A 269985-nucleotide genomic window follows, 5' to 3' on the forward strand; every position below is an offset into this window, starting at 1 on the left:
GCTTCGCACTGTCGACATGGACTCTAATCTATAGGATCGTCTCTCCAACATTCCTTGTCAAGGCAATGACTTGTTTGCTGACTTCATCGAGGAGGCCACTAAGAAGTCTGACCATGAGAAGTCATTTGCTTCCATCGTTCGTCATAAGCCTTCCACCTCTAAGAGCTGCAGGCCCCTGCCATCTTATCAGTGGTATTTCCCACAGAGGGCAGCTCTTTATATCAGTGCACCTCCTAAGAAACAACCACAGCAACAACAACAGAGGCAGCAGAAACCTCAGACTCCTGCTGCTCCTAAGGCCTCTCAGCCTTTTTGACCATCTACTGCAGAGCAAAACCTCCATCATTTTGCCTCTGTCTTCTCCCCTTCCCATTGGAGGCCGTCTCCATCATTTTTACCAACGCTGGGAGAGCATTACATCAGACTTCTGGGTGCTGTCCATCATCAGGGAAGGATACTCCCTTCATTTTGACCATCTACTGCAGAGCAAAACCTCCATCATTTTGCCTCTGTCTTCTCCCCTTCCCATTGGAGGCCGTCTCCATCATTTTTACCAACGCTGGGAGAGCATTACATCAGACTTCTGGGTGCTGTCCATCATCAGGGAAGGATACTCCCTTCATTTCATTCAGGTTCCTGCAGATCTGCCTCCAAGAGAGTATCCTTCCACTGTATCCCAGACCGCCCTTCTTTTTCAGGAAGCTCAAGCTCTGCTCCATCTCCGTGCCATCGAGGAAGTTCCCCTGGAACAGCAGAACAGAGGGTTTTACTCCCGTTACTTTCTAGTTCCGAAGAAGACAGGCGATCTGCGACCCATTTTGGACCTCAGAGCCCTCAACAAATTTCTTGTCGGAGAGAAATTTTGAATGCTGTCTCTGGCATCTCTATACCCCCTTCTAGATCAGAACAATTGGTTATGTTCTCAAGTTTCAAGTTTAATAAAATCTTTGATTAATCACTTAATCACATTTCTAAGCGATGAACATTTAAAAAAAAATCTCAAAGAGGCTTACATTCACATTCCCATTCATCCAGCCTCTTGACAGTTCCTCAGATTTTGGGTGGGGAAATCTGCATTATCCCAGGACAAGCAGGCAGGTATTCTCACTAGTGGGTGATGTCATCCGACAGAGCCTCGATGCGGACGTCTCACAAGCATACTTGCTTGAAGAAACTTCAGAAGTTTCGAGATGCCCGCACCGCGCATGCGCGAGTGCCTTCCCGCCCGATGCACCGGGCGTGTCTCCTCAGTTCTTTTCTTTCCGCGGAACTGAGAAGTTTTGCTTCAACTCTCTGTGCTGAGTGAATCCTTGTTCTTGCCTTCTAGAGCTCGCGGTTTTGAGTTCTTTTCTCTTATCGTGTGTTATATTCTGTCGTTTTATTGTTTAAAAAAAAAAAATTTTTTTCCATAAATTCGACCGGGTCGGCCGCGTGGCCGGGGCCCCGCAGCTTCGATCTAGCGGCGGAGCTTTTTCGGCCTATGTCCCGGCCTATTACCGGTTTTAAAAAGTGTATCAAGTGCCAGCGTGCGATTTCATTGACGGACCCGCATCGACGTTGTTTACAGTGTCTCGGGCCTCACCATCTTCAGAAATCGTGCCGGCCTTGTTCCACTCTAACAGCACGTGCTTTCAAGCGTCGCTGTTTCCTGTGGGAGTCGATGTTCACTATGGAGGCTTCCAAGGCTGGCTGTTCCCTGCCGGAGTTTTCACTCTACAGTCAGGCACCCCTGCAGCCACTACTATCGGCAGTTGCCGAGTTGAGGAGAGGTCCTGTCTCCATAGCATAACAGCAAGGTGAGCCGCGGAGGAAAGAGGGCTGGCTGTTCCCTGCCGGAGTTTTCACTCTACAGTCAGGCACCCCTGCAGCCACTACTATCGGCAGTTGCTGAGTTGAGGAGAGGTCCTGTCTCCACAGCATAACAGCAAGGTGAGCCGCGGAACGCGGCCCGCGGACGCGTGCCCGAGGCCGTGTGTCCGAAGGAGCGTGGCCAAAGGGGCAGGACACGCCCCTTTGGAGCCCCTTTGGAGCCAGGAGCAGCGAGGAGCACTTGGGAAGAATAATGGGGAAGCGTAAAGCTAAAATTATTTCCTCATCACCTTCCAATGTATTTGGACCAATGGATCGTCATCTATCAGTGTTAACAGCAATTTCCGAAGGTAAGACTGATTTCCGATCCCAATCTGCCTCTCTATCATCCGGTGAACCCACGCCTCCACCTCAACCTCTAACTCCTTTACCAGAGAAGGCTGACTCCATTTCCCAATCGGGATCGGACTTAGCCTCCCCATTACTTTCAGAGTTGGACTCTAAAAATATTTCAAAGGGGGAACGATCTTTTATGGTGTCTCCTGTTTCTATGCCTACAGGTTCTAATTCTGGGCCTGAGGTGGATAATAAATCAATCACATTGCAAGATATCTGGACTGTAGTAAATAGAATTGAAAGTTCACTGCAGGGCACAGTAGTGAAATTATGTCAATTTTCTTCAGAAATAACAAATAAAGTGGCTGAACATGATACTCAATTGGTAGATATGGGAAAGAAATGAGATAAATTAGAAACATCTGTTTCTGTAATGCAGTCATGTGTTGTATCTCAAGTTAAAGATAATACTTTATTACATTTACAGTTGGAAAAAATGGAGAATGCTTTAAGATCTAGGAACCTCAGATTTCTGAATTTTCCTTTATCTCATTTTCTTTCTCCTTTAGAATTACTTAAAATGTATTTAAAAGATGTACTATCTTATACTGGCTTAGAAAATTTTTCCCCAGACAATCTTTACAATTTGCCTAGTAGTGTTAAAAATATTTCAGAAGAAGGGGGGAAAGATCAATTAGTGTCTCCTGATAGCTTGAATATTTCCCAATTTCTTGAGTCATCTAAAGACTTTATAGCCAAAAGAGCAACATTATTAGTCACATTTAGGACTGAGATGGAAAAACAAGATATTCTTAAATTGTATTTCCTAAATAAAAATGCTGTGTTCTGCGGTCAACAGATTAATGTTTTTCCAGATGTCTCCAAGCAAACACAATACAGGAGGAAGCAATTCCTACAACTTAAGGATAAAACCTTAAGTGTAGGTGCTTCATTTTTTCTTAAGTTTCCCTGCAAGTGTTTGGTGGTATATCAAGATACCAAATATATTTTTTTGGATCCAACTCATTTAGAGAATTTTCTTATAGATAAACCTAAATTAGATACTTTACCTGCTATTAATGCAGAGGTTGAGATGGAATGATGAAAATGATGATTATTATTTTGTTTGACTCTAGAGTGTTTTAAAGTTAAAGATGTTGATGTTTAATTATTGCTTCTGTAAGCTCCAACAGAAATAACCAGCCCCCTATAATGTGGACTTGATGATTACTATTGTTTTATTTGTGAGAGATTCTCTTTATATTGTTTAATTTGCCTAAATTTGTTATATGTTGTAACAATTGATAAAATTCAATAAATTAAAAAAAAAAAAATTTTCCATAAATTCGACCGGGTCGGCCGCGTGGCTGGGGCCCCGCAGCTTCGATCTAGCGGAGCTTTTTCGGCCTATGTCCCGGCCTATTACCAGTTTTAAAAAGTGTATCAAGTGCCAGCGCGCGATTTCGTTGACGGACCCGCATCGACGCTGTTTAAAGTGTCTCGGGCCTCAACATCTTCCAAAATCGTGCCAGCCTTGTTCCACTCTAACAGCACGTGCTTTCAAGCGTCGCTGTTTCCTGTGGGAGTCGATGTTCGGCTTCGACCAGCGCTTCACCTTCGCCTTAGACGTTGGCATCTGCTCCTGCTACATCGGGTCTATTGAAACCGGCTTACTTAGTTCCGGTTTCGACCCTGCCTCCTGCCCCGGTGCCTTCTTCGGTCTCCTCAGGTCAGGTAACTCCACAGACCGTTCCCCCGGTGGTTCTTAAGGTGCCTAAGGCATCTAAGGCTAAGCACTCGGCCACCCGGGACCGCGAAGACCGTGTAGGGGGTCCCACTTCGGATGTGGCTCCCCCCTTATCGGCTTCGATGCGGTCGCTCATGGAAGCCCACTTCCTCGAACTCATGACTACCATGGGGCCCAAGTGGCTTGCCACAATCCAGCATGGGCATGCGGAACCTCCTCGTGGGGTCGAGCCGCCTCCTCCTCCTCCACCTCGCCGCTCGTTCTCACTGCTAGGCGAGGAAGCTTGGCGTTTGGCTGCAAGTTCATCGAGGAGTGCTTCGATTAGTGAGATGCCGCTTCTGGAACCCATCCCCGCCTCGGACAGAGACAATTGGGATTTGCCTCCGAGGAGCCGAAGCTCTGTGCGTCGTCAGGAGGATTTCTTCCGGAGCCCCTTGCCTGCCAAGCCGTCTCCCAACCCGTGGCATGCTGCTCGAGAGGCGTCAGCCCAACCTCCTCTTCGCTCTACGGCCTCCAGCCCCATCTACTCGTTGGAGGCCTCTGGGGAGCCATCTTCGCATCGTCGTTCCAGATCTCCTTCGAGGAGGAGTGGGGGACGCCGCTCCAGGCATTCTTCGAGGCATTCGTCCAGACGTTCTACCGTCTCGCCTAAGAAGAAGCTTCCTCGTATGGTGTATTCATCTTCGGATGTCTCGCCTCCTCCGGGCCCGGAGTTCGAGGATACCATCAGATCGTTCTCTCCTTGTAGATTCCATGTCTCCTTGGATCAGGAGGCCTCGACTTTGTCGAGTCCGTCTCGGTGTCCTGTGTTGGCGGACCAGCTGTCTTTTTCATCTTTTTTGCGGCAGATGGCAGATGATCTCGACATCACCTTGGACTCGGGTTCCCGTTACTCCAAGGAGTACCTGGATACCATGCATCTGCCTCATCCTCCTGCTGAGTCTCTTCGCCTGCCTCTACACAAGCTCCTCGACCAGACTTTCATGCGCTGTTTTGAAACACTGTACTCCATTTCTGCCATTCCTGGCAAACTGGATGCCAGGTATCGCACAGTGCACCATAAGGGGTTTGAGGGCTCCCAACTCTCCCATCAATCCCTGTTGGTCGAGTCCTCCCTCAAGCGATCTCATCCGTCCCAGGTATATGCCTCGGTGCCCCCGGATCGAAAGGGGAGGACCATGGATAAGTTCGGGAGGCGCATCTTCCAGAACTCGATGATGGCTTCCTGAGTTCTCAATTACACCTTCCATTTTTGCCACCTATTTGGAGTTCTTCCTTCCAGTGCTTCGGAAGTTTATGCCTTACATCGACTCTCAAGCTCGTTTTGAATAAGAGGAGGTTGTCGCCTCGCTGTCCCAGCTGCGTCTTCAATTGATGCAATCCTCCTATGATGCGTTTGAGCTCTCGGCACGGGCTGCCGCCTGGCATGGCTTCGGACCATTGATATGGACCCGAACCTCCAGGACAGGCTTGCCAATGTCCCGTGTGCAGGTGCGGATTTGTTTGATGAGTCCATCGAGACGGTGACGAAGAAGCTGTCGGACCATGAGAAGTCATTCCAGTCCATCCTTCGTCCGAAGCCTAAACCTACTCAGTCTCGACCTTCTCGACCATCCTTGGTTTACCAACAGCGTTACACTCCCAGGCCTGCTGCGAGGCAAACGGCGAAGAGACAGCCTCCGCAGAAGTCTCAACAGAAACCTTCTGCTGTTCCCAAGGCTCCTCAGCCTTTTTGACTCTCTTCTCAGGAGCATAACCAACACCGTTCTGCTATCCCCTGTCTTTCCAATTGGGGGTCGCCTCCATCATTTTTACCATCGATGGATGGCTATAACCACCGACCTCTGGATCCTTACCATCATCAGGGAAGGCTATTCTCTTCAGTTCCATCGGGTCCCCCCGACCATCCTCCAAGAGAGTATCCTTCCAACTTGACCCAGACCACCCTTCTTCTTCAGGAAGCTCAGGCTTTGCTCCGGCTTCGGGCCGTCGAGCCGGTTTCTGTGGATCAACACAACCGGGGGTTCTACTCCCGGAACTTCCTTGTTCCGAAGAAGACGGGCGACCTGCGTCCTATTCTGGACCTCAGGGTGCTCAACAAGTTCTGGTCAAGGAGAGATTTCGCATGCTGACCCTAGCTTATCTCTACCCCCTCCTCGAACAGAACGACTGGTTATGCTCTCTGGATCTAAAAGAGGCCTACACTCACATTCCCATTCATCCGGCCTCTCGCAAATTCCTAAGATTTTGGGTGGGACATCTTCATCTGCAGTATCGAGTGCTCCCTTTTGGCCTGTCCTCGTCTCCTAGAGTTTTCACCTAGTGTCTGGTGATGGTGGCCGCTGCACTCTGGACCCATGGTCTTCAGGTGTTTCCCTACCTCGACGACTGGCTCATCAAAGTTGCCTCGGCTCCAGGGGTCATCTCGGCGACCCAAAGGACTATTTGGTTCCTGCAGAGTCTGTGGTTTGAAATCAACTTTACCCAGTCTCTTCCCTTCATCGGGGCGGTTCTGGATACTATCCAGCTCAGCATTCCTTCCTCCACAGCGCCTGGAAGCTCTTCTTCATCTCTGTTGGTCAGTGTCTGCTCGCCAGTCCATCTCAGCGAGACACATGATGGTTCTCCTGGGCCACATGGCCTCTACGGTTCATGTGACGCCTTTTGCCAGACTTCACCTCAGAATTCCTCAGTGGACCCTGGCTTCTCAATGGACACAGGTGTCAGATCCTTTGACTCGTCACATCCTGATCACTCCTGCTCTTCAGCAGTCTCTACGTTGGTGGATGATCTCTTCCAGTCTATCCAGAGGTTTGCTGTTTCACACTCCTCTCCACCAGAAGGTTCTCACGACCGATTCCTCGACCTATGCATGGGGGTCTCATCTGGACGGTCTTCGCACTCAAGGCTTCTGGACCAGTGCGGACCTGCTGTGCCATATCAATCTTCTGGAACTCAGGGCGATTTTCAATGCTCTTCAAGCTTTTCAACTTCTGCTTCACGACCTGGTGGTCCTCATTTGCATGGACAATCAGGTCGCCATGTATTATGTCAACAAGCAGGGGGGCACGGGATCGGCCTCCCTCTGCCAGGAAGCTCTCAGAGTCTGGGATTGGGTGATTCGCCACAACACCTTCCTCAAAGCTGTCTACATTCAGGGGGCGGACAATGCCTTGGCGGACAACTTAAGTCGTCTCCTCCAGCCTCATGAATGGACCCTCCATTTCAAGCCCCTTCATCAGATCTTCTCTCAGTGGGGGACGCCTCAGATAGACCTCTTTGCGGCTCCCCACAACTTCAAACTGCCTCAATTCTGCTCCAGGATCTACACTCCTCATCGCCTCGAGGCAGATGCCTTTCTTCTGGATTGGAGGAATCTCTTTCTATATGCATTTCCTTCGTTTCCTCTCATTCAAAAGACTCTGGTCAAGCTGAAGTCCGACCATGCCACCATGATTCTGATAGCTCCTCGGTGGCTCCTCGGTGGCCCTACTTCAACTCAGCAGCAGGGAGCCATTCCTTCTTCCAGTGTTTCCTTCACTGCTTACTTAGCATCAAGGATCTCTGCTCCATCCAAACCTGCAGTCTCTCCACCTGACAGCTTGGTTCCTCTCAACGTAACTCCTCTCCATTTTTCCAAAGCGGTGAGGGATGTGTTGGAGGCTTCCCGGAAGCCTGCTACTAGACAATGCTACTCCCAAAAATGGACTAGATTTTCTACCTGGTGTGTTTCTAATCGTAAGGAGCCTCAACGAGCCTCCCTATCTTCTGTGTTGGACTATCTTCTGCACCTATCTCATTCTGGCCTCAAGTCTACATCGATACGAGTCCATCTGAGTGCAATTGTGGCTTTCCATCAGCCTCTGCAAGGGAAACCTCTCTCTGCTCATCCTGTGGTTTCCAGATTTATGAAAGGACTTTTCCATGTCAATCCTCCTCCAGTGGTTTGGGACCTCAATGTTGTCCTTTCACACCTTATGAAGCCTCCTTTTGAGACTCTCAACAAGGCTCCGCTGAAGTTTCTCACTTGGAAAGTGGTTTTTCTTGTTGCCCTCACTTCTGCTCGCCGAGTCTGTGAGCTTCAGGTCTTAGTGGCGGATCCGCCTTTCACAGTATTCCATCATGACAAGGTGGTCCTCTGCACTCATCCGAAATTCCTGCCTAAAGTGGTCTCTGAATTTCATCTCAACCAATCCATAGTTCTTCCTGTGTTTTTTCCAAAGCCTCATTCTCATCCTGGAGAATCAGCTCTTCACACACTGGACTGTAAACGTGCTTTGGCATTCTACCTGGATCGCACCAAACCACACAGAACTGCTCCTCAACTTTTCGTCTCCTTTCATCCGAACAAGTTGGGACGCCCTGTCTCGAAGCGTACCATCTCCAACTGGATGGCGGCTTGCATCTCTTTCTGCTATGCCCAGGCTGGATTACCCCTTCCCTGTAAAGTCACATCCCATAAAGTCAGAGCAATGGCGGCCTCTGTAGCCTTCCTCAGATCGACACCGATTGAGGAGATTTGTAAGGCTGCCACTTGGTCCTCGGTTCATACCTTCACTTCTCATTATTGTCTGGATACTTTTTCCAGACGGGATGGACAGTTTGGCCAAACAGTATTGCAAAATTTATTCTCCTAAGTTGCCAACACTCCCACCATCCCATTGGGGTTAGCTTGGAGGTCACCCACTAGTGAGAATACCTGCCTGCTTGTCCTGGGATAAAGCAATGTTACTTACCGTAACAGTTGTTATCCAGGGACAGCATGCAGCTATTCTCATGTCCCACCCACCTCCCCTGGGTTGGCTTCTCTGCTAGCTATCTGAACTGAGGAGACATGCCCGATGCATCGGGCGGAAAGGCACTCGCGCATGCGCGGTGCCGGCATCTCGAAACTTCTGAAGTGTTTTCAAGCAAGTATGCTTGTGAGACGTCCGCATCAGGGCTCTGTCGGATGACATCACCCACTAGTGAGAATAGCTGCCTACTGTCCCTGGATAACAACTGTTACGGTAAGTAACATTGCTTTTTCAGTACAGAATGTTACCTTTTGGCTTGGCTTCATCTCCAAGAGTGTTCACCAAGTGCCTCGTGGTAGTAGCAGCAGCTCTGCGGAACCATGGCCTCCAGGTGTTCCCATACCTGGATGACTGGCTCATCAAGGATTCCACATCTCAAGAGGTTATTGTAGCGACCCAACGGACTACGTGTTTCCTACAAATTTTGGGGTTCGAAATCAGCTTTCCCAACTCTCAGCTTCAGCCCTCTCAGACTTTACAGTTCATTGGAGCTGTCCTGGACACTGTCAGACTCGGAGCATTCCTTCCTCAACAATGTCAGGATGCTCTCATTCATTTTAAAATTTGATGAATTGTTCAAGAGTTAGGTTAGATTAAATAGCATATTAATAAGGAATTAATTTATGAATTATTAATAAAGCAATTAAGTAAGTAATTGAATTGATAGTTTAAATAATGGTAGGAAGGACGGGTTCAAGCCTGTGATGTCATCAGGAGTAGAGAAAAAACTCTTTCTTCTCTTGGAAGAAATTACAGTATGAGATAAATTACTCCGTTTTCTGAGGCTTGTTCCTGTCAGTATTATCTGGTTTAAGAAAGTTAAAAAAAATTTTCTCTACAATTTAAGTTGTTCTTTCAATGGTTTTGTTGTTTTTATATTCAGCCATTTAATTAACCATTTAGTTTCATAGATCTGTTGTTGTATTAAACTGCATACTATACATTTGAACTTTTGTTCACATTTTATTATTGCGTTTGCTGATACTTCCTGAAAGTATTCTGCTGTATGTGCATTTCCTAAGATATCAATTGGTTCTGCAAGAAAGATATTCCCTTTTTCTGTTGTTATATAAGCACATACAACAGGATCATTTTGTTTATTGAAAGTTTCTATACTGCTGCTAATAACTGGGGAGTCAATTCAGAGCGGTTTACATAAGCTTCTGTAATGATGGTATAATACACGAGCTTCTATGGACATTACTCCACCCACCAAGTCTTAGGTTAACAATTTTACCCTCTAGAACATAAGAATTGCCGCTGCTAGGTCAGACCAATGGTCCATCGTACACAGCATTTGGCTTGCGCAGCGGCCCTTAGGTCAAAGACCAGTGGCCTAACTGAGACTAGCATTACCTGCATACGTTCTGGTTCAGCAGGAACTTGTCTAACTTTGTCTTGAATCCCTGGAGGGTGTTTTGTCCTATAACAGCCTCCGGAAGAGCATTCCACTTTTCTACCACTCTTTCGGTGAAGAAGAACTTCCTTACGTTTGTACGGAATCTATCCCCTTTTAACTTTAAAGAGTGCCCTCTCATTCTCTCTACCTTGGAGAGGGTGAACAACCTGTCTTTATCTACTAAGTCTATTCCCTTCATTATCTTGAATGTTTCGATCATGTCCCCTCTCAGTCTCCTCTTTTCAAGGGAGAAGAGGCCCAGTTTCTCTAATCTCTCACTGTACGGCAACTCTTTTAGTCACTCTTCTCTGGACCCTTTCGAGTAGCACTGTGTCCTTCTTCATATACGGCGACCAGTGCTGGATGCAGTATTCCAGGTGAGGGTGTACCATGGCCCGGTACAGCGGCATGATAACCTTCTCCGATCTGTTCGTGATCCCCTTCTTAATCATTCCTAGCATTCTGTTCGCCCTTTCCGCCGCTGCATGTTGCGCAGATGGCTGCATTGACTTGTTGACCAGTACCCCCAAGGCTCTTTCCTGGGGGGTCTTATACCCTGCACCGGACATCCTGTATTTGGGTATAAGATTTTTGTTACCAACATGCATCACCTTACACTTATCCACGTTAAACCTCATTTGCCATGTCACGGCCCATTTCTCGAGCATGTTTATGTCATGTTGCAGGTCTTCACAATCCTCCTGCGTCCTTACTACTCTGAATAACTTCGTATCATCTGCAAATTTAATCACCTCACTCGTCGTACCAATTTCCAGGCCATTTATAAATATGTTGAAGAGCACGGGTCCAAGCACCGAACCCTGCGTCACTCCACTCGTGACGCTTTTCCAGTCCGAGTATTGTCCAGTTACCCCCACTCTCTGTTTTTAATCCATGTGAGTATTTCACCCTCGATTCCATGGCTCACAATTTTTCGAAGTAGTTGTTTATACGGAACCTTGTCGAACACCTTCTGAAAATCCAGATATGTCAATGTCAATCGGGTCACCCTTGTCTATCTGCCTGTTTACTCCCTCAAAGAAGTGCAGCAAGCAAGATCTTCCTTTGCTGAAGCCATGCTGATTGGTCCTCTCAGTCATACGCTTTATCCAACAGTTTACCTGCAACATTTGCATTGCTGGGTGGACTGGTCTTAGTGACTGAACCAAATTAATGAAATGTGGGTTTTCAATAAGACAGAAGGAAGAGTACCGTATTTTTCGCTCCATAAGACGCACCCACCTGTAGAAGAGGAAAAACCAAGAACAAAAAATTCTGAACCAAATGGTGTGCCCTGCACCCTGTCCCCCCCCCCTCCCCCAATCTTTGTGGTCTAGTGGTAGGCTGGGACAGGGTACAGGGCACATCTAATGGTGGGCACGTTTAATGGTAAGCATATGTAGTGGCAGCCAGCCCCCAGCCAGTGCCAAACCAGCCAACCTACCCCAAACCAGCCAGCCAGTCCCAAGCCAGCCAGCCCCAAGGCAACCAGCTAACTCCCCCCAAGTCAGCCAGCCTGTCCCAAGGCAGCCAGCCAACTAGCCAACCCACCCCAAGCCAGCCTCCAGCCAACCCCAAGCCAGCCCAAAGGCAGGCAGAACCCCCCCCCCAGTACCTTTTTTTACCATCCTGGAGTGCAGTGCAGGACCAAGCAGGCACGCAAAAAGCGCGCGCCTGCCTTGTGTGCCGCTGCCGAAAGAGAGCAGGGGAACTGAGGCAGGAGTGTGGAAAGCACACTGGACCACTGGGATGGCAAAAAAAGGTACAAGTTTTTTTGTTTTTTTTTTAAACATTCGCTCTTTAAGACGCATCCTTATTTCCACCCCCTTTTTGGGGGTGGAAAAAGTGTGTCTTATGGAGCGAAAAATACGGTATGTTGCATAAACTGGGCAGTATTTTTCATCAATTACCTTTTTTTTCTAATCTACTGGTTTTTATCACAGACTTATTTGTGGTGGTTCCTGCGTGGTTGGATTTGACAGTTCCTCAAGGCAGTCTGTAAGAAATATGATGATATCAAAACATTTACAAACGTGAAAATCTTGCCTGTTCAAAACATGTTCCTTTTGTTGTCATCATCAAAGCACTTCTCATGATGATGTTTCATTCGGGGCACTAGGTCTTGCATTTCTTTGTTGCAGTGTTTGCATTTTGCACACATGCCTTCCTTACCCATGGGTAGAGACATATAGGTAGATTCAAGGGCAAGTTAAAATGCTTTTTTTAAAAAGATGCTTTTGACTATTAGTTCCCTTAGTCAAGATCGCAAACCGTTAGTTAAGATCGCTAACCGGTTTTTAGCCCATTTTAAATTTTGGATTTTTCCTAAATCTCACCTTGTGTTGCTTCCTTTTATTGTCTTATTTACTATCAATTAATGTATTTCTATCCCTGCCTTCCCTAGTGGTTCAGTTAGAGGCCTTTTTGTTGCAGAGCTCTCAGCCTGCACATAAAGGAGATGTAAATTTGGAAAATTTTTCTTTACTCCTGGCTAGTACACCTCCGGTGCAGTTTCAGGCAGCTAAACGTCGCAGGGTGGCTCCCACGGATGAAGGGGACCCTGCATTGGACTTCAGCTTATCCCTTGCTCTTCCGGAGTCTCTGAAGGAAGGGGAAGTGCCAGATTTGGAGTTGAAAGATGCGCTAGGTAGGAAGGTGAATGATCTTAGAGCACTCTGTCATTTCCATAGGGAAGAATTATTCTCTTATTTCTAAAGCATTGCAAGGTTTAAATATCTCTCAGGTGGATCCGCAGGAAACAGGGTTGGCTAACCCTCTTATGGTGGGCACGAGAAAACCACCTAAGACATTTCCGCTACATGAGGCCATGCAGGAACTTATTTCTGCCCAATGGGACACGCCAGAGTCAGGTCTCCGGGTAGCAAAGGCCATACCGCAATTGTACCCAGTGGAATAAGAGTTGCTGGAGTAGTTTAAGCTCCCAAGGATAGATGCTTTTGTGGCCGCGGTTACCAAAAAGCCTACATTGCCGGTTGAGGGAGGTGTAGCGCCGAAAGACACCCAGGATAGGAAGATTGAATCTTTACTTAAAATTTCCTTGAAGTAGCAGCAATGGCATTGCAAGCAGCCGTGTGCAGTTCCTATGCTGCACGGACATGTCTGCAATGGGCACAACGAATGGTGGATAAGATGATGGAAACAGAGATTTCTGTTCCATCTGACTTTGTGGATATGGAAATGGGACTAGCATATTTGGCAGACGCCTTATATGATATTATTTGCGCTTCTGCAGAACAAATGTCTCTTTTGGTGGTTTCTCTCAGATCATTGTGGCTCCATAATTGGGCGGCGGATGTGGCTTCCAAGCTTCGGCTAGTGCTGCTCCCTTTAAGAGTCGGTTGTTGTTTGGTGAAAATTTGGAAAAGTTGGTAAAAGATTTTGGTGATTCGTCATCTGCCAGGCCTCGCTTCCGGGATGTTAAGAGATATAGACCCGGGAAGCCATCCTTTACACCCTCATACAGTTCATCCTATAATTCTAGGACTGGATTTCCACAGAAGAATTCCTTTTGTCCTACAAAACCCCCAGCTGCTTAATCAGCCCGTACCCCAACTTTATGTAATTCCCAGTGACGGGGTATCGGCTCCCTCCATCGTGACCATAGGGGGGTCGGCTGTCTTCCTTTCTGGTGGAGTGGGCCAAGATAACGTCTGATTGATGGGTATGGGACATTATTCAAGAAGGTTACAAATTTGAATTTTCCTCTCCCATCGCAGATTCTTTCTTGGTGTCCCCATGTGCAGGAGCAGCCAAGAGAGAATTAGTGCAGGTTACCTTTCAAGTTCTTCTGGATCTCGGGTCTGTAGTTCCAGTTCCTCCAGAACAAAGGGGCCAGGGAAGATATTTCATTGTGCCCAAGAAAGGGGGAGGGGGGTGTTCAGTTAGACCGGTGCTGGATTTCAAACGAGTCAATCAGTTTCTTAACGTCAGACATTTCTGTATGGAAACTGCGATCGGTCATTGCAGTGCTTCAACCTGGAGAGTTTCTTACAGTACTCAATCTCAAAGAAGCTTACTTGCATATTCCATATGGCCACCGCATCAGCGGTATCATCGCTTTGCCGTCGTTTGCCAGCACTATCAGTTTTGAGTGATGCCATTTGACCTAGCCACGGCTCCATGGACATTTTCAAAGGTGATGGTAGTAATGGCAGCGTTTCTTCGCAAAGAGGGAATTCGAGTACATCCTTACGTGGACGACTGGTTGATTCGGGCGTTGTCCAGACAGGAAAGTTTGTCAGCTCTCTTACTCCTTCCCAATCCTTGGAACATCTGGAGATGCTGTTCGATATGAAGGTGGGGAAGGTGTTTCTACCCAGAGACCAGGGCAACAAGTTACAATCTCAGGTTCACCTTCTTATTCAGTCACCCAGATCAAGAATATGGGATTATGTGCAGGTTCTAGGATCCATGGTAGTGGCTCTAGAAGTGGTTCCTTGGGCTCGCTTTCACTTCTCTCCCGGTGGTTCCCAGTGTCTCAGGACTACAATCGTTGTCTACAGTGAATTCCTCAAGCATCACTGAGCATGAGTTGGTGGCTCAGCGAGATCAATCTGTTCAAAGGAAAGCCACTGGCATCGCTGGACTAGATCATAGTTACCACAGATGCCAGTCTGTTGGGATGGGGGGGCTCAGTGCCTTCAGTCCTCAGTGCAAGGAGTCTGGTCTCTGGAGGAGGCTCAGTGGTTGATCAATCTTCTGGAGTTGCGGGTGATCAGGTTAGTGTTTCAGTTGTTTCAGGCCATGATTCAGGGCCGAACGACATGGGTCTTTTTGGACAGTGTCATGGCGGTGGCATATATCAACAGTCAGGGAGGTACGCAAAGTCCTCAGTTGGCGAGCGAGGCAATGGTTCTGCTTCAATGGGCGGAAACTCATCTTCCTCTTCTCTCGGCGACTCACATTGCGGAACAAGCAAATGTTCAGGCAGATTTCCTCAGCAGAAATCTTCTAGATCCCAGAGAATGGGAACTATCCAATCAGGCTTTCGAGCTCATTGTTCAAAGGTGGGGTCTCCCAGAAATAGACCTCATGGCCTCATCTTGAATGCAACGCTTCCTCGATTCTTCAGCAGGTGCAGGGAGTGAGAGTCAGAAGGGGGTAGACGCGTTGGCTCTTTTGTGGCTTCCGAGTTGTCTCCTTTATGTGTTTCCTCCTTGGTCGATGATCGGTCATGTGTTACATCATATAGCTCGCTTTCAGGGCACGATGATCCTGGTAGCTCCAGACTGGCTGCGCCATCCATGGTATGCGGATCTGATGGGTTTTTCAACAGGCGAAATGTTGAGATTTCCGGTGACTCCAGGTTTACTCATCCAGGGTCCGATCAACATGGAAAATCTGTCCTACTTTGGTGTTATGGCCTGGCTCTTAAAAGGTTGCGGCTGAGGCGTAAGGGATATTCGGAGCAGGTTATTTTGACTCTTTTCCAGGCAAAGGAGAGAACTACGTCTGCGTCATATGCTAGAATCTGGAGAGTTTTTGAGTTTTGGTGTGGTGATCAGGGTATTTCGTCCTTCCAGGCTTCTCTGTCTAACATTCTTTCTTTTCTACAGGACAGCGTAACCTGCATGGTATTGAAAGAGAAATAAAACAAGGGGTTGGCGTATAATTCAAAGTTCAAGTGGCGGCCATTGCTTGTTACAGGGGCCGCATGTCTTTCTCTTCCCTTGCTTCTCAGCCTGATGTAGTTAGTTCCTGAAAGGTGTACAACATATTCGTCCTCCTGTTAAGAAGCCCTGTCCGGAGTGGAGTTTTAAGGTAGTACTTGGGGGGTTACAAAACGCCCCCTATGAGCCTTTGTCCAAAGCGACTCTAAAGGATGTCACATGGAAAGTGTTTCTTGTGGCAATGGCTTCAGCTCGGCGGGTGTCTGAGTTGCAGACGTTGTCCTGCAGAGATCCTTTTTTGCGAATTTCAGATTCAGGGGTGTCAGGACCGTACTATCGTTTCTTTCTAAGGTGGTATCAACCTTTCATGTCAACCAGTCTCTCTTCTTTATTGCTTTCTGGGAGGAGGGCGGGGGGCGCGATTCTCTTCACTGCATTTCCTAGATGTCCGTAGGATGCTTCTACACTATCTGCAGGTTACTAACGACTTCTAACATTCAGATCACCTCTTTGTATTATTTGGAGGACGCAACAAAGGTATGGCAGCGTCCAAAGCTTCCATCGCTCGATGGGTCAAGGAGATCATTTCTTCCGTTTACTTGATTGCAGGGAAGCGGTTGCCAGAAGAACTTCATGACCATTCAGCCAGAGCGATGGCTACTTCTTGGACTCAGTCCAGAGGCTTTTTCCTTGGAGGAGTTTGCCATGCAGCTACTTGGTCTTCCATGAATACTTTATCTCAGCATTACTGGTTGGATGTGGGGGCGCATGCGGAGGCTGCGTTTAGTGCTTCAGTTGTTGCGGAGGCGGCGTTTGCTTCCCACCCAGATTGAGGATTGCTTTGCTACATCCCATTGGTCTCTGGATTCATCTGCTGCTGTTGCTAAGGAAGGAAAAATTATGTTCTTACCTGTTAATTTTCTTTCCTTTCGTCGCAGCAGATGAATCCAGAGGCCCACCCTTTCTGGATATTGATTTTTGATTTATCTTTTGCAAGTTTCAGAAGTTTGGTTATACTTGGTAGTTGTATTCTTTATTATTACCTTTGAACTTTGTTATGGGAAAGAGGTTTTTTACATGCTAAGCATATTACTGGTTCCGGATGCTTGGGCAAGGAGCAATACTGAAGATACAGGAGGCGTACCAGCCAATAGGACCATCTGTTAATCAGTTTCTCTATCTCCGCCAGCTGATAGATGTGTGCTATCCCATTGGTTTCTGGATTCATCTAAAGGAAAGAAAATTAACAGGTAAAAACATAATTTTTCCATCCTTGATTTGGATGTGCGTGGGACAAATGGCATGATCCCCTGCTTTGCCCTTTTTATTTAAGTATTGGTGTTCTTATCCCTTTCTCTTAAAGTATACTTGTAAATTGATCTGCTGTATTCTCTAAGGGTGGTGTATAGTAAGCTAAATAAACCTTAAACCTCTTGGATCTTGCCTTATTGTGGTTAATATTTTTGAATGATATAAGTCTCCTGATTTGTGTATGCTTATAAAAATGGGGGGGGGGGAATCTATTCAGCTGACCATATATTCACCCCCTCCCCTCCTCTCTCTAAGTGGATAATTCTTGTTTGCTTTTGCTTAGAACATGATGATCGTGTTGGCGGAGGCTTTTCTTCAAAGAAAAAGAAAGGCCGTGGTCCCTTCCGTGCAAGGATGTACAGTGAGATGAACCACAGATCCCGAAGAGGTGGCGGGGGTGGCGGTGGTGGTGGTGGTGGTGGTGGCGGTGGTGGTGGTGGTGGAGGACTGAACCCTCGCGCTCGATTGGAAGATGATGATGGTGATGTAGCAATGAGTGAAACCCTAGAAACTCCAAAAGGCAGATAGTGAGTGCATGTTCTTATAACAATCTATTAGAAACTTTCTGTTTTCTGTTCCTCAACATATGCTCTTCCTTACTTTGGTCATCTCTTAATGATTATCAGCACACCCTATGATAGGCGCAGACGACGAGGTGAGGACTGGCATGATCGAGACAGGGGTGGTACCTCAAATATGCAGTTCATAGTGAGGCGAGACGCTGGTCACCCAGATAGACCTGGTGGTAACAGAGAACCACGGAAGACCTGGCATAAGATTACTGTAAGTACCTAAGACTATGAAGTACTGTTGCGGCATAGGTGGACTTTTGGGAAGAGGGGAATTTTCTACTTTTTAATAGACTTAATACACAAGAGCCATCAATATTTTGAACTATAGGAGCCACTGAATGTTTGGGTTTTTTTTTTTTGTTTGTTTGTTTTTTTTGCTATTTAGCATTGAATTCATAAAGAACAGAGGCTTATCACATGGTCTTGAAAAGTTTTGAGACACATCAAGTTTAAGTTTCAAGTTTATTAGTTTGCTTGTTGAATCGCTTAATCGGATTTCTAAGCGATGTACAATAAAATATACATGTAAGGAAACGAAAACATTACATACAGTTAATTAATTATAACGTAAACAAAAGGTAAGAATTAACAGACACCAAACCATACACTACTACCACGAACACACCTCCACCATCACCCACCCTCTTAGCAGAACACTTCAAGAACAAAATCACCAACACCAGAGCCACACTCATCCTCAACCCCTCCAAGCAAAATCCAATCACAATCCAACCTACAAGAAAAGAGGCAATCGCAGCAGACAGAATTTGGACTCAATTCCCAAACATACAATGGTCAGAATTCAACAAATTCTACAAAAAATACAGCCATGCCTCCTGTGACCTCAACCACTGCCCCTCATATCTCCTTACCACCTCTAGTGTAAAGTTCCGCACCATAACGCTACAATGGATCCAACTCACGCTCACAGAGGGCACATTCCCTGACAACCTCAGCGAAATTGTCATCACCCCAATCCAAAAAGACCCAAAGGCACCACAAAACCTCCCATCTAACTATAGACCTATAGCCTCAATTCCGCTATATGTCAAAATTATAGAAGGCCTAGTAGCCAAACTCCTCACCAATTACATAGAAGACCATAACATACTCCACCCCATGCAATCAGGATTCAGAACAAACTTCAGCACAGAGACATTACTAGGCTCCCTCATGGATACCGTCAGACAACAACTTAGTACAGGGAAAAAAATGCTACTCATACAACTGGACCTATCAGCGGCATTCGACCTAGTAGACCACAACATCCTTCTACAGATCTTAGATGCAATAGGCATCTCAGACAAAGTATACTCCTGGTTCGAAGGATTCCTAAAACTCAGAACCTACAGTGTAAAATCAAACAAAAAAAAATCAGAATCCTGGTCAAACCCCTGCGGCGTACCACAAGGATCTCCACTATCCCCCACCCTCTTCAATCTATACACTGCCTCTCTAGGAACTCACCTGGATAATCTAGGCATAACATCCTATAGCTATGCGGATGACATCACCATCCTCATCCCATACGATCATTCTAAACCTACCATGACAGACGAACTTCACCAAACACTGGAAGCAGTCACAACCTGGATGGAAAATCACAAACTTAAACTCAACCAAGACAAAACCAAATTCATCCTCCTAGAAAATGACAAGATCCAAACCACAACCATCCTAGACATAAACGCAACCAAATATCCCATCCAAACAACCATAAAACTACTTGGCATGACCATAGACAGATGCTGCACTATGCAACCGCAAATAAACAAAACAACGCAAAAATCATTCGCAATCATGAGAAACCTGAGACAAGTCCGAAAATTCTTTGAAAGTACACAATTCCTACTTATAGTACAATCCCTAATACTAGGTATATTGGACTACTGTAACATACTCTTCCTCCCATGTCCGGCAACTACGATAAGACAACTCCAAACAATCCAAAATACAGCCTTAAGACTCGTCTATTCATTGAAAAAACACGACCACATCACTGAGGCCTTCATCAACTCACACTGGCTCCCAATCCAAGAAAGAATCCAATTCAAATTCTACTGCATATTATTTAAAACCCTACACGGAGACAGTCCATCATACCTGAACAATCGCCTCATCCAAGCAACCAATACCAGACACAGAAAAACGCACTCCCCATTCATACCCCCCCCATCCAAAGAAGTAAAAAGAACAAAACTACATGACGGCCTCCTAGCCACCCAAGCTGCAAGACTAGACAACCAGATCTCCAACCTTCTGATGACCACCCCAGACTATAAGACGTTCAGAAAAGAAATAAAAACCACACTCTTCAAGAAATTCCTAAAACAGCAATAACAACACGACCTCTAAAAGCCCTTAAGATCTACATCCTACCTCTCTAGCTACTCATTATAATTCATGTAATTCTGTAATTCGGTAATTCTGTAATTCATTGTAATTCTGTCTTTAAACTAACCTTTGTAATTCTGTAATTCGGTAATTCTGTAATTCATTGTAATTCTGTCCTTAAACTAACCTTTTGTAATCCGCCTTGAACCGCAAGGTAATGGCGGAATAGAAATCCCTAATGTAATGTAATGTAATGTAATGTAATGTAAGAGGGGGTGAAATACATTTTTTATAGTAAAGAAAGAACATACAGGGAAAATACATAAGGAAATTAAAAAAAACAAAAGATAGAAAAATAATTCGCTAGAATAACACTTTATAATAAAATTTAATTAATTTGCAAATGCGTCTTTGAATAAAAAGGTTTTTAATTCGCTTTTAAATTTCCCAAACACCTTCTCCTCCCGTAAAAACATGGGAAGCGCATTCCAGATCTGGGGAGCTGTACATGAGAAGATAAATTGTCTTCTTGTGCTAATAACTTTTAACGAAGGAATTGATAAAAGGTTCCGTTCACTAGATCTTAAAGTTCTTTTAACTGAATATGGGATAAGTAGTCTGAATAAAAATGCTGGAGTCTTATTTTCTAATGTTTTAAAGATAATAGTACATAATTTATGTGTAATTCTATGTATGACTGGAAGCCAATGAGCCTTTTTAAGGAGTGGTGTCACATGATCAAATTTTTTAGATTTTGTTATTAATTTAATAGAAGCATTTTGAATAATTTGTAAACGTTTAATTTCTTGTAACGCAATTCCTGTAAATAATGAGTTGCAATAATCAATTTTAGACATCACCAGAGAGTGAATAAGAATATTAAGTGCTCTGGGACAGAGGAATTTAGAAATGGATCGAATTTTCCGCAATCTATAGAAGGTGGTTTTAACAATACTACTAATGTGATCATGATAATTAAGTTTATTATCAAAAATTACTCCTAGAATTTTAGTATTTTTAACTAATTGAAGAGGTATATTTTGAATCAAAATAGGAGCAACTAAAGAAAAGTTTTCCTTACAAGGAAACATATAAGTGACTTTGCAGACATGGAAAATAGTTCGTCTATTCCGGTTTTTTGGGGTCATAGACCCATCTCAAATAAATCCATTCATAGAAATTTTCGTTCCGTTTTGCCATCTAATTTAAAATCACTACTTACAAGTAATACATTTTTTTCTAATTCCAAATTACCTTTAAATCATAAGCCCCTATCATTAAATATAGGTTTAATCAATATTCGTTCAATTAAAACAAAATTTCATCTCATTAAAGATCTTGTTATAGACCAATCGTTAGATATATTATTCCTAACTGAAACATGGTTATCAGAAGGTGATGAAGCCTATCTTACATTTGCCTGCCCAGATGGTTTTTCTTTTTTTTATAATCATCGGACCAATAAAAAAGGTGGAGGTTTAGCTGTAATATTTAGAGAATTCTTATTGACTCAGGTAGACAAATCTACAGGCTCTGTGCCCATTGAATTTTTACATTTAACTATATAAACAAAACCTAGAACAGATATACTGCTAATTTATCTCCCTCCACCGATAAATTCTGATAATATGGCATTTTTGATGTCTTTACTGTTTGAATTTGGCAGTTCTTCTTCAAATCCATTAATTTTAGGGGATTTCAACATCCATTTTGATGATCAAAATAACAATTTCACTAAAACTGTTCTCTCCCATATCAATCAATTAGACCTGTATTCTCTAATAACCCAACCAACACATCAAGCAGGTCACACTATTGACACAGTGTTGATTCCGATTTCGGCAAAAAACAATTTTTCCTTAAATTGTTGTCATCCAGTTCCATGGTCTGATCACTTTTTTATTTCACTAAAATATGTTAGCCTTTTTACCAGACCTGATTCTACACGTCAAACAATTTCATACAGGAATTTTAACGATCTCTCATATGATTCAATTCAATCTACGTTTCAACTAGATTTTTCAAAATCAACTACTACTTCAATTGATGATTTAACCAACTTATGGAATAATGCCATTCAAACTACTTTAAATAAACTTGTTCCAATTCAAAAAAAGATCATTTCGGCTCGAAAATGTAGTAATCCTTGGTTTACCACAGATCTTTTACTCCTTAAGAAACAATTAAGATCTCTTGAACGGAGATGGAGGAAGGATAAATCCCAGGAAAATCTCTTTACATACAGGGACCATATGAAATTTTATAAAACAAAAATTAATCAAACTAAAATGAAATACTATTCTGAAAAGATTTTTAAAGCTAAAAATCCTTCAATGCTTTATAACATTCTTAACAAAATAACATCTCATAAAATACAAAATGATTCCAATGGCATAGTCCCAACAGCCCAGGAAATTGCTGACTACCTTACAGAGAAAATTACTAATATTAGGAAATCGTTTACAAATCTCTCACTTATAAGTGATTCTGAACAGACCAATTCAGATTTGTTATCCTCCAAATGCTCGAAATTCAAGATGCCTAGTTTAAATGAGATAGAAACTGTTCTAAAAACTCTGAATTGCAAAAGTTCAAAAGCTGACCTAATACCACCATTAATTTTAAACAATATTTTAAAATCTTTGGACCTATGATTCATATATTAGTTATAGAAAGTTTAAATCAACATACGGTTCCCCTAAATTGGAAAAAATCATATATCCGTCCAATTATCAAGGATAAAAATGTAGGTCAAGATGAACTTTCCAATTATAGACCAATATCCACTATTCCATTCTTGGCTAAATTAACAGAAAAAATTGTTTTCAATCAGATATCTGAGTTTATAGAACAAACTAATGTGTTACATCCGAATCAAACAGGTTTTAGAAAACACCATAACACGGAACACTCTCTTCTTGGAATGACTACTTCAATTCAATATTTCCTAGATCACCATCAATCGGTGCTGTTAGTTTCTCTTGATCTGTCAGCAGCGTTTGATACAATTGATCACCAATTATTCCTTGCTAGACTTCAATCTATTGGGGTTAGAGATGAAGTTCTAGCTTGGTTCACATCTTACTTTAGTGAACGTACTTCAATAGTTGATTTCAACAATTCTTCATCCCATCCATCTCAGATTTCTCATGGGGTTCCACAAGGATCTATTCTTTCACCATTACTTTTTAATATTTTTCTTGCTCCATTAATGACATTATGCCAATCAGTAGGATTTCATGTTTTTGCATATGCTGATGATATACAATTATTACACCCTCTAAATAATAATAATACAGTTGAAATTTCATCTATCAATGAGAAACTTGATCATGTATATCATTGGCTAGACAAAAACAGATTGGCTCTCAATATTAAAAAAACCAATGTTATGTTATTTCCTTGGAAAGAGAACTTTTCTCTTGTTCATCCGATTTCAATTCATAATGTTCCCCTTCAATTAGTTAAAAATATAAAAATTTTAGGTGTAATTTTTGATAACAAACTAAATTTCCATGATCATATCAGCAACATTGTGAAAATCACTTTTTATAGATTACGTAAAATTCGTTCCATCTCGAAATTCCTCTGTGCTAAATCACTCACTATATTGATTCACTCTTTGGTGATTTCTAAACTTGATTACTGCAACTCTTTATTCAAAGGAATTGCACAATATGAAATAAAACGATTACAAATTATACAGAACACAGCAATAAAATTAATAAATAATTCCAAGAAATTTGATCATGTAACACCACTTCTAAAAGAGGCTCATTGGCTTCCTGTTAATTACAGAATCACTTATAAGTTATGTGTAATTATCTTTAAAACTTTGATTAATAAGACCCCTGCTTTTTTATATAGATCACTGATTCCATATTCTGCAAAGAGAATTTTACGTTCTAGCGAACAAAATCTGCTAACGATCCCATCCTTAAAAATTATTAATACAAGAAGACAACTCATTTTTTCTTGTACGGCACCTCAAACCTGGAACGCCCTCCCTATTACTTTACGGGAGGAGAAAGACCTTGGAAAATTTAAATCTGAGTTAAAAACTTTCCTTTTTAAAGATGCCTTTTCTACATAATTTTATATTTCATGAATTATTTATTTGGTTGAACCTGTTTTAACTATATCCTTTTTGTATTTGCCCTTAATGTTTCTTCTTTACTTTAAAATTATATTTCATCCCTCCTTTCCCAGTATTTAACATTGTTTAAATTTAGAATATTTTAGCCATTATTTAAATTGTATATATTATTATGTATTGCATTGTTATTGTTTTTTGATTTTACGTTGTAAATTTTAAATGTAAATCGCTTAGAATATCCGATTAAGCGATTTATCAAGTCCCATAATAAACTTGAAAACTTGAAACTTGAAACATACTCAAGTTTTTAATGGCTAGACTGAGCTGAACCACACTTGGGGGTAATTTTATAATAGGTCATCTAGGTCGACAGGGCAAGAATGTGCTTCTTTTGTAAAGACACTTAGGTGTAGGGGTGGATAGGAAAAAATCATGGCTGTATTGAAGCCACAGATATTTTGGCCCTGATTCTATAAAGGTATGCCTAAAGTTAAGTGAGCTTTAGGCGTCCAATCTAAGCAGTTAATGAGCCAATTAAGGGTCTTAACAAGCGATAAGCCACTTTGTAGACGCAGCCACAATTTCATGGACACCCATGTTTAAAACTTGCGCCTAAAAAAAACTTGCGCCTAACTCAATAAGCATGGGGGTGGAATGGATGTGGTTTGGGCAATGACTCAATTTGGGCGTCCTTTGATTCATTTACATAACATTGAGCGACCTAGGACGTCCATATGATGCCTATATTGTAGGAGAATAAAAACCAGGTCTACTTTTGAGCTTTGTTTGGGTTTCAAATAGACCTGAGTTCTATAGATGGAACTTAGGCACTCTTTAGACGTTCTTCCGGAACTTAGGCACACTTTGGATGTTCTTAATGCGATCTTCTAAATAACTATTTGGGTTTTTATTTTTGCTTAATTAAGCTCAAAATACATTTAATAAGCCACCACATAAACGGGGCACATCAAAACAGATAAATTGCATGCAAAACCTATTTGCTAATTAGAGGAAAAGATCCATTAACTGAAGCACAGCATATGAAAAACATAGCTTTAGTTTTCTTGCTAAAAAGCTACCCTTTTTTCTGACTAAACAGTACTCCAATCAGCTCATTCTTGAAAGCAAGGAAAGCACATGACAAAAATATATGGATTGCATACATAACTTCATTTGCAAAAGCTTAAAAACAGAAATAAACAGATACAGACCTTAGTATGGCTTCTACTTCATTGCAAATAGAGGTTTGCAGCTTCATAATGGTGACTTCATTGTGAGATCATCAAGGTGCACCTACAAGGTAGAATGCCACAATTAAAATTTGTTCTGGGATTTGAACCCATGATCTCTGGAAGAGGAGCACAGGGCTTTTACTTATTAAGCTATAGCAGTTTTCAGGCAGGTGTCTCTGACTTCCTTATGATATGATAGCTTAGAGATCTTGAAGACCTTAAAAGTAAAAAAAAATTGAATGAAGAAACCTTCGAAATACTGTTTATTATGATATATATATATTTTTTTTGTCATGTGCTTTCTTTGCTTTCAAGAATGAGCTGCGTAGGTTCTGGTTTAGAAGGAACTTGTCTAAACTTTGTCTTGAATCCCTGGAGGGTGTTTTCCCCTATAACAGCCTCCGGAAGAGCGTTCCAGTTTTCTGTCACTCTCTGGGTGAAGAAGAACTTCCTTATGTTTAAATGGAATCTATCCCCTTTTAACTTTAGAGAGTGCCCTCTCGTTCTCTTTACCTTGGAGAGGGTGAACAACCTGTCTTTATCTACTAAGTCTATTCCCTTTATTATCTTGAATGTTTCGATCATGTCCCCTCTCAGTCTCCTCTTTTCAAGGGAGAAGAGGCCCAGTTTCTCTAATCTCTCACAGTACGGCAACTCTTTTAGTCACTCTTCTCTGGACCCTTTCGAGTAGCACTGTGTCCTTCTTCATATACGGTGACCAGGCCTGGACGCAGTATTCCAGGTGAGGGCATACCATGGCCCGGTACAGCGGCATGATAACCTTCTCCGGTCTGTTCGTGATCCCCTTCTTAATCATTCCTAGCATTCTGTTCGCCCTTTTCGCCGCCGCATGTTGCGCAGATGGCTGCATTGACTTGTTGACCAGTACTCCCAAGGCTCTTTCCTGGGGGGTCTCTCCAAGTACTGCACTGGACATCCTGTATTCGGGTATAAGATTTTTGTTACCAACATGTATCACCTTACACTTAACCACGTTAAACCTCATTTGCCATGTCACGGCTCATTTCTCGAGCGTGTTTGTCTTGTTGCAGGTCTTCACAATCCTCCTACGTCTTCACTACTCTGAATAATTTTGCATCATCTGCAAATTTAATCACCTCACTCGTCGTACCAATTTCCAGGCCATTTATAAATATGTTGAAGAGCACGGGTCCAAGCACCGAACCCTGCGGCACTCCACTCGTGACTAGTGCTGCCCGATTCACGATTCGAATCGATTTACCCCACCAAAAAATTGGCCTCCCGATTCATTGACTGACCCTCCCATCTCGCCCCTAAAGCAGGAGTGACAGCACTGCCTCTTGCTGGCCTGCCGCTCTTGCTTTAGAGGGTGAGTGGGGAGGGTCATTTGGGAAGTAGCTTACCCACTAGTGTCCGGCTTCCCGCAGCAATTTACTGAAGTTCAGCAGCCTGCCCTGCAGAAATAGATCGCTGCCATAAGTTGTCTGAGTTGTCTTCCCTCTGTCACGGCCCCTTCTTGTCTCTGATCGCTTCCTTCACCGCTACAGTGAGCCATGCTGGTTCCTTGTTCTTTTTCCTCGTGGATCCCTTGTTGATACACGGTATATATAGATTTTGCGTCTCGGTGACTGCGTCCTTAAAAAGGGACCATGCCTGCTCTAGCGTTTTTACAGTGCTTATCCTCTTTTTGACCTTCCCTACCATGATTCTCATCCTTTCGTAATTCCCTTTTTGGAAGTTCAGTGCCGTGGCTGTCGTTCTGGATCGATGTTTTGCCCTCGTGTCCAGGTTGAAGCAGATCATATTGTGATCACTGCTTCCCAACATCCCTTCTACTTGCGCCGGTCCTCGTAGTCCATTTAGAATTAAGTCCAGAATTGCATTTCCTCTCGTATTTTCCTTGACAAGTTGTTCCAGGAAGCAATCGCCTACAGCATCCAGGAAGTTGGTCTCCCTACCGCAGCCGGAGGTGCCTAGGTTCCAGTCTCTCCCCGGATAATTGAAGTCACCCACAATAACTGCGTTGCCTCCCTTGCAGTTGCGTTTAATCTCATCCATCATTTCTCCATCAATTTCTTCGGACTGCCCTGGGGAATTTTGACCCATAGAGACTCTACCTTATTTTTAGTTTCCGGCGTGTTCTCTCCAGTAGACTCAATTCCCCCACCTTTTTGACCTACTCTGTCTCTGCGATATAGTTTGTATCCAGATAGCACAGTGTCCCAGACGTTTTCCTCGTTCCACCATGTTTCTGTGATGCCAATGATGTCAAGGTTATATTTTTGTGCCATAGCTTCCAATTCCCCCATCTTATTCCTTGGGCTCCTTGCGTTTGTGTACATACACTTGAGTTTTGGCCTGTTACTTTCTTGCATTTCCTTTCCTCTTGTGTCCCTTTCGATCCATCAGGATTTCTGACTTGCTTATGATCCGGTGAGTCTTCCCCGCTATCTTCCTGCATGGTATCCTCTGGGTGTACTGGTTCCCAAACCATCGACTCTTGGTCGATTGTCGGCTTTCCTCTTCTTCCTAGTTTAAAAACTTCTCAATTTCTCTCTTGATGTTGCTTGCAAATAGCTTCGTTCCGCCTCTGCTGAGGTGGAGTCCATCCTTCCTGAATAGCTTGCTCTTCCCCCAGAACCTCATCCAGTTGCGCACGAAGTGGAATCCTTCTTCCTCACACCAGTGCCTTATCCATGTGTTGACTGCTTGCAGCTTCGTCTGCCTCTTCTCATCGGCCCTAGGTACCGGCAGGATCTCCGAGAATGCTACCCTCGGCGTTCTGGTCTAAAGATCCCTCCTAGCATCCAGAACTGGTCCTTCAGTCCTTCCCTGCTGTAGTTCCTGTTGCTCACATTGTTTCCCCCACGTGGATCACCACCGCCATATCTTCCTCTTTCACGCTGTCGATGATCCTGTCGATGCGGCTCACTATATCTTCTACCTTGACTCCTGGTAGGCAGGTCACCAGCCAATCCTGTCTTCCTCCCGCTATGTGGCTGTCGACTTGTGTGATGATGGAGTCCCCCACGATGATTGCTGTCCTCTCTGTCTTCTCTTGCCTCTCTAGCCGCAGGTCCGTGTCCCTGGTGTATGACCATCTCTCCAGCTGTAGGTCCGTGTTCTCTGTGCAATTCCATCTTCCCTCATCCTGGCGTTGGCTTGCACCAGACTGGTCTTCCTTGTGGTTGTCCTCCATGTGGTCCTCACTCACTGTAGATGTATCTTGGTCCTCGCTCACTGTAGGTGTATCTTGGCAGCTCCACTGTTGTTGGTGATTTTCCATGGCCTCCCTGTATGCCTATTCGATGAACTTCTCTAACTCCCTGACTTCTTCCTCAACAGTTTCCTCTGTCATGAAGTTTTCTGCCTCTCTGTCCTCCTCTTCCACTGCTCGAAGTGCTTCTAGTTTCAGTATTCTGCCCTCCAGGAGTCTGACTTGCTTCTTCAGGCCCTCCAGTTTCTCGCATCAAGTGCATACATAAGACAGCCTCCCAGAGGGGAGGTAGTCATACATATGGCAAACGGTGCAGAAAGCTGGGTAGCTCAATATCCTGCATCTGTCTGCTGCATCTATTGCTGTCTGCTTGCCGGTCTGTTATCTGAAGTAGAGAGCTGCACGGGAACGGGGATGACGGGAATGGAGAAGAGGGAATGGGGAGAAGACGCTGGCAGGGAAGAAGACAGAGGTGCCAGACTATGGGGGGAGCAGAGGGAAAAAGATGGGTGCCAGACCAATTTGGGAGGGGGGAGAAAGGGAGAGGCACAGTAACAGAGCAAATGGAAGACACAGAGAGAAGAGAGGCAGTGGATGGAAGGAATTGAATGAGAACATGAAGAAAGCAGAAACCAGGCAACAAAGGTAGGAAAAAAATTCTTTTTTTTTTTTTTTTGCTTAAAGATAAAGTAGTATATTAGTTGTGTTGATAAAAATTTATAAACATTAGAGGCTCTGGTAGAAACCCGTTTACAAAGTATGTATTCTTCCCAATTAATATTTCCAAATTAATAAAGTCTTTTTGCTTATTTTTAAATGGGTTTCTACCAGAGCCTTTAATTCAGTAGCATAAGTAAATGAAATAACTATTTCTGTAGTTTATAGGGACGGGTGGGGATGTAGGGGATTCCTCGCGGGGACGGGTGGGGACGGAGGGATTCCTCACGGGGACGGGTGGGGATGGGTGGGAGTCCTCACGGGGACGGGTGGGACTTTGGCGGGGACGGGTGGGATTTCTGTCCCCGCGCAACTCTCTAGTCTGAAGTGGCTTCTCCTTGTGTAGGAATCTGTGTAGCGTCCTTGGTGTTACTGTGAAGTCCTATTCTTGATTTTAAACCTGCTACCCCTGTTGCTTGTGTGTCCTCTTGTGTCTGCTGTGATAGCCCTCTGATACTATTGTTTTTGTTTGTCTACTGCTTGTCTATCCTGTTGCCCTTGTGGTTCTTGCCTGTGTAGTGTTTCTTCTTTGCTCGTCCCTTCATAAGGCCCTTCGCAAAGGCGCTCTTGCTAAGGTGAGCGCCTTTAATGCTTGCCTTCACGCGCCGAACGGCTGAGCGTCGTTGGCCCCTCCCCTTTTAAGGAGGAGCTCCAGTGAATGACATCAGGGGGGGTAGGCAGTGGTACCTCTTGCCGATGCTCCTTGCTCTCTCTTGCCTTCTCTTGTTCCTTCTTCCCCTCTCCTGTTCTCTTCTTTTCTCTCCTTCTACTTTCCTGCCTCCTGCTTGCCTTCCCAAGCCTGTTTAACTGAGCGCCGTTGGGCCCTCCCCTTTTAAGGAGGAGCTCCGGTAGATAACGTCAGGGGTAGGCGGAGCTACCTCTCGCTGATGCCCCTTGCTCTCTCCTGCCTTCTCTTGCTCCTTCTTCCCCTCTCCTGTGCTTCAGTGAATGGATCTTTTTCTCTAATTAGCAAATAGCATTGTTGGTTGTCCAAAAAAATAGGTTTTGCATGCAATATATCTGTTTTAATGTGCCCCGTTTGTGTGGTGCCTCATTAAATGTATTTTGAGCTTAATAATGCAAAAATAAAAACCCAGAGAGCTATTTAGCAGATCGCATTAAGGACATCCAAACTGTGCCTAAGTTCTGGAAGAACGTCCAAAGAGTGCCTAAGTTCCATCCATAGAACTCAAGTCTATCTAAGTAGACTTCCTTACAATGCCTATAAGACCCAGTTTTACAATTGTTGTGCAGCTTGCTAGCTCACTCAGTAGCACACTGGTTAAACGTAAACCCTTCTGTCCTAATGTTATTGGTTTGAATCCCAGTCACTCTGTCTGATGGAAGAGAAATAAATAAAAGCATTAAACAGATCACCTTCTAGTATTACTATTATAATGAAAAACAGCATAAAATTGCCATCTAATAACATAATAATGAAATATTTTAACTTTAAGGACATTGTTTGGACGTCTAAATGTCACCTAAAACCTGATTCTCTAAATGATGCCTAAAAAGTTAGACGCCTAAACAGTGCTGAACTCTGCTGAGTGCGATTCTACAAGGACGCCTAACTTATATGAATAAAAACCCAAAAACTGGACTTAGAGATATTTGGAGCATTGAGATTAAGCATCAAATTACTGCATCTCAATGGCCACGAATTTGGTCTTGGAGGATGAGATGTACAATGTCTGCATCTATGAGGCAAACGTGGTTTTTCCTGTTGCATAGAGCATTCTGGACCCCTGTTCGTTTACAAAAATTGGATTGCTCTAAGTCTAATAGATGCTGGCATTGTCATCTCGATGCTGGAACTTTAGACCATTTATTGTTTTACTGTCCATTTATTATGGCTTTTTGGAAGTTGATCTGGGGCCAAATAAATTGTTTGTTAGAAAATCATGTAGCATTGTCATATGACACAGTTTTATTTGGCATGTCTATGAGAGCTGAGAGCCAAATATCTTCCAATAATAACAAACTTTTAATGATTCTGACAGGAGTTGCCATTCAGCAAATAACATATACAGTGGTATCTCGGTTTACGAGTGTTTTGCAAAACATTCGCAAAATCGGCACCTCGGAAACCGAACGCACTTAGATTTGTGAGCGCCCCCCCACTGCGAACCGGCACCCTCCCCACCGCAACCCCCCCCCCGCCGCCATCGGGCACCCCCCTGCTACCATCGGGCACCCCCCCCCCCCGCTGCGACCTGAGGTCCCCCCAACCCACTCGAACAAAGTAGCCTCCGCAGCGGCACCGGCACCAGCATGTCCTGTGCGTGGTGCCGGTGCCTGAAGATCTGCTTCCTGTGCTGGGCCTTGAGCATGTGCACATGCTCAAGGCATGAGAGTTCACGTCGAACGTGAACTCTCAAGGCCCTGCACAGGAAGCAGATCTTCAGGCACCGGCACCACGCACAGGACATGCTGGTGCCGCTGTCACTGCGGAGGCTACAGCAAAGTAAGAAGAGGGTTCGGGTGGGTTGGGGGGACCTCAGATCGCGGCGGGGGGGGTGCCCGATGGCGGCGGGGGGTGCCAGTTCGCGGGGGGAGCAATGGCGGTTCTCGTGGGGGGGGAGCAGCGCTGCTGGCCTTGGGGGGGGAGGGTGGGAACCTATCAAAGCGAGTTTCCATTATTTCCTTTGGGGAAACTTGCTTTGATAAACGAGCATTTTGGATTATGAGCATGCTCCTGGAATGGATTATGCTCGTAATCCAAGGTACCACTGTAATTGGAAAAATTGGAACAGATTGAATTATAGTTTTTGGTGGAGATCAGTGTGTCACATTTATAAAATGGAAAGAACTTTAGCTGTTCAAAAAGGGTATTTTAAAAAATTTCAGGATGTGTGGGGACCATTAATAAATTATTGTAATGAATAGATATCATTTTTCCCTGTTTAACATAAGTGAAAGTATGGGGTGGGGGATAGGTTTTTGATTTTCATTATTTGATATGAAGGGAAGGACAGAATTTATTACATTATATTATATTATATATATTATTTGATATTAGTACGGTGGGAGGAATGGGATAAATCTTATTTAAGGAGAAATTTGTGGAGTTTCAAGCGATGTATTAATTTAATTGTTGATATTTTCTGTGCACTTGATGTAAAATATAAAATGAATAAAGAATTTAAAAAAAAATTTGGGAATCCACTTTGATCAAAATTTATCATTTGATATTAACATTAACACATTAGAAAATGTTATTTTCTATTTAGGCTATTGGTACAGTCACTTATTTTATGCTCTTTAGATTACTATAACATCCTTTAATTTAATTTAATTCTTATATACCGCTAATAACCGTGAGGTTTCTAAGCGGTTTACAAAAATGATGCATTAAAGATACAATAAATAAAAACTAAATAAATAAGATAAGTACTTGGGAATTCCCTAACTGTCCCAAAGGCTCACAATCTAACTAAAGTACCTGAAGAAACAGTATGAAAAATAAAAAGACAGAGGTAGAGATAGAGATAGAAATGAAATATTCCAACAAGTAATGAATAAATAATTTAAAGATAGAATTAAAATAATAATTAAAGTAAATAAAATAGAGATAAAAATAAGCATAGAGAGAAACAGAAACACACTCCAAAAAAGCATCAAGATCTTTGACTTGTAATTATTATGATCATTTATCACCATATCTTAAATGCCTTTCCGGAATACATCATATCCCTATCCCTCTACATACCCACCTCCATCTCCACCCCAATTCACTTCAACCACCATTCCCATTCAATTCTTTAACTGCCGTCAACCCCAGTTCCGATGGCTATCATCTGGGTCCCGAGTTTCCTCCAAGAACAGGCGACATCTCTGGCAAGGTAATCTCCACCGCTGCCGTATATGATGCGAGATCCTCAGAGGTAGACCCTTCGGAATGGGGGAGGAGTGAAGATGGTGTTAGGTACCCTGCTGGAACGGGCTCCTGAACCGACCATTGGTCTGAGCGTCGGACTGCAGCTCTCCTCTGTCGGCTCTCCCCTGCTGGAACGGGGGAGGGGTGTAGATGATGCTAGGTGGAAAGGGCTCCCGATCTGGCCACTAGTGAAACTGGCAGTTGGTGCCGAGCACCGTCAGCGCTGCTCCTCCTGTAGTTCTCTCCCCTGCTGGAACGGTGGAGGGGTGTAAATGATGCTAGGTGCCCTGCTGGAAAGGACTCCCGATCTGGCCACTAGTGAAACTGGCAGTTGGTACCGAGTACCGTCAGCGCTGCTCCTCCTGTAGTTCTCTCCCCTGCTGGAATGGGGGAGGGGTATAGATGATGCTAGGTGCCCTGCTGGAATGGGCTCCCGATCTGGCCACTAGTGCAACTGGCAGTTGGTGCCGAGAACCATCAGCGCTACTCCTCCTGTAGTTCTCTCCCCTGCTGGAACGGGGGAGGGGTGTAGATGATGCTAGGTGCCCTGCTGGAAAGGGCTCCCGATCTGGCCATTAGTGCAACTGGCAGTTGGTGCCGAGAACCGTCAGCGCTACTCCTCCTGTAGTTCTCTCCCCTGCTGGAACGGGGGAGGGGTGTAGATGATGCTAGGTGCCCTGCTGGAAAGGGCTCCCGATCTGGCCACTAGTGAAACTGGCAGTTGGTGCTGAGCACCGTCAGCGCTGCTCCTCCTGTAGTTCTCTCCCCTGCTGGAACGGGGGAGGGGTGTAGATGATGCTAGGTACCCTGCTGGAAAGGGCTCCCGATCTGGCCACTAGTGAAACTGGCAGTTGGTGCCGAGCACAGTCAGCGCTGCTCCTCCTGTAGTTCTCTCCTCTTTATTTGTCAATCTGTAAGAAAAACATCAAGAGGTTGCAAGTTATTCAAAATACCGCTGTTTGTTTGATATTCAGTCTGAAAAAATTACCATGTGACAAAATATTACCCAAAATTGCACTGGCTGCCAATTGAGGTGAGAAGATCGTTTAAGTTTGGTTGTATATATTCTAAGTCTTTACATGGTCTTTTACCTAGGTATTTTCTTGACCACTTTGAATTTGTTAATAGCAAATGCCCTACATGGGATTTGCGGATATTTACTTTCCATCTATTAAAGGATGTGTTTACAAATGATTCTTTGGCAGAATTCTATTTTTTATCCCAGGACAAGCAGGCAGGTATTCTCACTAGTGGGTGATGTCATCCGACAGAGCCCCGATACGGACATCTTGCAAGCATGTCTTGCTTGAAGAAACTCAGAAGTTTCGAGATGCCCGCACCGCGCATGCGCCAGTGCCTTCCCGCCCGATGGTCCGGGCGTGTCTCCTCAGTTCTTTTTCTTCCGCGGAGCTAAGAAGTCTATCTTCAATTTGCGCCCATTGAATATCTTTTTTGCCTTCTATTTTGCTGCGGGTTGAGTTCTTTTGGCTTTTCTGTGCATTTATTTCTTTCTTTGATTTTTTTTTTTCAAAAAAAAAAAAATTTTCCTTCCGATACCGGGTCGGCCGCATGGCTGGGGCCCCGCACCTTCGACCTTGCGGCGGAGCTTTTCCGGCCTATGTCCTGGCCGATTACCGGTTTTAAAAAGTGTAGCAAGTGCCAGCGCGCGATTTCGCTCACGGACCCTCATCGACGCTGCTTACAGTGTCTGGGACCGGATCACTTCCCGAAATTGTGCCGGCCTTGCTCCACTCTGACGGCGAGAGCGTTTAAGCGCCGCTGTCTACTGTGGGAGTCCATGTTTAAGATGGAAGCTTCATCGGATCCTGCAGCTTCGACATCGACGGGTGCTTCGACTCCTTCAGCGAAGCCCTCTGCCTCCCTGGCTGCTTCGGGCCTCCTGAAACCGGCATCGTTCACACCGGTTTCGGCCCCGGCTTCGGCGCCGGTGCCTTCCTCTGTCTCCTCGGAGCAGGTATCGACCCCTACAGTTCCACCGGTGGTGCTCAAGGTGCCGGAGACTGGCAAGCAGAAGCACGCAGCACCGAAGGAGCACGGAGACCGTGTGGAAGGGCCCCCTTTTGGTGCGGATCCCTCCATATCGGCTTCGTTGCGGTCCCTTCTGGAAGCTCAGTTCGAGGAGCTCATGCAGACCATGGGGCCTCGGCTGATTGCCACCATACAGGGTGACCTCCCAGCTTCGGCTTCGAGGGGCGGACCGCCCCCTCCTCCTCCCCCTCGCCGCACGACCTTGTTGCTCGGCGAGGAGGAGCAGCGAGCGGTGTCCGGGTCCTCGAGGAGGTCTTCCGTTAGTGCTGTGCCTCCTTTGGAACCGATTCCCTCGAGGAGGGCCTCCCTTAGTGATATGCCTCCCTTGGAGCCCATCCCCTCGAGGAAAGCCTCGTTTAGTGACCTGCCTCCCTTGGAACCGGTTACTCCGCCCCATGACTCAGTGTGGCGTCCACCTTCGGGGCCACCCAGTCCTGGGCATAGCAGGAAGCAGGACGAGTTCTTCCGAACCCCCTATCAAGCCTGGGCGGCGTCGGGGGAGGCGCCGACTCTTCCACCTCTGCGATCGACGGCATCGAGTCCAATCTGCTCCTTGGAGGCGTCTGACCCAGTTTCTCACAGACGGGCTCGATCCCCTTCCAGGCATCGAGAGGGGCATCGATCCAGACATTCTTCGAAGCATTCCTCTCGACACTCGACCGTTTCGCCTCAGAAGAAATTGCCTCGGTTGGGGTATGCTGCTTCGACTGGGTCTCCTCCTCCGGGCCCGGAGTTTCAGTACCCCGAGGTTTTCTACTCGTCCTGTTGCTCGCAGGCCTCTCTGGAGTCTGAAGCCTCTTCTTCTTCTAGTCCGTCTCGCAGACCGGCGACGGCGGACCAACTGTCCTTTTCATCGTTCCTCAGGCAGATGGCAGATGACATGGACATTACTCTCGATGCTGGGTCCCGAAATTCCAAGGAGTACCTCGATACCATGCACTTGCCTCGTCCTCCGGCAGAGTCCTTGTGGCTTCCCCTGCACAAGCTCCTCGACCAGACCTTCAAGCGATGCTTCGAGTCTCCTTACTCTATCCCTGCGGTCCCTGGCAAATTGGATGCGCGGTACCGCACGGTGCATCATAAAGGCTTCGAGGGTCCTCAGCTTTCTCACCAGTCCCTCCTGGTCGAATCCTCGTTCAAGCGGTCTCATCCTGGCCAGGTCTATGCTTCAGTGCCTCCGGGCCGCGAGGGCAGAACCATGGATAAGTTTGGTCGACGCATCTATCAGAATTCGATGATGACGTCTCGAGTCCTGAATTACAATTTCCACTTTGCAGCCTACTTGGAATTTTTTCTACCTGTGCTTCGGAAGTTCACACCATAAATCGAGTCCCAGGCTAGGTTTGAGTTTGAGGAAGTGGTTGCTTCGCTGTCCCAACTTCGGCTTCAGTTGATGCAATCTGCCTATGATGCGTTCGAGCTCTCAGCCCGAGCGGCGGCCTGCTCGGTGGCGATGCGCCGGTTGGCCTGGTTGCGGACCATTGATATGGACCAGAATCTTCAGGACCTCCTGGCAAATGTCCCGTGTGCTGGGGCGGATCTTTTTGACGAATCCATCGAGACTGTCACGAAGAAGTTGTCTGACCACGAAAAGTCCTTCCAATCTATCCTTCGGCCGAAGCCTCAGCAGTCTCGACCTTCTCGCCCGCCGTTGATTTATCAGCGGCGTTATCAGCCGAGGCAAACTCCACCTGCGAGGCAACCGGCGAAGCGACAGCCTCCCCAGAAGGGTCAGCCTAAGTCTCAGTTGCCTGCTGTCCCTAAGACCACTCAGCCTTTTTGACTGTCTCGTCGAGGGCATAACCAACCTCGTTCTCCCTCCCCCTGTTTTTCCCATCGGAGGGCACCTCCATCATTTTTATCATCGCTGGGAGGCCATAACAACCGACCTCTGGGTCCTTACTATCATCAAGGAAGGATACTCTCTTCATTTCCATCGGGTCCCTCCGGACCACCCTCCAAGAGAGTATCCTTCCAACTTGACTCAGACCGCCCTTCTTCTTCAGGAAGCTCAAGCTTTGCTCCGGCTTCGTGCCGTGGAGCCGGTCCCGACGGACCAACTGAACCAGGAGTTTTACTCCCGGTACTTCCTTGTTCCGAAGAAGACGGGCGACCTGCGACCCATTTTGGACCTCAGGGCCCTCAACAAATTCCTAGTCAAAGAGAGGTTTCGCATGCTGACACTTGCTTCTCTCTACCCCCTCCTCGAGCAGAACGACTGGTTATGCTCTCTGGATCTCAAGGAGGCCTACACTCATATCACCATTCATCCGGCCTCTCGCAAGTTCCTCAGATTTCGGGTGGGACATCTCCATCTGCAGTATCGAGTGCTTCCATTCGGCCTGTCTTCGTCCCCCAGAGTCTTCACAAAATGTCTGGTGGTGGTGGCCGCGGCCCTCCGGAACCAAGGTCTTCAGGTATTCCCCTACCTCGACGACTGGCTGATCAAGGCTCCCTCGGCCTCAGGGGTCGCCTCAGCGACCCTGTCAACGATTCTGTTCCTGCAGATTTGGGATTCGAGATCAACTTTCCCAAGTCTCATCTACAGCCGACCCAGTCTCTTCCCTTCATCGGGGCTGTCCTGGATACCGTACGTCTCAGAGCATTCCTTCCTCCTCAGCGCATGGATGCTCTTCTTCATCTCTGCCAGTCTGTGTTGTCTCGCCAGACCATCTCAGCGAGACACATGATGGTCCTCCTGGGCCACATGGCCTCTACAGTTCATTTGACGCCGTTTGCCAGACTCCACCTCAGAATTCCTCAGTGGACCCTGGCATCTCAGTGGACTCAGGTATCGGATCCGTTGACTCGACACATCACAGTCACTCCTGCTCTTCGGCAGTCTCTACTCTGGTTGATGACCTCTTCGAATCTATCCAGAGGTTTGCTGTTTCATTCTCCTCCCCACCAGAAGGTTCTCACAACCGATTCCTCGACCTATGCCTGGGGAGCGCATCTGGATGGGCTCCGCACTCAGGGATTCTGGACCTGTGCGGACCGACTCCATCAAATCAATCTTCTGGAGCTCAGAGCCATCTTCAATGCTCTTCAAGCATTTCAACATCTTCTTCACGACATGGTGGTCCTCATTCGCACCGACAATCAGGTCGCCATGTATTATGTCAACAAGCAGGGGGTCATGGGCTCGGCCTCCCTCTGCCAGTAAGCTCTCAGAGTCTGGGATTGGGCAGTTCGCCACAACGCCTTCCTCAAAGCTGTCTACATTCAGGGGAGGGACAATGTCTTGGCAGACAAACTGAGTCGTCTTTTCCAGCCTCACGAATGGACACTCCATTCCAAGCCGCTTCATCAGATCTTTGCTCAGTGGGGAACGCCCCAGATAGACCTCTTTGCTGCTCCCCACAATTTCAAGCTGCCTCAGTTTTGCTCCAGGATCTATGCTCCTCATCGCCTCGAGGCAGATGCCTTTCTTCTGGACTGGAGGAATCTCTTTCTATATGCATTTCCTTCGTTTCCTCTCATTCAAAAGACTCTGGTCAAGCTGAAGTCCGACCATGCCACCATGATTCTGATAGCTCCTCGGTGGCCCAGGCAACCTTGGTTCTCCCTTCTACTTCAACTCAGCAGCAGGGAACCGTACCTACTTCCAGTGTTTCCTTCACTGCTTACTCAGCATCAGGGGTCTCTGCTTCATCCCAACCTGCAGTCTCTCCACCTGACAGCTTGGTTCCTCTCAACGTAACTCCGCACCAGTTTTCCCAGGCGGTGAGGGATGTCTTGGAGGCTTCCAGGAAGCCTGCTACTCGTCAATGCTACTCCCAAAAATGGACTAGATTTTCTTCATGGAGTATTTCCAATTCTAAGGAGCCTCAGTGAGCCTCCCTATCCTCTGTTTTGGACTATCTTTTACATCTGTCTCAGTCTGGTCTCAAGTCGACATCTATACGAGTCCACCTGAGTGCTATTGCGGCTTCCATCAGCCTCTACAAGGGAAACCTCTCTCTTCTCATCCTGTGGTTTCCAGATTTATGAAAGGACTTTTTCATGTCAATCCTCCTCTCAAACCGCCTCCAGTGGTTTGGGATCTAAATGTTGTCCTTTCTCAGCTTATGAAACCTCCTTTTGAGACTCTCAACAAGGCTCCGCTGAAGTTTCTCACTTGGAAAGTGGTTTTTCTTGTTGCCCTCACTTCTGCTCGCCGAGTCTGTGAGCTTCAGGTCTTAGTGGCGGATCCGCCTTTCACAGTATTCCATCATGACAAGGTGGTCCTCTGCACTCATCCGAAATTCCTGCCTAAAGTGGTCTCTGAATTTCACCTCAACCAATCCATTGTGCTTCCAGTGTTCTTTCCAAAGCCTCATTCTCATCCTGGAGAATCAGCTCTTCACACTCTGGACTGTAAACGTGCTTTGGCTTTCTACTTGGATCGCACCAAGCCACACAGAACTGCTCCTCAACTTTTCGTCTCCTTTGATCCAAACAAGTTGGGACGACCTGTATCAAAGCGCACCATCTCCAACTGGATGGCGGCTTGTATCTCTTTCTGCTATGCCCGGGCTGGATTTCCCCTTCCCTGTAAGGTCACAGCCCAAAAGGTCAGAGCAATGGCAACCTCTGTAGCCTTCCTCAGATCGACACCGATTGAGGAGATTTGTAGGGCTGCCACTTGGTCCTCGGTTCATACGTTCACCTCTCATTATTGTCTGGATACTTTCTCCAGACGGGATGGACAGTTTGGCCAAACTGTGTTACAAAATTTGTTCTCCTAAGTTGCCAACTCTCCCTCCATCCCATTGAGGTTAGCTTGGAGGTCACCCACTAGTGAGAATACCTGCCTGCTTGTCCTGGGATAAAGCAATGTTACTTACCGTAACAGTTGTTATCCAGGGACAGCAGGCAGCTATTCTCACGTCCCACCCATCTCCCCTGGGTTGGCTTCTCTGCTAGCTACCTGAACTGAGGAGACACGCCCGGACCATCGGGCGGGAAGGCACTGGCGCATGCGCGGTGCGAGCATCTCGAAACTTCTGAGTTTCTTCAAGCAAGACATGCTTGCAAGATGTCCGTATCGGGGCTCTGTCGGATGACATCACTCACTAGTGAGAATAGCTGCCTGCTGTCCCTGGATAACAACTGTTACGGTAAGTAACATTGCTATCAGGCCGGTACAGGCAGTCCCCAAGTTACAGACACACGACTTTAAGTTCATCTAATATTTAAGAACGTGGTTGCGGTTTCATTTGATTTCACTGAGCAGTATTTCCAGTGGCATAGACTCCTACACTTCTGCAGCAGATTCAGGAATGATACATGGCCACATGCATCACTTTGCATTTGTCCATATTAAATTTCATTTGCACTTGGATGCCAGTCTTCCAATTTCCTAAGGTCTGCCTGCAATTTTTTACAATTTGCATGCATTTTAACAACTTTGAACAGTTTAGTGTCACCTGCAAATTTAATCACCTCACTCATTGTTGCAATTTCCAGATCATTTATAAATAAGTTAAATAGCACTGGTCCCAGTACAGATCCATGTGGCATGCCACTGTTTACTCTCCTCCATTGAGAAAATTATCATTTAACCCTACCCTCTGTTTTCTATCCGATAACCAATTCCTAATTCATAAACTGAACTTTTCCACTGGTGCTTTGTCAAAAACTTTCTGAAAATCTTGATACACTACATCAGGGCTGCCCAAGTCCGGTCCTCGAGATCTACTGGCAGGCCAGGTTTTCTGGATATCCGCAATGAATATGCATGAGAGAGATTTGCTTGCACTGCCTTCTTGGTATGCAAATCTCTCTCATGCATGTTCATTGCGGATATCCAGAAAACCTGGCCTGCCAGTAGATCTCGAGGACCGGACTTGGGCAGCTCTGCACTACATCAACTGGCTCACCTTTATCCACTTGTTTATTCACACCTTCAAAGAAGTCAAGCAAATCAGTGAAGCAAGATCTCTCTCAGCTGAACCCATGCTGACTCTGTCTCATTAAATCATGTTTGTCTATGTGTTCCACAATTTTATTTTTTATAATTGTTTCCACCATTTTGCCCTGCACTGAGGTGAGGCTTACCGGTCTGTAATTTCCTGGATCTTCCCTGGAACCCTTTTTAAAAATCGGTGTAACATTGGCCACCCTCCAATCTTCAGGTACTACAGACGATTTTAGCGACAGGTTACAGATCACTATCAGCAGGTCAGCAATTTCATGTTTGAGTTCCTTTAATACCCTGGGATGTATGCCATCCGGTCCAGGCTTCCTCATGTGTGGAATCTTCAGCTGTGTCTCTGGAAGAAATCTATAGAGCGGCCACATGGTCCTCCATATGTTTCTGAAGTTTTACAGGGTGGATGTAGTGGCCAAAATGGACTCCACATTTGGGCAATTCGTACTGTCAGCAGGCTCATATGCCCCACCCAAGACCCTAGGGTCTGCATTTTTTTAAAAAAAATCTTTATTTATTTTCAAAAATTACAACAAGTGTACAACAATCATTCATAAATATTTTAATTAATCACTTGACATTCTTATTTGTAATATTCCAAATAGATAATTATATAAGAAACCCACCCCTCCCACCCATATACTAATAAATAACAATTATCAATTATTATCCTTCATAATCCCACCCCCCTTATCTTGTCCAATATTTAGGTGTTTAAGATGTCTGATCATCAGAATAAATCGTCAATGGCCCCCAAATCTTTTTAAACTTATTATAATTGCCTTGTTGCAGAGCAAATACCCTTTCCATTTTATAAATATGACACACTGAATTCCACCAAAAAGTATAATTCAATTTAGTATAATCTTTCCAATTCCCTGTAATCTGTTGAATGGCAACCCCTGTTAATATTAATAAAAGTTTATTATTATTCGTTGAAATTTGGCTTTTAAATCTCATTGAAGTACCAAATAATATAGTATCATATGAAAGGGCAACATGATTTTCTAACAATGAATTAATTTGGGGCCAAATTAACTTCCAAAAGGCATTTATACAGTGACAAAAAAATATCAAATGATCTAATGTCCCAACTTCTAAACCACAATGCCAGCATCTATTAGATCTTGAACTATCTAACTTCTGTAAACGAACTGGGGTCCATAAAGCTCTATGCAACAAAAAAAACCAAGTCTGTCTCATAAATGCTGCCCTTGTAGTTTTTATTCTCCAAGACCAAAAACGTGGCCATTGAGAGGCAGAAATTTGATGCCCAAGCTCAATGCTCCAAATGTCCCTAAGACCATTTCTTTGTTTTTTATTCAAATAACCATATATCAATTTATACCACTGTGCGGCTTGGTGACCCAAGAAATCCGCCTGAAAGCACAGGAATTCCAAACTATACAGAGAATTAAGAACTTTCCATTCAGGGAACCCTTCCTGGATGGCCTGCTTCAACTGCAACCATTTAAAACTTTGTGAATTATTTAAACCAAATTTATGTTGAAATTGTGAAAAACTAAGCAATGATCCATTTATAATCACATCATTCAAAGTCCGTATACCTGCAATGATCCAATGCTTCCAAACGATTTTAAACCCGCCAATTTTGATTTTGGAGTTTACCCAAATTGATTGATTTAATGACTTGGAAATTGGGTCTGGTGATAAATTACTTACATAACGTAGGGTTTTCCGTGTATCCAACAAAATTCTATTATTTTTATATTTCCTGGGCATATTTATACTAATAAGATGAGATAAATGTAAGGAAAACAGAAGCCACCATTCCAGATACAACCAGTCTGGTACATTTTCCATGAAATCTAGGAGGATCCAATACATACCCTGTCTTAAAATATAGGCTTGATGATACCTATAGAAATTTGGAAAATTTACCCCTCCCTCCACCATTGTTTTTTGCAGAGATACTAAAGCAATTCTAGGTCTTTTACCCAACCAAACAAATTTTGTAAGAATACCATTTAATCTTTTGTAAAATGACCCCTGGAAAAAAATTGGTATCATACTCATTTGATAACAAACCACAGGCAATATCATCATTTTGATCGTTTGAACTCTTCCCCACCAAGAAAGATGTAAAGGATTCCATTGCTCACACATCTCTGTTAGTTTTTTTAATAAAAGTTTTTCGTTCTCCTTCACTGTGTCTTCTATTGTGTTTTTAATAATAATACCTAAGTACTTTAAACCTTCCTCTTTCCATATAAATGAGAATGAATCAAATAACCCTTTGGTACAGTGAACATTAAGCGGGAGAACTTCAGACTTACTCCAATTAATCTTATACCCAGAGAACCTTCTAAACCTCTCTATTAATTCAAGTAAACATGGAATGGTACGGTAGTCTCCGGTTCCCTCAAATAAAGCAGAATATCATCCGCATAAGCAGAGAGTTTAAATTCCCAATTCGAATAAGTAATACCTCTTATCTCCTGTGCCTGATTGATAGCTATTAACAAGGGTTCTAAGACAATATCAAAAAGCAAAGGAGATAAAGGACAGCCTTGTCTAACTCCCCTTAACCAGTTGAATCTCTCTGACATACTATTATCTAATATAATAAAATGCTAGGCCGCGCATGCGCACTAAAAAATCGTGTTCCCTGATCCCGTCGCGGAAACACGAGTGCGCATGCGCGGTTTTCAAGCATCGGGCTTACCACCGCTGCAGCCAGCTGAGGTCTATGACGCAGCTCAGCCTCTTCAGACAACGCCGCTCCTCCTCTTCGGGCAGCAGGCTCCTCTCCTCTCAGTGCAGCCACTCAGAGGCCGCCGGGACAGAGCTTTACATTACATTACATAAGTGATTTCTATTCCGCTTGTGCCTTGCGGTTCTAAGCGGATTACAAGTTAGAAGACTGGACATTTCCAGTAGCATTGCAGTACATATAAACAAGAATGCGTTAAGTTACAATTGTTGTTCTGGACTTTTCCAGGATAAATTGGTAGTAGATAGTAGATAGTGATAGGTTATTTAGACGAATAGAGATAATATTGTCCGGATTCTGTTGTTTAGACGAGTAGAGATAATACTGTTCGGATTCGGGTGTTGCTGGTGGTGGTGTTTGGGTAGTCATGAGAGCATTATCTTAGACTTTTATGAGGTTATGATGATGGGAAGTGTTTTTTGAAGAGATGAGTTTTGATTTCTTTTCGGAATGCTTTAATGTCTATTGATTTGGTCAGTAGATTGGTGATGGTAGTATCGATCTTTGCTGCCTGTGTCGCTAAAAGGCTGTCGGGCAGCCAGCCGCCGATCTCCAGCGGGCGGGGTATCGAAGGAGAGGGATCGCGGCCGCTCAGCGTCCCCACCGAGGAGCCCAGCAACTTTCCGCCCACCCGATGGCGATTCCATTAGCGTGTGCAACAGTCTTCACACGCTCATTCGGGCCCTTCTCCTGCCCTGATGATGTCATCAGAGACGCGGCAGAGCAAATCAGGGCAGGAGAAGGACCCGAAGCAGCGTGTGGAGACTGCTGCACACATGCTGCTGGAATCACCACGTTTGTAGTTGGGCCCGCGGGAAGGGAAAGTGGGGTAGAGGAAACGCTAATGCTGCTGCACAGGGAACTGCTGTGGAGGGAGGGAAATGGAGGGGGAGGCAATGCTGCTTTGGACAAACAGACAGACAGAGGGAGGAAGGGAGATAGAAAGAAAAGAAGAGAGACACAGGGGCAGGGAGATACATAGAAAGACAGACAGACAAAGGGGGCCAGGGACAGAGACAGAAATAAAGACAGCGGGAGTCGCGTCGGGGGGTGTGTGGGATGTGGCAGAGGGAACTTTTCCAATGGGTGGCTGTCGGGAACCTATGATCAGGGGCAGAGCAAGGTAAGTGTATCATAGGGATAAGAAGGAGGAGGGGGGAGAAAAAGGAAGGGATGCCTGCTGCTGGACAGGGGGGGTGACGAAAAAGGAACAGAGGTCTAATGTTGGACAGGGGGCGAAGGAAAGAGGTGCTGCTGGACAGGGGGGAGGTAAAACAAAGGGAGAAGGGCTGCTGCTGCATAAGGAGAGCTGTGAAGGGGTAGTGGTGGACACAGGGGAGGTAAAAGGAAGGGAAAATGGACAGGGGGAGCAGGCAAGGGGTGGTGGTGGACAGCCAAGGAAAAAGAAAGGCAGAAAGAAAAAAAACAGCTAAGGAGAGAGAGAGAAAGAAATAAAGACAGACACACACACATATATTCTAGCACCTGTTAATGTAACGGGCTATAAGACTAGTTAATATATAACCTTGCACCAGGAGAGCTATACAATGTCTGAATCATTTGAATAAAACCAGAACCTATACCAAACCATTCTAAAGCCTGATACATAAAAGACCATTCAACTCTATCAAAAGCCTTCTCTGCATCCAAAGATATCAGAAAAGCCGGATCCTTCATACCTTTTGTTAAATTTAGAGAATGGAAAGCTAATTTGGTATTATTTGAAGAATGTCTCTTAGCAACGAATCCTGTTTGGTGAGTATCAATAATAAAAGGAAGAGCTTTAGCCAATCTTAGAGCCAATACTTTTGCTATAAGTTTTCCATCCACACCAAAGTTGAATCTCTGTTTGGCTTTGGCAAAACAATAATTAAAGAATCCGCCATAGTATCTTTAATAAAACCTCTAGTCAGTTGACATTGATATAAATTTAATAGATAAGGCAAAAGAGTACTTTGAAATGATTTATAAAATTCAACAGTATATCCATCCCCACCTGGAGCGGATCCAACTCTAAAGAGATTTCAATGCTATTTCTAACTCCTTCAAAGATATAGGATCTTCTAAACTTCTTTTTATATGATCAGGAATCTGCGGTCCGTTAAGAAAATTTAAAAACTCTAAACCATCCTGTTCTTTATTTTCATAAGACTCAGAAGAATACAAATCCTTATAAAAAGAAAGAAACTGTTTCAAAATATGATCATTTGTAGTGTGTGAACTTCCCTGCATATTCTTAATTGCAATAATTTTGGATTTCCTTTTTTTTGCTTTAAGAAAATTTGCTAATAATCTTCCTGCTTTGTTTGAGTTACCATAAAATTTAACTTGCTGAGAAAACAAATCTTTTCTTACAAATTGGGAAGCTATCTCATTATATTTGGCCTTCGCTTTTAATAATTTTTATAAAGTATATTGTTCCCACCTATTAATTAGTTTATTCTCCAATACCTTAATTTTTTTTTCCAAATCAATAAATTGTTTTTTAAGTTGTTTTTTGATGAATGCCGAATACGAAATAATATTCCCTCTTATAGTTGCTTTAAAAGCATCCCATAACATTTCAATATTAATACCATCAGCAGTGTTAAACTGAAAAAATTCACTCATTTTTGACTTCAAATCTTCTATAAATTTTACATCAGCAAGTAAACCATTATCAAATCTCCATATTGGTTTAGGACAATCTTGTTCATCGCATTGCAATTCAATCCACACACCACCATGATCAGATAAAATTATAGGATCTATAACTGCTTTCTTCACCTTTTGAACTATATTATTGGAAACAAAAATATAATCAATTCTCGAAAATGAATTATGGACCTGTGAACAAAATGAAAATTCTCGATCATTAAAATGAAGAATACGCCATATATCAACTAAATCACATGACTGTGTTAAATTATCTAGCCCTAATGACTTAATAAATCTACTTGGTCGTTTATCAATAAGTGGATCCATTACAGCATTGAAATCCCCAGCCACCACTAAATTAGTAGTAGCCAGTGGTATTAACATCTGTTGAATATTTTTAAAAAACTCCACTTGATTCGAATTTGGAGCATATACATTAAATAAGTCCAGGGCAGTATTTCCCATTATCATTTTAATATGCACCCACCTTCCTAAAGGATCCACAGCAACTAATTGAAAATTAGCAGAACACTTCCTATTTATTAGAATAGCAACCCCAGCCTTCTTCCCTACCGCTGGAACAAAAAAACACTTCAAAACCCAACCCCCCAGTAATTTCTTTTAGATGTGTCTCTTGGATAAAATAAATATCCGCATTTTGTTTCTGTAAAAAATTTAAAATTTTCTTCTTCTTTACTGAACGATTCAAGCCATTGACGTTCAGAGAAAAGAATTTAATATCCATTCAATATATCATTTTTTTTTTTTTAAGTTTTTTATTGATTTTTTCACATATCAACAAGTGTTATAAATTTTCCATACATTTATCTTAACAATACACTTGATATCTCTATAATGTATTTTATATAAACCATATTTATATAAACCATATTTTATATTATTTTTCTTATGAATTTATATAACATATATATTGTAATGATTTTATCAATTATTATTTAATTATGAACCCTTTTCCCTCCCTTTATCACATTAATTTCTCATAAGACTATCATTCATTCATTATGATATATTTTTTATAATGTATAATAAAGAGAATAAATTCTTTACCCCTTCCCTCCCTCCCTTCTTTAACCATTATCTTATTATGGGAAAAAATTAAAATCAGTCATTGCAAAAATCTGTTAATGGTCCCCAAATCTTCTTGAACTTATCCATATATCCTTTTTGTGTTGCAAATGTACGCTCCATCTTATATATATGGCAAACTGAGTTCCACCAAAAATTATAGTTCAATCTGTCATAATTTTTCCAATTATGTGTAATTTGCTGTACTGCTACTCCAGTCAATATAAATAAAAGTTTATTGTTATTTGATGAAATTTGACTTCGAGCTCTCATTGCAGTACCAAACAAAATCGTATCATATGTCAAGGCTATCGGATTTTCTAACATCCTATTAATTTGAGGCCAAATTGATTTCCAAAATATTAATATGAATGGACAATAGAATAAAAGATGATCTAATGTCCCTGCTTCAAGATGACAATGCCAGCATCTATTAGACTTAGAGCTATCTATTCTATGTAAATGTGTAGGGGTCCATAAAGCTCTATGTAAAATAAAAAACCAAGTTTGTCTCATAGAAGCTGACAATGTGCATTTTAACCTCCAAGACCAAAGTCGTGGCCATTGAGATGCATTAATCTGATGCTTAATCTCAATGCTCCAAATATCTCTAAGACCATTTTTTTTCTTTTTATGTACGAATCCAGATATTAATTTATACCACATTGCGGCCTGGTGACCCATCTGAAAACATAAGAATTCCATACTATGATAGTTATTAAGATTTTTCCATTCAGGGAACCCTACCTGAATGGCCTGCTTCAATTGCATCCATCTGAAATATTGTGATTTATTCAAACCAAATTTATTTTGCAATTGTGAAAATTCAAGCAATTTACCTTTATTTATTACATCTTCTAAAATCCGAATTCCAGCAATCATCCAATGTTTCCAGATAATTTTAAAACCGCCAACTTTGATCTTTGGATTGAGCCATATTGTTTGAGTCGTTGATTTAGTTATTGGAATAGGAGTTAGATTACTTATATATCTTATAGTTTTCCAAGTATCAACAAATATTTTGTGATCCTTATATAACCTTGGCATTTGAATACTGATAACATGACTCAGACGTAAAGGAAACATTAATCTCCATTCTAACCAGAACCAATCTGGTATATGTTCAATGGGCTCGGGGAGGATCCAATACATACCCTGACGCATAATATAGGCTTGATGGTACCTATAAAAATTTGGAAAATTTACCCCTCCCTCCGCAATTGGTCTTTGTAAAGATACTAGAGCAATTCTGGGGTTTTTTCCAAGCCAAATAAATTTTGTTAACATCTTATCAAATTTTTTGTAAAATGACCCCTGAAAAAAAATTGGTATCATACCCATTTGGTAACAAACTACTGGTAATATCATCATTTTTACAGTTTGTATTCTCACCCACCAAGATATGCATAAAGGATTCCATTGTTCACACATTTCTGACACTTTTTGTAATAAATTTTTTTCATTAATTTTCATAGTCTCATCCACAGTTTTTGTAATCCAAATTCCTAAGTATTTTAATCCTTCTTCTTTCCAAATAAAAGAAAATGAGTCAAATAAACTTTTTGTACAATGTACATTGAGTGGAAGCACTTCTAATTTATTCCAGTTTATTTTATAACCTGAAAATTTTCCAAATTTTTCAATTAATTCAAGCAAATTTGGAATAGTTGTTTCCGGATTTCTCAAATAAAGTAAAATATCATCCGCATATGCTGATAACTTATATTCTCTATCTGAATGCGGAATACCCTGTATCTCCCTTACCTGTTCTATAGCTAATAATAAGGGTTCTAAAACGATATCAAAAAGCAAAGGAGATAGTGGGCATCCTTGTCTAACCCCCCTTTGTAGAATAAATCTTTCTGAAAAATTGTTATTGATATATAATCTAGCAGCAGGGGAGCTGCTTTTATTATTTGTATAAATCCGGATCCTATTCCAAACCATTCCATTGCCTGAAACATGAAGATCCATTCCACTCTATCAAAAGCTTTTTCAGCATCTAATGAAATAGAGAATGCTGGGTCATTAATGGATTTTGTCAAATATAACATATGATGTGCCAGTCTAGTATTATGAGATGAGTGTCTTTGAGCAACGAAACCTGTCTGATGCATATCTATAATGAAAGGGAGAGCTTTAGCCAATCTTAATGCTAATTAATGCCTTAGTTAAAATTTTTCCATCCACATTTATTAAAGAAATTGGTCTATAATTTGAAACCAAAGTGGGATCTTTATTTGGCTTAGGTAAAACTATAGTTATTGATTCAGCCATAGTACCTGTAATACAACCTTTATTTAGTTGTGTCTGATATAGTTTTAATAAATAGGGCATTATAATGTTTTGAAATGATTTATAAAACTCCACTGTATAACCATCTCCTCCTGGAGCGGATCCAACCCTAAGGGATTTCAAAGCTGTATCTAATTCTTTTAAGGATATTGGTTCTTCTAAACTTCGTTTTATATGTTCAGGAATTTTTGGTCCTTTTATTAACTTTAAAAAATCTAAACCATCCTTTTCCTTTTTCGAATAAGGCTCAGAAGAATACAAATCTTTATAATATTTTAAAAATTGTTTTATAATGGGATCAATTTAAGATAAAATTTCACCATTCTCATTTTGAATAGCAATTATTTTTGTTTTTCTTTTTTTCGCTTTAAGATAATTTGCTAGCATTCTTCCTGCCTTATTCGAATTTCCATAATACAAAGCTTGCTGTACAAATAAATCTTTTCTAATAATTTTTGAAGAAATTTCATTATATTTACCTTTAGCTTTTAAAAGTTCTTGTTGTGTCAAATAATCCCATTTTTCAATTAATTTTGATTCTAGAGACTTCACCACTTTTTCCAATTCTGTAAATTGTTTTTTTTCTTTTTTTATTTGCAATGCTGAATAATAAATAATTTGTCCTCTAATATATGCTTTAAAAGCATCCCACAAAGTCTCTATTGAAATTTCTTCTGTATCATTAATTTGAAAATAATCTTTTATTTTTTCTAAAAGATTTTCACAAAAAATCAGTATCTGTGAGCAATGTATTATTTAATCTCCATATAGGTCTATTTCCATTCTGATCTATTATTTTAATTTCAATCCACACTCCGGCATGATCAGATAGTATAATTGGATCAATGACAGCCTGTGTGACTTGATGTACTAATTGATTAGAAACAAAAATGTAATCTATTCTAGAAAAAGAATTATGAACCTGTGAGCAAAACGAAAATTCCCGACCATCAAAATGAAGAATACGCCAAATATCTTTTAAATCACAAGATTGTACCAAATTATCAAGGCCTAGTGATTTTATAAATCTTCTCGGACTTTTATCCATCAGTGGATCCATAACAGCATTGAAATCCCCTGCTACTACTAGATTTGAAGTAGCAAGTGGAAGAATTAATTGTTGCAGAGTTTTAAAAAATTCATTCTGGTTCGAATTAGGGGCATATATATTGAAGAGCGTCATGGTGGTATTTCCCATGTCCATTTCCACATATATCCATCTTCCAAGAGGATCAGCTGCCTTAAATTTAAATGAAGCAGAACATTTTTTATTTATTAATATAGCAACACCAGCTTTTTTTCCTATTGCTGAAGAAAAATAACATTGTTTGACCCAATCACCTTTTAGCTTTATAGATTCGTTATTTGAAAGATGGGTCTCTTGTATGCAGCATATATCAGCGTTCTGTCTTTTTAAAAATAATAATGCTTTTTTTCTTTTAATCGGGTGATTGAGACCATTAACGTTTAAAGATATTATCTTAAGACCCATTATGCATTAATATAATTTGTAATGTAACATCCCAATCTTCAATATTTTTTTTAATCTTTTTTTTCCCACATATAAGATAAAATAAAGAATTACCTATTGTACACAGACCCTTGAAATTTAATACCCCCCTATTTCCTCCCTCCCCACCCCATACATATACGAATACTTGGAAACGCAAAATTAGATCAGGTTTAACATCACTCCTTACAAGCTATAAAATACTTTAATATCACAAGCTCCATAGTAATATAAATACTACTATTAAAATTCAACAATTTATATATCTTTGTTTTCTTATTTATATGAATATTTTTATTTATTTATCCAAATTTTGTTATGTTCAGCTAAATTAAATATATATAAGATATTTTGAATTTATAAAAAGGATAAGATTATTAGAATACTTTAAGCAAACATTTTATCTTTTATAACTTCAATCATTCATCTCATTCATTATAATTTCTATTCTATGAGATACATTCATCTAAAATTAAAAGGTAAAAATTGTGAAAAAATTAAAATTAAAATCTATCATAACCCATTCTCTTACTCATTCTTATTCCTATTTTAATAGGTCAATTGAAAACTTTAATGATTCCTATCCATAAACCTTTTTCTCTATATCCGGTAAAGAACTGTATCTTATAGAGAATGGATTCAGCTTATATCTGAATCATAAAACATATTCTTACTATGAAGTTATTATTATTTTATTTGTAAATACAGTTTATTTCATTCTATATTTTATATCTAATATTAAATATATTTTCATTCCGTATAGTTCCGTTGGTATGAATGCCTTTTTTTTTTTTTCTTCAAGTTTCCTCTTCTTCCTCCGTAGACGTGATGACGTGAAAACAACCTTTTTTTTTTTTTTTTTCATTTCCGGTGTAGTTCATTGGTTGAATAGAGATTTCCTGTAAATGCATGCTTCGTGTTTTTGTTCGACAGTGTCATAGCAACCATCATACCTCGGGTATTTCTGTATCTCTGAGGGACTATATGGCAGGGAGACATTCACCTCGCAATCCTCTCAGTCTATTTGAAATCCGACTCAATCCTCCAACTCCCTGAGTCGTGCAGCGACACACAGCATGAAGTCAACATTCCGCCCCTCCCCCATGTCAGCCACTCATTCACGCTCTCACCGAGCCAAGTTCCGTGCTCGTGTCATCGATCTTTCTCTTTTTTAAAAGTAAGTTGGAAGATTCTATATATTCGAATCAGTTAATTCAAACAGTTTTTTTTTCAAAGTCTATTTTCAGTAACAATTTAAAATAATATGAAATATAAACACATTCATTTGAAAAAAAAAATATCAATATTGATAAACTTACTCAGCGTTTTATTTAAGAAGTCATTGGTTGTTCACATTGTTCTATATATTCTGCTAATTTCTTGTAATCTGTGAAGTTTTGTGTTTTATTTCCCAAAGTTACTTTCATAATCGCTGGATATAGAAGTCCATATCTTGCTCCTAGTGCTCTTAATTGAGGTCTTAAATCCAGTAGTTGTTTTCTTTTTAAGGCAGTTTCTCTGGCAAAATCCGGTACAATGTGTATACGTGCATCTTGACATCGTAAATTTTTATTTTCTTTAGCCAGTTGACATATTTCAGCAACATGTTGGTATCTTAATAGTTTAAATATTAAAGTTCTTGGACCTTTTTGTAATGTTGTTTTTTGTCCTGGTATTGTGTGCTCTTTCAATTTCAAGAGGCACTTTGGATTTAAGAGGCAGGATTTTTGGAAGAAATTGTTCCAGGAAAGTGATGGGATCATTTTTTTCCACTCCTTCAGGCATCCCTATAATTCTTAAATTATTTCTTTTTTCCCTATTCAAACAATCTTCCAAGTCTCTCTTCATTATTTCCATTTCTTTCCAAGCTTTTTTATTTTGCATGACTTCAGTATGTACCTCTTCCGATTTTTCTTCTAAGTGAGTTATTTTGTTATCTATTAGGTCCACTCTTTTTGTAAGCATGGCTACGTCGTCAATTGCCTTTTGAAGTTGTTTTTTGATTTCTAAAACGATATCTTTGATCTGTCTTATTTCCACCATCATGTCTGTTTCTCCTTCTGAAGGCAGCGGAACCTTTAAAGGTGTCCCTGGTTCAGGCTTTGATCTTTTATTACTGCTTGTTCCTGATCCTCCGGCTCCTGTATCGTTTTTATTTTGTTTGCCCGATGCCATTTCTTCTTATCCACCGTTTTTTTTCAGTGAAAAAATCAATTTTGGAGCTTTAAATTTGAATTATTAGCTTGTCTGGCATGGAGCACAGCTATTACCCGACCATTTGCTTGCGTGTCCAAGCCACGCCCCCAATATATCATTTAAAAACATGACACTCAATTTAATACAATTAAAATGATCAGACACCATTACACCCAATAAATAAAATTTCATTCCTGCTACAAAAAATTCATCCTCCCACATTACATCCAATCCCCTTACCCTTAACCCAAATCCCTCCCAATCCCAACCCACCCAATTAATAAGTAATAGTGGAAACTTGATGACACGCATATTAGATTAGATAGTAAATAACTCCCCAAAGACCATCCTGAAATTTTTTTTAGAAAAAGTCATATCTTTAAAAAAACACTCAAATCTTCTAAGACATATTAGCAATAATTACTGTTCAAAATAATTTATAAATAAAATATATCAAACATTAATCCAAAATGACCAAAATAAAATAAATTATAATACTTTACCATCTTTAACCCATACCACTTATTCAATTTATTTAATACCTCCCCCCTGAATCCTCTTACTTTATTTTATATAATTCCATTCCATTTAAAATATTAATTCAACTGAAAGTATCATATCATTAAAACAGTACTCTTTAAATCATCACCTATTTATCAACTTACTGAAGAAATTTTCATTAAGTTAGTTCCTTACCCATAACCCAAAATGATAATCTCATTGTACCGTATCTTAAGAAAATTCACCAACATTTCTTAATTCTATATTGCTTCTTCAAAAAATTAATTTAACCTATAGCTAAAATAATAAATATTACATATATACCCATTCAAAATAATTCCTCAAAATGATAGCATGTTTCACTAAATATATGAGCACCCATTATAAACTTCAATTAATATTCAGTATTAACCAATATTACAATCTAGGTTCTACTATATAAGAATACCCCATGAATAAAAACCAAATATCACCTATAGATTAAAATTTACATAACAATTACATTCGATTCAAGACATTAACCACCCCCATTCCTCCATGTGAGTTTACCAATTCAACTACGAATTCTAATGTATCTTTCTCTATACATTCTGAATTCGTCTTCTTTCTTTTATCAAGCAATTCTACAAAACTCCGACATAAATTGAATCATTAGTATTATTATATAAGAATCTTCACAACTGCGCTTCTTTTCATTCTGCTAACATCCTCTTTACTGGAACATTTATTTATTAACACATCTGTATCCTGACTTTCCATCATGTCATATAACTATATCCATGCAGGACTTCCAAATTACCCCAAAAGGTATTGAAAATAACTTTAAAGAACTGTATATCTTTAAAAACTGTAAAGATTATTCTCAGTCTTCTTCTTCTTTGTTATACGCCAATATTCCCACAAAGTCTGACGTTGATTAAAGAAATTCATTTCCACTGTACATCTTTAACTCCGCTATACCCTTACTCCAGAAACTTCTATGCTTCTCCAATTTCTCAACAATCTATTCCCACATATAGCTATCACATATACTCCACTGTGTATAATCCATTGCTTAATCATACAGCAAATCATGTACATCCAAATAACCTTTTAGTCATTTTAATCACCATAAGCCAGGAAATGAAGTTCAGGATACCAGCAGTAGTAAACCTTCCACCTTCATAAGTTTGAATTATAAAGATTCTAACTGAAGTACATATTCAAAAGCATAAAGTAAAGCATTCATAAGAAACATCCCATTCAACACATCCATCCATATTCACAAGTTCATATCACAACCCAAAATGAGAAGATTGAATTCATTCTCCTTTACATCCTACATTCATCTCTCCTCTTACGATATCATTGGCTGCTCATGCCTTTTTATAAACTCGCATAATTGCTCTGAGCTATCAAAAGTTGTAATTTTATTGTCCATAGTAACTTTCATTAACACCGGATAGAGCAATCCATACTTAGCCCCCATAGCTCTTAATTGGGGTCTGAGTTCCAAGAAAGCCTTCCTTCTGATAGCAGTACTCCTGGCAATATCTGGAACTATATGGATACTGGCATCTTGGCACTTTAAGTTCCTGTTCTGTTTGGCCAGTTGAATAATTTCCAAAACCTGCTGATATCTGAGGAGCTTGAAGATTAAGGACGAGGACCTTTTTGTTTCTCATCCCTCTTAGCAGGTATTCTATGTGCTCTCTCTATTTCAATCGGAAACTTTGATTTAACAGGCAGAATTTTGGTCAGCAAATTTTCTAAAAAGGAAATAGGGCTCCCTTTCTCCACCCCTTCTGGAAGACCTAAGACCCGCAAATTACACCATCTTTCACTGTTAGAAAGGTCCTCCAGCTCTCGGGTAAGAAAGTCAATTTGCTTTTGTTCCACCGTTTTCCTTGCTGCCACTGCTTCCAGCCTCAGCTCTATATTCGCCGATTTAATTTCTATTTGCTCCAGCCTTTTATTAATTTCAGACATTTCTTCTGTAATAGCATTAACCTTTTTTGCTGTGTCCATCACAGTTTCTTTAATAGCTTTTAGGTTTTTTTCCAATATCCACTTCACCAGTTTTAGCCGTTGCTTTTAACGGTGTCTCAGGCTCCGGCTTTGCCCTCTTCACACTACTTGTTGACGCGAATGCCGAATCACACTTATTTTGTTTCCCAGACGCCATAGCCCTCCCTTCACCAACCGCAATCACTTTGAACCGAAAAAAAAAAATAAATTTTATTTGACTTTTGATCACTTTCACGGTCTTACTTGAGGAGCTCACTCTCTATCCAACTGTCCTCGTGTGCGCTCAAGCCACGCCCCCCTCCCTAGGGTCTGCTTTGATAAATCCCGAAGGTTCAGAAATAAAGTGTCTGTCGCACTAGAAGGAAAGTTTAGGTTCTTACCTTGGTAATCTTCTTTCTAGTACACAGACACTTTATTCCTGAAGCCTGCCCTGTCAGATGTTCATTTGCCTGCTTACTGCCTCAAATGTGCCGGGGAATCCAGACCTCTTGTTTCTTTCCTTTTATCCAGTTTTAACAAGGATAGAGGATGCAACTGCCACATTGAAGAATCTAGTGGGATTATCTGTAGAATCTCCGACACTCTTAATACAGGTTGCATTCAGGTTGTTTGCTTTCACTTTATGTGTTGCAAATAGTTAAGTTTTTGATTCACATGTTGCCTGTTCTGCTCATATCATTAAGATATATGTTTCTTGGGGAGCATCCCTATACCCTTCCCTATTCTATTTCCTCTTCAGGGCTGACCATCTGCTTTGGTACGAACTGAGGAAATGGAGGACAGCCCAGAAGGACTGATGGTGGAGCAAAAGAATGCAAATGTGAGTCTCCCTACAAGAATTCTTGTGAGAATGAGTTGACTACCCAAAGGTTCAGGAATAAAGTGTCTTTCTACTAGAAGGAAGATTACCGAGGTAGGAAACTAATCTTTCCTTATGAAAATGATGCTTTGCTTTCTGTTCTTGTTGTAGTTACCATGTTTATTTCATTTGTCTTTTAGATTCCCCATGGAAAAAAATATGAGAAGAATTGGTTATTGAGTGCCATACAGAGTGTTTGCACTGTTCCCTTCACACCTGTAGAGGTGAGCCAGGACTGCAGTCTGAAAAGTCAACAGCTGACTTGCATGTACACAAATTCTAAGCATCGCTATAGACAAAAGACAGATGCATACACATTTCTGCTATATTGGCACTGGCTTTTCTTACTTTGTATATGTAATGTTCAGTGTATTGGACCAGAATAAGGTATTATGGGCTCAAGGCAAACTTAAAAAAATGTGATGGCTTTACTCTGCTCGCCACACTGTGTCTGAAATATAGCACATTGGACAGTGTCCCAGTTGCCCTGCTTTAATTCTAGCCCTGCTGCACATCATTTTTTAGGTCTTTGTTTCAGTAAGTGTTAGATGGGTAATGTGATTCGTTAATTTCTTATGCTTTTCTCCCTCAGTTTCACCATGACCACAACCGAGCTCTGTTCTATGTGGAGGAAGCCAGCACAGCTGCAGCCCTGCGACAGGCGTCACGCAGGATCACAGACAAAGACGGCTACAAGGTACAAGAGCCCAGCTCGCACCAGTGTACACCTAAGTTTTTCTAAGCCTGCATTGGTTGTGTGCATTCTAATGACTTCAATCCTTCTACATGGCCTAGGCCTGGGTCCTGAGAGGCTTTGTGGTTTGGATCTTCTCCTCTCGAGGACAATTCTCAGAAGTCATTTTCTGGCTAAGTTACTGGGGTAAATTGACCCTTTGAAAATTGTGCAGCTCTTATTTGACTAAATGTACACAGATGGAACGACAACAAGTGTATTTTAGCTAGGTAAAGAGTAAGCAGACCTATGGGCTTGTTTTAATCAGAGGAGGAAAATACATTTTCAAATCTACTGTTCTAATGAGCATTGATGCAGGCTTTGCATCTGTGTGGGCACCTTTTGACAATCAGCCCATGTGTCTTGTAATTTCAGATAGGCAGTGAAAAATTATACTTTCTCTCTAAGCTAGGCTCCCTTTCTGGGTCTCTAACATGGCCATGATTTGATTTTCTTTTCTTTTCTTTACCTTCAAGGTGACGATACTATCAAACCCTTCAGACATACCCCAGACTATTCTAAAAGAACTGAAGCCAGAGGAGATTGTGATGCTGAAGGTGAGGGAGCAATTTTCACTGCTTGGGCTGGGCTGTGATAAAACTCTCATTGTCAGGGCAAGGGCACAGAAGTCTCGTAAAGGATAATTCTATAATAGTGTACCTACAGTTAAGTGCCTGGAGAGCAAGTGGTAGGAACATATTCTATATAGGAAAGTAGACACTTGTTTTCCTTTATAGAATCCTAGTGTAACAGCATATACATGTGCATAGGTGGAGGAGTGGCCTAGTGGTTAGAGCAGCTGCCTCAGCACCCTGAGGTTGTGAGTTTGATTCCCAGTTCAGCTCCTTGTGACTCTGGACAAGTCACTTAACACTTCATTGCCCCAGGTACAAAATAAGTACGTGCCTAAAATATGTAAACTGCTTTGATTGTGTAAACCACACATAAAAAATGATATATATCAAGTCCCATCTACTTTACCCCTTAGGTACGAGCATGTATGTCAACTATAGAATAATCTGTAAGTTACATAGTATGTTTAAGCCCCACCCCTGCTTCTTTGGTGTACCCCCCAGCCCCATAAGAAATGTAATTTAAGGGAATATTTATGGAATAGCTTCTAAGCAGAATGTTGGCATGTCCAGTGCAATAGGGATTATATGCTGAACCAGTAGTCTTGCATCCGCTCCCGTGAGCCCATTGCAGGAGATACTGGATTGGATTGGATTTGTTTTCTTGATGTATTGCTTGTACCAATGTTTTCAGTACCTCCTCCTTCTCTGGGCCTGGCGATTTGTCAGTTTTTAATTTTTCTATCTGCCTGTGTACATCCTCAAGGCTTACTTCCATGGATGTTAATTTTTCTGCTTGGTCTCCTTTGAAGATTTGTTCAGGTTCCGGTATGTTGGATGGGTCTAATTTTGTAAATACTGATGAAAAGTCTTTCCGCCACTTCTTTCTCCTCCTTCACCACCCCCTTCCTATCTCCGTCATCCAGCGGTCCCACCTCCTCCCTAGCTGGCTGCTTCCCTTTAACATATCTGAAGAACGGTTTGAAATTTCGTGCTTCCCTGGCTAGCCTTTCTTCATATTCTCTTTTGGCTTTTCTAACCTCGAAATGACATTCTTTTTGATACTTTCTGTGTTCTTTCCAGTTCTCCTTGGTTTTGCCCTTTTTCCATTTCTTGAATGAATTCTTCTTATCACCTATCACTTTCTTCACTTATTTAGTTATCCACGCCGGGTCTTTTGTTCGGCACTTTTTGCACCCTTTTCTGAATCTGGGGATATACCGATTTTGCGCCTCGCTCACCGTGTCCATGAATAGAGACCAGGCTTGCTCTACAGTCTGCCATTTCTTTGTGCTGTTCCTAAGTTTCTTCCTTACCATTACCCTCATTGCTTAATAGTTTATTTTCTTGAAGTTAAAAGTTGTCGCTGTGGTTCTCTTTCTCTTCGGTATTCCTACTTCAACTTTGAACTTGATCATGTTATGATTGCTGTTTCCCAACGGTCCCACTACTTCCACTTCCTTTGCAGGTCCTCTTAGCCCATTAAGGATTAGATCCAGAATGGCATTTCCTCTTGTTGGTTCTCTGACAAGCTGATCCATGAAGCAGTCCTGTATAACCTCCAGGAATCCGGTCTCCCTAGCGCATTTTGAGTTTCCAAGACTCCAGTCTAACCAGGGATAGTTGAAGTCTCCCATAATGATCGTGTTACCGTTTTTGCATTCCCGTTTCATCTCAGCTTCCATTTCTTCATGAGTAGTTTCGTTTTGCCCAGGTAGACAATAGTATAGGCCCATCTTTATCTCGAGCCTCTTCCTTCTTGGTATTTTAACCCATAGCGATTCCAATTTGTTGGTCGTCGCTGCTGTGTCCACTCTGGTCGAGTGTATGCTTTCTTTCATGTATAGGGCTATTCCTCCTCCTTTCTGCCCTGACCTGTCCTCACAATAGAGTTTGTACCCCGGCAGTGCTATGTCCCATTTGTTTTCTTCATTCCACCATGTTTCGGAGACCCCAATGATGTCTAGGTTCTCAGTTTTGGCCATGACTTCTAGTTTCCCCATTATCCCAGGACAAGCAGGCAGGTATTCTCACTAGTGGGTGATGTCATCAGACAGAGCCCCGGTACGGACGTCTCACAAGCACGTGTTGCTTGTAGAAACTTAAAAGTTTCTAGATGCCCGCACCGCGCATGCGCCGGTGCCTTCCCGCCCGGAGGTCCGGGCGTGTCTCCTCAGTTCTTTTCTTTCCGCGGAGCTGAGAAGTTCAACTTCATCATGCGCTAGCTGAATTCAGTTAAATTTGCCTTCCTTGCCCGCGTTTTCGCTTTCTTTTAATTACAGTTAACAGTACTTTTCTTTTTCAGTAAAAAAAAAAAAAAAAAAAAAGAAGATTATTTCCTCCGGCGGGTCGAACGGGCCGGCCACGTGGCTCAGGCCCACTGGCTTCGACCTCGCGGCGGAGATTTTCCGGCCTATGTCCCGGCCAATCACCGGGTTTAAAAAGTGCAGCAAGTGCCAACGCGCGATTTCACTCACGGACCCTCACCGGCGCTGTTTGCAGTGTTTGGGCCCTGACCACATTCCGAAATCGTGCAGGCCTTGCTCTACCCTTACGGCACGCTCATTCAAGCGGCGTTGCCTATTGTGGGAATCGATGTTCAAGATGGACGCAGCTAAGGATCCCTCAGCCTCCACTTCATCTGATACCTCCCCGGTTCGGGCGAAACCGGTATCGACCCCTCCTGCATCGAGTGTGGTGAAACCGGCATCGTTCATCCCGACACCATCCACGAGCTCGACGTCGGTGCCTGCCCCGGTCTCCTCGGTTCAGGTACCTCTTCCTTCCACAGTGCCACCAGTGGTCATCAAAGTGCCGAAAGCTACTAAGCAGAAGCACTCGGCCTCGAAGGAGCGCGATGACCGTGCAGGAGGACCCCCTTTCGGTGCGGATCCCTCCTTATCGGCTTCGCTACGGTCCGTGCTGGAAGCTCAATTCGTTGAGCTCATGCAGACCATCGGACCCGGGCTCATCGCTGCCATACAGGGTGACCTCCCGGTACCGGTCCAAAGGGGCGGTCCGCCCCCTCCCCCTCCTCCACGCCGTTCGACCTCGAAAACCGACGAGGACGAACGGGGGAGGGCGGCGATGCCCACGCGGCAAGCCTCGCTTACCGATATGCCGCCATTAGAACCCATTACGCCTCCGCGCCAACATGGGACCAGACCTCCGATCGATACTCAAAGCCCTGGGCATAGTCAGGAAGAGTTCTTCCGTACTCCTTACCAGACTTGGGTAGCATCGCAAGAATCCGCATCGCAACCCCAGTTGCGATCCACCGCTTCCAGCCCTATCCACCACTTGGGGGCCTCGGGAGACCATGCGATGCACAGACGATCCCGATCCCCGTCCCGCCACCGAGACGGGCACCGATCAAGACACTCATCCTGGCACTCTTCACGCCATTCGGAGGTGTCACCGCAGAAAAAACTGCAACGTAGGGGATACTCCTCATCAGAGGTGTCCCCTCCGGGGGGCCCGGAGTACGAGGAGACACCGGTGCCCGATTCTCCTTGCCACTCCCCGATGTCCATGGACCTGGAGGCCTCCGCCTCCTCCAGCCCGTCCCACAGGCCGACGCTGGCGGATCAATTGTCCTTCTCATCATTCCTCCGACAAATGGCGGATGATCTGGATGTGACCCTTGACACGGGCTCCCGATACTCCAAAGAGTATCTGGACACCATGCATTTACCTAACCCTCCAACGGAGTCGCTTCGGCTCCCCCTGCATAAATTGCTGGATCAGACCTTCATGCAGTGTTTCGAAACACCGTACTCCATACCGGCGATCCCCAGCAAACTCGATGCTCGATACCGCATCGTGCACCATAAAGGGTTTGAGGGCCCTCAACTCTCCCACCAATCCCTACTGGTCGAGTCCTCTCTTAAACGCTCTCATCCCTCCCAGGTCTATGCCTCTGTACCGCCGGGCCGAGAGGGGAGAACGATGGACAAATTTGGTAGAAAATTCTATCAAAACTCCATGATGGCGTCACGGGTGCTGAACTACAATTTCTTTTTCTCTTCCTATCTGGAGTTCTTCTTGCCGGTGCTCCGCAAGTTCACTCCGTTCATAGACAACCAAGCTCGATTCGAGTTCGAGGAAGTGGTAGCCTCCCTCTCCCAATTACGCCTCCAGCTGATGCAATCCTCCTTCGATGCATTCGAACTCTCGGCACGTGCTGCCGCAAGCGCGGTAGCCATGCGTCGCCTGGCATGGCTCCGTACAATCGATATGGATCCCAACCTCCAGGACAGACTCGCCAACGTACCATGTGCTGGAGCTGACCTGTTCGATGAGTCTATCGAAACTGTTACCAAGAAGCTGTCGGATCATGAAAAATCTTTTCAATCCATCCTGCGGCCCAAACCCAAACCTCAACAGTCTCGACCTTCCAGGCCACCCCTGATTTACCAGCGGCGTTACATGCCCAGACAAACGCCTGCTGCGAGACAACCTGCGAAGAGACAACCTCCCCAGAAGTCTCAACAAAAACCTCAGCCACCGGCTGCACCTAAGGCTCCCCAGCCCTTTTGACTCCCCTCCCGGGAGCATAACCGACACCGTTCTGCACTCAGCCTCTCCCATAGGGGGCCGCCTCCATCTTTTTTACCATCGATGGGAAGCCATAACCACGGACCTATGGGTCCTTACCATCATAAGAGAAGGATACTCCCTTCAATTCCATCGGGTCCCCCCGGACCATCCTCCAAGAGAGTATCCTTCAAGCTCGACGCAGACCGCCCTTCTTCTTCAGGAAGTCCAAACCTTACTTCAGCTTCGGGCTGTCGAGCCGGTCCCTTCAGACCAATTGAACCGAGGGTTTTACTCCCGGTACTTCCTCGTCCCGAAGAAAACGGGCGACCTGCGACCCATTTTAGACCTTCGGGCCCTCAACAAGTTTCTGGTCAAAGAGAAGTTTCGCATGTTGACTTTGGCTTCTCTATACCCCCTCCTCGAGCAGAACGACTGGTTATGCTCCCTGGATCTCAAGGAGGCCTACACTCACATCCCCATTCACCCGGCCTCCCGAAAGTTCCTCAGATTTCGGGTGGGAAATCTGCACCTACAATATCGAGTGCTACCATTCGGCCTATCTTCGTCCCCCAGAGTCTTCACAAAGTGCCTGGTGGTAGTGGCCGCGGCACTCCGGGACAGGGGTCTACAGGTGTTCCCATACCTCGACGACTGGCTCATCAAGGCCCCGTCAGCCCTAGAGGTCACTTCGGCGGCCTTGGCTACAACCTACTTCCTCCAGAATTTGGGCTTCGAGATCAACTTTTCCAAGTCTCATCTACAACCCACCCAGTCCCTCCCCTTCATCGGAGCGGTCCTGGACACCACCCGACTCCGAGCATTCCTGCCTCTGCAACGCATGGAGTCTCTTCTTCATCTCTGCCAGTTGGTGTCTACTCGCCAAACCCTACCGGCGAGACAAATGATGGTGCTCCTGGGCCATATGGCCTCCACAGTACATGTGACACCCTTTGCCAGACTCCATCTCAGGATCCCCCAGTGGACCCTGGCATCACAGTGGAATCAGACGTCCGATCCACTATCCAAACACATCTTAGTCACACCTGCTCTTCGGCAGTCTCTACTTTGGTGGATGACCTCGTCGAATCTATCCAGAGGTTTGCTGATGCACTCTCCCCCCCATCAGAAAGTTCTCACAACCGATTCGTCGAATTATGCATGGGGGGCCCACCTGGATGGTCTCCGCACCCAAGGATTCTGGACCAGTGCGGAAAGACTACACCAAATCAATCTACTGGAGCTCAGAGCCATCTTCAATGCGCTCCAAGCTTTCCAACACCTACTTCACGACATGGTGATCCTCATTCGCACAGACAATCAGGCCGCCATGTATTATATCAACAAGCAAGGAGGCACGGGCTCGGCCCTCCTTTGCCAGGAAGCTCTACGAGTCTGGGACTGGGCGGTGCGCCACAACGCCTTCCTCAGAGCAGTCTACATTCAGGGGGAGAACAACGTCTTAGCAGACAAACTAAGTCGTCTACTACAACCGCACGAATGGACTCTCCATTCCAGCCCCCTTCACCAAATCTTCACACAGTGGGGGACGCCTCAGATAGACCTCTTTGCGGCTCCCCACAACTCCAAACTGCCTCAGTTTTGCTCCAGGATCTACACTCCTCATCGCCTCGAGGCAGATGCTTTTCTACTGAACTGGGGGAAACGATTTCTATATGCGTTCCCACCATTCCCGCTGATCCAGAAGACTCTGGTCAAGCTGAAACTCGAACAGGCCACCATGATTCTAATAGCTCCTCGGTGGCCCAGACAACCCTGGTTCTCCCTCCTACTTCAACTCAGCAGCAGGGAACCAGTACCACTTCCAGTGTTTCCTTCACTACTTACTCAACATCAAGGATCACTGCTTCATCCCAACCTGCAGTCTCTCCACCTGACAGCTTGGTTCCTCTCAACGTAACCCCTCACCAATTCTCACAAGAAGTGAGGGAGGTCTTGGAAGCTTCCAGGAAGCCCGCCACTCGACAATGCTACTCCCAGAAATGGACTAGATTCTCCTCATGGTGTGTTTCTAAATCAAAGGAACCTCAGCGAGCTTCCTTATCCTCCGTGCTGGACTATCTCCTACACCTATCTCAATCTGGGCTCAAGTCTACATCCATACGAGTCCACCTGAGCGCTATTGCGGCGTTCCACCAGCCCCTACAAGGGAAACCCCTCTCGGCCCATCCGGTGGTCGCCAGATTTATGAAAGGACTCTTCCATGTTAACCCTCCTCTCAAACCACCCCCAGTAGTTTGGGACCTCAATGTAGTCCTTTTCCGTCTCATGAAGCCCCCGTTTGAACCACTCAACAGGGCCCCTCTTAAGTATCTCACCTGGAAAGTGCTTTTCCTGGTAGCCCTTACGTCCGCTCGCAGAGTCAGCGAACTCCAGGCATTGATGGCGGATCCACCATTCACAGTATTCCATCATGACAAGGTGGTCCTCCGCACTCACCCGAAATTCCTGCCTAAGGTGGTCTCCGAATTTCATCTCAACCAATCCATTGTACTTCCAGTATTCTTCCCTAAGCCCCATTCTCACCACGGAGAATCGGCCCTTCACACTCTAGACTGTAAACGTGCGTTGGCTTTCTACCTGGATCGCACCAAGCCACACAGAACCACTCCTCAACTTTTTGTCTCCTTCGACCCTAATAAGTTGGGAAGACCCGTATCAAAGCGCACCATCTCTAATTGGATGGCGGCTTGTATCTCTTTCTGCTATGCCCAGGCTGGATTATCACTTCCTTGTAAGGTCACAGCCCATAAGGTCAGAGCAATGGCAGCCTCAGTAGCATTCCTCAGATCAACACCAATCGAGGAAATTTGTAAGGCTGCCACCTGGTCCTCGGTTCACACATTCACCTCACATTATTGTCTGGATACTCTCTCCAGACGGGATGGACAGTTTGGCCAAACAGTATTGAAAAATTTATTCTCTTAAGTCGCCAACTCCCCCTCCATCCCGCTGAGGTTAGCTTGGAGGTCACCCACTAGTGAGAATACCTGCCTGCTTGTCCTGGGATAAAGCAATGTTACTTACCGTAACAGTTGTTATCCAGGGACAGCAGGCAGCTATTCTCACGTCCCACCCACCTCCCCTGGGTTGGCTTCTCAGGCTAGCTACCTGAACTGAGGAGACACGCCCGGACCTCCGGGCGGGAAGGCACCGGCGCATGCGCGGTGCGGGCATCTAGAAACTTTTAAGTTTCTACAAGCAACACGTGCTTGTGAGACGTCCGTACCGGGGCTCTGTCTGATGACATCACCCACTAGTGAGAATAGCTGCCTGCTGTCCCTGGATAACAACTGTTACGGTAAGTAACATTGCTTTTTGTTCCTTAGGCTCCTTGCATTAGTATATATGCAATTTAAGTCCTGGTAATTTTTTGTCTTCGTTTCCTTTCCCTGTGCTTCGATCTTTATTTTCTTCTCCTGTGCTACAATCCTCTTATCCTCCTCCTCTGGCTCAATCCGCTCCTGTGTTTTGCCCATTGTTTCTTCCCAGCATTTTTCCCACGTAGTATCTTCACAGGATATCTTTTCCCGAATCGTCGACACTTGGTCAACTGTCGGCTTTCCCCTTCTTCTTAGTTTAAAGCCTGTTCTATTCCTCTCCTGACATTGTTTGCCAGAAGTCTAGCTCCCGCCGTGCTCAGGTGCAGTCCATCTCTCCTGAAGAGCTTGCTCTTGCCCCAAAACGTTGTCCAGTTCCTCACAAAGTGGAACCCCTCTTCCTCACACCATCTCATCCATGCATTTATTGATTGTAGTTCCGTCTGCCTCTTCACATCTGCCCTCGGTACTGGTAGGATCTCTGAAAACGCTATCCTCTGAGTCCTCATTTTCAACTTCCTTCCCAGAATCTTGAACTGTTCTATCAGTGCACTTCTGCTGTAGTCCCTCTTGCTGACATCATTTGTCCCGATGTGGATCATTACTGCAGTCTCTTCCGTCTCTGCTCCTTCTAGGATCTTTCCAATTTTGTCCACAATGTCCTTTGTTCTGCGGGTTAACAGAGGTCAATTGATTGGCTAAGTTTTTTGTCTTGAAAATGCCATACATGGACTCTCTTTAAACACCTCATGCATAGACAAAACATACTAATGTTTGCGTATGATTTGGGCAACTTGCAAAGCCTTGTCAGAATATGTTAGAACACAAATTTGCTTCTCCATAGGGGGGTTGCAACAACAAAGTTGGATTGGCTTATAAAGCCCTGAGATACACCTGCTGTATGGCCCTGAGTAAGATCTTGCACGAAACCATTGTATAAGGCTTTTGGCTTGTAATTTATATTTGTAATCCGTGGAACAAATGCGCCTTATCCTGAGGAATTGACCTATCGGTAGAGCTTGTTTGAGCCTGGAAGGATGGCAGCTTTCATAGGATAGATATGTATTTTTGTCCGTGGGCTTGTATTCCGCAATCTCTTGGAGCTCAGAGCTAAATGCAATGCTCTCGGGACTTTTCAGTACACAGTAGCTGATCATGTCCTCCTGTTTTGTATGGACAATCAGGTGGCAGCATATTATATAAACAAGCAAGGAGGAACAGGTTCTTTACTTCTTTGCCAAGAAGCTCAATGGATTTGGCACTGGGTGATTACTCGCAACATATTTCTCAAAGCGATTTACATTCAAGGAGAAAATAATTCACTCGCTGACAAGCTCAGCAGATTTCTCCAGCCACATGAGTGGATGCTCAACTCAGCAATCTTGCATCATATATTCTCTGTCTAGGAGACGCCTCAGATAGACCTGTTTGCATCTCCTCTCAGTCACAAACTGACTCAGTTTTGCTCCAGACAGTACTCTACTCATCATCTGGAAGCAGATTGTTTCCTCCTGGATTGGACACACAAGTTCCTATATGCGTTTCCACCAGTTCCTCTCATCCTCAAGACTCTTGTTAAGCTCAAACAAGAGTCAGCCATCATGATTCTCATAGCTTCTCGGTGGCCCAAACAACACTGGTTCTCCTTTCTACTTCAGCTCACTGTCAGGGATCCAGTACCCCTGCAAATTTATCCTCTTCTCACACAGAGTCAAGGATCTTTTCTGCATTCCAATCTTCAGTCATTGTACCTGACAGCTTGATACCTCTCGGGATGACATCGGCCAACCGTCATCTTTCCAATCTTATCTGACTTATCCTGGAAGCATCAATAAAACTGTCTATGCAACAGTGCTACCAAAAGAAATGGACACGGTTTTCCTTGTGGTGTACTCTTCACCATCCAAAAAAAAGAGAAACTGCAGACAGCTATACAAGATGCAGACTATGTTTATTTAGACTGTCTTTGTTGTGCATAATATCACCTTTTTGCAAATCAAGGGACCTGACAAGGCCCATGTTTCGATCAAAACATCTTCTTCAAGGGTCCCTAAGGTATGATGGTCATGATAAAGCTGCAACAAATAAGCAAGAGCCAGAATGTTGGAGTGCCAAGGTGGCTGAACCCGAAAAGTGCTTTGTGTGTACTCTTCATCATCATCATGAGGCTGCTTCCACCTCTGAACCTTCAGTATTGGATTACTTTCTATATTTATCCAACTTGGGTCTTAAGACCACTTCTATTAGAGTTCATCTCAGTGCTATCAACCTCTCACTGCTCATCCTCTCATAGACAGATTTCAATGTCAAACCGCCTCCAGTGGTTTGGTATCTTAATGTAGTTCTTGCTAAACTCATGAAGCCTCCCTTTGAACCAATGTCTTCGGCTCTTCTTAAATATCCTACTTCGAAAGTGGTCTTCCTCATCTCCCTTACATATGCTGGTCAAGTGAGCGAGCTTCAAGCGTTTGTGGTGGACCACCTTTCACAGTGTTCCACCATGACAAAGTAGTACTTCGTGCACATCCAAAGTTTTTTCTTAAAGTAGTCACTGAATTTCATCTCAATTAGTCTATTGTGCTTCCAGTGTTTTTTTCCAAAGCCTCACTCACCCGGGAGAAGCAGCTCTTCACACGTTGGACTGCAAACGAGCCTTGGCTTACTACTTGCACAGGACTCAGCCTCACAGAACATCTTCTCAATTGTTTGTCTCTTTTGATCCTAACAAGTTGGGCCAACTGGTATCATGGTTGGCAGCTTGTATCGCCTTCTGTTATGCTCGGACTGGGCTACAACTGGAGAGTCGTGTCACAGCGCACAAAGTCCGTGCTATGGCAGCTTCAGTTGCTTTCCTTCGTTCCACTCCTATTGATGAAGTCTGTAAAGCTGCTACTTGGTCCTCAGTTCATACATTCACATCCAACTACTGTCTGGAATCTTATTCCAGGCGGGATGGTCACTTCGTCCAAGCAGTATTGCAAAATTAATTTTCTTAATGGCCAGCAGTCCCACTCAAGGCGCCTCGAGGCCATCGAGTCCCTCTCGAGGCCATCCTCTTGCGGATCAATTGTCATTTTCCTCCTTCCTCCGTCAAATGGCTGAGGACCTGGATCTTAAATTGGACTGTGGTTCTAAGTACTCTAAGGAGTCCCACAGACTTCTTTCTCAAACTTTCAAACGAAACCTAGAGACTCCTTATGCCATCCCTGCTGTTCCAGGCAAGTTGGAATCAAGGTATAGAACTGTACATTGCAAGGGCTTTGAGAACTCCCAACTATCTCATCAGTCTCTTCTTGTGGAATCTTCCTTAAAGAGGAGTCATCCTTCCAGGGTCTATGCTACCGTACCTCCTGGCAGAGAGTGCAGGACCATGGACAAGTCTTTATTAAAATTCGATGATGGCCTCCAGGATTTTAAATTATAATTTTATCTTTATTATTTACATCAAGTATTTTATTGATATACTTCCTGGTTTTTCTAAAGACCTTGGTCAACACAGGCTTTTAGAGTTCCAGCAAGTCATTGCTACATTGGCACAACTCAGGTTGCACCTTCTTCAGTCATCTTATGATGCCTTTGAGCTCTTCTCGAGGGTCACTGCTTTCTCAGTAGCAATGCGCCGCCTTGCCTGGCTTCGCACTATTGATATGGATCCCAGCATTCAGGATCGTCTCCAGACGGTCTCCAGCCAGGGCCAATATTCCTTGTGAAGGCAATGACCTCTTTGATGAATCTATAGAGGCTGCCACCAAGAAGTTGTCTGAGCATGAGAAAACTTTTGCTTCCATCGTCACACCAAAGCCTAAGCCAGCTCCTTCCAAGCCTTCTCGACCTCTTCCATCCTATCAGAGGCATTATCCTCTGAGGGCAGCTCCTTACACTCGAGCACCTCCCAAGAAACCACAACAACAACAGAAGTAACAGAAAACTCAGCTTTCTGCTGCACCAAAGGCTTCTCAGCCTTTTTTACTGTCTCAAACAGAGCATAACCTCCATCGTTATGCTTTTGTCCTCTTCCCATCGGAGGTCATCTCCATCATTTTTACTATCAAAGGGAGACCATTACATCCGACCTCTGGGTGCTGTCAATAATCAGGGAAGGATACTCTCTTCATTTCACTCAGATTCCACTAGAGCTTCCTCCAAGAGAGTATCCTTCCAATCCATACCAGACCGCCCTTCTTCTTCAGGAAGCTTAAGCTCTGCTTTGTCTCCGTGCCATCGAGGAAGTTCCCTTGGAACAGCAGAGCAGAAGGTTTACTCCCGTTACTTCCTAGTTCTGAAGAAGACGGGCAATCTGCGGCCTATACTGGATTTCAGGGCTCTCAACAAATTTTTGGTCAAAGAAAAATTTTGCATGTTGTCCCTGGCATCCCTTTATCCCCTTCTAGATCAGAATGATTGGTTATGTTCTCTTGATCTCAAGGAGGCTTACACTCGCATCCCCATTCATCCCGCCTCCCGTCAGTACCTCAGATTTCGGGAGGGGAATCTGCATTTTCAGTACAGAGTGCTAGTGCCTAGTGGTGGTGGCAGCAGCTCTGCAAAACCATGGTCTTCAAGTGTTCCCCTATCTGGACGACTGGCTCATCAAAGATCCAACATCTCAGGGGGTTATTGTAGCAACCCAATGGACGACGTTGTTCCTACAAAGCTTGGGATTAAAAATCAACTTTCTCAAATCTCACCTTCAGCCCTCTCAGCACCTACAGTTCATCGGAGCTGTTCTGGACACTGTCCAACTCAGAGCATTCCTTCCTCAGCAGCGTCTGGATGCTCTCCTTTAGCTTTTCTGCAAAGTGTCTTCCCTTTCTTCACTCTCAGCGAGACACATGATGGTACTACTCGGTCATATGGCCTCGACCGTTCACGTGACTCCTTTTGCCAGACTTCACCTCAGAATTCCTCAGTGGACCCTGGCCTCTCATTGGGCGCAGGCTTGCGACCCACTCTCTCGACACATTACAGTCATTCCTTCTTTGAGACAGTCTCTCCACTGGTGAATTCTCTCTTCCAATCTCTCCAGAGGTTTACTGTTTCAGACACCACCTCATCAAAAGGTCCTCATGATAGATTCCTCGACCTAAGCTTGGAGGGGGGAGGCTCATCTTGACAGTCTCCGTACTCAAGGCCGCTGGTCTACCACGGATGGTCGCTGTCACATCAGTCTGTTGGAACTCAGAGCGATCTTCAATACTCTCAGAGCTTTTTAGCATCTTCTTCACGACCAGGTAGTCCTTGTTCAGACAGACAATCAAGTCGCCATGTCAACAAGCAGGGAGGAGCAGGATCTCTCCCTCTTTGTCAGGAAGCTCAAAGGGTGTGGGACTGGGCGATCCATCACAACACCTTCCTGAAAGCAGTTTACATTCAAGGAGAGAAAAACTGTCTGGCGGACAAATTGAGTCGTCTTCTGCAACCTCACGAATGGACATTCAATTCCTTGCCTCTTCATCACATTTTTTCTCATTGGGGAACTCCTCAGATAGATCTCTTCGCGTCTCCCCACAACAACAAACTGCCTCAGTTCTGCTCCAGTATATACTCTCCTCATCGCCTTGAGGCAGATGCTTTCCTTCTTGAATGGACAAATCTGTTCCTGTATTTGTTCCCTCCATTCCCTCTCATTCTCAAGACTCTTGTCAAGCTCAAGAACAATCATGCCACCATGATTCTAATAGGTCCTCGGTGGCCCAGGCAACCCTGGTTCTCCCTTCTACTTCAGCTCAGTAGCAGGGAGCCATACCTTCTACCAGTTTTTTCCTTCAATGTTTACACAGAGTCAAGGATCTTTTCTTCATCTCAACCTGCAGTCTCTGCACTTGACAGCTTGGTAACTCTCAACATAACTCCTCTTCAGTTTTCTCAACCTGTTCGAGAAATTTTAGAGGCTTCCAGAAAGCCTGCCACTAGACAATGCTACCACCCAAAATGGACTAGATTTTGTATGTGGTGCATTCCTCATACCTCCTTGTCTTCCGTCTTGGATTATCTTCTGCACTTATCTACCTCTGACCTCAAGTCTACATCCATTTGAGTCCATCTTAGTGCAATTGCTGCTTTCCATCAGCCTATCGAAGAGAACCCTTCTCTGCTCATCCTGTGGTTTCCAGATTTATGAAAGGACTTTTCAGTGTCAAACCTCCTCTCAAACCGCCTCCAGTGGTTTAGGATCTCAATGTTGTTCTTACTCAATTGATGAAGCCTCCTTTTAAACCAATGGATACGACTCATCTGAAGTATCTCACTTGGAAAGTGGTGTTTCTTATTGCCTTCACATCTGCTCGAAGAGTCAATGAGCTGCAAGCTTTAGTTGCTGATCCACCTTTCATAGTTTTCCATCATGACAAGGTGGTCCTCCGTACTCATCCTAAATTCTTACCTAAAGTGGTTTCAGAATTTCATCTCAATCAATCCATTGTACTTCCAGTATTTTTTTCCAAGGCCTCATTCTCATCCAGTGATCAACCATGCCTCCAGCAACGGTCTCTCTGCAATGATCTCCAGTCACCACACGCAGGTAGGAAGGACCTCTGCTTAAAATTAACCGTTCCAGGCCTTTAGGTTAGTAGACAGTTATGCTGTGATTCTATTACTGTCAAACTCCTCCTATCCAAGATGCTTTTGCGAATGCGAGTTTGGCAAAGGTGTCGGCATACTCCATCTCTGCAGAATGCTTTGATTCAGACAGTGTGCTGGTGATTCCATTTCCAAGGCTACTTGGACTAGACTGCCCTTTCAGGTGCAGTTATTGTTTGGCAACAGTCTGGATGACCTCATGGATTCTGAAATGGACTATCGCCCTAAGACTCAGCCTGGGGTTCTGGTCGTTTAGTTTCATGGCTCACAACAATCCTGTATGCAAGTAACATGTCACAGATGTTTTCATAGGGTTATTGATGACAGTATGATGGCTACAGGCATTCCCAGCCTTCCACCTCCAGTTCTGCATCCTCTGCTGAAGAGGCACAATGATGCCAGGTCGAAGGATGCTCCTTTTAGCTCTCAGTCTTTCTTCCTGCCTAGATGCGCATTATGTCCAACAAGTGGATCTTGGACTTTCTTAGGTCGGGCTACAAGTTAGAATTTGCCCAGTCTCTGCCAAATTGGTTGTGGACTGTCCTACAGGTCGCCCGGTCAAAGTGCTCAAGATTCAAGCCACCATTAAGCACTGGCAGGATATTCAAGCTACAGAACCGGTGCCTCCCGAACACTAGTGCACAGGCAGATACTCTATATACATTGCATTACATTACATTAGTGATTTCTATTCCGCATTACCTTGCGGTTCAAGGTGGATTACATAAGAGTTGTCATGAAGTTACAAGATATATAGGCGGATTACATAAGAATTGTTGTGAAATTAGGTAATACATGTTGGGTAATTTGACCATTTTAGATTTGATAAGGAGTAGACAGTATAGTAGGTGGAGCTTGGGATGGATCTGGTCGTGTTAAATAGGTTTTATGTATTTTTTGAAGAGTAGAGTTTTTGTTTCTTTTTTTAAGGTTTGGTAATCTGTGATCGAAGACAGCAGATTGGTGAGTTGTCTGTCTAGTTTTGCTGCTCTGGTGACCATTAGGTTGTCATATAGTTTTCTTCGTATTGGGAGCCAGTGTGAGTCATGGTATGCCTCTGTGATGTGGTCGTATTTTTTCGTGTCCTGATGTGTATTCCCTGATTTAAAAATTTTGTATAATCGCTTAGTATTACGATAGGTGATATATCAAATTACCACCCTGTCAGAATTCTCTGTCAGATGAACTGAGAAGATATTAAAAAGGAAAAAAAAGGAAAACACTCAAGAACGTAAAGTCTGGTTTATGTCTCTGGTTGATTGCAGGACATGCATGTAGCTACGAGTTCTATTTAAAATTAGTGCTGGTTGCACACAGGTTTTTGTACCTGTTTTGATCAGTTACTTGAATGTTATAATGTTAACGGATATGTTTGTTACAGAGCAGAACTGAATTGTCATGTCTGGAATTTTTCCGTTTCCCTCCTTCCAAGTACAGGTTCAATTTATTTAATATACCGCAAATAAAAAACCAGAGTTAAAATCTAAGTGATTTACATAGAATATAAATTGGGGAGGTAAAAACAAAATTCATAACACTTAAAGGAAAAAACAATAAGGTTAGATTACAATAAAATTTGTATAGGGGAGTTAGGGAAAGGGAAAAAAAGGGGCAACCATAATATAACCTACCTTCAAAAAGAAAAGATACTGTCAGTGTTACTTGATTGCTTTTGTACAAACTGAGGGGGCAGGAGCAGCTCCCTGGGAAGGAAGCAGAGTTCAAAAGATGATTGACAGCATTCTGCAAGTAACTTGCGGGTTCAGATGCAAAACCCTAGCATTCAGGACCACTAGATATCAACAGGAAAGAAGATTATTGAAGTAAGAACCTAATCTTTTTTTATGCATGTACAGTAGTGGGCAAGTAAATGTAAGCACCTGTGTTATAGTATTGCCCCCTTACTTCCTGGGATGGATTGTAGCAGCTTGTTGCTGCCTAAGCTGGAGTTCTCATTGCTTAGTCAGGAGGTGTGAGGCAATTCTGTTGATGGGAAGGGGGCTATCCTTATTTGGACTGGAATATGAAAGGCTCTCAGTGTCTGTATTTGAGTGTTTGGTATTTCTCCTGTCTGTATTAGAATGTAAAAATCTTTTTGGGGTGAATTCTTTTTTGATTTTATTGACTTCACATTTTTTTGGATCATTTGTATTTAATCAGAACCAGGGCTGACATCTGGCAACCTGAACTTTCATTTGCAACTATCTGAATGAGGTTTATTTTCCTCTGTTTTATAATCCACTCAACCCCTTGCCTTCCCCAGCATAATTAGTCTTTTTTTTTTTTAAATTCTTTATTGAAGCAGGCTATTCAGGCAGGGTTCCCTGAATGGAAAGATCTTAATACTCAATATAGCTTGCAGGTTCTCTGTTTCCAGGCGGATTTTATGGGACACCAAGCCGCAAAATGGTATAAATTGTTATATGGATTTTTAAATAAAAAAAAGAAAAATGGACTCAGGGTTATTTGGAGTATTGAGATTGGACAGACAATTTCTGCGTCTCAATGGCCACGATTTTGGTCCTGGAGATTAAGGTCTACAAGGTCAGCATCTATGAGTCAAACGTGGATGTTTTTGTTACATCGAGTTTTATGGACCCCTACACGTTTACAAAAGATAGATAGCACTAGATCCAATAGATGCTGGCATTGTAGAATAGAAGTTGGGACGTTAGATCATTTAATTTTTTTTTGTCCCTGCGTAAATGCTTTTTGGAAACTAATTTGGCCCCAAATTAATAAATTATTAGAAAACCATGTAGGACTGTCATATGACACTATATTATTTGGTACAGCAATGAGAACTCAGAGTCCGATTTCTGCAAATAATAAAAAGTTATTATTAATATTGACAGGGGTCGCCATGCAACAAATTACTCAAAATTGGAAGGATTATACTAAATTAAATAATACATTTTGGTGGAACTCAGTTTGTCATATATATAAAATGGAAAAGGTATTAGCGTTACAACAAGGGAATCTTCATAATTTCAAAAAAATTTGGGAACCATTGACTAATTATTCTAATGATCAGATATCTTAGCACATTGGTAGTAGATATATAGGGGTGGGATGGGGAATGTATATCATATAGAAATAGGAAATTTGACTAAAGGGGGGGATTTATTTTATATTATAAGAAGATTTGATTGTAAATGTAAGTGTCATATGATAATTGATTATAATATGTTTAATTCACTTGTAAGTATTCAAAAATGAATAAATAAAATCTTTAAAAAAAAATAATAAATTCTTTATTCCTTTTTAATCCTTCAACAAGTGTACAATAAAAAGTAATACATAGGCTCAAAAACAACACTTGATAAATCCATCAAGATAATAACAATTGTATATATATATATAAACCCCCTCACCCACCCTCCCTTTCAATACTATTCTTCTTAATTCATTTAACCTTCTTCTTATTTCCTTTTACCTTTTTCTTCAATTATACAATCCCCCCTTCCCCTTCGTTAATAATTTATGTTAAAAATGATGTTAAAAATATGGGAGCATAATTAGTCTTGACATTGCAATGATGGTCCTAGACCAGGAACATTTGCACTATGGCTCCTTTCAAAATTCTGCAATCATAGACCTTGAATCTGATCACTAAGTGATGATACTATATAATAAGCACAACTCTCTCTCCCCTTTACCTCATCTACCTTCAGGGGACTATGAGTGCTGTTATCACAGCAGTACCAGCTGACCCAGGGAGCAGAAAACAAAACTCAGGAGTTAAATCAGTGGCCATCAAATTGGGATGGATTCCATAGGGCTCTATGTAGAAGTATGTGTAGGAAAATGCTTGCAGTCTATATCATTGTTTTTTTTTTTCATGTTTGTTAGGTTTGCATGAGTAAGCGTTATGACAGTGAACTGCAAGCACTAGATCTGAAAAATCTTCGCAATGACCCAGGTAAGATTCTTTCCCTTGTGACTAGTTTCATAGAGTAAATGCTTGGTGTTGGTTGGATGATTGATGAGTGATTAATGGATGGCCAGATGGATAAGGTAGTAGATATGTTGATAAGGTGATCTATCAGAATAGCTCACAACAAAAGAGCCCTGACAAAATAGCTACAAGAAAAAACAGCCCCTGACAAAATGGTCCATAACAGAGCCTAAAAAAGCCCAATAAAACAGGTCTCCCTGCTTTTCATTTATTATTTTCTTTGCTAAATTCTTTTTTGAAATCCTTGAATCACTGATCCCTTCTGAGTTTCAGCTTGCAGGTGTTGGAGCTTAAGAGCCACAGACAGTACCTCTCGGGGAGGGAAATTGTTCCTGTCCTATACAGCATTCTGGGATTGAGATTCATGACTCTCTTCATTTGGAGCACTTTCACACAGCTGATCATCTCCAGCTTGACTTACTGTCCATGTGGTCACTTCAGTGCCCGTTGTGTTAATGCCAGTGTTGGGAAAAGTTACTTTATAAAAGTAATCTGTTACATTTACTAGTTACTGTATATACTCGAATATAAGATGAGATTGTTGGGCCCAAAAAATGTGGTTCTCATCTTATATACGGGTCAGCGCCCACCCTCCCCCCTCTCGGACTTATTGCAGGCCTCCGCCAAGCCTGCCATATGACCTGGCCAACTCTGACAATTTTTTTACCTCCCTCCTGCTTCCTCATGTACCTTTTTGAATCCCTGGTGGTCCAGCGGTGTACCAGACAGGAGCGAGCTTTCTGCACTCCTGCCCCAAACAAGCCCCTCTGAATGGCTGCTGTGAGTTCTTGTGGTCTAGCGGTCTATCGGGCAGGAGTGAGCTTTTTACGTTCCTGTCTGGTGCTGAGCCACTCGCTGAATGGCTGCCACCAGTTTTCATGGGACTCGTGAGAACTGGCGGCAGCCATTCAGGGAGTGGCTCAGTGCTGGGTAGGAGCATGGAAAGCTCACTCCTGCCCGGAATACCTCTGGGCCACGAGAATTTGAGGCAGCCATTCAGGGAGGGGCTCATTTGGGGTCAGGAGCACAGAAAGCTTGCTCCTGCCCAGTACACTGCCTGACCACCAGGGATTTAAAAAGGTACACGGTGGGAGGGAGGTAAAAAAATTGTCAGAGTTGGACAGGAAATGGGAGGGATCCTCTCCTGTCCCAGCCTATCGCGGCAGGCTCGATGGAGGCCTGCAAGACATCGGGAGAGAGGGGGGACAGGGTACAGAGCCAGGGAAAGAGGGGGGACAGGGTGGAGAGCCTGGCAGGGCAGAGAGTGAAGGGGGCTGGGTGCAGATCCTGGCAGGGCATATGAATATTAACTCCCCTGACTTAAATTCGAGTCAACCTAAAAAGGAAAAAGAGTACCTCGACTTATATTCAGATCATCTTGTATTCAAGTATATTTGCTAGTTATTTAAGAAAAGTAAGTTATAAACCTAATATATTACAGTTACTTGTTTAATAAGTAAACCGTGCCGAGCTCTACTTCCGTGGAGATGATGCGGTATATAAACTTAAAGTTTAGTTTAGTTTAATAAGTTAGTCTACTTCTCACTGTAACTTAGTACGGTGATCTATTAGCTTGTAAAAGTAATTTACTACAGTTACTGATTGCTTGTTTAATTAAAGTTATTTAGCTTTCCTCCAGACCGGCACAGACAGATGGGTTTATGCTCCTCTGCAAGCAGGTGGAGACTTAGAACACACTGAATTTTAACAGTACAAGTGGGTTCTCAGTCTCCATCAGGTGGAGTGGTAAGCCTGTGCTACTGTCCTGTTCTATTTTTCTAGGCCTTTCATTAGGAACTTTTTATTGTCCAGACTGAGCATGGGGCCCACAGGGGTCCTGTTAAACTTTTGAGGTGTCACACTCGGGTGGCTGAGTTCTTTCCTCCATTTCCCTCATCACCCCAATTTTTATTTAGAGGTGCCTCAGCTGTACGCCATGCCAGGAGTAAAGCAACAGCTTGGAGAGACAGTGAGGCAGTTCCAGGGCGGTGGTGCCTCTTCCCCGCCCCCTCCCCCACCGAATGCCTGCGTCCTTTCCCCTTACCTTTATAGTGTCAGCGTGAGCAGCGATGAACTTGCTGCCCCCATCAGCTTCGGAGCTCTCTCTGACGTCACTTCCTCCCAGAAGTGACATCAGAGACAGTGCCGAAGCCAATGCGAGCAGCTTCTGTCCCACTGGAGAGAGGCGGGTTCCACAGATTTTATGCTGGCTCTATGCAAGGCGTACTGCCTGCATGCAGCTAGTGTCCCTTGAACCCCCCAGTGGTCTCAACTTCGTCCGGGGGTCTTCTACAACAGCCCTTCCTGCACCCTCCCTCCGCCTAAGCGCCAGTGTTTTGTGTTGCAGGACATGGCTTTCCTGGATGACAGTTTGTCACCAGACGATGACCTGGGTTTCTTTGGGGATCTGCAGGACCCTTGGGTGGGGCAATGATGCGGGTGGCTGGGTGTATGAGCCGCCCGCAGGGAGGATACTTCAGTGGCGCACATTTTTCACATGGAAGAGCTGCAGGTTCTTATTCTTCAGGTGCCCTCTGGGTTGCTTTTTGATGATTCCAAAGAGGCTCCTTATGTGATGGATCCTCTTCTTCAGGGATTCAGATGGCTTCCAGTTCCTTCCATGCATCGGGATCTCTGCGATATCATACACTCAGTGGAAGTCCCTGGATACCCCTTTATCCCAGGACAAGCAGGCAGGTATTCTCACTAGTGGGAGACGTCATCCAACGGAGCCCCGATGCGGACGTCTCACAAGCATACTTGTAGAAACTTTTAGAAGTTTCCAGTCGCCCGCACCGCGCATGCGCGAGTGCCTTCCTGCCCGATGCACCGGGCGTGTCTCCTCAGTTCTTACTTTTCCGCGGAGCTGAGAAGTCCGTCTTCGACTCTCTGCGCGAAGTAACTTCACTTGTGCCTTCTAGACCCGTGGTTTTGGGTTCTTGTACTCATTTTTGTGGTCTTTTCGTTACGTTTTCTTGTTTTTAAAAAAAAAAAAAAAAATTTCTTCCGTTCGTTCGACCGGGCAAGCCACGTGGCCGTGGCCCCGCGGCTTCAATCTTGCGGCTGAGCTTTTTCGGCCTATGTCCCGGCCTGTCACCGGTTTTAAAAAGTGTGCCAAGTGCCAGCGCGCGATTTCGTTGACGGACCCTCATCGACGCTGTCTTCAGTGTCTCGGGCCTCAACACCTTCTGAAATCGTGCCGGCCTTGCTCCACACTTACAGCACGTGCTTTTAAGCGTCGCTGCATCTTGTGGGAGTCGCTGTTCGGCATGGAGGCGTCATCGGAGCCGGGTGCCACGCCTTCGACTTCCACCTCGACGACTTCGAGTCTTCTCAAGCCTGCCTCGTTCGTGCCAGCTTCGACTCCGGTGTCTGCTGCGGTGCCTTCCGATGTCTCCTCAGGTCAGGTAGCGCAGCCTCCCATTCCTCCGGTGGTGCTTAAGGTGCCCAAGGCTTCTAAGCCCAAGCCCCTTGGCGGCCGAGTAAGCGATGTCCGTGCAGGAGGTCCCATTGCAGATGCAGATCCCTCTTTGCCGGCTTCGTTCCATGCCCTGATGGAGAAGCACTTTGTCGAGCTCTTTACTAAGATTGGGCTGACCCTCCTCTCTCAAATCCAGCCTGGGCAAGCGGAGGCCTCCCGCGGGGTCGAGCCGCCTCCAGTGCCCCCTCGGCGTACACTCTCACTGCTGGGAGCAGAGTCTCGGCGAGTGTCTGGTCTGGATTCGGGGCATGCATCACAGGGAGTAGAGTCTTTGCCCATGCCGCCTTCGAGTCGCTCAAGGCGGGGCATAGATTCCTCTCTTCTAACTGCAGTGGATCCTTCATCTTCGATGCCGAGTCTCGAGCCTTGGCCGGCGCCTCGCGAGGCTTCGTCTCAGCATCCCCTGCTTCGTTCTACTGCCTCGAGTCCCATCTACTCGCAGGACGCCTCGTCTGGGCCTCGTTTGCCTCGACGTTCCAGACATGCTTCACGTCACAGCTCTGGTCATCGATCGAGACATTCATCGGGGCATTCATTGAGGCACGCCTTCAGAGAGTATTCTCCACCGGCTTACTCGCCGCCTCCTATGCCGGAGCTCGAGGACGTCATGGGCTCTTTCTCTCCCTGCCGTTCCTCGGCCTCTGCGGATCAGGACGCCTCGACCTCATCGAGTCCTTCTCGAGGCCCAGCTCTGGCTGATCAGTTGTCTTTCTCGTCGTTCCTGCGCCAGATGGCGGTGGACCTTGATATTACCCTGGACTCGGGATCAAAGTTTTCCAAGGAGTATTTGGAAACGATGCATCTTCCTCACCCTCCTGCTGAGTCTCTTCGTCTGCCTCTACATAAGCTCCTGGATCAGACCTTCATGCGGTGTTTCGAGACTCCTTACTCCATCCCCGCTGTCCCCGGGAAGTTGGATGCCAGGTACCGCACCGTGCACCATAAGGGCTTCGAAGGTGCACAGCTCTCTAATCAGTCCTTCTTGGTGGAGTCCTCCTTGAAACGGTCTCATCCCTCCCAGATCTATGCCTCCGTTCCTCCTGGCCGGGAGGGCAGGACCATGGACAGATTTGGCAGGCGCATTTATCAGACCTCGATGATGGCCTCTCGAGTCCTGAATTATAGTTTTCATTTTGCCACCTACTTTGAGTTCTTTCTATCTGTTCTCCAGAGGTTCCTACCCTACTTGGAATCTCAGGCTTGCTTCGAGTATTTGGAGGTGTTGGCGTCGCTGTCCCAGCTTCGCCTGCAGATGATGCAATCGTCTTACGACGCTTTTGACCTGGTTGCACAATCAGCTGCTTGTTCGGTGGCCATGCGACGCCTGGCATGGCTCCGGACTATTGATATGGACTCGAATCTGCAGGACAGGCTGGCTAACATTCCTTGTGTGGGAGCCGACCTCTTTGACGAGTCCATCGAGGCAGTGACGGAGAAGCTGTCGAAGCATGAGCAGTCTTTTCAGTCCATTCTCCGCCAGAAACCCAAGCCTGCTATTTCTCGTCCTTCTCACCCACCTATGACCTATCAGCGGCGCCACCCTCCCAAGCAGGCGCCCTCCGTTCGCCAGCCTGCGAAGAGGCAACACCAGCAGAAGCCTCAGCAAAAGCCTCAGCCTCCTACTGTGCCCAAGGCTCCTCAGCCTTTTTGACTGTCTCGTAGAGGGCATAACTTCCACCGTTCTGCCCTTCCCTCTTTTTCCCATCGGGGGTCGTCTCCATCATTTTTACCATTGATGGGCGACTATTACCACCGACCTCTGGGTCCTCTCCATCGTATGGGAGAGATATTCTCTTCAATTTCATCACGTTCCTCTGGAACATCCTCCAAGAGAGTATCCTTCCAACTTAACCCAGACCGCCCTTCTTCTTTAGGAAGCTCAGGCTTTGCTCCGGCTCCGGGCCGTCGAGCTGGTCCCTTTGAACCAACAGAACAAGGGTTTTTACTCCCGGTACTTCCTTGTTCCGAAGAAGATGGGCGATCTGCGTCCTATGTTGGACCTCAGGGTGCTTAACAAGTTTCTGGTCAAAGAGAAGTTTCGCATGTTAACCCTGGCTTCTCTCTATCCCCTCCTCGAGCAGAACGACTGGTTATGCTCTCTGGATCTCAAGGAGGCCTACACCCATATTCCCATCCATCCGGCCTCCCGAAAGTTCCTCAGATTTCAGGTGGGACATCTTCATCTTCAGAACCGAGTGCTTCCTTTTGGCCTGGCTTCGTCTCCCAGAGTCCCCCAGAGTCTTCACCTGGTTCGCCTGGTTGTAGTGGCCGCAGCACTCAGGAACCATGGTCCTCAGGTGTTTCCCTACCTGGACGATTGGCTCATCAAGGATTCCACGTCTCAGGGAGTCGTCCTGGTGACCCAAAGAACTATCTGGTTCCTGCAGAGTCTGGGGTTCGAGATCAACTTTCCAAAATCCCATCTGCAACCTTCCCAGACTCTTCCCTTCATTGGAGCTGTTCTGGATACTATCCAACTCAGAGCGTTCCTTCCTCCGCAACGTCTGGAAACTCTTCTTCATCTTTGTCATATGGTGCCCGTACATCTCGGCGAGACTCATGATGGTTCTTCTGGGCCACATGGCCTCAACGGTTCACGTGACTCCTTTTGCCAGACTTCACCTCAGAATCCCTCAGTGGACCCTAGCAGCTCAATGGTCGCAGGTGTCCGACCCTCTGACTTGACACATCCGGGTCACGCCTGCTCTGCGACAGTCTCTGCACTGGTGGATGCTCTCTTCCAATCTCTCCAGAGGTTTGCTGTTTCACACGCCTCCCCATCAGAAGGTTCTCACGACCGACTCCTCGACATATGCTTGGGGGGTCTGGATGGTCTGCGCACTCAAGGCTATTGGACCAGTGTGGACCGTCTGTGTCACATCAATCTTCTGGAACTCAGGGCGATTTTCAATGCTCTCAATGCTTTTCAGCATCTTCTTCACGACATGGTGATACTCATTCGCACGGACAACCAAGTCGCCATGTATTATGTCAACAAACAAGGGGGCACGGGCTCGGCCTCCCTCTGTCAGGAAGCTCTGAAAGTTTGGGATTGGGCGATTTGCCACAACACCTTCCTCAAAGCTGTCTACATTCAGGGGGCGGACAATGCCTTGGCGGAATACTTGAGTCGTCTTCTATAGCCTCACGAATGGACTCTCCATTCCACGACCCTTCATCACATCTTCTTTCTGTGGGGGACGCCTCAGATAGACCTCTTTGCAGCTCCCCACAACTTCAAACTGCCTCAATTCTGCTCCAGGATCTACACTCGTCATCGCCTCGAGCAAGATGCTTTTCTTCTGGACTGGAGGAATCTCTTTCTGTATGTGTTTCCTCCATTTCCTCTCATTCAAAAGACTCTAGTCAAGCTACAGTCCGACCGTGCCACCATGATTCTGATTGCTTGTCGGTGGCCCAGGCAACCTTGGTACTCCCTTCTACTTCAACTCAGCAGCAGGGAGCCCTTCCTTCTACCAGTGTTTCCATCGTTGCTTACTCAGCATCAGGGATCTCTGCTTCATCCCAACCTGCAGTCTCTCCACCTGACAGCTTGGTTCCTCTCAACGTAACTTCCCTCCAGTTTTCTCAACCTGTGCGGGATGTTTTGGAAGCTTCAAGAAAGCCTGCTACTAGACAATGCTATTCCCAGAAATGGACTAGATTTTCTACCTGGTGCTTTTCTCATCACAAAGTGCCTCAACATGCCCCCTTGTCCTCTGTTTTGGACTATCTTTTGCACCTGTCTCGTTCTGGCCTCAAATCTGCTTCGATCCGAGTCCATCTGAGTGCTATTGCTGCTTTTCATCAGCCTCTTCAAGGGAAACCTCTCTCTGCTCATCCTGTGGTTTCCAGATTCATGAAAGGACTTTTCCATGTCAATCCTCCCCTCAAACCTCCTCCAGTGGTTTGGGACCTCAATGTTGTTCTTTCTCAGCTTATGAAGCCTCCCTTTGAGCCTCTTAACAAGGCTCATCTGAAGTATCTCACTTGGAAAGTGGTGTTTCTCATTGGCCTCACTTCTGCTCGTCGAGTTAGTGAGCTTCAAGCATTGGTGGCGGACCCTCCTTTTACAGTGTTCCATCATGACAAGGTGGTGCTCCGAACTCATCCAAAATTCCTTCCTAAAGTGGTCTCGGAATTTCATCTCAATCAATCCATTGTTCTCCCAGTGTTTTTTCCAAAGCCTCATTCTCATCCTGGAGAATCAGCTCTTCACACTCTGGATTGTAAACGTGCTTTGGCTTTCTACCTGAAACGCACCAAGCCTCATAGAACTGCTCCTCAACTTTTCATCTCATTCGATCCGAACAAGTTGGGTCGTCCTATCTCTAAGCGTATCATCTCCAACTGGATGGCGGCTTGTATCTCTTTCTGCTATGCCCAGGCTGGATTACCCCTTCACAGTAAAGTCACAGCCCATAAGGTCAAAGCAATGGCAGCCTCTGTTGCTTTCCTCAAATCGACACTGATTGAGGAAATTTGTAAAGCTGCCACTTGGTTCTCGGTTCATACCTTCACTTCTCATTATTGTCTGGATACTTTCTTCAGACGGGATGGACAGTTTGGCCAAACAGTATTGCAAAATTTATTCTCCTAAGTTGCCAACCTCTCCCATCATCCCATTGTGGTTAGCTTGGAGGTCACCCACTAGTGAGAATACCTGCCTGCTTGTCCTGGGATAAAGCAATGTTACTTACCGTAACAGTTGTTATCCAGGGACAGCAGGCAGCTATTCTCACGTCCCACCCACCTCCCCTAGGTTGGCTTCTCTGCTGGCTATCTGAACTGAGGAGACACGCCCGGTGCATCGGGCGGGAAGGCACTCGCGCATGCGCGGTGCGGGCAACTGGAAACTTCTAAAAGTTTCTATAAACAAGTATGCTTGTGAGACGTCCGCATCGGGGCTCCATTGGATGACGTCACCCACTAGTGAGAATAGCTGCCTGCTGTCCCTGGATAACAACTGTTACGGTAAGTAACATTCCTTTTTGGTTGGTGCGGTCCATGTCCTGCCTGTACCCTATTCCTAAGACTGATATAGACTCCTTTCGGCAACTGTTTGTGGATGCAGTGGTTTTGGCCATCACTGAGAGGCATACTGTTCCTGTGGAGGGAGGTTCGGCTCTGAGGGACCCCCCAGGACAGAAGGATGGAGTCTCTTCATAAGCAGAGTTTTACTCTGGCAGCCTTGGTGGTCTGTTACCAGAGCATGTTTCCAGTGGGCTAAGCATGTATTGGATAGGGAGTCTAATGACTGAGCTGTGGTGGATCGGAAGGTTGCTAAAATTGAACTTGGCTCTTCGTATCTTTCTGATACCATGTATGATTTGTTGCGTTCCTTGGCTAAGTTTATAGCCTTAGGGGTGGCTACTAGGCATACTTTGTGGCTACGTGGTTGGTTGGCGACTCCACCTCCAAATCCAAGCTTAGCAAATTTCTCTTTAAGGGTTCTTTCTTCTTTGGCGAGGATTTGGACAAGCTAGAGCAAAGTTTAGGTGATTCTGAGTTGCCTCAGTTGCCAGAGGACAAAGAACATTGCTCAACAGATAAGTTTCAGTTTAGATATTTTGATGCTTTGCACAATAGTATTTCAGTTAATTTTGAGGGTAAAGCAATGATTGGGTGGTGAGGTTTTTTGGGGAACAAGTTCCCCTTTTTCCTCCATGTCTCTGAGCATAACCCTCTAATTAGACAATTGTTATAGTTGAATTTGGGAGCCTGATTATGGCAGTTTTACTGGGGGTGGTCCAAGATCACGACAGATCAGTGGGTTCTGGAGGTGATTTGAGATGGGTATGCTCTTGAGTTCGAACAGCCCTTGCCAGATCTTTTTCTCTCTTCCCTTTGGAAAAAGCACTTGGAAAAAGCAGGTGTTTCATCAGACGCTCCAGGGATTGGTGGAGCTCAAAGCAGTGGTTCCAGTGCCCCCTCAAGAGATTCGCATTGTAAGGTACTCCATTTATTTTGTGGTGGCCAAGAAAGAGGGGTCCTTTCAGCCTATTTTGGATCTAAAGGGTGTGAACCAGGCGCTCTGGGTTCCTTCCTTTCGTATGGAGACCCTAAAGTCGGTGATCTTAGCAGTTCAGCCTTGGGAGTTTCTGACTTCTCTCGACCTGACAGAAGCCTACCTTCATATACTGATTCGGAACTCACATCAGTGATTCCTTCACTTTGTGATTTGGGGAAAGCAGCATCAGTTCTGTGTGCTTCCATTTGGTCTGGCCACAGCTCCGCATACCTTCACCAAGGTTGTGGTGGTGGTGGCAGCCTTGTGCAAGGAGGGCATTTTGGTTCATCCTTATCTGGATGACTGGTTGATTCATGCGAAGTCCTTTCTGGAGAGCTCCCGAGTCATGGCCCTGTCATGGAGTTTTTGCAGTCATTAGGCTGTGTGGTCAACCTTTCTAAGAGTTGGTTGACTCAGTCTCAACGATTGGAGTATGTTTAAGTTCTGTTCAACACCAGTCGGGGGAGGTTGTTCTTCTTGAGGCCCGCGTACAGAAGTTGCAGTTGCAGATTTGCTTCCTGATGGGTTCTTCCTCTCCCCCCCCCCCCCCCCCCAGGCGCAGGACTTTCTTCAGGTCTTGGGGTCGATGGCAGCCTTCTTAGAAGCGGTCTGGTGGACTCGGGCTCACATGTGCCCCCTTCAGTATTTCCTTCTTCAGTGGTGGTCCCTGCAGATTCATGAGCTGCACACTCTGGTCCCTCTTCATGGTTTTGTTCATCACAGTCTGTGCTGGTGGCTTCAGTCCCACAGTCTGGTCCAGGGAGTGAGAATCAGCCCAAGTAGACAGTGCTTTTCAAAGACGCCAGTCTCCTCAGCTGGGGAGCCCAGTATCTCGGTCGTTCAACTTAGGGCAGCTGATCGGCGGAGGAGGCCTCCTGATCGATCAACATTTTGGAGACCAGAGTCATTTGGTTGGTATTGGCAGCCTTCCAGTAGTTGCTGGAGGGCAAAGCAGTGCGGGTTCTCTCTAACAATGCCATGGCGGTGGCTTATGTCAATCATCTGGGGGGGGGGGGACCAGGAGTCATCTGGTAGTGCAGGAGGCAGCACTTCTCATGGAGTGGGCAGAGGCTCACCTTCTGGACATCTCAGCTTCTCTTATAATGGAAGTGGACAATGTGCAGGTGGATTTCCTCAGTCGTCTTGTGCTGGATCCTAGCGAGAGGTGTCTCGAGATGGTAACCTTCGATCTAATAGTTCAGTCATGGGATCCAGCCAATGATGGATCTCTTGGCTTCACATTTCAGTTCCAAGGCGCAGAGGTTCTTCAATCAGCGCAGAGATTGTCAGGCCGAGGGGCTAGATTCTCTAGTGTAGGATAAGGCCAATGAATGGCCTGCTGTATGTCTTTCCTCCATGGCTGCTGGTGGGCAAAGTTCTTCGCATTGCCTGTCAATGCAAGCCGCATGATCCTGGTGTCTCTAGATTGGCCTAGCCGCCCATAGTACAAGGATCTGGTTTGTCTTCTCATGGCACATCCTCTTCCTCTGCCCCTCTTGAAAGGGAACGCCTAAGCAAGAAAGGATATTCTGATAAAGTGGTCTCTACCCTTTTAGGATCTTGGCGGTTCTCTATGTCTCTGGCTTATAGGCACATTTGGCACCTCTTCGAGGACTGGTGTTCTGTTCCCACAGTAGTTTCCCTGCTTGCGTCTCTTGATGCATATTGTAGAGTCTTTGCAGGATGGCCTGGAGCAAGTCTTTGCAGGATGGCCTGGAGCAAGGCCTTGCCTGGTCCTCTTGAGGGTTCAGGTGGTGGCCTTGTCCTCCTTTAGAGGTCCTTTGTGTGGTCAATGGTTTTCTTCTCTTCCTGATGTGATCCATTTCTTGAGGGCAGCGAAGTTGATTCAGCCTCTGGTTCCCCCTTGGGTTCTGGCTTGGGATCTCAATCTGGTGCTTTCGGTGTTGTTTCATCCTCCATTTGAGCCCCTTAGCTCCTGCACACTGTCACTGGCAGCATCCTTGAGCCACTGAGGTTGTTGAGGTAATGACTACAAGAAAAACTTTGAAGACAGTTTTTCTTGTAGTCATTACCTCAACAAGACACGTCGGAGTTGCAAGCCTTTTCTTGTTGTGTATCCTTCTTGGAATTTTCAAAGGAGCGTGCGATGCTGCAACCTGTTCCTTCCATCTTTCCTAAGGTTATTTCCCCCTTTCATGTGAATCAGACAGTTGCCATTCTGGTTTTGGGTAGTCGGGAAGGTACTTTAGAGCAGAGGCAGTTGCACAAGTTGGATGTCTAAAGAGTCCTTTGCACTTACATAAAAAGGACTCGATTCCAATGGTCAGATTGTCTTTTTATTCTACTGGTGGGCAATCATTTGGGGTAAAGTGCCTCTAAGGCTTCGATTGCACGATGGATCAAGGTGATTATCGCTTTGGCTTACCTTCTTCAGAAGAAACTGATTCCGGACTTTCTCAAAGTTCTGCCCTGTTAAAAAAAAAAGAAAAAAAGATGAAAACCATTGAAACACTGGACTGGAGATAAACCAATGTATTTTAAGTTCAAGTTTCAAGTTCAAGTTTATTTGTTCTTAATGAAACGCATATTTAAATTTCTAGGCGATGTACAACATAGTAAAATATACAAATAAAACATTGGTGTTGACATCTAAAATAACTTTTGTTATGGGTTAAAACTTAACATACAAAATACATACATATAAAATAATTTTTGTTATGGCTTAAAACTTACAAGAATTGTGAGGGTAAGTGGGGAAAAAGTTACAATGTTTGGATAGGAGAGAAGGAAAAACATAAAAGGGAAGAACAAATGAAGGGGGTAAATTTAGCTGCTTAAATAAAAATCGATAATGTATATACTAAGAGTCGTAGGCGTCTTTAAAGAAAAATGTTTTTAGAGTTTTTTTGAATAAGGTTAAATCTTTTAATTCTCTAATGTATTGGGGTAAGAGATTCCATGAATGGGGGGCCATAACTGAAAACATATTGTGCCGCCTGATTCCTATAACTTTTATTGAGGGAACGGAGAGAAGATTATAAGAGGTCGAGCGGAGAGACCGTGTCGTGCTATAGGGGATTAGCCACCTGTTGATAAATTGTGGTTCATTAAAACTTAAGGCTTTAAAAACTAAAAGCAGTAATTTAAAAGTAATACGATGGCTTACCGGAAGCCAATGGGATTTAATCAACAGGGGGGTAACATGATCATATTTTTTTGCATTGTAGATCAGTTTCACAGCAGTATTTTGTATCAATTGCAGCCTTCTTTTTTCTTTTTGAGTAATGTTAAGAAGGAGAGAGTTACAGTAGTCTATTCTGGATATTATTAAGGAGTGAATTAGAATATTAATAGATTAAATGGATCAGCAAGAGAGTGTTGTCTACTAGGTTGAATACCACAGTTAGGTCCAATGACACCACCAAGACTACATTACTGTTGTCAAACGCAGAATGGAGCTCGCTTAGAAAAGCTGTTATAACTGTCTCTGTACTATGTCTGGGATAGAAGCTAGCATGTTGTGGATGTAAGATATGAGCATTAACAACATATTCTAGATGCTGCTAGAAAGCTGGTTTCTCAGCCAGTTTGGATAGGTTACAAAGATTGGTAATGGGGCGATAATTAGACACTTTGAAGGGTCAGTGGTGGAAGCTTTCTGGAAAGGATGTGTACTAACGTGCTTGCACAAAATGGGGAAAGTGCTACAGGTTAATTTGAAATTATAATGGATCATGTTAAAGGTATTCATTTATGCTGGGTGACACTGAATCAGGCAGATGGTACAGGATCTAATGAGCAAGTACTTACCCACATAAAATTCACTAAAGAAGTGAGGTTAATAGTACTTGCTAGATCAAAGGAAGACCAATAAAGACCCTTGAAGTAGGGGCAAGGATTGTTGTAAAAAGGTGGCCAAGTCTGCTGCTAAGGGAGTTTAGTGGAGGAACTGTTATGGGATAGAGAGGTCAACTCTGATAGGACAGAAAACAATTTTTTGGGATGTTTAGTAGAATTAATTTTTTTTAAAATCTTTATTGAGTTTCTAAAGCCAATTAATTTTTAAAGAAGTTTAGTAGGTTGTCCTGTAGCATATCATCTGCTGGTGGTAGTACTTGTAACAGTTTTATATTAAACAAGAGAATAATTTCTACAGGATCCCTCTGCAGTCTTGAGCTGGCACTTTAAGAGGCAAAGACTGGAGTAGTACCAGGGTTGCTATAGATGCCGAGGTGTACAGTTTGTACTTCAGGAAGCTGTAGGAATTACAGATTGAATCCTGAAATTTAGACTATTCTTCTATAGGATGTGAATCAAAGGGAAAGGCTGCACAAGGATCAAGCGTCTATGAGACAAACTTGGTTTTTTTTTTTGTTACATAGAGCTTTTTGGACCCCAGTTAGATTACAAAAGTTAAATAGTTCCTTGTCCAATAGGTGCTGGCATTGTAAATTGGAGGTAGGGACTTTGGATCATCTTTTATTCTACTGTCCCCATATCTTAGCCTTTTGGAACTCAATCTGGGATCAAATAAATTGTTTATTGGAAAACCATGTAGCGTTATCTTATGATACTGTGATATTTGGAATGTATATGAGAAAAAAGAGTCAGATATCATCTGTAATAATAAATTTTTAATGATCATGACTGGAGTTGCCATCCAACATATTACTAATAATTGGAAAGATCATACTAGGTTGAACTTTAATTTTTGGTGGAATTCATTATGCCAAATATATAGAATGGAAAGATCAATAGCGATACAAAATGGAAATTATAATAATTTTATTAAAATTTGGGAGCCATTAACGTCTTTTTGTCATGATTAAATGCCATTTTTCTATTAGTCATACACCATATAGTATTGGGAGGGGGGAGGGATACAAATATAGGTTTCTTATTATGAATGAAGGGCTTTGAGGGAGGGTGGGGAGAGGGATACATTTGTATGTTTAGATTATAATGATAAGATATGCAAGTGCTCTGATTAATTGTGTTTATTATGATTGTTGTACACTTGATGAAAGTTTTAAAAATGAATAAAGAATTATTAAAAAAAAAAAAATGTTGACAATTTCTGATAACTGGATGAGGAGAAAGAGGGCCTTAAGAGGTAATTGAAGTATGCAGCTGAAACAAGGCAATTATATGATCAGTACATGGACAATAAAGATAACTACAGTTATTTAATATCAGAAGATTATTAGAAATGTTGAGTTAAGCCAGGTTCAGTGATAAAAGAAAGAAAATGCTTATACTGTGGGCAAGTGGGATCATATTAGAAGATTATTAGACAAGATTGTCATAACTACATTAAAAGTGTTGCCACCCGTTTGCATTGGAAAGGATACATACTGAGTTAAGCTAAGTTCAGTGCTAAAAGAAAAAAAATGCTTATCCAGTGAGCGAGTGGGATCTTAAATATAAAAATACAAGTCACCTAGCACAGTGAGGTTTAGGAATCTGATCTTTGGTTTGGCCAATGGTTTGAAAGAGGTATTCTAGAAGAGAACTGAGAGTCAGCCTTATAGGATTTCTGGGTAGGAGAATGTGTTGATTGGGAGTTCATCTAGGGGCTAGAAAATGAAAAGCAAAATGAGCTACATCTCTTCATTGTGTGCATCAGGATATCAAGAAAGCAGAGAAATCATGAGGGGAAACAGTCAATATAGTTTCATCTCTTTTTTTAACCAGGTTTCTGTAATCAAGACTAGAACACCAGAATCAGCAGTGGCATTATGGATAGTTGAGGTCTTATACTTTGCAGTAGAGAGTTGCGTGGGGACAGAAATTAAACCCATCCCTGCTGGAATCCATCCCATCCATCCTCGCAAGTAATCTCTTCTATCCCCACCCGTCCCCTTCTACTTCAGAAGTAGTTATTTCATTTAATTATGCTACTGAATTAGATGCTCTGGTAGAGACCCATTTACAAATAAGCAAAGACACTTTATTAATTTTGAAATATTAAATAGGAAGAATACATACTTTGTAAATGGGTCAAGTGTGTATCTTTAAGTTTTATATGAGTTTAATTGATACACTTGTTGTAACATACAAAAATGAATAAAGAATTATAAAATAAAAAAAGTAAATGGGTCTCTGCCAGAGCCACTAATGTAAGTATAAAATATAAATACTCCCGCTGATGAGAACCCGCAAGCTATGTCAGCTTAAGACTTCCTCTGAAGGTGTCCAAAAATCCCTTTTACCAAGCTTGGTAGACAGCAGCAATGTCCCTACACCATAGATGCAGGCACCTCAGTGGCTCAAGGATGCTGCCAGTGACAGCTACACTTGGTAGAAGGGAATTTCGGCCACCTTTGGGGGAGGTCCTCAGCTGGCAGTTGAGGATCCCCACCAGCTACAACAAATATTTCAACACTGGAGAAATAAAAACAGAATGTATTTCCTTTTCTGTTGAACACAATACAAAGAAATCTGCTATATATATTGCCCAAAACTAATGCATTTCAGTCAATAAATTTCTTTTTTCTACCATTGTCTGGAGATTTATTTTTCCATCAATTTAGTTCCAGTTTCGTTTTTTTCTGCTTTCCTGTCTTCTGCAAATTCTTCAAGCAGTTGGTGTCCATTGGTTCCTTCTATCATGGTCCAGCATTTTTCCCTCGCTCTTCCCTCCCTCCCACTGTACAGCATCCTCACTCTCCATTGCTCCTGGATCCATCTCCCTCTTTTTCCCCTCCTCACTCCTGCACAGCATTTCTTCCTTCTCCACTCCCATGTGCAACATGTCTTCCTCTCTCTCACTGTCCACCATCTCCCTTGCAAACGGAGTGGGAAAAGAGAGATAGAGGGATCCAGGGTGCATCTCTATCACCTCCCTCTACAGTCACATCCAACATTTCGCCCTCTCTCATCCCTTGGCCCTTGGGCAGTATTTTTTGCCCATCCCCATCAGCCCCAGAGGCGCTTTCCTCAGCGGACAGCTCCTTATTCAAGGGCACCCCCTAAGAAACAACAGCAGCACCAGCAAAGGCAACAAAAATCTCAGCCTTCTGCTGCACCCAAGCCTTCTCACTCTTTTTGGCCACCTAACACAGAGCATAACCTCAATCGTTCTGCCTCTGTCCTTTCCTTTACCCATTGGAGGTCGTCTCCATCATTTTTATCAACGATGGGAGCTAATCACATCAGACATCTGGGTCCTCTCAATCATCAAGGAAGGATACTCTCTTCATTTCACCCAGATTCCTTCAGATCTACCTGCAAGAAAGTATCTTTCAAATCCATCGCAGACCACCCTTCTTCTCCAGGAAGCCCAGGCTCTGCTCCATCTCCGTGCCATCGAGGAGGTTCCTCTGGAACAACAGAGCACTCCCGTTACTTCCTAGTGCCAACGCTAGTATCTTTCAAACGCTAGGGTTTCCTCGGCTGCTTGCAGTCTGGCATATTCGGGCTTGCAGACTGCTGGGGAGGCTGGGGTTTCCCTTGTCACTGCGACTGGGGATGCTAGCGGTGTTTCTGTTGCAGCGGGATTGAGTTTGGCTTTGGTGCTGCGTTCGATTTCAGGTGCCAGTTTAGTGACAGCGCTTCCCTCAGTTTTGGCGGGATGCGTGTTCATTTTGCCCACTGTCTGAGGCAAGCTTGTTCCTGTTTTAGAGAGACAGGATCTGGTCTTAAATGTGTCATCTGCTCATGCTATCATTTCTAGATTGCCACCGAGGTTGTTGAGCCCTGATTTTATGTTAGCCATGTGTACGGCTTATTTATGGGCAGCTGGGGGTCCTGCTTCAGTTCCGGGGGTCGTCTGGAGGGTCTTTCCCTTCCACGCCCACCCTGTTTAGTTTCCTGCTAATGTTGCTTATATCCTGCCCCCTCAGCCATGGGTGTCTTGGGATGAAGTTTCTTTTCTGGCTGATCTGTTTCCTTCGGATGGGACTTGGATCTTGGAGAGGATTTTCCAGATCTGTTGGAGGGTCTGATGTTTTGGATAGAGATTTTTTTTCTGAGGTGCCGGCAAAGACGCATATGTTGTGTGCTTTTTTTTCCTCAGGAAGAGTTGCAGGAGCTCATGCTTCGGATGGCTTCAGTTTTACATTTTGAAGAGGCAGCTAAGGACCCTCTCGTGTGGTGGACCTTCTTGGAGGGATCCAGTCAGCATCCTGCTCTTTCCCTATGCATCAGGATATTTGGGATGTAGTGCATCCTCTGTGGAACGTTCCAAATGCACTTTTTTGATTGCTGTGGTCCGTGGCTAGACTCTACCCCATTCCAGATGGGGATAGAGATAATTATAAGTTTACCTGGGATGTCTCGGTTTTTGCGCAAAGACATTCCATGATGGTGAAAGGCGGCTCGGCCCTGAGGGTTTCTCGGGATCATAAGATGGATGTTCTGCTTAAACGCAGTTTTGATGTGGCTGTCCAGGCGGCGGATTGTAGCAGTTTGGTGACCCAGGTTTGTTCTCTGTGAGAGTTCTTGACCAGGCAGCGACTGACTGGTCCTACGTGGATCAGGCAGCTCTTAAGAATGAGCTGGGAGCTTCCTTTCTTTATGATGCCACGTATATGATCTGTTGGGTGCCTCAGTCTAGTCCATGACTCTAGGTGTGATGGCCCACCATACCCTGTGGCTTCGGAGGTAGTATGCAGATGTGGCGTCTACGGCTAAGCTAAGTGAGTGTTCCGTTTTGGGGCTCCTTTCTCTTCAGGGAGGAGTTGGATAAGCTGGTTCAGGCCTTGAGTGACTCTAATGTGCCTCAGTACCTTAAAAAACAAACAAACAACAAATAAACACCGGAGGACCGACTTCACCAGGTTTTCGCATGGTGGTTCTGCCTGAAGACATTTGAGTGGATTTTGTCGGTACCACCCTGGCTGGGGTGCAACCTCTTTTCCTTCCGGTTGTGGGAGTTTTGCTGGGGATGAGCCAAGCTCAATCCTCTGGAGTTTTTCACATCCTTGCCCAGATCATTTCCTCTCCTCTCCTTATCAAGCAACTTGGAAGAAGAGGGCTTTTTGGTAGACACTGCTCAAGTTGCTGGACCTCAAAATGATAGTCCTAATGCTTCCTCAGGAGATTTGCATCTGCAGATACTCCTTTTACTTTATGGTGCCCAGGAAAGAGGGGTCTTTTTGGCCCGTTTTGGATCTCAAAGGTGTCAACAGAGCTCTCTGGGTTACATCTTTTCGTATGTAAACCCTGATATCTGTAATTCTGGCTGTCCAGCCTGGGGAATTCAACTCCTCTCAACCTGACGGAGGCCTATCTGCATGTTCCCATTCAGGCCTCTCATCAACGATTCCTTTGCTTTGCGATTTTGGGGGAGCGTTCTCAGTTTTGTGCATTTCCCTTTGGTCTAGCTACGGCACTGCGCTCCTTCACCTAGATTATAGTTGTGCTGGCAGCTGCCTTACGCAAGGAGGGCATTCTGGTACACCCCTATCTGGACGATTGGTTGATTCGAGTCAAGTCATTGCAGGAAAGTTCCCGGGTTACGGCTTGAGTTGTGGAGTTTCTTCAATCCCTGGGCTGGGTTTGTCAACCTGGCCAAGAGTTGGTTGCTTCCGTCTCAGCGTTTGGAGTTTCTCAGCATGCCTGTCTACACCAGCTTGGGGAGAGTTTTTCTTCCAGTGGACAGGGTGTATAAATTGCAGATGCAGATTCGCTCTCTAAATTGGTTCCAGCTGGTTTAGCATGCATGTATTTTAGCAGCAGATTATCAAAACGGCTTACTGAGGTCTTTTCCGAGTTTTCTAGCAGTCTCCGATACTGTCATGTAAATGTAGTACAAAGGGGTCATTAATATTAAAATGATCACTCCAAGCGATTCTCTATAATTGGCGAGTGTTTCTCTTACCTTGTTGTACCACATTTTCAGCCAGAATTTACCGACAGGTCTGAGCTGCAGTTGCCTTACTTTCTGATCAGTGCTTGAGCGCTGATTAGCTCAGACACTGACAGGAAAGTAAAATTAGACAGCTCAAACCCCACCCTCCTCACACACACACGCAAATCAAAATAATAATAATTTTTTTAAAAAAAATTGAAGATCGGCAGGAGAGATGTCCACTCTTTCTTGCCACATTGCACAATCATCCAACATTGCTAAACCCCCCCACCCCCAAGCAAATTAAAATAATAATAATTTTTAAAAAATTAAAAAATAGAAGTTTGGCAGGAGAGATGCCCACTTTCTCCTGCCATATCGCACAATCATCCAACACTAAGAAGTCCCCACCCGCAGCCAGAGAGATACCCACTCCCTCCCGCTGCCGACATCAAGCAACACCCCCCCTCTCAGCGGCTGGATAGATATCCACTCCCTCCTGCCGCCACACAACACCCCCCCACACCGGTGCCTCCAACAAACCCTGCCCCCTCCCCCTTACTTACGATGGCTGGCCAGAGGGATGCCTACTCCCTACGGTCAGCTGGCCCGTCTTTTTAAAATGGTGGGTCTTCCCCTCCCTGGTGCATCCTGAGGCTCTGATCGGCCCAGGTTGTTTAAGGCCCCTCCTATGGGGAGGGGGTGTTGCTTTGCGGTGGGAGGGAGTGGGCATCGCCCGCTGCCAAATGGGGGGGTGCATCGCTTGGCAGCAGGAGAGAGTGGGCCTCTCTCCCAGTGCCAATTGGGGGTTCAGGGGGTCATTGCTTGGTGGTGGGAGGGATTGGGCATCTTTCCTGCTGCCGGGGAGGGGGTCTGCTGGGGGTTACTTCTCTTCGGAGACTTGATTTGGTTTTGTTTATATTTTTTGTTTTTATTCTGTGCATGTGCCCATCAGTAACACCAGCGATGGTCACATGCAGTTTTAGCGAATCTTCGCTAAAACTCTTCACCAATCTCATTTGCAAGAGCGTTGTTTGGAGAATGACTCGTTTTTTAAAAATCGCTACAATAAGAGCTACAACAGCAGCCCATCGGTTTTTAACACAGTTTTTTAAGTATCTTCAGCTTGAAAAAGAGATGGCTTAGGGGAGTTATGATTGATGTCTACAAAATTCTGAGTGTAGAATGGGTACAAGTGGATTGATTTTTTGACTCCATCAAAAATTACAAAGACTCGATGAGGTTACAGGTAAAACCAATAAGAGGAATATTTTTTTCACTCAAAGAATAGTAAAGCTCTGGAATGTGTTGCCAGAGGATATGGTAAGAGCGGTTATTGTAGCTACCGTATTTTTCGCTCCATTAGATGCACTTTTTCCCCCCCAAAAGTGGGTGGAAATAAGGGTGCGTCTAATAGAGCAAATATGCAAAGTGCCCCCCCTGTTAACTTATTTTAATGTTGCCACCCTCCCTTTCTTGAAGGCCCTCTTCCTCCCCTCCCCACTACCCCACCCCCTGTGTACCTTTTTTTTAAACTTCTGGTGCCTCACTCGCTGAGAACGGCACACAAGGATTGCTGGCTGCCTGGTCCCTGCTTCCGCCGAGAACGGCAGACGCGGCTGCCTCCTCTTCTGTTCTCTGGCGGCATAGCGGCGCACCGGGTTGCCTGCCTGGTCCTGCACTGCTTCCTGCGAGAACTCAGTCCCATGAGTCTGAATTGTTCATTGTTGAAGTATTTTCAGATTTGCCTTAAGTTGCACATGATTGTGAATGCCTTCTGGACAGTTTTGCTAATTTGAAGTTGCATGGTGTTGTCTATCATTATTCCCAGCAGTTTTAGATTGGGTTGTAAGGGGGATATATGATGAAGTTTATTTCTAGGTTTGTTATGATTGGGGTTTTGTTTTTTTTCTAGAAGTAGGAATTTGGTTTTGTCTTGGTTCAGCTTTAATTTGTGGTCTCTCATCCATTGTGACACTGTTTCTAGTGTTATGTGCAGTTTGTTCGCTGTGTTGGGGGTAGATTGGTCGAAAGGCAGGAAGATGGTGATATCATCTGCCTAGCTGTATGAAGTTATGCCTAGTTTGTCTAAGCAAGTGCCGAGTGTGGCTATGTAAAGGTTGAAGAGTGTTGGAGATAGAGGAGAGGTTTGAGGGACTCCGCAGGGGTTGATCCAGGATTCGGATTGTTCTTTGTTTGCTTTAACTCTGTATCTCCTTGAACGGAGGAATCCTTTAAACCAATTGTAGACTCCAAGTTTATTATGTATTTGATTAATCGCTTATTCAAAATTCTAAGCGATGTACAGACTCTGCCTGTGATTCCTATTGCCTCCAGTGTTTGTAGTAGGATGTTGTGATCTACCAGGTCAAATGCCACGGTGAGATCAAACTGTTTGAGCAGCATTTTTTTTGCTTTTGCTCAGGTGTTGTTTGGTTGTGTCTAGAAGAGAGTCTAGTAGTGTTTCTGTACAGTAGTTGCCTCTGAGGCCTGATTGTAAGGGATGGAGTATGTTGTAGTTTTCAAAGTATTTGGTGAGAAGTTTTGCTACAAGGCCTTCCATTAGTTTGGCGTTATAACGATATTGAGTCTATAGATCTGTAATTGGATGACTGTTCTGTAGCTCCCTTTGGTCTTTCAGAACAGGGGTTATGATTTCGGTGAGATCTTGCGGAAATTGGCACTCTGTGAACATGTAACTAATCCACTGCATGAGGTGAGTGCTGAATTTAGTGCTGGAGGCTTTTAACAGGCATGGGGGACAGTGGTTGAGGTCGCAAGCCGCATGATTGTATATTTTGTAGAGTCTGTTTAGATCAAGCCATTGTATGTCTGGGAAGTCTGACATGGGGGAAGCCACTGCTTGCCCTGGATTAATAGCATGGAATGTTGCTTCTAATTGGGTTTTTGCCAGAGACTTGTGCCAGGGACTGGCCAATGTGAAGACAGGATGCTGGTCTAAATGGACCATTGGTCTGATCCAGTGAAGTTATTCTTATGTTCTTATATCACTACTAGTATGCTTCAACAATAAACAGGATCAAACTGCAGGAGAATTAATAGTTTCACTGAAATATGAGGTCACAAGCCTAGATCACAGAGATGCATGGATGGATGACACTTGGTAGTGGAAAAACAGATCAGTAAAATAATTAGGTTGGATGAGAGAGTAAACTGGGAATAATGGGTAGATAATGGATGATTGAATAGGAGAATGTAGTAGAGGATGTTGGATATAGAAACTTTTATTCTTGTTTTGTTCCTAATTTTGCACATGCAGAGCTTCTCTGTAATAATATTGATTTGGTGCTGAATCGGAAGAATTGCTTGCTGACAGTCCTCCGAATCATAGAGGAGCACATTCCTGAGGTAAGAAATGAGGTTCCTTCTCCTTTTTAACTACAGCCAGCAGGCGCACCACCTCTTCTCATCTTGTCCAATGTCCTCTGCTCTCCTCTTATTTTACTACACTATACCTATTCCTCTCCTTATGGAGAGCATCTCTAATCTTCCGCTCACTGAACAGAAGCTGTAATACTGGAAACCCTTTATGCCTCCCTTTGTCTTTAATGCTCTCTCTTTGCAGCTGCTGTCTCTTAACCTAAGCAGCAACAAGTTATATCGACTGGATGAATTGACTGAATTGGTACGGAAAGCTCCTAACCTGAAGATCCTAAATCTATTTTGTAATGAGGTAAGTTTAGCAGAGGATAAAGATCTCTCAGGAACATCTTTAGGAAAATGTAAACTGTGTAACTATACTTGGTCCTACATCTGTCCCACCTGCCTAGGCCTATAGACTAGCAGCAAGCAGAAAAGAAAGGATAGGTGTCATAAATGGAGATGGCATCCACTACTTACCACCCCTAAGCATAGTTGTCTGTTTTCCAACTGAGCTGGTGCCAGTCATAGGAATAGGAACAAAGTTCTCTGCGGTTTCTTATGTTAGGTTCTAGTTTTAAAGGTTGTTCAGTTTAGACAACAGTATACTGGAAATTTTTCAGCTTCAGCATTCCTTGTAAAGTGATGATGTCACTGGAAAAGTTGTGGAACTGTCTCCATCTGCTTGCAAGCTGGCACAAACGTATGACTGACCTGGAAGGATCTGAGGAAATGAAATTAATGGGAAAGCTTATTAAATTTGTCCATTTTTTAAAATTCTTTTGTTTCTTGAATGTGCTATACAATTTTGACTCACTACCATAAAGAAATATGCTGTAAAATGTCTATTGATACAGACATACACACCCCTTATGCATTGCTGAAATGTGATCTGTACTTCTATAGTGCAACACTTTCTCTTTATTATTGTAGCAGGCCCTACTCAGTATTCCTGGGTACTTTGGGTCAATTCCTAATTTGAATTGCTGACTATTTGACTTTATTCTATTTTATAAATGGCTTATAAATCCTTGTTTTCACTTATTTAATGCTATTATAAACAGTATAATTGTATATATGTTGTGTCCTTATTGCTGTTATCTTCCCATAAGCATGTCCATGGAGAGGTGGGTGAGAAATTGATTGAGAAAACAGCAGGGTTTAAGATGGAAGGGTTCTGTCAGTCACACACATAACATCTTGAAAACTTTTGGATGTCCTCAGCTGAAGTCTGACCGGGAGCTGGACAAGGTGAAAGGGCTGAAACTGGAGGAGCTCTGGTTGGATGGGAATCCTCTCTGTGATGCTTTTAAGGATCAGTCCACCTATATCAGGTCAGTGTCGGGGAAGTTCCTACACAGGGTGGAGCTCTCCCCTTCATCCCTACCATAGAAGGACTTGATGAACTCCTTAGTCCTCTGGGGGTGAGTGACAGGAAATCAGAGTGGCGGGCCTGACGATTTTCTTCTGGGGTTCTGCAGGAACTGTATCTGTCTGTGGAGGAGCAGCAGATATGTGCTGTGACATGGCGAAAGTATGGAAGTTCAAACTCCATATACAATTCTGTTTAATATGCGCTGGGAGGGTGTTTGTCTTGCAGCAGCCACTGTCCTTCCGCCTCTGATTTTATGGATTTGATATTTCAGCTGTTTGGGAAATCCGCTTTTCAGTAGTTTTTGCTGCCCTTTTATTCCCCTAGCTTGCATTTTGCAGGAGTCTTCTTTTTCTGTTTCTTCTTTGCTTTGAATCTTTCCTTTTATTACCCATCTCTCTCTCTCTCTCTCTCTCTCTCTCTCTCTCTCTCTCTCTCTCTCTCTCTCTCTCTCTCTCTCTCTCTGCCTCATCCCTCTGTCTGTTTTCATTGCCTCCTCTATTGTTTACCTTCTGCCCTCCTTCTAACGTTGCTAACACACAGCCTCTGCCAGCCTGTAGCCTTCCCTCAGAAAGCTCAACATTTGCTATTTTGATGATGCTGTTTTCTCTCACGGTTGAGTAGTGTTGATTTTGCATGACAAATGGATTTGGACTGATGTCCTTGTTCATACATAAGCTTTGTGCTGTGTCTCCTCTCTGTGCCTGTATGGTTGGAGAGGTGCTGTCATTCTGTAAGCCCTGGAACCCATAGCAATGAGTAATGGCAAGGTGTTGCAGAGCTGTCGTGCTGGCACAGTGCCCAGATGGATTTGCCCTGTTTGGCCCTCAGAGAAGGCTGGTTAGCCCGAGACGGGTAAGATTTCTCATGGGAGGAACAACCTAAGACAGGCACAGTCGTGCAGTGGCCAAACAGCAGCAACGCAGCCAGATTAAATGCAAGGCATTTTTCTGGCAGAAGATGGACATTCAGAGGTGGATGAGAGTGGGGCAACAGTCCTTCTTCTCTCACTAGCAGCAGCAATGGAACTTTGGACGTTGGCAGTCCACAATGGTGCACTGTGCCCCCACAGAAACCTTCAGAAGTGTATGCGCAGCTCTACCTGCATCAGCACCTGAGCAAGAACAAATCTGTAAAAGCTACTAAGCACTGGAGTGTAGTGGGCAAGGGCTTGGCAGAGTTGGCAAGCGCAGCAAGCAATTATTAGTCTTTGACTGGCATTCAGAAAAGCAGCCCGTGACTCTGGCAATTTGAAAAGCAGCAATCAAGGCCCGGCATCCTCTGATAAAAAGACTGGCTGAGCATAATCAGGGAGTGCTGCTGGGATTGGGAGTGGCTGTGTGACATGACAACTCTTCTTTCCCCCTATTCACTTCATCTTTTCTTCCATGACATCTTCCACTTCTCTGCTCCTATAGCATTTAACCTCTGTCCTTTCTCTTCAAAATGCAATTAATGTCTCTCAGTTGCTGGGTAAGCGGGGCGAGAAGGGAATTCACAGGTGATTGAAATGGAGACTCTGAAAATATTGGAGCAAGCAGCAAGTTGAGGGGTCCCCTCCCTTCATCCTAATTAACCATTATGTGCCATTCCTCCCATCTTAAATCTCTGCTCTTTCACTCCTTAATGAGAGACTCCTGCAGTAGTGTGGCCCCCAAGGTTCACAGGTGAGTTAAAAATGAAAAGACAGGTGAGTATAGAAATCTTGTAGGACTCTGCATTCCTACTTTCCCAAAGCCTGATGACTCTGAACTCTCTCTTCACAGTTTGAATCCTGGGAATACCTACAGTGAAGAACAGGCATTCAAAGGGTGCCCAAGTGTATTTTTGGTTTAAGGAGAACAGCAGTGGATCTGCTTGTTCCTGCCACTGCAACCCTAATACCATGTATTCATGTCACTTGGAGGCAGTGCATGGAGCTCTTGGATTAATGAGATTCTATATTTCTGTGTCACTGAGGTGCAGGATTAATGAGACAAACTCTGGATCCATAATTTATTACTGGGGTCAATATGCAGGGCTCCTAACTGTAGATGGGCTATGGAATTTCAACATTTGTTTTGCCTAGGTTGATAATGAACAGTTTCTGCTGCCTAGGTTGTATAATGAACAGTTTCTGGAAACTTGCTTCTGCAAGTTTCTCATCCTCCCCCCCCCCCCCGTCCCATACAATGAAGACAGGGTGAGAACACCCCCAAAGTTTTGGGCTCTTCCTGCAAAATCAGCTCTGTGTGTATTAGCCATCTGCATCATTAATAATAATAATTTTATTCTTATAAACTGCCAAAGCCATAATAGTTTGAGGCGGTTTACAACAAGAAGTGCTGGACAATCAGAGAAATAGTCACAATATAAAGTCATTAAATACATACATACAGAATAGAAGAAGTAAGAACATTAAAGTTCATATGTTACAAATCGATTGAACAATGCTTTCTTGGAGTCTCCAACACTTAAATTTAGGGGATGACTCTATTCCTCATATTTGGATCCACAGCACCCAAATGTTGAAATGTCTTACAAATGTTAGCAATAAGAAAGCATCAGACCTCAGAGTTATAGGAGGGGTCATGGGTTCAGTGTTGAGGATACCATGAGGAGCAATGAAACTAGTTTGCAGAGGACAATCTTCTGTCTGGAAGTGCAGGAGGACAGTGGCACTTGCATCTGGAAGGGCAGGGAGGTGAGGAACTTGCACTTGTCTAGAATGGTGGGAGAGATGAGGTATTTGTGTGCTATAAGGGCAAAGAAACTTGTGCCTTGCTGGAAGAGCAGGGGACTTGGGGAGCTTCTGCCTGTATGGGAGGGCAGAGGCATGTGTAAGGAGGATGAAGGTGTAGGTACCTAAAAAGAACAGGGTACCAGAGCTCTCCGCTCTGCAGAGTGGGATGTGCACAGTAAGCACTTGGCCTCACTGCATCCCACTATTCTCCTAGCAGGCTGTGTCTGTCAGAACAGCTTCTGGCTGTCCCTCACTGTTATCTTTCTTTTGTTGTTTTTTCTCTTTCTCCTGTGTGATTGTGACAGGGCCATGAGAGAGAGATTTCCCATGCTTCTGAGGCTGGTGAGAAATTATTATCTCTTATTTTCAGAACTATATTCAATTTGTAGCCAACTGCAGTAATTTCCAGCGCTCCTGATAACATCCCTTTTTCTCTCTCCTATAAGGATGGACACATATTACCTCCCCCTATAGCCTTTGATGTGGAGGCTCCCACAACGCTTCCTCCCTGTAAGGTAAGACATTTTTTTATTGTTGGCTTTTCTGTGTTGGAAGGAGGGAAGGGAGCAAATAATACAATGAAAAATCCCATTGTCGAAACCCAGTTTCAAAATGATAGTGTTCATTAACTAACAAAACAGGAGAGAGTCCTGTTATGATCTTGTGCTAGCATGGTAAAAGACTATTAGGGTATGAGAAGGAGTAGAGAGGTGGGATGGCTCGTGCATACTCAACCCCCCACCACAACCATCATCAAACCCGTATAAACCTTATTGAACTCTGAAAGAGAGCCTGTGATGTCATCCACTCGTGTGGCTGATTCATTCTGCTTATTGACAGAGAGTGATTTTAACAAAAACTTCTATTTATCCCACCAGACCAGTCCAGAAAGCATTGGTTATGTCTGTCAGCCTCCAGGTGGAGACAGACTTAAGAGCTGTAGGATCTGTCCTAGAAAAACATCATGCAGGCACAGCTCCACAGTATTCTCTGTCTGTAGCAGATGGTAGCATACATCCAATGCAGTTCTGAGCCTAGTGAGGTAGCTTCTGAGCCTATTTGGAGAATGGGTCACCCAGTTGGCCTAATGGTTACGAGAAGAATTCAGCAAAGTAGGTACTTGAAGGATACCTGGACGAGTCTGGGTCCTTCCCATGTCCCTGTCAGATATCCTTCTATGTTGCTTTAAATTAAAATAATAATTTCTTTATCGTCTTTCCAGACCGGCACAGATGGATTTTTTATGCTCCTCCGCCAGCAGGTGGAGACTGAGAACACACAAGTGGGCTGTGCAGTCCCTCATAGATGTCTGTTCTCAGTTTCCAGCAGGTGGAGGTGGTAAGCCTGTGCAGTCTTTTAGGCCTTGGCAGAATCTGTTGGAAAGGTTAAGCAGTGGCCTTATTCTCTGCCACTATTATTTTCTTGTTAGACTGAGCTGGGGGCCCATTACATCTCAGGGGTGTCACACTTGGGTGGCCGAATCCCTTCCCCCATTTCCCCCACCTCCCCAATGTTTGTCTCTAGAGGAACCTCAACTGTACACCTTAACAAGGGGCAAAGACTACAGTTTTGAGTGCCCGTGGGGTCTGTTCCTGTAAATTTAAAGTTTTATTAAAAATAAAAAAGACCCGAGGCAGTGCTTTTTCTTTCTGTGCCAGTTTGCAGGGACTGTTCTCATTCATAATTTTTCTCCTTTTCAGCAGTTGGCTTCATTCAGTCTGCCTCGTGATTCACAATAAGCACTTTCGCAAACCTAAGAAGTGCTCAATGTGTTTCCGCCAAGGGCTTATTGCGGCCGGCATTTGTTGTTCTTGTTCGTGGCTGGAAGGGGAACCCTTGTTAACTTTGGAGCTGGCTGGCTCAAAGAATTCCCTGGCAGCTGTGAAGGGTGCATCGGCAGTGGGGAGGCCTGAGGTTCCCTAACCTCTGACAGTGCTGGGGAAGTCCGGGCTTCCCTTACTGCCGAAGGTGTTGGGGATTCCCTTACCGTGACTTTGATTTGTGAGGCCTCTTCAATGCCCTCTGCCTCAGGGATGCCTTTTTTGGCAGGCTTTTCTTCTTTGGCAGGAAACGCCGCCATTTTGGCCGTGTCTTCTCAGGATCTCCTGCCTAGATTAGAAAGGCAGGAATAGGTCTTGCAGGCCTCTTCCTCTGCTGAGGAGCGTGATTATATCCTGCCCATGGGTTTTCCCCCGGATTTTTTTCTTGCCATATACAAGGCTTATAGCATGTATGTGGCTGGTGATCATGTCTTTTCTTCGGTGACTTCAACCTCGTCTGGGAGGGATATCTTTGTCGGAACCAGCCCACCTCTGCCCCTGCCTAAGCGGCTGCGTGTTTCATGGAAGGATGACATTTACCTTTACAATATTTTGTCCCCTGATGAGGATTTGAGTCTCTCTGGGGATCTGTAGGATCCTTGGGGGGGAGGGGAGGCGACAGTTGCTGAGGGCTGGATGTTTGAGCCACCTGCAGGGGAGGATTCATCTTTGGTGTGCATTTTTCACTGGGAAGATCTCCAAGAGCTTATTCTTCAGGTATCCTCTGTCTTGCGTTTTGAAGAAGACACCAAAGAGGTTCTGCAGGTTGTTGATCCTCCTGTTAAGGGGATTTGGACGGCTTTCTGTTCTTTTCCCGTGCATCAGTATCTCCGGGATATAGTACATGCTCAGTTGGAAGACTTCAGATGCCCCTGGTGCAGTCCATGTCCTGGTTTTATCTTATTCCTGAGCCTGATAAAGATTCTTTTCTGTCACTGGTTGTGGATGCTGTGGTTTTGGCCATTGCCAAGAGGCATACTGTTCCAGTGAAGAGGGGTTTGACCCTGAGGGACCCCCAGGACCGGAGGATAGAGTGTCTTCTTAAGTAGAATTTTGATGTGGCGACTCTGACAGTCCAGGAAGTGATTTGTGGTGGTCTGGTGGCCAGAGCCTGATTCTGGTGGGCCGAGCTTGTGTTGGATAGGGAGTCTAACGACTGATTGCTGATGGATCAGAAGGTGGCTAAAATTGAACTGGGCTCTTATCTTTCAGATGCCATGTATGATTTGTTGTGTGCTTCAGCTAAGTCTATGGCCTTCGGGGTGGCTACTAGACGTATCTTATGGCTCAGTGGCTGGTTGACAAATGAGGCTTCAAATTCTAAGCTTAGTAAATTTCCGTTTACGAGTTCTTTTCTCTTTGGAGATGAATTAGACTAGCTGTTTCAGAATTTGGCAAACTCCAAGGCGTTCCAGCTACTGGGAGGATAAACCTCGCCAGTATGCTAGAGGGGATCTGGGTCGAGATTGTCTTCGGGAGTTTCGCCAGTATAGACCTGGTCGAGTATCTACAGCGGGGACTTCCTTCCGCAGTTGTTTCTTCCAGTGGAAGCAGTCCTTTCGGGGTGCTCGCCAGACAGAGTTTGACGGATTCCAAGGTGCCCCGGCTTCTGGAGGATAAATCTTGCCAATCTGCTAGAGGGAGGTCTGGGTTGAGGTTATCTTCAGGAGTTTTGCCGGTATAGAACTGGTCGAGTGTCTGCGGCGGGGGCTTCCTCCCGCAGTCATTTCTTTCAATGGATGCAGTCCTTTAAGGGTACTCGCCAGGGAGGTCGGGACCCCTCCTTCCTCTCCTCCGCTCAACCTGCCCAATGATGGTGCTTGGGTCCTTCCCCCGACTCAGGTGGACACCTGCTTGTGGGAGTTTTACCGGGGATGGACTGAGATCACGACTGATCAGTCGGTCCTAAAGGTAATTCAAGACGGGTATGTTCTCTTTCAACCAGCCCTTGTCAGATCTTTTTCTCTCTTTCCCTTGTAAGGCCTCTTTGAAGCAGCAGCATTTTGTCAGATTCTTCAGCAGTTGGTAGAGCTCAAGGCAGTGGTTCCAGTGCCTCCTTCAGAGATTCGCACCAGGAGGTACTCCATTTACTTTGTGATACCCAAGAAAGAGGGGTCTTTTCAGCCTATTCTGAATCTGAAAGGTGTGAACAGCGTACTCGGTCCCTTCTTTTCGCATGGAAACCCTGAAATCCATGATCTTAGCAGTGAAGCCTGGGAATTTCTGACTTCTCTCAACCTGATGGAGGCCTACCTTCATATTCCGATTTGGGACTCACATCAGAGATTCCTTTGCTTTGCGATTTTGGGAAAGCACTATCAATTCTGTGCACTTTTGTTAGATCTGACCATGACCCTGCATACCTTCACCAAGGTTGTGGTGGTGGTGACGGCCTTGCGCAAGGAGGGCATCTTGGTTCATCCTTATATGGACAGCTGATTGACTCATGCGAAGTTCTTTCAGGAGAGCTCCCAAGTCATGACCTGTGTCGTAAAGTTGCTGCAGTCATTGGGTTAGGTGGTTAACTTTTCAAAGAGTTACTCTTCTCAGCGATTGGAGTATCTTGGAGTTCTGTTCGACACCACTCAGGGGAGGGTGTTACTTTCTGAGGCCCAAGTGCAGAAGTTGCAGTCACAGATTCACTCTCTGATGGATTCTCAATTTCCCCAGGTGCAGGAGTTTCTTCAGGTCATGGGTTCGATGGCAGCCTCCTTAAAGATGGTCCGGTGGGCTTGGGCCCACATGCGTCCCCATCAGTATTCTCTTCTTCAGCTGTGGTCTCCGCAGGTTCACTATCTAGATTTTCCAGTTCCTCTTTGTGGGATCGTTCGTTACAATCTGCGCTGGTGGTTTCAGCCCTCCAATCTGGAGGTGAGTCTGGATCATCCCCAGTAGACAGTGCTTCTTATGGATGCCAGTCTCCTCGACTGGGGAGCCCAGTGTCTCGTTCTTCAGCTCAGGGCAGCTGGTTGCCAGAGGAGGCCTCATAGTCTATCAACATTCTGAAGACCAGGATTCATTCGGTAGGCATTAAAGGCTTTCCAGTCATTACTAGAGGGAAAAACTGTGAGGGTTCTTTCTGATTATGTCACTATGGTGGCTTATGTCAATCGTCAGGGGGGAACCAAGAGGTGTCTGGTAGTGCAGGAAGCGGCACTGCTCATGGAGTGGGCTTAGGCTCACCTTCTGGACATCTAGGCTTCCCACTTAGCAGGAGTGAACAATGTCCATGTGGATTTTTTCAGCCATCATGTTCTGGATCCCGGTGAGTGGTACCTCGGGATGGAGGCCTTTGATCTGATAGTTCGTTCGTGGGATCATCCAATGTGGGATCTCATGGCTATGAAGTTCAACGCAAAGATGCGGTGGTTCTTCGGTTGACACAGAAATTGTCAGGCCAAAGGGATGGATGCTCTGGTTAAGGATTGGCCAAATGAATGGCCTGCAGTATGTCTTTCCTCCGTGGCTACTAGTGGGTAGAGTTCTTCTTCGCGTTGCGCGGCATGCGGGCCGTGTGATCCTGATGGCTCCAGATTGACCCAGGCGCCCATGGTACACGGATGTGGTTCATATGCTCGTGGCAGACCCCATTCCACTGCCCCTCTCAAGTGATCTGCTGGCTCACGGTCTCATTCCTATGTTTGATCCGGGTCCCTTTTGCCTTATTGCTTGACCTTGAAAGGGACTGGCTAAGCAAGAAGGGTTATATAGATAAAGTGGTCTCTGCCCTTTTGAAATCTTGACATTTTTCGTTGTCTAGGGCTTGTGTGTGCATTTTGCGCATCTTCGAGGACTGGTGTTCCGCTCGGGTGGTTGTTCCAAAAAACACTTTTCTGAATTTTTGACACTTTATTTAGTTTACCCAGGCTGTTTTCTGGTGGCAAAACACTGCCATAGCAGCTATCTTGGATTTCCTAATTTTATTTTAAAAGCGTCTATCTGCCTCAAACCACCTTGGTTTTCCTAATAATCAATTTATATGGACTCCCCAGACCTTTCTACCCTTGTATCATGTTAGCTTTGTGCTAGATGAATGGTTGAGGAGCATCCATGTGCCACAAGCCGTAAGGGGCAGTGGGAGTTCTGGGCTTATCCCCTTCTGGTCCCTTCAGGATCCTGGAGTTGCAAGAAGCCTGAAAGATGGGTCAAAAAAATCCCTCCTAGAGCCCTCAAATGGTGACACTGCATCATCAGCAAAATGCATATGTGCAGACGCCTCAAATCCCAGGGGGAGAGATGAACAGTCCCTGAAGAGGTCCTTAGGAGATCCAGCTCAATGATGTGACCTTGATTTTGTACAGAGTACTGGTCCATCATAGAAAGGTATTCCGCAAGAATCGGATATCCAGTCTGAAAAAGACTAGGTTGACTGGGGGGGTCAAGTTTGATTCCTTTGCTCCCTCAAAGTGGATTTTCATTTCTAGAGGATTCTGGGTCACAAGTGGGCACTACCAACCAAGAGTCCGAGGCAGCCCTGGACTAGGCTGAGGATCTGACAGTGTGCAGACTCTTTAAACCAGTGAACTTAATGGAAGTTCAGGGGGGTCGCGGGTCGGCTGGGGGGGCGGTCGGAGGTTCTTGGGGGGGGTCGTTGGGGGCAGGGGGGGTTTGCATCGAGGGCAAGAGGGCCTGGGATCCCTCAAGTTTCAAGTTTATTAGGATTTTATATACCGCCTATCTAAGGTTATCTAAGCGGTTTTTACATTATCCCAGGACAAGCAGGCAGCTATTCTTGACTGATGGGTGACGGCACCGACGGAGCCCTGGTACGGACAATTTTAGAGTGATTGCACTCTAAGAACTTGGAAAGTTCTGGCATGCCGCACCGCGCACGCGCGAGTGCCTTCCCGCCCGACAGAGGCGCGCGGTCCCCAGTTTCTTAGTTTCCGCGGAGCTAAGAAGACGCGTTTTTTCAACGGCTGTTGAAAATTTTTTGAACTTGCCTTCCCGCTCGCGTAAACCCTTTTGGCTTTTGCCTCTTTCTTTTTCTTTCATTTTTTGTAAAAAAAAAAAAAAAAATCTTTGGTTTTTTTCATTCAATTTGGCTTTTCCCCTGCGGGGCCTTCTGCCACCATCGAAGCCTCGGCCTTCGATTTGGCTGAAGCGGTGTTCACGTTCATGCCCCCTCAGCCAGGTTTTAAAAAGTGCCAGCGGTGTGCTCGGCCCATATCTCTCACAGACCCACACAACTGGTGCTTACAGTGTTTGGGTCCTGAGCATCAGGCCTCCTCCTGCACCCGCTGTGCCACACTAAAAAAGAGAACATTAAAAAATCGCCAAATACAACAGCGATTACTGTTCGGCGCCGAGATGTCCGATCCCGTTCCATCGACTCCGACTTCGGCACCGGTTCAGTCGGCACCCTCTTCTTCGACGCCACGAGATTCCGCGCCGGCGTCCCAACATGCAGGTAAGCCGGCTAAGAAGCCTTCCCCGCTGGAACGTCCTCCGGTCTCAAGTGCAGTGAGTCCAATCCTGCCGACTGTGAGGCGCCAGCGGAAGCGCTCCGCCCCTATTGAGGTGAGTCCCTCGACATCGGGCTCCTCATCTCCGGGGCGTCGAGCGGCACCGCAGGTACCGCAGAAGAAAAAAGCGGTACCGGTGCCATCCCTTGATGACCGTATTACGGCCATTCTCCAGGCACAGCTCAAGCAGCAATTGCAACAGCTCCTTCCAACTATCCTGGCACCGAACCTTCCGGTGCCGGTCCGCACTGAGCCGGTACCGATAGTGGAGCAACCTGTATTGTCGGTATCCACTCCCTCGGTACCGATTCACTCCACCTCATCGGCATCGATGCCAGTTCTTGCGCCGGAGCCGAGAGCTCAGCATCAATCGGTGCAGACTTCGGCTCCGGTACAACCGATTACATCGCCGGGGTCGATGTCGATGAGATCGGGTAAGTCGGTGCGCAAGACCCGGCATGTAGACTCAGCTACCCCTGAGTCTCGGGATCGTTCTCCCCATGTCAGGGATCCTGATCTGTGGGGAGATTCAGAAGAGCCTTTTCTCTCTGAAGGAGAATGTTCCTCAGATGAGGAGGAGTCTGCTGTACATGACCCGTCCTCTAAGCATGACACTTCATCTTTCTCCAGTTTCCTGAAAGATATGTGTGATTCTCTGTCTATTCCTTTGGAGGCTGAGTCCAAAAAGTCTAAAGCTTTTTTGGACGCCCTGGACTTTGACCAACCTCCAAAGGAATATTTGAAGCTCCCTCTTCACGACATGAATCTTTACTTGTCGAATCCACCCTTAAAAAATCTGCAGGAGCCAGTGTATATGCTTCTGTTCCTCCTGGCAGAGAGGGTAAAGCCATGAACAAATTTGGTAAGAGGCTCTACCAAAATGCAATGTTGGCAAATAGAGCTGGAAATTATGGCTTTCATTTTTCTTTCTATCTGAAACATCTCCTTACCACCATGGCTTCCTTTGAGAAATACCTTCCTCAACGGAAACAACAATCTTTCCACCATTGCTTGTCTTCTCTGTTTCAGTTGCGTAAGTTCATGGTTAGATCCATTTATGACACCTTCGAACTTACATCCAGAGCGACAGCAATGTCTGTGGCAATGCGTCGCCTGGCCTGGCTTCGGGTATCTGAACTTGATGTTAATCATCAAGATCGGTTAGCCAACACCCCATGCCTAGGGGATGAGCTTTTTGGGGAATCCATGGATTCGACTACTCAAAAGCTGTCGGCTCATGAAACACGTTGGGATACCCTTCTTAAAAATAAGAAAAAGCCTCCCCCAACAAGGCCTTTTAGACAACAGTCAGCCTATCAACGCCGTTTCACAGCTCGACCATTGCCAACAACTGCTCAGCAACCCAGGCGTCAACGGCAGCAACAGCGTCAGCCTCCCAGGCAACAACAGCAACAGCAGCCTGTAAAGCCAACTCCACAGCAGAAGACACAGCCCTTTTGACTTACTTCTCCAAAGTATAGCCAGTACTCCTATATCTGCTCTCCTGCCTCAACCTATAGGAGGTCGTCTCTCTCTATTCCTCAGCCGGTGGGAAGTTATCACTTCGGACCAATGGGTCCTCAACATCATCCGCCACGGCTACTCTCTCAACTTTCAGACTCTTCCATCCCAAAACCTGCCAAAAGAGTCTGCTTTGAACAGTCCTCAATCTGCCCTCCTTATTCAGGAAGTTCAATCCCTTCTTCTTCTAAACGCTATAGAAGAAGTTCCTCTAGATCAAAAGGGTCAGGGATTTTACTCCCGTTATTTTCTAGTTCCCAAAAAAACAGGAGATCTCAGACCAATTCTAGATCTTCGCGATCTCAACAAACATCTGGTAAAGGAAAAATTCAAGATGCTTTCCTTAGCCATTCTTTATCCTCTTCTCAACCAAGACGACTGGCTATGCTCCCTCGATCTCAAAGAAGCATACACTCACATACCAATCAATGTAACCTCAAGACAGTATCTCCGTTTCATGATCAATCAGTGTCATTACCAGTACAAAGTGCTGCCCTTCGGTCTTGCTTCCTCTCCAAGGGTGTTCACCAAATGTCTCATCGTGGTAGCTGCTTTTCTGCGCTCTCACCACCTTCAGGTATTTCCTTACCTGGACGACTGGTTAATCAAGGCCACATCCGCTCCAGCAGTTCTCCTGGCCACCAACCAAACCATCCAGTTTCTACAAATATTGGGATTCGAGATCAATCTACCCAAGTCTCATCTCATTCCCACTCAAAGACTCCAATTCATTGGAGCGATATTGGACACACTCCTCATGAGAGCATTTCTTCCATCCAACCGTCTTCAGACTCTTCAGTCTCTATGTCAGCAGGTACTTCCACAACATTCCATCTCTGCCAAACAAATGATGATACTCTTGGGTCACATGGCATCCACAGTTCACGTCGCACCCCTCGTACGTCTTCACCTGCGAACTCCTCAATGGACCCTTGCTACTCAGTGATCCCAAGCGACGGATCCTTGCTCACGACACATCTCTGTGACATCATCTCTTCGTCAATCTCTACAATGGTGGTTGGTATCCTCAAATCTATCCAGAGGTCTTCTGTTCCATCAGCCTCCTCATCAACTAGTCATCACCACCGACGCCTCCCCTTATGCATGGGGAGCTCATTTGAACGAGTTCCAGACTCAAGGTCTTTGGACAGCCCAGGAAAAGAAGCATCACATCAATTTCCTGGAACTCAGAGCGATGTTTTATGCCCTCAAGGCCTTCCAACATCTTCTCTTTCCTCAGGTCCTTCTGCTGTGCACGGACAATCAAGTAGCCATGTACTACATCAACAAGCAAGGGGGGACAGGCTCTCGCCTTTTGTGCCAGGAAGCACAGAAGATCTGGACTTGGGCCATAGATCACCATCTCTTCCTGAAAGCTATCTACATTCAGGGAGAACAGAATTCCTTAGCGGACAAGCTCAGCAGAATTCTCCAGCCTCACGAGTGGACACTCGATCCTGTAACTCTACAGTCTATCTTCGCTCAATGGGGCACTCCTCAAATAGACCTCTTTGCAGCTCCTCACAATCACCAGCTGCCCCTATTCTGCTCCAGACTCTACTCCCCTCTCCGTCTGGCAGCAGATGCATTTCTCCTCGATTGGTCAAATCTGTTCCTGTACGCTTTCCCTCCTCTGCCTCTCATGTTGAGAACCTTATTCAAGCTCAAGAGGTAACGAGCCACCATGATTCTGATTGCTCCGAGGTGGCCCAGGCAACATTGGTTCTCCCTTCTACTTCAACTCAGTTCCAGGGAACCTTTTCTTCTTCCACTGTATCCTTCTCTGCTTACACAGCATCAGGAGACCCTTCTACATCCCAACCTCCAGTCTCTGCACCTGACGGCTTGGTATCTCTCGGGCTGACTTCTCATGATACACTTTTGTCTCAGCCTGTTCGTTCCATTCTAGATGCCTCCAGGAAGCCAGCCACTCTGCAATGTTACCATCAGAAGTGGACGAGATTTTCTTCCTGGTGTCTTCTTCATCATTTTGATCCAACTTCCCTGGCAGTGGAGTCGTTGTTGGATTATTTGCTTTCTTTATCTGACTCTGGCCTTAAGTCTTCTTCCATCAGAGTCCACCTCAGTGCCATTGCTGCTTTTCATGAGCCGATCCATGGAAAACTTCTATCAGCTCATCCCCTGGTGTCCAGGTTCATGCGGGGTCTTTTCAATGTGAAACCACCTCTTAAAGCCCCTCCTGTTATCTGGGATCTCAATGTGGTTCTTTCCGCCTTGATGAAGCCTCCATTTGAACCTTTGGCTACCGCTTCTTTCAAGTTTCTCACTTGGAAGGTACTTTTCCTTATTGCTCTTACCTCTGCCAGGAGGGTCAGTGAGCTTCATGCACTGGTTGCAGATCCACCTTTTACGGTCTTTCACCATGACAAGGTGGTTCTGCATACGCATCCAAAGTTTCTCCCTAAGGTTGTCTCTGAATTCCATCTCAACCAATCCATTGTTCTGCCTGTTTTCTTTCCAAAACCTCATTCTCATTCTGGGGAACAAGCGCTGCATACTTTGGATTGTAAGAGGGCTCTAGCTTACTATCTAGAGCGTACGAAACCCCACAGATCAGTTCCCCAACTCTTTCTGTCCTTTGATCCAAATAAATTGGGACGTCCTGTTTCTAAACGTACGTTGTCTAATTGGCTGGCAGCGTGCATTTCATTTTGTTATGCTCAGACCGGACTGACACTGGAAGGTTCTGTCACGGCCCATAAAGTCCGAGCTATGGCAGCATCTGTAGCTTTCCTCTGTTCCACTCCTATTGAGGAAATCTGCAAGGCTGCTACTTGGTCCTCAGTTCATACTTTTACATCTCATTATTGTCTGGATGCTTTCTCCAGATGGGATGGACTCTTCGGCCAATCTGTTTTGCAAAATTTGTTTTCATAATGGCCAACCTTCCCTCCATCCCTCTTTTTGTTAGCTTGGAGGTCACCCATCAGTCAAGAATAGCTGCCTGCTTGTCCTGGGATAAAGCACAGTTACTTACCGTAACAGGTGTTATCCAGGGACAGCAGGCAGATATTCTTGCGTCCCTCCCACCTCCCCGGGTTGGCTTCTTAGCTGGCTTATCATAACTGGGGACCGCGCGCCTCTGTCGGGCGGGAAGGCACTCGCGCGTGCGCGGTGCGGCATGCCAGAACTTTCCAAGTTCTTAGAGTGCAATCACTCTAAAATTGTCCGTACCGGGGCTCCGTCGGTGCCGTCACCCATCAGTCAAGAATATCTGCCTGCTGTCCCTGGATAACACCTGTTACGGTAAGTAACTGTGCTATCAGGTACTCAAGCATTTTCCCTCTGTCCCGGTGGGCTCACAATATATCTAACGTACCTCCTGCCCGTAATGTAGTGTGGGGTGGGGGTAGGGGGTCGCCGTGGCTAGGAGGGTTTGGGCTCCCTCCTGGCCCGAACAACTAGCGGGGGGGGGGGGGTTGCCAGAGCCAGGAGGGCTTGGGCTCCCTCCTGGCCCGATATTGTTGGGGAGTCGGCGGGGAAGAGGGCTTGGGCTCCCTTTTGCCCCAATCGTGTCGGGGGTGCTGCGGTTGGATGGGGCAAGAGGGCTTGAGCTCCCTCTTGCCCCGATCGTGTCGGGGAGTCGGCGGGGCAAGAGGGCTTGACGTCAGAGAAAGGGCGGGACCGCCGGAAGAAGCAGCGCATGCGCAGGGCTCACAGAAGGTCCGGGACTGCCAAGAGGAAGCAACAGGACACCGGTAGGAGCTTCTACATGATGAGGGGGGTCCGGAGGCTGTGGGGGTGCGAGCGGTCCTTCAGGCTGGGGGTGCGGGTGGGAGTGCGTGCGAGCGGTCCTTTGGAGTGCGGGTGCGTGCGAGCGGTCCTTTGGGGTGGGGGTGCGAGCGGTCCTGCGGGGGGGGGGGGGGTGAATCGGACGTCAGGGGGGGAACTATGTAAAAAAAAATTTTGTACAACGCGCTCACGCGTATAACGCGCAAGGGTATGCGCGGTTTGTAAAAATTGTGTATAATGCGCGCGTTATATGCGTGAAAATAAGGTAGTGTTAGAGGAGTGCAACTAGGGCAACATTCCCATGGACAGAGAGAGCCCTTCTAGTGTGCTTTGTAGTCCCCAGTTATGTCTAACACCAGCTCTGGCAGGATGTACATTTCAAACCTGATACATTCTAATCACAAATTAGAAAATAAAATTATTTTTTCTACCTCTTGTTATCTGGTCATTTTATTCTTCAAATCACATTGGTCTTAGGCACTATTTTCTATGAACTCACTCGCCAGGGTCTCCTGACCATTTGACATTTCTTCTTTCCCCATGCTCACTATCCATCTTCCATCTCTCTGTATACTTTTTTTCCTTATGTTCAGCATCTCCTTTTTCTGTCTCCTAAACTTCCCTTTCTAGTATTTCCCCTATGCCTATCTTCCTGCCTTCATCATCATCACCATTCTGTGTCTCTATCCCCTTCCCCTGTGTCCAGTGCCCCCCCCCCAAGTCCCTTCTATGTTCCCTTTCTCTCTCATGTCTAGCCATCTTCCCTCTGTTCATATACCCTCCAATGTCTAACATTGCCCCACCGATTATGTTCATATACCTCCCCTATGCAGTGTTCCCCTTTGTGTCCCTGTCCCTATACCCCAGTGGTCTCAAACTCAAACCCTTTGCAGGGCCACATTTTGGGATTTGTAGATACTTGGAGGGCCTCAGAAAAAATAGTTAATGTCTTATTAAAGAAATGACAATTTTGCATGAGGTAAATCTTTCCGTTTGGCTAAGTCTTAATAATAATATTGTAATTTATGGCTAAAGAGACATATGATCAAGAAACTGTTTTATTTTACTTTAGAACATAAGCAATGCCTCTGCTGGGTCAGACCTGAGGTCCATCATGCCCAGTAGTCCGCTCACGCGGCGGCCCAACAAGTCCAGGACCTGTGCAGTAATTCTCTATCTATACCCCTCTATCCCCTTTTCCAGCAGGAAATTGTCAAATCCTTTCTTGAACCCCAGTACCGTACTCTGCCCTATTACGCTCTCTGGAAGCGCATTCCAGGTGTCCACCACACGTTGGGTAAAAAATAACTTCCTAGCATTCGTTTTGAATCTGTCCCCTTTCAACTTTTCTGAATGCCCTCTTGTTCTTTTATTATTCGAAAGTTTGAAGAATCTGTCCCTCTCTACTCTCTCTATGCCCTTCATGATCTTATAAGTCCCTATCATATCTTCTCTAAGTCTCCTCTTCTCCAGGGAAAAGAGACCCAGCTTCTCCAATCTTTCAGCGTATGACAGGTTTTCCATCCCCTTTATCAGTCGCGTCGCTCTCCTCTGAACCCTCTCGAGTAACGCCATGTCCTTCTTAAGGTACGGCGACCAATATTGGACGCAGTACTCCAGATGCGGACACACCATCGCCTGATACAATGGCAGGATAAGTTCTTTCGTTCTGGTTGTAATACCCTTCTTGATTATGTCTAGCATTCTGTTTGCCTTCTTAGCGTCCGCTGCACACTGTGCGGTCTGCTTCATTGTCATGTCCACCATTACTCCCAAGTCCCTTTCTTGGGTACTCTCATTTAATAACATCCCTCCCATCGTATAGTTGTACCTCGGGTTTCTGTTTCCCACATGTAATACTTTACATTTCTCAACGTTGAACTTCATCTGCCATCTCGTCGCCTATTCCCCTAGTTTGTTCAAGTCCCTTTGCAATTCTTCGCAGTCCTCTTTAGTCCGAACTCCACTAAATAGTTTGGTGTCGTCCGCAAATTTTATTATCTCACACTTCATCCCTGTTTCTAGATCATTTATGAATATATTAAATAACAGCGGCCCAAGCACCAAGCCCTGCGGGACCCCACTCGTGACCCTCCTCCAGTCCGAGTAGTGGCCCTTCACTCCTACCCTCTGTTTCCTACCTGCCAACCAGTTTCTGATCCATCTATGTACGTCTCCTTCCACCCCATGGTTCTTCAGTTTCCGAGTAGGCGTTCATGGGGCACCTTGTCAAAGGCTTTTTGGAAATCTAGATATATGATGTCTATGGGGTTTCCTTTGTCCTTCCGTTTGTTAATTCCTTCGAAGAAGTGCAATAAGTTCGTTAGGCACGATCTCCCCTTGTAGAAACCATGTTGGCTGGTTATCAGAAGTTCGTTTCTTTCAAAATGTTCATCGATGTTTTCTTTTATCAGTGCTTCTGCCATTTTCCCCGGAACCGAGGTCAGACACACCGGTCTGTAGTTTCCCGGGTCACCTCTTGATCCCTTTTTAAAGATGGGCGTAACGTTGGCTATCTTCCAGTCCTCCGGGATCATGCCTGTTTTCAGGGATGATTGCGATAAACATACCAAGAGCCTCAAAATAGTACCTGGCGGGCCGCGAGTTTGAGACCACTGCTCTACGCCCATTCATGCCCACTGTCTCCCCTCTTTTCGTTTTATTCTAGGTCAAGCAGGCAGCATATTCTCACATGTGGGTGACATCATCCACAGAGCCCCGATACGGACAGCCTCGCAAGCAGACTTGCTTGAAGAACTTTTAGAAAGTTCGCAACTGCCGCACTGCGCATGCGCGAGTGCCTTCCCACCCGACGTAGGGCGTGCGTCTCCTCAGCGTCTCCTCAGTTCTAAGTTTTCCGCAGAACTGAGAAGCTCTCGTTTTGACACTCTGCGCTAGTGTTAGTCCTACTCGTGCCTTCTCTCAACGCGGCTCGTGTTTTTTCCTTATTACAGGGTCGCTTTGTTTATTGCACGTTTCATTTTCTTTTTTTAAAAAAAAACCACCACAATTTCTGTTTATTTTTTTTTAGGGCTTCGATTTAGCTGCGGCTGTTTTTCATTCTATGTCCCAGCCAGTCACAGGCTTCAAGAAGTGTAGCCGGTGCCAGTGCGCGATCTCCCTCACTGACCCATACAAGTACTATATACAGTGTTTAGGACCTGACCAAGAAACATGTCTCAAAATCGAGGCCTCCTAAGAAACAATCCAACCTCTGGGTCCTCACTATCATCAGGGAAGGTTACTCTCTTCTTTTAATCCAGGTTCCACCAGATCTTCCCCAAAGAGAGTATTCTTCCAGTCCGTCCCAGATCACCCTTCTTCAGGAAGCTCAAGCTCTGCTTCGTCTCCGTGCCATCGAGGAAGCTGCTCTGGAACAGCAGAGCAGGGGTTTTTACTCCTGTTACTTCCTAGTTCCGAAGAAGACGGGCGATCTGAGACCTATTTTGGATCTGAGCACTCAACAAATTTCTTGTCAGAAAAATTTTGGATGATGTCTCTGGCATCCTTGTATCCCCTTCTAGATCAGAACTATTGGTTATGCTCTCTGGATCTCAAAGAGACTTTTCCTTAGCAAAGCAGCAGATGAATCCAGAGACTAGTGGGTATAGCTCACATCGACCAGCAGGTGGAGATAGAGAACTGATTAACAGTTGGCCTTATAGCCTGGTGTTCCTCCTGTTGATTCAGTTTTGCTCTATCTCCCAGCAGAGGTTGAGCTAGCTCTCTAGCTCCTGGATTCTGTCTGGTGCCGGGTAAAGTGGTGTTCCTTTGGATTCCTCTGTTGAGACTAGCTCTCTTCAGTAGGACAGGGGTGCCTGGCTGTGCGGTGCCGGCTTTGGGAGCTACACCTGGGCCCTCCCAGGTCCCTTCTCCACCCTCCCCTCCGATTGCTGGAGGGATTTACTTGGACGTTGCAGGAGTTTCTTCTTCATTCCAGTAAAAAAAAAAAAAAAGAAAGACTTCCTGCTTGTGCTGAGCTGTGCTGTTTTTGAGTCGGCTTTCAGTACAATTACCAGCTGTAACCTGGCTTCTGGTGGGGCGGTCGAAAAAATTTGGTGGTGAGTGTTTGTTTTGCTTCCTCTTTGATCGTTCCTGGGTGCCGGTTTAGTTGGTGGGCGGTCGGCGGGGGTCGGCGGCTTGCGCCGCGTGTTAAAAAAAAAAATATATATATATATTTTATTTTTAGTCATTTGTGTTTGCCGGAACGGGGGATGGCAGCAGAGCCTGGTCAGCGATGTTCGCGCTGTGGGAAGCGTAGAACACTATCGGGCTTCTGCTCTGCCGGTTGTTCTGACACACCGGCAGGGGATGCTTTTCTACAGGCATGTGAGGTAGCCATTTCCCGGGTCAGGGAGGCACAGTCGAAGTCCCCGCCTCTCGAAGTCGACTCGGTTGTGCTGCAGGGCTCCTCCATGGCTGAAGGGAGTTCGGCGGCGGTCGGAGAATCGGGAGCGCTAGGGGAAGGCGCGGATCCGCTACCAGGCGCAGATCAGGTCGGTTCAGCGGCATTTAGGTTGGGCTCGTTCTCACCTGAATTTATTATGCTGTTACACCGGGCATTCTTGTTGCAGGGCTCGCAGCCTGCTCAGCCGGTGCCGGTGACCGGTCCGTCCCTCCCAGGGCCTTCTTCCTCTTCTTTTGTGAATGCCAGACCGACTACGGATAATGTGGAGTCGCCGGGGCGGTCGCAGGTAGCGAAGAAGCGCAGACTCGCGACCGCTGACGCGGAGGATAATCTTCCAGTGTCCCCTTTTTCCCTTCCTGAATCTTTGGAGGAAGGTGAGGTCTTGGATTGGGAAGCAGAGGATCCCCCGGGTAGGGAAGTGGATGACCCTTCCGCTCTCCGTCTTTTTCATAGGGAAGAACTGTCTTCCTTGATTTCAAAGGCATTGCAGGGTTTAAACATCTCTCAGGAAGAGGCTAAGATGTCGGGTAACCCCCTTATGGCAGGAACACGTAGGCCACCTAAGTCCTTTCCGGTGCATGAAGCCATGCAGGAGCTGATAGCGGCGCAATGGGATACGCCGGAGGCCAGTCTGAGAGTGGCAAAGGCCATGCAGCTCTTGTATCCGGTTGACCCGACCGAACTAGAGAAGTTTAGGTTGCCCAGGGTGGACGCATTGGTGGCAGCGGTGACAAAAAAGACTACCTTGCCGGTGGAAGGGGGAGTTACGCTGAGGGATGCACAGGATCGGAAGATTGAATCCTCCCTGAAAATGTCCTTTGAGGTAGCTGCTGTTACCTTACAGGCCGCGATTTGCAGCTCTTATGCGGCGCGGGCGTGTCTGCAGTGGTCGCAAGGGATGGCGGATAATTTAATGGAGTCCGGGGGTTCTGTCCCTTCGGAACTGGCTGATTTGGAGTCGGGTTTGGCTTATTTGGCAGACTCCTTATATGATATTATTAGAGCTTCTGCTAAGCAGATGTCTCTTTCGGTTGTTTCTCGCAGATCTTTATGGCTCCGGCATTGGGCGGCAGATGCGACATCCAAGCTTCGGCTTGTGAAGCTCCATTTTAAGGGGGGGTTATTGTTTGGGGAAGATTTGGATAAACTGGTGAAGGATTTGGGGGATACCAAAACACAGCGATTACCGGAAGATAGGGCTAGGCCCCCGTTGAAATCCTCATCGTCTAGAACGCGCTTCAGGGACGTTAGGAGATACAGTTCCGGTAAACCAGTCTTCAGAGCCGCTGCTGCTTCTTTTTCCTCTGCGAGACCTAGGTTTCAGCAGAAAAGTTCCTTTCGTACGACGAAACCCTCTTCCGGTCAGCCAGCACGTGCCCCGTCAAATCGCAATCCACAATGACGGGGGCTTGGCTCCCTCCGCCTTTCCCTTAGGGGGTCGGCTGTCGGCATTTGTGGCGGAGTGGGCCAAAATCACGTCAGATCAGTGGGTTTTAGACATTATTCAAGACGGGTACAAGTTAGAGTTCGCCTCTCCCGTCGTCGATTCTTTCTTGGTGTCCCCGTGCAATGGGGCGGCCAGAGGAGAAGCGGTCCGCATGACTCTTCAGGTGCTGCTGGATCTGGGGGCGGTGGTACCGGTGCCCCCGGAAGAGGTAGGGCGCGGCGTATATTCCCTTTACTTCATTGTACCAAAAAAGGGGGGGTCATTCAGACCGGTGCTAGATCTCAAAGGGGTCAACAGATTTCTCAGTGTTCGCCATTTCCGGATGGAGACGGTTCGCTCGGTCATTGCGGCTGTAAGGCCGGGAGAATTCCTCACGTCCCTAGATCTCAAAGAAGCATACCTCCATATTCCGATCTGGCCTCCGCATCAGCGGTATCTGCGGTTTGCGATTCTTGGCCAGCATTATCAATTTCGGGCAATGCCCTTTGGACTTGCAACGGCTCCCCGCACCTTTTCCAAAGTGATGGTGGTGGTGGCGGCATTTCTACGTCAGGAAGGAATTCGAGTGCACCCTTACTTAGACGACTGGTTGATCCGCGCCTCTTCCAGACAGGAGAGTTTGTTGGTGACTCAGAGAGTTATCGCTCTCCTGCAGTCGTTAGGGTGGATCGTCAACTTTCCCAAGAGTTTTCTGTCCCCGTCTCAGTCTTTGGTGCATCTGGGGGTCAGGTTCGACACTTGTCTGGGGAAGGTATTTCTACCCCGAGACTGGGGGGACAAATTGCAGTCTCAGATTCGGCTGCTTCTCGGGTCGCCCAGACCCCGGGTTTGGGATTATGTACAGGTTCTGGGCTCAATGGTGGCAACTCTGGAAGTGGTGCCCTGGGCTCGATACCACATGAGGCCCTTGCAACAGTCTCTTCTTTCTCGTTGGTCCCCAGCATCTCTGGACTACAATTTACGTCTCCAATGGAGTCCTCGGGCGGCTCGCAGCATGCAGTGGTGGCTACACGGGTTGCATCTGTGGCGGGGCATGCCGTTAGCTACGCCGGAATGGGTCGTGATTACAACGGATGCCAGTCTTCTGGGCTGGGGGGCCCAGTGCCTGCAAGCTTCAGTGCAGGGGGTGTGGTCCTCAGAAGAGGCCCAGTGGTCGATCAATTTACTGGAGTTACGAGCGATCAGACTGGCGCTGCGGGCTTTTCAGTCCCTGATTCAGGACCGTCCGACAAGGATCTTTTCGGACAGTGTCACGGCGGTGGCATATATCAATCGTCAGGGGGGTACCCGGAGTCCTCAGTTGGCTGAAGAGGCAATGCTGCTGTTTCGGTGGGCGGAGAGGCATGTTCCGCTTCTGTCGGCGGCACACATTGCGGGTCACGAAAACGTGCAAGCGGACTTCCTCAGCAGAAATCTTCTGGATCCAGGCAAATGGGAGTTGTCGGCTCGAGCTTTCGATCTACTAGTCCTGCTTTGGGGGCTGCCAGAGATGGATCTCATGGCCTCATCCCGCAATACAAAACTGCCTCAGTTCTTCAGCAGACGCAAGGAGAGGGGCTCGGAGGGGGTGGACGCGTTAGCTCTCCTGTGGCCTCCCAATTCCCTTCTGTATGTATTTCCGCCTTGGCCCATGATAGGTCGAGTGTTACACCGCATCTCTCTCTTTCAGGGAAGAGTGATCCTGGTAGCTCCGGATTGGCCGCGTCGGCCATTGTACGCGGATCTGATTCAGCTATCAACAAGAGATCGGGTCACGTTCCAGGTGACTCCGGACTTGCTGACTCAGGGTCCAATCTCAATGGACGATCGGCCCAATTTGGGCTTACGGCCTGGCTATTGAACTGTCGAGGCTGAGAAGGAGGGGCTATTCGGAAGAGGTTATTGCCACTCTACTTCAAGCTAAGAAAATTTTGACTTCTGCCTCATATGCGAGAGTCTGGAGAGTTTTTGAGTCATGGTGCGCACGGCAGGAGATTGCGCCCTTCCAAGCATCTCTGTCGGATATTCTTGCTTTTCTGCAGGAGGGCGTAGCTAAAGGGTTAGCCTATAACTCTCTAAAGGTTCAGGTGGCGGCCATTGCCTGTTACAGGGGCCGGGTGTCTCGCTCGACGCTCGCTTCACAACCCGACGTGGTCCGTTTCCTCAAGGGGGTTCACCATATCCGCCCTCCAGTAAAGCGAATGTGTCCGGCATGGAATCTTAAACTTGTCCTTGGAAGGTTGCAGGCGGCGCCTTTCGAGCCTCTGTCGGCGGCAACATTAAAGGATGTCACGTTGAAAACGGTGTTTTTGGTGGCGATGGCTTCTGCAAGACGAGTGTCGGAACTCCAGGCGCTTTCTTGCAGGGAACCCTTTTTACGTTTCTCGGAGGCTGGAGTGTCGGTGCGGACTGTGCCGTCCTTCCTTCCTAAGGTGATTTCTTCGTTTCATGTAAACCAGAGTTTATTCCTCCCATCCTTCCGGAAGGAGGACTGGGAAAAAAGATTTTCGTCCTTACGTCTACTGGATGTGCGACGGATGATTCTACATTATTTGGGGGTGACTAACGATTTTTGTCGGTCAGATCATCTCTTCGTCTTATTCGCGGGCAAAAGCAAAGGTATGGCTGCGTCTAAGGCGTCCATTGCTCGTTGGGTCAAAGAGGCTATTGCTTCGGCTTATTTGTTGACGGGGAAGCAAGTACCGGAGCACCTTCGTGCTCATTCGACTCGAGCATTGGCTACGTCTTGGGCGGAGTCCGGTAGTATGTCTTTGGAGGAAATTTGCCGGGCGGCCACTTGGTCGTCGAGGAATACTTTCTCGAAGCATTACCGTTTAGACGTAGCTGCCCGTACGGAGGCATGTTTTGGCGCGTCAGTGCTGGCGGAGGCGGCATTGGCTTCCCACCCAGTTTGAGTTTGCTTTGCTACATCCCACTAGTCTCTGGATTCATCTGCTGCTTTGCTAAGGAAGGTAAAATTATGTTCTTACCTGTTAATTTTCTTTCCTTTAGAAGCAGCAGATGAATCCAGAGACCCTCCCCAGTGGACTTTCTGTCTGTATGTCTGTTTGGGTTTCAGTTGGGGTATGGTTGGTAATTGTATTTTTACATTTCTAAATTACTCATTTACTACTGGAATGAAGTTTGAGGATGCTCATTCTCCTTCGGGATGCTTGGGCAAGGTGCATAACTGAATCAACAGGAGGAACACCAGGCTATAAGGCCAACTGTTAATCAGTTCTCTATCTCCACCTGCTGGTCGATGTGAGCTATACCCACTAGTCTCTGGATTCATCTGCTGCTTCTAAAGGAAAGAAAATTAACAGGTAAGAACATAATTTTACCATATTCACATTCACATTCATCCAGCCTCTCGCAAGTTCCTCAGATTTCGGGTGGGAAATCATCATTTTCAGTACAGAGTGCTACTCTTTTGCCTGGCATCATCTCCCAGAGTCTTAACCAAGTGCCTAGTGGTAGTAGCAGCAGCTCTGCGCAACTATGGTCTTCAGGTTTTCCCTTGGATGATTGGCTCATCAAAGATTCAACATCTCAGGGGGTTATTGAAGCGACCCAATGGACTACTTGGTTCCTCCAAAGCTTGGGGTTCAAAATAAACTTCAAAAATCCCAGCTACAGCCCTCTCAGACTCTACAGTTCATTGAAGCTGTACTGGATTCTGTGCAATTCAGAGCATTCCTTCCTCAACAACATCAGGATGTTCTCATTCAACTTTGTCACAAAGTGTCATTCCTCTCTTCACTTTCAGTGAAGCACATGATGCTTCTCCTAGGTCATATGGCCTCTACAGTTCACGTGACTCCTTTTGCCAGACTTCACCTAAGAATTCCTCAGTGGACCCTGGCATCTCAGTGGGCGCAGGCTTTCGACCCACTCTCTCAGCACATTACAGTGACTCCTTTGTTGAGACAGTCTCTCCATTGGTGGATGCTCTCTTCCAATCTCTCCAGAGGTTTACTGCTTCAAACGCCCCCTCATCAGAAGGTCCTCACGACAGATTCCTCAACCTACGCTTGGGGGACTCATCTCGATGGTCTCCGTACTCAAGGCCATGGTCCAGCACAGATTGTCAGTGTCACATCAATCTGTTGGAACTCAGAGCGATCTTCAATGCTTTCAAAGCTTTTCAACATCTTCTCCATGATCAAGTCGTCCTCATTCGGACAGACAATCAAGTCACCATGTACTACGTCAACAAGCAGGGAGGAACAGGATCTCTCCCTCTTTGTCAGGAAGCTCAGAAGGTTTGGAATTGGCCAGTCCTTTATAACACCTTTCTGAAAGCAATCTATATTCAAGGAGAGAAAAACTGTCTGGCAGACAAATTGAGTCATCTGCTGCAACCTCACAAATGGACTCTCAATTTCTCACCTCGCAACATTTTTTCTCAGTGGGGGACTCCTCAGATAGATCTCTTTGCCTCTCCCCACAACAACAAACTGCCTCAATTCTGCTCCAGTATATACTTTCCTCATCGCCTCGAGGCAGATGCTTTTCTTCTGGAATGGACGAATCAGTTTCTGTATGCATTTCCTCTCATTCTCAAGACACTCGTCAAACTCAAACATGAACATGCCACCATGATTCTGCTAGCTCCTCGGTGGCCCAGACAACCGTGGTTCTCCCTTCTACTTCAACTCAGCAGCAGGGAGCCACTTTGTCTACCAGTTTTTCCCTCTGCTTACACAGAGTCAGGAGTCTCTGCTTCATACCAACCTGCAGTCTCTACACCTGACAGTTTGGTACCTCTCAACCTAACTGCCATTCTACAGTTTTCTCAATCTGTTAAGGACATTTTAGAAGCTTCTCGGAAGCCTACCACTAGAAAATGTTACAACCAGAAATGGACTAGATTTTCTGCTTGGTGCACCATTCATCACAAGGAGCCTCAATCTACCTCCTTGTCTTCAGTTTTAGATTACCTCTTGCATTTATCTCAATCAGGTCTCAAATCCACATCCATTCGAGTCCATCTCAGTGCAATTGCTGCTTTTCATCAGCCTATTGAAGGGAAACCCCTTTCTGCTCATCCTGTAGTTTCCAGATTTATGAAAGGACTTTTCAATGTCAGGACACCTCACAAACCGCCTTCAGTGGTTTGGGATCTCAGTGTTGTTCTTACTCAATTGATGAAGCCTCCTTTTGAACCAATGGCTTTAGCTCCTCTGAAATATCTCACTTGGAAAGTGGTTTTTCTCATTGCTCTCACGTCTGCTCGTAGAGTCAGTGAGCTACAAGCTTTAGTAGCGGACCCATCTTTCATAGTCTTCCATCATGACAAGGTGGTCCTCTATACTCATCTTAAATTCTTACCAAAGATTGTTTCAGAATTTCATCTCAACCAATCCATTGTACTTCCAGTGTTTCTTCCAAAGCCTCATTTTCATCCTGTAGAAACAGCTCTTCATACTCTGGTGTAAGCGTGCTTTAGCTTTTTGCTTGCAACGCACTAAGCCACACAGATCTCCTCAACTTATTGTCTCCTTTGATCCAAACAAATTGGGACATCCAGTTTCCAAGTGCACCATCTCCAACTGGATGGCTGCTTGCATCTCTTTCTGCTATGCTCAGGCTGGACTGCATATACAGGGTCAAGTCACAGCCCATAAAGTCGGAGCCATGGCGATATCTGTAGCTTTCCGTCGATCTACTTCTATTGAGGAAATCTGCAAGGCTAACACTTGGTCCTTGGTTCATACCTTCACATCTCATTATTGTCTGGATTCTTTTTCCAGACGGGATGGCCATTTTGGCCAGGCAGTTTTACAAAATCTATTCTCCTAAATTGCCGACACTCCCACCATCCCATTCTGGTTAGCTTGGAGATCACCCACATGTGAGAATATGCTGCCTGCTTGTCCTGGGATAAAGCACAGTTACTTACCGTAACAGGTGTTATCCAGAGACAGCAGGCAGATATTCTCACAACCCACCCACCTCTCCTGGTTGGCTTCTAAGCTAGCTATCTGAACTGAGGAGACGCGTGCCCTACATCAGGCGGGAAGGCACTCGCGCATGCATGGTGCGGCAGTCGTGAACTTTCTAAAAGTTCTTCAAGCAAGTCTGCTTGTGAGGCTGTCTGCATCGGGGCTCCGTGGATGACATCGCCCACATGTGAAAATATCTGCCTGCTATCCCTGAATAACACCTGTTATCCCAGGACAAGCAGGCAGCATATTCTCACTTATGGGTGACGTCACCGACGGAGCCCTGGTACGGACACTTCAAGAACTTTAAAAAGTTCTTGATGCCCGCACCGCGCATGCGCGAGTGCCTTCCCGCCCGACGTAGACGCGCGGTCCCTCAGTTTCTTAGTTTCCACGGAGCTAAGGAGTCACGTTTCAACGGCTGTTGAAAAATTTTTCATTTCACTGCCTTCCATCTCTCGCAATTTCTTCTTTTCTTTCATTGATCAAATTTTTCCCATTTTTTTCCTAATTTTTTCTAATGATATTTTTAGGACCTCTTGATTTTCATCATCTACTCTGTCCTCAAGTCCTCCTTCCTTGCACAGTCAATTCAGGGGTTTACACTACATATAATTGAGCAAGGAGTCTAGGGCTCTCTCCTGTTATGTCAGGAGGCCCTGTTTTTATGACCTTAGAGGTGATTGGCCATCTGCTCTTGCTGCTATTCATGGGGAGCTGAATTTTCTAGCAGCCAATTTCAGCAGGATTCTTTAATCTTTTTACTCCAGGTTTTTCTTCATCTGGCAACGGTTATTTTCTCCTAAATTGGGCGAGCATATTTTTATATGCATTCCCTTCGCTTTTTCTCCTGTTGAGTTTTTTCTTCAGGCTCACGAGAGATGTAACCACCATGCTGCTCTTTATTTCATGGTGGCCCAGGCAACATGGGTTCTCCCTTCTTCTTCAGCTCAATTTTTAGGGAGCCTTATCTTCTTCTAATTTTCCTACTTGGTTCACTCTGACTCAGGAATCTTTGATTTCTTCTAATCTTCATTGTTTTTTTCTTTGGGCTGCGTCCATTTCATTTACATCTTTCTCAGCCCGTTTGTTGATTTCTGCCAGGACACCAGCTACTCGCCCTTGTTGATATCAACAGTGGCTTCGTTTTCTTTCCTGGTGTCTTTTTCTCCGCCTGTTTCCACCTTCCTAACCGGTGGTATTTTTTCTTTGTTTGATTCTAGTCTCGAGTCTATAGCTCTCAGACTTCTTTTTCATGCTATTGCATTTTTTCCCTTGATTTGTCGAGGAGCAACCTCTTTCTGATTGCTCCTCTGGTTTCTGGGATCATGACAGGGGTTTTTCATGTGTGTAATCACACCTCATTCCTTTTTCTGTTGTCTGGACTATTCCTGTGTGTTTTTTCATGGTTGTTGATGCTACCATTTGTAACAATGGCGTCAGTTCCACTTGAATTTATTATCTGGAAAATGTTTTTTCCTTATGTCTCTCCTCTCTTCTAGGGGATCGGTGAGTTTCATGCCCTGTTAGCAACTTCATCCTTATCAGTCTTTCATCAAGCCAAGGTGATTCTGTGTTCATGTCCACAGTATCTTCTACTATTTTCATTTCGCTCAGTCAGTTCTTCTGTCTGTTTCCTGCACCTCGTTTTTCCTACGAGGAGCCTGGCTTTTTATGTTTTGTCCTATAAGTGGTTTTTTTCCTCCTTGTTACTCAGGTCGGAGCCGCAGTGATTTTATCTCAACCTTTTCTTTTGATTCCATGCCATTTGGATATCCTATATTCATGGGAGCGATTTTCTCTTGGCTTATTGCCTCCCTCTTGTTCTCCTTTACTGGCCTGGCACGGGGATATCGTGTCCCAGTCCCTAAGTTCGAGTTCTGGCAGCTTTTGTTGTTTTCCTTATAGCTACATTACTGAGGAACTCTGTATAGATGTCACCTGGTCCTCAGTTCATTCTTTCACATCTCACTATTGTCTGTTTTTTTTCTCCAGATGGGATGGGCACTTTGGACATTATGTTTTACAGTTGTATTTTCTTTGGCCAATTCTCCCACCATCCCATCTCTGTTAACTTGGAGGTCACCCAACAGTGAGAATATGCTGCCTGCTTGTCCTGGGATAAAGCACAATTACTTACCGTAACAGGTGTTATCCAGGGACAGCAGGCAGATATTCTCACAACCCACCTAATTCTCTGGGTTGGCTTCTTAGCTGGCTTATCTTAACCGAGGGACCGCATGCCTATGTCGGGCAGGAAGGCACTTGCGCATGCGCTGTGCAGGTATCAAGAACTTTTTCAAGTTCTTGAAGTGTCCGTTCCGGGGCTCTGTCGGTGACGTCACCCATTAGTGAGAATATCTGCCTGCTGTCCCTGGATAACACCTGTTACGGTAAGTAACTGTGCTTTACAGCTTCTCCCCTCTCTTACTCTTATACCAATGTGTCTTTTGCCTTCTTTTCTCCCTCCCTCCCTTCGCTGTGTTAAATATTTCATGCCGTCTTCCTTCATCTCCTTGGTTCAGCATCTTTCCTGCCTTTCTTTCTCCTCTCAGCAGGTCCAGCACTTCTTTCCCTTCCCTCGGTACTCCTCCCTTGAACACCACTCTCTCTTTCCTCCAGTCCCTCCTGCAGTCCAATACCTCTCTCCCTTTCTCAACACTCCTTAAGGATCCAGCACCTCTCTTTCTTCCCTCCAACCACCCTCCAATGAGACCAACACTTTTCTACATTCCCTCTAGCCCTCATCCAATGAGTCCAACATCTTTCTCCTTTCCCTCCAATTCCGAGCCACAGGTCCAGTTCCTCTTCTCTCCAGCTCAAAGCCACGGGTCCGGTACCTCTCTCTTCCCTCCAACTTCCAGCCACGGGTCCGGTACCTCTCCCTTCCACCTCCCAGCCCTACGGTCCGGTACCTCTTCCTTCTCTCCAACTCCCAGCCCTGCGGGTCTAGTACCTCTCCCTTCCTTTCAGCTCCAGTCTGTCTGCCCCCTCCAACCCGGGATCAAGCACCTCTCCCTTACCTCTAGCACCAGCCCTCCCCCAACATGAGTCCAGCACCTCTTTCCCTTCCCTGCAGCCCATCTCTCCCCACATGGGTCCAGCACCTCTCTCGCCCCCAGACCAGATCCAGCACTGCCCTTCTCTTCAGCTCCAGCTCTGGAGCCAGCCAGCAATCCCCCTCCCCTTCCCCCTATGGGTCCATTCAGCTCTGGAATCAACCAGACAGACAGTACTAACCCGCACAGATCATAGCAGTAGAATTCCCCCTCCCCCCACTCCCCTCCACGATTCCAGCAGCCCTTCCTGCAGGAAGAGCAGCAGTGGCACCCTTCCCCCATGGGTCAGCATCTCTTCAACTCCCCTCGTGCCTATTTTATCTGAAGGAGCCAGTTATGCCCTAATGATGAGTCTTAAGAGGCCTGCTCCAAAGCCTTCATTCTGCTGAGTCCCTCCTTTATGTAACTTCTGGTTTCATGACATTACATCAAGAAGGGACTGTGAAGAAGGAAGGCCTTGGAGCAGGCCTCTGAAAATTCTTCTTTGTGATGTGGACGGCTCCTTCAGGTAAAATAGACGTGAGGGGAACTGGGGAGGAGATGCCAAGTCTGATCTGGGTGCATTGTATTTTGTTACCACGGGAGCAAGGCTTTTTACCTCTTCGTCTAAGCAGTAAAAGACCATTCTCCCATTCCCATAAGAACATAACATAAGAACTGCCATCTCCGGATCAGACCTTTGGTCCATCAAGTCTGGTGATCCGCACACGCGGAGGCCCAGCCAGGTGTATGTGAGAATATATGCCTGCTGTTCCCGGATAACACCTGTTACGGTAAGTAACTGTGCTTTAATAATAATAATAACAACAGTTTATATACCGCAGGACCGTGAAATTCTATGTGGTTTACAGTGATTAAAAATGTTACAGATAGAGTAGAACTAACAGTTGAAGTCTAGAGTTCAGTTATTATGGGAAGGACTGTGCAGAGCAGCTACCTAAGTACATTAGGAATAGATGTTTTTAGGTGTCTCCTAAATTCCCCATAAGTGTTAGCAAGCATGAGTAATTGTTTCAGATCTTTACCCCATAATGCTGCCTGATATGAGAAGAGATGTTGATGATGTCTTTTAAATTTACATCCTCTAACTGGTGGAGAAACGAAATTCAAGTTTAAGCTTCTCTTATGTCTATTGGTTGAGAAAGAGAAAAGGTCAGTTATATATTTGGGGGCTAGGCCGAATAGTACCTTAAAGCAAAAAAATTCTAACTTAAACTTCATACATGCCTCCCTCGGTAGCCAATGCAGGAGTCAGTAGGAAGGAGTTACATGATCAAACTTCTTTAAGCCAAAAATCAGCCTGACCGCCGCATTTTGCACCAGTTGTATTCGCTGCATATTCTTCTGGGAAATTGCCAGATAGGCGATATTATAATAATCAAGTTGGCTCGGTATAATGGATTGTACCAGAATTCTAAATGATGGAGCATCAAAATATGCTCTAATAGAACGAAGCTTTCAGGGTTATGAGCAAAGTGTCTTATTCTATCTCCACCCAGAGAATGCTCTGGATCAGACAGTGAGCGGGAGATTCTATGTCTAAAGCTACTTTGAGCAAGCTTCCCTTCAAAGGTCAATTCTTTTTTGCAAAGGGTTAGACGACCTTATGGCCAGTGTGGCAGATCGTCATCCTAAGTTATTGCCAGAGAGTAGACCACGTACCTCAAGGGGGTCAAGATGTTTCTTTTGTGGCTTCAAGCAGTCTCTCTAGTCTTCGGCAGGGCTCTCTGCTCAGGGATCATTTTGCGGATCTAGACAGAGGTTTGGGGGCTCCAGAATAACTCAGACATCAGGTTTCTGCCCAACGGCTGCTCCTAAGAAGTCCCAGTGATGGCAGACCAGAGAGCCCGATCTACCCTGAATAGGAGAAAGACTCTGAGTCCAGAATGCCTGGGTGAAAATTTGTTTGGACAAATATGTGCTGGACATCATTCGAGAGGGCTACAAACTCAAATTATTTCTTCCTCTTTGGGATTTCTTTGTGGATTTCCAGCCGGAAGACCAGAGAAGGCGGTCAAAGTCTGAGAGACGGTAAAACAGCTTCTGGTAATTCAAGCTGTAGAGTCTGTGCCAGAAGCAGAATCGAGCTCAGGCAGATATTCCACATCTATTACTCTAAAGCATTCCGTATTGCATAGTACCCCTCTATTTGTACCCCTCAATCCCCTTTTCCTTCAGGAACCTGTCCAGTCCCATTTTGAATCCCACAATCCCCCTTTGTTCTACCACTTCCTCTGGAAGCGCATTCCAGGTGTCCACCACCCTCTGAGTGAAGAAGAACTTCCTGGCATTTGTTCTGAATCTGTCTCCCTTCAACTTTTCCGAGTGCCCTCTAGTTTTTGTTTCCCCATCAGTCTGAAGAATCTGTCCCTCTCTACTTTCTCTATACCCTTCATGATCTTGTAAGTTTCTATCATATCCCCTCTAAGTCTCCGCTTTTCTAGGGAGAAGAACCCCAGCTTCTCTAATCTCTCAGCATACGAAAGGTTCTCCATGCCCTTTATCATTTTTGTTGCTCTTCTCTGGACCCTCTCAAGTACCACCATATCTTTCTTAAGATACGGCGACCAGTATTGAACGCAGTACTCCAGATGCGGTCTCACCATCGCCCTATACAGCGGGAGGATAACTTCCTTGCTTCTGGTAGTGATACCCTTTTTGATAATGCCCAACATTCTGTTCGCCTTTTTTGAGGCCGCAGCGCATTGTGCCGCTGGTTTCATTGTTCTATCTATAATAACCCCCAAGTCCCTTTCTAGGTTGCCTTCCCCCAATACTATCCCTCCCATCGTGTAATTGTACATCGGGTTTCCTTTTCCCATGTGCATGACTTTACATTTCTCCACATTGAAGCTCATCTGCCATTTATTTGCCCACTCACTCAGTTTGTCCAGGTCTCTTTGAAGTTCTCTACATTCCTCAACAGTTCTAACCTTACCGGAGAGTTTTGTGTCGTCCGCAAATTTTATGATTTCGCACTTCGTCTCTGCTTCCAGGTCATTAATAAATATATTAAACAGCAGCGGTCCCAGCACCGACCCCTGCGGGACGCCACTCGTGACTTCTTTCCAGTCAGAATACTGATCTTTCACTCCTACTCTCTGCTTCCTGTTTGCCAGCCAGTTCCTGATCCATCTGTGTATGTCCCCTTTCACTCCGTGGTTCCACAGTTTCCTTAGTAGGCGCTCGTGGGGCACCTTGTCGAAGGCTTTCTGGAAATCCAGATACACTACATCTATGGGTTCGCCTTTGTCTAATTGTTTGCTTATCCCCTCAAAGAAGTGCAGTAGGTTCGTTTGGCATGATCTACTATTACAGAAACCATGCTGGCTAGTTCTCATCAGTTTATTTTTTTCTATATGCTCATTGATGCTGTCCTTGATTAGCGATTCGGCCATCTTCCCCGGAACTGAGGTTAAGCTGACCGGCCTATAATTCCCTGGGTTGCCTCTGGATCCTTTCTTGAAGATGGGCGTAACATTCGCTATCCTCCAGTCTTCCGGGATTACCCCTGTTTTCAGGGATAGGTTGCAAATCTGCTGTAGTAACTCTGCTATTTCGTCTCTAAGTTCTTTTAGTGCTCTCGGGTGGATTCCGTCTGGGCCCGGAGACTTGTCCGATTTTAGTCTATCTGTTTGAGTACGTCTTTGAGGCTTACCTCCATGCACAATAATATTTCCTCTTGGTCCCCCTTGAAGAATCTTTCCGGCTCCGGCACGTTGGATGTGTCCTCTTTTGTGAATACCGACGAGAAGAATGTGTTTAATCTGTCCGCCACCTTTTTTTCCTCCTTTACCACTCCCTTCCTGTTTCCCTCATCCAGGGGTCCCACCTCTTCCCTTGCTGGTTGTTTCCCCTTCACATATCGAAAGAATGGTTTGAAATTCCACACCTCCTTGGCAAGTCTTTCTTCATACTCTCTTTTTGCTGATCTGACCATACGGTGACATTCTTTTTGATGCATCCTGTGCTCTTTCCAATTTTCCTTGGATTTATCCTTTTTCCATTTCCTGAAGGATTTTTTCTTGTCTCCTATCACCTTCTTAACTTCCTTGATTAACCATGGTGGATCTTTTGCTTGATTCTTTCTGCACCCCTTTCTAAACCTGGGTATATACCGGTTTTGCGCTTCATTTACCATGTCCTTGAATAGGGTTCAGGCTTGTTCCACCGTCTGTGCCTTTCTGGATCTGTTCCTGAGTTCTCTCTTCACCATTTGTCTCATGGCATCATAGTTCCCTTTCCTGAAGTTGAACGTTGTTGCAATGGTTCTCCTCCCCTTTGGCCTACCTATTTCTATTTTGAATTGGATCATGCTGTGATCACTGTTTCCTAATGGTCCCATTACTTCCACTCCATGGGCAGGTCCTCCCAGACCGTTTAGGATTAAATCCAGAGTAGCTGTTCCTCTCGTTGGGTCCTTGACAAGTTGTTCCAAGAAGCAGTCCCGTACAGCCTCCAGGAATTCCGATTCCTTCGAGCATTTTGAAACTCCATGGCTCCAGTCTATCCCGGGATAGTTGAAATCTCCCATAACTATGGTGTTTGCATTTTTACATTCTCGCCTCAACTCAGTTCTTAGTTCTTCATCCTTTGCTTCCGTTTGCCCAGGAGGGCGGTAGTACAGGCCCATCTTCACCTCTGTTCCCTTTCTCCCTGGTATTTTGATCCATATTGATTCCAGTTAGTCATTTGTCGTTGCTTCGTCCATTTCGGTTGATGGAATGGTATCCCTTGCATACAGTGCTAATCCACCTCCTCTCTGATGTGTCCTGTCTCTCCGGTATAGCTTGTACCCTGGCAGTACTGTGTCCCATTTGTTTTCTTCGCTCCACCATGTCTCCGTGATTGCTATGATGTCTAAGTTTTCATCTTTAGCCATGATTTCTAGTTCCCCCATTTTGCTCTTCAGGCTCCTTGCATTAGTGTACATACAATGTAGGTCTCCATATTTTTGCCCTCTTGTTATTTTCCCATGTGATTCATTTTTCTTTTCGTCCCCTTCTGCCGACTCTTGTTTATTGTCTCTCTTGTCTTCCCCTAGTGGTGCGTGGTATGTATCCTTATTGTGTTTTTTTTCTTCCTTTTTGCGTTTATCATCTTCCTCCTGCTCCCATTTGCCTTCCCTTTGTAGTGGTCTCCTCCTGTCCCCCTCATGTTTCGTCTGTCCCTGTTTGGTGTTTTTGGTGTCTTCCTAGCGCTCTCCCCTCTCAGCATCCTTTCGGGACACTGTCTTCCGAATCATCAACACCTGGTCGACTGTCGGCTTTCCCCTACTTCTTAGTTTAAAGCTTGCTCTATTCCTCTCTTGACGTTGTTTGCTAGTAGTCTAGTGCCCGCCTTGCTCAGGTGTAATCCATCTCTCCGGAAGAGCTTGCTCTTTCCCCAGAACGTTGTCCACTTCCTCACGAAGTGAAAACCTTCTTCTTCACACCATCTCCTCATCCACGCATTTATTGATTGTAGTTTCGTCTGCCTCTTCACATCTGCCCTTGGTACTGGCAGGATCTCTGAGAACGCTATCCTCTGAGTCCTCATCTTCAGCTTTCTTCCCAGGGTCTCGAACTGTTCGGTGAGTGCCTTCCTGCTGTAGTCTCTCCTGGCGACATCATTTGTCCCGACGTGGACTAACACTGCCGTCTCTTCTGTCTCCGCTCCCTCCAGGATCCTTTCAATTCTGTTGATGATGTCCATGGTTCTTGCTCCTGGGAGGCAGGTCACCAGCCGATCCTCTCTCCCTCCTGCGATGTGACTGTCCACCTGTCTTAGAATCGAGTCTCCCACTAGGATCGCAGATTTCCCTTTTTTCAGTCTCCGCTGTGGTTGCAGGTCAGTGTCCTTGGTGGTTCTTGTTTCTTCTTCCTCAAGGCGCTGGTAGGGTCTTGCCTCTTCCTCCTGCGTGTTCGCTCCATGGGATCCTTCTGCCTCAGTGTCAGATGGTTCGCGTCCTCTGTTCTGTGCATCCGCCTTGTTCCTGTGCTGCTCGTGTTCTTGCTCTTCCAACCTCCCGTAGTCGTCCTCAGTGAACTTCTCCCCTCCTCGATGCTCTTCCACACTCCTGTAGGCATCTTCAATGAACTTCTCAAGTTCCCTGACTTGTTCCTCGATGTGCCTCTCTCTCGTAGGGTAATCGTCTGTCTGGAAGTGGTCTTCTGGGATGTAGAGTCCCTCCAGTTCCCGGATCCTGTGCCTCAGATGATTGACTTCTCTCTTCAAGCTCTTCAGTTCCTGACATCGTCCGTACACATACGACTGCCTTCCCGAAGGGAGGTAGTTGTACATGTGGCAGTCCGTACAGTACACTGGGAAGCTCAATCCCTGGGCTCCTGCAGCTTCCATTCTTGTCCTCCTTCTAGAAGTTCCTGTGCTCTTGCTAGTGCCCTCGCTCCTATTCCTGTGTCTTCCTGATCCTCTACGTTTTATGCTTCCTGCTGCTTGTATGAGCACGTTGTCCTTCCCTTCCTAGCCCTCTGTGCCTGCCAGAGCCTTTTGCTTGAGCTTGCCTCTCCTTAACCCTTTGTCTTTACTGCTCTTCTTGTGTGAGTTCTCTGCTTATGTGTGTTCTCTCTGCTTGTGTGTGTTCTCTCTGCTTGTGTGTGTTCCTCTCTGCTTGAGTGTGTTCTCTATTCACTTGTGTGTGCTTTTCTGCCGCTGTCCTATGTGCCGAGGTGTATGTTACCTCTTGGGCCTTTCTCCTGGGCCTACCTTTTACTTGTCCTCTGTTCCCGCTGCTGTACTTCTGCCCCTCTGCTCCTCTCTTCTCTTTGATCCTTTGTGCTGACTCTCCTAGTCTGTGTTCTTGGGCGTAGTGGTCTGGCTCTTTTTAAGGCTCTTCGCAAAGGCGCGTGGAGGCTCGCCTTCGCTGTGCGCCGAACGGCTGCGCGCCGTTGGCTCCCCCCCTTCTAAGGGGGAGTCCGGGCACCGACGCTGCTGGTGACGCGGTGCGGGTGGGCGGAGCTACCTCTCGCTATCCGCTCCGCTCCGCGCTGCCGCTAGCCCCTGCTTCCTCCTCCGATGATTTTACCTCCTGATATCACCTCCTTTCTTCTCCGTCTACCTCTCCTGCTTCCTCAGCCGCTGCCTACACTCGCTGCCTCCACGCGGCTGTGAAAACCTTAGCGCCGCTGGCCCCTCCTTCTAAGGGGGAGTCCGGGCACCGACACTGCTGGTGACGCGGTGCGGGTGGGCGGAGCTACCTCTCGCTACCCGCTCCGCATTGCCGCTTGCCCCTGCTTCCTCCTCCGATGATTTTACCTCCTGATATCACCTCCTTTCTTCTCTGTCTGCCTCTCCTGCTGATCCGGAGTTGGCAATTCTTGTGTTCTTATGATGGTGGTACCAGCAGCATACCTGCGCAAGGCAGGGATTCAGGTAACCCATACTTGGACAATTTGTTAATCTAGGCTCCATCCAAGTCCGACAGACATGGCAGTGATGCAAGATGTTCAGCTCCTGCAAGACATGGGATGGATTATAAATTTCTGAAAGAGTTGCCTGGAACCGCCCAATCCCTGGAGTACTTGGGAATCCTCTTTAGCATGACAGAAGGCCATGTTCTTCCTTCCGGAGTCACGCAAGCTGAGGCTAAAAACCCAGATTTTAGAGTTCTTGCCAATGCCAACTCCTATGGCTTCGCACTATCGAATGGTACTGGGGTCGATGGTGGCGACCATAGAAGTGGTACCTTGGGCAAAAGCTCATTGCGCCCTCTTCAGAATGCGCTGTTATTCCACTAGTCTCCGCAGATGGATTTGTTCCGGATGCCATTGACCTGGATGGTGGAAGCGCATCAAAGTTTGCATTGGTGATTTCTGGAAGAGACACTGTCCAATTGCTGGCCTCTCTGTATTTCCTCTTGGGTGATATTGATAACAGATGCTAGCCTCTACAGCTGGAGATGTCATTACAAGGGTCGCCTGGTTCAGGGCTAATGGTTACCCCCTCTGAGAAAAAATGGTCCACAGAGAGCCATTTGTCTAGCACTGCTGTCCCTTGAAAATATCCTGGAAGGTAAAGTGGTCAGGGTATTCTCGAACAATGCCACATCAGTGGCATAAGTCAATATACCTGGAGACACTAAGGCCCTGATTCTATAAAGGGCGCCTAAGTCATGCCTAAAGTTAGGCGTGCTTTAGGCATCCAATCTAACAAGTGATAATTGGTACTTAGGCATCCAAAGGACATAGATGCCACTTTGTAGATGCAGCTACAATTTCATGAACGCCCATGTTTAAAACTCGCGCCTAACTCAATAGGCGTGGGCATGGAATGGGCGTGGTTTGGGCAATGACTCAATTTGTGCGTCCTTCAATTCATTTACATAATACTGAGCAACCTAGGGCATCCATATCATGCCTATATTCTAGGCGAATGTAAACCAAGTCTACTTTTGAGCTTAGTTTGGGCTTCAAATAGATCTTAGTTCTATGGACAGAACTTAGCACTCTTTGGACGTTCTTAGTATGATCTGCTAAATAGCTCTCTGGGATTTATTTTTTGCTTTATTAAGCTCAAAATACATTTAATAAGCCGTCACATTAACAGGACACATCAATACAAAGATATTGCATGAAAAACCTTCTATTTTTGTGGGCAAACAGCAATGCTATTTGCTAATTAGAGGAAAAGATCCATTAACTGAAGCACATCACATAAAAAACATAGCTTTAGTTTTCTTGCCAAAAAGCTACCCTTCTTTTCTGACTAAGTGCTCCAATCAGCTCATTCTTGAAAACAAAGATTGCACATGACAAAAATATATAGATTGCATACATAACTTCATTTGCAAAAGGTTAAAAACAGATACAGACCTTATCATGACTTCTACTTCATTGCAAATGGAGGTTTGCAGCTTCACAATGGTGACCTCATTGTGAAATCATCAAGATGCACCTGCAAGGTAGAATGCCACAATTAAAATATGTACTGGGGGAGCTGGGATTCAAACCCATGACCTGTGGAAGATGAGCACAGGGCTTTTACTTATTGAGCTATAGCATCTTCCAGGCAGGTGTCTCTGACTGCCCTGTGATATGATAGCTTAGGGATCTGTCTGTCATAATTAGATTGTAAGCTCTTTTGAGCAGGGACCATCTCTTGCACGTGTTTAATGTACAGTGCTGCATGCATTTGGTAGTGCTATAGTAATAATAAATAGTAGTAGTAGTAGGTATGCGCAGATCATCCAGGGTCTGTTCTGCACAGCTACTATAATATTTCTTTCCAACTAAATCCTCCTCATTTTATTTCTAGGGTAGCTATTTTGCATCTGATGACATTAAGGCGTTGGTCCTGCGGTTCCTTCAGCAGTAAGTTGTGTTGGCACAGCACAAGATATTGGTCTTGTTCTTGTCTCTATGTCTCTCTCTGTTATTGCTTATTCTAATATCTAAGCTTTGTTGATTTCTCTCATTAGGATAGATTTTCTCTGAAGCTTTGGTATATTTCACTATTGTTCTCTTTTCTGGCAGATATTACTCAGTTTATGATTCTGAAGACAGGCAGGGTCTTCTGGATGCATATCATGATGGAGCCTGCTGCTCTCTTTGCATCCCTGCTGCATTGGGAAACCCTAACAGGTATGGTCTTTTCTTTGTGGTGATTATATTTAGTAAAGATAGGAGCTGTCATGGAGACACTATGTATTTTATGGAGTGGATTCTCTCTTGAGGTGACTTGAGACCAGTTCAGATGTGTCTTTCTTGGGGTGACTGTGATTGGAGCTATGTTCTCTTTCAACTACATTGAGAAATGCTGATGCTTTTCTTTCTGGTGGGAGTGCTCCAGCCATTTCATGATTTGAACCTCACAGGGCCTTGTAATCCTCAGAAGTTGCCAACCCTGGACACTCAAACTGATCTTCCAAACAGCTTAGAGGTACTATTAATTAGTGATCTTCCAAGCAGCTTAGAGGTACTATTAATTTGGGAAGAGCTTTCTCAGGGTAGCTGTATTTAGTGGAGATGATAAAGGTCCTAACTGGGGGAGCTTTCTTGGAGAAGTCTGTCTTGGGCTGACTAAGCATATGGGTGGATCCTAGGCTGTTTGGTTGTGGAAATCTCTAAAATCTTGAAGGATCTTTCTTAGGGTCACTATATTGGAGGATTTCTGTAATTTACTGATTTGGTTGGTGTTTCACAGGATGACTGTATGGGGGAGATCTCTCGGTCAGTACATGGGAATAATTTTTTTTGTAAGATGTCTATATATTTAGGGGATCTCTCTGAGGATGCATGCTTAATTTTTGGGAGTGCTTTTGAGGTTACTGTATGGATAAAGACTGTATTGAGGAATCTTTCTCTCTTAGACTTTCTGTAATGGGGGATCTCCCTCTTGAAGTGATTTTTTTTTCTCTGGAGACAAGCAGGGGATATGCAAGCACACTTGTTGGTGAAGTCCGTTGACTGAGCCTATATACCGGTGCTCTCCCCTAGCTAGGTAAGCTTTGAGCTTACTGGGCATGTATGGGAGTCCCTACCTCCACAGCCCCTCCCCTCTGGATGACAGTTTTTCTTTAACCACTCCTGACAGGTCGCAGCTCTCCCCTCTTCTCTCCTCAGATTCTTAATTGCAAATCTACTTATTTCCTTAGTTAAATATATCTATCTATGTACAGGGCCGGTTTAACGGGTAGGCTCAGGAGGCATGTGCCTAGGGCCTGAACTTACCAGGGGTGCCCGCTGAAGAAAGAAGTAACAAGAAGACAACTCAGCTTTGGGGTTTTTCCCCCCCCCAAACGGTGACAGACCCATGGAAAATATTAGCAACAGACTGCTCTCCTCCCCCCCCCCCCCATCAGCAGCAACTGTTCTGTTGTAAGCAGTGCTCATCCCAAAGATTCTCCTCTGATGCAGCTTCCTTTTTCCTTCTGGGCGGTTCGCGTCAGAGGGAAGCTTTGGCCGAGCAGCAGCACCACTTGCAACAGAATGGTGCTTCTTTCCCAAATATCACTTCCTTTCAAAGACATGCACTGTCTTAGCGAACCCGGCTATCTTTCAGCCAGGTCTGTCTGCCCCTTAGCTAAGCAAGGCATAAATCAATATCAGTAGACTGGGTGTGAAACAGAAAAAAAAAAAAAAGCCCTTGCTCACACGTCTTTGCTTGCTCTTGTGCTCACGACGAAATGCAGAGCTGAGTGGAACAGGTTCAGCAGGCGCCGCTCACCAGCTCCTGGGGTTCCACAGACTTTTACTGGGCCAGGCTGCCTTTTTCTGCATGCGGCATCATGCCTTCCCCGCCTCCTTTCTCATAAGGACCCTGGATGGTGGGAGAAATGACACATTCCTGGGTCTCACGTTCTGCTTCACTGGGCTGTGCCTGCCAAGTAAGTAAGATCAAGGGTTATAAGGGCGCCTGTATCATCCCTGCTCTTCCCAGCTGTGCTCTCTCTCTGTTGGGCATGGTGTCATCGGATCTCCCAATTGTTGATGGGAGGGGAGGGAGTAAAAGGGAGTCATTAGAAGCCTTAAAGGGGGGAGGGGGGAAGCAGTCATTGCTGTGTATGGAAAGAATGAGCATTAGTGTGGTCTTTAAATCGGATTTGTTGTAGGTAGACTGAGGCACATTTTCTTGACTAGTTTTTAGCAGCAGACTAAGAGAAGACTGACAAAGAAACGTGCTTGAATGTAACTTGCCTTGAGCTCCATTTGGGAAACGTAAACAATAAAATTTAAATCCAACAAAATCCAAAACCCAATCTATAAGAATCATTAGAAAATATAGGTGAATCATAAAATGCTTCCAATGTGAATGGGGGATGGGGGAGGGGAGAGCAGGGATACTTTTAGACTGAGACCCAGAAAAGAGTGGAATAGGCCCCAAAGCCTGCCAGCCTCCTTCAAATTTGCATAGGCTTGGGACCCCTTGTGACATGAGGGTTCAGGGCAAGGGCCTTGGTTGCACCTCTCTAATGACAGTCCCCAGGAGTGGAGAGAGGGAGTGGAACATATTAGAGGAATTACAGATTTGGTTGTTTATACATACATATGGGTTACAGTTGGACAACATAGAGTGAGGCAGATGAGAGGAATTGCATGTAGTGCTGGTCTCAGGGCACTGGTCTTTAACCTAGGGGCCGCCACGGGAGCGGACTGCTGGACACGATGGACCACTGGTCTGACTCACAGCAGCAGCAATTCTTATGGTTTACAATGCATTTGATGGTTACTCTGGCGACGACTCATACCATATCATTTCTTCAAGCCCTAGGCTTCGAGATCAGTTTCCCCAAATCGAACCTTCATCCATCTCAATGTCTGCAGTTCATTGGGGCCATTCTAGATACCACTCTTATAAGGGCGTTTCTCCCTCCAGATCTTCAAAATATTCTCCTTCGCCTCTGTCATTGGATGTTACTAGTAAACAAAATCTCAGCGAGGCACATGATGGTTCTTCTAGGCCACATGGCCTCCACAGTACATGTGACACCTTTCGCCAGACTCCATCTTCACACTCCTCAATGGATCCTCACTTCTCAGTGATCTCAAGCGACAGATCGTCTATCAAAGCATATGTCTAATCTCGTCTCTTCGACAGTCGCTTCACTGGTGGATGACCTCCAATCTATCCAGAGGTCTCTTTTACCACTTGCCTCCTCATCAAAAGGTGATCACAACAGACGCATCCCCTTATGCCTGGGGAGCACACCTGGAAGGTCTTCAGACTCAAGGTCTTTGGTCTACCAGGGAGCGCAAGTTTCACATCAATCTGCTTGAGCTCAGAACAATGTATTATGCACTCAAAGCTTTCCAACATCTCCTGAGTGCTCAAGTCCTCCTCCTTCGCACGGACAATCAAGTACCAATGTACTACATAAACAAGAAGCTCAGCGAATCTGGCTTTGGGCAATTGTTCGCAACATTTTTCTAAAAGCCGTCTAAATTCAGGTGGAGCAGAATTCCTTGGCAGACAACCTCAGCAGAATTCTTCAGCCTCACGAATGGACACTCAGTTCTGCAGCTCTACATCCCGTTTTTGCACAGTGGGACACTCCTCAAGTGGACTTGTTTGCCTCTCACCACAACCACAAGTTGCCTCAGTTCTGCTCTAGACTTTACTCACCTCACTGTCTGTAAGCTGATGCGTTTCTTCTGGATTGGACGCAAATGTTTATGTATTCGTTTCCTCCCACTCCCCTTATCTTGAAGACTCTTTTCAAACTCAGGCAGGAGTTAGCCACCATGATTCTAATTGCTCATCAGTGGCCCCAACAGCATTGGTTCTCTCTTATACTTCACGCAGCACCAGGGAGCCAATACCGCTACCAATTTTACCTACTCTGCTTACACAGAATCAAGGATCTCTTGTGCACCCCAACCTGCCATCATTACACCTAACAGCTTGGTTTCTCTCTGGCTGAATTCATCTGAATTTCATCTCTTTTTGCCAGTCCGACATCATAGATGCTTCCAAGAAACCAGCCATTCAACAATGTTACCAACAGAAGTGGACTCGTTTTTCTTCCTGGTGTCTTCTTCATCATCATGATCCAGCTTCCTTGTCAGTAGACCTGATGCTGGATTATCTTCTCAATCTCTCTGACTCTGGACTAAAATCTACATCTATTAGAGTCCATCTCAGTGCTATTACTGCTTTTCACCGACCAGTCAAGTGCAAACCTTTTATTGCTCATCCTTTGGTCTCCAGATTCATGAAGGGCCTTTTTAATGTAAAACCACCTCTTAAACCTCCAGTTGTCTGGGATCTTAATGTGGTTTTTGCCAGGTTAATGAAGCCTCCATTTGAACCAATGGCCACAGCACATCTCAAGTTTCTTACCTGGAAAGTTGTATTTCTCATCTCACTCACTTCTGCACGGCGGGTCAAAGAGCTTCAGGCATTAGTGGCAGATCCACCTTTCACAGTTTTTCACTATGTCGAAAGTTGTCACTAAATTCATCTCAATCAGTCAATTATGCTTCCAGTTTTTTTTTCCCTAAGCCTCATTCTAATGTAGGAGAAACGGCTCTTCACATTCTGGATTGTAAACGCGCTTTAGCCTATTATATTGACAGAACAAAGCCACATAGAACATCTCCTCAACTTTTTGTCTCTTTCGATCCTAACAAGTTGGGCCAACCTATTACTAAGTGAATGATTTCCAACTGGTTGGCTGCCTGTATATCATTCTGTTATGCTCAGGCTGGACTGCACCTGGAGAGTCATGTCACAGTCCACAAGGTTCAAGCTATGGCAGCTTCTGTAGCTTTCCTTAGATCCACTCCTATTGAAGAAATCTGTAAAGCTTCCACCTGGTCCTCAGTTCATACTTTCACTTCTCATTACTGTCTGGAATCTTTTTCCAGGCAGGATAGGCACTTCGGCCAGTCAGTATTACAAAATGTATTTCCTAAATAGCCAACTCCCCCACCATCCCATTTCTGGTTAGCTTGGAGGTCACCCACATATGAGAATATGCTGCCTGCTTGTCCTGGGATAAAGCACAGTTACTTACTGTAACAGGTGTTATCCAGGGACAGCAGGCAGATATTCTCACAACCCTCCCTCCTCCCCTGGCTGGCTTCTTAGCTGTCTTATCTGAACTGAGGGACCACACGCCTACGTCGGGCGGGAAGGCACTCGCGCATTTGCAGTGCGGGCTATCGCGAACTTTCTAAGATCTTAAAGTGGTGATGCACTTTTGAAGTGTCCGTACCAGGGCTTCTTCGGTGACATCACCCTCAAGTGAGAATATCTACCTGCTGTCCCTAGATAATGCTTGTTACGGTAAGCAACTGTGCTTTCTCTGAAAATAGCAGGATAGGTTTTTTTATTTATACCTGCCTACCCTTGGAGTTGCATTCTGTATGGTGGAGACTATAATAGCTAGGTCCTGATGACAGGAACAGGTAGGAAGATGTGTGTGCACAGTGCAATGTTCAGTAAAGTTGTAGTGTACAAACTAGTGAGCATTCTCATGCAGATGGTATCACCTGAATATAAGAATGTTTAACCTTCTGTCCTCAGAGAACACTTGCTACATATATATAAATATGGACCATCCCTGCACACTAAGAGATAAAGTTATGTAATGCTCTGGGTGAATCAGTAGGTGGATCAAGGTTTATGGCTCAAGGCCCTGCCTCCCATGTGTGTCAACTTCCCTTCCTTACTTCCTCCAGGTCCAGCATCTCTCATTCTGTTCCCTTCCCATGTGTCAATGTCTTTCCTTTTCCATATCCTTCCTAGCTCAGGTGTCCAGCAAGCCAATATCTCCCCTTCCCTACTCTACTCCATGTCCAGTTTCAATCCCTCTTACCATCCTTCTGTCAATCTGCTGTTTTTATTGTTGGCCTGCCATACCATGCTGAGCCATAGAATCCACTGCCCTGCTCATCCACATTGTTTCACTCTGACCAACGGCAGCCACATTCCTTCTGGTGTGGCATTCTGGCTGCATAGACTAGAGGTCAGAAGCAGGGGTAGATTTGGGAGAGGGCAGCAAAGTGGTGCTTCTAAAGAGGATTGCATAGCTATATTGGCTGAGGGAGAGTGGGGGTGGATCTGGCTGTGCTTATAGGCTGAGGTTGTAGGAGGAGCTGGCTGTAGAGTATGTCCCATAACTGGTTCTTGTCCTGGTCTGGACCACAGCGGTTGGGTTGACTGCCACTACTCAGGACTAAGTAAGAACACTGCTTAACATCTTCTCCTTGCCAAGTGCTAGCCCTAAAATGTGCAGTGCCAAGTGATTGCCTTGCTCATTGAGTACTAGGGCAGGCCCTGTTGGGATGACTGGGAGAAAATTGAAATTTATTTGAGGGTGAAGTTACTTTTTGAAAAAGTTGGGCAGCTGGATAAAGTGAATACGTAGTAACAAACTTTTTCTTTATATTAGGAACAATCTTAGTGAATATTTCAAGGACAGCAGAAATGTGAAAAGACTGAAGGATCCAGGTAGAATTTTTTCACTTGACATTGTGGAGGTTGGGGAGGGGACAGAAGGCTCTTAGGATAGGATCGTGAAAGAGAATGCTGTGGAATGGAAGTGGGATTCTAAGGGATGAAATGGTGGTATAGAAGAGAAAATGGAAAGGAAATGGGGATTGGGCATGCACATGAGGTATTAGGAGAACATTCTGTGAGACATGGTTGCTTTGGTTGAGGAGGTATTAAAAAATCGGGTAGTAACACGAGATAATATGGAGAGGATGGAGTGATAGAAGAGAGCACAGGAGAGGGGGACATTGGTGTGGGATAACATGAGGGTGATGTTTGCTGCAGGCTAGTTTCTAAGCTTGCTCATTGTTGTTCTGTACTGACTCTAGCCTCCCAACTGTGACTAACAGTTTTCCTCTCATGCAGCCATGAGGTTGAAGTTGTTGAAACACACCAGATTAAATGTTGTGGCTTTTCTGAACGAGTTGCCCAAAACCCTGCATGACACCAACTCTTTCGTAGTGGATATCTGTGCACAGACGGTGAGTGCTTGTCTCTGTTCACAGACTTTGTTCATTTCTATGGTCTCTGGATGATATATTGCATCTCTGTGTACAATATGCATGTGGGAAAGTGGGAGAGGGGTGGATAATTTTGCATGTAAATCAACACATTCTGTGTCGCTGATAGACCGGTATAGTTAATCTTCACAGATGAGTTATATCTCACTGGGACCAGCAGGTGGAGACTGAGACCAAAACTTGTATATTAGGTGAGGCTCCCCCTTCCCATCCAATCTTTCTCAGTCTCCAGCAGTGTGGTAAGACTAATTCTTGCACAATAACCTCTGGAATCTACACCATAGGGTCATTTATCTTTTCCAGCCTGGAAACTGTATGGAACTTAAAACCAATTTCTAGCCCCTTCCTCTGTGTATATCTCCTGTTACTTACCCCTGGATATTCAGTTTCATTTCCTACAAGCCTAGGCTGTAGGGGCTTATCTTTTCTGCTCGTATTTTAATTAACTTTTAGTTAATTAATTAAACTGGAACGCTCTTCCAGAGTCTGTCATGGGGGAAAGCACCCTTCAGGGATTCAGGACAAAGTTAAACGGGTTCCTGCTGAACTGGAATGTACTCAGGTGGTGCTAGTCTCAGTTGGGGCACTGGTCTTTGACTAGAGGGCCGCCGCGTGAGCAGACTGCTGGGCACAATGGACCACTGGGGGTCTGACCCAGCAGCAGCAATTCTTATGTTCTTAATTAATTCTTGGTACGGATCTTGCCCTGGTGCTACAGATTCACCCTGCGGGGTAATCCTATGGCGGGAGATCACAGATTTTCTGTAAAAGTCTGCTTTTGGGGGGTTACCTGTTAGTTGAACTGCAGTAAGCCCTCTAGACAGCCTGCTGGTCAGATCGGATCTCCAGGTTTGGGAAACATCTCTCCTTGGCTCGTCTACTAAGGGGTAGAGCACAGGCTGCACGGTTCCGTGGAGGCACGCCCAGGATCAGAACCGGACCGCGTGTCTTCCCTAATTGTCCAGAGGGTCATAAGAATAGCCTTACTGGGTCAGACCAATGGTCCATCAAGCCCTGTAGCCCGTTCTCATGATGGCTAATCCAGGTCACTTGTACCTGGCCAAAACCCAAGGTGTAGCTATATTCCATACTACCAGGGCAAGCAGTGGTTTCCCCCATGTCTTCCTCAATAGCAGACTATGGAATTTTCTTCCAGGAAATTGTCCAAACCTTTCTTAAAACCAGCTATGCTATCCGCTCTTACCACATCCTCTGGCAACGCGTTCCAGAGCTTAACTATTCTCTGAGTGAAAAAAATTTTCCTCCAATTGGTTTTAAAAGTATTTCCCTGTAACTTCATTGAGTGTCCCCTAATCTTTGTAATTTTTGACGCAGCGAAAAATCGATCCACTTGTACCTGTTCTACTCCACTCAGGATTTTGTAGACTTCAATCATTATTTCCCCTCAGCCATCTCGTTTCCAAGCTGAAGAGCCCTAACCATTTTAGTCTTTCCTCATACGAGAGGAGTTCCACCCCCTTTTCCATCTTGGTCCCTCTTCTTTGAACTTTTTCTAGCGCCACTATATCTTTCTTGAGATAAGGAAACCAGAATTGAACGCAATACTCCAGATGAGGTCGCACCATGGAGCGATACAGGGGCATTATAACATTCCTGGTCTTGTTTACCATAATAATTCCTAGCAACCCATTTGCTTTTTTGGCCACCGCCGCACATTGAACTTAACATAAGATAATGTTCTTCCCAGAAATTTTTTCCAGCCGGGTGGCATGAAAAAGTAGCTAATTATTATTGTTTTCCAATGCTCAATATGACTTCCTTTTTTAAGGTTTGACACTTGTGCCAGAATATTTTTACTAAATTTAAGAAGTATCCAATTCTAGAAGTGAATAATTAGATATGTGCCCTCTTTCAAATGATATAGAGGCTTAAAAAAGGGAAATGCGTTAATGAAGTCATTGGGTTCAATCTAGCCATTTATTTCTGCATGAATTTAAACAACTAAGAAAAAAAAGATAAATATAGTTCATCCAGTCATACAAGAAACAGCTCTACAGCACCTCTAATAATGTTTTGATCACTAGGTTCCTTCCTGAGGTCTCACTGAGGATATGAAATAGATGCAATCCCCACTTCAGATCTCTTCCACATAATTTATGGAGAGGTGTTACTGAGCCTTGAAGGAGACCTGTGTGATTGCACTACAGCAAAATAATAAAGTAGCAGATTAAGATCAAAGTGAGAGCTAGGGCAAAACAGTTTAGGTAAAGATGCAGGTAATAATTAGCAATGTATTAAAAATATTTTATTTTTATTTGCTTATAATGTCATTTGAAAGCTGCTTGTTAATACAACTTTAATTCTTTATAGTAGGTGAGTATGTGGTGGTAGTGGGGGCACAACGCCTACGTCAACAGTAAAGTAAGAATAGGTTCATTAAATCCTGTGGCATACCTAGTATATATGACAGCCAGTGCTGATCATTTTTTTTTAAACCCTTCTCTATATAAAAAAGATATTTTTAGTAATAATCCATGAGTCACACAACAAGGGTGCACCTAGGAAAAGGCAGCATTTTAAACACTGCTGTGAGCACTAGAACACCAACACACGCATTGTAAAACTAAAGCCAGATCCTGCACAGTCAATTGATCCTGTACAGTCATTGCAACTGAAGCAGGCCATTCAGGCAGGGTTCCCTGAATGGAAAACTCTAAATACTCAGTTCAGTATGGAATTTTTATGTTTTCAGGCGGACTTTCTGGGTCACCATGCCGCACAGTGGTATAAAACTTTATCCCAGGACAAGCAGGCAGCATATTCTTGACTGATGGGTGACGGCACCGACGGAGCCCCGGTACGGACAATTTTAGAGTGATTGCACTCTAAGAACTTAGAAAGTTCCAGTAGGCCGCACGCGCGAGTGCCTTCCCGCCCGACAGAGGCGCGCGGTCCCCAGTTTCTTAGTTTCCGCGGAGCTAAGAAGACGCGTTTCTCTCAACGGCCGTTGTGAGAAAATCTTTTTGATACTTCCCGCTCGCGTAAACTTGTTAAGGAAATATTATTTCCTTCCTTTTTTCTTTATTTTCTTTATTTAAAAAAAAAAAAAAAAAACATTTGTTTTTTTCCTTCTTTTTCGAATTTGCCCCGGCGGGGCCTTTTGCCACCATCGAGGCCTCGACCTTCGATTTGGCTGAAGCCGTCTTTACATTCATGCCCCCTCAACCCGGATTTAAGAAGTGCCAGCGGTGTGCACGACCAATTTCACTAACTGACCCACATAATTGGTGTCTACAGTGTCTTGGTCCCGACCATCGAGCGTCTACCTGCACCCGCTGTGCGACTTTGAAAAAGAGAACTCTTAAAAATAGAGAAATTCAACAGAAATTACTGTTTGGTGCCGAAATGTCTGATTCTACAGCACCGACATCGGCACCGGCGCAGTCGGCACCCACATCATCGACACCACGCGATACCGCGTCGGTGTCGACTCCTTCAGGTAAGCCGGCTAAGAAGCCTTCCCCGTTGGAGCATCCTCCGGTCTCGATGGCAGCGAGCCCAATCCTGCCGACCTCGAGGCGCCCATGGAAGCGCTCCGCCCCAATAGAGGTGAGCCCCTCCACATCGGGTTCCTCATCCTCGGGGCGTAGAGCGGCACCACAGGTACCACAAAAGAAAAAGGTGGTACCGGTGCCTTCCCTCGAAGAACGTATAGCTGCTGTTCTGCAGACGCAACTTAAAGAACAGTTACAGCACCTCCTGCCTTCGCTCCTGGCACCGAATCTTCCGGTACCAGTTCGGTCTGAGCCACCGGTACCGACAGTGGACCGTCCTATTTTATCGACTTCCACTTTGTCGGTACCGGTACAATCTGTTTCCTCGGTCTCCATGCCGATTCTTGCACCGGAGCCGAGAGCTCACCATCAAGCTGTACAGACCTCGGCTCCGGTGCATACAGTGACATCCCCCGTTACCGAGTCAGGCAGGTCAGGGAAATCTCTTCGCAAATCCCGTCATTTAGAGCCTTCCACACCGGAATCTCGAGACCGGAGTTTTCAAGTTCGAGATCCTGACTTGTGGGGTGACTCAGAGGATCCTATTCTTTCTGAGGGGGAATGCTCTTCTGATGATGAGGACCCGTCTGCTTTGGGACCCTCCTCTAGACCAGATGTGTCTTCTTTTTCTTCCTTTTTGAAGGAAATATGTGATTCTCTCTCCATTCCTTTGGAGGCTGAGTCAAAGAAATCCAAAGCTTTTCTAGATGCTCTAGATTTTGACCAGCCTCCAGAGGAATATCTTAAGTTACCTCTCCATGACATCTTGAGAGAGACTTTTTATAAGAATCTGGAATCTCCTTTAACTATCCCTGGAGCTCCCCGAAAATTGGATTCCTTGTATAAAGTCATTCCTATCCCTGGGTTTGACAAACCCCAACTGCCTCATGAGTCCCTTTTGGTTGAGTCCACCCTAAAAAAGTCCAATGGGGCTAGTGTATATGCTTCAGTCCCTCCTGGCAGAGAGGGAAAATCCATGGACAAGTTTGGAAAAAGGCTATACCAAAATGCGATGTTGGCCAATCGATCAGGAAATTACGCATTTCATTTCTCTTTCTATCTTAAGCAGCTTATTCAAAATCTCACTGCTTTTGAGAAATATCTTCCTGATCGGAAAAAGTCTGCTTTTCACCAAACTTGCTTTTCACCAAACTCTTTTACAGCTTCGTAAATTCATGGTCAGATCCATTTATGATACCTTCGAACTGACCTCCAGAGCCACAGCCATGTCAGTTGCCATGCGATGGCTAGCCTGGCTTCAGGTTTCAGAACTCGACGTCAATCACCAGGATCGACTAGCCAATGCACCTTGCTTGGGGGATGAGCTGTTTGGAGATTCCATGGACTCCACTACTCAAAAACTATCAGCTCATGAGACTAGATGAGACACGCTTCTTAAAACTAAGAAGCCTCCACCAACCAGGCCTTTTCGTCCACAATCAACCTACCAACGTAGATTTGTGGCTCGTCCTCTGCCTCAAGCTGCACAACAGCCTAGACGTCAGAGACAACAACGACCAGCTGCTAGACAACCTCAACAACAGCAGCAGGTAAAACCTACACCTTCACAAAAATCTACTCAACCCTTTTGACTTGGTTCTCCAGAACATAGCCAGTCTTGTTCCTTCTACCCACCTTCCACAGCCTATAGGAGGACGCCTTACTTATTTTATAAGCCGTTGGGAACTCATCACGTCAGATCAGTGGGTCCTAAACATCATCCACCACGGCTACTCTCTCAACTTTCAGACTCTACCTCCTCCAAGTCAACCAAAAGAGTCTGCTTTGCATACTCCTCAGTCTTTCCTTCTTCTCCAAGAAGTTCAATCCCTCCTCCTTCTGAACGCCATAGAGGAGGTTCCTCTAGATCAGAAGGGGCAGGGGTTCTACTCCCGTTATTTTTTAGTCCCCCAAAAAACAGGAGATCTCAGACCCATTCTAGATCTCCGCGATCTCAACAAATGTTTGGTCAAAGAAAAGTTCAAGATGCTTTCTCTGGCCACTCTTTATCCTCATAGAAACATAGAAATAGACGGCAGATAAGGGCCAAGGCCCATCAAGTCTGCCCACTCCAGTGATCCTCACTATCTATCTTTGCGGATAGATCCCACATGTCTATCCCATCTGGCCTTAAAATCCGCCACACTGGTGGCCTCAATAACCCGAAGTGGAAGACTATTCCAGCGATCAACCACCCTTTCAGTGAAGAAGAACTTCCTAGTGTCACTGTGCAGTTTCCCGCCCCTGATTTTCCACGAATGCCCCCTTGTTGCCGCGGGACCCTTGAAGAAGAAGATGTCTTCTTCCACCTTGATGCGGCCCGTGAGATATTTGAATGTCTCGATCATATCTCCCCTCTCTCGACGCTCCTCGAGTGAGTAGAGCTGCAAATTCCCCAACCGCTCCTCGTACGGGAGCTCCCTGAGTCCCGAGACCATCCTGGTGGCCATTCTCTGGACCGACTCCAGTCTCAGCACATCCTTGCGGTAATACGGCCTCCAGAATTGCACACAGTACTCCAGGTGCGGTCTCACCATGGATCTATATAGTGGCATAATGACTTCAGGTTTATGGCTGATGAAACTCCTGCTTATGCAACCTATGATTTGCCTTGCTTTGGATGAAGCTTGCTCCACTTGGTTTGCCGACTTCATGTCTTCCCTGACAATCACTCCCAAGTCTCTTTCTGCTACAGTTCTTGTCAGGATCTCGCCATTTAGGGTGTAGATCTTGCATGGATTCTGGCTTCCCAGGTGCATGACTTTGCATTTTTTGGCATTGAAACTGAGTTGCCAGGACCTAGACCAGTGCTCCAGCAGAAGTAAGTCATGCACCATATCGTCTGTCATTGCTTTTTTGTCTGTTGTGCTTTTGCTCACTACATTGCACAGTTTGGCATCATCGGCAAACAATGTTATTTTACCTCGAAGCCCTTCTGTCAGGTCTCTTATATAGATGTTGAACAAGATCGGGCCCAGGACGGAGTCCTGTGGCACTCCACTTATCACCTCCGACATCTCGGAGGGAGTGCCATTCACCATCACCCTCTGAAGCCTACCTCCAAGCCAGTTCCCAACCCATTTGGTTAAAGTGTCGCCCAAACCTAAAGAACTCATCTTGTTCAGCAACCTGCGGTGTGGCACGCTATCAAATGCTTTGCTGAAATCCAGATAGACGATGTCCAGGGACTCACCAACATCCAGCTTCCTCGTCACCCAGTCAAAGAAGCCGATCAGGTTGGATTGGCACGATCTCCCCTTAGTAAATCCATGTTGGCGGGGATCCCGCAGATTCTCCTCGTCCATGATCCTATCCATTTGGTGTTTGATTAGGGTTTCCATTAGTTTGCTCACTATTGAAGTGAGACTCACTGGTCTGTAGTTTGTCTTCTCAATCAAGACGACTGGCTATGTTCCCTCGATCTCAAAGACGCATACACTCATATACCGGTCAATCTGGCCTCCAGACAGTACCTACGCTTCATGATCAATCGTTGTCATTACCAATACAAGGTGCTGCCCTTCGGTCTTGCCTCCTCTCCAAGAGTGTTCACCAAATGTCTGATTGTGGTGGCTGCCTTTCTACGATCTCACCACGTTCAGGTCTTTCCTTACCTAGACGACTGGTTAATCAAGGCCAATTCATCTCAGACTGTTCTCCTGGCCACCAACCAAACCATCATGTTTCTTCAACTTCTGGGGTTCGAGATCAATCTACCCAAATCTCATCTCATCCCCACTCAGAGACTTCAATTCATAGGAGCTGTCTTGGACACAGTCCTCATGAGAGCGTTCCTGCCATCCAACCGTCTTCAAACGCTTCAATCTCTGTGTCAGCAGGTGCTTCCACAGCGTTCCATCTCGGCAAAGCAAATGATGATTCTCTTGGGTCACATGGCGTCCACAGTACATGTCACACCCCTCGCACGTCTTCACCTGCGCACTCCTCAATGGACCCTTGCTACTCAGTGGTCCCAAGCGACGGATCCTTGCTCACGACACATATCTGTGACATCATCTCTTCGTCAGTCTCTACAATGGTGGTTGGTATCCTCAAATCTATCCAGAGGTCTTCTGTTCCATCTACCTCCTCATCAACTAGTCATCACCACCGATGCCTCCCCTTATGCATGGGGAGCTCATTTGAACGAGTTCCAAACTCAAGGCCTTTGGACAGCCCAGGAAAAGAAGCATCACATCAATTTCCTGGAACTCAGAGCGATGTTTTATGCCCTCAAGGCCTTCCAACATCTTCTCTTTCCTCAAGTTCTCCTGCTGTGCACAGACAATCAAGTTGCGATGTACTACATCAACAAACAGGGTGGGACGGGCTCTCGCCTCTTATGCCAGGAAGCCCAGAAGATCTGGACTTGGGCCATATATCACCATCTATTCCTGAAAGCTATCTACATTCAGGGAGAAAGGAATTCCTTAGCAGACAAACTCAGCAGAATTCTCCAGCCTCACGAGTGGACACTCGATCCTGTAACTCTACAATCCATCTTCGCTCAATGGGGCACTCCTCAGAGAGACCTCTTTGCAGCTCCTTACAATCACCAGCTACCCCTTTTCTGCTCCAGACTCTACTCTCCTCACCGTCTGGCAGCGGATGCATTTCTCCTCGATTGGTCCAATCTGTTCCTGTACACTTTCCCTCCTCTGCCTCTCATGTTGAGAACCTTGTTCAAGCTCAAGAGGGAACGAGCAACCATGATTCTGATTGCTCCGAGGTGGCCCAGGCAACATTGGTTCTCCCTTCTACTTCAACTCAGTTCCAGGGAACCTTTTCTTCTTCCACTGTTTCCTTCTCTGCTTACACAGCATCAGGAGACCCTTCTACATCCCAACCTCCAGTCTCTGCACCTGACAGCTTGGTATCTCTCGGGCTGACTTCTCATGATTCGCTTTTGTCTCAGCCTGTTCGTTCAATTCTGGATGCCTCCAGGAAACCGGCCACTCTGCAATGTTACCATCAGAAGTGGACACGGTTTTCTTCCTGGTGTTTTCTTCATCATTATAATCCCACTTCCCTTGCAGTGGAAACCTTGTTGGATTATCTTCTTTCTTTGTCAGACTCTGGTCTCAAGTCCACTTCAGTCAGAGTCCATCTCAGTGCTATTGCAGCTTTTCATGAGCCAGTCCATGGAAAACTCCTCTCAGCTCATCCCTTGGTGTCCAGGTTCATGCGGGGTCTTTTTAATGTTAAACCACCTCTTAAGGCCCCTCCTGTTATCTGGGATCTCAATGTGGTTCTTTCCGCCTTAATGAAACCTCCATTTGAACCCTTGGATACCGCTTCTTTCAAGTTTCTCACTTGGAAAGTTCTTTTCCTTATTGCCCTTACCTCTGCCAGGAGGGTCAGTGAGCTTCATGCACTAGTTGCGGACCCACCTTTTACAGTATTCCATCACGACAAGGTGGTTCTGCGTACGCACCCAAAGTTTCTTCCTAAGGTTGTTTCTGAATTCCATCTCAACCAATCTATTGTTTTGCCTGTCTTCTTTCCGAAACCCCACTCACATTCAGGGGAACAGGCCCTGCATACTTTGGACTGTAAGAGGGCTCTAGCTTACTATTTAGACCGCACTAAGCCCCACAGATCATCTCCCCAACTATTTCTATCTTTTGATCTGAATAAATTGGGACGTCCTGTTTCTAAACGTACGTTGTCTAATTGGCTGGCAGCGTGCATTTCATTCTGTTATGCTCAGACCGGACTGACACTGGAAGGTTCTGTCACGGCCCATAGGGTCCGAGCCATGGCAGCATCTGTAGCTTTCCTCCGTTCCACTCCTATTGAGGAAATCTGCAAGGCTGCTACTTGGTCCTCAGTTCATACTTTTTACATCTCATTATTGTCTGGACGCTTTCTCCAGACGGGATGGACACTTCGGCCAATCTGTTTTGCAAAATTTGTTTTCCTAATGGCCAACCTTCCCACCATCCCTCTTTTTGTTAGCTTGGAGGTCACCCATCAGTCAAGAATATGCTGCCTGCTTGTCCTGGGATAAAGCACAGTTACTTACCGTAACAGGTGTTATCCAGGGACAGCAGGCAGATATTCTTGCGTCCCACCCACCTCCCCGGGTTGGCTTCTTAGCTGGCTTATCCTAACTGGGGACCGCGCGCCTCTGTCGGGCGGGAAGGCACTCGCGCGTGCGCGGTGCGGCCTACTGGAACTTTCTAAGTTCTTAGAGTGCAATCACTCTAAAATTGTCCGTACCGGGGCTCCGTCGGTGCCGTCACCCATCAGTCAAGAATATCTGCCTGCTGTCCCTGGATAACACCTGTTACGGTAAGTAACTGTGCTATTAGTGATTTGGTTAAAAGAAAACCTAAAAATGGTCTTAGGGATATTTGGAGCATTGAGATTAAGCATCAGATTTCAGCATCTCAATGGCCACAAATTTGGTCTTGGAGAATGAGATGTACAATGTCAGCGTCTATGAGACAAACTTGGGTTTTTTTGTTACATAGAGCTTTTTGGACCCTAGTTAGATTACAAAAATTAAATAGTTCTTTGTCTAATAGATGCTGGCATTGTAATCTGGATGTAGGGACTTTGGATCATCTTTTGTTTTACTGTCCACATATCTTAGCCTTTTGGAACTCAATCTGGGATCAAATAAATTGTTTATTGGAAAACCATGTAGCGTTATCTTATGATACTGTGATATTTGGAATGTCTGTGAGAAAAAAGAGTCAGATATCATCGTGTAATAATAAACTTTTAATGATTATGACTGGAGTTGCCATCCAACATATTACTAATAACTGGAAAGATCATAGTAAACTTAATTTTAATTTTTGGTGGAATTCAGTATGTCACATATATAGAATGGAAAGATCAATAGCGGTACAGAATGGAAATTATAAAAATTTTATTAAAATATGGGAGCCATTAACATCTTTTTGTCGTGATTAGATGCCATTTTTCTATTAATTATACACCATTTAGTATTGGGTGGGGGGAGGGTTTCAAGCATATGATCTTATCTAATATAATAAAGAGCTAGCCGCGCATGCGCATTGTTATTTGCGTGTTCCGTGCGTGTAGGTCTGTGGCCGAAGGAGTGCGCATGCGTGCTAATACGTCACAAGCCGATCGCCTCCACAGGCCGCACCGCAGCCACACAGACCGCGGGAAGGGAAGGGGGGGAGGGTTTCGAGGGAGCCGGCTGGCCGCATAAATTATTTTCATTTCAAATCTGCCGCCGCCGCTGTGGCTCCTCTCTCATCTTCCGACATAATATAAGTGCAGCTCATGAGAGGAGCTGCGGCGGCGGCGGCTTTGAAAACGGCTCCCTTAGTTCTTCGCTGGATTTTTTTTTTTAAGTTTAAAACTGCTGCCGTGGCTCCTCTCACGATCCCGGCCTGTGTCAGAGAAGGCTTCCGACGCAGGTCGGATCGTGAGAGGAGCCGCGTAGGCATCTTTAAACTTAAAAATAAAATCCAGCAAAGAACTAAGGGAGCCGTTTTATCTCCATGCTGCTACGAAGGAACAGGTGAGGGGGAGGGAAATGCTGATGCACAGGGAGCAGGCAGGCAAGCAGGGGGAGAGGGAAAGGGGCTGCTTTGGGGGTAGGGGTGTGCTGGGGGTACACAGCAATCATGGGCAGGGGATCACAGAGCAGGCAGCCATGGCTCAACAAGGGGAGAGGGAAAGGGGGCTGCTTTGGGGTGAGGGGTTTGCTGGGCCAGACAGCAATCATAGGGGGGAAACAGAAGGGGGCCACGGAGCAGGCAGACATGGCACAAAAGGGGGCAGGGGCATTGGGAAACAGGGCTGATTTGGGGGGAAGGGTGTGCTGAGGGCACACACCAATCATGCCGGGGAAGAGAAGGGGGCCACAGAGAGATAGGCAGGCATGGCGCAATGGAGAAATACAGGCAGGCAGGGCGCAAGACAGAGACACAGACAGAAAGAATGACATAGACAGACAGACAGCATCCAAGCACAGAGAGAGAAAAGAAAAAAAAAAACCAGTCGTCTACTCTAGCACCCGTTGGACAGGGGGAGAATGAAAGAGATGCTGATGGACAGGGGGTTGAAGAAAAGGAACGGAGGACTAATGTTGGACAGGGGGAGAAGGAAAGAGGTGCTGCTGGACAGGGGGGAGGTAAAACAAAGGGAGAAGGGCTGCTGCTGCATAAGGAGAGCAGTGAAGGGGTGGTAGTGGACACAGGGGAGGTAAAAGGAAGGGAAAATGGACAGGGGGAGCAGGCAAGGGGTGGTGATGGACAGCCAAGGAAAAAGAAAGGCAGAAAGAAAAAAAGCGGCTAAGGAGAGAGAGAGAAAGAAATAAAGACAGACACACACAGTTCTAGCACCCGTTAATGTAACGGGCTTAAAGACTAGTAATGAATAATGGGCTTAGAGGGAAGGTAGGGAGAGGGTTACATTTCTACTTATAGATTATAATGATAAGATGTTCAAGTGCTCAGATTAATTGTGTTTATTATGAATTTTTGTACACTTGATGAAAGTTTAAAAATGAATAAAGAATTAAAAAAAAAAGTCTTTGCTAACAGAAAGCCATGTCCTTTTTATACACACAGAACACAGATACACCCTCTCCCAATATAGAATAATCACAAACTAAAAATAGAAATATGTAGACAAAAGTTTAACTGAACCAAGAAACCAGACTGCATAAAATGCAACACCACAGAAACAGTGACACATGTCCCCTATTACTGTGCAAAATATAAAGACAGTAGATGTAAATTTGAAAAAACTGATATATAACAATCACCACTTTACAAATTAACAAATAGAAATAAAACAAATAATGAGAAATAAGAAAATACCATTTTTCAATTAGCTTGCAGAGATCAAATCTTTCTTCAAGACAGTACAGTATAAAGAAACATAGAAGATGATGGCAGATAAGGGCCATAGCCCATCAGGTCTGCCCACTCTACTGACCCACCCCCAAGTCTACTATCCTAGGGATACCATTCCTGGTGACAGGTTCCCTTGGCTTAACCCTCTAAGGGATCCCACATGGGCATCCCATTTGCTCTTAAATTCTTTCACGCTGTTTGCCTTGATCACCTGCACCGGGAGCTCGTTCCAAGGATCAACCACTCTCTCGGTGAAAAAAAATTTCCTGCTGTCGACATGAAATTTCCCGCCCCTGAGTTTGAGCAGATGCCGTCTTCTGACTGAGGGTCCTTTGAGAAAGAGAATCTCTTCTTCCATCTCGATACGGCCGGTAATATACTTAAACGTCTCGATCATGTCTCCTCTCTCCCTACGTTCCTTGAGTGAGTACAGCTGCAAATTTTTTCAGCCTCTCCTTGTACGATAGATCCATGAGCCCTGAGACCATCCTGGTGGCCATCCGTTGCACCGACTCTACTCTCAGCACATCTTTTCGGAAGTGTGGCCTCCAGAATTGCACACAGTATTCCAAATGAGGTCTCACCATGGTTCTGTATAATGGCATTATCCCAGGACAAGCAGGCAGGTATTCTCACTAGTGGGTGATGTCATCCGACAGAGCCCCGATACGGACATCTTGCAAGCATGTCTTGCTTGAAGAAACTCAGAAGTTTCGAGATGCCCGCACCGCGCATGCGCCAGTGCCTTCCCGCCCGATGCTCCGGGCGTGTCTCCTCAGTTCTTTTTCTTCCGCGGAGCTGAGAAGTCTATCTTCAATTTGCGCCCATTGAATCTCTTTTTTTGCCTTCTTTTTTGCCGCGGGTTGAGTTCTTTTGGCTCTCCTGTGCATTTGTTTCTTTCTTTGATTTCTTTTTCAAAAAAAAAAAAAATTTTTTCCTTCCGATACCGGGTCGGCCGCGTGGCTGGGGCCCCGCGCCTTCGACCTTGCGGCGGAGCTTTTCCGGCCTATGTCCCGGCCGATCACCGGTTTTAAAAAGTGTAGCAAGTGCCAGCGTGCGATTTCGCTCACGGACCCTCATCGACGCTGCTTACAGTGTCTGGGACCGGATCACTTCCCGAAATCGTGCCGGCCTTGCTCCACTCTGACGGCGAGAGAGTTTAAGCGTCACTGTCTGCTGTGGGAGTCCATGTTCAAGATGGAAGCTTCATCGGATCCTGCAGCTTCGACATCGACAGGTGCTTCGACTCCTTCTGCGAAGCCCTCTGCCTCCCCGGCTGCTTCAGGCCTCCTGAAACCGGCGTCGTTCACACCGGTTTCGGCCCCGGCTTCGGTGCCGGTGCCTTCATCCGTCTCCTCGGAGCAGGTATCGACCCCGACAGTTCCTCCGGTGGTGCTCAAGGTGCCGAAGACTGGCAAGCAGAAGCACGTAGCACCCAAGGAGCGCGGAGACCGTGCGGAAGGGCCCCCTTTTGGTGCGGATCCCTCCATATCGGCTTCGTTGCGGTCCATCCTGGAGGCTCAGTTCGTGGAGCTCATGCAGACCATGGGGCCTTGGCTGATTGCCACCATCCAGGGTGACCTTCCAGCTTCGGCTTCGAGGGGCGGACCGCCCCCTCCTCCTCCTCCTCACCGCACTACCTCGTTACTCGGCGAGGAGGAGCGGCGAGCGGTGTCCGGGTCCTCGAGGAGGTCCTCCGTTAGCGCTGTACCTCCTTTGGAACCGATTTCCTCGAGGAGGGCCTCCCTTAGTGATATGCCTCCCTTGGATCCCATCCCCTCGAGGAAAGCCTCGTTTAGTGACCTGCCTCCCTTGGAACCGATTACTCCGCCCCATGACTCAGTGTGGCGTCCACCTTCGGGCCCACCCAGTCCTGGGCATAGCAGGAAGCAGGACGAGTTCTTCCGAACCCCCTATCAAACCTGGGCGGCGTCGGGGGAGCCTCCGACTCTGCCGCCTCTGCGATCGACGGCATCGAGTCCAATCTGCTCCTTGGAGGCGTCTGAGCCAGTTTCTCACAGACGGGCTCGATCCCCTTCCAGGCATCGGGAGGGGCATCGATCCAGACATTCTTCGAAGCATTCCTCTCGACACTCGACCGTCTCGCCTCAGAAGAAATTGCCTCGGTTGGGGTATGCTGCTTCGACTGGGTCTCCTCCTCCGGGCCCGGAGTTCGAGGACCCCGAGGTTTTCTACTCGTCCTGTTGCTCGCAGGCCTCTCTGGAGCCTGAAGCCTCTTCTTCTTCTAGTCCGTTTCGCAGACCGGCGACGGCAGACCAACTGTCCTTTTCATCGTTCCTCAGGCAGATGGCGGATGACATGGACATTACTCTCGATGCTGGGTCTCGATATTCCAAAGAGTACCTCGATACCATGCACTTGCCTCGTCCTCCGGCAGAGTCCTTGCGGCTTCCCCTGCACAAGCTCCTCGACCAGACCTTCATGCGATGCTTCGAGTCTCCTTACTCTATCCCTGCGGTCCCTGGCAAATTGGATGCGCGGTACTCAGAATTTTGAGTTCACACCAGGTGAAGTTTACAGTGAACTGGCAAGACTCAAGGTGAACAAAGCCATGGGACCAGACAATTTGCACCCAAGAATGCTCAGAGAATTGAGCGATGTCCTGGCGAAACCGTTGGCTGAGCTATTCAATCTCTCCCTAAGTAAGGGGAAAGTTCCCCTGGACTGGAAATTAGCTAATGTCGTTCCTCTGCATAAAAAGGGTTGCAGGGCAGAGGCTGCGAATTATAGACCGGTGAGTCTCACATCAATAGTGTGCAAACTCATGGAAACACTAATTAAAAGCAAATTGGACACGATCTTGAATGAAGGGAATCTTCGGGATCCCAGTCAGCATGGATTCACCAAGGGTAGGTCCTGCCAATCCAATCTCATCAGCTTCTTTGACTGGGTAACAAGAAAGTTGGACTTGGGAGAGTCTTTGGACGTCGTGTACCTGGACTTCAGGAAAGCTTTTGACAGTGTCCCACACCGCAGGCTGCTAAGCAAGATGGAATCGATGGGATTAGGAGAGACACTAACTGCATGGGTCAATGATTGGCTGAGTGGCAGACTTCAGAGGGTGGTGGTTAATGGTACCCTCTCTAAAACATCGGAGGTGACCAGTGGAGTGCCGCAGGGCTCGGTCCTGGGTCCACTCCTTTTCAACATATTCATAGGGGATCTGACTCAAGGGCTTCAAGGTAAAATAACACTATTCGCCGATGACGCCAAACTATGTAATATAGTAAGTGAATGCAGTTTACAAAATTATATGGCGCAGGACCTGCTTACATTGGAAAGTTGGTCCTCAACCTGGCAGCTAGGCTTCAATGCTAAGAAATGTAAGGTCATGCACCTCGGAAGCGGAAATCCATGCAGGACGTACTTCTTGAACGGAGAAACTTTAACTAGGACTTCAGCAGAACGAGATTTAGGAGTAATCATCAGTGCAGACATGAAAACTGCCAATCAAGTGGAGAAGGCTTCATCTAAGGCAAGGCAGATATTGGATTGTATCAATAGAAGTTTCGTCAGCCGAAAGCTTGAAGTCATAATGCCGTTGTACAGGGCCATGGTGAGACCTCATCTGGAGTACTGTGTGCAATTCTGGAGGCCACATTACAGTAAAGATGTGCGCAGAATTGAATCGGTTCAACGGACGGCCACCAGGATGATCTCGGGGCTCAAGGGTCTCTCGTACGAAGAGAGACTGAACAAATTGCAGCTCTACACTCTTCAGGAACGTAGGAAGAGGGGAGACATGATCGAAACATTTAAGTACCTCACTGGACGTGTCGAAGTGGAAGATGATATTTTCTTTCTCAAGGGACCCTCGGCCACAAGAGGGCACCCGCTCAAACTCAGGGGCGGAAAATTTCATGGCGACACCAATAAGTATTTCTTCACAGAGAGAGTGGTTGATCATTGGAACAAGCTTCCAGTGCAGGTGATCGAGGCAGACAGCGTGCCAGACTTTAAGAATAAATGGGATACCCATGTGGGATCCCTACGAGGGTCAAGATAAGGAAATTGGGTCATTAGGGCATAGACAGGGGGTGGGTAAGCAGAGTGGGCAGACTTGATGGGCTGTAGCCCTTTTCTGCCGTCATCTTCTATGCTTCTATGTTTCTACCGCACGGTGCATCATAAAGGCTTCGAGGGTCCTCAGCTTTCTCACCAGTCCCTCCTGGTCGAATCCTCGCTCAAGCGGTCTCATCCTGGCCAGGTCTATGCTTCAGTGCCTCCGGGCCGCAAGGGCAGAACCATGGATAAGTTTGGTCAACGCATCTATCAGAATTCGATGATGGCGTCTCGAGTCCTGAATTACAATTTCCACTTTGCAGCCTACTTGGAATTTTTTCTACCTGTGCTTCGGAAGTTCACACCATACATCGAATCCCAGGCTAGGTTTGAGTTTGAGGAAGTGGTTGCTTCGCTGTCCCAACTTCGGCTTCAGTTAATGCAATCTGCCTATGATGCGTTCGAGCTCTCCGCCCGAGCGGCGGCCTGCTCGGTGGCGATGCGCCGGTTGGCCTGGTTGCGGACCATTGATATGGATCCGAATCTTCAGGACCGCCTGGCAAACGTCCCGTGTGCTGGGGCGGATCTTTTTGACGAATCCATCGAGACTGTCACGAAGAAGTTGTCTGACCACGAAAAGTCCTTCCAATCTATCCTTCGGCCGAAGCCAAAGCCTCAGCAGTCTCGACCTTCTCGTCCGCCGTTGATTTATCAGAGGCGTTATCAGCCGAGGCAAACTCCTCCTGCGAGGCAACCGGCGAAGCGTCAGCCTCCCCAAAAGGGTCAGCCTAAGTCTCAATCGCCTGCTGTCCCTAAGACCACTCAGCCTTTTTGACTGTCTCGTCGAGGGCATAACCAACCTCATTCTGCCTCCCCCTGTTTTTCCCATCGGAGGGCGCCTCCATCATTTTTATCATCGCTGGGAGGCCATAACAACCGACCTCTGGGTCCTTACTATCATCAAGGAAGGATACTCTCTTCATTTCCATCGGGTCCCTCCGGACCACCCTCCAAGAGAGTATCCTTCCAACTTGACTCAGACCGCCCTTCTTCTCCAGGAAGCTCAGGCTTTGCTCCGGCTTCGTGCCGTGGAGCCGGTCCCGACGGACCAACTGAACCAGGGGTTTTACTCCTGGTACTTCCTTGTTCCGAAGAAGACGGGCGACCTGCGACCCATTTTGGACCTCAGGGCCCTCAACAAATTCCTAGTCAAGGAGAGGTTTCGCATGCTGACACTTGCTTCTCTCTACCCTCTCCTCGAGCAGAACGACTGGTTATGCTCTCTGGATCTCAAGGAGGCCTACACTCACATTCCCATTCATCCGGCCTCCCGCAAGTTCCTCAGATTTCGGGTGGGACATCTACATATGCAGTATCGAGTGCTTCCATTCAGCCTGTCCTCGTCTCCCAGAGTCTTCACGAAGTGTCTGGTGGTGGTGGCCGCTGCACTCCGGAACAGGGGTCTTCAGGTATTTCCATACCTCGACTACTGGCTCATCAAGGCCCCGTCAGGTCCAAGGGTCATTTTGGCGACCTTGACCACGATCTGCTTCCTACAGAGCCTGGGCTTCGAGATCAATTTTCCCAAATCTCATCTGCAGCCTACCCAGTCCCTTCCCTTCATCGGGGCGGTACTGGACACCATCCAGCTTCGAGCATTCCTTCCTCCTCAGCGCATGGATGCTCTTCTTCGTCTCTGCCAGTCTGTATCTTCTCGCCAGTCCATCTCAGCAAGACACATGATGATCCTCCTGGGCCACATGGCCTCTATAGTTCATGTGACGCCCTTTGCCAGGCTCCATCTCAGAATTCCTCAGTGGACCCTAGCTTCTCAATGGACTCAAGTGTCAGACCCGTTGACTCGACACATCATAGTCACTCCTGCTCTTCGGCAGTCTCTACTTTGGTGGATGACCTCTTTGAATCTATCCAGAGGTTTGCGGTTTCACACTCCTCCTCATCAGAAGGTTCTCACTACCGATTCCTCGACCTATGCCTGGGGGGCTCATCTGGATGGGCTTCGCACTCAGGGATTCTGGACCTGTGCGGACCGACTCCATCAAATCAATCTTCTGGAGCTCAGAGCCATCTTCAATGCTCTTCAAGCTTTTCAACATCTGCTTCACGACATGGTGGTCCTCATTCGCACCGACAATCAGGTCGCCATGTATTATGTCAACAAGCAAGGGGGCACGGGCTCGGCCTCCCTCTGCCAGGAAGCTCTCAGAGTCTGGGATTGGGCGGTTCGCCACAACACCTTCCTCAAAGCTGTCTACATTCAGGGGAGGGACAATGTCTTGGCAGACAAACTGAGTCGTCTTCTCCAGCCTCACGAATGGACACTCCACTCCAAGCCCCTTCATCAGATCTTTGCTCAGTGGGGAACGCCTCAGATAGACCTCTTTGCGGCTCCCCACAATTTCAAGCTGCCTCAGTTTTGCTCCAAAATCTACGCTCCTCATCGCCTCGAGGCAGATGCTTTTCTGCTGGATTGGGGGAATCGCTTTCTGTATGCGTTTCCGCCATTCCCTCTCATTCTAAAGACTCTGGTCAAGCTGAAGTCCGACCATGCCACCATGATTCTGATAGCTCCTCGGTGGCCCAGGCAACCTTGGTTCTCCCTTCTACTTCAACTCAGCAGCAGGGAACCGTGCCTACTTCCAGTGTTTCCTTCACTGCTTACTCAGCATCAGGGATCTCTGCTTTATCCCAACCTGCAGTCTCTCCACCTGACAGCTTGGTTCCTCTCAACGTAACTCCACACCAGTTTTCCCAGGCGGTGAGGGATGTCTTGGAGGCTTCCAGGAAGCCTGCTACTCGTCAATGCTACTCCCAAAAATGGACTAGATTTTCTTCATGGTGTATTTCCAATTCTAAGGAGCCTCAGCGAGCCTCCCTATCCTCTGTTTTGGACTATCTTTTACATCTGTCTCAGTCTGGTCTCAAGTCGACATCTATACGAGTCCACCTGAGTGCTATTGCGGCTTTCCATCAGCCTCTACAAGGGAAACCTCTCTCTTCTCATCCTGTGGTTTCCAGATTTATGAAAGGACTTTTTCATGTCAATCCTCCTATCAAACCGCCTCCAGTGGTTTGGGATCTAAATGTTGTCCTTTCTCAGCTTATGAAACCTCCTTTTGAGCCTCTGAGCAAGGCTCCACTAAAGTTTCTCACTTGGAAAGTGGTTTTTCTGGTGGCCCTCAGTGAGCTTCAGGCCTTGGTGGCGGACCCACCTTTCACAGTATTCCATCATGACAAGGTGGTCCTCCGTACTCACCAAAATTCCTGCCTAAAGTGGTCTCTGAATTTCACCTCAACCAATCCATTGTGCTTCCAGTGTTCTTTCCAAAGCCTCATTCTCATCCTGGAGAATCAGCTCTTCACACTCTGGACTGTAAACATGCTTTGGCTTTCTACTTGGATCGCACCAAACCACACAGAACTGCTCCTCAACTTTTTGTCTCCTTTGATCCAAACAAGTTGGGACGACCTGTATCGAAGCGCCCCATCTCCAACTGGATGGCGGCTTGTATCTCTTTCTGCTATGCCCAGGCTGGATTACCCCTTCCCTGTAAGGTCACAGTCCATAAGGTCAGAGCAATGGCAGCCTCTGTAGCCTTCCTCAGATCGACACCGATTGAGGAGATTTATAGGGCTGCCACTTGGTCCTCGGTTCATACGTTCACCTCTCATTATTGTCTGGATACTTTCTCCAGACGGGATGGGCAGTTTGGCCAAACTGTGTTACAAAATTTATTCTCCTAAGTTGCCAACTCTCCCTCCATCCCATTGAGGTTAGCTTGGAGGTCACCCACTAGTGAGAATACCTGCCTGCTTGTCCTGGGATAAAGCAATGTTACTTACCGTAACCGTTGTTATCCAGGGACAGCAGGCAGCTATTCTCACGTCCCACCCACCTCCCCTGAGTTGGCTTCTCTGCTAGCTACCTGAACTGAGGAGACACGCCCGGAGCATCGGGCGGGAAGGCACTGGCGCATGCGCGGTGCGGGCATCTCGAAACTTCTGAGTTTCTTCAAGCAAGACATGCTTGCAAGATGTCCGTATCGGGGCTCTGTCGGATGACATCACCCACTAGTGAGAATAGCTGCCTGCTGTCCCTGGATAACAACTGTTACGGTAAGTAACATTGCTTTATGGCTTCTGGCTGACGAAACTCCTGTGGATGCAACCTAACAACTGTCTTGCCTCAGATGAAGCCTTCTCCACATGATCAGCAGTTTTCATGTCTGCGCTGATGATCACTCCCAAGTCTCGTTCTGTTGAAGTTCTAGCTAATGTCTCATCATTCAAGGTGTAAGTTCTGCATGGATTTCTGCTGCCGAGGTGCATTATCTTGCATTTCTTAGCGTTGAAGCCCAGCTGCCAGGTCGAGGACTAAAGCTCCAACAAATGTAGGTCCTGTGTCATACTATCGGGTAAATTGCCGTCTCCCACTATATTGCATAGTTTGGCGTCGTCAGCGAATAACGTTATCTTACCTTGAAGCCCCTGAGTTAGGTCCCCTATGAATATGTTGAAAAGGAGCGGGCCCAAGACTGAGCCCTGCGGTACTCCATTGGTCACCTCCGATGTTTTAGAGAGGGTACCGTTAACTACCACCCTCTGAAGTCTGCCACTCAGCCAGTCATTGACCCATGTAGTTAGTATTTCTCCCAGCCCCATTGATTTCATCTTGCTCAACAGCCTGCGATGCAGGACACTATCGAAAGCTTTGCTGAAGTCTAGGTATACGACGTCCACGGATTCTCCCAAGTCTAGCTGTTTTGTTACCCAGTCAAAGAAGCTGATGAGATTGGATTGGCAGGACCTACCCTTGGTGAATCCGTGTTGACTGGGATCCCGTAGATTCTCCTCATCCAAGATTGCGTCTAATTTACGTTTGATTAGTGTTTCCATGAGTTTGCATACTATTGATATGAGACTCACCGGTCTGTAGTTTGCAGCCTCTGCCCTGCAACCCTTTTTGTGCAGTGGAACGAAGTTAGCTGTTTTCCAGGCTATGGGGACTCTCCCCGAACTTAGGGAGAGATTGAAGAGTCCTGATAGCAGTTCTGCCAGGACATCACGCAGCTCACTGAGCACCCTGGGGTGTAAATTGTCCGGTCCCATGGCTTTGGTCACCTTGAGTCTAGCCAGTTCGTAGTAGACATCGCCAGGTGTGAACTCGAAATTCTGAAACAGGTCTTTCACGCTGGGCCTTGCCTGCAACTGCGGACCGTTCCCCGGTGCCTCGCAGGTGAAGACCGAGCAGAAGTATTCATTCGGTAGTTCTGCTTTATCGGAATCTGATTCTGCGCAGTTCCCATCTGGTTTTCTAAAGCGTACTATCCCGTCTGTTCTTTTTTCTATCACTAATATACCTGAAGAAGGATTTGTCCCCTTTCTTCATGTTCTTTGCCAGAGTCTCTTCCACTCGAAGTTTGGCCTCCCTGACTGCCGTTTTGACCGCTGCAGACCTCGTCCTATGTTCTAGTTTAGCTTCTCTAGTCTCCATTCATTTGTAGGAAATAAATGCTTTTTTCTTCTCCTTGACGAGGTGCCAGATTTCTATAATAATAATAATAATAATAACTTTATTTTTCTATACCGCCATAGTTAGGCGACTTCTAGGCGGTTTACATTGTAAGAGGGCTGGACATTCAGCGAATAACAAAAGGTCTTAATAATACAATACAATACAATAAGACTAGATACAATACCATGCAATGTGTCTAATACAATATAATAGTCTAATGGGAAATTAACGTGCTAATTGGAGTTCTATGGGTAATGAATACCTGAATACTTTAGAGCTTACATATGAGTAGGAGTTCTATGAGTAGAGGATATCTGAATAGATGAGGAGCTTCTTGAGAGGAAGAAAAAGGCGTTTACGGGGAGGGGAGTCCTAGTGAGGGAGGGTCCTAGTGAGGAAGGGAACAGTTTTAGTCAACGAATTTAGCGAATAGGGCGGTTTTGATCGATTTACGGAAGGCACTGTAAGACAGATTGGGTTCGTTTATGTAGTTTTTCAGCCAAACTTGCTGTCTGCTTGCTTGGAACTTAAAGGTTCTGTCCAGGAATGATTTGTATCTGCAGCCTGTAATCTTTGGGTATGCAAAGAAGTTTTTGTTTCTGGTTGCTCGTGTGGGGTTGTGCAGGATGAAGTGAGTTTGCAGGTATGAAGGTGCTAGTCCCCAGGCTTGCCTGAAACAGGTGCAAGCAAATTTGAATAGTATTCGCGCTTCTATTGGAAACCAATGCAGTTTTTTATAGTAGGGGCTGATGTGATCGTTTTTTCTTAGTCCGAAAATTAGGCGAACGGCGGTGTTTTGTATTAATCTCAGTTTTTTTATTGTTTTTTGTGGGATGCTCAGGTAGATGATGTTGCAGTAGTCAAGAATGGATAAGATCAGTGCCTGTACCAGCAACCTGAATGACTTTGGGTCAAAGTATTTTTTTATGGTCCTTAGTTTCCATAGCGTGTAAAAACATTTTTTCACTAGTGAATTTGTGTGGTCAGTCATAGTTAGATGAGTGTCTAGGGTGATACCGAGTATTTTTATGTTTTTTGAAATTGGGTATTCGTGATTGTTTATTTTTATCGATGTTCTCGTGATTTTGTCATTAGGACTAGCCAGAAAGACTTTTGTTTTCTCTGCGTTTAGTTTTAGTTTGAAATTAGTGGTCCATTTGTCAATTTCGGTCATTATGTTTGAGAGGTTGTCTACAATTTCTTTTGTGATGTCATTTATGGGGATTAGAATGGATATGTCGTCTGCGTAAATGTAGTGTATTAAGTTGAGTTTTTGTAGGAGGAGACCTAAGGAGGCAATGTAGATATTGAAAAGGGTGGGCGATTACCATTGGGGTTTGTTGTTTCTCCGCCGTTTGTGTACTGATTTAATGTAGAGGCTTGTCGCTTCATGTATGGTAGATTTTAGGGATGACCATATAGCTTCCACATCATCGGTCGTAGCTTGGTTCTGCAGTGTCCGGTGGACGAAATCTCCCATGCGTTCGAAGTCAGTGCCTCGGAAGTTGAGTACTTTTGTTTTTGTGTTTGATCTAGGGAAACCTTTCCTGAGGTAGAACCACACCAAGTTGTGGTCGCTGGAGGCTAGCGTATCTCCTACCGAGACCTTCGAGACGCTATCCCCGTTGGTGAGTACCAGGTCCAGGATCACCTGGACCCTAGTGGGTTCCAATACCATATGTTTGAGTCGTGCTCCCTTTATGGATGTTAACAGTCTCCTGCTGCCGCTGGTTGTTGCTGAGTATGAGTTCCAATCTGCGTCAGGCATGTTGAAGTCCCCTAGCAGAACAGCGTCTCCCCGTAGAGTGATATTCTCTATGTCTTCAATTAATTCAGAGTCTTTGTCTTCTAGTTGTCTTGGAGGTCAATATACTACACCAAAATACAGGCATTTTTCCCTGCCTCTGGCCAGGTTCACCTAGAGGGATTCCCCGGTGTACTTGACATCTGTGATTCTGGTAGTTTTGATGTCTTCATTAATGTATAGTGCCACCCCTCCCCCTGACTTTCCCTCTCTGTCCTGACGAAATAAGTTGTATCCCGGTATAGCCATATCCCACCCATAAGAGTCTGTGAACCAAGTTTCGGATATTGCCACCACGTCAAGGTCGGCATTCATTATTTCGGTCTCTAATTCTAGAATTTTATTGCCTAAACTGTGTGCATTAACATACATAGCCCTCCATACCCCGTGATTGCTAAGTCCCTGTGGGGAGTTTCCCACCTGGGGTAGTGTGACTCTTAGAGAATTGTTTGCAATGGGGGCACTTACTTTGGACTTAGAATCGGAGTTTTGACTCACTTCGTCAGGATCGTTCCTTACTGCACTTGTATCTGAGTGGGTACCCTCCCCCGACTTACCTTGTTTAAAGCCCTATGAAGCAAGCGGGCTAGTAGGTGTCCAAAGACGTGCTTATCCCTGCTGGTCAGATGGAGTCCGTCTGGTGCCTGAAGTCCTTGCAACGCCTCTCCATGGTTCAGGAATCCGAAGTTCATTTCCCGGCACCATCATTGAAGCCACTCGTTAGTCCTCAGTATACGCTCATCCCTGGCACTTCCTTTGCCTCTAACTGGGAGAATCGAGGAGAAGACCACCTGCGCTCCTGTCTGCTTCAGCCTCTCACCCAGGGCTCCAAAGTCTCTAGTTATGCTCTCCGGGGTGTTCTTAGCAGTGTCGTTTGTGCCAATGTGGATGAAGACCATGGGGAAGTGATCTTGGGGCTTGAGAAGCCTATCAAGACAGGCGGTGACATCTCGGACCCTGGCTCCAGGCAGACAGCAAACCTCCCTTGACTGCATATCCGGTCTGCAGATTGGTCCCTCGGTGCCCCTCAGCATGGAGTCCCCAATGACTATTACTCTGCACTTCTTTGGGGGGAGCCGATCAGTTGTCCCCGGAGTTGGAGCCGTGCGCTGGACTACCTCCTACTCCTTGTCAGCATCCTCCTGATCCTTGTCGACATCTTCGACATCTAGCTGCCCTGTTGGTGAGAAAAAGAAGAGGGTGAAGAGATTGAAAGAGGGGGGGGGTGGGATCTCCGGTGTATGCCCGTGGAGGAGGTCACCAGCTGCCAGGAGTCAGCGTCTCCAGCCATCTCCTGTACCTCAATTGTTGGTTTCAAAGCTAGTGATTTGGGTGTCTCGAGGGAGGACATGTCTTGGGCCAGCTCGGTAATTTGGGACAGCTCCTGGACAACTCCGTCAATGTAGGCCTCATCCTCTCGGATGCTTCTCAGGCGTTTCACCTCCTCCCTGAGACTCCTAAGTTCCTGCATGATGTCTCCGTCTAGCTGGTCAACCTCCTCTGTCTGTGTAGAGTCTGTGGAGAACAGGGGGGGGGAGGGGGATGATCTCGGTCTGCACGGAGACCTCTGTCCACAGTCCTGGGTCCTCCTCCTTCTGCACGCATACCGTGGTCGCCCCCTGGGTCCCCCCAGTTACCGAACAGTTGGTCTTGATTGCAGACATGGCGCTTCTTGTTCTCCCTGCCATAACCAAGTTGTAGCTGAGGTCTGCCTGTTAGTGAGTAAGTTACAGAGTTAGAAGAAATATCTGTCTGTGAGTCAGAGTGAGAGTTTGAAAGATTAGGGTATTTGAGAGGGTGTCTGCTTGTGAGTCAGGGTGAAATTTTAGGATAAGGTTTAAAGAATAGAGTTTGAAAGATTAGGGTATTTGAGAGGGTGTCTGCCTGTGGGTTAGGGTGAAAGTTTAGAATAAAGTTTAAAGACTAGGGTAAAGATTAGGCTTTTCGCAAAGGCGCTCTTGCTAAGGCAAGCGCCTTTGCCGCTCGCCTTCGCCGCGCGCCGAACAGCTGCACGCCGTTGACTCGTCCCCTTTTATGGGGGGAGTTTGGCTGGTGATGTCGGGGGTGGGCGGAGTTAGCTCTCACCTCTTCCCCTGCTAGCACTGCCTTCTCTGCTCTTCTCTCCGCTCCTTCCTGCTAACACACTCTGCTCCCTGCTCCGCTCACTGTTCTGCCATGTGCTCAGGACTAGGCACAGCTCCTACAGTCTCCCTTCGGCAGGCCTTGCACTGTTATGGTATCCTGTCCTGACCTGAGGAAAGGGGTTTAGTCCCAAAAAATTGCCTTATTTCCATTTCTTATGTATAAACTTTAATCAATAGTTACAATACTACTTGATTCTACGTAGAGCAACAAATTTTTTTTTTCTACCCTTTGTCGTTTCTGCTTTAATCATCTTCTCTTCACTCTCTTCTTTCTAGTCAGCGTTTGTCCTCACTCCCTTCCATGCAACATCTATCATCTCTCTTTGTCCCTTCCACCCAGCCTCTGCCCTCTCGCTCACTACCCCTTCCATCTACTGTCCACCCTCTCTCTGACCCTTGCATCCACTGTCCACCCTCTCTGCCCTTTCTTTCCTATGACAGTCCATCCCTGGTGTTTCCATCTAGGGCAAGAACATGTACAGGAAAAAGATCCTTAAGGAATAACTTTGTTTGATACCAAAAAGAGACCTAAGAAAAGTATAATTAGTCACTCGTGTCCCCCAAAACACCACAAAAAAATATGTATTTTGTACAAGACATGCATAGTGACAACACACAAATCTAGAGGACTGGGTAAAATGAGGATCTTGCAGGCCCCATGAACTCGCGGATCTCTACCTCACATCCTTAAAAATTTGCTTACTTCAAGGGTGAGTGGGAACCGTGAGGTCTGTGGGTGTTAAAATGCCCTGCAGACCCCATGCCACAGAGATGTGTGAGGTCTGTGGGCTCCAGGCGATCCTTATTTTACCCAGTCCCCAAACTTAGGAAAGTCTATGCATTGAGAGCAATTTTTTAAGCTATTTACCCAGATGCTGTTTCCAGAAAAGGAAGGTTTAAATCTATGGGAATTCTTATTTTCTTGGATGACTTTTTCAAAGAGAAAGTGCTCAGTGTTCTTAGTTTCATGATAGATGTGGTGTACCAGTTATCAAAGAGAAAGCATCCATAAACTTTTCATTGGCCTGAAGTTTTGAAAATAGCCCAAAGAAAATTTGATTTCTGTCATGGAATTACAACTCTACCTTCTTGCAGGACTTGGAAACAGCAGCTGTGCACATAGCCCCGTTTGCGCGATCATTAACTCATACCAACATCTGTGCACAATGCACAGCATGAAAATCTCTGCACTTCAAATCGTAGGAACTTCAAGTAGCAGCTCTCATCTGATGATTTTCCAAGATTTTTCCCTGTATTGTAAGGGATAGGATTTTTTTTTTTACACACAATAAAACACCTTTCTTCTGAGCTGCACACGTTAAGCACTGCAGTTCAAATAGCAAACAGCACTGGAACCCAGTGAGAAAACTCTCTTTGCTACCTATAGATGTATACAACTGATTAATAATGACTTGCCATCCTGCCTCCTTTGGGGATCGATGGGCATTTGCTGTGACTTAGGAAAGATCAGAGCAACTGACTCCCTTCCTTTGCCAGGAAATTCAAGTGGCAGAGGCACAACTCGGATTCTGCTCCCTCTCAAGAAAAAAAATGACGTTATAAACCAAGTAACAATCCAAGAGACCAAAAACTAAACTTTCCCGAGACAGAAACCCCCCACGTCAGAGATCTCAAAGTCCCTCCTCAAGGGCCGCAATCCAGTCGGGTTTTCAGGATTTCCCCAATGAATATGCATGAGATATATGTGCATGCACTGCTTTTAATGCATAATCATTGGGGAAATCCTGAAAACCCGACTGGATTGCGGCCCTCAAGGAGGGACTTTGAGACCCCTGCCCAACGTGGTCTTGATCACCCTGCTTGCCGGAACTGAAGGAAACTTGACACCTTTTTTTCCTCCCAGAGTTGTCCCAGATTCACTGCAGCCACATGATCTGAGCAGAGGCATTATCAGCAGCTTTGTGGGAGGTGTTGTTTACACTCAATGAAGCAGGATTATTCTGCTTTCTGGAGATAGGGAAACATACCCAATCAGAGGACAGAGCCTGGTTAAAAAACCAGCAAAATAGCTCAGTAACCCTCCCGAGCAAAACTGGAGGCAACCTGAGGACTGCCCTTCAGATCGGCTTCTGATGTGCCGTCCCGTGCTTATAAATCGGCAGTGATTTGAATTTATTTCACAGGCAGCTGCCTTAGCCCGTAGCGAACTCATGCTTCAGGGCTGTTAAGGTGTGTGTGCCGGCTTCCCTTCTCTCCCCCCCCACCCCCGGATGTAACTTCTGGTTTTGGAGGGAAGAGAAAGGAAGCTGGCACGCACACCTTAGAGCCCCGAAGCATGAGTTTAAGGCAGCTGCCTGTGAAATAAATACAAATCACTGAGTTCGCGTCTTCAAGCCGATAAGAGGTGTTTTTTGTTTGGTTTGGTTTTTAATGTTGAGCGGCAGCAGCAGGATTTGCGATAGATGACAGCCGGGCGGTCATCTAAATTAGCCAGGCGTAGCGCCCGGCTGAAAGGCCCTGGTGAGAACACTGATAAGAACATAAGAATTGCCGCTGCTGGGTCAGCCCAGTCGTCCATCGAGCCCAGCAGTCCACTCACGCGGCGACCCCCAGGTCAAAGACCAGTGCTCTAAATGAGTCCAGCCTCACCTGCGTACGTTCCAGTTTAGCAGGAACTTGTCCAACTTTGTCTTGAATTCCTGGAGGGTGTTTTCCCCTATAACAGACTCCGGAAGAGCGTTCCAGTTTTCTACCACTCTCTGGGTGAAGAAGAACTTCCTTACGTTTGTACGGAATCTATCCCCTTTCAACTTTAGAGAGTGCCCTCTCGTTCTCCCTACCTTAGAGAGGGTGAACAATCTGTCTTTATCTGCTAAGTCTATTCCCTTCAGTATTTATGTTGCCTCTCAGTCTTCCTTTCAAGGGAGAAGAGGCCCAGTTTCTCCAATCTCTCACTATACGGCAACTCCTCCAGCCCCTTAACCATTTTAGTCGCTCTTCTCTGGACCCTTTTGAGTAGTACCGTGTCCTTCATGTATGACGACCAGTGCTGGACGCAGTACTCAAGGTGAGGGCGCACCATGTCCCGGTACAGCGGCATGATAACTTTCTCCGATCTGTTTGTGATCCCCTTCTTAATCATTCCTAGCATTCTGTTCACCCTTTTTGCCGCCGCCGCCGCCGCACATTACGTGGATGGCTTCATCGACTTGTCGATCAGAACTCCCAAGTCTCTTTCCTGGGAGGTCTCTCCAAGTACCGCCCCGGACATCCTATATTCATGCATGAGATTTTTGTTACTGACATGCATCACTTTACACTTATCCACGTTGAACCTCATTTGCCATGTCGATGCCCATTTCTCGAACTTGATTATGTCACGTTGTAGATCTTTGCAATCCCCGTGTGTCTTCACTACTCTGAATAACTTCGTATCGTCTGCAAATTTAATCACCTCACTCGTTGTACCAATGTCCAGATCGTTTATAAAGATGTTGAAGATGTATCCATTCAAGCTTAATATTTCACCATATCAAATAGTGTCCAGATCATCTACATTAATCAAGCTCGACACGTTTCCATGTTTCGCTGGTAGGCATCTTCGGGAGCTTAATCTGCTCACAGTTCTGTTTCATTAAACAAACTATAATACATAATAAAAGTACTAAAAACCAACATTACCTTGTTATTCATCTAATATAATAAAACGCTAGGCCACGCATGCGCACTTCCTCTGCGTGTGCCGGTTTTCTGTGAGCTGTAGCGACCCGCAGATAGGAGTGCGCATGCACTGCTTAGGGTTCCGTTTTTCCGTCTGGCCTGCTCCCTGCTGCTCCTTGCCGTGTTGTATTTTTTAGTTGAAAGACGCAGTGGTAGCTCTTCTCACGATCCCTGCCTGCGTCGGACTTCCGACGCAGGTGGGGATCATGAGATGAGCCCCCACCGCGTCTTTCAACTAAAAAAAAAAATACGGCAAGGCGAGCAGAAAGCAGACAAGACCAGACCGAAGCTCCCAATTGAACTGCCAGTTGGCCGGCTCCCTTGCCAGAGTTATTTTTTCAGTTTAAAGGTGCCGCCGCGGCTCCTGTCACCAGCCGCACCTGCTTCAGAAAACACTTCTAATGCAGGCGGGGATCGTTAGAGGAGCCGCCGTGGCACCTTTAAACTGAAAAATAACTCCGGCAAGGGAGTTGGCAAGATCACCACGGCAGCTGCTTCCCCCCTCCCGCCCTCTCGGGCTACTCTCCGGGAGCAAGCGAGTGAAGCCCGGTACTTCCGGGTAGCTAAGGGGCGGAGCGGAGCGTGTGCCCAGGGTCCGGGTGGAGAAGCCAGTGGAGCCGCTCGCGCACATTACCGCAGGTTATAGCACCCCAGGAAAGGCCTGAAAGCGACAGGGAGCAGCCACCCCCGACACAAAGATGCCAGTAGAAATGGAACAGGGCTGGATTTTCAAGATCTGCTTGACTTGAAGCATTTATTTCTCTATAACAATGTTCTCAGCTTTTTTGAAGTTCACAAATGTAACTATTGCAGACTACTTGGTGGGGGGGGAAGGAATGGAGGCCTACTGCTGGACAGGGGGAACAGGAAAATGTGCTGATGGACAGGGGGGTGGTAAAACAAAGGGAGAAGGGCTGCTGCTGGATAAGGGGAGCAGTGAAGGGGTGGTGGTGGACACAGGGGAGGTAAAAGGAAGGGAGAATGGACAGGGGGAGCATGCAAGGGGTGGTGGTGGACAGCCAAAAGAAAGACAAAAAGAAAGAAAGACAGAAATACAGAAAGCGGCTAAGGAGACAGAGAGAGAAATAAATAAAGACAGACACACATATATATTCTAGCACCCGTTAATGTAACAGCCTATTCAGTGAGGGTCTGGGCAGGGAGAGCGACAGAAAGAAAAAAAGATAGAAAGAAATAAAGCGGGAGGAGGAAAGAAAGATAGAAGGAGAGAGACAGAAAGAAAAAAGATAAACGGGGCAGGGAGAGAGACAGAAAGAAAGGAAGAAAGAGACAGGGGGGCAGGAGAAAGACAGACAGACATCTATTCTAGCACCCGTTAATGTAACGGGCTTAAACACTAGTTATACATAAAGTATAAAGCAGGTCACACGGTTGGGACATCCAAACCAGGATCACATAACCAGCCTCAAACTAAAGGGTAATTTCTGTCATCTATTTCCTGTCATCTATTTATTCACCGTAAATAATTATCATAATTCAGAACAGATGCCAATCTACTTCCTTGTTTAATCCCATAGGCTCAACAATACCCCATGTGTAAATCATTCATTGTTCTTTTCTTAATAATATATCAGACACATTCTTGGCAATCCCTCTGGAGGCTGAACTCGTGGGATCTTGCATCCTCTTTAGCCTCGGCTTCAGGCTAATAAAACTTGTTGTCTCCCCTCTTGCCTATCTGCCTGGTAGCTTACTGTCATGCTTAGTTTGTTCCTGCAGCCTTGCTGCATGGGTGATATCAGTTTCTCCCTTATGACCGCCATGTCCGACGTGGAAGCTGAATTTGATCCTACGCTCCCTGACTCATCTGTCCTACAAACCCCTGGATGGTATCTCCAGCCGCAAATTACTTATATGCTGAGCAATACGGTACTTAATCTTTCATTTAGTCTGCCCTAAATACCATCTTTGACATGGGCATACACCACTTGGACTGATATTACAATCAGTTCTGTGTCTTAAAAAGAACACCTTACTACTGTTAGGTATATTAACCCTATTTTGGTACACTGTGGAAATTAAGGACCATCAAAAAATACTTTGACTCTACATCCTTTTGACTACTGGTGCAGTCTCTGGTCCTATCAATACTGGACTACTGCAATATCATTTATCTAGGTATCCCAAAGAAAACAGTTCGAAAATTAAGGATAATACAGAACACGGCAGTTCATTTGATATTCGGATTGAGAAAAAACAACCACATTAGCCCCTACTACAGTAGGTTACACTGGCTGCCAATGGAAGCACGAATTATGTTTAAGTTTGCCTGTATTTGTTTCAAGCAGGCCTGGGGGTCTAGCGCCTTCCTATCTCCTACCACATTTCGAACTAATAATAATAATAATAATAACTTTATTTTTGTATACCGCCATAGTCAAACTGACTTCTAGGCGGTTCACATAGAAAGAAGGCTGGACAATCAGCGAATCACAAAATGCAAGAAGAAGGAAGTTACATCATGAATTGGAGAAGCATGGGGAAAGAATACATGAGAGAAGAAAGATGTTACATAATACAATGGGGTTATAAGGGGAAGAAAAAAAAAAATACCTGAGAGAGGTGATCTGATTAAGCAAGGAATTTGCCAAATAGAGCAGTTTTAATTGATTTTTGGAATGTGTTGTAGGTCTGTCTGGCTTTATTTATGTGGTTTCCCAGCCAGGATTGCTGTCTGTTTGCTTGGAACATGAAGGTTCTGTCTAGGAAGGATTTGTATTTGCAAACTGTGATCTTTGGGTATGCAAAGATGTTTTTGTTTCTGGTTGTACGTGTGGGGTTGTGTAGAGTGAAGTGTGTTTGCAGGTAGGAAGGTGCTAGGCCCCAGACTTGTTTGAAGCAGATACAAGCAAATTTGAAAAGTATTCGCGCCTCCACAGGTAGCCAGTGTAATTTCTTGTAATAGGAGCTAATGTGGTCTTTTTTTTTCTCAGTCCGAAGATCAAGCGAATTGCAGTGTTTTGCACTAATCTTTAATTTTTGTACTGTTTTTTGGGGGGGATACCCAGGTACGCGATGTTGTAGATAGGATCAGCGACTGCGCCAGTAATCTGAATAATGATGTGTCAAAGTATTTTTTAATAGTTCTTAGCTTCCACAGCATGTAAAAGCATTTCTTCACCAGTAGGTTTGTGTGGTCAGTCATGGTTAAGTGAGTCTTGATGCCCAGTATTTTTATGGTTTTGGCGATTGGATATTCATGGCCGTTTATTTTTAACGATGTTTTCGTTATTTTTTTGTTGGGGCTTGTTTGAAGCTGGTGGTCCATTTTTCAATTTCTATTATTGTGTGTGAGAGGTTATCTATAGTTTCATTTGTGATGTCATTTAAGGGGATTAGGATGGATATATCGTCTGCGTATATATAGTGTTTTAAGTTTAATTTTTGTAGTAGGTGACCTAAGGATGCGAGGTAGATGTTGAATAATGTGGGTGATAGAGGGGAGCCTTGGGGCACCCCTGATGGGTTTTTCCATGGGTTGGAGTACTACACAACCCCTCACGACCAACCAGAAACAATAACATATTTGCATACCCAAGGACCACCGGCTGTAAATACAAATCCTTTTTGGACAGATCTTTTATGTTCAAGCAAGCAAACAACAGTCCTGGCTGGGCTACTACATCAATGGAGCCAGGCTGTCCTATGACGCATTTCGAAGAGTAATCAAAACCGTACCGTTTGACAGATTTAACTCCTAAACAGAAGCCACACTAAATTCATAAATTCGTATTTTCCGTCTATCAATAATATGTTGTACCCTCTCTGTTTGCATTCGGTAATTTCGCTGACTTTCCAGCTTTCTACCTCAGGTTGCATACCTGAGATTCATAATGTATACTTGAGACCCATATCTTCCTCATGTCCATTTCTTATGCAAAATGCTTTAATATATCCATTTCTTATGTAATATGTTATTATATGTCTATTTCTTATGCAAAAATGTTTGTACCCTCTCTTTTTGCATCCTGTAATTTGCTGATTGTTCAGCCCTCTTTGTTGTGAACCGCCTAGAAGTCACCTGACTATGGCGGTATAGAAGAATAAAGTTATTATTATTTACCTCCAATGTAAATTGGCAATACACACATTTACCACATTTATAATGTCCTCCCGATACTCCCTCTGTTCTTTTATGGGTAATCAAAAAAATCTCGCGCAGATTGCGGTCGCGCGTAGAAGCAAACCTCAGCATGTCCTGCAGCTCAGAATGGAGCTGCAGGATATGCCAGTTCCGTCTTATAACTTGTCTTATTTGTTGTGCCTGATTAGAAGAGGGTAAAATACATGTCACTTGCTTATCATATCGAGGTTTTTTCTTTTTAACATTAGCCAACTTCTGTCAGCATGTTTAGCTCTTTTAAACGCCAGCCCTATTATCTTCTGAGGATAACCCCTTTGCTGAAAGTGCTCCATCATTTTACTCAATTGAAGAACAAATTCAGACAACTCACTACAGAGCTGCTTCACCCTCAAGAAATGCCCAACCAGGACACTGTCCTTCACCATTTTAGGATGGTAACTATTGTAATGAAGGACAGTGTTCTGGTCAGTAGGCTTTCTATAAATTGAAATACTAAACCTATCATCCTGACACTCAATCTGGATATCCAGGAACTGAATCACAGTTGGGGATATCATTGCTTGGAATGATATATTTGGATCACAGCTGTTCAAATACTGTAAAAAAAACTCTCCAACGGCATCACATCACCAGACCAAATAAGCAAAATGTCGTCTATAAATCATTTCCACCCAACGATATCCCCATTGAACTGACACCCATCAACAAACAACTACTCAGACTTCACCATATACAAACAAGAGATGGATAATTAAAGGTCACGTCTGTCATTTTGCGCGATTGAAGAACAAATTCTGCCGACTTACTACAGAGCCGTTTTTCACGACCCCCTTCGGCTGTAAATAATAACAGTCTTCATAACTGAAATAATTACAGCTGATCACTAATTGGCTAAATTCCATAAGAAGATCTTTCTGCCCAATGGCTATATACTGAAGTCCAAGCACAGTTTGCTGGCTACATTAGTACCTGTTTCATGAAATTTTTAAACGGAATGTTTTAATGGTTGACTGGTTTCTGGGGGGGGTTCTATTTAGTTGTGATTTGTGTATAGATTAAATGATTTATTTAATAGTATTTATAAATGGAGTATTTAATAAAATGATTTAATAAATGATAAAACACTTTGAAATAAGAATGTAATTAGCTTCTTTGTTTGAATTCTTAATTTAATTTTTGAGTGAAGCAATTGAAAATTTTTTTGATAAGTCCCAGTGGTGCTTAGGTATGTGTTCTATTTCAGGGACACCAGAGAGCAGACAGGCGGTTCCTGCCATCGCTTCTCCCTCGATTTCTGTTCCCTTTGCTGTCACAGGTGGTTTCAGAAGCGTCCACTAATGTAGCGGATTGTTGTGATGTCCTTGCCAATGGGTCCCAAGATCTTGAGAATGACCCCACTGTGCGCAGGCTATTTAAGACCAGCCGCTTGCCTGATCTTATCTCTGAGTCCCTGAGGATGCTGAATCTGAATTCAGATTAGCAGGAACAGGTGGAATGTTCCATTATGAGTGATCAGCGTCCGCTCTCTGCTTCCTTCCCGGACAATCCGGATTTGGCTAGGATTCTTTCAGAGGTCTGGTATTCCTCAGAGGGTCCCCTTAAATGTGCTAGGGCCATGGTGCATTTGTATCCCATGGCCCCAGAATTCATCAAATGTCTGGCTCCGCCGAAAGTAGATTTGGCTGTAGCGTAGGTCACTAAACGCACTTCTTTGCCCTCAGATGGAGGGGTTGTCCTGAAAGATGTTCAAGACAAGCGGATGGATTTCGTCCTCAAGCGCCTTTTCGATTCCGCAATGACAGGAGTGAGAGCTACACTGCCACCTCCTTTGTTGCACGTGCGTGTTACACCAAACTGCGCCAAGACCCCAAGGAGGTTATTCTTCGGGACCCAAACTTTCTGGTTTCTGGGGTGAATTATCTGGCAGATGCCCTCTATGACATGATGAAGGTTTTTGCTAAGCTTGGAGCTTATTCAGTGTCCACTCAGCGCATGCCAGTGGTCCAGTGATTCCTCTTCCAAGGCTACGCTGAGCAGGCTGCCTTTCAAAGGTTTGCTCTTGTTTGGCCAAGGGCTGGATGATCTCATGGCCAGTGTTCAGAACCATAAGCCAAAGGTGTTTCCCGGTTCTAAGCCTTGCCCGGCAGGGGGTTCGGGAGGGCCAAATTTTCATCCCTACCAGCGCCATCATCAGTACACTGGGCCCCTGGCGACAGGCCAGTGCTTCGTAGCTCCTCTAGACCTCACTTCGGAGGCCTGTCCCGATAACAGTCCTCCTACAAACAGCCTTCTGCCCCTCCTAAGATGCAAGCCTGAAGCCAGGCCTCTGACACCTCTCCCTCGGCTCGAGGGGGGGAGGGCGCAGCTTTTGGCCTACCTACCAGAGTGGCAGCGAGTAACTTCAAACCAGTGGGTTCTCAAAGTGCTCAGAGAGGGCCTCAGGCTGGAGTTTTACCAACCCTTGTCGGATTTCTTCTCTGGCTTTTCCTACAGGACATTCAGAAAAATCCCGGCGCATGCGAGCCACTGTTCGCAGGCTGCTGGACCTGGCAGCAATAGAGCCAATGCCAAAGGAAGACTTGGGCTGCGGGAGATACACGATATATTTCATCGTGCCAAAGAAAGGCACTGAAGATTGTAGACCTATTTTGGATCTGAAGGCAGTGAATGCGTTCTTGCAAGTCCCACGTTTCCAGATAGAGACAGTTCATTCTGTGATTGCTTCAGTGGTACCCGGGGAGTTCTTGGCTTCCTTGGATCTCACAGAAGTGTACCTCCACATCCCAATCTTTCCGGAGCACAGGGGGTTCTTACGTTTCCATGTGCTGGGGCAACATTTCCAATTTGCGGCTCTGCCCTTCAGCCTTGCCTCGGCGCCCAGAACCTTCACCAAGATCATGGTGGTTGTGGCTGCTCTCCTGCGCTCGCAGGGTGTCCTAGTCCTTCCATATCTGGATGACAGGCTGATCAGAGCCCCATCGCTAGCGGAGGACTGCAGGGCAGTTCACCAAGTGGTGCAACTGCTGGAGTGTCTTGGCTGGGTGATCAATGTGAAGAAGAGCCACCTCGAGCCGACACAGGAATTTGAGTTCCTGAGTGGCAGATTCCACACAGCCAGGAAGCAGGTGTTCCTCCCGGATCCCAGGAATCTCAAGTTGCGGAGTTCCATTCAGGCCATTCTGGCAGTCCCTGCTCCGTCGGCCTGGCAGTATCTGCAGGTCCTGGGTCTCATGGTGGTGACCATAGATGTGATTCCGTGGGCCAGAGCTCAGCTTCGGCCTCTTCAGCAGTCGCTCCCCGCCCAGTAGAATCCCCAGCGGGATCCGCAAGATAAGTCTCTGCCTTCGAGAGCGGTGGTACGCAGCAGCATGCTCTGGTGGCTGAATCTGAACAGAGGGCTCCCTCTGAGAGTATTGGACTGGGTGCCTCTTACAACCGATGCGAGTCTCCGGTTGGGGGGGGTAGTGTGCGGATCCATCCCAGCACAAGGCAGGTGGTCTGCTCTGGAGAGCAGATGGGTTGATCAATTGCCTGGAGTTGCGAGCGATTCAGCTGGCCTTGTTATACTTTCAGGAGTTTCTGTATCGGAGAGATATTCAGGTGTTTTCCAACAATGCGACGGCAGTAGCCTACGTCAACCACCAGGGAGGCACGAAGAGTCCCTTACTGTACCTGGAAGCTCGGATGCTATTTTCCTGGGCAGAAAAGCATCAGGTGGCATTATCCGTGGCTCAGGTAGTAGGCATAGACAACATCCAGGCAGACTTTCTAAGTTGACAGACTGGACCCGGGAGAATGGTCCCTGTCCAGGATAGCGTTCGAGGCCATAGTCCGACGGTGGGTACATCCGACCTTCGATCTAATGACTTAGGCCAAGAACAAGAAGACAAACAGGTTCTTCAGCTGCCACCGAGAGATTGGCAGCAAAGGGTTGAATGCCCTGATGCAACCTTGGCCACAGGGAGAGCTTCTCTGTCTTTTCTCAGTGGCCATGATAGGGTGCGTTCTGCACAGTGTGTCCTTGCATTTGAGCCAGGTGATCCTGGTGGCCCAGGAGGCCGTGGTACACAGACCTGATGCGGTTGAGCATGGAGATGGGTCTACGCCTTCCTTGTCATCCACGGCTGCTTATCTGGGTCCCATAGTGCTACAAGATCCGGATCACTTTGGTCTTATGGCTTGGCACTTGAGCGCATGGCTTTGACAGCTAGGGGCTATTCTTCTGCGGTCATCGCTACGCTCCTGTAGAGTAATCAGAAATCCACGATGTCGGCCTATTTGAAAGCCTGGAGGTGCTTTCAGGCTTGGTGTGAGAGGGTGAGAGGGCTCAGGTAGATCCCTTGACACCTTCTGTAGCACAGGTCCTAGATTTCTTACAAGCAGGCTTTCAGAAGGGCCTTGCGGTATGGTCGCTCCGTGTTCAGATTGCTAGCCTCACTTGCTTGGGCCCCGCTTCTCTCAGGGGTTCACTTGCATCTCACCAGGACGTGACCAGTTTCTTGCAGAGGACGGGGAGGCTACGGCCTCCTTTGTGCCTGCCTTGTCCAACTTGAAATTTGAATCTGGTTCGGAGGCTACAAATGACTTTCGTCTCTTGAACCATCTTTTTGTGCTGGCGGGTCCTCCCGGCAGGGTAGGCCTGTTTCTAAGGTGACCATCGGTTGATGGATCCGTGTGGCCATTTCGGCTGCCTATGTGTCAGCAGGGAAGAAGCCTCCCCTTGGGGTGAAGATTCATTCTACTAGAGAAATGGCTTCCTCTTGGGTCGAGTTGAAAGCTGTTTCTTCTGAGATTTGTAAGGCAGCCACTTGGGTCTCTCTGCATACTTTCACTAAGTTTTATCAGCTGGATGTGGCTGCTAAGCAAGATGCAGCTTTTGGAGCTTCAGTCTTGGCGGTGAGCTCATCGGGCTCCCCCCCCCCCCCAATGCCCTCTATATCTTCTCCGGTTTGGCCCCATACAGTGTCGGTTATGCCCTCTCTACTCCTCTCTCGTCCAAGTGGCTGCATGTTTCTTGGGATGAGGATTTTTATCAAGAGGAGCAAGATGTGGTTGATGAGGAATTGGACCTTTGGGGCAATCTCCAGGATCCTCTTGGGGGGACGGATTCCGCCAGTGGGGGGTTTGAGCGCCCACCTACTGGTGAAGATGCATCTGTAATGCATATTTTTCAGTGGGACAAGCTTCATGAGCTAATTCTTCAGGTCTCCTCTGCATTAAAATTTGAGGACACTGTGTCGAAGCCCCTGCGTACAGTGGATCCCTTGCTCAAGGGGATCCCTTGCTCAAGGGGATCCGCTCTGTTTCCCACTCTTTCCTTATATATCAGGATATTCGGGATATTATGCTCATACAGTGGCAGGCGCTGGAGGTGCCCTTCGCTTTTCACGTTGCATTGCCCGCCTATATCCCATCCCAGAAGTGGATTGGGACACACTGAAGTCGCCGGTGGTGGACGCGGTGGTCTCAGCCATCTCGAAGTGACATACCGTGCCTGTTGAGGGCAGTGCTGCCTTGAATGACCCTGAGGCGCGTAAGTTGGAGTCCCTTCTTAAGCAGAGTTTTGATGTGACAGTTCTGGAAGTCTAGGCGGCAGTGTGTTACGGGCTGGTGGCTCGGGTGTGTTTTCGCTGTGTCCTTGACCGTGAGTCTGATAATTGGGACTTAGTGGAGCAGGAAGTTGCCAAAATTGAGATGGGTGCTTCTTATCTCTCAGATGCCATATATGACCTCTTGTGAGTTTCTGACAAGTCTATGGCTTTTAGCATGGCTTTGTGCATGGTCGGTGGATGCGGTGTCCAAAGCTAAGTTGACAAAATTCACCTTTTTTTTTTTTTTTTAATTCTTTATTTAGTAATTTGTTACAATACATTAATAACAAATATTCATGAATGACCACAACAAACTCAATATAGAGAACATAAAAACATAGGCAATTATCAACCGTGTCTTAGTCCACATTATCATGGTCGCCAGTACCTTTTTTAAAAAAGGAAAAGGAAAAAGAATCAAATCCATCAATCTACCATCTAAGGACAGGCAAAATATACATCGTCCTCCAAAAATAAAATCAGTAATAGAAACTAAACTTTCAACAAAGGTTTTTCTTTAACAAAGTCTTCTAACTGGACTGGATCATAAAACACATATTTATCAGTTCCATACGATATAAGGCATTTGCATGGAAATTTCAAAAAGAAAGTAGCTCCAACTGCCAAAACCTTAGGCTTTAGCTGAAGGAACTGCTTCCTTTTAAACTGAGTTTGTCTAGAGACATCAGGAAAAATTATCACCCGTTGGCCACAAAACATCTCCTGTTTTTTCGCAAAGTACAATTTTAAAATAGCTTGTTTTTCCAACTCTGTCTTAAAAGTCACAAGAAGAGTTGCACGTTTATCTATTGTATCTTTAGATGATTCTAAAAACTGCGAAACATTCAAACTATCAGGTGACACCATTTTATCCATTTCACCTTCATCTGCCATTACCTTGGAATCTCTTGGGATGTAATACAAATTATCAACTTCAAAAGCTTCCACATTAGTATATTGTAATATCTCTTTCAAATACATTCTCAAGAGTTCCATCGGGGACAGATAATGTGTGATTGGAAAATTTAAAATACGAAGATTTTTAACCCTGATAGAATTTTCCATTTTTTCTAATTTAGAATGCATCACCATACTATCCTTAATATTGGAAACAGCACTAGCTTGTAAGGTACTTACTACTTGGTCCAATTTTTCAAACTTTACAGCTGTTTCACCAATTTTACTTTCTTGCTCTTTAATTTTCATTGTTATATCAGATGAAAATTGACACAAATCCAAAACAGTTTTTTGCAATGATGTCTCTATTCTATTAATGCTAAGCCAAATATAATTTAGAGTGATCATTTTATCCTTAGGGAGAACAACTGAACTGTACTGGAATTAGTTCTTTAGCTTGCCCCAAGGATTGTCCTGAAACCTCCAGTTCAGATAATAAAGATAATTGTGGGGAAGAAGTTGTTCCCTCCTTAAAAGGGAGAGGAGATACTTCTAACCCTAAAGAATAAGATGGTTGAGGAGATGGTGATGGTTCATCAGAGGATAGGGAGACAGCTTGAGTATCTAATGTTACCTGCTCTTCAACATGTGATAAACCAGGAAGCATAAGATGACGATCCATCGGGCCCGTCATTGTAGCAGATTGATTTGCTTTAACCTTCCTCTTGCCCATATTAAGGAATTAGATACCTCTGCTCCCTGCTCCTCTGGACTCCGAAGGGGCAAGCCCCTTTAGCCACGCCCCTTCAGCTCGCGACCGCGGGCCACTTACCGCGGCTGAACCAGCAATTAAGGCTCCTCCGAAGGACCCTCTCAGCTGGCTGGAGCGGACAGCAGCGGGACTGCCTGTCCCGATGTTGAAGAAGTGCTGGCTGCACTGACGACAGGCTCCCTCCCGGCTGAACCGGCAATTAAGGCTCCTCCGAAGGACCCTCTCAGCTGGCTGGAGCGGACAGCAGCGGGACTGCCTGTCCCGATGTTGAAGAAGTGCTGGCTGCACTGATGACCACAAAATTCACCTTTATAGGGGTCTTTCTTGTTTGGTGAGGATTTGGACAAGCTGGTTCAGACTTTAACTGATTCTAAAGTGCCTTGTTTGCCTGAAGATAGGCCTAGGCCACTAGCTTGGGGTGGTGCTGCTTGTGGCCATGATTTCTGCCGTTTCCGCCCTGGTCAAGGGGCTACTTCCTTTCAGTCTTCTTGACTTTCCAGAGGCCGATACTTCCAGCGTATGCAGTCCTTTCAAGGGGCCTGTCGGGGTGCAGGTGGTGCCCCTGCTGGGTCTCCTGCAGCTCATCCTGCCCAATGATTCCTTGCCAGCACCCGCTTTGGTTCCGGCGAGCGCCTGGCTGCGCAACTTATCCAAGATGGGCAGAGATCATGTCAGATCAGTGGGTTCTGGAGGTGATTTGGGATGGTTATGCTGTGGAGTTCACCTGTTCCTTGCCAGATCATTTTCTCACTTGTCCGTAGCAGGTGGCATGGAAGCAGCAGGTTTTTCGGCAGACCCTTCAAAGATTGTTAGATCTCAGAACTGTGGTCCTAGTACCCCCTCAGGAGTGGTGCACAGGCAGGCACTCGATTTACTTTGTGATGCCAAAGAAAGAAGGGACTTTTCAGCCCATCTTAGATTTGAAAGGGGTCAACAGGGCTTTCCAAGTTCCATCCTTTCGCATGGAGACTCTGCGGTCTGTGATTCTGGCGGTTCAGCCAGGGGAGTATCTGACTTCTCTCTATCTGACGGAGGCCTACTTACATATTCCAATTCGGGCCTCCCATCATCGCTTCCTGCGCTTTGCAATCTTGGGGCAGCACTATCAGTTCTGTGCACTTCCCTTTGGTCTGGCCACGGCTCCGCGAACGTTGTGGCAGCGTTGCGCAAAGAGGGCATTCTGGTTCATCTCTACCTGGACGACTGGTTGATTTGAGCAAAGGAGAGCACCCGGGTCACGGTTCGGGTAGTGGAGTTTCTGCAGTCACTGGGGATGGGTTGTCAAACTTTCCAAGAGCCAATTGGCCCTCTCTCAGCGCCTGGAGTATCTAGGAGTTCTGTTTGACACCTCCTTGGGGAAGGTCTTCCTCCCAGAGGCCCAGGTAAGCAAATTGCAATCTCAGATTCGCCTGCTTATGGCGTCCCAGTGTCCTCGGGCGCAGGATTTCCTCCAAGTCATAGGGTTGATGGTGGCTTCCCTAGACGTAGTGAGGGTGTGCTCATGCCCATTTGCATCCTCTTCAGTATGCTCTTCTTTGGAGGTGGTCGCCTCAAAAGCACAGTCTAGATCGTCTTGTTCCTCTGCGGGGTTTAGCTCGCTGCAGTCTTCGTTGGTGACTTCAAACCTCCCATCAAGTGCAAGGGGCGAGTCTGGATTAGCCACATTGGACAGTGTTACTCATGGATGCCAGTCTCCTCGGTTGGGGAGCACAGTGTCTAGGTCACTCAGCTTAGGACATCTGGTCGTCCCATCTGTGAAGATTAACTATACCAGTCTATCAGGTGACCCAGAAGGAGAAATTAGGTTCTTATCTTCAATTTTCTTTCTGTTAGCCTGTAGACCGGTATAGTTCCCCACCCTAGCTGTCTTTATGCGGTGATTGCGGGTTTTGCTCGCGTGCAAATTTTGTTTTTCTGCGGGTTCTAGTATTTTTCTAGGGCCAGGGAGATATAAGAACAGCAGCCATGGCTCAACTGGCTTAGCTGGTGAGCTGTGGGGACAGCAGCCATGGCTCAACTGGCTTAGCTGGTGAGCTGTGGGGACATTTTCACTGCAGGATTTTAGTTCTATACATTTCCAACTGTTGTTACCATGAGTTTGTTGTTTTTACCTTTCTATTAGAAGTGTTTTTACTGTTCTCAGTTAGTTTTTGCTAGATTCTGCTTGACTATTTGGCAAACTAGATGGGAAGGGGGAGCCTCACATAATATACAAGTTTTGGTCTCAGTCTCCACCTGCTGGTCACAGTGAGATATAACCCATCTGTGAAGATTAACTATATACCGGTCTACAGGCTAACAGAAAGAAAATTAGCAGGTAAGAAACTAATTTCTCCTTACAAACAGACATAGGTGCTTACAAAATTGGAGATGGTATACACTAATTAAACTGCATTGTACTGAAGCAGTGAAAAAAATTAAGACACCTCTTGAAATATTCAGTTCTTTCTTAAGAAATGTTCACATATCAATGTCAAATCTTTTTTTTTAATTTATCTCTGGAAAAGAAAGTGATGTAATTGCAGGTAAACAACAAAAATTTTCCTTGATTTACTCATGAAACAAAAGATATGCACAAAAATGTGTATTCTAACTGAGGACTAAATTAGGACACCCTAATAAGCTAGTGTTACGTCCTTTGGCTGAAATAACTGCAGTAAGACACTTCTTGTAGCCATCTACCAGTCTCTGTCATCGGTCTGAGGAAAGTTTGGCCCACTCCTCAATGCAGAATTCTTTCAGCTGTGAGATGTTTGAAGGGTTTCTTGCATGTACAGCCCGTTTCAAATCACCCCATAGCATCTCAATGAGATTGATCAGGGCTTTGATTCAGCCACTCTAGGACTCTTCTTAGTTTTCAGCCAGTCCTTGGTGGATTTATTGGTATGCTTTGGGTCATTGTCGTGTTGCAGAGTCCAGTTCTACTTCAGCTTTAATTTTCTTACAGATAGTCTCACATGTTCCTCAAGCACCCTCTGATATACGGTAGAATTCATGGTGGATTCAATGATGGTGATCTGGTCAGGTTCTGCTGCAGGAAGGAAGCTGAAGACCAGAACGCAGAGGGTAGCATTCTCGGAGATCCTGCCGGTACCCAGGGCAGATGAGAAGAGGCAGATGGAGCTGCAAGCAGTCAACGCGTGGATGCGGCGCTGGTGTGAGGAAGAAGGATTCCACTTCGTGCGCAATTGGACAACGTTCTGGGGGAAGAGCAAGCTCTACAGGAAGGATGGACTCCACCTCAGCAGAGACGGAACGAGGCTACTTGCAAGCAACATCAAGAAAGAAGTGGACAAGTTTTTAAACTAGGAAGAAGAGGAAAGTCGACAGAGAGAGAGAGTTAATGGTTCGGGAACCAGTATACCCAGAGGATACCGTGCAAGAAGATAGAGGGAAAGACTCACCGGATTACAGGCAAGAGAGATCGAAAAGGACACAAGAGGGAAGGAAATGCAAGAAAGGAAAAAGCTGCAAACTCAAGTGTATGTACACAAACGCAAGGAGCCTTACAAATAAGATGGGTGAATTAGAAGCCATAGCACAAAAAGATAACGTTGACATCATAGGCATCACGGAAACATGGTGAACTGAGGAAAACGTCTGGGACACTGTGCTACCGGGATACAAACTATACCGCAGAGACAGAATGGCTCAAAAAGGTGGGGGCGTTGCCATATACGTCAAAGAGGAAATTGAATCTGCTGGAGAGAACACGCCACAACTGACGGATAAGTTAGAGTCTCTATGGGTCAAAATTCCAGGAACAAATGGCCTGGAAACAAAGATCGGCATCTACTACTGACCCCCAGGGCAGTCCAAAGAAATTGATGGAGAAATGACAGACGAGATTAAACGCAACTTCAAGGGAGGCAACACAGTTATCAAGGATGACTTCAACTATCCGGGAATAGACTGGAACCTAGGCATCTCCGGCTGCATTAGAGAGACCAAGTTCTTGGATGCTGTAGGCGATTGCTTCCTGGAACAACTTGTCAAGGAAAATACTAGAGGAAATGCAATTCTGGACTTAATTCTAAATGGCCTGCGAAGACCAGCACAAGATGTAGAAGTAGAAGGGACGCTGGGAAGCAGTGATCACAATATGATCCGCTTTGATCTGGACGCAGGGGAGAAACATCGGTCCAAAACGACAGCCATGGCACTGAACTTCCGAAAAGGGAATTATGAAGGGATGAGACTCATGGTAGGGAAGAAGATTAAGAAGAGAATAAGCACTGTAAAAATGCTAGAGCAAGCTTGGTCCCTTTTTAAGGACACAGTCACCGAGACGCAAAATATATATATACCGCGTATCAATAAGGGATCCAAGAGGAAAAAGAACAAAGAACCAGCGTGGCTCACTGTGGAGGTGAAGGAAGCAATCAGAGACAAAAAAACTTCATTTAAGGAATGGAAAAGGTAAAAAACGGATGAAAACTGGAACAAGCACAAACTACATCAACGCAGGTGCCATAAGGCGGTAAAAGGGGCCAAAAGAGACTACGAGGAAAAAATAGCCAAGAAGACGAGGAACTTCAAGCCATTCTTTCGATATATTAAGGGGAAACGACCCGCAAAGGAAGTGGTGGGACCGTTGGATGACCATGGAATAAAGGGAGCACTAAAGGAGGACAAAGCAATCGCTGACAAACTGAACACATTTTTTTGCATCTGTATTTACCGAAGAAGATGTACACAGCATACCGGAACCCATCAGGCTATATGCTGGAAACGAAGACGGAAAGCTGACAGGATTGACGGTCAGTCTAGAGGAGGTATGTAGGCAGATTGATAGGCTTAAGAGCGATAAATCCCCGGGACCCGATGGCATCCATCCGAGGGTCATCAAGGAACTGAAAGGGACCATAGCTGAACTGCTTCAATTAATAGCCAATTTGTCGATCAAATCAGGAAAGATTCCGGAAGACTGGAAGGTAGCGAATGTTACACCTATCTTCAAGAAAGGTTCAAGGGGACATCCGGGGAACTACAGACCGGTGAGTCTGACCTCTGTACTGGGAAAGATGCTAGAGTCACTGATAAAGGACAGCATCATTGATCACCTTGACGGAAACGGGCTTATGAGGACCAGTCAGCACGGTTTTAGCAAAGGCAGATCGTGTTTGACGAACTTGCTGCACTTCTTTGAGGGAGTAAACAGACAGATAGACAAGGGCGATCCAGTCGACATTGTATATCTGGATTTTCAGAAGGCGTTCGACAAGGTTCCGCATGAACTACTGCTTCAGAAAATTGCAAGCCATGGAATTGAGGGTGAAATACTCACGTGGATTAAAAACTGGCTGGAGCATAGGAAACAGAGTGGGGGTAAATGGACAATACTCGGACTGGAAGAGCGTCACCAGTGGGATGCCGCAGGGCTCGGTGCTTAGACCCGTGCTCTTTAACATCTTTATAAATGATCTGGACATAGGTATGACGAGCGAGGTGATTAAATTTGCAGATGATACGAAGTTATTCAGAGTAGTAAAGACGCAAGGGGATTGCAAAGATATGCAACTTGACATAATCAAGCTCGAGGAATGGGCATCGACATGGCAAATGAGGTTCAACGTGGATAAGTGTAAAGTGATGCATGTCGGTAAATACAGGATGTCTGGGGCGGTACTTGGAGAGACCTCACAGGAAAGGGACTTGGGAGTTCTGATCGACAAGTCTATGAAGCCGTCCACACAATGTGCGGCGGCAGCAAAAAGGGCAAACAGAATGCTAGGAATGATAAAGAAGGGGATCATGAACAGATCAGAGAAGGTTATCATGCTGCTGTACCGGGCCATGGTACGCCCTCACCTGGAGTACTGCGTCCAGCACTGGTCACCGTACCTGAAGAAGGACACGATACTACTCGAAAGGGTCCAGAGAAGAGCGACTAAGATGGTTAAGGGGCTGGAGGAGCTGCTGTACAGCGAAAGATTAGAGAAACTGAGCCTCTTCTCTCTCGAACAGAGGAGATTGAGAGGGGACATGATTGAAACATTCAAGGTACTGAAGGGGATAGACTTAGTAGATAAGGACAAGTTGTTCACCCTCTCCAAGGTAGGGAGAACAAGAGGGCACTCTCTAAAGTTGAAAGGGGATAGATTCCGTACAAACGTAAGGAAGTTCTTCTTCACCCAGAGAGTGGTAGAAAGCTGGAACGCCCTTCCAGAGGCTGTTATAGGGGAAAACATCCTCCAAGGATTCAAGACAAAGTTAGACAAGTTTCTGTTGAACAAGAACGTGCGCTGGTAGGGCTAGTCTCAGTTAGGGTGCTGGTCTTAGACCAGAGGGCCGCCGCGTGAGCGGAGTGCTGAGCATGATGGACCACTGGTCTGACTCAGCAGTGGCAATTCTTATGTTTTTATGTTTATGTTCTTATCCCCAAACCATGACACTTTCACCTCCATGCTTAACAATTGATTTGAGGTTCTTTTCCTGGAATGCTGTATTTGGTGTACACCAAACGTGTGCTCTTTTCCGGTGTCCAAATAATTTTAGATTCATCTGTCCATAGAACACTATTCCAGAAGTCCTGGTGTTTGTCTGCGTTTTCTCTAGCAAACTTCAGTCTGGCCTTGATGTTTCTCTTAGAGAACAAAGGTTTCCTCCTTTTACACCTCCCATGCAGATTACATTTGTACAGTTTCTTTCTGATTGTAGAGGCATACACTTTCACATCAACAGTAGAAAGAGCCTGCTATAGGTCCTGTGATGACATTTTAGGGTTTTTGGAGACTTCTTTTAGCATCTTGCGGTCTACTCTGGAGGGTCAACTTGCAAGAAACGACCAGACTTGGGTACACTGGCAGTTGTTTGGAAAGTCCTCCACTTGTACACTATTGTCCAGACCATGGAATGGTTAATGTCAAATTCTTTTGCGATCGTTTACCAGAGTTATAAGCTGCTACAGTCTTCTTTCTGAAGGCCTCAGACAGCTCTTTTGATCTCACCATGGTGTTTACTCACCGCAGCAGTCATGAGCATACCAAACTAAATGTCTGAGGTTTAAGTAGGGCAAACCTCCTTCAAAATGCTGAATAACAATGTTCTAATCATGTGCACCTGTGTGTGATTTGAGCCACTTTAAGTGGGGGTGTCCTAATTTATTCCTCAGTTGGAATACACATTTTTGTGGATATCTTTTGTTTCATGAGTAAATCAAGAAAAAGTTTTGTTGCTTACCTGCAATTACATCACTTTCTTTTCATACATCGATATGTGAACATTTCTTAAGAAAGAACAGAATATTTCATGGAGTGTCCTAATTTTTTCACATGACCATATGTATTCTGTGTCCGTGTGCTCTTTATTCAATTCACATTCTCGTGCTCATTGTGTCTGGTTGCACTTGTTGTATCTGCACACTCATGAATGCACACCTCTTCCAAATACCTATCACTCCTCAAATAATTATACTTTTTTTTTTTCTCTCCTTTCTGTATTTTAGAACATGTTGCTTTCCTTTGTGGTCCATGGTATCTTTAAGGAAGGTAAGTACCCAGCCCCTGCCAAATTTTACCAAGCACCAGTTGCTCTTGCCCGCTCAACAGTAACTTCACATTTTCCTCTTTTCTCTCTCATGCTAGTTGATGGGAAGTCCCGAGATGAGGTGCGAGCTTTCAGTCGGATGTTCGTTGCTGTTCCAGCTGGTAATGCAGGGTAAGAGGAGTGTTGTGACTAGCATATACTGTAAGCCAGGGTTATGGCTGTAGGAATGAGGGAAGGGGCAACAGCAGGTTCAGACCCTTTAAGAGCTGCTTGGGAAGTAGTTAGGGGGCTGGAAAGTGGAGCATGTGTTTGTAGGGTCAAGTATAATGAGAGAGAGAGGAGACATTTTCAAATACTTTCTAAGGACTACAGAGTAGGAATATTATGTGGCCTTCTGAACAGAGTTGCACAGGGCTGGGTAGTGGGTGAAAGCTTACACAGACAGGCAGCAAGTGACTGGGATGGTTAGTAGATGAGATGGGTTAATCTCACCTCTTCCTGTTGCTGTGTCCAGTCTCTGCATCGTGAATGATGAGCTCTTTGTGCGCAATGCAACCACAGAAGAAATCCGCAAAGCTTTTGCCACACCGGCACCGACACCTTCCAGCAGCCCTGTTCCTACCTTAACTGCTACTCATCAAGAGCTGCTGCAGGCCTTCTCGCTGCAATCTGGCATGAACCTGGAATGGTCTCAGAAGTGAGTTCACCATTTTTATACCCAGCACGTAGGAGTAATTGGAAACTGCATATATTAGGACATGAGAATCTGACTTCTTGCTGATTTGTTTGTGCATGTTAATGTTTGTGCATGCAAATGTAACTACCTTGCTCATGTGTGTTTATGTGTGTGTGTGTGTTAGAGGCTGACTGAATTTTGGTTTTGGCACCAAAACCAACCCAAAATTTGGGTTTGAGTTTGAGTTTTTGCCAAAAATGCCTGTGCATGTTAAGTTGAAACCAAACCTCTCTCCCGCCTTCTTCCCACCCAAACCCTATAGGCCTTCCCTGGGCCTACCTTAATGAAACCCAGGGGGGTTAGTGGTCTCTTTGAAGGCAGGAATGGATCCCACTTGTTCCTGCCCTATGCACTGCTACAATCCAAATGGCTGATGAGGCTTCCTGCTGCAGCCTCATGAGACTGCGAGAGCAAGTCCTTTGCCCATGCTGGTTCCAATCAAAAAATGGCTGCCAGGACTTCTCGAGGGAATCGCAACTGCTATTCCGTTATGTCCCTTCCGGATTCCATGCTCTAGGTGTTCAATCCCTTCCCACAATTCGGGAGTTGCAGAAATCCAAATACTTTGTTGAGCATGTGTTCATCCTACCTTAGAGAAGGAGAGTTAGAGCCCCCTATAGTTTTCAATTTCTGCAAGCAATCTGTACAGAAGTCTTTTGATCTGCTCTGCATCTTTTTCTTATTTTTTCACTTAAAGTTCATTTTTCTCGGTGGCTTCAGTGCCGTGAGATCCTGTGCGGTGTCCTTTGCCAGATGAAAGGATGCAGTCTCACAGAGCCAGACTGCTGCTTCACCTGGACCTATTGAACCAGCCTGCTGTGTGCCATCCTTCTCATACTCTGAGTCCATTCCCCTGGGAGCTCACTCGCCCTCTGACCCTGTCCTGAGTTTTAGCACATCCTGAGTAAAAGTCCCTCTGGGTTTCAGGGTGTAGGCTGCATTTCCCGTCCCCAGTTGTGTGGAGCGGTTTCATGAGGGCAGAGGTTACAGTTGGAATTCGTCCAACTGGCAGTCCAAAGATCTTCAAGTTTGGTCATTTGGAGCAGTTTCTGAGGCAGAAAATCCCATTCCTCCATTCAGCTGCAGTGTAGCAGAGCTGACAGGCAGGCACTTCACAGACTATAAGTACTCCTCCATTATTTCCTTTGGGAGCTTCAGGGGTGGTCTGTAGAACTTTGTAAAACTTATTTTTCAGAGTTTCTGAGAGTAGAATGCAGGTTTCCCACCTACCCAAACCCCAAATCGCTATTTTTTAATTGTCTTTCCAGAACAGCACAGCTCACTATGACCAGCAGGTGGAGACTGAGACACAAACTTTTGGCTGAAGTACAAGTGGGCTGTGCCTTCCCAAATACTATCAGTCTGCTCTCAGTCTCCAGCAGGTGGAGGTGGTAAGTCTTCCCTCGTTTAGTGTAGGCCTGTTGGATTTTGTTTAGGCCTTCTTGTTCTCATTTGTGTTGCCAGATTGAGCTTGGGGGACCTTTTCGGGGGTCCGTCCAACCTCCAAAGTGTCACACTCAAAAGTGTCACACTCAAAAGTGTCACATTTCCCCCACCTCCCCGAATATTTTCACTAGAGGTGCCTCAGCTGAAGCCTTGCCACTGATTACGGCAAGGCATATAGCTTTTAGAGCCAGTGAGGTCTGTTCAATTGTCCCTTACAGTTATTGAAAAAAAAAATTTTTTTAGCAGCTCTCCAGACCAGTACAGTTCACTGATGATAATAGCTCACCATGACCAACAGGTGGAGACTGAGACAAAACTTTGGCTGTAATACTAATAAGAACATAAGAACATAAGCAGTGCCTCTGCCGGGTCAGACCACAGGTCCATCCCGCCCAGCAGTCCGCTCCCGCGGCGGCCCAAACAGGTCACGACCTGTCTGTATCACCAGAGGGGGCTCCCTTGCCACCTTGGTTTCTCATTTAAGTCCTGTCTTCCTATCGAAGTCCTAATCCTCCGGTCTTGCACATGCACGACCTGGTTTCTATACTCATTACCTGGTTAGCTTTCTATACTTGTGTTACATCCCAGTTCCTCCCTCAGTATCCTATGATCCCTTTATCCTTCAGGAATCCGTCCAATCCCTGTTTGATAAAGGGATCATAGGATACTGAGGGAGGAACTGGGATGTAACACAAGTATAGAAAGCTAATAACTGTGCTTCTTTCAAGTCTGGCCAGTCTGTTCTCAATCTGGGTCTTCTAGGTCTCGGAAGCCAGCCTGGGTGTGTGGTTTGGGCAAAAAGTCTCACCCAGAGACCATTCTAGAGCCTGGCACCAAACATCTATGTTCCGAGTCAGAGGACTCTTTTGGCATGGCGCGAGCACCTCCGCTGGGCCCAACAGTGATCATGGGATGTGAATCCTCCCCAGATTTCATTCGGCTCCTTTGGAGAGTGTATTCTTCAGATCTGGCTCTTTTGACGCAGCCGTGTCGTCGCCTTCCAAGCTGGTCACTCCAGTGACAGAGGTCCCTGTGCAGGAGCCTCTCATATGACTACGATGGATCTCAATAGCATTAGTTGTCACCTGAATATTGTGCCTATCCTGTCTCCTGACACTGTATCTCTTTTGGACGCTGCTAATATCCTTGTCAGGACTAGTCAGCGCAATGCCTCAGAGTGTCCAGATTTGGGTGAGGACCCCGCCATATGCAAACTTTTTAGATCTGTCTCTGACTTCCATTTTATTTCTAATGCCCTGAAAGAACTTAAATTGGACTCTCAACCTTCTACGTCTCAGTGTTCAGTCATGGACCTTTCTAATGTGCTGTCCTCCTGTTTTCCGTCTCACTTGCAGCTTATCGGACGGAGCAGTGGGATGCTCCAGAAAGCTTTTTCTGGCTCTCTAGAGCTGTGGCTAGGCTTTATCCACTGGCTCCTGATTTTCAGCAGCTTTTTGAGCAGCCCAAGGTGGATTCCGTCGTGGGACAGGTTACCTAGCACATGGCCCTCCCTAGCGATAAGGGTGTTATACTTAAAGACTTCAGGATCACAGAATGAACATTATCTTGAAAAAGCTTTTTGAGGTGGCTTCTTCAGGTATCCAGGCTGCAATAGCAGCCTCCTTTGCTTGTGTGCTTGTCACATGAGATTGCGCCATGTACCCTCTATGGAGTAGGATGCATGTCCCCACCTAGTGAAGAAAGGTGTGGAATATGTGTCAAATGCCCTTTATGATCTCATCAGAGTTCTCAGTAAGGTCTCGGCTTACGCGGTGTCAGCGCCGGATTCTTTGGATACATAATTGGGCTGGGGACTCTGCCTCTAAGGCCACCTTAAGCAGACTTCCTTTCAAGGATGATCATCTTTTTGGAAAAGGCCTAGATGACCTCATGGCCAGTGATGCTGATCACTGCCCTAAGTCTCTTCCTGTGACCAAGTCTCACCAGGCTTCGAGAGGGAACCGTAATCATTTTTGTCCTTCCCAAAGGTTTTGTCAGGGATCCTCGGGCTCTTCCCATCCCTGTTACCGTACTTAAATTCAAGACATCCTCAGGTGTCCGGATCCTGTGCCGCTGTTGCCCCTAAAATGCCCCAATGATAACAGATGTTAGGTGGGGCTCCCTTATATTGGGGGCTGGCTCTCTGTTTTACCAGATCAATGGGTGCTGGACATCATTTGGGAGGGGCACAAGATAGACTTCTTTTGCCTGCCTCTGAATTTGTTTTTGGACTCTCCGAAGGGTTGGCGGAAAAGGGCCAAAAGTCTGTAGGGCCTGGTGGAAGGCACATTCAAGCCCCTGAAAGATGCTTCTCTTCTAGATATGACAATCAAGACTGTCTTTCTGGTTGCCATTGTTTCGGCAAGGCATATTTTGGAGCTTCAGGCTGTTTCATGCAGGGAACCTTTTCTACAGGTCACAGAAGTGAGAGTGGTTCTCTGTACAGTACCTTCTTTTCTGCCAAAGATGGTTTCCAATTTCCATGTCAACCAGGAGCTTCATTGCCTGTGTTTCGCTGCACAGGATCAGAGCAAAAAGATCAGATCTTAAGCAAGTTTGACAACAGGAGAGTCTTGCTCCACTATTTGGAGAATACTAATAAGTTTTGGCGGTCTCATCATCTCTTTATCCTGACTACTTTGTCTTAGTGAGGTAGGCTGGCTTCTAAGACCTCAATCGCATGTTGGACTTGTATTGCCATTTCCGTGACTTGCATTGCCCTCAGCAAGCAGCTACCAGTTTCTCTTAAGGCCCACACGACTAGAAGTGTTGCTGCGTTGTGGGTGGAGTCTCAAGCGATTCATTCAGATGAAATTTGCAGGGTGGTTACTTGGACCTCTCTTCATACCTTTATCCGATTTTACTGAATGGATATGGCAGCTCGCTCTTATGCCGCTTTTGGGATCTCTGTGTTGAGGGCAGGCTCTTCTGTCCCTCCCTAATGCTGCCATTGCTTTGGTACGTCACCTAGAGTATGACATCTGGAAGGGATGTAACAGAATGGAAGATTAGGTTTTTATCTTCGATAATCTTCTTTTTGTTAGTCCCTGTAGGATCCCATACGGCCCGCCCTCTGTGTATGCTCAGTTGTTCGAAATTGCCTGTCTCTTTCTGCCTCGGTTATTCTCCTTACAGGCTTAAGGATCTTCCAGCCAGTCGACGGTTCCTGTGGGGAGTTTGCTCTTCTGTGACTATGCATATTTCCAATGGCTGTTTTCATGTGGGTGCTTGTTGCACACAGCAGGTTATTTATACATTGTTCCTCAATGTTTTACTGTGTTGCATTTTGCCTGTTTATTAATTTTTTTCATATTTTACAGAGCAGACCATAACAGAAATTCTTAGACTTAGAGCTATCCAACTTTTGTAATCTAACTGGGGTCCAAAATGCTTTAATTTAATTTATGTTTTAAAGATGATAATAGATAAGAATATCAAGTGATATGTATGAATTTTTATTGCTGTAATATTGTACACTTGATGAAAGATGAAAAAATGAATAAAAAAATTGGAAAAGAAAAATAACAGAAATTCTTTATGTTGCCGAGGAGGTTCTCTTGTGCACCCTTCTTTTGTCCTGAATTGGTTCCGGTATAGTTGCTTGGCTTTGGGACTGAACTGTAGGGGGCTCTTAACGCTCTCTCTTTTTTTTTTTTTTTTCCAAAGTCTTTATTCATTTTTCATCTTATAACTCTCTCTGTAAGGTAGGAGGAGCACATGCTCAGAAAAGTGTTTGAATTTCTGCAACTCCCAATCTGGGAAGGGATTGAACCCCTAGAGCAGGGGTGCCCAACGCGTCGATCGCGATCGACCAGTAGCTCAGGAAGGCAACTCGAGTCAATCGCACTCGTGTTGCCGTCCTGATCTACGGGCCGATCAGCCTTCCTCTCCAGTGTTCTCCCTAGGGCCTTTTAGCTGGGCGGTCCGCCCAGCTGTCATCTGCCGCTGCTGAACATTTTAAAAAACCCCAAAAAAACCGGCTTGGAGATTTCAGCCCCTAGCGAACTTATGCTCCGGGCTCTAACGTGTGCGTGCAGGCTTCTCTTCTCTTCCCTCCGAAACCGGAAGTTATGCCCGGGGAGGGGGAGGGGGAGAAGGGAAGCCTGCACGCACATGTTGAGAGCCCTGAAGCAAGCGTTCGCTACGGGCTAAGGCGGGAGACAGGTCAGTGAAGCATTTCCTCTTCTTGCTGCCGGGTCCTGCCTACTTTCTGTTTCCGCGAAGGCAGGACCCGGCAGCATTTCCCCCAACAGTTCCTCGCGATGCTGGTCGGCCGAAGCAGGGAGAGGTTGGGGCGGCGTCGGCTTTTGGGCGTGTTATTGGTGGCGGTTTGGGTCCTGGTCCCCGATGGCAGTTTGGGTCCCCGATGGCAGTGGCAGTGTCTTGGGGGAGGGCAGGGAGAAAGAAAGAAAAAGGGCAGGCAGGGAGACAGAAGGAAAGAAGAGAAACAGAAAAAAAGGAAAGGGAGGCAGAGAGAAAGAAAGGGCAGGGAGAGAGGAAGGAAAAGTTGGGGGAGGGAATGAGGTGTGGAGGAGAGGAAGCATACAGGCTGAAAGAAGGGAAGAAAGACTGGATGCACAGTCAGAAGAAGAAAGTGCAACCAGAGACTCATGAAATCACCAGACAAGGTAGGAAAAATGATTTTATTTTAAATTTAGTGATCGAAATGTGTCTCAATTTATATCTGCTGTCTATATTTTACACTAAGGTCCCCTTTTACTAAACCGCAATAGAGTTTTTTTAGCGCAGGGAGCCTATGAGCGTTGAGAGCAGCGCTGGGCATTCAGCGCAGCTCCCTGCGCTCTAAAAACTGCTATCATGGTTTAGTAAAAAGGGAGGGGGGTATATTTGTCTATTTTTGTATGGTTGTTACTGAGGTGATAGTGCATAGAGTCATCTGCTTTGACCTCTTTGAAAAACCCTGGAATAGGAATGATAATTAACATTTTCTATGCGTACAGTGTGCGTTGTGTTTTTTTTAAATTTTATTGTTGGTAGATCATTTTGACTTGGTCATTTTAAAAGTAGCTCGCAAGCCCAAAAAGTGTGGGCACCCCTGCCCTAGAGTATGGAATCCTACAGGGACTAACAGAAAGAAGATTATCGAAGGTAAAAACCTAATCTTCATTTGAATTGGAGCAGTGCACAGGGCAGAAACGAATGGGGTCCATTCCTTCTGCCGAAGAGGCCATTAGAATGCTAGGTCTTTACTAAGGTAGGCCCGGAGAGGGTCTACAGATGGTGGGGCAAGAAGGGGGGAGGGACCCAGGAGAATGTTTGCAGGGAATGGATTGCTGCCAGGAGAGAGGCTTTATGGTGTGGGTGGAATGAAGTGGGGGGAGGGGGGCAGTTTGGTTTCTACGAAAACCATGCAGCCAATTTTGGTTGTAGATTTGGTTTCAATAGAAGCCAAAGACCTGTGTTCAATTAAACTCTGTTATGATTGGTCCCTTCAGTTCCTCTGTGTAAGACCTTTTCCCTATGCATACCCTTTACTTTTCTTCTGCTCTTCTCTCTATGTGTGTTGACTGTTCCCCCTTTGGCCCTGCTCCATTCCTCTTTGTGTGACACCTTGATCTCATGTAACGCCTGATGCTTGATCAATCACTCCTTGCCTGTCTCTTGGATTCCAGATGCCTTCAGGACAATGACTGGGATTTTCCTCGAGCTGCACAGATATTCACACAACTTAAGGTAAGAAAATGCTAAACACTTCTCAGGGTGTCAAATAATAACAATGGGATTTATAAACTGCTTATGGCTTATCAGTTCAGAGCAACTACCGGTTGAAGTTGGACATAAGCAAGAATTATATTATATTATTATCATACTAGTCTTTAAGCCCGTTACATTAACAGGTGCTAGAAAATATGTCTGTCTGTCTTTCTTTCTTTCTGTCTCTCTCCCTACCCCTGTCTCTTTCTTTCTCTATTGGTCCACTTGACATGGAATGACCCTTATGAAAGCTAACCTCTTATTCCTTACCTTCTCAGATACTACTTTTGAAAACCAAAGCGGCATTCTTTTCCTCTTACTTTTACGTACTCGCCTCACAAAAAGGTTAGATGCCCTTACAATTAATCCTTTCAGTTTTACCCACTCATTCCAGATGTTCCCATCCAGATAACAATTCCTTGACGTAATCCCCATCCGAACAAAGTTAGTTTTTTTTAAAGTTTAGAACCTTTGCTTTTGAATAAGCCTTCTCTATAACCATCTTAATATTAAACCGTACCATGCAATGATCACTGGATGCCATATGATCACCCACTGTAACATCAGAAATACCTTCCCCGTTTGTAAGCACTAAGTCCAGTATGACCCCATCCCGCATGGGTTCTTTTACCAACTGCTGAAACAGTTCTTGTAGAGAATCCAGGATCTTCCTACTTCTAGAAGACCCTGCAATAGGGATATCCCAGTCCACATTTGGCATGTTAAAATCACCTATTAGTAAAACTTCTCCTTTTTAGGTATATTCTGAATGTCTACTATTAAATCTCTGTCCGCTTCTTCCGTCTGTGAAGAAGGCCTGTATATCACACCAATGTAAATATATTCACCATTCCTTCTTTCCAAATTGATCCACAGTGCCTCTGCCCTGCCCTCTTGTCCTGCAGATCCTGTAATTTAACTTTAATATTATCTTTAACATATAACGCTACTCCCCCTTCTTTCCTTCCTACCCTGTCTTTCCTGAACAGATTATAGCCCAGTATAATTACATCCCAGTCATGGTTCTCTATGAACCACATCTTCATTATCGCCACTATATCCAACTCATCTTTTTCTATCACAGCTTCAAGATCTAGAATCTTGTTTCCCTTACTTCGAGCATCAGTATATACTGCTTTCCAGACAATGCCCCCTTTTCCCATCCGTGTAGAGGTATTCAGTGATTTAATTACTTGAGGGCTTAGATTCATCTGGGGGCTTTGATCACCCTGCCCCATCACTTCTAGTTTAAAGCCCTCTTCAGTATATTAGCCAGCCTGATGCCGAAGATACCTCTTCCCTTCTTTGATAAATGCACACCATCCCTGCTCAGCAGCCCTTGGAAAATCATCCTATGATGCAGATAGCCAAAACGCTCTCAACGACACCATCCATCTAGCCAACATTCATCTCCATCTTCTCTGCCCTGGCCTTTATCCTCGACAGGGAGGATGGATGAGAATGCCACCTGCGCACCTGACTGTTTCACTGTCTCTCTCAGAGCCACAAAGTCACTTTTGATCTATTCGCAGGGGTATCTGGCAGTATCATTAGTGCTAATTTGGATGAGCAGTTTCGGATAATAGTCATCAGGCTTGATGAGTCTCGGTAAGCTCTCCATAACATCAGCATACCTCTCATGACATCATGTTTGGTCTGCAGATGGATGCTTCTGTACTTTTCAAAAGGGAATCACTAACTACCACTATCTTATGCTTCCTAGTGGTCACTGATCCAGTAATTTTAGGATTTCAGGCTTTGGTCTTTCCTCTCCTTGGGATGCTCTCATCTCCTCCACTTCCAGGACAGCATACCAGTTCTTCAGTTCAAGGGCGGGTGGCGTCACAGAACCAGTCTTGCAGTGTTCCATAATCTGAGTCCAGCTGTCTTCCCTCAGCACAGCCTCTTCTTCCCCACTGCTGAAAATCTTTGACACTTCATGAACCATTTTATCGATGTACCTCTCATTCTCATGGATGCTTCTCAGTCTTGCCACCTGCTCTCTTAGTTCCTTTATTTCCTTCATGAGAGATTCAAGCTGAAGACAGCTTGTACATGGAACCACTCCCTCTGCGTGGGTAACATTTTCTGTTTGCACAGAGACAGAAGTTGTAACCTGATCAGCAGCTTTGGTGATACAATGTTTCCCAGCCATACTGTGGTGCAGCAGTACTTAACACTTGGAAGAATCAAGAAAGGGCAGAAAAATCCTACCAAAGTAATGCCCTGTTCCTGTATGGCTGAAGAGCCTATAAATCAGCATACCTGTTTCATATCATTCTCTAGTTGTGCGCTTAATAAGAGGTCTAACTAACATCCACCCCCACGTGCCTTCATAGGATTTTAATATAGTTCTGAGCCAATTTATGGAATTTCCTTTTGAACCACTAGGTACTTCTCATGGAAAACAATTTACCCTACAGCTATTACATCGGCAAGATATGTCCAAGAACTTCAAGCTTTAGTAACTTACTGTCCATAGACACAATTTCTTTATTGTCCCTTCAGACCGGCACAGAACATATAAGTTTACGTTCCTCTGCCATCACATGGAGACTGAGAAATTGGCTGCAATATAAGTAGGCTGTGCAGTCTCATCTATAATCAGTCTGTTCTCAGTCTCCAGCAGGTGGAGGTGGTAAGCCTGTGCAGTCTTTCCTTTGTTTAGTTAGGGCCTGTTGGATGTGATTAGTGGCCTTTTTTGTCCATGTTTGTGGGTTCCAGATTGAGCCCCTCCCCCATTTTCCCCCATCACAGTTCAAGCAAGGCATAACATGGCTTTGAGATCCTGTGAGGTCTACTCAGTTTGTTAGTTAAAGTTGTACTTGTAAAAAAAAAACCATCCCGAGGCAATGCCGGTCTAAATGGAAGCTTTTAATTAATTTTAATTGAAGTTAATTGCTAACCAGCATTTATATATTTTTTTCTTTTGTAGCAATTCACGATGAGCACTTTTAAAGGAAAAAAGTGCTCATTGTGTGCCCAGCGAGCAGTGAACGTGGCCGGCATGTGCACGAAGTACTCCGGCTGCTTCAAAGAGGAATCCTCGTTGGCTTTGGGTTCAGGCGAGCAAGGTTCTCTTTTGCACATGCATCACTCATTGACTGCAGGCAGTGGGGAAGCCTTGGTTTTGTGCTTTTGAGAAGGAAGCGAAGGACCCCCTCCCCCCCTGTGTTGTGGTATCCCTGCTTTGGGGGATCCGGTTGGCCTCCTGTTACTTTCCTATGCATCAGGATATTTAAGATGTGGTGCATACATAGTGGAAGATGCCTTTCCGCTTGGCACGGTCCATGACCAGGCTGTATGCCATTCCTGATGGGATTAGGGATACCTTTAAGTATCCTGTGGTTGATGCGGTAATCTCGGCTATCGCACATAGACATACGGTGCCAGTTGAAGGTGGTTCGGTCTTGAGAGACTCCCAGGATCGTAAGATGGAGTCTCTTCTTAAGCAGAATTATGACATGGCTGTTCAGGCGGAGGTTTGGTAGCCTGGGCTTGTTTCCGGTGGTCTGAACAGGTCCTTGACCAGGAGTCTGATGACTGGTCTTTAGTGGCTAAGATTGAACTTGGTGCTTCTTATCTCTCTGATGCCATGTATGATCAGTTGAGGACATCAGCTAAGTGTATGGCCCTTGGAGTAGTGACTCGCTGTAACCTGTGGTTTCGGGGTTGGTCAGTGGATGTGGCCTCTAAGGCTAAGCTCAGTAAATTCCCATTTTGAGGGTCCTTCCTCTTTTGGGAGGAGCTGGATAAGCTGGTTCAAGCCTTGAGTGAGGCCTCGGCCTCCAGAGGACCGAACTTGTCAGGCACTGTGGGATGGTACCGCCCTGGCTGGGGATTGTCTCCTTTTCCTTCCAGAGGTCGCTTCTTTCAGCGCTTGCAGTTCTCTCAGGGAGTCCGTGAGTGGGGGGGGAGGGGTCGGGACTCTGCTGGTGGCTCCTCCTCCACTCGTGTGGGTCCTTATCTCGGTTCCAGTGGGAGCATGCTTGCAGGAGTTTGACTAGAGGTGGCCCTGGATCAGTGGATCCTGGAAGTGGATGGCTATGCTCTAGAGTTTTCCTGTACTTTGCCAGATCATTTCCTCTCTTCTCCTTGTCGGGCAACTTGGAAGAAGTGGGCATTTTGTCAGATGCTGCTTGGGTTGCTAGACCTCAAAGCGGTTGTCCTTCAGGAGTACCTCAGGAGATTCGTATTGGCAGGTACTCCATTTACTTTGTGGTGCCCAAGAAAGAGGGGTTAATTCAGCCCATTTTGGATCTGAAAGACATCAACAGGGCACTTTGGGTTCCGTCTTTTCATATGGAAACCCTGAAATCCGTGATTCTTGCAGTCCATCCTGGGGAATTTGTGACTTCTCTCGATCTGACAGAGGCCTACCTGCATGTTCCAATTTGGGCCTCCCATCAGTGATTGCTTTGCTTTTCAATTTTGGGAAAGCATTATCAGTTTTGTGCACTTCCTTTTGGTTTGGCCATGGCTCCTTGGACCTTGACCAAGATTATGGAACTGGTGGTGGTGGCCTTGCCCAAAGAGGGCATTTTAGTTCATCCCTATCAGGATGACTGGTTGATTCAAGCAAAGTAGTTTCAGGAGAGCTCCCGGGTCACAACTTGGGTAGTTAAGTTTCTGCAGTTGCTGGGCTTGGGTAGTCAACCTGTCCAAAAGTCAGTTGATTCTGTCTCGGCATTTGGAGTATCTCAGAGTTCTCTTCGACACCGGCTTAGAAGAGTCTTCCTTCCCGAGGCCCAGGTGTTGAAATTGCAGTCGCTGAAGTGCTCTCTCATGGATTGTCGCTGTCCTCAGGCGCAGGATTTTCTGCAGGTTCTGGGGTCAATGGTGGCCTCCCTGGAAATAGTCAGGAGGCTAGGGCTTACATACGTCCTCTTCAATATGCATTTCTTCGGCGGTAGTCACCACAGATTCACGATCTGGACTCTCCTGTCCCTCTTTGGGATTTGTTTCATCGCAGCCTATGTTGATGGCTACAGTCTTCTAATCTGGTTCAGGGAGTGAGTCTGGATCAGCTGCAGTGGATAGTGCTTCTAACAGATGCCAGTCTCCTTGGTTGGGGAGCTCAATGTCTCTGTTGATCGACACAGGGCAGCTGGTCGCCGGTGGAGGCTTCCTGGTCAATAAGTATTCTGGAGATCAAAGCCATTTGGTTGGCGTTGCTAGCTTTCCAGCCATTGCTGCAGGGTGAGTCAGTTCGGTTTGTCTCGAACAATGCCACAGGGGTGGCTTATGTCAATCGTCAGGTGGGAACCAAGAGTCATTTGGTAGCGCAGGATACAACTCTTATCTTGGCAGAGGCTCATCTTTTGGACATCTTGGCCTCCCATATAGCGGAAGTGGACAACATCCAAGCAGACTTCCTTAGTCATCATGTGTTGGATCCTGGTGAGTGGTTTCTCAGGCTGGAGGCTTTCGATTGTTCAGTCCTGGGGCCAGCCAGTCTTGGACCTCATGGCCATGAGTGTCAATGCCAAAGTGCCGAGGTTCTTCAGTCAGCACAGGGATTCCCATGCCGAGGGGCTAGATGCTCTGGTGCAGCCATGGCCAACGGTCGGCTTGCTGTATGTCTTTCCTCCATGGCCTCTGGTCGGATCCTGGTGGCTTCAGACTGGCCCAGGTGCCCGTGGTATGCACATCTGGTTTGGCTTCTCGTAGCAGATCCTCTTCTGCTGCCCCTCTTGCCCGACCTTCTGACTTGGGGTCATATTCCCATGTCATGTAGGGTCCCTTTTGTCTTAAGTCTTGGCTCTTGAAACGGAACTCCTAAAAGAGGATATTCGGATAAGGTTATTTCCACCCTCTTGGATTCTCTGAGACTTTCCACCTCTCTTTCTACCCATGATGGGTACTTTTTTGTTACATCCCATCCATTCTGTGCTGGTGTAGAGGGATACTAAAGAAGGAAAAATTAGGTTCTTACCTGCTAATTTTCTTTCTTTTAGTCCCTCCAGACCAGCACAGACCCACCCTGTCATATTTTTTGCGAAGAGTACAGATTGTTCTTTTCTTGGTTGTTGGGCAATATAATTAGAGCAGTGGCATTTGGTTGTCTGGTTCAGCTGGCAAACTATGGGGACGTTTTTGAAGGTTCTTGCTCTAAACAATGTCTAATAGTGTTTCCAGGTCCAATGTGACAGTGGAGTTGGTATGTTTGCGTGTTTTATCCTATTTAGTTTCTGCTTGGCTATTTATCAGACTGATTGCAGATGGGACTGTACAGCCCCTTATACTACTGGCAAAAGTCATTATGTCTAAGTCTCCACCTGTTGGCAGAGGAGCGTAAACCCATCCGTTCTGTGCCAGTCTGGATGGGCTAAAAGAAAGAAAATTAGCAGGTAAGAACCTAATTTCTCCTTTGGATGTTTTTACAAAAGATTTTATACAAAATTGAAGTTATAAGTATAATAAAGATTTCTTTGCCTGACTTAACTTCTTGATTAGACAACAATTATTCTAATAATTTCAATCTTTTAATTTTTCTAAGAGACAGAAAACAGAAGAAATTGTCATTCTGTTTCTACAAATTTTAGTTCTCTCTTTTAAATTAAATTGTTCATGAAGTTTGTTGGTTGAATTCAAGATAGCGTGGAACAGGCATGTAAGATCTCATAGGGAGAGGAGGAGATACCAGATGTTTCCCTGAGTACGGGAAGAGTCCCCTTGGACTGGAAGACAGCCAACGTCATCCCACTCCACAAAAAGGGCTGCAGGACGGAGGCTGCGAATTACAGATCGGTGAGTCTCGCATTCATAGTGAGTAAACTCATGGAAACACTAATTAAACATAAAATAGATACGATCCTTGGCAAGGAGAATCTACGAGATCCCCAACAACATGGATTCACCAAGGGAAGGTCTGCCAATCCAATCTAATTAGCTTCTTTGACTGGGTAACAAGAAAGCTGGATATGGGGGAGTCCCTAGACGTCGTGTACTTGGACTTTAGTAAAGCTTTTGATAGCGTCCTACGCCGCAGGTTATTGAGCAAGATGAAATCGATGGGATTAGGAGAGACATTAACTGCATGGGTCAATGATTGACTAAGCGGTAAACTTCAGAGGGTGGTGGTAAACGGTACCCTCTCCAAAATGTCGGAGGTGACCAGTGGAGTGCCGCAGGGCTCGGTCTTGGGCCTGATCCTATTCAACATATTCGTAGGGGACCTGACTCAAGGGCTTAAAGGTAAAATAACATTGTTCGCTGATGACGCCAAACTATGCAACGTAGTAAGTAAAAGCACTTTGCCCAACAGTATGACGCAGGACCTACTTCTATTGGAACATTGGTCCTCAACTTGGCAGCTAAGCTTCAATGCTAAAAAATGTAAGGTCATGCACCTTGGCAGCAGAAATCTGTGCAGAACTTACACACTAAATGGGGAAACCTTAGCTAAGACTAAAGCAGAACGTGATTTAGGAGTGATAATTAGTGAAGACATGAAAACTGCCAATCAAGTAGAGAAGGCTTCATCAAAGGCTAGACAAATGATGGGTTGTATCCGTAGCTTTGTCAGCCGGAAACCCGAAGTCATCATGCCGTTGTATAGATCCATGGTGAGACCTCATCTGGAATATTGTGTACAATTCTGGAGGCCACATTACCAAAAAGATGTGCTGAGAGTTGAGTCGGTTCAACGAATGGCCACCAGGATGGTCTCGGGGCTCAGGGATCTCCCATATGAGGAAAGGCTGAATAAATTGCAGATGTACTCACTCGAGGAACGTAGAGAGAGAGGAGACATGATTGAGACGTTTAAATATATCACGGGCCCTATCAAGGTGGAAGATGATATCTTCTTTCTTAAAGGACCCTCGGCCACAAGAGGGTATCCGCTAAAAATCATGGGTGGGAAATTTCATGGCGACACCAGGAAGTATTTCTTCACTAAAAGAGTGGTTGATCATTGGAATGAACTTCTACTGCAGGTGATTGAGGCCAGCAACGTGCCAGATTTTAAAAGTAAATGGGACACGCATGTGGGATCTCTAGGGGGGTAAAGTCGAGGGGGGTGGGTCATTAGAGTGGGCAGACTTGATGGGCTATGGCCCTTTTCTGCCGTCATTTTTCTATGTTTCTATGTTGTGGATGAACAGACTAGATGGGACATTCAGCCTTTATCTGTGGCATTTTGCAATCTTGGACTTCTTTGGACCCTCCATCATTTTGGAAGTGGCTGACACAGGCCCACACCCTAGCTGCTTTGGGAGGCCCAGGAAGTAGTGGGTCATGCAAAATGATGAAAACGATTTTTGCTTACTTGGGAGGCTTATTTGGCTTATTTATCTCCCAGAGGGTGCAGTTTGCTTTTGAATATCATTTCATAATGAGGTTGGATAGCAACGAGCTGTTAGTCTGAAGGTATATACTGTTGCATTTCCTTTCATATGGGAAGGGAACACTGATATCGCCCGGATGCCAGAAGAGACCAGGCCCTCGAAGGCTTAATTAGGCTACTCTTTAAGGGGGGGATAGAGCAGGTGTAGAGATGGGGGGGAGGCTGTGTCATGACAATGTTTGATGACTTCTTGTTGCCTATCCAAACTACCTGTTTGTTTTGTCAGACACTAAATTTTGCTTTTGTAATTCTGTTTGTTGGATATGTGCTCATCAATAACAATCATTTTCTTTTAATGGGGGCGGAGAGTAAGGGATGTGGAAGGTAAGGACAGGGCCGCCATCAGAAATTTCTGGGCCCCTTACTGAGCAATCCTATTGGGCCCCCCACGCACACCTTCCCCCCCCCCGACCCCCCTTCTTCCATGGGCCAAATACACACATACTTTTCTCTGTCGCCGCACTCTTTGACCAAAAGATTTGTAAGCCTGCAACCACGTCAAGGTAGACTTTTTCAGCAGGGCCCTAACCTAAACTAAACTAATCTATACCTATCTATTCTAAACTAACATATGTCTAATACTGAACTAATAACAAACTAACAAACATCTGCATAATAAATAACTAATAAATAATAGTGCTAGTGGCTATAATTCACTTTTGAATGTAAAATCTCAGTTAAGGATTTCTTTTGACCTTTGTAGGCCAGAAGTAGATCACAATTGCACAATATTTTTTGTAACAAGTATTAAATGTGTTTTTATAAATACTGTAAGCTTAATAAATATATCAGAAAAAACTACACATCTGAGCGCATATCTGAACATACACATCTGTATGATCCCATCCTCCTCAGCTTGCCTATAGCTGCATCATGCATGTTAAAAATGTACGATATGTTGATATGTGCACCTTCCTTCCTTCCCATCCATCCTCCTCAGCCTGTCCTTACACATCCACAGCTGCATGTTAATGATGATGTATATGTTATGATGATAAATAAGTGCATATGAGCACATCATTAACATGCAGCTATGGATGAATATAAAAAAGAAACAATATTCTGTACAATTGACAATTTATAAATTAGCGTCTTCTCCCCACTCTCTCTTCCCCATTTCCCTTCAGCGTCCTCAGCCAACTCTCTCTCCACTTTCCTTCAGCGCACGCACATAAAAACAAGCAAGTAATTTATATCATTTTCATTCTATTCATTCATAGAAATTAAAGTCTAAATAATGCCAGTCACATAACAAAACATGATTTTACAAAAATAATTCCCTGTACAGTCAAGCCTGCAAGGATTACTAGATGTCTTTCAGCAGCTCCCCTCCCTCCCCCTTACTTTTGTGGCCAAGTCAAAATGATCTACCAACAATAAAATTTTAAAAACACAAAGCACGCTGTACGCAGAGAAAATGTTAATTATCATTTATATTCCGCGGGTTTTCAAAGAGGTCAAGGCAGATGACTTTATGCAATGTCACCTCAGTAACAACTATACAAAAATAGACAAATATTCCCCCTCCCTTTTTACTAAAACGCGATAGCGGTTTTTAGCGCAGGGAGCTGCGCTGAATGCCCCACACTGCTCTCAACGCTCATAGGCTCCCTGCACTAAAAAACGCTATTGCGGTTTAGTAAAAAGGGGCCATAGTGCAAAATATAGACAGCATATATAAATTCTCAAAGCAGACACATTTTGATCACTAAATTGAAAATAAAATCATTTTTCCTACCTTTGGTAATTTTATCAGTCTCTGGTTGCACTTTATTCTTCTGACTGTGCATCCAATATTTCTTCCCTTCTTTCAGCCTCCTGTATGCTTCCTCTCCTCCAGACCTCATTCCCTCCCCAAACTTTTTCTTTGTTTCACCCTGCCCCTTCTTTCTTTTTCTCTCTCTCCATACCCCCTTTCTTTCTGTATGTCTGTTTTTCTCTCTCTCTCCACACCCTCTTTCGTTCTGTATGTCTGTCTTTCTCTCTCTCTCCGTGCCCCATTTTTCTTTGTTTCACCCTGCCCCCTTTCTTTCTTTCTTTCTCCCTGCCCTCCCCTATGCCACCACCATTGGGAAAATGCTGCCACCGCCACTGGGGAATAGGCTGCCACTGCCGCCATCGGGAACAGGCCGGCGCCGAGTTCGCCCTACTTCTCTTCCCCGCGGGGCCGACCAACTCTCGCCACCCGACGTCAATTCTAACATCGGAGAGGACGTTCTAGGCCAGCCAGGCAGCGATTGGCTGGCCCAGAATGTCCTCTCCGACGTCAGAATTGACGCAAGTGGCGAGAGTTGGTCGGTCCCACAGGGAAAAGCAGGGAGAACTTGGCGCTGGCCTGTTCCCTATGGCGGCGGTGGCACTCAAGTGGCTAAAGAGCCGCAGTTTGCCGGCCTAGGGAGAATACTGGAGGGTGGCCAGCTGTGCACCCCCTTGGGACGTAAACCCGGGGCGGGGTGGACCGCCCCCCCACCCTCCCCCACCTTGGTATGCCACTATCTGTACCTCTCCCTCCCTATGACCAAAAATTCTCCTTTCTTCTATTCCCCGTGTACACAACCATCTCTTTCCCTCCCTTCCTCTCTCCCAAGTCCATGCCTTCTATGTCCAAAAACCCATTCCATCCCCCACCTCAGCATCTCTTTCCCTCCCTCTCTCCCAAGTTCATGCCTTGTGTCCAAAACGTACTTCCTCCCCCCTTTTGTGTTCCGCGTTTGCCTCCTAGCCCATCTTTGCAACTTTCTCAGCAAAACGGAGCTCGAGCCGAGAGGCTTGTCTCCTGTTTCCTGCCTGACCTGCCGCGCACAAATAGCCGACCGGAAGTATTCTCCGACGTCAGCGGACAGGCTTTGCTTAAGCCCTCCCTCCGACGTCAGCGCTGACATCGGGGAACACTTCCGATCGGCTATATGTGAGCAGCAGGGCAGGTAGGAACAGAAGACGAGCCTCGAGGCTCGAGATGTATTTAACTCCGTGGGTCCCCCATCCAGCTCTCTCCTGTGCACCTGAGGCGGACTGCCCCCCCCCCCCTCCTAGGTACGCCACTGGGACCAGCACCGGTCCGCGGACCGGCGGTTGAAGAACTGTGACCTAGGACCCTGTGGGAGCCCAGGTCCCCTGTCAGCTCCCCGGGCCCCTGAATGCAGGACTGGTAGTACTGCCCTGATGGCGGCCCTGGGTAAGGAGAGAGGTTAGAGAGGGTTGAAACTGGAAATGCTGTATTTGTTGAAATATTTTTTGAATGGTTTATGCTCTGTCATGTATTGTTTGTTCAACAGTAAAAAAAATTTAAACATAAACTGTTCATGAAAATCAGGCATGTGATCATGAATAACTTTGTAAAAGGAAGCAAGACAGTTTGATTAGAACTGGAAACCAATGTGATTTTTCAAAATACAGAGAGTCAGATTTTTTTTAATGAATAAATTAAATGAAGTGCTTTATTTTGTATTGTCTGAAGTTTCTTACTCAGCTTATTCAAAGTTCTATTGTCTGAAGTTTTTTATTCAACTTTTTCAAAGTACTTTCCACCATAGACCATGTTGAATATTCGCTATCCCTATTTTCCTCTTTGGGATTCATTCTCTACCTCTCATTCTCGTTTCAGGCAGAAGGAAAGATCCCTGAAGTGGCATTTATGAAGTGAAAGTTTGGTCTTTTATAGCAGTGAAGAATTTCTGCCTGGACCAGTTGCTATGTACTTAAGAAATGCCGCACCCAAAACTGTGAATGACTGGGAAATCCTGTACAGACATTGCTGTGAAGTTACAGCGAGGGATGCCCTTTTTTTCTGTTATGTTATTTTAACTTTTTGAAAGCTCTTCGCCTTTTTTATGATTCTGATTAAGATTTTATCAAGATGAATGTTGAAAGAAATATTTGATACACTTACAATGAATTTAATTGTCTTGCAGGAAACAGTATCCCTTGCCATTTGTGTGTCTCAGGCTTTCTCTTGATCTCTAAGTCTTCTTCATCTGCCTTTGTCTCTGCCTCTTTCACTTCACCATTTGTCTTTCTCTTCCTCCCCTCCCCCCCCCCACCCGGTCTTCCCTCCTTCTGTTTAATTCAGGAGGAGAAGAAAAAGAGTTTGGTTTGTAGATATGTGTCTGCCTCTACTCTTTCAGGGTTGGGGGTGGGTTGGTTGGTGGAGCAAATACTGTATGGTATGACAGCAGATGGCTGATTGCCAGTGCTTTTGGCTGTGCATGCAGTACGTAAACATTCTTCTTTCAAAGTATAGTGAACTTCTTTACTTTCTCTAGGAGTGGGGAACAGAAGTGGGCGTAATAATGAGGGAAAAAAGTTGATAACTGCTGATGTGGGGAGCTGGTGATTCAGTGGGGGAGAATGGTAGTGCATTGTGATAAGGGAGATAAGAAATGGATTTGTGTGGTAATTAGGAGTGGGTTTATATGGTAGTTGGAGGGAGGGAAGGTAGAAAATGGGTCTATATGATAAAGGGGTGGGAAATTAGTCTTTCTAGAAATTGGTAGGAGGGGTGGGGGAATGGGTTTACATGACAATGTGGATGGGAGGGAATGCAGGGAATAGATTGGCTGTGGGGATGGGGTGGGAAGGGGTAGGTAATGGGTCTACAAAATCATAGTGGGGTAGGAGGGAGTAGGGAATGGGTCAACATGATGGGGTGAGGGGGGTAGAGGGAATGGGTATACAGGGTGATGAGGTGGGAGGGGGTACAGGGAATGGGTCTACAAGGTGACGGGGTGGGGAAAGGGCTTGTGGAAATGGGTCTTCAGAGTGATGGGGTGGGGGTAGGGGGAATGGGCAGAGTGATGGGGTGGGAGAGTGGAGAATGATGAGGTGGGATAGGGAATGGGTTTACAGGCTGATGGGGTTGGAGGGTGTGGGGAATATGGGTCTACCTGATAAGTGGGAAGGGGTAGAGGGAATGGGTCTACATGAAGGGGTGGGAAGGGGTAGAAGGAATGGGTCTACATGAAGATGGGGTGGGAAGGGGTAGAGGGAATGGATCTGCATGAAGATGGGTGTGGGGAATGAATCTATAGGGTGATGGGGTGGGAAAGGGATAGGGAGAATGGATCTAAAGGGTAAGGGGTGGAGAATATGGGTGCATGATGGGGAAAGAGGGAGGAGTTGGTCTGTGTGATAATGGGGGTGGAGAATGGGTCTTCATGGTGGTGAAGATGCAGGGGGGATGGCCTTGCATGATGAGGTTCAGGGGAGGGGGGTTTCTGCTTGTTGATGAAGCGGGAGGGTAGAAGGTATGGTGTGGCAGAGAGTGGTGATGTATCAATGAGGACTTTTAAAAAGTGAGTATCTTGTGCTGATGTATGAGGTGGTGAAATGGGTGCATATTATGGGGAGGAAGGGAAGCAAGTGACTATAGTACAGTATAGTGAACTTATCAGGTAGTATCTGTGAGAAATGGAGAAGGGGGATGATGGGGGTAAGCTATATTAATGAGTGGCAGAGTGTGGCAGAAGTAGATTGATAGGTTTGGAGGTTGTGGAGAGGACATTACAGGGCTGCCTGCACACTGGATCCTATGACTCCAATGCACATCAAGGGGATGCTATGCCTTGCATTGTATTGGGTAATAACTGTAGCCCTGAACATGCTGTAGACTTCTCAGATTCTTGTCAACATGATTTCCACAGAATGGTTCCTTCTATATTATGCAGGGAATGTGTGCGTAGAGTGTAATTGGTGCAATTGGTGCACTTTGCTTTGATGGACACTCCATAATTCTCTGCAGAAGGAAGAATACCACAGCATCCTGTTAGTGTTATACAATGGGGTTAGCATAAAATATGAATTGTTGCAACACCAGTAACCCATAGGAATGTTGGTCTTACTCTTCTCTCTGTTGCCTGTCTTGGAGGGTACATACTTAGATCTTAGTAGATCACCATGGAGAATAATCATGGGAGTTCACACAAACATACCAGTTTGATAGCCTGGGCAGTAAAAATTGCTATTAAAATATATGTACAGTATATTTTCTTTCACTGTTTGTCACATAAATGTGAACATTCAGTTTTCCACTGCCTAAATGGCTGTGTGTACAGAGTCTTATAGCCGCTAGAGGAGATTGTGGCCCCTGCTGCATCTCTTGTATTTTGTTTCATGTTGTGAAAGAGTGTGGATTGTAACTTTACTCATTCATCTTGTGTTGTTACATGTTGATTCTTTGGACTGTAAGCATATTGAAGACCATTTGTTAATAAAATATTTGTTTATGAAACTGACTGTGTAGATTGGTGACCATGTGCCTGCTCTGTGAATGCTTCTCATTTGCACAATTTTTGCATATATTATATCTTGTATGTTCCCATTGGAAGATTATAGAAAGTGTAATAAAGCAATTTTTTTTAAAGGAGGTGAATTTATTACTGCTTACTGATCATATGTATAGCACCACTAGATATACAGTGCATTGTACAAATATCTATAGAGCGCAATTTTTCATATTGCCCACATTGTTGCAAATTCCACAGCTACTTTTTAAAGCAGTTTTCAAAAGGAAAATACAAAATGTACTTTTGCTTTTATTTTGTCTGAGAAAAAAGTAGTTACGTCTGCTTTTTATCTGGGTACTTTCTCTAGCTAAAAAACCTATAGGGCAGTGGTTCCCAACCCAGTCCTGGAGGACCACCATCCAATCGGATTTTCGGGATAGCTCTAATGAATTTTGCATGGGGCAGATTCGCATGCCTGTCACCTCCATTATATGCAAATCTCTCTCATGCATATTCATTAGTGCTATCCTAAAATAAAGACTAGCTGGTGATCCTCCAGGACAGGGTTGGGAACCACTGCTATAGGACATCTGGTAAGAAATGGGACATCCAACTCAGGTTGTTCACACTTTACCCATGTATTTTACAAATGGCTGTGTTGAATGCAGTACCTCTTGTAAAATATGAATAATACTTAGAAAGGAAAATGTGGAGAAATAAAGGCAAAATTTAATGAGCGAGATTCACCATAAAAACAAGAAGCAGAGGCGGCAGTTCGGCTGAAGCAGGAGTCTGTTAGATATATAATAGAAACTGAAGAAGCTAAAATGGGGTTGTTTGTCGTTAGTCTGCCAGGGTTTTTATGACCCGTGTGTGGATGAAGATATAAATTTGAAATTGTTACTATTTTGCCTTATGTGTTCTTTGGTCATCAATAATATTATTGAAACAAAAAAAAAAGGCAGCATCACGCATACTCAATTTTACATGCCCAAATGTCCAAAATCAGCCAGTTCAGAAATTGAGCACAACTACTACCCAACCTATCTAATTCCTGTTATCTAAGGTAACCGCCCAACCAATAAGAAAAAAACCAAACACAAAATCTTCACCAAGCACAATAACCTTTGACTGGTTCCAATATCCCACCTGCTCCCTCAAGAAAGATTTCCCACTCCAATCCCATGCATATACATCAACACCAGGTCTGTTGTGAATATGCTCCTATTGCTTAATGAATTGATCTCTGATGAAGATTGTTTTGCATTCTTCACTGAAACTTGGCTCAAAGAAGCAAACAGCCCTAGATTAGCCCATCTTTGTCCACTTGGTTATAGTATCCTACACTCACCTGGGCCAGGCAAGAGGAGGTGGTATTTCATTGGTTCATAACAGTTTTTTTCACATCTCTATAAAATGTTGCTAGTCTACCTGGTCTAGCATACATGCTATGTACTCTCAGGATGAAGCAGATAGCAACTCTAGCAATGTTGGCATCCTACAGATTTATTGCCCACCTGGGGTGTGATCACAAACCTGTCATAATAGTCAGGAGATCATCTCAAGTGTCATTTGCCAAGTCACCAGAATTCTCATCATTGGAATCCCAAGAAAACTCTATAGTACAAGACTTCAAACTATTCCTATCAGACAGCCACCTAGAACTGATCCCATCAGACCCGACACACGATAAAGTTCACACCTTAGATTTCCATCGCAACCAGCTCTACTCGCCTAGTCAATGACCCAGTCTGGACCGCAGTCCCCTGGTCAGATCATTCTCTATTATCCTTTACACTTCCCCTCTACATGGGCAGCACCACCCACAAACCAGCCAAATAGAAAATATTAAGCAGAGGCAAAACTGACTCCATTCAATTTTGGTCCAAAGTTTCCAACCAGCTTAACCAGTCTACTGCAGACAACACAGAACAGCTGAGCAACTGGGACAATGCAATTCTCCAAACATTTGACGTTATTGCACCTTTACCTACTCAGAGCATAAGAACATCAAAGCATTCCCCATGGTACAAACGATAATCTAAAAGCTGAAAAGCAAATTTGTCGCTGCCTGGAGAGGCAATGGCTGAAAACCTGCTTCTATGATCACAAACATGGAAATCTATAAAATCTTATAAACACCATATTGCTGAAGCCAAGAAACATATTGCACCTCAGAAATAGACAACCACTTTTTTTACATCAAGAAACTCAACTAATGTGTGCAACAACTGCCTTTACAAAACCAGGCCTAGCTGATGTTAATGCCCAACCCAGTGCACAAGATTAGCAAACTATTTTCTAGACAAGAGCATACAACTAGAAATCAGAAACACATCACACTCCGCCACCCCAGATATACAGCTAGACCTTGCTATCACTGACCCCTGCACCGTAGACCAAATCTGGAACACCTTTGAACCTCTTACCCAAGAGGAGGTTGTCCCCCAGCTAAACAAACTAACTACCAAAACCTGCATACTGGACAAATACCTAGCAACCTTATTCACTGACTGATTGCATTCTGAATAGCCTCTTAACTACCAGCACAAATGGGTTGCATTGCACTCAGCCCAATTCCAAAAAGATCATGGAGCTGCCCTAACCTCACCATTCAATTTCAGATCCATAGCCAGAATACCACTGCTCACCAAGCTTCTAGAAACACTAGTCTGTACAAAGCTAAATTTTCAAAGCTAGATAAATTCTCATACCCAGTATGGTTTTAGAGCCCAACACAGCACCGAGCTACTATTACCAACACTAACGACCAAAATCAGACAAATGCTGAGCACCGGGCAACAGTCCTCCTACAGTTTGACACATCAGCAGCATTCAACTCTTGTTGACCACAATTTCTTACTAACTGAACTCAGTGAGCTGGGTCTGACGGAACAGTCCTCAACTAGTTCAAAGGATTCCTGACAAACAATACTGCGTATGGAAAGATGGGTCCTTCTCCCAGAGCTGGAAAGCATATGGTGTACCCCACTCCCTCCTGCTATCAGCCCCTCTTCTCCCCCCCCCTGCTAACAAACGGAAGGAGGGATGCCTACTCCCTCCTGCCACCAGACAGCAGCCACCAATGACCTCTGCTCCCTCCCTTAAGTTGGAAGCAGGAGGGGTGCTCAGTCCCTCCTGCTCTTCTGGACTCCAGCGACGAACTGGGGGGCAAAGAAGAGGGACCGATGGAAGGAGGGAGTGGGAATCCCTCCTGCCATTCGTTTGCAGCAGCAGGCATTTTTGGGGGGGTTCGGGGAGGGAGGGGGGAAATTTGTCAGGGGGCGCACTTTTTTTTATAATTGGGCAAATATTTTGCTTGTGTAATACACGCAAAATATCTGTGCCATTAAAAAAAAAGAAAAAAAACCCGGCAGAAGCCCTGACAGCAGTGACAAGAGGATGATTCTCCTGTCACTACTGTCACTGAGCGATTGAGTCAGGGAGTTTATTGAGTCGGGGCATTTGCATGCAAATGATCTGCACCTCTATACAAATCATTTGCATGCAAAAAAGATAGTGAATCAATCGCTGTTTCAAAATCAGCCAAAGAATTGGCCAACGGCGATTGAATCGCTATCTTTAGTGAATCTGGGCCTAGAGCCACATGTGTTTTAGATTGAAGTAAAAGTGTGACTGATCCCTGAGACAAAGGGCAGAGGAGAGGGTAAGAAGTAAGAGAAGGTGCCAGGAGGAAAAGATGTAGACCTGGGAGGCAGCTGCAGTTGAGAGAAAAGTAAGGCAAGGCAAAGGTGAGAAAGAACGGAGGAGATGGTGGAAGGGGAGAGAAAGGAGTCAGGAGGAGATTGTGCTCATGGAGGGGAGGGAAAGGAAAGGGTATAGGAAGAGGATTATAAAAATAAAATCACTAGATTTTGGGACCATTTTACAAAGCCACAATAATCTTGGTGCAGCAAATACAACAAAGCCCATTCAAATTTAAGAGCTACAGTGCATTTGCTGTGGGGAAATTGCAACCATGGCTTTGTGAAAGGAGTTCTTTATTTTTAGTAGGGCTTTACATGCTAAATTTCTTATGAGTCTTTTACATTTGGGTCATGTGATTAATAGTACATTTAAAAAATTTAATTGTCATAAATTGTGCCATTAACAAAATTAATTGATATACAGCTCTATGGAAAGATTTGTTCTTATATTAATCATTTTTTTAATGTCTGTATCATATCTCCCCCGTCCCTCCTTTCCTCTAGAGCAGTGTTTCTCAACTCAGTCCTGGAGTACCCCTTTGCCAGTCAGGTTTTCAGGAATCCACACTGCCTCAGTATATGCAAATTTATTTCATGCATATTCATTGTGGATATCCTGAAAACCTAACTGGCAAGGGGGTACTCCAGGACTGAGTTGAGAAACACTGCTCTAGAGCAGTGGTCTCAAACTCAAACCCTTTGCAGGGTCACATTTTGGATTTGTAGGTATTTGGAGGGCCGCAGAAAAAATAGTTAATGTCTTATTAAAGAAATGACAATTTTGTATGAGGTAAAACTCTTTGTAGTTTATAAATCTTTCTTTTAACTGTTAAAGGAAAGATTTATAAAATATAAAGAGTTTTACCTCATACAAAATTGTCATTTCTTTAATAAGACATTAACTATTTTTTCTGCGGCCCTCACAGTTAAAGTTTAACATCTTTCCTTTCTCAGAACTGACACATTTCAATCACTATATTGAAAATAAAATCATTTTCCCTACCTTTGTTGTCTGGTGACTTTATTTTTCTGTGCTTTTAACTATGTTTCCAGTGCCTTCTTATCCATTGACTGTTTTTCTCTCCTTCACTTTCTGCCTTGCATCCATCTTTGGCATTAACTTAACATTCAAATTTTCTGCTTTCTTCTCAAAATCTACTTTTCCATGTCTTATCTTCCCTTCCTGTCTCTCTCACCTTCTCTCCCTATTTCAATGGTTTGACATCTGTCTCCTTCCTTATTTTCTTCTGGTCTGGCATCTGTCTCCTTCCCTACCCCCTACCCCCCCCCATGCCCTGGCATCTCTCCCTTACCCGCTATGGTCTGGTATCGCTTTTCCTTCTTTCCTTTCCCTCCCTCGCACTTGTATCTCTCATTCCTCTCCTCTCTCTTGTCTTCCCCCTCCTTCCCTCTCCCCAATTGGGTACAGCAGCATTTCCCTCCCCCCTTCCCTATGCAATAGTAGCATTTCTCTTTCTCTTCCCCCCTCTCCCATGCAGCAGCAGCATTTCTCTTTCTCTTCTCCCTCCCCCTGTGCAGCAGCAGCAGCATTTCTCTTCCTCCTCCCTTCTTCCCTGGACGTGATGATCTAGAGTTGGCTCCCTTCCTGTGGTCTTTTTTCTATTCAAAGTCGAGGGTGGCGGCTCCTCGCGCAATGCGCGCCTGATGTCAGAAGCCTTATCTCAATCATTGCATGCAGACCGTGGGCCACAGAATAGTACCTGGGGGGCCGCAAGTTTGAGACCACTGCTCTAGAGTATACAAGATCAGGTCTTCTAAATTCTACTTGTATGTCTCTTGGCACAAGCCTCATACCATTTTTGTCACCTTCCTCTGAACCACTTCAACTCTTTTTACATCCTTAGCAAGAAACGGCTTCCAAAACTAAACACAATATGACTTGTTCAGGGGCATCAACACCTCCTTGCTTCTCTCTCTCTCTACACAACCTAGCATCCTTCTGGTTATGGCCACCACCTTATCATACTATTTTGTCACCTTCAGATCCTTGGACACTATCATCCCAAGGTCCCTCTTCCTCAACCCAAAAGCTGCCCTAAATTCACCCATTCGTCTTATGAGGGCCTGTCAATCTTGAAGAGCCTACCGATATCTTATCCGTTAATCAGAAATTGGAACAAATCAGTGACTGGCTAAGCTCAAATATGCTAGCTCTCAACATTAATAAAACTAAAGTTATGATCTTTCTGGTTAAGGAAGGCCTTACTCTACCCTGCCCCATAAGTCTAAAATCTGTTTCTATTCAGACGGTCACTTCCATTAAGCTTCTTGGTGTAATCTTTGATAGAAAATTCACATTTCATGAACAAATAAGCTCAGTAGTTAGAAAATGTTTTCACCGTCTCTGAATGATAAGATCTCTTTCCACATTACTCGATCCATTGTCATTAAATATTCTCTTTCACTCTAGTCATTTCATGCTTGGACTATAGTAATTCATTGTATAAAGAAATTACAAAAAAAGAAATAAAACACCTTCAAATTATCCAAAACACTGCTATAAAAATTATTTCAAAAGCATGTAAATACGATCATGTTACACCCGTTCTGATCAAGGCACAATGGCTCCCCATTGAGCACCGAATTACTTATAAAATAATGTTAATAACCTTTAAAACAAAAATAACCAGTCAACCAGAATTCATTAACAGGCTATTAATCCCTCACACTACTCATCGTATTTTATGTTCCTCAAATCAAAACCTATTAGCTATCCCTTCACTTAGACAAATTAACACTATGCGTACTAGCATTTTTTTCAGTTACAGCCTCTACTATCTGGAATTCCATACCAAACCATATAAGAGAAATAACATCCCTTGATAAATTTAAAAGTAGCTTAAAGACCTTTCTTTTTAAAGATGCATATGATATTTGATAGTCCTTTTAAAGACAGTGATGGAAACTTGTTCTCTTCCATTTGCCTTGTATTTTAGATTACTTGCCTGCTTTTCCCTTTCCTCTTGTTTTTAACCTCTTCCCAGCCTTTCCTATTTAAATTTTGTATTTCTGCCCAGTCACCTTTTGTACCAGTATGTCATTGTTGGTCAATGTATCATTCTGTTAATGTTATTTTAATAAAATTTATTTTTTATATATATTTTTATAATTTCTTGTTTTTTATATATACTATATAAAACCGCTTTGAATTTTGATAAGGCAGTTTAACAAATTTTAAATAAACCTGAAACCTGTATATCATGCCAAGGCCCACATAAGCTCCATCTCTTCCCCAATACTTAAGGTGACCATATGTCCCATTTTCAACAGGACAGTCTCGTTTTCGGACCGATCGTCCTGTTGTCCCGACCCACTGCTTCAGGACACCGAAATGTCCCGTTTTCAGGGACAGCATCCCGAAGCTGTGCGCGGGGACACCAGGATGGGCGATCACTTTCCCTCCCTGCCGTGCCGATTCTAACCCTGAGCTGCTGCTGCTGCTTCTTCCCGATGTCAATTTTGACGTCGGAGAGGACGTTCCGGGCTGGCCCGAACGTCCTTTCCGATGTCAAAATTGACATCAGGAAGAAGAGAAGAAGCAGCGGCGGTGGCACAGGGTTTGAATCAGCACGGCAGGGAGGTTGACTGGCAGGCAGTGGCGGTACACGGGCGGACGGACGGGCGGTTTGAATCTGGGGGGGGGGTGTATCCGCAGGGGGGTTTGAATCGTGGAGGGGGGGTTTGAATCAGGAACTGGAGGGAGGGAAGGAGATAGGTAGGCAGGCAGGCTGGCTTAGGGGGAGGGACAAAGGCAAGGGAGGAAGGAGGCACTGGGAGCACTATGGACATGGGAAGGAGACACTGGGGGCACTAGGGATACAGGACAGGCACTGGGGGTACTATAGACATGGGAAGGAGGTACTGGGGGCACTAGGGACATGGGAAGGAGGCATTGGGGCACTAGGGACACAGGACAGGCACTGGGGGCACTAGGGACATAGGACAGAGGCACTAGGGACACAGGACAGGCACTGGGGGCACTATGGACATGGGAAGGAGGTACTAGGGCACTATGGACATGGGAAGGAGGCACTGGGGGTACTAAGGACACTGGACAGGCACTGGGGGCACTATGTACATGGAAAGGAGGCATAGGGGGCACTAGGGACACAGGACAGAGGCACTGGGGGCACTAGGGACATAGGACAGGCACTGGGGGCACTATGGACATGGGAAGGAGGCACTGGGGGCACTAAGGACACAGAACAAACTCACTGGGGGCACTAAGGACACAGGACAGAGGCACTGGGGGAGCACTATGGACATGGGAAGGAGGCACTGGGGACACTAAGGACATAGGAAGGAAGGAGGGAGGGAGGGAATAGAAAGGGACAATTGTTGGGCCTGAGTGCAGAAAGAAAAAAATGAAAGAAAGGATACACAGTCAGTAGGAAACACAACCAGAGACTCATGAAATCACCAGACAGCAAAGGTAGAAAACATGATTTTATTTTTAATTTAGTGATCAAAACGTGTCAGTTTTGAGAATTTATATCTGCTGTCTATATTTTGCACTATATTTATTTTTCTATAGTTACTGAGGAGACATTGCATATTTTAAAGTCATTTGCCTTGACATCTTTGAAACCCCCCAAATATAAATGATAATTAACATTTTCTCTGCGTATAGTGTGCTTTGTAGTTGTTTTTAATTTTAAGGTTACCATTATGAATTAATATGAAGATGTTATGTGTACATGAAAAATGAATGGAAGAAATTGGGGATGGGATTGGGGGCGGGGCTAGGGCAGGGTTGGGGCAGGGCTAGGGTGAGATTGGGGGCGGGACTGACAATTAATAGATGTCCCCTTTTGATGAAAAAAATAAATGGTCACCTTACCAATACTGCTCCCTGGCCTAGGACTGTAACACTTTTTTAGGCCGGTTAGAGCTGAAAATCAGCAGCATTGCCTCTGGCCCGTTTAAATCAGTCTGAATAATGGACCCACTGACTTTAGTAAAATGGAGGCATACCTAAAGAAAGAACTAATCTCACATGGCTGCTGCATGAAATCTTTAAAGCCATTTTTAAAAAGCGTTTGCGGCAGCCACACCAGCAGCAGTAGGCAGGAAAGAGTAGGGATTTTTTTTCTGTCCCCAAAGAGGCCAGTATACCACCAGGAAAGGTAAGGGAATGATCTCTGCTATCTGATTATTGATACAGATTCTGAGAACTTGCTGCATCATGCTAGTTAGCTGTGGTTTATCATAAAAGCTGTAAGGGGGAATTCTAGAAATGGCACTTATATTTAGAATTCACGGGAGCCAGTCATTGAAGCCGCTGAGCATTGAAACCGCTGAGTCATTGAAGCTCACTCCTGCCCGCTGCACTTCTGGACCAGGCCAGAGGAGGTAGGAGGACGGATCAGAGTGCGGGGGGAAGGGGACTGGGTCTGCCAGGGGAGGCTGGGTGCAGAGTCTGATGGGGGGGGGGTCTGGGTGCAGAGTCTGACAGGGAAGGGGGCTGGGTGCAGAGCATGGCAAGGAGAGGCAGGGGGTAGGAAGTTGGGAAGGGAAGGAAGACAGATACTGCACGTACTGGGAGAAGGTTGGGAAGGACAAATGCATGGGCTGGGGGGGTTAGGAAAGGAGGAAAAGAGAGATGCTTCACAGGTGGAGTAGTGGGAAGGGAGGGAAAGAAATGTTTCCGGTGGGGGAGGGAAAAGGAACGGAGAATTGTTGGACATAGGTGTATGGTGTGAGAGGTAAAGAGAGATGATGTATATGGGGAAAGGAAGAAAGAGGGAGAATTGTTGGACATGATAGTGGTGGAGAGGAGGGAGAGAGAAATGTTACACTGGGAGAGAGGAGAGATGACTCAAAAAGGGAGAGATGTCAGACCACTGGAATAGGAAGGAGGAAGAGAGAGAGAGATGCCAGACCACAGAATGGAAGAGAAGGAGGGGAGAGAGAGATGCCATACTGCAGAAAGGAAAGGAGAGAAATGTTAGAACTCGGGAAGAGGGAGGGAAGGAGAGAGAGATGCCAGACCATGGGAAAGGAGAGGAGAAAGATGTCAGACCACATGAGGGGGGAAGACAGAGATGTCTGACCATTGGAGAGGGATGAGATGGTGCATAGGGATGGAGGGGAAGGAGAGACAGAGGGAGGAGATGGTGCACAGTGATAGATATGACAGAGAAGAGATAAGAAGAAATGCTTCTTATGGATAGATGGGAGTAGAGGAGAAGAAAGAGGGAGGAGATGGTACACCTGGATAGATGGGAAGGGAAGGCATGGAAAAGTAGATTTTGAGAAGAAAGCAGAAAATGGAAGAAAGTTGATTGTTAAAAAGTTAATGCTAAAGACAGATGTATGGCAGAAAGTGAAGGAGCGAAAAACAGCAAATGGATAAGATGGCCCTGGATGCACAGTTAACAGCACAGACAGGACGTGCAGTCAGAGACTGGGAAAGATGGTTTGAAAACCAAAATCACCAGGCAACAAAAGTAGGGGAAATGATTTTATTTTCAATTTAGTGATTGAATTGTGTCAGTTTTGAGAAATTATCTGCTATCTATATTTTGCTCTGTTCAGGAAGAAATGCATTTGTTTCTATGTCTCTGGGGGTGTACTGCATGCAGAGTATTGCATATTAGGGTTTTGTTTGTATATATTAATACTTTTAGACTAGTTTGTGGTCCTGTATTTGCTTAGGGGTTATTATCTGTGTTCTGCATGTGTGACCAAGGCCAGGTGTTCTGGTAGGAATGAATGTTGAGAACATACAGTGTGCTTTGCTAGTTTAATTTTGTGGGTAACCATTATGTATTGTTAATAAGATTATATTGCATTCTTTAAGCAATGCTTCAGATCTATGCAAATAATGCTCTACGGGATCGCAACCTCCGATATTATTTCCAAAAATAATGAAAGTTCATATAGCTCTTCATGCAGAGATTTTCCAGGATCTTATATTAAATCTTTATGAGTCCAATAAACTTTTGAGGAAATAGAGATTCTATGAAAGCAATCATGCAATGCTATTAAGAATATAGCAAAACATAGAATCCATGACAGAGTTCTAATTCTTATTGTTACTGCCGTTGAGTCCTTTGGTTTAAATTGAATCAAAAATAATTCTAACGTTTTTCCCAAGTACCACGAAGAGTATAATTAAACTTATTTCCAAAATAATTAGAGAACAACAAATATTTCAAAAGAAAATAAAACCATTTTGACTTACAAACCATCATTTTCTTATAGTTTTTGCCGATTCTATGTTAACATGGGCAGTTCCTGTTTGTTTATGAATTCATACAACTTTTCCGGATCATCAAAAGTTGTGGTTTTATTTTCAAAAGTAACTTTCATTAGCACTGGGTACAGTAAGCCGTATTTAGCCCCCATAGCTCTCAATTGTGGCCTCAGCAGTAGAAAAACTTTTCTTTTTATTGCAGTACCCCTAGCAAAGTCAGGAACAATATGAATTTGTGCATCCTGCCACTTCAAATTCCTGTCTTGTTTTGCCAGCTGAGATATTTCTAAAACCTGTTGATATCTTAGGAGCTTAAAAATTAGATAGCTCTAGGTCTAATAGATGCTGGCATTATAAGCTGGAAGCAGGGACTTTAGATCATTTAATATTTTATTGTCCCTGTATCATGGCCTTTTGGAAATCAATTTGGTCTCAAATTAATTGTTTACTTGAAAACCATGTAGCTTTATCATATGATACAATTCTGTTCGGGATGTCAATGAGAGCAAAAAGTCAAATTTCATCAAGTAATAACAAGCTTTTATTAAGACATGGGTCGCCTTGCAACATATTACCAGCAACTGGAAAAATTATAATAGGCTTAATTATAAAAATTATAATAGGCTTAATTATAATATGGTGTTCCCCAAGGCGCCCTTCTATCCCCCTCCTATTCAACCTCTACATCAGACCTGTCATTGATATAGCGCAAAAGTACAACATTAAAATCCACTCCTATGCCGATGACATCCAACTGCTCCTCCCACTAGGCGAAAACCGATCGTCCCAAATTGCTAACCTCCAACACTGCCTCTCTGACATGAAAACCTGGATGACAAACAACAAACTACAACTGAACACCTCTAAGACCGAACTCTTATGGATCAGGAGCAAAAACACCAAATACACACGCCCAACACTATCATGGGACTCCATTCTACTAACGGCAACAGATCAAGTACGCAGCCTAGGAGTAACCTTAGACGGACACCTATCCCTATCCACCCACATATCCCAAGTAGTCTCTACCTCCTTCTACTACCTCCGCCAACTGAGAAGGATCAAACCCTACATCTCCACACCTGACCTAGCTCAACTCCTCTAAGCATATGTCCTCTCCAGAATGGATTACTGCAACTCCTATTTAATGGAATAACCAAAAAAGATCTCAAGCGCCTCCAACGGGTCCAAAATGCAGCTATCCGCCTCCTACACAGCCTCAACTACCATGATCCCATCTCCCCAGCACTCCGCGCTGAACACTGGCTCCCAATTAGCCAACGCTGTGCATTCAAGGCCCTGGCAATATCACACAAAAGAATTTATGCCACCACCCTCTCCTACATAAAATCCAAGCTACCCATCTACATCCCCACCTGCACCCTCTGCTCAGAAACTGAGATACGCCTATGCATCCCCCCTCCCCCCCCCGGAAGGTCCCTCCTCTCAGAAACCGCCCGCAAACGCTCCTACAGCCACTTCATTCCCCAACTCTGGAACCAACTCCCCCCTCAACTCAGACTACAGAACTCACTAATGACATTCTGGAAAATGGTAAAGACCCTCCTCTTCAACTAAAGGTCACCCTCAGTCTACACCCAACCCCTTAAACCCCACCTCTACCCTTCTTTCTCCATTCTAATCTTCTGCCTAAATTTCTGTATAGTCCACTCTCAGCCTATACTCAAATAACTTGTATCTAAACTAAACTACTTATATTTAAACTAAACATAGAAACATAGAAAAGTGATGGCAGAAAAGGGCCAAGGCCCATCGAGTCTGCCCACTCTTAATTTGCTGTATATTCCCTATATTTACACTGCTGCACAGTCTCGTATGTCCAAGTATTTAAATCTACTGTGTAATCTTGTATGTCCAATTCACTCCATTGTGAATATTTACTTGTAAACGGTTCTGAGCTACTGGGAGGACGGGATAAAAATCTAAATAAATAAATAACTACACATTTTGGTGGAATTTGCTATGTCATATTTATAAAATGGAAAGATCAACTGCCATACAAAGAGGGAATTATAATAATTTTAAAAAGATTTGGGGGCCATTAATAAATTATTGTAATGAATAGACATCATTTTCCAATGAAAGTGTATTTATATGTAGGGGAGGGGGGAGGGTAGAAAGTTATTTTTAAGATCTTATTTATAGATAGTGATACAATATGTATATGATATTTTGAAGTAAATTACTTGTGGGAAGTATGGGTGGGGAGGGAATAAATTTATCTATGTAAAATCATAATTGAATGAATTTCAAGTGATATGTAAAAGTTTAATATGTTGTAATATTGTGCACTTGTAAGATGCAAAATGAATAAAGAATTGGAAAAAAAATAATAAGATTATATTGTGCATATATATGAAAAATGAATGGAAAAAGATGATCTACAATTATTGCACCCTATTGATCCTAATAGCCAAACAGAGATTCACTCAATTAATCATAAATTAAGTAAAGTTCATGACTGGTTAAATTCTAACAAACTCTCTTAAAACATTTCAAAAACTAACACTCTCCTCTTCTCTGGTAAAGAAGGAGCACAACTAATTTCTCCAGTCACCATTGAAAATACCTCTCTTCCACCAATCACAATTACTAAAATATTAGGTGTCCTTATAGATAATAAATTAACATTTCGTCCACAAATTAGTGCATTGGTTAAAAATTGTTTTTATAAATTAAGGATGATTCGATCATTGGCCCCGCTACTTGATGTTAGTTCCCTGAATATTTTGATCCACGCTCTCGTAATATCAAAAATGGATTATTGCAACTCATTATTAAAAGGGATCTATCATAAAGACTTAAAACGCTTGCAGCTCATCCAAAACACAGCCATTAAGATAATCTCTGGCGCAAAGAAATTTGATCATGTCACCCCTTTGCTTCAAAAAGCCCACTGGTTGCCTGTCTCACACAGGGTAACTTATAAAATCGCCCTATTGACATTCAAAACGTTACAGACCAATACACCAGCATTCATAGACAGCATTCATATGACCCGCCGAGAGCTTTAAGATCTATATCTCAATACAATCTCAATATTCCATCTTTAAAAATAATCGGTACTCGTCGCACCTCCATTTTCTCTGTGACAGCCCCTATGATCTGGAATACTCTTCCTTTAGATTTAAAAAAGGAAAAAAATTTAAAAAATTTTAAAAGTAATTTAAAGTGCTTTCTTTTTAAAGATGCTTTTAATTGATTATCTGAAACTTAGAGATTAATCTACTCTTGTTTTTTACATTCAATTTCCCAGTTCCTCTTGTGTTTACCATAAGTGTTTCTTACATTTTCTATATTAATTGTATTTCTCCCCTCCTTCCTATTTGCGTTTAGGGGCCTTCAGGTCTGTAATTACCCTGTACGTAATTGCCGTCAGTCTAGTAATTTTTATATAAAGATATGTCTTAATTGTTAAATTTGTTTAAATGTTATTTTAAACCTTGTACAACGCTTTGATAAAGCGTTTAATCAAAAATCTGAATAAACAATAAACAAACAATAAGTATTACAATTGTAGTACTATTAAGGGGGCGGGGTCTGGGGCGGAGCTTGCGCCTCCCCTCCCCCCCTCCACAAAAAAAGCATTCGCTGCCTATGGTTTTTAGAGCATGACAATGGGGGGCATGGGGACAAAGTTTGTTCCTGACCCCGTTCCATCATCATTCTTTACCCTAGAAGCAGGCAAAGAGCCCGTCTTCTTTCGCGTGGGGCTCATGACGTAGCTTTAGCATGCCCGAAATGGATAACATCCGGGCCTCCCGACGTATAGGAAGAGCGCCGTCGCGGGGCTCGTGAGCTACGAGACCCAGAGCGCCGCGGGTCGGTAGGATGTTGTGGTGGAGGCCGGTGGGGCTGCTGTTGAGCCGCTCTCGGAGCTCCCGGTGGCGAGCTCCGGTAAGGAGTTGCGGCCTGCACGGGGACGCGCCACCCCGGGACGTTCTGCTCTTCCAGCACGAGCGGCCCCGCTTCTTCCACTTCTTGCGCCTGTTTTGCGCCGGCCAGGCTGGATTCTGGCTCTACCTGGCGCAATTCGGCTTCAGCAGCCTGCGGGCCTCCCCCCGAGAGAGGAGCCCGGATCCGGCCGGCAAGCCTCCTGCGCCCAGTTTCCGAACCGTGCTGTGGCGCTGGGGATTCACTCTGAGCTGCGTGATCGTGGGTGAGAGTCCTGAGGGAAGATCGAGTTAGGGCCTCCCAAACTTCCGATGGGGACTGAGGGGGGCTAAAAACTTCACCCGTGGATACTCAACGCTGCCCTAAAATCGAAAAATTGCTCCCCGGTGCCGGAAGCAAATTATATACAATTAAAACGATGGATATTGGGGGGGGGGGGATCTGAGGAAGTGGCAGATTTTAGCACTTGCATTGTTGGAATTGATGGAATGCTATCCATGGCTTTCTGCAATATAACAGTGCCTATATACTTTATTGTAAATAGTCTAATACTTTTTGTTTAACTCACTTCCCCATAACTCTTGGTGTCTCTCTTTTTTTATATATCTATGCTTTTCATGGACATTGAAACAAGTTGTGGGCCTCCTACTAAGCAGTAAAGAAACAGGCATGAAATCCTCATGTTGCTACACTCTTTGCACCCCAACATTAGAGAACTACTACTATGTATCACTTAACTAGCCTGAGAGGTGTACCCAATGCTATACATTTTGACATTTAATAGATGGTCCCTTCTCAGAAGAGCTTGTTACAATCTAACTCGGACAGACAGACATGGTATATAGGGTTGGGGATGCAGAACTCAAGATGAGAGGAATTAGGATCTGAAAACACTCTCAAATATCTTTTATCTTGGCTTTTATCTTGGTTTTGAACACTGCCAGAGACAGCCAACCGTAGGGATTTGGGCAGTTTGTTCCAGGCATACAGCACAGCAACATAGAAGGGATGGAGTCAGGGGTTGGCAGAGGAAGAGAAGGGCACAGATCGGAGGGACTGACCAGCTGAGTGGAGCTTGTGGTGGGCATAGGGGGAGATAAGTGAAGAGAGATAGTGAGGGGCAGCTGAGTGAATACATTTGTAGATCAGCAAGAGGAATTTGAATATAATTCAGAAACAGATGGGAAGCCAATAAAGTGACAAGGAGAGGGGTAACGTGAGTATAGCAGCTCTCACAGAATATGAGTGTACACAAAAACTGAGCTAATCTGTGCACTAAGCCTAGTGCATCATACCATTGGATAGTTCTTGGGTTTTCAGGATGTCCAGAGTGAATTTGCATAAGATGTGGTTGCATAAAATACAGGCTTAATATATATGCACATTTCTCACGTGCATATTCACATTGGATACCTTGAAAACCGAGCTGGATGGTGGGTTCCCTAGGACAGGTTGGGAAGCCCTGTACCATAAATAAAAGGTTATGAAACCGGAGCTCATTGGAGTTCCTATGATTAATACTAGGAAGGGACTTTCTGGGACTGAGCCTAGATCTGTTGTTTCTTGTTGCAGGATCAGCAATTGTGATTGGAGGAAGTCTCTTCTGTCGGCGCTCTGTGAGCCGGATTATCTTGCATGGCGGAGGGCAACAGGTTACGGTCAGCACTTCAGACCTCTTTGGCCTGAAGTCAACCCATACAGTGCCTATAAGTCATGTGTCTTCTATGGCGCATCGCAACGAGGTGCCTGCCATGATTCCTGTCAAGATCAAAGGTTATCGCTTCTATTTCCTACTGGACAAAGAGGGGCACATATATAACACCAAACTCTTTGATGTTACTATTGGCACCTATAGGAAACTATGACATCACATCATTGGTGTGGCGTGCTATTTTCAAGAGATGATAAAGTAGGGAAATTCTCATCCCATGTATGGCACAGACATTTTGGCATGACTCTGGACATAGCTTGACAAGATTCTCTGTTGTCTTGTGCTTGAATCTTGAGGAGGGAGGTGAGGGTGGGGGGATCCACACTGTGTATTAAAACCCTAGCACTAGATCATTTTAGAAGATACATTTCCTTTTAAAGTGGTGACAGCCTATAGTAATCAAAGGGCTTATTTCCAAAATCTGCTAAGTCCATACTAATTGGACGTAGAGGGGTTTAGAAATAAGTCCTTCAACTGGTGATTAGTATTTCTCTAGTGCTCCCTTTAAGTTTCTTTGATTTTGGAAAAGGAGAGGCATGATTTGGGAAGAAGTCTGTTTAATGCATGGTATCAATTAGAAGTGATTTTAACAGTGGGATGGATGCTAGACATTAATTGTGTATATCACCCTGTGTCCTTGGAGCTGAAAGCAGCGCTATGTCCTCCTCAGCTCCACCATGGCCTTGATCACTGTGTCAATTCCTATTTAATTTTCACTTGTGTCCCCAGTACATCCAAGAAATCCACTTGCAAATCTTCCAGGTTATGTCCCACAAATATGACCTCAGTTTTGTTAATATTCAGTTTCAATTCATGTGACGACATCCACAAATCTACCTTTTCCATACAGTGATTCAGTCGTTTCTCAATATGTATATTAAAAAGTAATGCTGACAGGGCTGACCCCTGTGGTATGCCTTTCTTGACCAACATACTTTTTGATACCCTCTGATCACCTTTTACACAAATTGAGCTCCCCATAAGGTAGGATTGAAACCATTCTAACACCACATCAGCAATTCCTATGTACTGTAACTTAGACAACAGCACTGATCAATAGTATCTAATGCTCTGGACTCATCCAAGAAAATCTTACAAAAACATTATTTTTCAACCATACCTTCCCTTAGAGTGTCAAGAACAGACAACAATAGTAACTCAACATTGTGTTTTCCTGAAGCTAAACTGGAATGGATCTAAACATTCAATAGTCTATGTATATACCCATCCATTTGCTGTAATACAATTTTTTCAAGTACTTTGCCAAAATAGGGAACAGCTGGAATTGGCCAATAATGCGACATCTGCTCCAAATCAAGACCATTTTTCTTCAAAATAGGAGTCACCGTCGATTGCTTACAAATCTTAGGAAACTGTTCCAATTAAAGCAATTAAGTTAGGTGCTGGTAAGCATCTATTGGTGCCTAATTTTCAGTGCCATTTACAGCAGGGATCTCCCAAAGTCCCTCCATGAGGGCCGAATCCAGTCGGGTTTTCAGGATTTCCCCAATGAATATGCATAAGATCTATGTGCATGTACTGCTTTCAATGCATATTCAATGGGGAAATCCCAAAAACCTGATTGGATTCGGCCCTCGAGGAGGGACTTTGGAGAACCCTGATTTACAGAATATGGCTGTAAAGGGCTCATGTGCTGTAGATAGCTAACTGGTTGGTGTAGGAATGTCCACTCTATAGAAGTCACCTAAGCAGCATTTGTCATTGCTAGGCATCCCAACTAAGCGCATCATATTTATGGCAAGGTTTTCCTGGCCTAAATGCATGTGCCTAGATCAAAACCAGATGCCTAACTCAAAAGCATACCTGCAATCTGCCCCTAACTGCCTACTTTTAGGTAGGTGCTTTGGACCAGGCATTGGATTTTTTTAAATTAGGTGCCTAACTTTCAGTTAAGTCCAATTAATGGCAATGATGCAGACGCATGGTGGGAGACTTGACTCTTGGCCCGGGTCGCAAATTTTGTCAGGTGTGGGAGCACTTCTGGCAGGACCTCACACCGCGTGCTCGCAGTAGACTTTTGAATCTTTAAGATTTTATTCCCACTCTCAGCTGTTGGACTGGCCATGGATTCTTGGGGGGGGGGGGGGGGGGGATGGGAGGGGAACTGATTATATTGTTGAAAATGTTATTTCCTGAATGGTACTACCGTTTGTATTTGCTTCTTACTGCTGGAATAATAAAAATCATTTAAACATAATGGCAATGATGCAGTGTTAAGTGCCAATTATCAGTGCTGATTAAGCCTACTAATCAAATAAGTTAGGCGCCTAAATGGGCTAGGCCTGACGCCTATCTTTAGGAGGACTTTACAGAAGCAGGGCCTCTGTGCCCTGGTGTGCCCCTCAAAAAAATAAAATATTTTTTAGCACGTACAGATTTCAAAATTGCTGCAAGACACCTGGGCATATGCCACAGTACTCCATTTATTTGCTGTATTAGTTGTACATTAGCTTAGGGCTCCTTTTACTAAGTTGCGCTAGCGTTTTTAGCGCGCACTGAAGATTAGCGGAAAATACTAATGCCAGCTCTATGGAGGCGTTAGTGTGTAGCGCGCGGGGCAATGTAGTTGCGCTAAAACCGCGGCCCCTAAATGAAAGATTACAGAGGAAAAAGACCTAGGGCTCCTTTTACGAAGGCGCGGGAGCAGTTTAATGCACGCAATACTGCGCACTAAACCACTGGCCGTGCTAGCCGCTACCACCTCCTCTTGAGCAGGCGGTAGTTTTTAGCAGCGCGGGGGTTAGCGCAGCTTCATAAAAGGAGCCACTAGTGTAGCTTATTTCTTCAAAGGAGGGTCCCCCTACTGAGCCACATTTTCGATTAATGAGGTTTTCAGGAAATGCAGCTGGAAGATGGGAACTTCTGGAAGATGGGAACAGGGCTTTTACCTTTTGAGCTGCAGCAGCTTCCACTAATATCTTTCTTTCTCACATCTGATATGATAGCTTAGGGATCTGCTAAGCTATGATCTTCTCAGGTATTTTCACCTGCATATGGCTAGGATCACTAAGCTCTCATGGTAGGAACCCCCATACTCAAAAGGAAGCAGCTGTGGCTCACTAGGATAAAGCCCTGTGCTCATCTTCCAGAGGTCATGGGTTCAAATCCCAGAACATATTTTAATTGTGGCATTCTACCTTGCAGATGCACCTTGATGATCTCACAATGAGATCAGCATTGTGCAGCTGCACTCCTTCATTTGCCATGCTAAGGTCTGTATCTGTTTTTTTCCCCCTGTTTTTAAGCTTTTGCAAATTAAGTTATGTATGCAATCTATGTATTTTTTATGTGCTTTCTTTGCTTTCAAGAATGAGCTGATTAGAGCATTGTTTAGTCAGAAAAAAGGGTAGCTTTTTAGCAAGAAACCTAAAGCTGTGTTTTTTTCATATGCTCTGCTTCAGTTAATGGATATTTTCCTCTAATTAACAAATAACATTGCTGTTTGTGCACAAAAATAGAAGGTTTTGCATGCAATATATCTGTTTTGATGTGCCCTGTTTATGTGGTGCCTTATTAAATGTATTTGGAGCTTAATAAAGCAAAAATAGAAACCCAGAGAGCTATTTAGCAGATCGCATTAAGGATGTCCAAATTGTGCCTAAGTTCTGTCCATAGAACTGAGGTCTATCTTAAGCGCAAACTATGCTGAAAAGTAGACTTCCTTTACAATGCCTATAGGACCTAGTTTTACAATTGCTATGCAACTTTCTAGCTCACTATGTAGTACACTGGTTAAACCTACAGCCTTCTACCTTAATGTTGGTGGTTCGAATCTCAGTCACTCTGATGGAAAAGAAATAAATAAAAGCATTAAACAGATCCAACTCCCAGTATCACAATTATAATGAAAAACACCATAAAATCGCCATTATGACATTGTTTGGATGTCTAAATCTCACCTAAAACCTGATTCTCGAAAGGATACCTAAAAAGTTAGACATCTAAATAGTGCTGAGTGCGATTCTACAAAGGACACCTATCTTGGACGTCTAAACAGCACCTAACTTTAGATGTGCTTTGCAGAATCACAGCCTTAATGCGCACAAACATGGTTAGTGCCTCTTGACGAATTTCCCTCTTAAGGCCCTCATTTATCGAGCCACATTAGGGGTTTTTTATCTACGGCTGCTGCAGTAAAAGCTCCGATGCTCATAGAATTCCTATGAGAGTTAGAGCTTTTACTGCAGCGACCAGTGATTTAAAAAAAAAAACAACCCTAATCTGGCTTGATAAAATGGGGCCTAAATTATCTAAAGTATTCTGGGCAATCTAATGAAAAGCTTTATAAGCAATCATCGGAATTTTGTATTTCATCTGGAAATTACAAGGAAGCCAGTGTACATCTTACAAAAGTATAATTCTATCATTTTTTGGCACCGGTAAAAATCCATATAGCCATGTTTTGAATGTAGTCTCTTAATGGTATATGAAGGGAGTCCATTAAACAATGAATTGGCATAATCAAGTCAGGTTTCAGGTTTATTAAAAAATTTGGTATACAACCCTTTCATAGCGGCTTACATTTTAAAATTTAGTTAAATAGAGAAAGATTGGGGGAGGTGGGGTTAAAGAAAAAGAACTTCATTATAGGATAGGGTAGGAGAAACTGGAATTAGGATTATAGTGCTGAAGTATGCAGGACCCAAACATCTGCAATGTCTTTAAGGCATCTAACGGTTAATATTGTAGGTGTCTCAGAAGAGGAAGGTTTTGAGCGCAGAGCAAAAAAACTGTGTAAGAGCTGATTAATCATAGTTGAAGGGAAAGGGCGCTTCAAATAGACCATATGCTAAATGCTTTAGAGCAGATGAAATTGAAACATAATTGTCAAGGTGAAGGAATGTGTAACAAATTTGATTGAGATCATCTTAATGCTATGGAGGAGGTATAATGAATTAGGTGTTGAGAAAGCTATAATGGTGTGCTAGAGTTCTGAATTTTGTGAATTAAAGTAAGTTTTAAATGTGATACGGTGAATCACTGGAAGCCAGTGTTCTTGGAGAAGTGACAGGATCACTTAGTACTAACATGTCCAAGTTTATGAAGTGAAGGTTTATCTTTAAAATATCTGAGCGTATGACTGCAAAATAACTCCAACTTGTAGCTGAGACAGTAGTTTCACAGGAGAGTTAGGAGTTTAAAGCAACTCCAAGAAGCTATAGGGCTCCTTTTAAAAAGCTGCGGTAGTGATTCTTGCAAAGCAAATGCAGTGAAGCCCGTTCAGTTTCCATAGGTTTCATCACATTTGCCGCACCGGGTTTTGCTACCCGTAATGAAGAGACCAAAGAGAGCGTATGGCCAGACAATTTTAGGAGCTTCTGCAGGAACTAGAAAAAGTCTGGTTTAAGCTTCAAATAGTGGTCTAAATAAATTCTAATCATGATGTAATTCTGTCCAAACAAGCATTTAAAATGAAGAGGTCAGGATTATTAGGGTTTGCAAGTTGGATGTTATCCACAAAAAATATACAGAAACCCCTAATTCTTGGGTCAGCCATGGCAATGGGCTGACAAATAGATTAAATAACAAAGGTGATAAAGGATCCCTTTGGGATTCCACAACTTAAGTCAGTATCTTTGATGGTACAGAGGAGTGTAGTATGAAATAAGATCTTTCTGACAAAAAAGACTCAAACCACTCATCGAATGTCGCTCTTAAACTAATATCTTTAAGAAAATTCAAAAGTGATCGATTGGTTTACTAGGTTGAAAGCTGCTGATAGATCTAATGAGGTAATCAATGCCACCTTAAATCTATCTGAGTGCTCTTGAACCTCACTAATAGAGAAACACTGAGCCGGAGAAACTGGAAGCCGCGCTGGCTCTTGGGTAGACCTGGCTGCCTTCTCCTTCCTCCAGTTTATCTCCAGCTGGTAAAGGATGCAGTGCAGCTCTCATTCAGGTTCTTGCCTTGCCGGCTGCCGCTCTTTCCCATCTTCTCAGGCCTGCGGGTCTTACCATGGCCATGTCGTGCTGGAGAGCCTCGAGATACTGGCTGCTGCTGAGAGATGCAGTAGCAGCAGCGATGAGTTGAAGGTTGAACAATCCAGAGAACCCAGCACCGTTAGGCTGGGAAGTTTAGTGGTGGTGCTGGAGTGGGGATGTTCCCGAACTGCTGCGGCTGAGAGTGGCAGAAAGGTGAGTGTGACAGAAATTAAGAATGTAAACCTAAAAAACATATTTTTAAAGAAATAGAAACCAAATATTACACCCCTTTTATAAAGCAATGGCCCTTTCGTTTGTTAGTACAATCTTCCATTCTGAGTATTCTTGATTATTGCAATATCATATATCTGGGCGCCTTTAAGAAAATTATCAGGAAATTGAGGATGATTCAGAATACGGCCGTCCGTCTCATTTTTGGCTTGAAGAAATGGGAACATGTTACTCCCTTCTATCAAAAACTACACTGATTGCCATTGGAATCCAGAGTTTTGTTCAAGTTCTCATGCATCTACTACAAAACAGTATTTGGTATGTCACCGGGTTATCTCAACCCTCACTTTACTTTGAGTTATAACAATAAGAGCTCTCGAAGAATACATTTGTTTGCTTTTCCCTCATTAAAATTATGTCATTATAAAAGGTTCTTTGAAAGAACCTTTTCTTTCCAGGCGGCCAAACTAAATTCAAGGCTCGCCCAAATTGTGCTTGATGCCTCTTCTTATCTTGATTTTAGAAAGCAGATTAAAACTCAATTATTTAACAGGCTGAGTTCTTAATATATTTTATTATAATATTTTATTCTTTTAAGATTGTTGTACCCTCTTTATATGGCATGAATGTATTTTTCTTATATGGGGCTCATAATTAAAAAAAAAAACATCTAAAAAGTTGCCTAAATGGCTACTTGGACGATCAAAAAGCCTGATCGTCCAAGTACCCATAATCAAAGCTGGTTTTAGACGTATCTAAAACCAGCTTAGGCCTTTCCCCTGCCTCTAAACGCACAGAGAGAAAAGAGGCGTTTTTAGAGGAGGGGAAAGGGTGGGAGGTGGGCCGACCTACACCTAGACGTACAACACGTATAACCAAAACATTTCACAGGTTGCCTAATTGGCACTTATACGTTGACTTAGACCAAGTCAAAACAGGTCTAAGTGCAAAAAAATAATAATAATAATAATAATAAATTTATTTTTGTATACCGCAGTACCAGAATAGTTCATAGCGGTTTACATGACAAGAGACTGTACATCTTCAGCGAAATTTACAAATAAGTCAATCAATCAATATAACTTAGCAAGTAGGGAGCAGGCAAGAAGGAGATAGAGAGGTTATAAACAAGTCAATCGGCGTGGCTTAGGAAGTTGGGTGCAGGTAGGTAGGAGGTGCAGTTAGGGAGGAGGCAGGTAGATGGGAGGTGCAGGAAGGTGGGAGGTACAAGGCATAGTTAAAAGTAGATTTACAAGGAGGGCGGGAGTCAGAGATATTTGTCAAAGAGATAAGTTTTGATTGACTTCCTGAAAATTTGGTAGGAGGGAGAATTAGAGATGAGAGTGGATAGACATTTGTTCCATTTGCATGCCTGGAACGCCAGGGATCTGTCAAGGAATCTCTTGTAGATGCAGTACTTTAGGGACGGGAAGGCAAACAAGTGGGCGTTACGTGTGCGGGTGTGGGTAAGCAGAGTGGGCAGACTTGATGGGCTGTAGCCCTTTTCTGCCGTCATCTTCTATGTTTCTATGTGGGGCCAGGACGGACAAAGTGATCTGATAGGTAGATTGGAGACGAGCCTGTTAGGGTTTTGAAGCAGAGGCAAGCAAATTTGAAGATAATCCTCCGCCTCCATAGGCAGCCAGTGCAGTTTTTTGTAGAAGGGGCATATAGTCAGATTTTTTGAGATTATAGATGAGTCGAATGGCTGCATTCTGAACGAGTCTTAAGCGTTTGATGTTTTTTTAAAATGAACCTAGGTAGATGATATTACAGTAGTCTAGGATGCTCAGGATTAGTGATTGGACCAATAATCAGAAGGAGAAGAAGTCAAAGTAGTGTTTGATGGTGCGGAGTTTCCAGAGGGTACCAAAACATTTTTTAATCTGAGCATTGGTGTGGACTTCAAAAGTAAGGCAGCAGTCCAGGATGACTCCAAGGATTTTGATTGTGGGGTTAATTGGGTAGTCTAACCCGTTAAGTTTCAGGGAGGTGTTTGTTAGCTTGTTGTTGGGACTGGCCAGGAAAATTTTGGTTTTTTCTGAGTTCAGCTTTAATTTGAATTGAGTGGCCCATTGTTCTATCTTGGTGAGGATGGATGAGGTGAATTGTTCAATCTCTTGGGAAAGCGAGGTAATGGGAATGATAATAGTGATGTCGTCTGCGAAGATATATGATTTTAGTTTTAGGTTGGATAGCATATGATCTAGCGAGGCCATGTAGACATTGAATAGAGAGGGTGAAAGAGGGGAGCCCTGAGGAACTCCGCAGGGATTGTGCCAGGGTTGGGAGAAGGTCCCATTGAGCTGATGGCGGCTGGCACAATTAGTTCAGCGGCCTGGCAACCTACCCCCCCCCCACCGCAACCATCCTGGCAGGAGAGATGCCTCATCTCCCCTACCATGATGCGATCACCCCGCGACCCGCAGCAGGAGAAATGCCCAATCTCTCCTGCCGCGGGTTGTGGCAGTTCGTGTAGAGGAGTGATCACATCGCGGCAGGGGAGATGGCCAATCTCTCCTGCTGTGATACATCACCCCCCCCCCCCAACAACATTGGGGCAAGAGGGAGCCGAAGCCCTTATGCCCCAAGATCCCCCCCCCCCGCCGAGTTTGATGGGGCCAGGAGGGAGCCCAAGCCCTCTTGGCCCTGTGATTTCCAACCCCCCTCCCCCCCACACAATCTGGCCAGGAAGGGAGCCCAAGCCCTCCTGGCCATGTGACCCCCCACCCCCTACAAGATTGGGCAGGAGGGAGCTCAACCTCTCCTGCCCAGGCAGACCCCCTACCCCCCACCAAAATATGGGCAGGAGGGATCCCAGGCCCTCCTGCCCTCGACAACCCCCCCATGACCACCCCCCGAACCCCCGATCGGCTCCCCCGCCAACCCGCGACTCCCCCCGCTGACCCCATGACACCCCCAATCCCACCCCCCATACCTTGAAAGCATTGGCCGGATGGATGGGTGTTAAGCCCGCCCGCCGGCAGGCCAGCCAGCTCAGGAATGGCTCAAGCCCCACCCACAGGTGGGGCCTGAGGTGCCTGGGCCAACCAGAATAGGCCCAGGAGCCTTAGGCAATTCCTGTGGGCAGGGCCTTAAGCACATGAGCTGGGTTGGGCTCCCTCTTGCCCGATCTTGTAGGGGGTGGGGGTCGCATGGCCAGGAGGGCTTGGGCTTCCTCCTGGCCAGATCGTGGAGGGGGGAGGAGGGGGGTTGGAAATCGCAGGGCCAGGACGGCTTGGGCTCGGCGGGGGGTGGGGGGTGGAATGGGGATCGTGGGGCAAGAGGATTTGGGCTCCCTCTTGCCCCGATGTCGTTGGGGTGGGAGGGTGATTCTCTAACCAGTGTTTTTGACAGACACCGGTTACAGAATCCAGCTTGTAGGCAAAGGACTGGCTCCTCCTTCGCCTAAAAGCCTTTGTTTTGGACATTTGGGGCTTAGGCTTTTTTTAGGTTGATTATATGGTATAAGTTTAGACATAGTAGTGGTCTGGGCGTTTAAACAGCTGAACATAGAGGCAGGCCATTATTTAAAAAAACCTCCTTTTGGACGTCTTTTTTTGATAATGGACATTTTCCCTGCTTCTACTTTCAACGTTTAAGGCCTTAGGCTAAAATGGAACTTAGACGTTTTTTTTTTATTATGCCCCTCCATGCATATAAATTGTTGATTTCAATGATTTGCATTGTTTGTATTTCAATTAATTGTTGTGAACCGCCTAGAACATTTTGGGTATGGCGGTATATAAAAATAAAATTATTATTATTATTTTAAATAACATAAGAACATAAGACATGCCTCTGCTGGGTCAGACCCGAGGTCCATCATGCCCAGCAGACCACTCACGCAGTGGTCCAACAGGTCCAGGACCTGTGCAGTAATCCTCTATCTATACCCCTCTATCCCCTTTTCCAGTAGGAAATTATGCAATCCTTTCTTAAACCCCAGTACCGTACTCTGCCCTATAACGTCCTCTGGAAGCGCATTCCAGGTGTCCACCACACGTTGGGTAAAAAAGAACTTCCTAGTATTTGTTTTGAATCTGTCCCCTATCAACTTTTCCGAGTGCCCTCTTGTTCTTTTATTTTTTGAAAGTTTGAAGAATCTGTCCCTCTCTACTCTCTCTATGCCCTTCATGATCTTATAAGTCTCTATCATATCCCCTCTAAGTCTCCTCTTCTCCAGGGAAAAGAGACCCAGCTTCTCCAATCTTTCAGCGTATGACAGGTTTTCCATACCTTTTATCAGACGTGTCGCTCTCCTCTGAACTCTCTCGACTAACGCCATATCCTTCTTAAGGTACGGCGACCAATATTGGATGCAGTACTCCAAATGTGGGCGCACCATTGCCCGATACAATGGCAGGATAACTTCTTTCGTTCTGGCTGTAATACCCTTTTTGATTATACCAAGCATTCTATTTGCTCTCTTAGCGGCCGCTGCACACTGTGTCATCGGCTTCATTGTCATAACATAAGAACATAAGCATTGCCTCTGCTGGGTCAGACCAGGGGTCCATCGTGCCCGGCAGTCCGCTCCCGCGGCGGCACCCCAGGTCCATGACCTGAAAGTGTTCCCTACCTAACCTAAAATATCCATACCCTATTCGCTCAATGTCCTGTAAGGTAAACCTCTATCTGTACCCTGTAATCCCCTTCGCTTCCAGGAAGTCATCCAGTCCCTTTTTGAACCCCAGAATTGTACTCTGTCTTATCACCTCTCCGGGAAGCGCGTTCCAGGTATCCACCACCCTCTGAGTGAAGAAGAACTTCCTTGCATTCGTTATGAATCTGTCTCCTCTCAGTTTTTCTGAATGACCTCTTGTTTTAGTTGTCCCTGCTAGTCTAAAGAATCTGTCCCTCTCCACCTTCTCTATGCCTTTCATGATTTTATAAGTCTCTATCATGTCCCCTCTCAGTCTCCGCTTCTCCAGGGTAAAGAGCCCCAGCCTGTCTAACCGTTCGGCATATGAAAGGTTCTCCATCCCCTTTATCATCCTCGTTGCCCTCCTCTGGACCCTCTCGAGTATTGCCATGTCCTTCTTGAGGTATGGCGACCAGTATTGGATGCAGTATTCCAGATGTGGGCGCACCATTGCTCGATACAGTGGCAGGATAACTTCCTTCGTTCTGGTAGTGATACCTTTTTTGATAATGCCCAACATTCTGTTCGCTTTTTTTGAGGCCACTGCACATTGCGCCGCCGGCTTCATTGTGTTATCCACCAATACCGCCAGATCTTTTTTCTTGGCTGCCTTCCCCGAGTACCCTCCCTCCCATCGCGTAGCTGTACATGGAGTTCCCCTTCCCTATGTGCAAGACCTTACATTTCTCCACATTGAAGCTCATCTGCCATTTTTTTTGCCCATTCACTCAGTTTGTTCAGGTCGCTCTGCAGTTCTTTGCATTCCTCAACAGTTCTGACCCTGCTGGAGAGTTTTGTGTCATCCGCGAACTTGATAACTTCGCACTTTGTCCCCGTTTCTAGATCATTCTGACCCCTATCCAGTCAGAGTAGTGCCCCTTTACTCCTACCCTCTGTTTCCTGTCCGCCAGCTAATTTTTGATCCATCTATACATGTCCCCTTCCACCCTGTGACTCCACAGTTTCTTCAGTAAGCGTTCATGGGGCACCTTGTCGAAGGCTTTTTGGAAATCTAGATATATAATGTCTACTGGGTCACCTTGGTCCAATTGCTTACTTATCCCCTCAAAGAACTGCAGTAGATTTGTCTGGCATGATCGGCCTTTACAGAAACCATGCTGGCTCGATCTCATCAGATTATGTCCACCATTACCCCCAAGTCCCTTTCCTGAGTACTCTTATTCAATAACATCCCTCCCATTGTATAGTCGTATCTCGAGTTTCTGCTCCCCACATGTAATACCTTACATTTCTCAACGTTGAACTTCATCTGCCAATCGAAAAAGAAAAACATCCAAAAACCGGCCTAAGTCGGCACTTGGACGAACATTTCCCAAATACATCCAAGTGCTGATAATAAAAACGGGCTTTGGACGTATTTCTAAACAACCTAGGCCTACATAGTGCCGCTGAACGACCAAAGCTAAATGATGCGTTTCGGGAGGAGTGTTGAGGGTGGGATGTGGGTGACTTAGACTTAGTCATACAGCATGTATAACCGAAAGTCATACAGCCCAGGATCGACATAATTTCCCCCCCCCCCAAAATCAGAAAAGTTCCGTTTTATCTATAATGGAGGGTTCCAACCCCTGAAACCCTCCCCCCAACAGCAGTGCAAACACTATACAGTAAAGTGGGGGAGTTCCCCAATCACACCCCGCTTCGGAGCTCTTTAAAACTAAGTTTTCCCGCGGCATGCTTCTTTCTTGCACCAAATTGTCAGCATTCAATTGTTGGCGCACTGGTGTCTCGCGCGCGACTGACTATGAACCATATTATGCATCTATACAATTATTTTTGAGCACCTGTACCAGCCATAGAGTGGGTGTACATGCTCATGCCCAAGTCTGTTTGAGTCCCACCTAGGCAGATCAGGATGGGCTGGAGCAGGTTGTGATGGCAACTCGATGGCAAGTGCAGAACAGCCTTTTTTAAAGTCTGAAGAGAATGACACGGGGGACAGAATTTGTCCCTGTCCCCACTGGAAACTAACCCATACCATTCTTTAGTATCTATCTCAACCTCAGTCCTTCTGCACCAGCATTCTTCAATGCAAGGCTTGAGGATCAGTGGCTATGCCCATTCATACTCTGATTCTTCTCTCCTTAAAGAATGACATGGGGATGGTTTCCCACAGTTAACCACGGGGACAAATTCTGTCCCCATGTCATTCTCTAGTCTGACACTGAATTGGAAGCCAAGAACGAAAGCACACAATGAGGGAGTCGTGAGGGCAGGATGTCAATAGATCAGCCAGGGGTGTGTTGTTCAAAAAAATCACTTTATTGATGAATAAGCCACAATGGCTCAATAGACTCGACACTGGCAGTGTTTCGACGTCTGTGCCTTTATCAAGAGTTTGGCTTGAAAGTATAGATCAGGATCAAGTATGCATATTTTTTTACCACATTCATTTCATATGGGTGCAGATCTTGTTTACTGTATATCTCAGTGGGGGAGTTGAAGATATAGTGGAATTTAATAAGTAAAATGTAATAATATTATTGGATTATTGGTTCAATATTGCTTTGATAATGAATGTGACTGTTGGGTAGACTGGATGGACCAGACAGTCTTTATTTGCTACCATTCACTATGTTACAGAATAGTGCTTAGGCGGATTTCCCCATTTCAGTTTGTTTTAATTTATTTTGTTTGTCTGTATTAATATACACAAAATATTGTTCAGTTTTAAAAGTCCTTTACTGTTATTTTGTGATTTTTGTTATACCCTTTTTTAAAAATTAATTAAATTATTAGATGTACACTTCCTAGAAGTCTGATTAGGCAGTATAACAAATTTTTAATAATTTTGAAACTTGATTTTTTAGCATTTACAGTACGTGCATTTGTGCACTTTCATTCATATATGCCTTATTCTAATATTTATGTGTGTAATCAGTGAAGAATGACTTATAGATACTATGCCATTTGGGAACCCCCTTATGAGCATCTACACACTTTAATACTAGAATCTTTGGGTATCCAAATAGCAGCATCCAAAAGTTATCTCTGTACATTCCTCCCTCTCCCTCCATGCATTGACCTCCAATGCAAGGTGCGTGTCATTGGAACAGAAGGCACAGGTGATGCCTGTAGGGAGAAAGGACCAGGCCCCATATGGGGTTGTGCAGCCAAGGTTCCTATTCTATTCTTCATGTAGGCAACCCCTGGGAGAGTTTCTTCTGCTCCAAGGATGCGCACCTTGCACAGATCAATGTGGGGAGGAAGAGAGGAATACAGAAGGGACTTTTAGCCACCTCCATTTGGGTGCCCATATGGTGGTGTCCAAAAGCCATGAGCACCCAAATGGCGGTGCCCAAAAGTCCCACACCAGTAATAGGCACATAAACATTAATGCCTGCTGTATAGAATTAATAAACCCAAACATGAGCAGAAATCTGGAGGTGTAGGCAAATGTACTGTATTTGCAGACATATTTTCTCTCCTTTTTGAAAGGAAGGATCCTTTGTGTTTATCCTATATTTTTTTGATTTCCATTATCAATTTTGTCTCCTCTGGGATGTTATTTCTGTGCAAAAGACACAGCATCCTTCAGCAAGAAATGTGATCCTTCTTTCAGAAAAAGACATCAACCAGTAAACATTTATATATATTCTAAAGCACTCTGAAGCCTTAAGGAATAACATCATCTGTTCCATTTCCCCCAAACACACACAAACACTGACACTATTACCTTAGACTGCATTAAAGTGCATGTTAATATATGGTCATTATACACCCTGCAGACATGTATAAAAAGAAAAAAAAGTGTCTCACATGCATTTAGCACAGGAAACTTTACAGCAGGTCTGGAGCAGCATTTAAAGGCCTTACCCCCCCCCCCCCCCCAAGCCAGAAGCAAGATTGACCGCAAGCAAGCCCAATGTGGCCTGGCTTCCCCTCCCTCCCATATTATATAAAAAATATTCCAGGTGGCCTGTTGGCCCTCAGGCTGCCTGCCCTCTCACTCACTCACTCACTCATATTCCTTCTCCAGTCCAATAAATAAAACTTCCCTAACAATCTCGTGCCCCCTCCCTTATATGGTAAATAGGCCCGACCCAGTGCATTATAGGATGCACCGTGCGGGGTGGGGTGCTGTCATTTTGAAGATGATGGCAACTAGCGGCAGAGATGAGTGAGCATTGCTTTTGCTTCTTTCGGGTGTGAAGTTAGGAGGGCCTTGGGTTGGGGATTAAATTACAAGAGAGTTTTTATGGGATCGGGGGGGGGGAGGCATTAGACTATCTGGGAGCTTTTTTTTAGGAATCCAGAGGGGAGGGGAAGGGAGACTACTACCAGAAATTCTCTATGTGGGTAATTGTGAAGGAAGGGGGTCTGGAAGCTATTAGACCACTAGGGAATATTTTATATTTAATATTGGGAGGAAGGGGTGGGCCAGGTCATCCATATGTTTTTTGTTTGGTTTTTATATGTCAGTTTTCCTGACAGTGCCTGAGTTAATCACTGCTCAAGCACTGTCAAGAAAATTGACATTTAGGGATAAGATAGTAGCTGCTCCAGGAATAATCTTGCATTTGCTCTGAAATGGAGGGGGAAGAGAGGACTGGAAATCCAATTAGAGGGTCAGGATGCTGCTACTGTGATCCCTTCAGAAGCAAATGGCTGGGGTGCTGTGAGCCTGCTGGGAGAAGCTGTGAGCATCTGCCCTTTCTTTCCTGCCCCCACCACCACAGCAATCCTGCAGCACCTCCTGCTGGGACTCTGACATCCTCCCACATCTAGTGCTCCTGTATCATTATGTACATCAGTCTTCCACTCATCTGTATCTTCTCTTTTTAAATGCTCTCAGCTTCTGGCTTCATTCCTTCCACCTGTCTCCCTCCTCCTTTGCTCAGTAATTACCAGTACCCCTCCCTTTGCCAGGGTAGGTGCTGGCCTCGCTACTGCTCTGGGGGCAGGAACCTTGTAGAGAATGCTTCAGAGATAAGTCTGGCAGCATTGTCATGGAAACAGAGACAAACTCACCCTCTCCTTTCATATAGGCTGTCTGCAGAGAGGAGGAGGTGATGGTGGGGGGCATGACAGTGAAGGGGGAGGAATAGACTGAGCTGTGGATTTCCAGGGGAGATTGGAGAAATGTGAAAAGGAGACCTGCTCTTTCTTCAAGCTAAAATTGATGTGCGTAAGCATTATAAGACTCCTGCTTTGTTTTTGCCATGAACTGGTACTGATTATTATAGGATAGTGTGATTGGCCTCAGAGAAATAGTGTACCAGCCAACATGCTAAATGGTTAATTACAGTGATAGGGGAATCATGATAGATAAGCTCTAATCAGAGGCTGTAAAGTGAGGTTACATACCTGTAACAGGGGTTCTCCATGGACATCAGGATAAGTCAACCACACAAAAGAGCCTTCTGGAAGCAATTTTCCATTATGGGGAGAAAGCTCACTGTCTGTTGTACTGAGTGGGGCAGAATGGAAAGAACCTCAGAGCTGTGGCTGGGGTTCCTGTGTCAGAATTACAATGGCTGGGCTGAAACCTTGCTGGATATGGAACTATAACTCCCAGAATACACTGCAGCAGAACCTAGACTGGCTCAGCCAGTTGTGATATGCAGTTACTAGGTAACACTGGAATCCTGAATAGTGGAAGAGCAGAGAGTCAGACAGAACAGCAGAGAGAAACATTTACTGGTTCTAGCTCATTGCATTTTTCACAGGCTGAATTCCCAGCTGTGTGGGGACTGATTGCCCAAGACTTTAGACAAAGGTGAGAAGACAGGTGTGATTCTGATGAAAGACACTTCTGCTGCTGGCCCTTTTGTTTTATCATTTACTAGGGGTGTAATACCACAAAACAAGGGGGAAAAAAAAGCAAAAAAAATGGTGAATGAGTCTAGTGTTCAGAAGACCAACTACATGAGTTTGATTCCTCTCAGTCTAGGGTTACCATATGGCTCCAGAAAAAGGAGGACAGATTGAGACATCCGGGTTTTACTTCCATTGGTTTCAATAGAAGTAAAGCCTAGATGTCACTATATGTCCTTCATACTTCCATTGCGTTCAGTAGAAGTAAAATCCGGATATCTCAATCCGTCCTCCTTTTTCTGGAGCCATTTGGTAGCCCTAGCATTACTCAGTTTTGCTTATAGAGCAGAATATTTATGTGCTCCCCCTGAAGTAGGTTGGGATAAGAGCGTCACTCCTGTTTTGTTTTGTCTCCTTTGGATATGGTATCTTTTTATGTCATTTTTCCATGAAGGGAGGATCTCTCTCTCTCTCTGCACCCCTGGTGTATTGTGTATTTCTAAGTGCACCTTAAGATTAAAATGGTAAGCTGTCACTGTCCTGGGCATAGAGTGCTCTCTCCTGGTTGTCTTTCTCAATGCTCAATACGTTGTAGGGTGTTGCTTATAGTGACCTCTTTGGGGCAAGGTAGAGCAAGGTATCTCTCACTGGTCTTTGAGGGATGGCATGTTCCTGCTTCCTTTGGGGAAAGGTACCTCTCTATTCCTTTGAGTGTAGTGGGTCTTTCTCACTGCTCTTTGAGACTTAGGGTATCTTTTATATTGCTACCCATGGGATAATGTTTCTCTTTCAGTGTTTGACATTAGGTAGTATTTTGTCTTGTTTTCCTTGTTCCCCCATGGAGTAGAGTGTCAGAGTAATGTAATAAGTGGTGTCAGAAAAAGACCATCTGGCCCATCCAGTCTGCCCAATTATTCAGTCCACATTGCCAAGGATATATCCAAGCTGACAGCTGCAGAATGTGACCACCTGCGAGATTTCTTCTTAACAGGACTGTCTTTTTGCCTTCTTTCGTGCTGCACCATCTAGGTTAGAAAAACATTCAAGATCCCCACTTGCTTCTCACATCTCCTGTGCATAACCACAAAGCTCTACATTAATTTAAATAGACACCTTCCTATGTTCCCTAAATTGCTTTCCAGGCACATCTGACTACCAATCACCTCCATTTCCAGCAGGGATTAATTATAAGATCTGTAACCTGGCAGAAAAACCCAGCTGCTACTTTGATTCCAGTAATCCAATATGATCTAAATATCTTTTACTATTGTTGAGTAAGGCTTAATTTTTAGATTAAAAGGAAATGGAACTGTGGAGCTGGGAGAGGCTTGGGTGCACCAGGAGCAACAAGAGAAGCGGGACTAGGATTAGGAAGTAGTGACTGTTCTTTGCCCTGTTGTAAGCTCATCCTCTTCTTTCCTCTTTTCTGCAGGCTGCTTAGAAGGGAGGGGGATACAGCAGAATGCCCTTGAAGTGGTGGTGGAACTACATTCTAGGCCATTCCCCACAAATAAAGCCCTGTTAAAAAGCCTCCCAGGCTTCATGCGTGGCCTGTCAGATAGACCTGGCTGCCAGTCAGTTCTATCATCACAACCCGTCAGACAGTCTTAGCTGTGCTGTATTCCTAAGATTCCTAATTTTCCATTTTAACCTCTTTGTTTTTCACTCTTTCCACTTTCAGCAGCTAAAGATCCTCTATCCTTGCTTTCCTAAACTCCATTGCATTTTTAACCACCACCACTCACCCTGGGAGAGCATTCCATGATTTTACCACCCTTTACGTGAAAAAAAATATTTCCTGGTATTCTCCTTGGGTTACCCACATGGAGCCTCTTATTATGTATGACTCCTTGCTCTAGAATATCTTTTTTATTACCCCTCCCCCCCCTTATGGGAGGTTTCTTACTCTTTCATTGCTCCCCATGGGGCAGGGCAAATCATCCCAAATGTGTTCTGGTGACTCTTCAGCAAACCAAGTTGGGTTTTCTGTATATTTATTATGAATATACTAGAGATAAATTGCATGGGTTTCAGGTGCACTTAGATATACAATATAGATGTCCTGAATACCCAACTGGCTGTGGAGACACCAACAGATATGGAAAGTCTTGGGTTAGCACTTTGTTTGTCACTTCCAGTCCTCAAGGGTCGCTTACAGGTCAAGATTTCAGGGCACCCCTATTAATATACATAAGAGAAATTTGCATACAATGGAGGTAGTAGGCATTCAAATCTCTTTCTTACAAATCTGTTAGGAATATCCTGAAAACCTGACCCATTAGCAGCCCTCAAGAACTGGTAGTGAAGACCAAGATTTCCCTTATTGCTATGATTGAGGGATAGCAGTAGTTCTCAACCCGGTCCTTGAAACATCTAGCCAGTCAGGTTTTCAAGATACCCACAACTGATATGCATGAGATAGATTTAGAGCAGTGTTTTTCAAGCTGTGACACACTGAACTCGGGGCCGTGACTGGAGGGCCTCTGGGCATGCACAGCCGCCGATATGACGGGGCCCTGAGCTTGCTAACCCTGAAATTGGTATGCCAGTGTGTGGGTGGGGGTGGGGGGAGGAGAGGGGTTGCGTAGAGGAGGAGAGGAGCCAGTGCCTGCTGACTGCCTACAGGACATGCCTCTTGCTGTGAGAGGCATGTCCTGTAGGTAGTCAGCTGGCGCTGGCACTTTCTTCCTCACCAGCATCTTATGGCACACCCAGAATCTCACCATGGCACACAGTTTGTAATACACTGATTTGGAGGGTAACTGAAACCAGGGCTTTTGGTTTCAGCCAAAACTGAATTTGTGGCCAAAATTCACTGCTTGGTTTCAGCCCATCCCTCTTGGGCCAGCCTCCCCCCAACAGAAAATTCAACCCCTGGGCCACCCACCAACTCCATCCTCCCCAGGTTTACCTTTGAAAAGTCCTGTTAGTGACCTTCAAGATAGAAGCAATTCCAGATTGCTTCTGCCCCTGCCAACTCTGTATTCAAATTAACTGCTGGGACTTCCAATAGCAGCTTCACAAGACTGCCACAGGAGGTCATGGCAGACATTTTGAGACTGAAACTGACATAGGCAGGAGAAACAAAGAGGAGGGCCTACAGATAGGGGGAGGACAGAGCTGATGAGGAGCCTGGAGAATAGGTTTTCTGCTTGGGGAGGTTGGCCTGAAGGGATGGGAATGGAGGCAGAGTGGGGAGGATGGGCAGCACAAAATAGTTATGGAGGTGGGGCAGAAAATTTTGGTTTCAGCTGAAAATGCACTTGCATATATAACCAAAACTGAAGTGTGGCCAAATCCAGATTTTGGATCAGTTTTGGCACCAAAGCTGAAACAGAAACTGACATTTGGTCAGCCTCTAGATAAATTTGCATATAATGGAGGTAGCACATGCAAATTTCTCATACATATTAATTGAAAACTTGATTGTCTGGGTAGAGTTTCTCTAATTGCTTCCCAGGAGTAGCGATTCTGTCTTTGGGTAAAGTGACTGTTTTAGAATCTTCCTTTGAGGTAAGATGTCTCATTTCTTCTTGTGAGTCATAAATTATCCGTTTCATATGTTCCCATGAAAAGTCTCTGTCTCTGTTTCTTCCTTGGGATAAGGTATGTATGTCTCTTTTTCTCTTTGCTCTGCACAGATTAGGGTTTTTTCTCTCTCATACATAGTTCCCATTGGGTAGGATGCCTCTTTTATTGTGCCCCTTGGGGTAAGATACTTCTCACTGTTTGCTGTGAAAGATTTTTCTCCCTTAATGCTCACCATGATCATTAATTGCATTCTGAGATATAGGGTATTTTCTTCTCTCTATCATTGTTTCCCATAGGCGGGGTAACTTTTTGCTGCCCCTAGTGCAGAGTGAATGTCTCTTTAACAGTTTTGGTTGATTCTGTGAGTGAGCTGGGCGTGGAAAGTTGAGGAACTGAGCATTATTTGCTTTCTCTGCCTGTCACTGCCACAAGCACTGAAATGAGAAGCCAGGAGTTCTATTGTGGGAGAGCAGAGGGAAGAAAAGAAATAAAGAAATACTCTATGGGGCGGAGAGAGAAGAGAATTATGTGGATAGATAGGGGAGACAAAATTGTAGGGAGAGGCATGGGGAAGAAAGATAATCGGTGCTGTCCTTCGTGCTGAAGAGAGTTGACTGCAGAAACCCCAGCCGGCACAAACTCCCATTTTCTCCATCCTTGGGCAGGGAAATTTGACCTTCGATACACAAAGATAAGCAATCTCCATGCTACTGAAACATGGTAAGAGATGAACCTGTTGAATTTGAATGATTTCTTTTCTTCCCTGACAAGCAGAGCTGATAGATTGCATCTGATCACCTTTTGTAAGTTACTGATCTTTGTCTTGGCAGGATAGACAATATAAAGTGCATCCCAAACCTGGCTCCACACAGGCAAACTGAAGTCAGAGGGACAGGGTCCCATGCAAGCAGGAAAGGGAGCAGAAACAAATTAAAAGCTCAGGCTGCTTCTGTGTGGGAGTCCTCCAGCTCCCATGCGTGTGAAAAGGGCCCTCCTGGAGACTCTGGTTTCTGCCTCTGCTGACCCCAGCACTGTTCTGGTGATGCCTGGTAGTTCCTCAGCTCCCGGCTGCTGCTGTTGCTGCTGTGATCTGCCTTTAAGTGAAGACACTGCTCGCTTCCTCCTTCTGGCCATATTCATGCTGGGGTACCTTCTGTGTGGGGCAGCAATCTTCTCTGCCCTGGAGCATCCTTTGGAACTTCAGAACCAGCAGCGGTGGCACCGGACCTTGGCTGCAGCCTCTCAAAAATTCAATGTGAGCCCAGTTCATCTGCACGGTTTGCTCAAGGAGTATGAGTTGGCCATGGCCGCGGGAGTCAGAATGGATGCTCTCCGACCCAGGTGGGACTTCCCAGGTGCTTTCTACTTTGTTAGCACTGTGGTGTCCACTATAGGTAAGAAACAGAGTTCACTGTCTAGCATGTTCTTTAGAAATCCTACCTATCTCTAGCATGTCTCTCATAAACTCTGCGTATCTCTAGCATGTGCTACAGAATCTCTATTTGTATTTCTAGTTCCTGCTGTTGTGTTCTCTCTTTCTCTCTTTTTAATACAGAGATTTAATCTTCTTGTGTCATAGGGATGACGGTAATGGGAGAAGGGCCCTTCCTCCTCTCCTTGGGTTAGGCCTTACTGGAGACTCTCAGCCATGACAGTCCCCCACCTGTTGCTAAGCAACAGGGGCAGGAGCACAGCAATTTCTCTACTGTAGAAGCTTCTCAATTTTCAGTGAGATAGATGTGATATTAGAGTGTTATTCTTGCTTGTATTATAAACAAGAACCATCCTAGTGGAAGGGGAAGTTCTGTGAATGTAGACTGAGTGCTTATAATACTTGGGGTATCAGTTTTCTAGTGGAGTTTTATTTCATTCTATATAGTTGTGTATATAAAATTTTGGAATGATTGTACATAGTCTTTGGAGTACTGCGTCCAATATTGGTCGCCGTATCTTAAGAAGGATATGGCGTTAGTCGAGAGGGTTCAAAGGAGAGCAACACGTCTGATAATAGGTATGGAAAACATGTCATATTCTGAGAGATTGGAGAAGCTGGGTCTCTTTTCCCTGGAGAAGAGGAGACTTAGAGGGGATATGATAGAGACTTACAAGATCATGAAGGGCATAGAGAAAGTAGAGAGGGACAGATTCTTCGAACTTTCAGAAAATAAGAGAACAAGAGGGCATTCGGAAAAGTTGAAAGGGGACAGATTCAAAACAAATGCTAGGAAGTTCTTTACCCAACGTGTGGTGGACACCTGGAATGCGCTTCCAGAGGACGTTATAAGGCAGAGTACGGTACTGGGGTTCAAGAAAGGATTGGACAAATTCCTACTGGAAATGGGGATAGAGGGGTATAGATAGAAGATTACTGTACAGGTCCTGGACCTGTTGGGCCGCCGCGTGAGCGGACTGCTGGGCACGATGGACCTCGGGTCTGACCCAGCAGAGGCATTTCTTATGTTCTTATGTCTTATTCTGAGTAACAAGCAGGGCAAGAGGTAGAGAGATTAGTGGATGGAGGGGGGTGCAAATTTTCTTATTTCTGCTTACTTCCAGCGATTAGCAAAGAACATACATATGTACAATCTCTCTTTTCTCTTTCTCACCTGTCCCCAGCAGGTCTCCCCTACTTCTAACCCCTTCCTACCTGCTTTACTAAGTCCTAGCACTTCTTTCCTCTTATTTCTCCCAGGATAAAACCATATTAGCCTTTAGCTCTACCTCCCCACCTGTTGATCTGCTACTTTCTGACTTCTCTGTGCTGGCTGACAAGAGGGTGGCCTTCTTCTGGCCCACACAAGCCAACACAAATACATCTTTTCTTCATCTTCAAACTGAGAAGAGTGTGACTTCCTCCTGCCCTCCATCCTTATGGTCCAGCCTGTGCACAACACCATTCTGCTTCCACACAAATGCAAGAAATTTTACTTGAGAGAGGAGACAGGAAGCCACAACTACCCTGTTTGGGAAATGTTTTAAATCATTATTTCCTTATTTTATTATGGAAATCAAGTTTGGTAGAGTCTGGTTGTATGCATTCTCCCTATTTTACTCTCTGCATCTTTCTCATTTTATGTTTTCGATTGTCTTACTCTTTCATGCCTCATAAGTCCCTTCATATCTCCTCTCAGAAGCTCTCAGAGATGCTGCCAGTCTCAGTAAGGATACATAGAGGAGACCGGTTAGTAAGCTTGAGAGTCTAGGCATAGGACAGAAAGCTGCAAATTGGGAAAGAATTTGTTGGGAAGCAGGATAATGAAGTCTACTTTGGTGAAGTTACAGTGGCCAGAGAATACTCAAGGGTTTGCTTCTGGGACCAGCTCTTTTAAGTAGGTTTATTAACATGTTGTAAGGGAGCTTAAGGAAAAAAATAGACTTGTTTAAGTATTGTACCAAAATCTGATAACAGACACACAGGGAGGGATGAAGAAATTGAGAGGGGCTGAAAACTGAAGGGCACTGCTATAATGATTTAAATCCTATATTTAGGTTATAAATATTCGTTAACCATGTCTCACTTAGAAAGACAAGAACTGGAAATTGTCAAATGAGAGACAGATGTAGGAGTGATCATCTCAGATTATCTCATGGTAGCCAGTTAATGTGATAAAGCAACAAGTAATACAATATGCTGATGCGTATAAGTAGAGATATTATCACTAGAGATATTGCGGCTATATTGCCTTGTATAGGTTACTAGTGGTACTTCATCTTGAATATTGTGCTCAGTTCTGGATATTAAGAGGATGGAAGTGGTTCCAAGGCAGCCATATTGCCTTGTATAGGTCACTAATGGTACTTCACCTCAAGTACTGTGCTTGGTTCTGGACATTGAGAGGATAAAAGAAGTTCTAAGAAGGGCTATCAAAATGATACAAACAAAGTCTGCAATAGAAATTCTATAATGGAAAGGTTGATACACTCAAAATTTTCTCTTTGGAGGGAAGAAAGGGAAGAGGAGGGAGCGGATAGAAACATTCAGATATTTGATAGGCTTCTAAAATACAAAGTAAGGGGGCATTTCCACAGAAAGGAGGATAAGAAAGATTGACTTGGATAAGTAGTGATATTCTACAAGCTGTCAACCGTCTACAGCTCCAGCTTGTGTTATTTTTAACAGCAAGGGCTGGAATAAGTAAATAGTAAATTAACTAATTAGTCAAATTCCACCATCACTACATGCTTCTTCTTTAACAATGAGGATGGGTAGAAAAACAGGCTATTGGAAGTGAGGTTGGCTAGACAGGAGGGAAGCAAATGTGATCTTCTTCTATCACTTCTCTCTCATTTCACATCTACTAATCCTTATCCCCCACCTCCCCACCCCTATCTCTTTATATCTGATCTCCCATTCTCCTACCATCTTCCCACATTCCACTCCCAAATGACTGGACACTTCTCTATCTCGCTTTCTTTCAGGGTACGGCCTGACTACGCCAGCCACCACCATAGGAAAGGCCTTCCTTGTCTTCTATGGGATGTTGGGCTGCTCTGGCACCATTCTCTTTTTCAACCTCTTCCTGGAAAGGCTCATCACATTGCTGGGGGCTGCCATGCGAGCCTTCCGTCTGCATCAGTTACGAAGTCGAGGAGTTTTCCCTAGGTTCCCAGGACAGCTGCGGAGACAGGAGGAGGAATGCTGGAAACCCTCTGTGTACACAGTCATGTTAATCCTGGCTGTAAGTGCCATTGCCATCTCCTGCACAGCATCTGCTATCTACAGCCCAGCTGAAGGCTGGCGCTATCTGGACTCTTTATATTTTTGCTTTGTAACCTTCAGCACCATTGGGTTTGGGGATCTAGTGAGTGGCCAACGTCACTCCTATGAGCAGCCAGCACTCTATGGCTTGGGGAACTTCCTCTTCATTCTGCTGGGTGTCTGCTGTATCTACTCACTCTTCAATGTTATCTCCATAGCTATCAAGCAGGCACTGAACTGGTTGCTGTGCTGTTGTTCCTGTTGGCAGCTGCACCATCGCCGGAAGCATCGTGTCACCGGCCCCACTCCTGCCAGACCCCCTCGCAGTGAGGTTTCCGCAGACACAGAGGCTGTCTTTGAGAGTGAGGCTGAAGTCCGTCACATGTCGCTGGAGATGAGTGCCATCCGTGATTTCATTGCTGCCTCCTCTTCTCCCTCCCCTACAACACCCACAGCAGCTGCAACAAAAACATCAGGAGTTGAACTTGGCAATGGGCACTTGAGGGTCGCCTGGAGAGATCTGGCCAATAGCTTCAAGGGCTCAGGCAGCCTCCCCACCCACAAAGGTTGTGAGCTTGTAGAATTTGGCTGCCAGAAGGGAATCCTAGATGACATTGGTTCATTGGCTGTTATGAACAATAAATTAGCTGAAACCAGCTCTGTAGCTATGGATAGCAGCATTGACTATGAGCTTCAGACATTGCCAGCCTCTTCACACCACATCCAGCGCCATTTCCCAGGGCTCCCGGCAACCATAGAGGAGACCAACAGGCTATGCCAAGCAGGTTCCAGTGGCATGGGTTCTCTAGCTGATATTGGAGATGGCCATGTGCTGAACAGCACAGGGGAATCTGGTGACAGGACTGTGTCCAGTGGGGTGGGGTCATCCCTGCGGGAAAAGGCAGTAGAAGATGTGGAAGCTGGCAGTGTGCAGAGGCTGAGTGAGGACCCTGACTCAGAGTTACTGCCCAAGGGTCTGTGGCCACAGCGGTGAGGACTCCGATGCATCAGCTGCTACCTTGGAGAGATGTCACAAGGATGAAACACTACAGCAGTCCTGTGCCAGTCCCATCTGAGAGTCCAACAAGCCACAGCCATTCCATAAAAAGGTTGGTGACTCGGGACACTACCTGTCTGGCCTTATCCTTTCACTTGTTAGGATGTACAAACGCTGTACCTGTTGCCAGTGAGCTGGGGATGGGAGTGACTTATAGAAAAGAAGGGCCTTCTCATATTTGTGTACTGTGCTATAACCCCCCTCCCCCCCTGAGAAATGGCTGAATTCTTTTGGTAAAAAAAAATCAGAGCATTCTATATGAAGTTAAAGATAAATGTAAAAATTTTAGAGGTAATGGATTTATCAATTATCTGAATTCTCTCTGTGAACAGCTCACTAATGAATGGACATGTGTGAGATTCTCTGTGTAATAATACTTCTTTCACATAGTGTGTCTCTACTCTGTGACTCCCTATGGGTGATGCCTGTGTATGTATGTATATGTGTATCCAGACTGGCATGTTAGGGGAATAGAACAGAGCCATTACAAGGGTATTTGGTGCTCTAGGTGAGTCTTCAGCCTTATCTCCCCACTTGTAGACATTACATAGGACCCCCATAGCCGAGATTTTTTATTTAGCATTTGCAACAAACAATATGTCTCCTGTTGCTCTATAAGTCTTTCATAGCTAGGTTTAGTGTAGGGAGAGGATCTGGGTTCTTGATGTGTGTGTGTTGGGGAGGAATAGCATACCACAGAAATAGGAATGGGGAGTGCAGGGAAGTCCTTTAAGAAGAGAGAGAGAATATCTGTAATTAGAACCAGTTTACATAAGGAGAGGAGCCTAGATTTTCACTGCCGAACAACTAAACTAAACCATCTTTTTACAGGTATCTCCCCTCTTGAGAAAGCTTCATTGGCTCCCAATCCATTTTAGGATCCAGTTTAAATGCGCTTGTGTCATTTTTAAGCTTCTCTATGGAATATTTGGTCCTGTGGTCCCTTTATACTGGAATACCTTTAGATCTTGCCATTCGAGGAATACACAGAGATATAAACTGTTGTTCCCTTCCTTCAGAGGAAATAAATCGGCCGGGAAACTCAGTCAACCTTTCGCTTACAAATTGGTAGAAATGTGGAATGGGCTTCCTGACTCTGTCAGATTGATAGGTCAGTTACAACAATTTTGTAAAGTCCTAAAAACTTTATTATTTACACAATACTTGAACAGTTTACCTAAAAATTCAACAAATTGATTGCTCTACAACACTTATTTTCTCTTATGCTCTTGTTTGCTTTTTTTTGCTGGTCTTTAATTACTTGTGAACCGAGTCGAGCTCCGTTGGGAGATGACCCAGTATATAAATCGAAGACTAGATTAGATTAGACTATTTCAAGAACATGTGCAGTTAAAAGAATCTCTTTGTGACCTAATTATGGTCTGCTCCAAAATCCTTTGGGTGCTCTGTATGTGTGAAAGTATATGTGTTTGCCTGTGACTGCCTTTGGCTGCTATGTGTGTGTGTGCACCCAGCTTGAGTCTGCTCAGTTATTGGGTACCTGGGTGCAGAGGCCCCTTTCCTTGCACATTAATTTGTGCAGTATGTAGAGAAGTGGCCTAGTGGTTAAGGGCTAAAAACCAGGCAAGTTCAAGGTACATTTCCTGCTTCTCATATTGACACTTCTTGTGACATTCAGCAAGCCACTTTGCCCTCCAATGCTTCAGAATATACTTAAATTGTAAGTCTGCTGGATAAGGCAAATGGCTACTGTACCCAAACTGTAACTCATCTTGATTAAATAATCCAAAATTCAAATTAATGCTCTCCCTTTTTCTTGCTTACTCAGTGTTCCATACACTAGAGCAGTGTTTTTCAACCTTTTTTGGGCAAAGGCACACTTGTTTCATGAAAAAAATCACGAGGCACACCACCATTAGAAAATGTTAAAAAATTTAACTCTCTGCCTATATTGACTATATATAAAGTAATTCTCTTGAATAGGAATCAAATAAACACAAAGAAAGTATTTTATAATTACTTTATTACGAAATAAAAATTATAAAATACTTTATTCAGTGCGAAACCTGGGCCTGTTTGGCTGAACACAAAGCTGATATTCTGGCTGGAATCGAAGAAAGACACACACGTAGCTCTTCGTCAACAGCTCTCAGTCTCTCTCTGTATTTGGTTTTTATAGCATACAAAAATAGACATCCTTTTTATTAAACCACAATAGCAGTTTTTAGCGCAGGGAGCTGCGCTGAATGCCCAGCGCTGCTCTTGACGCTCATAGGCTCCCTGCGCTAAAAACCACTATTGCGGTTTAGTAAAAGGGGACCATATTGTAAAATATAGACAGCAGATATAAATTCAGAACTGTGCATAGTAAGTGAAGGGAAGTTTTCATCTCTGGGAATTTACCCAGTTAACTATTAAGTTATTTGGGCAAATTCCTTTGAAAACTGTGGTAATACTGCCTCCACTTTGCTAAATTTAAAATAAAATCATTTTTCCTACCTTGTCTGGTGATTTCTGGTTGCACTTTCTTCTTCTGACTGTGCATCCAATCTTTCTTCCCTTCTATCAGCCTGTATGCTTTCTCTCCTCCACACCTCATTCCCTCCCCCAACTTTTTCTTCCTCTCTCCCTGACCTTTCTTTCTTTTTTTCTGTTTCTCTTCTTTCCTTCTGTTTCCCTGCCTGCACCCTTTCTTTCTTTCTCCCTGCCGTTCCCCAAGCCACTGCCACTGCCGCTGCCATCGGGGAACAGGACCCACCAATGGATAACAGGCCCCAAAGCCGACGCCGACGCATGCTCTCCCTGACGTCAATTCTGCAATCAGAGAGGAAGTTCCGCCCAGCCAGGCAGCGATTGGCTGGCCCGAACTTCCTCTCCGACTGCAGAATTGACATCGGGGAGAAGAAGACTGTTCGGCTCGATAGATTAGATCGCCAAGACAAAGTGAGTCCTGGGTGATCGACTCACTTTGCCTTGGCGAGCTACTGGCGCCCCTGCCTCGGGCCCCCTGTCAGCTCCGGGCCCGGCGGCTCTGCGGCACACCAGGCAACATCTCGCGGCACACTAGTGTGCCGCGGAACAGCGGTTGAAAAACACTGCACTAGAGCCTGGCTGAGGTAACATCCTTATTGGTGAAAGGGGTGGGATTAATGGGTCCTGGTTAGATTTGAATGTCGTTGCTTGCCTTTCCAAACCTGTGCTCAAAATGAGTTACATGTAGGTGCAGTAGGTACGTCCCTACCCCAGAGGGCTTACAATCTATGGCATGAAGGACGAAGTGATATCTAAGTTCACAAAAGAGCAGCAATAGGAGAAGCAGGACTAGAAATTTCTCTCAACCTTTTAAGTAAACCAAAAGAGAATTCAGAACTAGGAGTCCATGCTGGCAAAGGGGCATAAATAAGTAGGACTGGAGGGACCGGTTCCTTATGTTCTGCAGGTAGTTGGCAGCTTTATTCCTACTGCAGGTGCTGTGGCAAAGATAAGGGCATAGTAACATAATAACATAGTAAATGATGGCAGATATAATGGTCCATCCAGTCTGCCCAACCATACATGCTCCATAAATTAATTTAATTTAAATGTAGAAGATGAATGGACAAGTGGGCCTGATTGCGTTGATAAATTCTAAAATATTGGATGCAGAGTATAGGAAAATACTGTAATTGAAATATTAGACACAAAACAATATTACTTATCATTTCCATAGCACTCCTGGATGCACACAACTATGCAGTCAGATGCAATTTATTTATTCAGTTTTCTATACCGTTCTCCCAGGAGAGCTCAGAACGGTTTACATCAGGGGTGTCCAACCTGCGGCTCCGTGAAGTATTTTGTGCAGTCCCAGTCGAGGGCGATGCAGTATTTTCCTCTGCTGTCCCCAGGTGTTTACCATCTTGCCGGCTCCCTCCTCTGTCTTGCTGCAGCATTTGCGCATTTGTGCGTCCCCAGAAGCATTTTTTTCGGCCGATGCAGCCCAGGGAAGCCAAAAGGTTGGATACTCCCGGTTTACATGGATTCATTCAGGTACTCGAGCAATAACTTCCTGTCCCAAAGAGTTTACATAGTAACAGAAAATGACGGTAGATGAAGTTCTGGATGGTCCTTCCGGTCTACCCAACAAGGCAGCCAAAGTTCTACAAGGGTACACCCTTCTAAGCCCTGTTAATGGTGTGACGGTCATGTAAGTTTTGCTTTGATCTTGCCCTATTTTATATAGGTATCCTCTGTGTTTATTCTGCATGATTCTTAAAATTTGGTCATTGTTTTTGTCTCTACCACCTCCCTTGAGAGAGGATATTTCAGGCATCCATCACCCTCTCTATGGAAAAAATATTTCCTGATGTTTCTCCTAAGTCTACCTCCCTGCAACCTCAATTCATGTCCTCTAGTTCTAATGCTTCCCCATCTCTGAAACTGATTTTTTTATACGGTATATTAATACCTTTCAGTATTTAAATGTCTGTATCATGTCTCTCCAGTCCCTTCTTTCCTCTGGGTGTATTAAGTGAGCACTGGAGGCAACAGGAAGTAAAGCAAACTTGTCCAGTGTCATAAAGAGTATCGGCAGCAGTGGGGGATTTGAATTTTGGCTTTCCTGGTTTTCAGTTGTTAGTCTAATCACTAAGCCAGTCCTCTGCAACAACGAGATTTGAAAATGGTGAAAACAGAAAGAGAAAAAGATTCATCATATATTACAACCCTAGAGGCTACACCAGTAGTTGATATCTCAGAGTGAACTAAGGTTGAACATTTGAAAAATCTGCTGAATAACATCAGACCAGGCCATTTCAATTGGATGAAAAAAGTCGAGTTTGTATAAAGGGTGTTTGCTGCTATCTGTATTATTTATTCTAACAAGATGATTGGCTAGTTGCAGAACTAATGGTTAAGAGGAGGCTGTCTGCACGCTTGGCTATGTGTTCTGTCTCCATTATATGTGGGCATTTACTCTATTTCTTGTATAAGAACTAGTATAAGTGTTTATGCTAAGATGTATGAGTGCTCTGTGGACTTAAATCCCCAGAGGGCTTTGCTTCTCCCAGAGAGCTAGGTTGCAACCACAGACCTTAAGCCCACCCCCCTTTCATGTTCAGTTTGAGAGAGAACAGTTGCAATGTTTTGTCAGACTGCATGGCTGTATGAGAACCTGAGTTTAGCTTTGTTCTCCCACCAGGTTTTTCTTCCTTTATTTCTAACAATCTAACACAGCTAAGTTTTATATCTAAGTCTGGAAAACAGTGTTATTTCCACTAGGTGTGGACACACTCCCAGCTCCATTTTTGGATAGGAAAAGCTGGTAGAGTGAGAGGATTCTGTGACAGAGTTGAACTGCCTTGAAGTCATCAATTGTGAGTGTTTATTCTTTACTTCATGTTATTAAAGAAAGTTGTTCAAGAACTTCAGAGTCTGCTGTTAACACTGAGATTACAGAAGTAAGGGTCAATCTAACTCAGAGAAGTCCTTGCTTTCAGTACAAAGCCTGAGGAGACTTCAGAGTGAGGAAATCTATAAAGATTGTTCAGGGAAACTGTACACCATTCATTAAAGCTATAGCATAGTATAGCTATAGCATAGTAAGTGCTGTGATAATTCTGTTCCTATGGGTACAGAGCTGAAGCTGCATCTTGTCTCATATACTGCTCTCCCCTTCCCCCCAAACCCTTTGACTGATGTAGAAAGGAATTTTTAAGTGCATGAGGTACCATATTTGCCGGTGAATAGGACGCACTTTTTTACCCTCAAAATACAGTTAAAATATGGGGCACGTCATATGCGCCAGAACTCCCTGATTCACTGGCAACAGTGCTTTCTCTCCCCCCTTGTGCAGTATGTTTCCATCCCTCCTTCCCATCTCGCCAACCCTCCCATCACCAGGCCAACATGTCTCTGTTTCAAACTACAGTGGCAGCAGCACTATACAGGCTGCTTCATGGCTTTTCCCACCGGATCCTTTCCTATGCCGCATCACTGATGACATCACTGGCGCGGCACAGGAAATGTTCCAGTGGGGAGGCCGCGAAGCAGCCTGTTCAGTGCTGCCGCCACTGTAGTTTGAAACAGAGATATGTTGGCCTGGTGATGGGAGGGTTGGCGGGATGGGAAGGAGGGATGGAAACATACTGCACAAGGGGGGAGAGAAAGCACTGTTGCCAGTGAATCAGGGAGTTCTGGCGCATAAGACGTGCCCCATATTTTAACTGTATTTTGAGGGTAAAAAAGTGCGTCCTATACACCGGCAAATACAGTACCTTGCGGTGGGAGGGTCAGCGGGGTTCTGCTACACAGGATGGGAAGGAGGGATGGAAACATGCTGTGCAGGGGGATGGGTTGGTGGGATCGTCGGGGTTCTGCTGCATGGGGGAATGGCTTCATATTACCATATCTGTTCCACAAAGATCTCGGTACTTTATTTCAGAAATGTTATGACATCTGAAATTCAGTTTGTTTAAGGATGATCTGTAATTTGTTTAAAAATGTAGAAAATTATTTTTCTTAAAAATGTGTACAAAAAAGAGGATGCATCTTATACGCCGGCAAATACGGTAAATGCATTCATCCTGTTCTCATTCTGGCCTTTTAAAAATCTGTATCTGGATGATTTTTGGTAATATAGAACATAAGAATTGCCATATTGAGACAGACCAAAGGTCATTCAAGCCCAGTATCCTGTTTCCAACAGTGGCCAACCCAAGTCTCAAGTACCTAGCTAGATCTCAAGTAGTAAAACTGATTTTAAGTTGCTTATACTGCTTATCTTAGGAAAAAGCAGTGGATTTCCCAATCCATCTCAATAATGGCCTATGGACTTCTCTTTGAGGAAATTATCCAAATCTTTTTAAAACCCTGCTAAGCTAACTGATTTCACCACATTCTCCAGCAACAAATACTGGAGTTTAATTACACATTGTGTGAAGAAATATTTTCTCTGGTTTATTTTAAATCTACTACTTAGCAGCTTCATTGCATGCACCTAGTTCTAGTATTTTTGGAAAGAACAAGTAATTTACATCTACCCTTTCCATTCCACTCTGTATTTTATAGACCTCTATCATATTACTCATGAGCTGTCTCTTCTCGAAGCTGAAGAGCCCAAGCTTCTTTAGTCTTTCCTCAAAGGGAAGTCATCCTATCCCTTTTATCATTTTTGTCACCCTTCTCTGTACCTTTTCTAATTCTGCTATCTTTTTTGAGATACAATGACCAGAATTGCACACAGTATTCACGGTGTAACCGTACCATAGAGTGATATAAGGGCATTATAACATTTTCATTTTTGTTTTTCATTCCTTTCCTGATAATTCCTAACATATTATTTGTTTTCATAGCTGCCACCGAGCTAAGGGTTTCAACATATCCTCATCAATGACACCTAGATCCTTTTCCTGGGCAGTGACTCTTAATGTGGAACCTTATATCATGTAGCTATAATTTGGGTTCCTCTTTCCCACATGTATCATTTTGCACTTGCTCACATTAAACATCATCTGCAATTTTGATGCCCAGTCTCCAAGTCTGCACAAATGAGACTGTGGAAACTCAATGTTCTCAGACCTTGAGTTGTAATTTATTCAAAGTGTTCTTGACAACAACAATAAAAATGATAAACACAATAAAAACTCTATCCACATTTATCAAAAAGAGGACTCAACATGGGCCATGTTTCGGCTAAACACGCCTTCTTCAGGAATCCTAGGGTATGAATTACAGAAAATGTGTGTTAGTATAAATGTGTATGAATGTTTTAAATAAATAAATGGTGTCCAATAAGATGTGAACTACAAGCAACGGTGAGGTACAGGAAAAGAAGAAAAAACTGTGTATACATGTGATTGGTGAAGAGGCATAACCACAAACAGGTTAGAGTGCTAATGGAGAACCAATAATGTCCATGTAAAGGAGTTATGTATTTTTAATATTTAATATGAATGTATGAATTGTGAATTTTGGAAGTCATAAGAAAGTCATACAAAAGAGATTAAAGAGGTAAGAATTAGAAAAGAGAAAGATGAAAGGGGTACTGGTAACATACCAAAATGTAATAATGCAGTCTTTGGTAGATGTGGACAAAATCTGGAATAACCTAAAATCATGCATAATCACAAATGTGAGACCAGACGCGAAATAAAATAGAAAACAGACAAAGGAACAAAAAATGATACAAATTGTGTCTATGGAGGCAAACACTAGTATGTATTATATACTTTAAAAATATACTAAAAAAACAATGCCAGTGTGAATTGCCATGGGAATACATAATGGTTTAACATTGGTTTTTTTTTTGTTTGTTTTGGGTGACTTGCATGTGTCTGTCATTTCTCTGTCATAACCTGCAACCTACTACCTATGAAAATGCTATTTGTAAATCGCCGTTTTAGAAATATTTGTTAAGGATGTAATCTGATTCTGTCATATATTTTATGTATATAAATTCTATGTAATGTTTATGTTATTTGTAACCCGCCTGTGAGGTTTTGGTGGGATATAAGACTTCACAAGAGAGCAGGACTGAGATAAAGGGGTATTTATACAGAGCTGCTTGCACTAGGATGTTTGAGGTACTGACCCATTTAGCCCTAAAGCAGTGGCTCTCAACACACATGGCCAGTCAGATTTTCAGAAAACTTGCAATGAATATGCATGAGATGGATTTGCATGTACTACCTCCAATATATGCACATTTTATCTCATGCATACTCATGTGGATATCATGAAAATCTGATCTGCTGGACATGTCCTGAGGATTGGGTTGAGAACTCCTATCCTTAAAGGATAGCGTGTAATATTTATATTTGGTCCCATAGACTTCCAGAGAATTATATACTAGTGGTATTAACTAAGACAGATCTCTTTTCTAGAAATAGATGCATCCAAACATGGAGGTGTTTAGCAGGAGTGACTATTTCATTAATGTCTGCATTTCTGAGTCATTTCACTTTCCAGTTCTGCAGAAAACTAGAAGAGGAGCAGGATTACGAATGAAATGGGTCTGCGTGCATATGTAATCAGCATTTTATGACTGGAGCTGGAACAGGGAACATCTGAAATACTTTAGCTCCATGTTAAATCTCCCAGGCTTGTGCTAAATACGCGCCTTGTTTATCCCAAAGGTCTCCAGGGATGCTTGCCCTCCTCATATCCCAGCAGCTTTCTTTCCCATCACATAGGGACACAGACATCGAAAGCGAGGATGAGGAAGAATATAACAAGTGAGCAAACTACATTATGGAAAGATACATTGTGACCTGATATGGCAGGCCAGGTCCTTGACCGCCTCATCTCAGATCTAAAACAGCAGCTATATATTCAGGGGCAGTAAGTAGAGAATGACATGATGACAAAATTCATCACCGTTCCCGTCCCCGCGGATAACCGCGGGAAATAATCCCCTGTCATTTTCTAGTGTCTATTTCAACCTCAATCCTTCTACACCAGATTCTTCAAAGCAAAGCTTGTGGGTCAATGGTTGTGCCCAATTATACTCTGATTCTTCCCTCTCTCCTTAAAGAATGACATGAAGATGGTTTCCCGCGGTTATCCGTGGGGACGGGAACGGTGATGAATTTTGTCACCG

At 45.2% G+C, this 269985-nt stretch overlaps 3 protein-coding genes across 8 annotated transcripts; all 3 read left to right on the plus strand.

The window, feature by feature from the left end:
* Positions 1-17464: 17464 nt before the first annotated feature.
* On the plus strand, positions 17465-216245 carry NXF1 (nuclear RNA export factor 1). Its single transcript, XM_033954850.1, has 20 exons — positions 17465-17555; positions 17655-17811; positions 56987-57070; positions 57439-57543; positions 58056-58136; positions 76460-76529; positions 99091-99179; positions 99397-99504; positions 100416-100525; positions 103591-103627; positions 103732-103800; positions 139938-139993; positions 140156-140263; positions 146518-146576; positions 146985-147100; positions 195501-195543; positions 195640-195712; positions 196056-196238; positions 203357-203417; positions 215393-216245. The coding sequence occupies exons 1-20, from the start codon at positions 17521-17523 to the stop codon at positions 215429-215431; spliced, it is 1683 nt and encodes a 560-aa protein (XP_033810741.1). The 5' UTR covers positions 17465-17520; the 3' UTR covers positions 215432-216245.
* Positions 216246-232547: 16302 nt separating this feature from the next.
* On the plus strand, positions 232548-235824 carry TMEM223 (transmembrane protein 223). The gene is made up of 2 exons (XM_033957422.1): positions 232548-233115; positions 234423-235824. Exons 1-2 carry the CDS (start codon positions 232788-232790, stop codon positions 234713-234715), a joined length of 621 nt encoding a protein of 206 aa, XP_033813313.1. The 5' UTR covers positions 232548-232787; the 3' UTR covers positions 234716-235824.
* A 13661-nt stretch (positions 235825-249485) lies between these two features.
* On the plus strand, positions 249486-260771 carry LOC117365816 (potassium channel subfamily K member 13-like). Of its 6 annotated transcripts, none has more exons than XM_033956680.1 (3): positions 249486-249523; positions 255522-256085; positions 259111-260771. In XM_033956680.1, exons 2-3 carry the CDS (start codon positions 255665-255667, stop codon positions 260382-260384), a joined length of 1695 nt encoding a protein of 564 aa, XP_033812571.1. In that variant the 5' UTR covers positions 249486-249523; positions 255522-255664; the 3' UTR covers positions 260385-260771. The 6 variants fall into 6 exon arrangements, with proteins under 6 accessions (XP_033812571.1, XP_033812570.1, XP_033812568.1 ...); XM_033956679.1 differs by lacking the exon at positions 249486-249523 and adding an exon at positions 250355-250527; XM_033956677.1 differs by lacking the exon at positions 249486-249523 and adding an exon at positions 250820-251122.
* The last annotated feature ends 9214 nt before the right edge of the window (positions 260772-269985 follow it).

This window comes from Geotrypetes seraphini, chromosome 8 (assembly GCF_902459505.1).
Source record: "Geotrypetes seraphini chromosome 8, aGeoSer1.1, whole genome shotgun sequence".
NCBI classification, from domain to species: domain Eukaryota; kingdom Metazoa; phylum Chordata; class Amphibia; order Gymnophiona; family Dermophiidae; genus Geotrypetes; species Geotrypetes seraphini.

Excerpts from the sequence above, each read along its gene's own strand:
- NXF1 (XM_033954850.1), top strand. The coding sequence starts at position 17,521 with ATGAGTGAAACCCTAGAAACTCCAAAAGGCAGATA. Across the intron at positions 58,137-76,459 it reads AGGAGATTGTGATGCTGAAG|GTTTGCATGAGTAAGCGTTA; the intron begins GTGAGGGAGCAA and ends CATGTTTGTTAG. Across the intron at positions 99,505-100,415 it reads TAAATCTATTTTGTAATGAG|CTGAAGTCTGACCGGGAGCT; the intron begins GTAAGTTTAGCA and ends GGATGTCCTCAG.
- TMEM223 (XM_033957422.1), top strand. The coding sequence starts at position 232,788 with ATGTTGTGGTGGAGGCCGGTGGGGCTGCTGTTGAGCCGCTCTCGGAGC. Across the intron at positions 233,116-234,422 it reads TCTGAGCTGCGTGATCGTGG|GATCAGCAATTGTGATTGGA; the intron begins GTGAGAGTCCTG and ends TTCTTGTTGCAG.
- LOC117365816 (XM_033956680.1), top strand. The coding sequence starts at position 255,665 with ATGCGTGTGAAAAGGGCCCTCCTGGAGACTCTGGTTTCTGCCTCTGCT. Across the intron at positions 256,086-259,110 it reads CACTGTGGTGTCCACTATAG|GGTACGGCCTGACTACGCCA; the intron begins GTAAGAAACAGA and ends GCTTTCTTTCAG.